Here is a 265,000-nt window from a genome sequence, read left to right as displayed (position 1 = left end):
CGATATCCCAGGATGTTGTGAGTGTGTGGATGCGATGTGATGTGTGTGTGTGTGTGTGTGTGTGTGAGAGTGAGTATGATCTGATGTGTGTGTGTGTGTGTGTGTGTGTGTGATGTGTGTGTGTTGTTATGTGTGTGCGTGTGTATGTTCCGCCGCTGCAGGACCTTGATGCGCTGGTAACTATGCTACCATGGTTAACAGCGTATCCCGTCCCCCGCTCGCACGGGAGCCCACACCAGCATACGGCGGCAACCCCAGCAATGCGAGGGTATGTGTCGGCTGGTTTGGCGGCGTATGCCGATGTGGGCTCCCGGGGGTACAGTACTCACCTGGGAGCGAGCGTGCATTGCTTGAGGGGGGCGGGGCATGGCCGAGTTGCCAATGCGTGCAGGGTGCCAGGGAGAGAGGCCAATCCGTGTGGGGGGCAGAGCCTGGGCGAGCGGCCGGCCAATCCGTGTGCGGGCGGAGCCTGGGCGAGCGGCCAATCCGTGCGGGGGGCGGGGCCATGGCGAGCCCAGCGGCCAATCAGCTTTGTGTCACCGTAAGGACACAATTTTGGAGCAAGACAGACAGACAGACAGAATAAGGCAATTATATATATAGATATATAAATATAGTGTGTGTGTGTGTGTGTGTGTGTGTGTGTGTGTGTAATATATATAATATAATATAATGTGTGTGTGTAGTATATATAAATTAGTGTGTGTGATTAATAGATACATGGATCAATACAGAAAGAACAAGTCAGTATCATTGCACTCCGGAGAATCGACCATGATGCTGAATTTCTGACAAGTAGTTGTAGGTAAAACCATTGGGCCACAAAATATGAAAATGAGTAAAATATCAGTTATTCCACCTCCAATATCCTGCATGAATCTCATTTATCCAGAGGTTTCTGCATGTTGTTCTGTTATACTACAGCAATGACACTTAATAGGATTCTCCAGCCCCGCACAATGTTATGTATCTACGAAGGAGATAATTGTTACACTTTTCGTCCTTCGTTTTTCATCCCACAAAACTTCCCACTGATAACATTTCCATTTTCGCAGATTTCACGATTCACGGCAAATATGTATATAAAATAATGCGGAGTCGAAGTCGCACAAGTTTACATTTGCATTTTATAATTGGTTTGCAAATGACTAAAATGTTCTATCTGGTTGTAGTTTTATTAAAAACAGAATTATTGGGGGGGGGAAAAAGCTTCTTTGTGTCGACTAAACATGAAATGCGTCCTTATTGTAACAGAAGCAATCATTCTTCTTAATAAATCTAATTTCAGAAAACTTGCCAGAAGCAAAAGTGCAACAGAAAGGTCAGAATATAACTGACTTTCTAAAGAAACATATGAATATTCACCATTAGCTGCTACCTAAAAATGAGAAAAAAAATCTATTTAAACTGAAACTCCCAGCATGTCATGACTGGAAGCTGCAACTTCACTCTGTGCGGAGCTGTAGTTGCTGTCTTCTACGCACATCTGTCCATCTGTTCATCTTTCCTTCCCTTGCCTTATTTCCCTTTATTTTCCTTCCTTTCATTTCCCTTTATTTTCATTCCTTTCATTTCCTTTTCTTTTCCTTGCTTTCCCTTCTATATTTTGCGTCCTTTCTCTTCTTTTCCTTTCCCTTCCTTTGCCTTCTTTTCCTTTCCCTTCCTTTCCCTTCTTTTTCTTTCCCTTCTTTTCCCTTCCTAGCTTTGCAATTCCTTTCCCTTTCCTTTCCTTTCTTTCCCTTTTCTTTCCCTTTTCTTTCCCCTTTTCTTTCCCCTTTTCTTTCCCCTTTTCTTTCCCCTTTTCTTTCCCCTTTTCTTTCCCCTTTTCTTTCCCCTTTTCCTTCCCCTTTTCCTTCCCCTTTTCCTTCCCCTTTTCCTTCCCCTTTTCCTTCCCTTTTCCTTCCCTTTTCCTTCCCTTTTCCCTTTTCCCTTTTCTCTTTCCTTTTCCCTTTTTCCTTTCCTTTCTTTTCCCTTTTTCCTTTTTCCTTCCTCTCCCTTCATCTCCCTTCCTTTTATTTCCTTTCCCTTTCCCTTTCCCTTTCATTCCTTTTCCCTTCAATTCCTTTTCCCTTCAATTCCTTCTGCCTTCTTTACCTTCCCTTCCCTTTCCTTCTTTTATTGCCCTTCATTTCTTTCCCTCTTTCTTTCTCGTTCCCGCTTTCTCTTTCCCTCTTCCTTCCAATATAAACTGAGGAATGCACAAAGGGAAGTTCTAGCACCTATAGTGCTGGCAGAATGCTGATGAATAGTAACCACGCACTCAAAAGGAGTGTATGGTGGATTGCAGAGCATATGAGACCATGAGACTCAGGAATGTTTCTGGACATGTTAGATTGATATGAGCACCACAAGCCTTTTCATGGTGCACGGTTTTCTCAACCAAGTGTTGTTTAAAGTTCTGAGCTGTCAGATCCTGGAAGAATGAATGTTGCTTCTGATCTGGAATTGTCCGCAGTAGTTTATCACTTTAGTCTCCTTTTCATGTAATTACTGGCTATTCCATGTAAATGATCGATCTTCGCGCTCTTTCTTTCGTGCTGTGACACTATGACGGGTCACAAGTAATGAAAACCACACGTAGACTTCTCAAAAACCTCCGGAGTTTTCTCTTTCCAGCGCAGTACATCTCCTTTATTTGCAAATTGCCACTTGTAATGAAGAGGTCTGACAGTAATGTAGAGTAGGAGACTATTAAATGTCCGCCCGAGGGTCCGCAGCCTATTTCTGAGCAATGATTTGCTGGCCCAGAGGTAGCGATGGCGGTATATCATGGCTGGAAATCACAAGTCTGTCTGTACACCAGAGTCCTCTTAACATTGACAAATCTACAGGAATTTGTTTACAAGGAATCGTGTTTAGGAATTGTATTTTATTTCTGCCGCTGCGATGTTACACGAGAATGGACGTAAACCATTGTTTCATTACATTACCACTATTAATGGGCCACTTAAAGGGCCAGAACACTGTTATGTAATGAAAAATATCAAGGCTACAGGGTGAGGGGTTAAAAATACTGGTATTTATAGTTATCCATCTAGACAGAACACATCCATGCACAATAGGTATTTTTTTTTTTTTTTGCTCCCCCTCCCCTGCATATGTATACAGCCCCGCCTCCTTGTCTTTTCCCTTCCTCATATATAGGACCCCTGCTGTCTTCTGCCCCTTTATATTATTCCCTGAGCCACCAATATAAAGGGGTTTAGTGTCCATTTTTTGGGATCTATTCTAGGGGAACGTTGAGCATCTGGTCATCTGCCATTTTTATGTCACTGTCCCTTTAAGGGAAATGTATCTGTGTTTATAAAGGAACAAATTAATTGATAATGAATCAAATTTGTTACATATTTCTTCAAAAATTCAAATTCTGGCAAGTATGAAATGTTCTGTTTTGGGGTCACAAGGAGTCAGCAAGTTGGCGGAGCGGTGCAGAGGATCGGGGGCCATTGCGGTGTAATACAAGAAAGTATATAAGATTTATCATGCTGTGGGGGCTGGAGACCCCTCACTACAGAAGTGTCTTTTCCTGGTACTGTTAGTTAAGGATATTTGTTTTGTTTTTTTGTGGGGTTTTTTGGTGTTTTTTTTGGAGGGGGGGGTGTTTGTTTTTGTTTTATTGTTTTTGATTGGTCTGGGGGTTTTTTTCTGGTTCTGTTTTGCTGTTTTTTTGTTTTTTTTGTTTTTTTGTTTTGTTTCTTTTTGTTTGGTTTGGGGTTTTTTTTTTTTTTTTTTTATCAAATTAAGCAAATCTGCCTGAATACATTTTTGGGAAATTTGCTGATCTCTGATTTACATATATTTACTCAGAACAATGAATTTGTGCAGAGAGAGTGCCCCATGAATGACGGCTTTACTATGATGTGGGTGCCTAAAATATGCTAGGGTGCAATGAGAAGTGGCTTTGGGGCACCTCAACTCAAAGATTATACATGGCTTATGTAGCGCCCCTGAAGCCATCAAGGAGCTACAAGGTACTGCATCCCCACCAGGATGCAGGGCCTACCCCCCAGGGACCCAGAAGACCAGTGCCGGTAACAACAAAAACATTCAAGTTAATCCCTGTTTTTCCCCAAATTCCCCATAGACTAGTACCAGGCTAGTGTTGGACCCATGGATGGCCACTTAGAGGTGGAGCCGATCCAGTCCACTAGACGACCAGGTGGAAGGGGCAGACAACGGAGAGACAGACAGTAGTCTGCTTGAGTCTGTGACCAGAGAGAGGAAGTGAGCGGAAGCACTGACAGGAGTGTGACAGTGACCTGAGGGCCCAGGCGGTTGGGTGCCAGTGGAGTATGGTGGAGTACTCTCGGGACCATAGCACCGACTGGGTACAGAATCCTAGGTCAGGCAAACGCTCCATGCAGACCTGATAAAATCTGCACAGTGAGGGGACCATAAAGGACCTCACTGACCTTGAAGTTCGGGACACAGTAGCAATGGGAGAACCGGGGAACAGGATCAGAGACTACAACCCCACAGGGTTCACACTACCATCATACGGACTACCGTTGAGAGACTACCAGGAGGGGACTCCCAGCTGCTTCAAGCCACGGGGACCCACCAACCAGAGACAGGTGCAGGGGAAAGAAGCCACCAGGTCACTAAACCGGCACTGGGACTAAGGGGACCTGCAGTCAAGACCAGCCGGCCTCGGGTGACCAGTTTCCATCTGACTGTGAGAAAAGGAACCAGTTACACTGCAACCCATTGTGTGGTCTAACTTCTCCGGTCCTGCTTGAGGGGGGCCTAACATCCAGGATGCCACTAACACCAGCCCCAGTAGCGAGAACTGTATAGCGGCGGCTCCATCCACATAGCTGCACACCACACATATAAACTTTCATTTAAATTCCAATGTAAATATACCCCTTTTTAAAAAGCGTCTCCAGGACATGGAACCGGGCAACGGCCACCAAGTGACATCTCCCCAGCAGTATGTGCTGCCCCCGTGCCAGCAGCCGGGCTGTGTGGATCCGGAACCGCGGTGGCTCGAGGGGTCTCCGGACCCGTGGGGTCGTGCAGCACTCAAAGGGAGGATATCTACAGGGGGCTTAGAAAGTTCGTGACACCACCTACGGTGTGTGGTAAGATAAGGTACCACCGCTGCTGTTGGTGGGGGAGCCCGGTGGCGGTGGTATAGCAGCAAGATGTTTAACCCCTCCGTGGGTAGGGCCCGGTGATGGTAGTGAAGGGGAGCCGTGGGCTGTAGGCCTGGGAGACAGGGAGCAGAGAAACTCTCAGTGGTTGTCGTGGTGCTGGATGAGGCTGTGCTGACTTGTGATGTCAATGAACACACAGGCAGTGATTCAACCAAACGTCCTTCAGTACCGCTGCCGCTGCAGGGGAGCACGTCCAGGTGACCGCTCCCAGTGATGTTACTAGTGTGCTCTGGTCTAGTCCAACCCTCCAGGAGCCTCCACTTCACAGCCCCTCACTCTGAGGCTGCTCACTCACGCTGTCTGGGAGCTCCAACTCCCCAGCCTACTCTCCTCCCTGAGAGCTACTTGAGAGCCCTCTGCTCTCTTTGCTCCCCTGCCGACGACTGCCTAGTCACCTCCCACCAGTTTGCATAACCCTTTGGTGGGCGACCCTTTCCCCACTGGACCTGTCCCCTGGTGTGTGCGTGGGGGATCTGCATGCTGGTCTTAGCACATCACTGGGTGGGCACCTGGAACCAAGGGAGAGATGGATGCTGCACGGAAAGGAAAATTGTGCAACACCCTGTGACGACCTGATAGGCCAGGGCATCACAAGTACATCGCCCCGGACCAAGTACCACATAGCCCTTGGCGACACAATTACTCTTTATTGCTCATGGTTCAGTCTGGCGCATGAGGCACTGCGCATGTGCAGTTATGTGGTCCATGGAGTTACCGAGACTATAAAATCCAGTGGGTTCCTGCAAATGCTGTAGTTGTTGGGTAATTGAGCAAATCCCTAAGCTTAGGAGTAGCTACGGATGAGGAGCAGCATGATTTCGGCACATCGCCGGAGCGCCTTGGAAGGACTGGTAGAGTGAGGGATTATAGAGAACAAAGTGATTGCTGCTGAGCATGTCGTGAGAATAAACACTTGCTAGAAAATTGGCAGAAGTACTGCATGATAAATTAATACAAAGGCCAGAAGGGATGAATGAGTTTGCAGTTGGCGCATGCGCTCAGACAACGCTTCATTCAAACTCTATCATGCTGAAGTTTGCTGAGCGCAGAGACTCTGTTGACTACCTTCACATTGACAATATCCGTGGCAGAGACTTTTACTGGAACAGGGTGCATGCAAAAAATTCTTACAATTTTTAAAGGGTTTTCCCAAAAATAAAAATATTTCCTCTAAAAAGGGAATACCCGTCACGGTTCGGATATGCATAGCATCTTGTGCTCGGTTATGCTCTGCCATGCTCTCCTGCAGAGCTGATACTTGTCTGTTCCATCGCACAGAGTGTTTTGTAGGGTTAGATGCTCTGCTGTTTGTCTTGAGCTCCTGTGGACGGGTTATTTATCAGCACTGGGTCCTATGCTGGTGCTGAGGGGCTTTACCAGATGTTCCTCGTTTCAGGCGATTGCTCTGCTTCATTAGGTAGCATGCTTGCCAGGAACGTTGCCAGTCGTATGTCCTGGTTCTGCAGTAAGTGCTCTTGACTCTCGTTTGTGTATATTTATCTAATCTTGGCTTCTGGACCTTGGACTGTTGTTGACTCTGCTCTGCCCCCCTGACTTTGTCGTTACCTCCTGGCTTCTGACCTCGGACCTTCTCCTGACCACATCTCCTCCTGCTCCTTGTATCCTATATGTACTCTCCTGGATACCTGACCCTCGGCCTGTATCTTGATCTCGTCTCTGCCTGCTCCCTGTGTCCTGTCGTTACCTCCTGGCTTCTGACCTTGGACCTTCTCCTGACCATGTCTCCTCCTGCTCCCTGCATCCTATTATATGTACTCTTCTCGATTCCTGACCCTAGGTCTGTATCTTCATATCATCTCTGCCTGCTCCCTGTGTCCTGTAGTGTCCTCCTGGTTCCTGACCCCGGCTTGTTTGACTACCTCTCTGTTCACACTGCACGCAAGTAGTATCTAGCGCCACCTAGTGACTATCATCCCACTACACTACATAGTGTCGAGCATCACAATACCAAAGTGAAGCTGGAAAAAGCAGCGTGCTGTCCCATAGACATTGAGGGGAGAGTTGTTGCACATGCATGACCACCGCTCCATTCAGATTTGCAGGGGGTTGCAGCAATCAGTATATTATCCCCTAATTTATGTGAATAGGGGAAAACCTTACATCTTGGGAAAATGCCTTTAACTCCATCTGGCCAAAGATGTCTGTCCCTAGTCTTCTTCCTCTCAATTCTTGTCCCCCATTCTGGAAATAGGTAAAGGTAAAGCAGTGTCAGGAACATTAATAATCCCTAAAAATCTACGCTCAACTTTTTGACTGTATGCCGCTCACAAATTTTTGGAAATTGGTCGTGATCGAAATGCGTTGGCGATAAATCTATCCCTCATTGCTTTTCCAAATCCTTTATCTGAAGAATTGACAGCTATTAGGTATTAAGCTCATCATGTACCTTTTTTTTGCATTTGTTTAGCACGGAAGCCGCTTCTTCATTTTGCACATATGAAATCTCACTTCAAATCAACAACATTTTGCCAAGTTTTTTGTCACCCCGCAGCGAATAAATTGTCACAGCAGAATACAGATGCTGGAATATCAGACGTACCTGTAAAGAATCGCTAACCTGCTCCGCGACAGCGAAGGAATGCCAAGTGTGATTCTACTCCGGCAAGATTCAGGAACTTACAAAGCATCAGAAGAGCCCGGACTAGTAACTTATATTTAGAAGTTTTCCGAGAGTAGAAGAATTTGCAAAGCCTAAGTGTTATAACAGAATCGGTGAGACTTCACTGGAGGGGAACGTGTAAGACAGATACAGCGGTAATTAATTCCCAGGGCTGTAATGTATGTACAGTCCAACGTGCAAACGCAAGGGAGTCATTAAAACTAATATTGGATTTATTCAATACTGAACATTGCACATAAACCAAACCAAGATTATTATTAGAATGCTGCGATTTCTGAATAAGAATATAACTACTATAATACTGCCCCCTATGTACAAGAATATAACTACTATAATACTGCCCCCTATGTACAAGAATATAACTACTATAATACTGCCCCCTATGTACAAGAATATAACTACTATAATACTGCCCCCTATGTACAAGAATATAACTACTATAATACTGCTCCTATGTACAAGAATATAACTACTATAATACTGCCCCCTATGTACAAGAATATAACTACTATAATACTGCCCCTATGTACAAGAATATAACTACGGTACTATAAAACTGCTCCTATATATAAGAATATAACTACTATAATACTGCTCCTATGTAAAGAAAATAACTACTAATAATACTGCCCCTATGTACAAGAATATAACTACTATAATACTGCCCCTATGTACAAGAATATAACTACGGTACTATAATACTGCTCCTATATATAAGAATATAACTACTATAATACTGCTCCTATGTAAAGAAAATAACTACTAATAATACTGCTCCTATGTAAAATAATATAACTACTATAATACTGCCCCCTATATACAAGAATATAACTACTATAATACTGCCCCCTATATACAAGAATATATCTACTATAATAGTGCCCCTATGTAGAAGAATATAACTTACTATAATACTGCCCTATGTACAAGAATATAATTCCTATAATACTGCCCCCTATGTACAAGAATATAGCTACTATAATACTGCCCCTATGTACAAGAATATAACTACTATAATACTGCCCCCTATGTAGAAGAATATAACTTACTATAATACTGCCCCTATGTACAAGAATATAACTACTATAATACTGCCCCTATGTACAAGAATATAACTACTATAATACTGCCCCTATGTACAAGAATATAACTACTATAATACTGCCCCTATATACAAGAATATAACTACTATAATACTGCTCCTATATACAAGAATATAACTACTATAATACTGCCCCCTATGTAGAAGAATATAACTTACTATAATACTGCCCCTATGTACAAGAATATAACTACTATAATACTGCCCCCTATGTAGAAGAATATAACTTACTATAATACTGCCCCTATGTACAAGAATATAACTACTATAATACTGCCCCTATGTACAAGAATATAACTACTATAATACTGCCCCTATGTACAAGAATATAACTACTATAATACTGCCCCTATATACAAGAATATAACTACTATAATACTGCTCCTATATACAAGAATATAACTACTATAATACTGCCCCCTATGTAGAAGAATATAACTTACTATAATACTGCCCCTATGTACAAGAATATAACTACTATAATACTGCACCTATGTACAAGAATAAAACTACTATAAGACTGCCCCTATGTACAAGAATAAAACTACTATAATACTGCCCCTATGTACAAGAATAAAACTACTATAATACTGCCCCTATGTACAAGAATAAAACTACTATAATACTGCCCCTATGTACAAGAATAAAACTACTATAATACTGCCCCTATGTACAAGAATAAAACTACTATAATACTGCCCCTATGTACAAGAATAAAACTACTATAATACTGCCCCTATGTACAAGAATAAAACTACTATAATACTGCCCCTATGTACAAGAATAAAACTACTATAATACTGCCCCTATGTACAAGAATATAACTTACTATAATACTGCCCCATGTAGAAGAATATAACTTACTATAATACTGCCCCTATGTACAAGAATATAACTACTATAATACTGCCCCCTATGTACAAGAATATAATTACTATAATACTGCCCCTATGTACAAGAATATAACTTACTATAATACTGCCCCTATGTACAAGAATATAACTTACTATAATACTGCCCCTATGTACAAGAATATAACTACTATAATACTGCCCCTATATACAAGAATATAACTACTATAATACTGCCCCTATGTACAAGAATACGGATTCTCAAAGACATACAATCTATTCAAGTAGATATTTAGGCATTATAATTCAATAGAAAAGCACAAACCTTGTAATATAAAGAGCTCACCTATATCTATTTTTTGCAACCTAATGAGATATGATCTCTGTAGAAAAGGAAATGTCACTGTCCTCTTTCTCTAAGCAAATCGGTGCTGTCAATCTCCGGTGAGGGATTTGGTACACCAGGAGCAGTGGTGGAGACCCAGCGCTGGAACCCAGAGGATGAGTAAAGAACAGCGTCTGTCTCTGAGTGCACATGGGAAAATCATCAAGATCCGCTGCTGGCAGCTCCTGTGTAATCAACCGAGCATGGTAGTGCCCGCTCATCACTAGTTACCAGTACTGAGCACCCGAGCATGGTAGTGCCCGCTCATCACTAGTTACGAGTACAGAGCACCCGAGCATGGTAGTGCTCGCTCATCACTATTTACGAGTACAGAGCACCCGAGCATGGTAGTGCTCGCTCATCACTAGTTACGAGTACTGAGCACCCGAGCATGGTAGTGCTCGCTCATCACTAGTTACGAGTACCGAGCACCCGAGCATGGTAGTGCCCGCTCATCACTAGTTACGAGTACTGAGCACCTGAGCATGGTAGTGCTCGCTCATCACTAGTTACGAGTACTGAGCACCCGAGCATGGTAGTGCCCACTCATCACTAGTTACGAGTACCGAGCACCCGAGCATGGTAGTGCCCGCTCATCACTAGTTACGAGTACTGAGCACCCGAGCATGGTAGTGCCCGCTCATCACTAGTTACGAGTACCGAGCACCCGAGCATGGTAGTGCCCGCTCATCACTAGTTACGAGTACTGAGCACCCGAGCATGGTAGTGCCCGCTCATCACTAGTTACGAGTACCGAGCACCCGAGCATGGTAGTGCCCGCTCATCATTAATGATAATCTATGGTGCTGTTCACATCTGTGTTTTTTGCACAGCGTGTCCCCCCCCCCCCAAAAAAAAAACCTAGACGTGTCCATTTTGCATTGGGTCAAGGGTCTATAAAAATCAGATACCGACCACAACTGCCATCAGTGTACAATACGTACATTGGAAACATCTAATGAATGTGCAGTGAAACAATGTGACTCTTTTGTATCATTTTCTCTGTCTGATGTAAGAATTCATACAAGAGATGATTGGAATAACTTGAAAAGTGTCTGCAAATGGCAAAATATCCGAAACCATAACGACCGGAACACCGCTAATGACGATAATGATATTGTTATGCCATTTACAGAAAGGATTGAGAATTTAGGAATAACATCATTACATAGATCAAGTGTTTGACAATTAGTAAAATTATTTTGCAGCTTCTCGTACACCAGACACCTTTTAAGACGACCCTGAATAATAATTATAATTGTAGCAGGATTGCGTGTCCTTTGTCTCACCGTTCACTTGTTCAACAAAAAAAAAAAAAGTGGCTGGAAGACAAATGGGAAAATCAGACATGAATCAGCAAGCTCAGGATGAAAGGTCTCTTCAATAGAGAAGATGGCAGCAAATCACCAAATCTCACTGCTCTGATATCTAATATATAAAGGTGTGTGTGTGTGTGTGTGTGTGTGTGTGTGTGTGTGTGTGTGTGTGTGTGTGTGTGTGTGTGTGTATGTATGTATCAATGTATGTATGTATGTATGTATGTATGTGTGTGTGTGTGTGTGTGTATGTCTGCTAAAGGATTCCGCACCGTCACATTTACAATCAGAAAATATTGCACAGACGCCTCATGTGACTCAGGGAACGTCATAGACTATGTTTTGAGGGGAAAATTTAATCCCGCCCTTTACAGTTATTCACCAAAATACCTGCTTACATTAAAGTCAATAGAGCTGGCAGCTACAGGTCATTAATAGGAGCTGTGATTGGTTGCTATGGGCAACAAAGGACATTGTTAGTATAAGAAGCTTTTGTGTGAGGTAATATATGTGTGGAGAGACTGATAGAGACAAAGACTGAGAGAGAGAGAGAGAGAGAGTGACCAACTGACACAGAGAGACAGAGGGAGAGAGACAGACAGGCAGAGAGTGACAGACAGAGTAACAGTCAGACAGACAGAATGACAGAGAGACAGACGGAGAGAGATAGAGACAGACAAAGAGAGAGAGAGACAGGCAGAGAGAGAGAGAGAGAGACAGAGACAGAGAGAGACAAAGTGAGGGCGACAGACAGAGAGAGACAGTGACAGAGAGGCAGAGAGAGAAAGAGAGAGACACACAAAGAGAGGCAGACAGACAGAGACAGATAGCCAGAGAGGCAGAGAGATAGAGAGGGACAAAGACTGAGAGACACAGAAAGAGAGACAGAGTGACATAGAGGCAGAGATAGAGAGGAGAACAGACAGAGAAAGCGCCAGAGAGACAGAGAGAGACAGAAACTGTGACAGAGAGCGAGACGGAGCGAGATAGAGAGGGAGACAGACAGAGACAGGCAGAGAGCGAGACAGGCGTAGATGGAGAGAGACAGAGAGGGACAGAGGCACAGAGACAGAGCAAGAGACAGAGAGAGAGAGAGAGACAGAGAGAGAGACAGAGAGAGAGACAGAGAGAGAGACAGAGAGAGAGACAGAGAGAGAGACAGAGAGAGAGACAGAGAGAGAGACAGAGAGAGAGACAGAGAGAGGGACAGTGACAGAGGGACAGAGGCAGAGAGACACACAGAGAGAGACAGACAGAGAGAGAGACAGGGAGAGAGAGACACAGAGAGAGAGAGATAGTGGGAGAGACACTTAGTTACTATCCCGGGCTATGCCGGCTACTACAGTTAGTTACTCATAAAAAGGAGAAAGATAAAGTTGAATATATTTTTTTTTCTCAAATTTAAATTGATAAAACCTATGATCATGATGAGTGACAACAACAACCACTGAGACTGGACGTTAGTGTCCTTAGTGGTTGTCACAATACCAGGTCTCAAGGATCCGAATGGAGCCTAAACTGGAATGTAAAGCAAAGTTACATGCTCCTGCTCTCTACCCCAGTGTCAGTGTTCACTGTCATTCTTCCCTTCTACTCATGAATCAGGGGCCTCAGGATGAACAGACGTAATGATCCCTCCAAGAAATAAGAATTTACTTGGAAGAACTGACAACCAGACTGTGGCCAGGACTGATCCTATAGTTTTGTATGGAATTGTCATCGGACACATGAGTTGGTCCTGGTTGCGGCTCGCTGTCATCACAGTCCATGGGGCGTTCTGTCTTTTTACTTTAAGCACTGGGGGACATAGAAGAGACCCCCGTGCAAGAACATTACCTGGGCCCTTTGCATTCCAAAAACCCATCATAATGCACAATTCCACTTGCTTTGTAGGTAGATGTGGCCCCTGACCTCCTGGGCTCCTGTGCGGCTGCACGTGTTGCACCAATGCTTCATACGCGCCTGACTTTAAGGAATACCCCATTGAGATGCACGGGAGGTTTGCTCGCTCTGCTATACTATTGTCATTTACAGTAATGGGATCTAAAGCCTGCTTTACACGTTGCAATTTCGCATACGATATCGTATGCGATTTGCAACGCCCCCATCGTATGTGTGGCACGTTCAATTTGTTGAACGTGCCGCACATACGATTAACCCCCGTCACACGTACTTACCCGTCCATACGACCTCGATGTGGGCGGCGAACGTCCACTTCCTGGAGTGGGAGGGACGTTCAGCATCACATCGACATCACGCGGCAGCCGGACAATAGAAGCGGAGGGGCGGAGCTGAGCGGGACGTAAACATCCCGCCCACCTCCTTCCTTCCGCATTGCTGGCCAGGAGCCGCAGGACGCAGGTAAGATCTGTTCATCGTTCCTGGGTGTCACACACTGCGATGTGTGCTACCCCGGGTACGATGAACAACCTGACGTTCAATCCATGAGGAATGAACGACGTGCGTGCGATGAACATTTTACCATTCAATCTCAATCGCACGTACCTGTCATACACTGCAATGTAACTTACGATGCCGGATGTGCGTCACTTACGACGTGACCCCGCCGACACATTGTAAGATACATTGCAGCGTGTAAAGCGGGCTTAAGGATGACACGTCCAGCTCCGTGTGATCCGGCCCCGGATACATGACAGACAAGAGCGGAGAAGAGAAGTGTGGAGATCACAGGGATCTGCTGCACGGATTTACCCGAAACAATAAAGTAACTTTCTGCCCATCATTAATGGCTCACGTTGATTATTCCGTCTTTAAGGCTGATGGTTGCTTTTGGATTTTTTTTTTTTTTTTTTGCAATTAAATCAAGTGCAGTGGATAGATCGCTCTCTGACAACGGCAGAAACCATTAAAACCAAAAAAAACAGTTCTACATCAAAGTGGGAGAATTGCAGAGTTCCCAGGTGGTGTTACCACTTGTCACCAGCAGGGGGACAGCGCCCCATTGGATTTTGTTGTAGAACCTAATGGTAAGTGGTTTTCAGTTCAGTGCAAAGAAGAAAGTGTCTTTACTCCAGTATTGGAAAATGATCATTAGGGAAGTTTAAATAATTAGCGTATTATCATGTATTACAAAAATAATGATCTTAAAATGTGTCAAAACGAGTGTCCAAAAAAAAAACCCCCATACCAAACCGCAGACGTGCCCAATGCAAAGGAGCATGGTGGCTCAGGGGAAGCACCACAGTCTTGTGGTGGCTCAGTGGTTAGCACTGCAGCCTTGCAGCGCTGGGGTCTTGGGTTCAAATCCCACCACAGATTACATCTGCAAGGAGTTTGTATGTTCTCCCCGTGTTTGCGTGGGTTTCTCTGTTTTCCCCCCACATTCCAAAGACATACTGATAGGGAATTTAGATTGTGAGCCCCAATGGGGACAGTGTTGCCAGTGTATGTAAAGCTCTGCAGAAAAAATGGCGCTAGATAAGTGAAAAAAATATATTATTTTTATTATCCTCCTGTCCTGAACGTGTGTGTGTGTGTGTATATATGCATGTATATAGGCAGAATACAAATATACATACATTCACTCACATACAGTTATACATATAATCGCGCACACATGTACACTAACTACACATCTGCTCTCTTAGAGAAAATACTCACATGCACAAATATGCAAGCTCACTGCAGACAGACACATGCACACTGATTGCAGACAGACACATGCACACTCACTGCAGAGTCACAATCACACACGCATAGTGACTGCAGAGAGTCACATGCACACTGACTGCAGACAGATACATGCACACTCACTGCAGAGTCACAATCACACACGCATACTGACTGCAGAGTCACATGCACACTGACTGCAGACAGTCACATATGTGACGCCCTGGGCAAGCCAGGGGTCACAGGTCATCACACCACCACACCCTACATCCCAGTTAGGAACACCAAAGCTACCAAAATCCTTGTTGCCTTCCTCCAGGGGCTGATGTTCACACCAGGGGGTGGGCCAGGTGGTTGGCTCCGCCCACCGAGGAGTACACAGCCCTGGAGGCGGGAAGAACCAGGCAGTTAGGGTTTGGACAAGAAGGAGTAAACAGTGAAGTGGTAGAGGAGCTAAGTGAAGGGAAAGTGAAGTGGTAGTGGAGCAAAGAAGAAAAGGAGTAAAAGTGAGAGTAGTAAAGCCTGAAGTTGGTCCGGCTGTGTGCAGGACAGTGTCAGCAACGGCGGTGATTGTCTGGAGGGGGACTGCTCGGAGGTTGCTGGAAGGACCGCGGACGGGTAGTGGCCCGGCGGTTTGGAGCAGTATACGAAGGACAGTCAGCACCAGGGCAGGGGCCTCTCGGACCCCGGCAAGGCTAGGAGTCGCCATAATTTGCCAAATCCGTCGGTGAAGGGGACGTCTGTCTCCAAACAACCAAGTCCCGATTGAAGGCAACAGTCCAACCATTAAGGAGGAACACCGCCACCGCCAGGGCACCAGTTCCTCGGGGCCAGCGTCTGCGGGCAAAGTAGGGCTCCTCCGGCCCATATCCAAGCCGGGGAGCGGGTTACCGGTGGGAACCTATCGCTACCAACTTAGAAACATCAGGTGCAGGTCAGAGGGACATCACTGTTACCTGCTGGGAGAGCAAGTGCAGCCGTCCGTGGGAACCGTCTTTCCAGCCGTGTGGTTTACCGTAAAACTGTGTCAACGTCTCAGGCTGAGTGAGTACCACAGTGCCGCAAGGCACAGCGCTGCCCCCGCGTCCCTGCGCCCACCAGGCCCTGCACCCTTCCACACCATCACTGGGCCCCGGGATCACCAACCCCTACCCACGGAGGGGCAACACAACACCTGGCTGCTCCGCATCACCACTCCCGGGATCCCCATATTGAGCAGCGGTGGTGCTACAAATCACCACAACCGTGGGTGGCGTCACGGACAATAAACAATCCCCACACCCAACAACCCCCTTTCACTCACGGGCGAGGAGCGCCGCTAGAGTCCCCGGGATCCGGCCCACCGCTCGAGCCACCACTGAGCAGCAGCAGCCGGACCCGAGCAGAGGGGTGAGCGCGGTGCCGGCACCCTCCTCCCCGCCCGCGACACATACACACATGCACACTGACTGCAGACAGACACATGCACACTCACTGCAGAGTCACAATCACACACACACACACACTGACTGCAGACAGTCACATACACACATGCACACTCACTGCACAGAGTCACAATCACAGACGCATACTGACTGCAGAGAGTCACATGCACACTCACTACTTATATTCACATACAAACAGAATAGGAAGCTGGCTGCATTTTCACCATCACACATGAGCACACTCACTACGGTATATACATGGACTCTATAGATGCATAGAAAAGCATCATCATCACTTGCTAGGAAATAAAATGTAATAGATGTGTGTAAATTGACAAATAATTGTACAGATATAAAGTATTTGCCTGTTATCTTTGTTGTTCAGAACAGGATGTTTTGCTACAATGTGTCAATATTTATAGAATGTATCAGCCTGGAGTCTGGATTGTTAGGGTATGTGCACATGTTAGATTTTTGCAACAGAAATTTCTGCACAATTTCTGCGTCTCTTGGCAGGAAAAACTGCATAAAATAGGTGTGGATTTAATGCGCTTTTCATATGGACTTTTGGTGCAGATTTTATCCCCATTAGTATAAGAGAAATCTGCAGCAAAATGTCTGCTAGAGTTGACATGCTGCAGAATTAATTCTGCTGCAAATCTGCAAGTAAAAAATAAGCAACGTGTGCACGAGTCTTCAGGAATCTCATTCACTTTGCTGGGACTAGCAAATGCTTCAGGTTTTGTTACAAATCCAGGAAGAAATAAAGTGACAAAAACGCAACATAGCCGCAAAATGTGCACAGGCTCTTAGGCTATGTTCGCACGTTGCGTTTTTTACCGCGTTTCTGCAGCGTTTTTGGCAGCAGCGTTTTTGCGCAAAAACGCATGCGTTTTTGATTTCCAGCAAAGTCTATGGGAAAAGCAGAAATCCTGTCTGCACTTTGCTTTTTGTTCAGCAGCATTTAATTTGCATATTTGTGGTCAAAAACCATGCTGAAAAAGAAGCAGCATGTCAGTTGTTTTTGCCATTTCTGCAGCGTTTCCTTAACATTGGAGTCAATGAGAAATGGCAAAAAGCAACCAAAATCACAATTCCTGCGTTTTTCATGCTTTTTACCTGCTTTTCAACTGCGTTTTTGGCTCCAAAAACGCATGCTTTTCTGGCCAAAAATTAATGGGTTCTAATGTTCCTTTCCACACACAATAACCGAAAATTTAAATGTTAAAAAATAATAAACTTTAGCTATTTTTCTGTTAAAATGTGCATAACCACTATTATTACATTAAAATTGATAATTTCCCATATAATTTTATTAAAAGTTAATTTTATACTTTTTTTCTCTTTTTTCATTCTTTTTGACTAATTCAACTTTATTTCTCAGTGTCTTGATCTCAAAAACGCATCTGCAGAAACGCAGGTGAAAACGCAGGTAAAAAGCGCTAAAAACGCACTAAAAACGCGGTAAAAACGCATGCGTTTTTAGCGCTAAAAAATTGTCAAAAGCCATTTGGTCAAAAACCAAGGGAAGGAAAACGTGCAGAATAAACTGCAGGTACACCGACGCAACGTGCGCACATAGCCTTAGCCTCACAGATCTTTGTCTACAGTTGTGGCCAAAAGCTTTGAGACTGACACAAATTTTAATTTTCCCATTTTGCTACTTTGGGGCTTTTCACTCTACTGAAGTTCAATTAATAAACATTTCATAAGTTTTAAAACTTTAATTTGACAAATATGTGAAGTTTCTGTAAAGGCTGAATATTCCCAGCGCTGACCCTGGTTTCTCCAGACTTCTGTTCCTCGCCTCGACGGCTGGATATTGATTTGAACAGCAGACATGTGTGCTGCGCAAGTGGATCCGCGATCCACCCATGTCTGTTAACCCCTTAGATCGCGCTGTTAAAATGTGACAGTGCGATTTAAATAACCACAGAGGGGAAATCGCCTTTCCCCGCCGCCATTGGAGGCCCCGTGACGCGATGGCTGGCATGGTAGCGACGGGTTATGTGATAATTCCTGTCACTATCATGACATAATTCCTGTTAGAGCCGACAGAGCAGCAGCTGTAACAGGAATGCAGCATTTCTCCGGATCAGAGCTGTGCAACTCTGATCAACAGAAATAAATTAGTGATCAGACTGATGATCTTTAATATCCCCTAGGAAGATTAGTAACATAAAAAAAAGTAAAAAAGTTTTAAAAAATTAAACTGAAAAAAAACAAAAAGATCAAATCACCCCCCATTGAAAATTAAAGGGTAAAAAAAATATACACACATTTGGTATTGGCACGTTCAGAAATGCCCGATCTATCAATTATTCTGATCGGTAAATGGCGTAGTGGCAAAAAATTCCAAACGCCAAAACGTTTTTTAGTAGTCGCAAATTTGCAATATGCAAAATGCAATAACAGGCAATCAAAACGTAGCATGTTCACAAAAATGGAACCCTTAAAAATGTCATCTCAAGACACAAAAAATAAGCCATTATTGAGCCGCATAGCCCAAAAAATGAGAACACTACAGGTCGTGGAAGTGGCTTAAAAAGTGAGCCACTGTTTTGGACAAACAAACTTCTGAATTTTTTTTAACCTCTTAGATCGGAGGTCTCAAACACGCGACCCCTGAGGCTGTTTCTTGCGGCCTGCATACACCTAGACTCCATGACAATTGCACCCAGTACATACATGGGGCCGCCGCTGTCAGCACTTTCCTTCAGATGACTATAACTTGCGGCACCGCACAGAGCAGCACACCTCTACACAGCTTTACTAATGGCAGCCGCGCTGGCCAGTCAAAGGCTAGCAGCTAACGTGGGTGTATTCTGATTGGCCGGCGCAGCTGCCATTAGTAAGGATGTGAGGAGAGCAGCAGTGCCGTAAATCGTTCCCCAGAAGGAAGGCGCTGATGGTGGCGGCACCGTGTATCAGACAGCAATCACCACGGCCCTCATGGTGTCTAGGTGCCTGCGGGCTGCAAGACACCAAGGGAACGGAGGAAAGGTGAGAATCTTCTTCTTTTTTTTTTTGTATGTGAACAATGTCATAACAGGGGATATTACTACAAGGGGACAATATGGGACATTACTACAATAGGGAAAGATACTGATAGTACTACAAGGGGACAATATGGGACATTACTATAATAGGGCAATATACTGATATTACTACAAGATGGGGACAATATGGGACATTACTACAAGATGGGGACAATATGGGACATTACTACAAGGGGATAATATGGGACATTACTACAAAGGGGGATAATATGGGACATTACTACAAGGGGATAATATGGGACATTACTACAAGATGGGGACAATATGGGCACATTATTTCCACAGGAGACAATATGGGCACATTACTACGGGGGACATATGGGCACATTATTACCACAGAGGACAATATGAGCACATTATTACTACAGGAGACAATATGGGCACATTACTACAGATGACAATGTGGGCACATTACTACAGGATGGTCCCCATTACTAAAAGATGAGGACCAGGATGGAAATATTACTACAAAATGTTGGCCAAAATTACTACATGGTGGTAATTGTAAAATGATATTACTTACAAGAAAGGGATAAAATGTAAAAAAAAAAAAAAAAATGAAAATAAACAATTATTTTATTTTCTCCATTAAAAAATACTTTTTATATATAAACAAATAAAAAATTACACATTTATTATAATAAACGAGCGAAAAATGTTCAAGAAAACATGATCCAAAGGTGCATAGAAAAAAATATGCCATCACTAAAAATGTCACTGGGTCCAGCAAAGAATGCGGTCCCCCAAATAATTTTGTTTTCTCTGTGCGGCCCTTATACTCAGCCGAGTTTGAGACCCCTACCTTAGATAAAAGTAAACCTATACATGTTTGGTGTCTCCTAACTCGTACCGACCTGAAGCATCACACCGATTCATCAGTTTTATCATATAATGAACACTGTGAATAAAATATCCCCAAAACAATCCTGCAGTTGCACTTTTTTTTGCCGTTTTTCCGCATTTGGAATTTTTTTTCCTGTTTTCCAGTACACTATATGGTAAAACTTATGGTTTAATTTAAAAGTACAACTCGTCCCGCAAGAAAACAAATCCTCATATGGCAAAATTCATGGAAAATTAAAAAAGTTACGGCTCTTGGAAGGAGAGGAGAAAAAAAAAAACCAGAAAAACAGAAAACCGCCCGGAGTGAAGGGGTTAAAATGAAAACTGCCCCCACAAAAAATAAAAATACATCTTAAAATCCCTTCTGTATTTTATATTTTAAGAACTGATTAAAAATATTTTTTATGAAAGGAGATGGGTTGATCTTTAGGGTGTCGTTCTTATACATTTGCCAAATTAATCAATCTATCGGCCCCTACAATAGAAAAAGGTCGGTTACTAATATTTAGTTTTCAGTTTTCTCTACTGATTGTTTTATTTTTTTATTTACTTTTATAAAATCTGCCACAAGTAAAGTCTCCAATAAAGGAATGACGGGAGGACGTATCTGCGGCACCGAACAACAGAGAACGGAGCCCACAAATAGAGATATTCCCCGAACACCTTGGACATTTATCCAGATTGCTGAGTTTTCAATTACGGAATTGTTCAATGACGATACAAAGAATCCGAGATCTGACGACTTCCCGAGGAGAAGTGCAATGTTTGGCCCTAGGGCCGAACCTTCTCCACGTCCAGTCTTACAAAAATCAATGCCTTTTTATTCCCTTTCTGATAAAAAACGGAAAAAGCGCCTGAGGTGCGACTGAAGACTTTTATGTGTCACCGGCTGCGCTTAACCCGTGTTGCATCAAACTAAGCAAAACTTAAAACTGCAATTCCACATCCTACCAGAAGATGGCAGAATAAACTCAGCTAAACAACAAAAAGTTACACATCGGAAAGGAGAAGAAAAAAAGATTTTTCTTGAGGCTGGAGTCACCGGAGAGTTTACAGGGATGAGGACTAGAAGTGATAGAATTTGCCAAATTGCACGGATTTGGGAGAAAATTTTGATTTGCAACAAAGTTATTCTCTATGAATTGAATGTTCCTCATTTTGTTCTCAAAGTACCAAAGCATAATAAATGTAGGAGATAAGAAAGGGGAAAAAAGAAACAACTGACTCCTCTGTGGAACTGAGAGGATGGGTCCAGGATACAGCGGGTCACGAATGAAGAACGAGACCAGACTAGGGCTGAGTGCAAACTTTTTCTTTATAAATGGATCTGGGAAGTGTGAAATTCAACTGGGATCACAGTTGAGAATTACCGCAAAACAAATGTACATACACTCGGCTCAGAAAGCCAGGATCAGTGTGCTGGTCTAGAGACTCCTTCCAATATCTCAGGAACTAACAGAACACAATTTACCTAATAGGAGAACCCCCAAACAATGCTAGAACAGCGCTTATAAGCTAATAAAGAGTCCTGAGTGTATCTAGGACCCTTCTCTGGACTAGCACAGTGATTAACAATCTTATTTATGCCTCTATTTCCTTAGTTCTCTTCTCATACATGTGCACAATAGTAAATTACTGGATTAAATACTTGATAGCAGCAGGACAACAGTAGCTCTAGTTCAGTTTTGTGTAAGTGACTGCAGCGTACCTTAACTATTTTGGTACCAAAACCACTACCACTTGTGTGCACACTTTACCTGCAAATATAGAAAAATATGCGCAGGGCCCGAGATCAGGACTTACAGTACTGATGGATGGATCCAGGGAAGTCTCAGGTATAAAGGGGAAATCCAGGGCCCGAGCTCAGGACTTACAGTACCAATGGATGGATCCAGGGAAGTTTCAGGTACAAAGAGGAACTCCAAGCAGCTTTCAGCTCAGTAGCAAGTCCATAAGGCAGGGGCAATCACAGGGTCAGGTCACTTCAAGGAAGGATCAGCTACCAAGTGGGAATCACCTCAGGAATGGATCACCTCAGGATAGAATGAGCAGTTCAATGGAAAGTCTAAGGTAACCAGTAAAACAGCTGTGATCATAGTTTCTTTTCTCTGTGGCAACAGTCTATGAATGCTGGCACTTAGCTGCGTGGCCTCTATTCGCACAGCAATCAGCAGGCTGTCTCAAGCAGTCCTGGAATCTTGGACCAACGCAGGGAAAGTCGGCCACCATACTTCAGGATCCCTCTTGCTCTGTTACCGTCTCCTTTCCTCCTCCTCTCTCTTGCTCCTCACATAATCCTCCTCGAAGACTGCGCAGACATCCCTCTAGTGGACAGGAGGAGACACTGCAGCTGGAATATCTGCACTCTCACACACTGCTTATCTGTTCTACAGCCCTTATTTTCGTCACATTCTTCAATCTCGGCTGTGGCTTCTGATGTCACCGCACACAATAATTTCACTCGGGAGACAAACATCGACTCAACATGATGGTAAGACAGTGATGTCAAAAGAAAGTTCTTCGCAGCCTGGAGAAAAGAGGATGAAGAGAATGTGTGCAACAGTGAAAGAGGAGAAGAGGAGGTGCTGAGGACCAGACATTGTCCTTCAGAGACAATGGGATGGGTGAGTGGTATTTTTATAGCCGTTTGCCTGGCAATCTATTCTTCGTCCACCATTTTGCTGAATTCATGCGAGTGAGCAGGAAAAAAAATAATCTTTATTCTGAAGAATATGACATTGTCTAAGATTAAAGGAGAGTTCAATTCTAGTCAAATAAGTTCACTTTTTAAATAGGTGAAATAAAAAACTGACCACATCCTAAGAGACAAATGTGAACAGGTGCAAACAGTAAATACAATAAACAGCTTCACAATTAATAAGGGACTTTTGGATCTGCATTATTACAAGTCCAACAAATAGTAATAGAAAACTTTTGATACTTAGTGTCACATGCATAAGGACAAGCTCAAGATCCGCTTTCTCTATCACCATCTAAGACCATGCACATTTAAATGGTGTTGGTTTTTTTGGGGCACTTAAGAGTTAACTTCTTCTCTGGTGCTGCAGCAAACTTACTCCTCTGCTGGCAGTTGCTCATTTCCAGCCTGTATATATCCCTCTGCTTCCTGGAGAGGTTGCTGGATATTCAACTCAGTTGGCGCTAGCCCAGGAGCAGAGAGGACGTGCCTGTTGTTATCTGCTGTGTTTGTAGTTAGTCATTTCTACTACATCCTTTTTCTTACCCTTACCCGTGCAGCTTTGGTTCTTCCCTGGTGCAGGTTTTAGGTGTGTGCGTGTGTGTGTGTGTGTGTGTGTGTGTGTGTGTGTGTGTGTGTGTGTGTGTGTTTTGGTTTACCCCCGTCTCTTGTTCTGTGTTTGTGGGTTTTTGGGATCTCCGTCCCAGTCAGTCCCCTGGGTGGAGGGGACTTTGTCATCAGGGCCAGGATAGGTGACAGGGCCACGTTGAAGGCTCGACCCTGACTACCTTCAAATCTACCATTAAGTCCCCAGTCTTAAGGGTGCTTTACATGCTGCGACATCGCTAGCGATTGGTAGCGATGTCGCGAGCAATAGCACTCGTTGTTCGTGCGACATGTGGTGATCGCTGCCGTAGCGAGCAATATCGCTACGGCAGCGTCACACGCACATACCTGCTCTGCGACGTCGCTGTTGCTGCCGAACAATCCCTCCTTCAATGGGGAGGTGCGTTCGGCTTCACAGCGACATCACTGCGGCGTCACAAAACGGCCGCCCAATAGAAGAGGAGGGGAGGAGATGAGCGGCCGGAACATGCCGCCCACCTCCTTCCTTCCTCATTTCCGATGGACGCAGGTAAGATGATGTTCGTCGTTCCTGCGGTGTCACACACAGCAATGTGTGGTGCCGCAGGAACGACTAACAACCTGCGGACTGAAACACCAATGACATTATGATTTGGAGCAACGTGTCAACGATCAACGATTTTTGTCATTTTTGCGATTGCCGCTCCTAGCTGTCACGCTGCGATGTCGCTAACGATGTCGGATGTGCTTCACAAACACCGTGGCCCCAACGATATATTGTTAGTGATGTCGCAGCGTGTAAAGCACCCTTTTAGGGTCAGCTTGGGGGTCCCTATGTTAGCTTTGTCCCCCCATCACACTTAGAGCAAAGTGTCCAGTTTATGAGAGCCCAGCAGCCAGCGACAAGGTGTATCTCTTATCTTGGTAGCTAACCTAATATGCCTCTTTCAGGGCTGAAAGCCTGCAATGAATGCAGATCCATCATTCCCAAATTTAATGTTTGCATGCTTTGGTGCTCCAGAGTGCAGCTTTCTATTTTTCACTTTTCTAATCAGGACACCTTATGGCTGAGATACCGCTATGCACCGAAGATGGGAATTATGCTGATATTTTGGATCTAATTTGTGCTGCCAGGTTGCCCCCATTGATCCTCAGACTGTGCAGTGTAAAGTGCTGTAAAGTTTTATGCTGGAATATTTGCTTTGCATTGTATTATGTTACGAAGTATGCTACCAGTTAGGATTTAGAGGGATGGAGGAGCGACGTCTAGATAGTATTCAGCCTTTGTTTAGACTTCAGAGTGCAGGAGAATTCCGGAATAGTGAGGACCGGCTCAGATTCCTGCAGATGGGATTGCTGAGATCTGGGAATGTGGGGTCCCAATATGCCTGCTCCCCCCTTACAGAGGAGTAGAATAATTGGCCCTGATCTCCATTGTGTAGGATTTAGAGGTTGTCCTGAGGGATCGGACATGGAGGTGATTGGAGTGATATTGCACTACATGCAGTTAAAATTTGCAAGGTGTCACAGGTGACAGTCAGTCATGTGGTTTCTGGCAGTAGAAGGTCACAGTGTTTGGCTGCACAGAATGCTCCCTGTCTTTCTATTGTTCCTGCTGTTAGTATTCATTGTAATAGGTAGCTTTCCTGCTGGATTTTCATCTATTCCCCTTTAGGAATCAGGGGAGCTAAACCTCTGTCCTGCTGCTGATCATCAGTTGTATTTTTGTGCTTAAATACTCCCTTCCTCCCTTGACTGGTGCTATTATTCAGTTAATTGAAGCTCTGGTTGCAAGCAGGTGGCTTGCTCTCATCTGTAGTATTGTTGGTGAAATCCTGCCTCAGTCACCTGTGGTTAAGTAGTTCATACTTTTCCTCCTTATGTCTTCCTTTGGTGTTTAGTGGGGTTGACAAAAGGCTCATCCCATCCGTTCCCTATTTAGGGTCTAGCACTAGGGATACCTAGGGTCAGGTATCCGGCTCGGTGCATAGGTGCAGAACCTAAACTGAGTGGTAAGGGACTCCAGGGATCAGCAGTTGGTTTGGTCAGGGGTCACCATATCCTCCTTCCCTTACCTTTTGCTGCTCGCTTAGTACTTCCCCATACCTAAAGTGACACAAGGTAACTGGAGCATTAAGACCTTTGGGGATTGTCTGCCCAGCGTGCAGTGCGAGATACTGTGGGTGAAGTATGTAGGACAGAATCACCTGTATCACTAGATTGATATCTATGGCATGCCCATTCCTAAAATGAGCTCCATGATATATACTGGATGGCGTAATCAATCTTGTCGTTTCATACCACTGTGATAATCTACAATGAGCCACGTTATTAAAGGCTCCATTAAGGAAATAGAAAACCTACAACCGTACAAAATCAAAATAACAAATGTTTATTCATATATATATTATATATAATAAATATATATATATATATATATATATATATATATATATATACAGTGTATTTATGTATATAAATAAAAGCAGATAAAGAGGGGGAAAGTCAAACAGAAGACTAAGATCAGAGACAACCGTCCAGAAATTCCAGAACAGTTCGTAAATATAGGGAACTTTTTTTTTACCCTATCTGTAAAAAAAAAAAAAAAAGTCCTTTTTGAACCTGAAGAAGCATATACAGATTATTGTGACTGTAATTCTCATGATTTTACAGTGACTGCAGCCAAAGTCTCATATCAGAGTTATGGACATTAGATATATCAAATGATTTATTATGGTTTACCAATGTGTGCGATTTTTTTTTTTTTTTTTTTTTTTTTTTAAGTTGCCCATAAACTATAAAAAGTCATGTTGGAAACCTGCTGTCAATAAATAGCACCTAAATGGCAAAATGCCGGCAGAGAGAATAATGAAGGGAAAAGCTGATATTGTGGAGGAATATCAGACTGTAATGCCATAAAGGGCCACTAGATGGCTTCAATCAGCATTAATGCAAATGGTATAAGTAAATGAGAAAGTGAAAAGAGGCCCCCAAAAAAGGAGAGGAGAATCAGGGAAACAATGGTAAAAGGTATAAAATGATGTTAATATCTGCAAAGGCGCAGCCCGATATGATTGGGATGTGCGATCCATGTCTTTTTCATTATAGTGTGAGATAATAAATATAAATATATATATAATATATATATATATATATATATATATATATATATATATATATATATATATATATATATATATATATTACAATATAATAATTTTATTCATTTATATAGCGCTATGAATTCCACAACGCTAGAGTTTATATATATATATATATATATATATATATATATATATATATATATAAATAACTCTAGCGTTGTGGAATTCATAGCGCTATATAAATGAATAAAATTATTATATTATAATTATTATATATATAATGTAAAATACCTATCTGACAGATATACAGGCATATAACAAATCTATTCATTTTCCTCACTTATATATAATTTTTTTTTTAAATATATTGGCCTATTTTATATACACATTATATATATATATAATATGTGAGAAAAATGAATAGGGGTGTGTGTGTGTGTGTGTGTGTGTGCTCGTGCTCAGTGACAGTGGTAACAATTGTGAGTGGAGAGTTTCACAAAGGAGAGAGTAAAAAGGAGCTCAAAGCAAAATAGGTGCCAGAAAAAAAAAATATTTTACATATAAGGTAAATGTCATGAACAGCTCTCTGCACCCCCAATCGTCAAATGATGCAAATGACTGACTATTGATGGACGCAGGTTCTGGTAGGTACCGCGGAATAAACAAATGCTGGCAGGGACAAGCGGGTACTGACAGGAAGGCACAGCGAGAGACTGGACAGAAATAGAACACAACACAAGTACAGGTAAATAATGAGTAATCAAACTCAAAAGCTAGGAAGACCTGACAACTAGCTAAAAGAGCAACTAACTAAGAGACATTATACAGGCACCTTCTTATGGGGGAGGGTGCCTTAAATACACTGTGCCTCAGCCTATGGCTGAGAGGCACTTCCAGGTCAGATTGCACTGGCCTTTTAAGACAAGGGAGAGAAGCACAACCACACCCTAAGCATACTTCGGTGAGCTATGCTGCACATGTGTGGGCCCCGGAGGAAGGAACAGAAGCTGGAGAGAGCAAGGGATCAGCATAAGAGCATCAGCACCCCTGACATGGAGGACTGCCAACAGCATAACAATATACGACCAATTCGGACCAATTGGACCAATACGACCATATATATTCCATATATACATGGAATATATATATATATATATATATATATATATATATATATATATATATATATATATATATATATATATATATATATATATATATATATATATATATATATATATATATATATATATATATATATATATATATATATATATATATATATATATATATATATTCCATGTATATATGGAATATATATGGTCGTATTGGTATATATATATACCTTGGTGCAGGAGGTATATAGATATATATATATATACTGTGTGTATGTATATCATATATACAGTGTATATATATATATATGTATATATATATACATCTATCGTATTTGATGATGTACAGTATTATGGTTTTTAACTTGTCAATAAAAATATTGTCTGGCCATGATTTTCTTTGATTAGCTGTCCAGAAAAAATATACAGTTCCGTTGACTGCCCTGCAACAGATACATTTTGCGTTTTTTATGCACCAATTATCTTTTCATTATAAGATATTATTTTTTCTATGGATCAGTAAAATTAAAAATAAATAAATCAATGGCCTGATAGAGCAGGGAAATCAGATCATGGCTGCTATAATTGAGAAGTCGACAGTCAGCTTTTACTTTCCTTATTTTTAAGAAGTTCTCCAAACTTGAAGCCGCGGTTATAAATCAGCAGGAGGCGCAGGGAAAGTCATTTGCCGTTACCTGGTCGCCAGATCTCTTTTTAAATTAAACCCTTAGAATGAGTCATCATTAATAAACTGCAAAATTAATGAGGCCGTAGAAATGCAACTTTTACCTCCACCTATTAATAATGTTTGAATTGTTACATTAATGTAGTATCTAATGGAGCATAAAATTTGTATCCTCTCCGGAGTCAGACAGATACGATATTAATTGGTACCCTAGACTAAGGTCAGAAGAGAATTTTAACATTCCTCCAATCTTAATGTGTCGGGAAAGAAAAGACCTGAACTTTTGTTTTATTTTTTTTTTTTTAAAGGGAAAAAAAATTCCAAATATGAGGTGTCCGAGCACACGGCGCCCATGTAAATCAACAGCCCCCCACAATCTGAATGGCTTCATCCAAATACGATGCTTTTCTCACCCATCTGGGGACATCTCACCATAAGATCATTCATCCCTCACAAGGCAGATAAAGGTTAGCAAACACAGTCATAATAGAAACAATCTTTCCCAAACCCCACTCTTTCTTTCTACTGACGTGTGAAGTTACTCAGCAGGGGGCAGCAATGAGCACAAAGGAAGGTTAATGGGAAATCTCTGCTGTTAACCTTAAAGGGGTTGTCCACTAGATGGCCGATCCTTAGGATAGGTCTGATTGGCTAGGGTCCGACACCATGCACCACTGCCGATCAGCTGTTCTCAGTGGCAGTAGATGCCTAGAAATGCTCAGTTCCGGAGCTGCTTTGTCAACTGATAGTGGCCACGGGTGAGTACTGCATATCCACCTCCCATTCACATTAACAGGAGGCAGATGTACAGTACCTGGCCACAACCGCTATCAATAAGTGGTGCAGCCGCCGGCATCGAGAACAGCTAATCAGCGGGGGTGCCGGATGTCGGCTCCCAGACGATCCGATCAGACATTGATGACAGATAAGTCTTTGGCAGATCTGTGGTTGCAGTGAAATCATGGACATATTGTTCCATTTGTACACAGCCACAAACCTGCCACTGATTGTCCACAATTTCACTGCAACCACAGATCTGCCACAGATCTGCCACAGATCTGCCACAGATTTATCTGTGTGTGTGACAGGGCCTTAAGGAATGACCATCAATGTAAAAGTAGTGGACAACTTCTTTTGAAATATGAGTGAAAGCTTTTAAAATGTAAAATCTATTTCTTATGAATCTTTAGTTACATTTTTTTTTTGTTTTATATAAAATTGATTCCACACCGTTTATATATGCTCTATGACCATTTCCACTTCTTCAGTAAGCAGTAACTATTAATCAACATGCTACCAGCACGATGAGTGCTGGAACTTTCTTTCCACACATCCCAACATGCAATGACCTCTCTCTTATGTCTCTAGGTCTGACAGACAGAAGAGCAGTGGCAGAGAGTCAAAGCCCCGGCTCCATTTTTAATGTACAGAGTTAAAGCCCCATTTTTGCTTCCTGTAATGAGTCAAAGGTCGGCATCCACTTCCTGTAGTGAAAGCCCCACCTCCACTTCCTGTAGTCAAAGCCCCACCTCCACTTCCTGTAGTCAAAGCCCCACCTCCACTTCCTGTAGTCAAAGCCCCACCTCCACTTCCTGTAGTCAAAGCCCCACCTCCACTTCCTGTAGTCAAAGCCCCACCTCCACTTCCTGTAGTCAAAGTGTGACGCCCTGGACTAGCCAGGTAGTCACAGATAGGCCCTTGCACAACACCTGTCGCTTAAAAAGGTGTCATCAACCAACCTTAAAACCCTAGTCACCTCCCTCAGGGTTTGATGGACATACCAGGGGGCGTGCCCAGATGGTTGGACACGCCCACCAAGGAGTTCACAAGTCCTGAGGCAGGAAAACACAGACAGATCAGTTTGAGTGTTGAGGAGTGGAGGAGGTGAGGCCTGTGAGATAGGCCTGTGACAGTCTGACAATAGGTGTCTGGGTCGGAGCCCAGCCACCTTTGACTAGGAGGCATACGGTGGCCTCAGCCTGCAGGAGCCGGGAAGATGGCTTGGTGGAATCGTAAGGGACCAGGATGGGGTAGTGGCCTGCCGGTACCAAACTGGGGAACCGACTGGAAACCGGAGCACAAAGGGGGTACTCAGACCCTGAAGCGAGGTCCAGAGACCAGTGGACCACGTTAATTAACTGATTGAAGTCTGGACTTTAGGTCCTTTCCCACCCAAGTCCCGACTGAAGACAACAGCCCACCGAGGGGGATAGAAAGCCACCGCCTTGGCAGAGAGATCCCACGGGCCAGCGTCTGCGGGCAAACGGGCTCTCCCGACATACACAACGCTGGGGAGCGGGCTCCCGTTGCTGAAGCACAGGCAGCCCAGAGCTACAGTACAAGGTGCAGGAGAAAGGCGGAGACCACCAACCCGAGTGGGGGATCAGACGCAGCCGGCTGCGGGCACTGACCACCATCATCTTGGTTTACCAGAGACTCTTGTGCATCAATCATAATGAGTACAACTGTGCCCTCGGGCCGCGCACCGCCCTATACCGCAAAGCATCGACATACCATCCCAATCGGGTCCTGGGGCCATCACCCCTACCCACAGAGGGGTTAACACCTTTGCTGTGCCACATCTCCCCCGGGCGCCTAGTAAACAGCAGCGGTGGTGTCCACATTCACCACAACCTGTGGGTGGCATCACGAACTTAACCAAAACCACAGCCCCGGCCATAAACCTACCCCCTTCAAAGCGCCAGCCCCTTTTCAAAGTGACCCCGGGTCCGGAGGCGCTCGAGCCACCCACCGACGAGCCCGGATCCGAGCGGCTCGGCTGCAGCCTAGCGCGGGGCGGTACACTTGCATGTAACTGTACCTACCATTTCCGATTTACTTTTTTTAAAATAAGCTGCCCTGTGTGTACAAGATGGATCACACTATCTCTGGTCATCTTAGGATTTGTATCCTGCATTTTTCCTCTCTGCAGTTGATTCACCCCAGGGCTGTGGGGTACTCGGTCCCGGGCCGTATATTTACTGGGACAGTTCACTGGGTGGCCGTTGCCCGGTTCCATGACCCTGGGGGTTGCTTGAAGGGGGTTATGTACAGGGCATAATAATAAAGGTTTTGTTGTGACGTCACTTGCGGGTTGCGGCTATGTAGATGGAGCCGCCACTGCACAGTGTCTCACCGCTGGGGCTGATGTTAATGGCAGCCTGGATGTTGGGCCCTCCTCAAGTAGGGCCGGGCCCCAGGGGGTAGGTGATGGAGTTAGGTGCGGAAAGAAGGTAGGCCACACAAGGGATTGCAGTGTAACTGGTTTTCTTTACTCACAGCGGTTTGATGCCTAGTACCCGGAGGAAGGCTGGTCCTCACCTCTGGTTCCTTTAGTCCCAGTGTCGGTGTGGTGATCTGGTGGCTTCTTTCCCCTGCACCTGTCTCTCTAGTTGGTGGGTCCCCGTGGCTTGGAGCGTCTGGGGGGTCCCCTCCTGGTAGTCTCTCAGTCTTTAGTCCATACGGCGGGCAGTTTGAACCCTGTAGGGTCGGTGTTCTGTTCAGGTCCCTGGTTCACCCGTCACTGCTGGTGCCCCGGACTTTACGGTCAGTGACGTCCTGGATGGTCCCCTCACTGTGCAGATTTCATCAGTTCTGCCTGGAGCGTTTGCCTGACCTAGGGCTCTGCACCTAGTCAGTGCTATGGTTCTGAGAGTACTCCACCATACTCCTTCGGCAACCACACGCCTGCACCTGAAAGGTCACTGTTACACTCTCCCGTCAGTATGGTTACGTCCATCTCCTTTCAATTCCACTTACTGACTCTGACCCCTCCCCCTGGTTGTTGTCTAGTGGACTGGATCGGCTCCACCCCCCCTAGGTGGCCATCCATTGGGTCCAACCCTAGCCCGTCACCAGTCTGTGGGGAAAGGAAAAACAGTGATTATATATGTGTTTTTGTGTTACTGGCACTGGTCTTCTGGGTCCCTAGGAATAGGCCCTGCATCTATAACAGGATACAGTTCCTTGCAGCTCCTGATGGCTTCAGGGGCACTACACAGCCTCTACAAGTCAGCTTCAGTTGTCTCTAAGCTGGTGGGTGCAGAGTCGCTGCTATGATGTCTGCAATACACAGCACACACAGACACTGGGGATTCCTGCTCCCCTATCTCTATATAGCACATATTCAGAAGCAGCAGCTGCATGGAGGACATTATGCATCACATCTGAGCAGAGTAGCTGTAAATTTAGCTTTGGGATCAGAGAAGTGCTTACTGGTGATGCGCCGGCATGCTCGCCACTGCTTGATATTCGATCGAGTATCCTGGTGCTCAGGCGCCATGCTCGAGTCCACGACCCGCATGTTAGATAGCCAATCAACATATGGGGATTGCCTGCCATACATGGTAATACCGTTGCCATGTTGGTTACTTGCATTACTGTGATAGATTTTTATAGCTATTAACTGAAATACTATGTTCCAAGAATGACAAAAGTATTTTAGGAGAGATATCTTTATAGGCTAATCAGAAAAATTATATTAGCGAGCTTTCAGAGCACACAGGCTCCTTCTTCAGAGCCTTGATGCTCTGAAAGCTCGCTAATATAGTTTTTCTGGTTAGCCTATAAAGGTATCACTCCTAAAATACTTTTATCATTCTTGGAACATAGTATTTCAATTGATTTTTCTGGCTGACACGGTACCACAATATTACCCTGTATTGCACATTATAGCTATTTAACAAAATAAATAATCAAAGAAAAAAATGACGTTGGGGCTGGTATCAGACTGGGAAGGTCCATGGTTATTTGGCCTTACCCATCCTAAAAATAACAGCCCACAGCTGCCCCAGAAGAGGCACATTAGATGCTCCAATTCTGGAGCTTTACATGTCTCTTCCCAATTGCCCTGGTGCGGTGGTAATCAGGGTAATATTAGCTGGGCTTGATGTCAGCTGTATAATGTCAGCTGGCATCAAGCCCCGGAGTTAGTAATGGAGAGGCATCAGACAACCCCATTGCTAACCCAGTAATTGAAAAAAAAGCCACACACACGAAAAAATAATATATTTCAATAAACACTCTGCAAAACTTTCCTTCGTTTACCATTTTATTAAAAGAAAAAAAAAACATGCAGCCCCATACTTCAGGGAATCCGCCGTAGTACAAAAAAGGATATCTGAAAAGAAACATACAAAACAGAGAAATAAAACAAGACACTTACCCTTGTTCATCACTTTTTACTCAAGAGGGAAAAAAATTCCTAGCTGATCAAATGTAGTCCAGAGCGAATCCGACCAACAAAGTCTATAGAGCATTGTTGTGCCCTCCATAGACTTTGTTTACAGGCAATTCCAGGTCACGCTGCATGTGACCTGGCGCCTCTTAAGACCGGTGGCATCAGTAATGTGGTGAATAAGGGTAAGTGTCTTGTTCTATTACTGTGTGCTTGTATGTTTGTGGGGGGGTTTCAGGTATCCTCTTTTGGACTAGATCGGGTTTCCTGGACTAGAGCAGAGTTGCACGGCCTTGTTTTGTGTTTTTTGGGGTTTTTTTTACAAAATAGTAAACAAGAGAAAGTTTTGGAGAGTGTTTATTGAATTTTTTTTTCCTATGTGTCTTATTTTTTATTACTAGTTTAGTAATATGGGTGTCTGATAGATGCCTCTCCAGTACTAACCCCTGGGCTTGATGCCAGTTGACATTAAACCCAAAATATTATCCCGATTTCCACCACACCAGGGCAATCAGGAAGACTTGGGGGAAGTGTCAGACTTAGCGCATCTAATGGATGCACAACTTTTGCAGCGGCTGCAGGCTGCTATTTTTAGGCTGGGAAGGGGTCAAATAACCATGGGCCTTCCCAGTCAAATTATATTGTCCCTAAGCTGTCTATTTTACCTTGGCTGGACATGAAAAATAAAGGAGATCCCATGTCATTTTTTTATTTAATTATTTGTTTGGTTTATAGCTGTAAAAGGTCTCTATCTCTATCATCTTTGAACATGTTTAACACTTAAAAGTCAGTAATTTTTTGAATGTATTTAATTCTGATCCATGTCACGTGGATGTCGCATATGTGCAGTACTTGTTTTTCACAGACTCGGACTTCTACTGACCCTTTTCATCCCCGTGGATCAGAGTAACAGACGAATGATACACACGGTCCATGTGAAAACACGCAGGTGTGAAAATAATATTTATCCACTTATATAGCGCTATTAATTCCACTACACTTTACATACATTGGCAACTCTGTCCCCATTGGGGCTTACCATCTACAGTCCCTATCAGTATGTTTTTGGAGTGTGGGAGGAAACCGGGAAACACGGAGGAAAAGCACGCTAACATGGGGAGAACATACAAACTCCTTGCAGACGTTGTCCTTAGTGGGATAAGTCAACACCTATATTAATCACTATGCTTGTGAACGTGTCTTTAGTACGTGTGACATCGAATACCGCATGTAGCGGAAACATAGAGTGTGAGGCCCTCCTTTATGTGTCTTCCAGGGAGTATTTTGCAGTTCTTCCTCAATTTTTGTCAGCCTTTGCATTTAGTGCATAGCTTTTATTAGTCTAGGAGTCCCACTACCTAACCCTTTTAACAGAATGTGTATAAGGTCCTCCTTTATGTCTAATACAGAGTGTATCAGAGTCCCTCTTCCTTCTAATTTTTGGCAGTTCTTACATTGTCCACATAGGCTTTGTTGGGTTTAGAGTTCCTCCTTCATAAATTAACCCTTTCACCCCAGGCGATTTTCCGTTTTTGGTTTTTTTTCCTTCTCTCTTTCGAGAGTCGCACGTTTTTTATCTTTCCGGCAATTTTGTCATATGAGAGCTTGTTTTTTTGCAGGAGGAGTTGTACTTTTAAATTAAACCATAAGTTTTACCATACACACTATAGTCTGATTTAAATGTCTCAGATCAATGAAGCTATAGAAATAAGTGAATATTAAAATATAAAATTTTTATTTGAATATTATTAAAAAATCATACAAGTATAAAATTTCAATCAGAAGTCCACATTAATACAATCAGAGACATAGATGTGAGTCAAATAAAAGAATATATTATAAAGTAGAAAAATATATTTTAGTAAAAAATATATAAAAATATATCTCTTATATGTATAACAGTGATCTATAAATACTGGTACTAAGGCAAATGATTATATAAGGGCAAAATTCATAGTAATGACATGGGGTGGTTATAAAGATAAATAAATATAATATAAAATTATAAAAACATAGTTTATATATATTATATAATATTACATTATATTAATTACATATATTAACTATTTTAAACACCATATATACAAAGAATTAATCTATGCAATCAAAAGCATATCAAAACATGTATTAAGGTATAACACCCATGTTAAACCAGCCCTAGATTGCAATCTTAGTATGCTTAGTATGATCACTGATAGTCAAAAGCCTGTTGTTAATTTTGCAAGATGTGCTAAGTGTATGTTACTCCCTATTGTAAGTGACGGACCCGGCTGTATTCACTAATTAATCATAGGAGACATAAAAAGCATGACAACCTGCACGATACTTACAATGACTCATTCCACGTCCCATCACCCCAACATGTGTTTCGCCTTTTCTTCTTCGGACAAGTGCGCGGATCCTCGCTGGCTGCCGGCAGCAGCCGGCAGGGATTACACTATGATGCTTAGGACGTAATTTTACTGCCCGTGGCCATTAAGGGGTTAAACAAGAGGTGTCTGACCATGTATAACACACTACATGCCAGAATAAGGTAATAAAATAATAAAATTACATTTAGCGAAGATTAAAAAAAAAAAAAGATGGTTGCTTACAGTCACGACTAGGGGGAGCTAAACATATTGACAGATGAATAAAACAGTTTGTAGTGAGCTCCCTCTAGTGGTGGCTGTTGGATGCTACAATTTTATATTAGAATGTTATTTTGTGACAAGAAACAGAAGATTTGGACCAGATTTATGCTCTGATTATCATTTTTAAGCTCCATAATAACCATAAATTACCATCCTGCAAATCCATGAAATCTAAATTTTTAACAATGATTTTTTTATGGCAAAATGTAGCAATGGATCCTTTTTTTAGCAATATTTTGGAAACTAAATAATACCCTCTTAAATTTGTTCTGCACAATCAATTGCAATGGTTTTAGTGCTGTAAACTTGGCAAAAATTGTCCTTATGTACAGATTAATAATTAATGTTCTTCCAATCTCCATGTTCCTTAAAACTAAACTTTAAAGATCGACAATTCAAACTGGATGCATAAAACATGTCTGCAAATTTGTATAACGGACATAAAAAAAAAATGACATTCAAGTGCACACAGTATTGTTGGTTATAAATGGTTTAGTGGCAAAATATATAATTGGTGGAGGAAGGTTAAACTAGATGGACCTAGGGCTTTTTTCAACTTATGTAGCTATGAAACGTTTAACATGTTTTGCGGCACAATCTGATTTGCACCACTAGATGGCGATGTTTCATCGCACAGAAAATATGCACATTTACCATTGAATGGAATGTGTATACCTTGATACCAAAGATTAACATATATAAAAATATATATTAAAAAATTATATACATGTGTATATATATATATATATATATATATATATATATATATATATATATTATATATATATTATATATATATATATTTTTTTATATATATATATATATATATATATATATATATATATTATTTAATTTAACTAGAAGAAACAATGGCACAGATTTTTTTTATTGCATATATCATAACATCTCCTGTATTATTGACTGTCTAATAGCAACACTCCCACTATATTATGTATTTGGAAATATGAATGTTATGGAGGACCCCTTTATGCTGAGAGGCGAGCTCTGTATATAAAGAAAAACTCAATAAATAAGTCAGATACATGACTTGCTCAGGGGCCCACTCCTCTCTGTATTTGTTTCAAGACAAATTTCTACCTGCAGTGTGGTCTTTTGTCCACCAGGTGGCACAATAGGGAAAAAAAGTGACCTGAAGATTCCAAAAGTTCTGAAAGTTTTGTAAGTTCTTGTTACTTATTTTGAGCAATCGTGTCCTTGTGGTTTACAAAACATTCTTGTAAATATTTGTCTATTCATAACCAGATTGAATAATATAGAGGTTTTTATTATATAAACATATCTTACAGGTGGATAAAATGCAATAATATTTATACTATGAAAATACCATTTATAGTAAGTGACCAGGAGCTGATCTGCGGCTGTCGATCATTTAACAACCGCACAAAGCTGAAACCTCTCCTGACAAAGTATCACAAAATCACAGACCTTCTGAGGGTGTCCCGGTAAGAAATATCCAGCAGATAAGGAAGCATTCCCCAGTCCACTATATCAGGGGCATGGCCACCGCTATCTTCATTTATTTATTCTTTAACTTAAATACATATGTTTGGGAATAAAAATAATCTCTACTATTCAGTCGCATTAAAAAAAATTCCAACATATGGCTTTTACAGCCTCTGTGTTTCCTCGCACATTCAACTATGATGAGGTCTGTGGTCAGAAATTGGCTGAAATGAGCTAAAAACAAAAAAAGACAGGTAAGAATCAGACATTCTCCTATTGGACTGTCAAATCGAGCTCACTGACAGATTCTCAGATAACTCATTCTGCAGTCAGCAACAGTCAGACATTCTCCCATTGGACTGTCAAATCGAGCTCACTGACAGATTCTCAGATTACTCATTCTGCAGTCAGCAACAGTCAGACATTCTCCTATTGGACTGTCAAATCGAGCTCACTGACAGATTCTCAGATTACTCATTCTGCAGCCAGCAATAGCATCAGACATTCTCCTATTGGACCGTCAGATCGAGCTCACTGACAGATTCTCAGATTACTCATTCTGCAGCCAGCAATAGCATCAGACATTCTCCTATTGGACCGTCAGATCGAGCTCACTGACAGATTCTCAGATTACTCATTCTGCAGCCAGCAATAGCATCAGACATTCTCCTATTGGACCGTCAGATCAAGCTCACTGACAGATTCTCAGATTACTCATTCTGCAGTTATCATTACTCAGTGCAACACTGAGGCTATATAAGGCAAACAATGTAAAATGTTACATAAAACCTTATTACAATTTTTTTTTTTATTCAAAACTACATGCATTTACATAAGGGGGGAGTGGAAAACTCCTGTTTGCTAGTCCCAGATCCCGGACAGCAGCTTGTATCAGACACAGATTTGTTGCCTTTTAACTTTCTGTAAATTTCAAAATTTTCATTATACAAACTCAATACATTGTCTCAATTTCCTAGTTTTAAAAAAAAATCATATCTTATTTTCTGGTTGTATTTTTCATGCCAAAATCATCACAGGAGCCAAGAAGAAATGTAACGAAGGTCTGTACTAAGGGTGCGACCGCACTTTGCTTTTTACCTGCTTTTTTGCTGCTTTTTCAATTGCAGCGTTTATTGCCAAAATGGATGTGTTCTGCTTTTCAAGCAAAGTCTATGGGAATTTGGTTTTCTAGACTGCATCAACAAAAAGGCTGCAGTTTGAGCTGCATCGTGCGGTCTAGAAAACCAAATTCCCATAGACTTTGCTTGAAAAGCAGAGCACAACCATTTTGGCAATAAACGCTGCAGTTGAAAAAGCAGCAAACAAGCAGGTAAAAAGCAAAGTGCGGTCGCACCCTAAGGCCGTGTTCACATGTTGTGTTTTTGCATCATTTTCTTATGCAAATTAAAATAATTTTTTTTACAGTAACAACAACAGATCCAGCGTCTCAGAAATCTCAGGTGCACAACAGGTTTTTTTCTTCTTAACTGAATTGGAAAACTGCAGAATTTTTTTTTTTTCAGATCTGCAGCATGTCAGTTCTTTTAGTATTTTGGCAGCATTCTTTTCACCCATAGAAAACAATGAGGAAATGCAAAAAAACGAAACTGAGTGTTTTTGGTAAATAAAACTAATTTCATTAAACATGTCCCATACACAAATAACACATATAATCCGAGCCGCTCCACAAAACACAGCAAAAAAAGCAGTAAAAGCTCAGCAAAATCAGCTGTTTGGCAGCGGCTTTTGTCACTGCCAAAAGAACAGGTTTGCCTGCAAAAAAAAAAAATAAAAAAAAAAACTTGTTGGAAAAGCATAAGGACTTAGGTGTGGAATATTAGGCTAGCATTCAACTGAAAAGGACATGAGGGAGGATCACTCTTTGGCTAAGTTCACATGTCAAGTAATCATCTGTTAGATGAGATCCTGCAGAGATCCGTTGGGAAACAAGTTCCGCAAACACCACTTTTTTGTCTGTTTTTTTAAAAAATCAGATTTTAGCTGGATACATTTAACATTGGAATCTATGGAAACCGGATATGATTACTATTTATTCACTTATTTGTAATAGATCCATTTTTTGCTTACAGGATCAGATTCAAATGTAAGATTAAAAAAAAAAAACGGATCCTGCCAAAATCAATTATTGGACAAAAAAGTTGTGTTTGCAGAACTTTTTTTCCCAATGGATCTCTGCAGGATCCGTTCTAATGGATGATTACTGGACATGTGAAATCAGCCTAAGGAAAGCCTTGTAAATCATTCTCAGTAAATTTGCATTTTTAAGAATTTTTCCAGTTATATTAATTAGTTGAGAGCAGCTAAGTAACTTTTAATGTTAAACCCTCATCATCTGTGGGATCTCTGTTTGCTGTCAGTGAATATAAACATTCAGTAGTTACTAATTACAGCTATATGACTTTTGCCTCTGAGCATTGCCCTTTGGTGTCTTTTGATCTTCACGATTTCTTGCAGTGTAGGATCTTGAAATAGTGGTTTTTGCATTGTAACATTTGAGATTTTCAAAATTCTTCAGGTTCTGTTCTCAGTGTGCGATGGCTATCCGGGAGTTTCTAGAGCGCATCTATTGTACTAGTCTGCAACGGCTTATCTAGCCGTGACTATATCTATATCTATCAACGTGAGAGCGCAGCAATCTTGTGTCAGTCAGGAAACAGTTTTCAGCCCAAAGGTTTAATTTGTACAAGGGCGTCTAGGATACAGGAGTAAATGTGACCCTCAACATACTCCGAATCATACACCCACACAGGGGCCCAATAGGTAGGAGGGGCCCATTACTACCTCCAAACCAGGTGGAATTGTGAATTTTTGTTAGCCCTTAGGCTATAAAGGGACGATATATTGTTGCACAGGGGTCCTTTTTCTTACTGTGTGTGCCAGTGCATAATCTCTACACCAAATGCAAAACAGACAATAATTACTAGCAATTGTGCCCTTTAGTACAGATGCCCTGCTTACTGATGGTTTCCAAGCTTATATTTTATTAGCAGTTGGATATGTTTGTGCGCTCTGGGTTCTGATATAGTCGATATCATTGCAAACCTATGTCTCATCCACAATACAGAAAACACAATGAAACATATAATAAAATGGTTTAATGTTTGCAGTTGGATATAGGAGCCAAAAATAAAAAGAATTCAGTAAAGCCTAAAATGATGTATGGCTTTATGAAAACTGCAACTTAAGTACCATGAAGAAAACCTGTCATATCCTTAAACTGGAATTTTCACACTTAACCACAGGATCACAAAATCTACCTTAAAAGCTGAGTTTATAAATGCATTGTACTGCTTATTTTATATTGATTATAACATTACAATGATTACAGTGATTGGTTACAACATATACAGTCATGGCCAAAAGTTTTGAGAATGACACCAAAATGCTATTTTCACATGATCTGTTCCCTCTGGTGTTAATTGTGTTTGTCTGATGTTTACATCACATACAGAAATATATTTGCAATCATATTATGAGACCAGAAGGTTCTATTGACAGTTAGAATGAGTTAATGCAGCAAGTCAATATTTGCAGTGTTGCCCCTTCTTCTTCAGGACCTCTGCAATTCTCCCTGGCATGCTCTCAATCATCTTCTGGAGCAAATCCTGACTGATCGCGGTCCATTCTTGCATAAGCAATGCTTGCATTCTGCCAGAATTTGTTGGTTTTTGTTTTTGTTTGTCCACCCATCTCTTGATGATTGCCCACAAGTTCTCAATGGGATTAAGATCTGGGGAGTTTCCTGGCCATGGACCCAAAATCTCTGTTTTGTTCCATTTAGTGATCCCCTTTGCTTTATGGCAAGGTGCTCCATCATGCTGGAAAAGGCATTGTTGGGGCCAAACTGCTCTTGGACAGTTGGGAGAAGTTGCTCTTGGAGGACATTCTGGTGCCATTCTTTATTCATGGCTGTGTTTTTAGGCCAGACTGTGAGTGGTGCGATTCCCTTGGCTGAGAAGCAACCCCACACATGAATGGTTTCAGGATGCTTAACAGTTGGCATGAGACAAGACTGGTGGAAGCGCTCACCTCTTCTCCTAATAAGCTGTTTTCCAGATGTCCCAAACAATCGAAAAGGGGATTCATCTGAGAAAATGACTTTCCCCCAGTCCTCAGCAGTCCACTCCCTGCACCTTTTGCAGAATATCAGTCGGTCCCTGATGTTTTTCTGGAGAGAAGTGGCTTCTTTGCTGCCCTCCTTGAAACCAGGCCTTGCTCAAGCAGTCTCCGCCTCACAGTGCGTGCAGAAGCACTCACACCAGCCTGCTGCCATTGCTGCGCTAGCTCGGCACTGCTGGTAGTCCCATCCCGCAGCTGAAACAGTTTTAAGATACGGTCCTGGCGTTTGCTGGTCCTTCTTGGGCGTCCTGGAGCCTTTTTGGCAACAATGGAAGCTCTCTCCTTGAAGTTCTTGATGATGCGATAGATTGTTGACTGAGGTGCAATCTTTGTAGCTGCGATACTCTTCCCTGTTAGGTCATTTTTGTGCAGAGCAATGATGGCTGCACGTGTTTCTTTAGAGATAACCATGGTTAACTGAAGTGAAACAATGATACCAAGCACCAGCCTCCTTTTAAAGTGTCCAGTGGTGTCATTCTTACTTAATCATGACCGATTGATCGCCAGCCCTGTCCTCATCAACACCCACACCTGTGTTAATGGAACAATCACTAAAACAATGTTAGCTGCTCCTTTTAAGGCTGGAATGCAATGATGTTGAAATGTGTTTTGGGGGTTAAAGTTCATTTTCTTAGCCAATATTGACTTTGCAAGTAATTGCTGTTAAGCTGATCACTCTTTATGACATTCTGGAGTATATGCAAATTGCCATTAGAAAAACTTAAGCAGTAGACTTTGTAAAAATTAATATTTGTAGCATTCTCAAAACTTTTGGCCATGACTGTATTATACTCCAGAGCTGCACTCACTATTCTGCTTGTAGAGTCACTGTGTACATACATTACATTACTGATCCTGTACTGCTCCTGAGTTACATCCTGTATTATACTCCAGAGCTGCACTCACTATTCTGCTGGTACAGTCACTGTGTACATACATTACTGATCCTGAGTTACATCCTGTATTATACTCCAGAGCTGCACTCACTATTCTGCTGGTGAAGGTCACTGTGTACATACATTACTGATCCTGAGTTACATCCTGTATTATACTCCAGAGCTGCACTCACTATTCTGCTGGTGCAGTCACTGTGTACATACATTACTGATCCTGAGTTACATCCTGTATTATACTCCAGAGCTGCACTCACTATTCTGCTGGTGAAGGTCACTGTGTGTCACGCACGTGACTAACAGGGATTACCAAATACCCAAAACCCTCAGTAGGTGTAACTACACACAGGGGTCACAATACAATGGAGGTCCCTGGCTCTAGGGAGAGGGGAGCGGGGTCACCATCTGCAGCTGTACCCTGCTCTCCCTGACTTACCTATACAGGTTCTTTCACCCCATTGCCGATCCCGTTCCTAAGCCCTCGCTTACCCTAAACTCACCCTGACTAGTGAGCAGGCCAAGGAGATCACTAGTCTCAACACTACCATACAGAAAAACAAGGGTAGGAAAAAAAACAGGAGAAATAGATATGAAAAATAAAAACACTCCAGGCAGGTTCAATGCAGCATCCACCACTGCTGCACACAGCACAACAGACTTCTTCCAGAGCAGCACAAAGTGGACCACATAGAAATGAGGATTCAGTTTCTATCACAGGCATCAGCTCATCAGGCACATGATTTTAAATAGTGAAGGGGAGTGATAGCAAAGCGCTACACCAGGGAATAAAAGCTACAGCCAGCAGCCAGGCAGGAAAGAGTGCTTAACCCTTACAGCACCACTAGCAAGAAGATGTTATTCAAGTAACAGAAGTGGATTTGCCAGCAATGAGGCACTGTGACCTTCTGATACCAGACTTGCCAGAGGTCTCCCCCGGGCAGGACACACTCATGACACTGTGTACCTGCATTACATTACTTTTCCTGTACTGATCCTGAGTTACATCCTGTATTATACTCCAGAGCTGAACTCACTATTCTGCTGGTGCAGTCACTGTGTACATACATTATATTACTGATCATGTACTGATCCTGAGTTACATCCTGTATTATACTCCAGAGCTGCACTCACTATTTTGCTGGTGCAGTCACTGTGTACATACATTACAATACTGATCATGAGTTACATCCTGTATTACACTCCAGAGCTGCACTCACTATTCTGCTGGTGGAGTATATTACATATATTACTTTAGATGCCTTTATTCTAGATGTCTGTACACACGCAATGCTCAGATGTCCGTCCCCCCCCCCCACCCCCCGTTATCCCCCCCCTTCTTTTTGTTTCACGGTTCTGTTCCCCAAAAAACATGATACTTGTCTGTTGTGTCTTCTCTTACAGGTATCCCGTTTTCCTTCTTGGCTTTTCGAGTTGTCATTATAGAAACCTGAGTGTCTTTGAACCTTGAGGGTTGATTGCAAAAGCTGCTCCTGTGTGACCTGGGAAATATCATCCCTGGTGCTGACCCCACTTATTCCTGTTTTCTGGGTAACCCCTCCATTCCCTCAACTGTTCTTGTAGATGGTGCCCCCAGAAGAGGGGTTCTACAAAGGCCTCAGTGATAATGTAAAAAAAAAAAAATCAAAATCAAATCTTTATTTTTATATAGCGCTAACATATTCCGCAGCGCTTTACATACATCAGGAACACTGTCCCCATTGGGGCTCACAATCTAAAGTCCCTATCTGTATGTCTTTGGAGTGTGGTAGGAAACCGGAGAACCCGGAGGAAACCCACGCAAACACGGGGAGAACATACAAACTCCTTGCCGATAGTGTCCTTGGTGGGATTTGAACCCAGGACCCCAGCGCTGCAAAACTGCAGTGCTAACCACTGAGCCACCACAAGACTGCAGTGCTAACCACTGAGCCACCACAAGACTGCATGGGCTAACCACTGAGCCACCACAAGACTGCATGGGCTAACCACTGAGCCACCACAAGACTGCAGTGCTAACCACTGAGCCACCACAAGACTGCAGCGCTAACCACTGAGCCACTGTGCTGCCCTAATGTGAGTTCTGATGGTTCACTCACACATTCGTTTTGACCATTATGGAATTCCATCTATATTTTGGAAATACCCCTGGGTCCCATCAGGTTTAAAGCACAACTCCAGCATGGGGTTTTTATTCACTGCTGGAGTGGTGCTTAAATCTAACACCCTTCACCCAGTATTATACTTCCAGTGTTTTCAGCTTTTTCCGGCACTGCTCTGGTCCTGCGGTGCCATCTTGTGCCACCAATGTCTAATGGCCGGACGTCGGCAGTTACATCACAAGAGCTCAATAAAAGTCTATGACAGCCAGAATGAGGCTCCCATAGACTTTTATTAGTTTGTGACTTCCAGTGCACTCCATAAAACACCTGAGCTGCCGGCAGGTCACAAATCCCCCTCCCCCCCGGGAGCAAAGGTGAGTACAAGACAAGGGGCTTGCATGTAAAGTACCACTCCAGCGCTGCAATTAAACAATACTTCAGCGGTGCTTTAAAGTGGTTGTTAACATTGGGGGGACAGGCAAAAGGATTAGAAATTCTCCTACTAGAATGAGCTCACTGATGGACTCTAAGTTAACTCCACAGCCAGCAATACAGAGGCTATAGATGGCAAAGGTGCAACATTTCTTATGTAGCCCAATTGAAGAATAATTTTTCATTTTTTACATTCTAACCTGTCAAGTCTCTGGATTGTGTCTGAATTATTCTTTTTCTTTGATAACTGTAATATATATATAATATATATATAATATATAGTGTGTATGTGTGTATATATATATATATATATATATATATATATATATATATATATATGTATGTATGTATATAGCGACTTTCATCACAGAGGTGACCAGAGATAAGACCCGAATGTGTCCCCCGCACCCAGAAACCCTCCAGCCGTGCCCTCCCCTCTTCTAGAGGTCTGTGCAGGTCTGAGCCCCAATCTCTGCGGTTTGGGATGGGCATGTTGTACTGAACACGTGGGCACTGTCAGATGCCCCAAAAGTCAGACTGCTGTGAGTGGAGCCCTGCATCCGGCGAGGTCTGACATTGCATTGTTTTGTTCCTTAAACTGAAAGAATCGTCATAAGATGATTTATTATTAAATAAGGTTTTTATTTGAAATGTATTTTCTTTTATTGTTATTTTTAGTTTTATTCTCCACATAACTTTCAAGTAAAAAATCTGAAATTTTGCAGTTTTCACATTACCCTTAAAGACAATATCAGACTCACACTTCCAGTTCTTTACCGAAGACAATTCAGCAGTCTCATTATCATCGATACACCTCTATATACTGTAGAGTAAACAACACAGGATCCACCATTCTCAATAAGAGATATCACAGCTTACCTCCTCCTGTACATTGACTGATATCCTCTCTATATACAGTAGATAACAGGACCCACCATTCACAATCTGTGATGTCACAGTTCACCTCCTCCCCCTCCTGTACAATGATTGGTAACACCTCTATATACAGTAGATAACATAGGATCCACCATTCTCAATAGGAGATATCACAGCTCACCTCCTCCTGTACATTGACTGGTATCCTCTCTATATACAGTAGATAACAGGACCCACCATTCACAATCTGTGATGTCACAGCTCACCTCCTCCCCGTCCTGTACAATGATTGGTAACACCTCTATATACAGTAGATAACATAGGATCCACCATTCACAATAGGTGATGTCACAGCTCACTTCATCCTCCTCCTGTTTAATGACTGATAACACAGGATCCACCACTCACAATAGGTGATGTCACAGCTCACCTCCTCATCCTGTACAATGACTGATATCCCCTCTATATACAGTAGATAACACAGGACCCACCATTCACAATAGGTGATGTCACAGTTCACCTCCACCTTTTCCTGTACAATGACTGATATCGCCTCTATATACAGTAGATAACACAGGACCCACCATTCACAATAGGTGATGTCACAGCTCACCTCTTCCTGCTGTACAGAAGACAATTCAGCAGTCTCATTATCATCGATACACCTCTATATACAGATATACTTATGCCTATATATATATACTGTACAGTAGATAACACAGGATCCACCATTCTCAATAGGAGATATCACAGCTCACATCCTCCTGTACATTGACTGATATCCTCTATATACAGTAGATTACAGGACCCACCATTCACAATAGGTGATGTCATAGCTCACCTCCTCCCCCTCCTGTACAATGATTGGTAACACCTCTATATACAGTAGATAACACAGGATTCACCACTCACAATAGGTGATGTCACAGCTCACTTCATCCTCCTCCTGTTTAATGACTGATAACACAGGATCCACCACTCACAATAGGTGATGTCACAGCTCACCTCCTCCTCCTGTACAGTGATTAATAACACCTCTATATACACTAGAATAACACAGGAGCCACCATTGACAACAGGTGATGGCACAGCTCACCTCCTCTCCAATATTTAGATCTAGTTTATGGCTGGCTACGTTTACGTTGCTGCAAAAAAAAAAAAAAAGCATTAGTCTAATAAGTATAGTGACCAGTGTGAAGATTTTAAAGGGAACCTGTCATGTGAAAATTTACCAGTAAGCTTCAGCTATGGGGTTAATCTGCAGGTCAATAGATTTCTGATCCTGCCTGGCGACCACACTGAGAGCTCCGCGCAGCATTCTGCTTCCATAAATATGGGTGGTGCTGGCGCGGGTTCACTGATGCTCAGTGCACAGTGAGCAGTGGCTGTAACCGCACCCAGCACTGACCGCACCCCAGCACAGACCGCACCCCAGCACTGACCGCACCCCAGCACTGACCGCACCCCAGCACTGACCGCACCCCAGCACTGACCGCTAACTCTAATACACAGCTTTGTTAGTGAAGAAAAGGTTTTTACCAGCTCACCTGTATAGGAACTCCTCCCTGTTTTGGAAGTGTTGCTGGTGCTGGAACTTGAAATAGAAAACATCTCCAACTTCCAAATGCATAACGTTTCTTTTATTCCAAAAATTAAAATCTAAAGTTCAGGACTTGATCCAAAGTAATCCGAGCATTTGGAAGCTGGAGATCTTTGCTATTTGTAATACACAGCTTGTCTGCAGTCACCACTAGAGGGAGCACTACAGCCATTATTCTATTATTGTGCAGCATAACAGGTACATGGTGATGTCTCTCCAAAGGCAGATTGGTCTCCTGGAGGGGGAATAATTATCAGGCAAGTTATCATTAAATTATCACAAAGGCGGTCTCTCTATAAATGGACGCTCCCATTTCATAGCAATATCAATATTATGAAAAAAAAATGTAATAACATTTTTTCAAAAAGGAGCAAATAAGTCCCGAGTAATAAATAATTTATAATCTTTATTCAATATTTAAAATGTAAACACACAATTAAAAAGAGATGTATACAACAACAGAAAAACCTAGCAGGATAATAATATTGCACATACAAAAATCCCCAATGGGCAAAGTGACAAGTGCTGTGCAATATTGCAAACAACCTCCTCCCTATACCAGTGTAAATCGGGCTATATAACTACACTACTTTCCATACATGCAATAAATGGCAGAATGCCCATGTAAAATCTGACAAAAATGGAGGCTAGTATATTGCTAATTTATTGCAAGATAAATAAAGTTGTTATGGTCACTTAAATATGTAAGATGCCCCCCCTTGAAGCGGGTTAGCGAAACGTACGTCGGGGTAAGAGACTGGCGGCATCTTACTACAACAAACCCAGGTAACCTTATGCTTATGGTTGGTGGATTCTGTTATGTATTGTTATGGTCACTTAAATATGTAAACATATAAAATGCTGTGCAATATAACCCAGTTGCAGGTGAATGGTGGATCTGTTAAGTCCAACCTATAAGCAGGATCAGTGCAAGTAAATACCTAACATTAAATTAGATCAGCTGGCGACTGCAGACAACTCCCTAACGGGAGAAAAGTACCTTATCTAGCAGATGCCACGCTGACCGATCACCGGAACAGAATCCACCAACCATAAGCATAAGGTTACCTGGGTATGTTGTAGTAAGATGCCACCAGTCTCTTACCCCGACGTACGTTTCGCTAACCCGCTTCAACGGGGGGCATCTTACATATTTAAGTGACCATAACAACTTTATTTATCTTGCAATAAATTAGCAATATACTAGCCTCCGTTTTTGTCAGATTTTACATGGGCATTCTGCTATTTATTCCATGTATGGAAAGTAGTTTAGTTATATAGCCCGATTTACACTGGTATAGGGAGGAGGTTGTTTGCAATATTGCACAGCACTTGTCATTTTGCCCATTGGGGATTTTTGTATGTGCACTATTATTATGCTGCTAGTTTTTTCTGTTGTTGTATACATCTTTTTAATTGTGTGTTTACATTTTAAACATTGAATAAAGATTATAAATTATTTATTACTCGGGACTTATTTGCTCCTTTTTGAAAAAATGTTATTAAAAATTATTTTCATAATATTGATAAAGTTATCATTAAAGTATCTTGTGATTACAGAAACAGTGAGTGCTGAAGATCACAACTAGTCCATAAAAGTCATTTAAATTAATAATAGCTGAGGTCTGATTTGGGTCAGAAGTGCAAAATAGGGCAAAACTGCAAGAGAAACAAGAAAGGGTGAGTGATGGTATTGCTCACCTGCAGTGGGGGTCTTGGACGTGTTTGGGGTCATTATCATGTAGGAATACGGAGGGAGGGGATCCTACTCTGCTTCCATATGTCACAGGACATGTTGGCATTCATGGTTCCCTCAATGACCTGTAGCCCCCATATCTGGCAGCACTCATGCAGCCCCAAACCATGACCCTCCACCACCATGCCTGACTGTAGGCAGGACACACTTGTCTTTGTCCTCCTCACCAGGTGCCACCACACACACTTGATAACCTGAAGAAGAAACAAAACAGCTAGCACTACATGTGCGCTACAGCACTAAAAATTCCAACTGTACTTATTATAAATGAGATTTTTGGCAAAAAAGTGCAATTTCCTGAGCCACCCCGCCACTCCACGGCAAATCTCTATTGGGGCAGTCCTACGCTAAAATAGTTTTGGCACATTTTATAAACTGCCTCACATATGAAATAGTAGAACTGCTCTTAGCAGCACTCACCTGGTCTATTTCAATCCCGTACCCATGACTGAGTCATGGCTGTGGGCGGGACAGGTCCAAGCAAATGCTGCATGAAGTAAATAGCCTGTGGACAAGGTCTGATGACTGAATGTGAACAGTCACCAACCGCCAAAGTCTAGACAGGTGGAATACATCCCAAATTGGGGTGCATAGCAAGGTGGAGGTCAACCACCGACCAATTCAATGAAGAAAAAACAAAAAGCCAGCACTAAATGTGCACTACAGCACTAAACATTCCAACTGTACTTATTATAAATGAGATTTTTGGCAATTGCAATTTCTTGAGCCACCCCGCCACGTCACACTTGTCTTTGTCCTCCTCACCAGGTGCCACCACACACACTTGATAACATCTGTAAGTTTATCTTTGTCTCATCAGACCACGGACGGCTTTCTTGTGCATTATCTTTAGAAGCTCCCTTCCTGTGTGTGTGTGGCGTATGGTCTGAGCACTGACAGGTGACCCCCCACCCCCACCCAGAAACCTCTGCAGTGTGTGGTGTATGGTCTGCGCACTGACAGGTGGACCCCCCAGCCCTGTAACTTCTGCAATGTGCGGCGTATGGTCTGAGCACTGACAGGTGACCCCCACCCCAGAAACCTCTGCAGTGTGCAGTGTATGGTCTGAGCACTGACAGGTGGACCCCCCCAGCCCTGTAACCTCTGCAATGTGCAGCGTATGGTCTGAGCACTGACAGGTGACCCCCCACCCCAGAAACCTCTGCAGTGTGTGGTGTATGGTCTGCGGACTGACAGGTGACCCCCCACCCCAGAAACCTCTGCAGTGTGCAGTGTATGGTCTGAGCACTGACAGGTGGACCCCCCAGCCCTGTAACCTCTGCAATGTGCGGCGTATGGTCTGAGCACTGACAGGTGACCCCCACCCCAGAAACCTCTGCAGTATGCAGTGTATGGTCTGAGCACTGACAGGTGGACCCCCCAGCCCTGTAACCTCTGCAATGTGCGGCGTATGGTCTGAGCACTGACAGGTGACCCCCCACCCCAGAAACCTGACAGGTGGACCCCCCCAGCCCTGTAACCTCTGCAATGTGCGGCGTATGGTCTGAGCACTGATAGGTGACCCCCCCACCCCAGAAACCTCAGCAGTGTGCAGTGTATGGTCTGAGCACTGACAGGCGGACCCCCCACCCCTGTAACCTCCACAATGTGTGGCGTATGGTCCGAGTACTGACAGGCGGACCCCCCACCCCTGTAAGCTCTACAGCAATGCTGGCTGTACTCATACATCTTTTCAGAAAAGATGACCTCTGGAGCACGTGCACTCAGCTTCTGTGGTCAACCATGGCGAGGCCTGTTCTGAGTGGATCCTGTCTGGTTATACCCCTGTATGGTCTTGGCCACCATGCTGCAGCTCAGTGTCAGGGTGGTGACAATCTTCTTCTAGCCTCGGACATCTTTATGTAGAGCAACAATTCTTTTTTCAGATCCTCAGCGAATTCTTTGCCATGAGGGGCCATGTTGAACTTCCAGGGACCGGTATGAGAGAGTGTGACCGTCTGAAGAAGTGTGTGACGTCTGAAACAAAAAGCTGCATACAGCCTGAAGTCAGGTGATAATTTCTTTAACTAGACAACCCCTTTAAGTCTGACACTTGGAGCTGTGCTTCAGGAAAGCAAAAGCTGACGGCTAGAAGATGTGATTCTTTCCCTATTTATTACTATTCCAATATAAATCACGCACAGAAGCATATGCTGGCGTCTGGGCCCCATTCACATGATACAGGCGGCCACAAACAGCAGCTTGTGAACTGTAGAACAAATGAGAGTCCGAATACGAGTCTGCGAGAAAGGTGGGACATTCCTGACACGGGGGGCTTTATATACTGTGACCGCAGAGGAGCATCTGTATCAGATGTGGAAATTAAAGGGGACCTCTGCCCTTAATTAGGCTTTGCTTATACAGCACCTTCCTATTCTGCAGCTCTTACACATTCATTGCAAATCCTCTGGATATTGTGTGAGTATTTAACTATGATTTTTATTTTTACATTACATATATGAGCAGAGATAGATATTACAAATATGATGGATCAGGGGTGGGCAATTCATTTTCCCGAGGGGCCACACGAGAGACTAGTGTGGAGGCCGAACCAATAGGTTGAAATTAATTCTGCCCAAAATTAAGATTAACATATTAATTTTAATTATATTTTTTCATATTAATAATTGTATCACTATTGATACTTAAGTATGCTGACATCCCCCTAAACACAGCATGAGCCCCCACACTGCCCCTACATATAGTATGATCCCCCACATAGCCTCCTATATACAGCAATAGTCCCCATATAGCCCTTCAATAAAGTATGAGCCCTCACATACCTTTCTATATACAGTGTGAAACCACACATAGCCCCTATATACAGTATGGCCCAAATAGCCCTTATATACAGTATGAGCCCCCACGTGGCCCCTATATAGTGTGAGCCACCACATAGTCTTATGAACCCCCACATAGCCCATGTTTAGTGTGAGCCCCCACATGGCCCCTATTTACAGTATGAGCCCCCACATAACCCATATATACAGTGTGAGCCCCCACATAACCCCTATATATAGTGTGATCCACCACATAGTCTTTTACATACAGTATGGGCCCCCACATTGCTCCTATTTACAGTTTGAGCCTCCACATAATCCCTATATACAGTGAGCCCCCACATAGCCTTCTACATACAGTAGGAGCCCCCACATTGCTCCTATTTACAGTGTGAGCCCCCACATAGCCTTCTACATACAGTATGAGCCCCCACGTTGCTCCTATTTACAGTGTGAGCCCCCACATAACCGTTATATACATTATGAGCCCCCACATAGCCTTCTACAAACAGTATGAGCCCCCACATTGCACCTATTTACAGTGTGAGCCCCAACATAGCCCCTATTTACAGTGTGAGCCTCCACATAACCGTTATATACATTATGAGCCCCCGCATAGCCTTCTACATACAGTATGAGCCCCCACATTGCACCTATTTTCAGTGTGAGCCCCAACATAGCCCCTATTTACAGTGTGAGCCTCCACATAACCCCTATATACAGTGTGAGCCCCCAAATATCCTTCTATATACAGTGTGAGCCCCCACATATCCTTCTATATACAGTGTGAGCTCCCACACAGTCACCTATATACAGTATGAGTCCCCACATCAATTTTTCTCTGCCATTCAGGTCCAGGGAGATTAGCTATAGTGCCATGGGTTGTAAACGTCTTGATTTTGTTGCTCATAGTGTACAAAGGAACATCAAAATCTCTGTAGATGGACTTGTAGAGATTGTTGAAATTGTTCAACAAATTTGGTTCTCTTCTCCTCTTTCTGTTCTCCATGGTTAGTGCGGCACACACAGACACACAATGCAAACATTGAGTCAACTTCTCCCCTTTTTATTTGGTTTCAGGCGTGATTTTCATATTGCCCACAGGTGAGTTTGAACAAGTATCAGATGCTTGAAACAAGCATGTTTACCCACAATTTTGTCCAGGGTTTGTGTGAAATTATGTCCAATTTGCCTTTTTCTCACTTTGTTTTTGTTTTGCTCGAAAACACAAACAGGAAATAAATAACAAGACATTCGTAACTGCAATAATTTTCTGGGAGAAGTAGTTAATTTTCTGGAACAATTTCAAGGGTGCCAACACTTCTGGCCATGACTAGACATATATGACGCAGATGATGTGGCGGCACGGTGGCTCAGTGGTTAGCACTGCAGTTCTTGTGGTGGCTCAGTGGTTAGCACTGCAGTCTTGTGGTGGCTCAGTGGTTAGCACTGCAGTCTTGTGGTGGCTCAGTGGTTAGCACTGCAGTTCTTGTGGTGGCTCAGTGGTTAGCACTGCAGTCTTGTGGTGGCTCAGTGGTTAGCACTGCAGTCTTGTGGTGGCTCAGTGGTTAGCACTGCAGTTCTTGTGGTGGCTCAGTGGTTAGCACTGCAGTCTTGTGGTGGCTCAGTGGTTAGCACTGCAGTCTTTTGGTGGCTCAGTGGTTAGCACTGCAGTCTTGCAGCGCTGGGGTCCTGGGTTCAAATCCCACCAAGGACAACATCTGCAAGACGTTTGTATGTTCTCCCCGTGTTTGCGTGGGTTTCCTCCGGGGTCTCTGGTTTCCTCCCACACTCCAAAGACTTACAGATAGGGACTTTAGATTGTGAGCCCCAATGGGGACAGTGTTCCTGATGTATGTAAAGCAATGTGGAATATGTTAGCGCTATAGAAAATAAAGATTTAATGATGTAGATGTGAAATAGGTGTATAGAGGGTAAATAATTATATGATTAGATGAGGAAAGTCTGGCTGGATATTGCAGTTATTCCTATATTTCTTATTATGCAGTTTTCTTTATTTCCCTTTTTCTTATTATTCTGTATAAGCTGCAGCATTGTTACATTTGACTTTTTTTCCTTTTTAAGGAGGAGGAATCTATGGATGAATATTTTGGTTCGTGTTGTCCAATCCCAGCGCCGGCGGTGGAGCTGCCCAGCCCAGGTGATGTGCCGGCTCCAGTGCGGGCAGATAACAGAGAGTGCAGGCTGATAACAGAGAGTGCGGGCTGTGCCTAGTGAGCTGGGTGCAGTGCCATTGGTGGCGCCGGCTGCCAGTGACAGCTCGGGGAGTGCCCACCCCGGTGTATGCTGAGCCGGCCCCGCTGCCCCCCGCACACACGGGACGATGCCGGCAGTGACAGCAGCCCGGGCAGCGCTCAGTCTGGATAAGACCCCCGCAGCCCTCCTCACAATGCAGAGACCCTCATAGCTCCGATATTGTCTCCTGGGGGCAAACTTCCACCTCTCGAGTCCTCGGAGGAGCACGATGTCTGCAGGGTCTGTATGGGAGCTGGGAAGAGGCAGGAACCGTCCGGGGCTCACACTCTGAGATAACGGTACGGACCCTTTCTGCATTAGGACCCCACAAACCTCTTGTTACACATGTAGCAGAGCTGACGTTGTCATTCGGAGCATCAGCTGCTGTAACCAGTGCTCTCCGCTGATCTGTGATCCTGAGACAATCTCCGCTCTGCTACATCTGCTACATCTGCATCTGCTACATCTGCATGCAGAGTTCTCCTTTACATATAAGATATTGTTGCTTTTTTGCACTTAGGACCCTGAGACATCATTTCCAGCCTATTCAATGTGACTTTGGGTGAGATCTGAAGACACCAAGCTCATGAAATAATCTCCTCCACTCCTGAAGCTCCAAGATGGGACTACATCTCCTCTCCATTCTTCTGGTCAAGTGTCTTCTTCATCTGGTAAGTCCAAGTAGTCTTTACTAATGAGAATTATATGGCCTAGGAAATAATAGATATATAGAAAATTCCATGGAAAGCATAGATTTATAGAGAGATGGATGGAAGGAGGGATAGACCTGAGATGGAGGAATAGGTAAAGAGAATGATAGATATAGAGGATAGAGAGATGGATGGAAGGAGGGATAGTTAGAGGATAGATAGAGAGAAGGATAGATGGATGGATAAGTAGCGATAGATAGATAATAGATAGAAAGATAGATAGATGAATAGAAGGAGGGATAGATAGATAGAGGGATAGATAGATGAATGGAAGGAGGGATAGATAGATGAATGGAAGGAGGGATAGACATGAGACAGAGGGATAGTTACAGATAAGGATAGATGGAGAGAAGGATAGATAGAGAGGGATAGATAGATGGATGGAAGGAGGCATAGACGTAAGATGGAGGGATCGTTATAGAGGATAGAGATAGATAGAAGGATTGATGGATAAATAGAGGGATAGATAGATGATAGATAGAGCGATAGATAGAGGGATAGATAGATAGATAGATAGATAGAGGGATAGATAGATAGATAGATAGAGGGATAGATAGATAGATAGATAGAGGGATAGATAGATAGATAGATAGAGGGATAGATAGATAGATAGATAGATAGATAGAGGGATAGATAGATAGATAGATAGAGGGATAGATAGATAGATAGATAGATAGAGGGATAGATAGATAGATAGAGGGATAGATAGAGGGATAGATAGATAGATAGATAGATAGAGGGATAGATAGATAGATAGATAGAGGGATAGATAGATGATAGATAGATAGATAGATAGCGGGATAGATAGATAGATATCCACAGAATAAAAGGTAGTGTTGGCTGGAGAAAGGTTCCTATTGCTTCATATAAATCATGAAATATTACTACATCTAAGGGCCATTAAAAGTCAGATTTTGCACTGACAGAACCCGGAACCTTTTCCCTGTGAATTTATATTTTGTACCTTCTTCTGGTTCCTGACCCGGAGTCCTGCACCCAAATCTGAGAGAGACCGAAGCGGCTTTAACTTATTGTGGATAGATAGATAGTAGATAGATAGATAGATAGATAGATAGATAGATGGAGGGATAGATAGATGGAGGGATAGAGGGATAGATAGATAGATAGAGGGATAGATAGATAGAAGATAGTAGGTAGATAGATAGATAGATAGATAGAGGGATAGATAGAGGGATGGATAGATGGATGGATAGAGAGATAGAGGGATAGATAGATAAATAGATGGATAGATAGATAGAGGGAGGGATAGATAGATAGATGGATAGATAGAGGGATGGATGGATGGATGGATGGATAGATAGAGAGATAGAGAGAGAGAGGAATAGATAGATAGATAGATAGATGGATAGATAGATTGGTCCTGCCAATAAAGCTTATTTGATTTGATTTGATTTGATTTGATAGCGGGATAGATAGCTAGAGGGATAGATAGATAGATAGAAGGAAGGATAGATAGATAGAGGGATAGATAGGTAGATGGATAGATAGCGGGATAGATAGATACTGGGAAACCAAGACATTGTCTCATTTCTGTGCTCAACCCTAATACACAGCACATTCAGCTCTGCTACATCTGTGCTTATTACATGACGTCTCGCTATATCCAGGACATCTGATCTGTGCAGTAACTTTCTATCCTGATGAATATTTCATGTCGGAGTGAGTTTTGTCTTTTTTCCACCTGTTCCACACATTGTAGCCTCTCGCCATGTTGGCAGTGAGTGTTTGTTATTACCTGTCTGGGGTTTGTCGTTTTACCTGGCGCCGCCGCTCTGTATTATGTTACTGTTTGAGCAGTGGTTGATTTGTTTTTGTTTTTTTTCTGGTTTTGATTGATGTTACAGAAACTACAAGTTTGTTTGTTTTTGGGGGGAAAAGCGTTACATAGATGATATGTTTTCTATATAGTGTCACAAATAATAGAAATATAGAACTGAAATACATAAAATTACAAAAATAAGAATGATATATAATGTACAGTTCCAAAACTGGAATAAATGATCATAATGAGCATGTTCAGTATATAGAATGTATATAGTAAATGTATAATTTCACTATTTTTTATTTGTAGTATTTTTATTTATTGTAGTATTATCATCATTATTATTATTTGTACTCTTTGCCTTTTTTTTACTATTGACCTCTTCTGTTACCTCATGTTTGAAACCTGAATTAATATTTATTAGGAAATTCCCTACAGTAATAATATCCGGACCTTCGTCACTCTCTCCCCTATTATTATGGGAGCTGACCATGATCAGGTTTGTGGTGACAATCCATGTACCCAGGATATCTGGATTGCGTTCACACTGGTGTAATATGGGCGACCACCTCTGAGCACCTGTATTATGGCTGTGGCCCCGCCCCTGCCCAGCCCTCGCACCGCCCATGCGGTTCTGCTGACATAAACTTTTGATCTCATGACTTAAGCTCCAGGGGGTCCAAGTGCAGATGCTAAAATGTGGTTGTGTCATTACTGTAGTTTACCGGCTTGGCATTAGGTCTGTGTGTATTCGAGGGGTCATTACATCAATAGCGTCACCATGCGCAGCAGAGCTGAGGTGGTTATTTGGCTCTGCAGTATAGTAATATTTTATGGGTGTTACTACATGGGTCAACAATTGAGATATTCATCTTCATAACCAAAGAAGGTGCAAAGGGTTAATGACAAATTCTGCTCAGCTACTTCCGTCTATACTGATGTTACTGATTATTATTATTATTTATTATTTATTTTACATAATATGCTCTCTTCTGCAATGAACCCTGGTTCAAAACGCAAACAAGCAAATCTCATCCTTGGCCCATTTTCAGGCCACCGTACACGATGGCGATGGTGCAGGGAGGAGGGAGCGGTGAACTCCAGAGCCGCTCACACCGCACAGATCACTGTCCTCTATAGAAGACAAAATGTAGAAAGAAACATGGAACCTCCAAAACTGCACAATCCCATCAACATTACACACAAAGATACAAGAAGTCGCCCCCATAATAACCGACTACTAACAATTTATCAACAACCTTTCTAGTTACACTGGTGTAATAGGAGCAGCCAGATTTGGGCCCTGTTTTATGGCTGTAGCCCCCCCTTGTGGTTCTGCTGACCCCAACCTTGATCATCACGGCCTAAGATGAGGGGGATCCAAGTGTGGAAGCTAAAAAGTGCATGTGTCATTACTGTATATCCCAGCCTCGCAATGATCTGTGTGTATTGTAAAGCATTGTCAGGATCTTTCTTTCTTTGTTTTCTTTCTTTTCTTTCTTTCTTTTCTTTTCTTTTCTTTCTTTCCTTATCTTTTCTTTTCTTTCTTTCCTTTCTCTCTTTCTGATTTTTCTCTTTCTCTTCTTTCTTTCTCTGTCTTTCTCTCTCACTCCTTTTTTTATTTTGCTCTTTCTTTCTCGTTTTCTTTCCATAACTCTCTCCTTTTCTCTTTCTCTTTCTTTTTTTCTCACTTTTTTTTCTCTTTCACTTTCTTATTCTCGTTTTCTTTTTGCACATCTCTCGCTCCTTTTCTCTCTTCCTTTCACTCTTTCTCTATCTCCATTTCTCTCTCTTTCTATGTCTGTTTTTTTTTCTTTCCCTATCAGTTACTCTTTTTTTTCTCTTTCTCTCATTCCATATCTGTTGCTCCCCTTCTCTCTCTCTCCCTTTCTCTTTCTTTCTTTTTTCATATCTTTCACTCCTTTTCTCTCTTTATGTTTTTCTCTCCTCTCTCCTTTTCTCTCTTTTTTCTCCCTCCATCTCTTTCGCTCTACCCTTCTCTCTTTCCATAGCTGTCACTTCTTTTCTCTTTATCTCGCTCACTTTCTCTATTTTACTCTTTTTCTCTTTTTGTCTCTTTCCATCTCTTGCTCCTTTTCTGTTTTTCTTTCTCTCTATCCCTCTCTTCTTTTTTTCTCTCTCTTTTTTTTCTCTCTCTTTTTCGTCTTCCCGTTCTCTCATTCAACATCATTTGCTCCTTTTCTATCTCCCTTTCTCTCTTTCCATAGCTCTAACTCCTTTTCTCTTTCTTTCTTTCTTTCTCTTTTTCTTTCTTTCTCACTTTTTCTTTCTCTTCTTCTCTCTTTGCATATCCCTCACTCCTTTTCTCTTTCTCTCTCTTTTTCTTTCTTTCTTTCTTTCTTTCTTTCTTTCTTTCTTTCTTTCTTTCCCTTTCTCTCTTTCTCTCTCTCTCTCTCTTTCTGTCTCTCACTCTATCTCTCGCTCTCTTTCTTTCTCTCTTTGCATATCCCTCACTCCTTTTCTCTTTCTCTCTCTTTTTCTTTCTTTTTTTCTTTCTTTCTTTCTTTCTTTCTTTCTTTCTCTCTCTCTTTCTGTCTCTCACTCTCTCTCTCGCTCTCTTTCTTTCTCTCTTGGCATATCCCTCCCTCCTTTTCTCTTTCTCTCTCTTTTTCTTTCTTTCTTTCTTTCTTTCTTTATCTCTTTCTCTCTTTCTCTCTCTCTAGCTCTCGCTCTCGCTCTCTCTCGCTCTCTTTCTTTCTCTCTTGGCATATCCCTCACTCCTTTTCTCTTTCTTTCCTTTTCTCTCTTTATGTCTCTCGCTCTTTCTCTCTTGCTATCCCTTTCTTTCTTTCTCTTTCTTTCTCTCTTGGCATATCCCTCACTCCTTTTCTCTTTGTCTCTTTCATTCCTTTTCTCTCTTTCTCTCTCTGGCTCTTTATCTCTTGCTTTCCCTTTCTTTCTTTCTCTTTCCATATCTCTTACTCCTTTTCTCTCTTCCTTTCTTTCTTTGCATATCTCTCATTCCTTTTCTCTTTCTCTTTATCTTGCTTTCTCTCTTTTCATATCCCTCCCCCTTTCTTTCTATCCCTCTCTTTCCTTTTGCTTTTCTTTCTTTCTCCTAACATCTACCTATTGATCTATTTATCCATTATCTAATATCTGTCTCACCTGGCTCGTAGAGATAGATTCCCCCAAACTTTCCCTCCTAAACCCTCCTCAGACCTTGTCTCCCGAGCCCCCGTCTCCTCAGACCTTGTCTCCTGAGCCCCCTGTCTCCTGAGCCCCCTGTCTCCTGAGCCCCCTGTCTCCTGAGCCCTCTGTCTCCTCTGACCCTGTCTCCTCTGACCCTGTCTCCTGAGCCCCCTGTCTCCTGAGCCCCCTTTCTCCTGAGCCCTCTGTCTCCTCTGACCCTGTCTCCTCTGACCCTGTCTCCTCTGCCCCTGTCTCCTGAGCCCCCTGTCTCCTCTGCCCCCCGTCTTCTAAGCCCCTTCTTGTTACACCTCGGTGGGTGTGAATCGGGTGAGGCGCAGAGTTTGGCTGATCGCGGATCATTTGCATTTGTGCGGGGAGTGACTATCTCTGTCACCACACATTGTAGAACTTTCTGCAGGTCCCCCGCCGTCTTGCATCTTAATTCCGCCATCTCCACACTTACCTAACCGATGTGTAAAAAAGAAAAAAAAAAAGGAAGAAATGTAATAAATAAATGAACGGAACCTTGAAGAGATTAAACACCCTCCTTAAGAGGCGATTTCTCATCCGACTACATGAGTTGATTGATTAGTTTCTGAGGACGCGTGTGTCAAATATTAATCCGCCTGCGGATTGTGCTCGCCGTGTGACGCTGCGGGGAGGGGGAGTGGGGGGCTCAGCCACTTTAGCAAAGCAATGAATTAGAGAACTGCAGTCCGGTGATAAGAGAAACCGTTCTTTCAAAATCGCCAGATTGGCGGACAATGGCGTCCTGTTTACCTTCTCCACATTTCACTGGAGGGGCTTTTCTTTGCGGCTTGATGAACAGAACACTGAGGTGCACATGTTCTCCGACGCTTTGGGGGATGGAAAAAAAAGACTTAGCGGCGGTGTATGTGTCACATAGCAGGATTATACTTTACAGGATTTCATATCCATAAAGCGGGAAGTGAGGTGGAAGAAAGCCATTGTACAAAAAAAAACATAAAAACCGCGCAATTCCTATAATCTGGCATCCGATAATCCGGCACTGGGGCTGTAATATAATAATTCACAAGATTAAGAGGGAGGCAACTCTATAAAAAGAATTAGCACGTTTCTAAAGCAGAATGGATGGTAACGTCAGAATGCTGATGGTTTTACCTTTCATCATCTGATAATCCGGAATATCTCATTGATACCGGATTAACAAATGTTTAATGCCATGTTCAAATTTTACTTATTGATTTAAAGGGGTTGTCCACTTTTTTTTCCACTAAATGCATTTATTTGGGGCTAAAAATCATTTTTGCAATTGAGAATTATTAAAAATTTCCATTGGTTTGGCTTGTACAAGTTCTTTGTTTTCCGGCACGCTCACTTTTGATGTCGCCGAATTGGCTGTCGGTGCTAAGAAAAAGAGTTTCAAATGCTCCAATCTAGTGGAGCTCACTGATAGATTCTCAGTTAACTCATTCTGCAGTCAGCAACATACAGATGCTAAGTAAATGGTGCTAAACTCAACTTTGATGTGGTCTGTGGTTATAAATTAGCTGACGGTGCTAAGAAAAGGACACAATTGGAGGGAGCTCACTGATAGATCCTCAGTTAACTAATTAACTTAACTCATTAACTCATTTAACTCATTTTGCAGATAGCCGATGCTAGGTAAATGCTATCACAGCAGGATTGACTTAAAGGTAATCTGTCACTAGGTTTTGCCACCTAATCAGAGAGCTGCATAATGTAGGGGCAGAGACCCTGATTACAGCAATGTGTCACTTACTGAGCTGCTTAGTGTAGTTTTGATAACATCACAGTTTAATCAGCAGTAGATTATCATTACAGGACTACTTGGCATGCTGCAGGTAGTCCAGCATATTCATGAGCTCTGTATAACTGCTGGATCTGCAGCAGAGAAAACATTGATTTTATCAAAATGACAGCAAACAGCTCAGTAAGTGACACATCACTGGAATCAGGGTCTCTGTCTCTACATTACGCTGCTCTCAGATGTGGGAGCAAAAATCTGGTGACAGATTCCCTTTAAAGAGGTTGCCGACCTACTTTTTCCTTTATGCATGTATTTGGGGATAAGAATCATTTTGGCTATTGGATTTTCTTGAAACATTTTGCCCCATTTTGCTTATACAGACTCTTTGATTCAACTTTGCTGTGGTCTGTAGTTATAAATCAGCTAAGATGAAAGATAAACTTTATATAAATTCACAAGTAAAAAAGAGCTCACTGACAGATTCTAAGTTAACTCATTAAGCAGTCTGCAATAGATCGAGGCCACAGAATGCAAACAGTGCAAACGTTTGCATGAAAATCTATCGCAAAATAGCTTTTTTTTTTGCATGTAAGTTAAAAAAATAAAAAAAAACAACAAATCATGTCCCCCCCCCCCCCCCCAAAGTGGACAACCCTACAAGTCAAAGCTTATAAAACCAAGAGAATCCAGTTAAATGGCAAATCTCATAATCCAGCACTTGTACAGAACATGAAATGATTGACAATATCGCAAAACTAGAAACAGAAGACAGAGAACAGTTATTAAGTAGCAAACGGAGAAACTGATCTGTTGCTCAGTGGTTAGCACTGCAGTCTTGTGGCGGCTCAGTGGTTAGCACTGCAGTCTTGTGGCGGCTCAGTGGTTAGCACTGCAGCCTTGTGGTGGCTCAGTGGTTAGCACTGCAGCCTTGTGGTGGCTCAGTGGTTAGCACTGCAGTCTTGTGGTGGCTCAGTGGTTAGCACTGCAGTCTTGTGGTGGCTCAGTGGTTAGCACTGCAGCCTTGTGGTGGCTCAGTGGTTAGCACTGCAGCCTTGTGGTGGCTCAGTGGTTAGCATTGCAGTCTTGTGGTGGCTCAGTGGTTAGCACTGCAGTCTTGTGGTGGCTCAGTGGTTAGCATTGCAGTCTTGTGGTGGCTCAGTGGTTAGCACTGCAGACTTGCAGCGCTGGGGTCCTGGGTTCAATTCCCACCAAGGACAACATCTGCAAGGAGTTTGTATGTTCTCCCCGTGTTTGCGTGGGTTTCCTCCGGGTACTCCGGTTTCCTCCCACACTCCAAAGACATACAGATAGGGACTTTAGATTGTGAGCCCCAATGGGGACAGTATTACCAATGTATGTAAAGCGCTGTGGAATTAACAGCGCTATATAAATGAATAAAATTATTATTTTAAAACTCACAAAAGTAAAAGATATGGACACCTTCAATGTGTTTATTTTTATTGTGACTATTTGTGGCTCAGACAGATCAATTTTAATATAGTCATAAATCAGCTAAAAGGAGCTCAGAAGGATAAAAGTCATAAACCCATCGGATCGAGCTCACTGATGGATTATCCGTTAACTCGTCGTGTAGCCAGCAATAGACAGCGCAGTGTGGATCATATAGAAAGCAAATTGTGCATAATATTTAATGAAACCCAGTTGCAAAAATTATTTTCAGCCAAAAATACATACATTTCAGGTATAGAAAAAAACCCTGCATATAATCTTGTCCATATTATTGTATCATAATCCAGAATATTTAATAAATTGGCTCCTGTAGGCGCTTTATTCCCAAATTAATTCACTGTAGACCACAGTAACCATAAATACATAATGTGTCACTCTGCTTTATATATTGTAAGCTGTTTATTATAATTCTTGCAGTTCCCTCTGTTTTCAGAGCTGATGGCAACCATTTTTGTCCATGTGGCTACAGACATGTCCTTACTAATGTTTCCTAATGGCTTGGCATACTCCGAGTTGTGTTGCTTGAGATAAAAAAAAAACTCTGCTAAAAAAAAAAAGAAAGATTTTGTGATACTCTGTCGGGAGATGTTCATGCTATTTGTGTCTCTAGGTGGCCACCCAGTGGTTGTGATGTGAATTGCGGCCTGTTCTGGATTTGCTATCATAATAATAATAATAATAATAATAATAATAATAATAAAGTTTATTTATATAGCGCCAACATATTCCGCAGCACTTTACAATCCGGTGGGGTGTTACAATATTGTATAGAATTTGTGTTCTGAGAAATTTAAATCGTTAAGTAAATTTCTATAAAGACACCAGACACATCTGGTCTCAGGAAGTTTATCCTGCTATACAGTGTGTCCACCCATATCCTGTCCACCGCCATTAACTTGAGAACAGCGGCAGCTATAGGCATAGAAGTGGTGTCTAGGTATAGTAAAGTAGCCATGCACTACACAATGAAACCACCTATAGCGCCACCTGGTGGAAAACAACGGAGTTAGCATTTTTAGCTCGAAAACGGAACGAGATAGAGAAAAAAGTGAATTACAAAGTTGCAGGGTATGATCAATTCAATACGAATCAACACCTTGCATACAGAAATGCTATCATATGAAACCCATGACCCCCCAAACATTGAATGCTGGTCACGCATATGGCGCTCATTTAACGCTGATGCTCAATGTGTCCCCCGTCAGCTGCAATGCCCATCTGGCCTCTGCACAGCATACTGTATCTTGCTGCACGTTGTGCAATATGGTAGGTGACACGTTTGCACAAGCATCTGTGATACGTCGTCATAGGTCCTGCAATGTTGGTGGAGGGGTCGCATACACCTGCTGTGTGATGTGACCTCACAGAAAGAAGTCCAATGGGCTCACGTCCGGTGAGCGTGGAGGCCACACAGCCACCATAGCCAATGACTTGTAGGAAGGTCTCCATGAGGTATCGCTTCACGTCTGCAGCCTTGTGAGCGTTACACGCTCTAATCATAGCATTTCTGTATGCAAGGTGTCGACTCGTATTGAATTGATGACGCTCTACAACTTTGTAATTCACTTTTTTTCACTATCTCGTTCTGTTTTCAAGATAAAAATGCTAACTCCGTTGTTTTCCACCAGGTGACGCTATAGGTGGTTTCATTGCATAGCGCATGGCTACTTTACTATACCTAGACACCACTTCTATGAATATAGCTGCCACCGTTTTCAAGTTAATGGCGGTGGACAGGATATGGGTGGACACACTATATATTTGACTGCATCGCTATGCAGCACAGACTTATTAAAAAATGTAACATAGAAGCATTTTAATGACTGTTCATTCTCCCATCATGTTCTAGATGTCTTTTTTCATCATTTATGTGATGGATAGATGTTGCCTTCTTTTATTTTTTGTTCTTTTTTTTTTTCCTTTTTGTACCTTAATTAAATCTGCAAATTGTGAAGATTAAGGGTATGTGCACATGCTGCAGAAATTTGCTGCACCTAAAAACTGCACCATATGGCCAAAAAAACACACTAAAAAAAGTGTGCAATTTTTTGGTCTGTTTTTTTATGCATTTTTTGTGTATTTAATGGGTGGAAGGGCTAAAAAAAATGCACTACAAAAACGCACAAAGAATTTACTTGATGCTTCAAACTGCAAGGAAAAAAGAAGCAACGTGCGCACAGCATTTCCGAATTTTCATAGAGTTTGCTGGGAGAAGGAAAGACATGCAGATTAGGGCAACAAACTGCACCAAAAAAAAAGGAAAGCATATGCAGTGTGCACAGAGCCTAATTATTTTAGTGAAAAAGAACTAATTGAACTATAAAAAGTTTTACTGTTTTGTAAACAAAGTTGGAAAGACAAGTTGTATCCTTTAAAGGGGTTGTCCGACATAAACTCAAACATTTTTGTTAAGCTAATCTGTGCTGTGTTGTCATATTAATCACACCTACATTGTTATTTTTTGTTTTCTAACTTTTGTTCCTCTTGAATTCACCCTTTATTCTCTGCAGCTCTTGTTTACATTCAGCTCCAGCAAACTGACCACTTCCTGTGCAAAGCCTCAGTCAGAGCTGGCACCGCCCGGCCTCAGTGTCCAGCCCCTCCCCAGTGTCCAGCCTCGCCCCCTGCACACACATTCCCTGTCAGTATTCTGCCCCAGCACCTGACCTGGTATCACTACAGCATTGCAAATAACAGCCCCACATCGGGCTCTGCACCCCACACGCACATCGGACTCTGCACCGCACACACACATATGACTCTGCAGTGCACACGCACATATGACTCTGCACCGCACACGCACATATGACTCTGCACCGCACACGCACATATGACTCTGCACCGCACACGCACATATGGCTCTGCACCGCACACGCACATATGGCTCTGCACCGCACACGCACATATGACTCTGCACCGCACACGCACATATGACTCTGCACCGCACACGCACATATGACTCTGCACCGCACACGCACATATGGCTCTGCACCGCACACGCGCATATGACTCTGCACCGCACACGCACATATGGCTCTGCACCGCACACGCACATATGGCTCTGCACCACACACGCACACATGGCTCTGCACCGCACACGTGCACATATGGCTCTGCACCGCACACGCGCACATATGGCTCTGCACCGCACACGCGCACATATGGCTCTGCACCGCACACGCGCACATCGGGCTCTGCACACGCGCACATACACACACAGCGCTCTGTACCGACCCCCTACCCCCATAGGGAACACATGTAGGGAATACATACTCACCCGTCCTCGGTCCCCGCCGCTCCTGCACGTTCGCGCGCTGTCTGGTCTGGACATATCAGCACAGTAGTGACATCACCACTGTCCTGATCTGTCAGACACAGACTGCACAGGCAGTGATGAGAAGCTGCGCTGCTTCTCATCAGCACTTTCAAGTGTACCGGCATCACAGATCCCAGATGCCGGTACATTTTGAATGTGCGATCCTGAGCAGGGGCCCGGTGCTGGCGCTGACACCACGGCAGCCGCCGCCAGGCCCCTCCCTTGTCACGGACTCCACAGCAGTGCAGGGGGAGGTTGTGGGCAGAGTACGGGGTGCGGGGGAATGTGTGGGAGGGTGCAGGGAAGGGGGCGGTGACTCCACATACTGTACCTGCCCAGCAGGGAGGCGACATGCTGTTTCCAGATTTGCATGTCAACATGGCCCTGCCCATGTTGACATGAAATGACCGGAAGCAGCAAAATCGCGGCAGGAGCGGTCACATGACCACTCTGAGCCGGGGGAGAGGGGCTGACAGCAGGGCAGGTAAGTGCTCTCTATCTACTTACCTGCCCCAATGTAGCCCCATAGGGTAATAAAAAAAAAAAAGTCAAAGAAGCCGGATAACCCCTTTAAGTGCCACAGAACTTGGAGATGTGAGTGTTGGTGTCATGATGGGCATGTAGTTTTTTTTTTGCAGGTGTCATGATGGCCATGTTCACACACCATTTTGGCAGCAGTTTGTTTTTTGTTACAATATTTATGCAAATAAAGAAATTGCATTGGAAAGTAACAGTGAAACCTATGGAAATTCAGAAATCTCATGCACATGCTTGTTTGTTTGCTTGTTTGTTTGCTTGTTTGTTTGTTTTTTCATGACTGCATTTTTTAAATCTGCAACATGTCAATTCTTTCAGCATTTTTTCACCCATAGGAAGCTAAAGAGTAATTCTCCATAATGCAATCACCCATAGGGTGCAACATTTTTGGTGAATAGTATCAAATTTATTAAACGTGCACTTTAGACAAAACACATCTAATCCATATAAAAAAAAAAAAGTAGATAAAAAAACACTGCAAAAGTGCCACAATAATGCACCCAAACCAGCTTTTTAGGCTATATCCGCACTTTGCGTTTTCACCTGCGTTTCTGCAACGTTTTGAACTGCAGCATTTTCATGCCAAAAGGCATGCGTTTTGCTTTTCCATAATAGTCTATGGAAAAAGGAAGATTTCCTGTACGCACTTTGCGTTTCAAAACGCTGCGTTTAATTTGCATATTTTGTGGCAAAAAACATGCGTTCAAAGAAGCAGCATGTCAATTGTTTTTGCCATTTCTGCAGCGTTTTGATAACATTGAAGTCAATGAGAAATAGCAAAAACCAACCAACATCAAAATTCCTGCTTTTTAGGTGCAGAAAACATGCGTTTTGGATTAACTAAACACATGCTTTTTGGACATCAAAATAAAGATTTGCTATGTCCCTTTACACACACACAGTCCGACAATTTAAATTAATGAAAAATATCAATTTATTGCTATTTTACCGCTAAATAGTATATAACCGCTAGAATTATATGAAATATAACTATTTTCTTTATTTTTTAATAAATTATGTTGTCCTTTTTTTTCTCTTTTTTTCATATTGTTTGACTGTTTAAACTTTATTTAGCAGTGTCTTTATGTTCAAAACACAATGGAAAAGCATGGAAAAAGCGCTAAAAACAAGGCTAAAACGCGGTAAATACGCATGCGTTTTTAGCGCTATTTTGTGCTCAAAAGCAGCTTTGGGCAAATTCAATTACTGCCAGAGAGTGCGTTTGGAACTGCAAGTAGGACGACGCAAAGTGCGGACACAGCCTTATGCATGTTTGAGCTGCAGAAAAAATAGCAACCAAAAACACCGCGTGTGAATAAAGCGTATGACTTATAACATGAGGGTGTCTGATATGATTGACATGAATGGTGCATGGGTGATAGGTGATTAAAAAAAAAATGACAGCAGCAGGAGAGGATTGTGTTGCTCTTGCGGGAGGCAGTGACCTGGTATTTTCTTGTGGAATTGGGCTGGTCAGGTCCAGTTTATGTATGACCAGTGATATCACAACTTGTCGTAATAGAAGACCTACAAATAACTGCTACCTCTGCACCTGTTTTCTATAAAAAAAGAAACAAATACTATTACATGTGCATGGTAAGTGCAGGTTTATTATAGATTTTGCAACTGGTTTCCAGAACCTTTATGTAACTGGGATTTTTCTGCCCAGGACTAACATGGTCTAGGGAAGAACTAAAAAAAAGTGTGCAGGCTGATCTCCACCGATCAATGATGAGAAATCCCCTTTAAGTTCTGATTGGAACACTTTGGAAACTATTACAGCAGCGGGAGAAGAGGATGTTGCATCTTGGGGGAGGCAGTGACCTGTGTTTTTGCATTGGTGAAGGTACAAATACGTATGACAGTGGCAGTGTCATGAGGTGTGTAAAGGCTGATTACCTGGACGCCATATGGTCAAAAATAAGAGCCGTGACACCAGCAGGAGAAGAGTATGTTGATTTTGCTGACCTGATTTTCAAGGTCTCTAAAGAATATGGACACTTTTACTATAAATTGTTGCAATGCACCTGTAACCAAATGATATCATGTGACGATGGCAGCAGCAGAATAGAAGTGTTCTGATCTTGTGTGGGAAAGTGACCTATACACTACTAGAAGATGTGAGTGCTGACTGAGCAAAATATTAATACAAAGTATTGAATCCAATAGTATATACTTATTATAGAAGGTAAAAGAGTGAAGCTTGCAACAGCAGAGCCTCATATCAAATTAGCAGAGAAAAATGGTGCGAAAACTCAAGTGTTGTATGGAAAAAAATGGCATATTTGTACATCTGAAACCTCCCATTTCTCAAATCATGTCAACACGTCGACAATAGCAGCTGTTTTCTGTAAGTTTTATATTTATGACATTAACCCTTCCAGTGGAGGGTATGCACGGAAGATTGGAAGATGCGATAGTCTAGGGTCTGCTCCGGAGAACAGCTGGCGAGGATGGCTGCTGGATCTATAATCCATGCTTAAGCCATTGGCCCTTAAGATAAATATTGAAATTTGTTTTCATTATTAGTTAATAATTGGATTTGGGTCTTATGCACATTGACATATTGCGGCTGCCTAGGATTTCTGGGTTGGTTGGGGCATGAATAAGTCTATGGGGACCTAGTAGATCTTATTAATATTAAATAAGGATGGAAGAACACATGGAATGTTCCACTGGATATCCTAGTAAGAGATTCATCCAGGAGAGAGCTCTACTTTTTGGCAACTCCATCGTGGCATAAAGGGGTACAGCAATACTGAGCAGTGCAGCTGTGAACCCAGTTCTGGCTTTAGATGAAAAATATTTGAGAAAGCAGCAGCATGGAGGTTACTATACAGCACCACTGAGCAGGGTAGCTGTGAACTCCTTCTGACTTTAGATGAAAAAGATGAGAGAAAGCAGCAGCATGGAGGCCATTATACAGCAGCATGGAGGCCATTATACAGCAGCATGGAGGCCATTACACAGCAGCATGGAGGCCATTACACAGCAGCATGGAGGCCATTACACAGCAGCATGGAGGTCATTATACAGCAGCATGGAGGCCATTATACAGCATCACTGAGCAAGGTAGCTGTGAACTCATTCTGACTTTAGATGAAAAAGATGAGAGAAAGCAGCAGCTTGGAGGCCATCATACAGCAAAATGGAGGCCATTATAAAGCAACATGGAGGCCATTATACAGAATCACTGAGCAAGGTAGCTGTGAACTCATTCTGACTTTAGATGAAAAAGATGAGAGAAAGCAGCAGCATGGAGGCCATTATACAGCAGCATGGAGGCCATTATTAAGCAGTACTGAGCAGAGTAGCTGTGAAATCCGTTCTAGCTTTGGATGAAAAACATACAATAAAGCAGCAGCATGGAGGACATTATACAGCAATACCGAGCACAGTAGCTGTGAAATTTAGTTCTGACTTTAGATGGAAAACATACAAGAAAGCAGCAGCATGGAGGACATTATGTAGCAGTACTGACCAGTGTAGCTGTGAACCCAATTCTGGCTTTAGATGGAAAACATACACATGCACGAAAGTAACACCGTAGAGGCCATTGTATATTCTATATTATAGCAGTAATGATCAGTGTAGCTATGAATGTCATCATTTGTTCTTAGGTGATAAACATACAAGAAAGCAGCACCATGGAGTACATTATGTAGCAGTACTGAGCAGTGTAGCTGTGTAATCAGTTCTGGCTTTAGATGAACAACATGCAAAGAAGAAGTAACATGGAGGCCATTATACAGCATTATTGAGCAGTGTACATGTGATGTACTTATCTGGTTTTAGTTGAAAAACATACAAGAAAGCATCACCATGGGGACATTATACACCGTGTGGAGAATTATTAGGCACGTTGTATTTTAGAGGAATTTTTTTATTATTGATCAACAACTATGTTCTCAATCACCCCAAATGACTCATAAATATCAAAGCTTAATATTTTTGGCAGTTGGAGGGGTTTTTTTTTAGATTTGGCGATCTTAGAAGGATCTGTTTGTGCAGGTAACTATTACTGTGCAGAATTATTAGGCAACAAATAAAAACCAAATCTATTCCCATCTCACTTGTTTATTTTCACCAGGTAAACCAATATAACTGCACAAAATTTAGAAATAAACATTTCTGACATGCAAAAACAAAACCCCAAAAAATAGTGCCCAATATAGCCCCCTTTCTTTCTGATGACACTCATCAGCCTCCATCCATAGATTCTGTCATTGCTTGATCTATTTACGATCAACATTGCGTGCAGCAGCCACCACAGCCTCCAGACACCACAGCCTCCAGACACCACAGCCTCCAGACACCACAGCCTCCAGACACTGTTCCCTGAGGTGTACTGTTTTCCCTCCCTGTAAATCTCACATTTTATGTGGGACCACAGGTTCTCTATGGGGTTCAGATCAGGTGAACAAAGGGGCCATGTCATTATTTTTTCATCTTTTAGCCCTTTACTGGCCAGCCACGCTGTGGAGTAGTTGGATGCATGTGATGGAGCATTGTCCTGCATGAAAATCATGGTTTTCTTGAACGATACCGACTTCTTCCTGTACCACTGCTTGAAGAAGTTGTCTTCCAGAAACTGGCAGTAGGTCTGGGAGTTGAGTTTCACTCCATCCTCAACCTGAAAAGGTCCCACAAGTTCACCTTTGATGATCCCAGCCCATACCAGTACCCCACCTCCACCTTGCTGGCATCTGAGTCGGAGTGGAGCTCTCTGCCCTTTACTGATCCAGCCTCTGGTCCATCCATCTGCCCATCAAGAGACACTCTCATTTCATCAGTCCATAAAACCTGTGAAAAATCAGTCTTGAGATATTTCTTGGCCCAGTCTTGAGGTTTTATCTTATGTTTCTTGTTCAGAGGTGGTGGTTTTCAGCCTTCCTTACCTTGGCCATGTCCCTGAGTATGGCACATCTTGTGCTTTTTGATACTCCAGTAATGTTGCAGCTCTGAAATATGGCCAAACTGGAGGCAAATGGCATCTTGGCAGCTTCACGCTTGATTTTCCTCAATTCATGGGCAGTTATTTTGCGCCTTTTTTGCCCAACACGCTTCTTGCGACCCTGTTGGCTATTTGCCATTAAACGCTTGATTGTTCGGTGATCACGCTTCAAATGTTTGGCAATTTCAAGACTGCTGCATCCCTCTGCAAGACATCGCACAATATGGACTTTTCAGAGCCCGTCACATCTCTCTTCTGACCCATTTTGCCAATGGAAAGGAAGTTGCCTAATAATTAAGCACACCTTATATAGGGTGTTGATGTCATTACACCGCACCCCTCCTCATTACAGAGAGGCACATCACCTGATTTACTTCATTTGTAGTTGGCTCTCAGACTATACAGCTTGGAGTAGGACGACATGTATAAAAAGTATCGTGATCAAAATACTTATTTGCCTAATAATTCTGCACACAGTGTATAGCAGTACTGAGCAGTGTAGCTGTGAACTCGTCTCTGGCTTTAGATGAGATACATACAAAACATCAGCAGCATGGAGGACGTTATATTTCAGTACTAAGCAGTGTAGCTGTGAACTCGTCTCTGGCTTTAGATGAGATACATACAAGAAAGCAGCAGCATGGAGGACGTTATATTTCAGTACTAAGCAGTGTAGCTGTTAAATCAGTTGTGGCTTTAGAAGAAAAACGTACAAGAAAGCAGCCGCATGGAGGACATTTAAAGTCTCACTGCCACCTTACAAAACGCCAACAACTCCCTACTGGTTGGTAGATGCTTCGTCAGAACCTAAGCCCAGAGGTGAAGCTCCGGGACCCCGATGCAAAATTTGTAACAAAGTAAATTTACCAGATTTATCATCCTCATATCTTAGAAAGAAAAAAAAGGTTGAAATAAAAGTGCACGAGGCAGGAATAAGAAATGTGCTGATCTGGACGCCGGATTCACACCACACCAAAGGTGCTGATTTTATTAGTCACCTGCAATGTCGTTTGCTCCTTTTAGGATCCTCCGATAAATCACGCTCCTAGTTATGTGCTGTAAAAACCGATGTAATTGAAAACATAAAATCGATAAATATGACTGGAGAAGCAGCCGCGGCAGTGAAGTCCTATTACCAGCATGAATGTATTAATACCGTAATCGCCTATCATCACCCGGTGAATTTGCAGAATTAGTTCCGGGCGGTGTGGATGTGTAAGTGTAAACATTACGTGGTTATGGGGCTTTTATGCAGGTAATGGCGGCGTCATAAAAGAATACAATGAGCAATCTAGAGGTCGGGATGAATGGCTGGGATCATGGGTCTCTGGGGGGCGATGTTCGGAGCCGGAATCTGCTAAGTCAAGGACAGAAAAGCTCTCCACCGCTAAATCGGGCACCGGACGGGCGTGCAACATAGGCGCCCACAACATATTCACGCCAAAAATCCAAAAGTTTAGTACCAAGATTTCGTTGCTTTTAGGGGTCATTTTACTATTCTTGTAAGAAAAAAATAATTTTCATTTTTTTTTTTACCTTTTTATCATGGGCAAAATGGAGAACAAAAGTGATTTTGTATTTATTTATTTTTTTTTATTTTTTTTTTTATTACTACTACATACCCAAACCATAATTTGTTTACTGTTTTCTGACTTTTATTTCAAAAAGTTTATTACAAAATGTTATTGTTTTTGCAACATTACTTTTTAAAAAGTTTCAAAAAACACTTTTGACACTTTTTTTCTTAAATCTCTGCACACCAATACTTAGTATCTGCATGCTTCACAATAGGTGATAGAAATTATATGATAATGTCAATGTATGTAAAGCACTATGGAATTAATAGTGCTATATAAATGAATAAATATTATTATTATTATTATTATTATTATTATTATTATTATAGTAAGACACAAAGGGTGCTGGAGTAGAAACTTCTTACTTAAAGCACACCAATCACCAGGATTTTCCTATATAACCTAAAGCCAGTGCTATACTATATATCAGGCTGATTCTATACATACCTTTAGTTGTCAACCTATAGATTTTGAATCACAAACAAGTAAAGTTTGTAAAATGAGCAGCTTTTTGAATGACAGCAGCTGCCGATCAGCTGATAGCTGGGGTGGGTTTTCATAATGATTCCCGCCCCCTGCCTGTCCATCCTCCCCCTATCTATTATTCATGCTAATTCTATTACAGAATTGTTTTACTAGAAGGATCTGTACTGATGTCATACCCATGTGACCATAAGGGGCAGGGCCTCAGCCAACAGAAAAATAATATTGCTTCCTGGTATCAGCTATGTTGGCTGAGGCCCCGCCCTTTCTGGTCACATGGGTATGACATCAGCACAGGACCTTCTAGCCACTTATTTATGCTAATTCTATTATAGAATTGTTTTACTAACAGATAAGGGGAGGACAGACAGGCAGGGGGAAGAAATCACTATGAATACCCCCCCAGCTATCGGCTGATCGGCATCTGCGGTCACGCAAAAGCTGCTCATTTTAAAAACTTTACTTTCATGTGTTTCAAAACCTATACATCCAAGCTGACCACTAATGGTATGTATAGAATCAGCCTGATAATGCCAGTATAGCACTGGCTTTAGGTTATATAGGATGATTGGTGCGTTTTAAGGTTGTGTGCACATGGTGTAGTTTGACTCATTTATTTTTAGTGCAGTTTTGTCACAAAACTCCAAGCACATCCTTATGCCAGCAAAGTCAATGAGAATCCTGACGTTTCCTGCACAGGTTGAGTATTTTCTATTTGCAGATTTGGTGCAGAAAATAATCTGCAGTGTGTCAATTCTTTCAGTGTTCTTGCAGCATTTTTGACCCATTGAATTCAATTGAAAAACAAATGCAAAAACATTTGCAAAAATGCAGCAAAAACACATAAAAAATGGCAAAAACAGATAATGTGTCAAAAATGCAGCAAAACGCATAAAAAAAATGCCAAAAATACAGCAAAACACATAAGAAAATGCCAAAATGTAGCAAAACGCATAAAAACACAGCAAAAATGCATAAAATATGTCAAAAACACAGCAAAAGCACAAAAAATTTGTCAAAAATGCAGCAAGACACAAAAAATGAGGCAAAAACACACAAAAACATGTTTTTCCTGCGAAGAGATGCAGAAATGGTGCAGAACTTGCAACCAAAAACTCAACATAGCCTAAGGGGTACTTTGCACGCTGCGACATCGCAAGCCGATTCTGCGATGCCGAGCGTGATAGTCCCCGCCCCCGTCGCAGATGCAATATCTTGTGATAGCTGCCGTAGCGAACATTATCACTACGGCAGCTGCACATGCACTTACCTGCCCTGCGACGTCGCTCTGGCCGGCGACCCGCCTCCTTCCTAAGGGGGCAGGTCGTGCAGCGTCACAGCGACATCACACGGCAGGTGGCCAATAGAAGTGGAGGTGCGGAGATGAGCGGGACGTAAACATCCCGCCCACCTCCTTCCTTCCGCATTGCGATCGTTTATCGGTGCTTCTAGGCTTTACACGTTGCGACGTCGTTACCGGCGCTGGATGTGCGTCACTTTTGATTTGACCTTGATGAGATCGCAGTAGCGATGTCGCAATGTGCAAAGCCCCCCTAAAGGTGTTTGTATGTAAACTACATTTTCCTGACCGTGCCTCAATAATAAAATCTTAACCAAATATTCCCTAAACCATTAAAGGGATTTTCTCGAGATGCTTCTTCAGGAGCGCACCGCTTCCCTGCCTCCTGACCTCCTGCTTGCCACAGGGAGAAGTGCGTTCCTGAAGATTGACAGTTCAGACCAGCGCATGATGGAGTCACTAGTCCAAAGTGAGCATGTGCCAATGTTGCAGATTCAGAGGCGATAGGAGAACTGAAGCTGGCCGGATTCAGAATAGTGCTTGCAAGCGCTGCAGTCATTGCCCAGGAGACCGGCCTCCTCTGACATACCGCAGAGGTGGTCGGAAACTTAGGCAGCAAACATTAAAAAAAAAATCCCTCTGTTCTGTTCACAGAGATAAGCAACTAGTGATTTAGGAGTTAATGTTTATTGCAGGGGACTGGTAACCCGGGGTCTGTGAGCCGCCCCTCACCTGCTGAGAATGGAGACAGGGGTATGAATGCAATAATTGGCGGCAATTTTGGGCAGAGACGGTTGATCTGGTCGCCATAGGTTGGACTTCTTTCTACCTTCAACTTTCAAGCTCTGAAAATATGAGCGATGTTTGGGATTAGTATCCATCGGGCTCACGCTTAGTGTTTCTGAATCCTGTGTAACAAATCTTGATTTTGACATAGAGCAAATGGAAAAATAAGAAGTGACTAAAAAACGATAAAAACGGTTTTGGCCTCCCTCAATGTCCAAGGTTTTAATGATTGCAGAAAGTTTATAAAATATCACGGGCTTCAATCAGAAACATTGATAATTGTTGCCAATTGCACAAATGCTTCATTTTACGGCCAAACTCCGGCAATCGCAATGTGTCTGTTGATTATTCTCTTGAATTCGAGTCATTACCAAACCATTACCAATCACTGTGGAAAATGCAGAAATAAGAGGATCATCAATGGCCCCTAAAGCCTTGGCACGCCGCCATCCTCCAGCCTCACTAGGCGGTGTGTAGAGCTGGAGCCGCCAGATGCTGTAGACACGGCCGCCTCTCATTCCAGCTTGTTACATATGTACATCGCGGTCGGTGCAACTCGGTCAGTACCGGTTCCACATAGTGGATGAGTGGATGAGAATGATCGGGTTACCCAGGTCATTCTCACACTTACCCAAAAACATGGGAATGACCTTCTTAAGTTTTCATCCTTAATTCCCTGTTGCTGTGAAGACGACCTAGTGACTATACAGTGCCTTGCAAAAGTATTCAGCTCCTTTTGAATTTTTCAACTTTTTCCCACATTTCAGGCTTCAAACATAAAGATAAAAATGTTAATGTTCTGGTGAAGAATCAACAACAAGTGGGACACAATTGTGAAGTTGAACGAAATTTATTGCTTATTTTAAACTTTTGTAAAAAATAATAAACTGAAAATTGTGGCGTGCAATAGTATTCATCTCCTTTACTTTCAGCGCACCAAACTCCCTCCAGAAGTTCACTGAGGATCTCTGAATGATCCAATGTTGTCCTAAATGACTGATGATGATAAATATAAGCCCCTGTGTGTAATGAAGTCTCCGTATAATGCACCTGCTCTGTGATAGTCTCAGTGTTCTGTGTAAAGCACAGAGAGCATCATGAAGACCAAGGAACACAACAGGCAGGTCCGTGATACTGTTGTGGAGAAGTTTAAAGCCGGATTTGGTTACAAAAAGATTTCCACAACTTTAAACATCCCAAGAAGCACTGTGCAAGCGATCATATTGAAATGGAAGGAGTATCATACCACTGCAAATCTACCAAGACCCGGCCGTCCATCCAGACTATCATCTCACACAAGGAGAAGACTGATCAGAGATGCAGCCAAGAGGTCCATGATCACTCTGGATGAACTGCAGAGATCTATAGCTGAGGTGGGAGAGTCTGTCCATAGGACAACAATCAGTCGTACACTGCACAAATCAATGGAAGAGTGGCAAGAAGAAAGCCATTTCTCAAAGATATCCATAAAAAGTGTTGTATAAGGTTGCCACAAGCCACCTGGAGACACCAAACATGTGGAGGAAGGTGCTCTGCTCAGATGAAACCAAAATCAAATTATTTGGCCACAATGACAAACGATATGTTTGGCGTAAAAGCAACACAGCTCATCGCCCTGAACACACCATCCCCACTGTCAAACATGGTGGTGGCAGCATCATGGTTTGGGCCTGCTTTTCTTCAGCAGGGACAGGGAAGATGGTTAAAATTGATGGGAAGATGGATGGAGCCAAATACAGGACCATTCTTCAAGAAAACCTGTTGGAGTCTGCAGAAGACCTGAGATTGGGACGGAGATTTGTCTTCCAACAAGACAATGATCCCAAACATAAAGCAAAATCTACAATGGAATGGTTCACAAATAACCGTATCCAGGTGTTAGAATGGCCAAGTCACAGTCGAGACCTGAACCCAATCGAGAATCTGTGGAAAGAGCTGAAAACTGCTGTTCACAAACGTCTCCATCCAACCTCACTCAGCTCCAGCTGTTTAAAAAGGAAGAATTGGCGAGAATTCCAACCTCTCGATGTGCAAAACTGATAGACACATACCCCAAGCGACTTGTGCTGTAATCGCAGCAAAAGGTGGCGCTACAAAGTATTAACTTTCAGGGGATGAATACTATTGCACGCCCCAATTATCAGTTTATTATTTTTTATAAAAGTTTAAAATAAGCAATACATTTCATTCACCTTCACAATTGTGTCCACTTGTTGTTGATTCTTCACCAGAATATTAACATTTTTATCTTTATGTTTGAAGCCCGAAATGTGGGAAAAGGTTGAAAAATTCAAAGGGGCTGAATTACTTTCGCAAGGCACTGTACAAGTTTGGTGAATCTAAGCTTGCTTGTCAGACCTCTGCTTATTTTCATCAGTGCAGTTCAGTTAGATTTTTTTTTGTTTTCAGTTTTGGCAAGTCAAGGAGCCATCGGCAGCAGTAATTTTTGTGCGGGTGTCCGAATCACCCTGCGCCTTGTGGTCATGTGTTTTGGGTAATTCTTGCAGTTTGCTATAGATAATTGCATTAAATGGAATCCGTCAAGATATTTACCCTAATAAACTTCCACTACAAGTTTATAGTGCAAAAGCTTGCAACTAAAAAAACAAAAAGGCAAAAAAAAATTCTTAATATTTTTTAAGGTGTTTTGCATATCAGAAGGGCCATTCTCATACCTGCCCAGTAGCCACGTCACAGAAACCTACATATAATGTGTGGATTATGTCCATTTGACTGACTGTGCTTCCAGGCTCTCCTCCCCCATTATCCATAGGTGTTTTTTTCCTTTAATAGTGGATCTCTCTTTTCCCAAATATATGTGGTTTTTAAACCATGAAAGAGGTAGTAATGTAGATTAGGACCCAGTAAAATGAGGTTGCTGTGACGTGGCTACTGGGCAGGTATGAGAATGGCCATTCTGATATGCAAAATATCTAAAAAAAAAAAAAATTTTTTTTGTGTTACAAGATTATAGTGCAGGAAATATTGTTTCCAAATGGCCTCATACAAATTGTGTGCTTTATTTTTTTTACTTTAGAAAAAAAAAGTTTGAATATGGAACATCCCAAGTGCTAATTGCCACTTTAGGGTTAGGGCAAGTTCACATGTCCAGTAATCATCCATTAGAACAGACCCATTACCACAAAAGTTCTACAAAGACAACTTTTTTGTCCGTTTTTAAAAAAATTGCTTTTTGCAGGATCTGTTTTTTTTAACATGGGATTCTATGGAAAACTGATAAATTAACTGATTGCTATTTAGCGATCTTATTTCATTTGTAAAGGTTCAAATTTTTTTACTTACGAGATTATTTTCAAATGGAGAATAAATAGCAATCAGGTAACGGATCTGTTTTCCATTGATGACAATGTTAAAAAAACAGATCCTGAAAAAATATTTTTTTTTAAAAACGGACAAAAAAGTTGTATCTGCAGAACGGATCGCCGCTGGATCTGTTCTAATGGATGATTACTGGACATGTGAACTTGGCCTTTGGAGAGGTGATTCTTCTCTCCTGAACATCCATGCTTCCTTATTTACTTTACGTCCCTTTGCCTGATACATCAGTATCCGGCACGTGCAGTAAAAAGGCATTTATAGACCCGGGCTCCGGCTGTGCACTGTGCATGCGCTGTCACCGGATCTGGTGTGGCGCCCTGGACAAGCCAGGGGCCACAGAGAACAACACCCACACACCCCACACTCCCAGCAGGCACATCAAAGTCAGAACACAAAACCCTTGTTGCCTTCCTCCAGGGGCTGATGTCCACACCAGGGGGTGGGCCAGGCGGTTGGTCTCCACCCACCGAGGAGTTCACAGTCCTGGAGGAGGGAAAACAGAGAGAGTTTAGAGGTGAAAGTGGAAGGAAGCAAAGTGGCAAGTGAGCAGTCTGAAGTTAGTCCGGGTGTGTGGCCCGGACGGAGCAGCAAGGTTGGCAGATGGTGGTGACCGTCTGCAGGAGTGGCCTATCGGAGTTTACCGTAAGGACCGTGGACGGGCGGTGGCCCGGCGGTACCGGACCGGTACACAAGGAGAAGCCAGCACCATTGGCAGGGGCTTACGGACCCCGGCAAGGCTAGGAGTCGCCGTGAATTTGCCGAATTCGTTAGCGAAGGGGACCTCCTGGGTTCCCCAGCAGCCAAGTCCCGACAGAAGGCAACAGTCCAACCATGTGAGGGAGACACCGCCACCGCCAAGGCAACCGTTTCCCAGGGCCAGCGCCTGCAGCAAAAGGGGCTCCTCCGGCCCATATCCAAGCCGGGGAGCGGGTTACTGGTGGGGACCCATTGGAACCGTCTAAAGTGCATAGGTGCAGGGAAAGGCAGTCACCACCAACCTGCAGGGAGAAACAACACCGCAGCCGTCTGTGGGACCCGTCCATCCAGCCGTGTGTTTTACCGAGAACTGTGTCCTCATCATTGGCTGAGTGAGTACCACCGTGCCATGCGGCACAGCGCTGCCCCTGCGACCCTGCACCTCACCAGGCCCCGCAACCCGCCTGTCATCATCCCTACCTACCCCCCTCACCGGGCCCCGGGACAACCAACCCCCTACCCACGAAGGGGAGAACTACCATCAAAGCTGCTCCCTGTCACCGCTCCCGGGATCCCCGTCTAGGGCAGCGGTGGTGTCACCAATATCACCACAACCGTGGGTGGCGTCACGGACAATATCTAACATCCCCACAATCAATCCCCTTTTCACTCACAGGCGAGGAGCGCCGCTCGAGTCCCCGGGATCCGGCCCACCGCTCGAGCCACCACCAAGCAGCATCAGCCGCAGCAGCAGCGGCAGCCGGACCCAAGCAGTGGGAGAGCGCAGCGTCCCCTCCTCCGCCCGCGACACTGGCATATGATGTCCAGCTGGAGGGACGGTGGAAAAACCAGGATTAGGCAGAGAAGAACAACTATTTATGAAAGAGGAACCATATTTATGACCAGTTAGTAGTAATTAGCATACTGTGATGCTAGCCACGACTTACGGGTAGTATGGACGGAGGAGTAGTCAGGAAAGCCGGGGTCTGGTAATGGGAGGACGCGTATGAGAGTGATGCCCCAAGGCTATGGGGTACTCGGTCCCGGGCCGTATATGTAGGGGAATGCTGTGTCACGGTTGTGTAACGGCCGATGCCCGATTCCGTGACCTTGGGGGTTGCTTTTTAAAATGATTATATACAGGGGTGATTAAAGAGTTTATATCGTGATGCCACTTGCGGGTTGCAGTTATGGTGATGGAACCGCCTCTACACAGTCTTTTACCATAGGGGCTGATGGTGATGGCAGCCTGCATGGTAAGCCCTCCGCAAGTAGGGCCGGGCCCCAGAGAGTGGATGATGGGATCCGGCACAGAAAGAAGAGTAGGCCACACAAGGGTTGCTGTTTAACTGGTTCTCTTTACTCACTGTAGGTAGTAACTGGTACCCGGAGGAAGGCTGGTGTTCACCTTTGGTTCCCGTAGTCCCAGTGCCGGTGTGGTAACCTGGTGGCTTCTTTCCCCGGCACCTCTCGCTGGTTGGTGGAACCCCGTTGCTTGGAGCGTCTACTGCCTTTCGGCAGTCTCTGGTCCGTACGGCGGCAATGCGAACCCTGTATGGTTGGTGTTATATCCGGTCCCTGGCTCTATCTTTACTGCTTGTGCCCCCAGATTCTTAGGTCAGTGAGGTCCGTGATGGTCCCCTCACTGTGCAGGTATTTGTCAGGTAGCCTGAAGCGTTTGCCTGACCTAGGGCCCTGTGCCCTGTCGGTGCTCTGGTTCCAGGGATTACCTGGCTGTACCCTCCCTGTCAACCACTCTCCTACACCACCTAAGTCAACCACCTGTCAACCACTCTCCTACGACTCCATCTGGAGACACATCCGTCACCTTCAACTGTCACTACCAGACTCCTGTGTCTTTCTGTCTGTCCCTTCCCACCTGGTTGTCGTCCAGTGAACTGGGCTGGCATCCATTGGGTCCCGGACTAGTCAGTCACGCATAATTGGGAGAGGGAAACTGGGGAAGGTTTATGTGTTTTGATGTTACCGGCACAGGTCTTCCAGGTCCCTGGGGGTAGGCCCTGCATCTTTGGCAGGATGCAGTACCTAGTGGTGCCCTAATGGGTTTAGGGGTGCTACATGAGCACAAGGAGAAAACAGGGGCATTGTCAGGTCAATATCCGAGGGTCAGAAATCCAGGAGAGCACGTCATAGGTTCAGGGGAGAAGCAGAGACGTGGTCAAGTAACAATCGGAGATCAGAAAGGCAGGAGGTCACAATAGGAACAGGACAGGCAGAGAGAAGTCAAAAAACAGTCTGGAAACAGAGAGCAAAACCCAGAACAGTATCAGAGACACAGGCAAACAGCACAACTGCAGAACCCGAAAATACAACTGGCCATGTCTTGAGCAAGCATGCTCCGTAAAGAAGCCTGAGCAATTACCAGGAAGGTGGAACAGCTGAGTAATTAGCACCAACATGGAATCCAGAGCTGCCAAACACACTGCTAGCTCATTAACACAGGAAAGTGCAGCAGAGCATCTCCAAAGGCAAGATGCTCTGCACAAGGGAATCTGGACACATACAGTGCGCTCGCCAGTGTTTATGGACAAAAAATATATAGGATGAAGTTTAAATTTTTTTCCTCCAGCTCTTTACACCACTATTGATTATTTAGGTTCTGATACGTCCCCTATAAAATTTAATTTTAAAGTATATGAGCGACCGACATGAGTGATTTTGTAATTGTTAGGAGACGTTCTTACATTCTGAGTGGGCACTGGCGGACACAGACAGAAAAGAACAATATAGGGGCCTTTTGCAGCCCAAGAGCTTATACAAATGCACAATGCCACCTGCTTTGGAGGTAGGAATGGGCACCTTTAAGTCTTGGGCCCCTGTGTGGCTGCACCAATATGTCCTCTCTGTGTGACTGAGTGAGAATGATCGGATCAGCCAGGTCATTCTCACCAGATGAAAATCCTGCGCAGTGCAGTAATGGGAATCTGTATCTAGGCAGTTAATAATGTTTTAGGAGATGTCACATTTACAGGATCGAAATCGTGCAGAGTCATGAGAAAGAACCAATCCATCCAATATTGTGCAATAGATAGAAATAATATTCAATACTTTGTTCATTTCATCTCCACATCATGCATCATAACCATCCCAGATCCTGCCAGACAGTCCCGGGATTAGGGGCTTTCTTGTGGCCCAGGAGGTGGGTGACATGTCTGTCTTTCCCATGCAGATACATTTGATCAGGGGCAGACATACTATTGGTAGAACCTGGGGCCAAAGAGGTTTGGGGGCCCATTTCTACTCCCAAAGCACATGGATTGGGGTATTCCTATCAGCTCTTAGACTGGAAAGGGCCCCTATATTGTTCTTGCACAGGGGCCTCTTCTGTCTGTGTCTGCTAATACATTTGATTGACTACCATGGAGACGTCGGGCATCGCCTGCTCCCGCTCCGCCATGCACCTGAAGCTCGGAGCAGCAGGCACCAAGACGTCACTATTTTGTGCCTGCTATGCTGGTAACGGACACCTCACCGAATGGAGGTAGATGAATGTCTGTCTATGGGTATGTGTGTGTATGTATGTGTATTTACATATATATATATACAGTACAGACCAAAAGTTTGGACACACCTTCTCATCTCTAGAACAACTGTTAAGAGGAGACTTTGTGCAGCAGCCTTCATGGTAAAATAGCTGCTAGGAAACCACTGCTAAGGACAGGCAACAAGCAAAAGAGACTTGTTTGGGCTAAAGAACACAAGGAATGGACATTAGACCAGTGGAAATCTGTGCTTTGGTCTGATGAGTCCAAATTTGAGATCTTTGGATCCAACCACTGTGTCTTTGTAGAAAAGGTGAATAGATGGACTCTACATGGCTGGTTCCCACCGTGAAGCATGGAGGAGGAGGTGTGATGGTGTGGGGGGGCTTTTGCTGGTTACACTGTTGGGGATTTATTCAAAATTGAAGGCATACAGAACCAGCATGGCTACCACAGCATCTTGCAGCGGCGTGCTATTCCATCCGGTTTGCATTTAGTTGGACCATCATTTATTTTTCAACAGGACAATGACCCCAAACACACCTCCAGGCTGTGTAAGGGCTATTTGACTAAGAAGGAGAGTGATGGGGTGCAACGCCAGATGACCTGGCCTCCACAGTCACCAGACCTGAACCCAATCGAGAGGGTTTGGGGTGAGCTGGACCGCAGAGTGAAGGCGAAAGGGCCAACAAGTGCTAAGCATCTCTAGGAACTCCTTCAAGACTGTTGGAAAACCATTTCCGGTGACTACCTCTTGAAGCTCATCAAGAGAATGCCAAGAGGGTGCAAAACAGTAATCAAAGCAAAAGGTGGCTACTTTGAAGAACCTAGAATATAAGACATATTTTCAGCTGTTTCACACTTTTCTGTTAAGTATTTCATTCCACATGTTCATATTTTTGATGCCTTCAATGTGAATCTACAATTTTTAGAGTCATGAAAATAAAGAAAACTCTTTGAATGAGAAGGTGTGTCCAAACTTTTGGTCTGTAGAGTGTGTGTGTGTGTGTATATATATATATATATATGTATGTATATATATATATATATATATATATATATATATATATATATATATATTTATTTACATATTTACATTTTTTGTAAGTTCCCAATGGATGGAAGAATCATATTGTTGATGTAGGCCCAATGGTGCCATATTTTGTAACGGGCACCGTGGGAGCATCATAGCATGTGTATTAAAAAAGGTCCGTGGAGCCTCTCAAGGAGTGGCTCTTTTTAGGAAACCACCATAACCACCATATTAAGTGGCTCTTTTAATCAATACCCAACTCTTTGACGAGTTTAAAGATATTATGAGGGAAATACCAAGGCCAGGTATCCATCATATCATATGTGTGTAAGGGGACAATGTGGGGAAATCAATGTATATCGGAGCCATCTCGGTGGTTTTAAGCTGTTTGAAGACGCTAAGAGGCTTCATTATTATAACTATTTTTCTGCTGTGAATAAACTATAGCTGGCATGGGTGGAAGGTTTCATCCAGCTTATATAGAAGGAGAGCAGATGTGATTGGCCTCCCCACAACATCTGATCAAAAGAGATTCCCTCTTGCTAGCCTACCTTTGACTCAGCATACAACAGGTAGATGCCCGAGTCTGCCTGTGTTGATCCCAGACACCAGAGAAACCATCAGGGGGAGTGTCAGAATCTGCAATCCGAACAGCGACTAATGCTGCCATGACAGTCAGCGAAGTTTGTAAAAAAAACTTTGTTTGACAGGTAAGCATTAGCCAAACACAAATGGTTACTATTCGCCCCATCCCTTCCATTTACATAGAACAAATTTGATTCATTTTGAATTTCTTGCCCAAATTTGAACAAATCTGCGAAATTCAAATCTATCGAGTATATAATAATGGGAATGATACAAACTTTCCACTCTTCAGTTTCTGCAAATTGTAGTAAAGACTCTAACATCTCATGACTTCATAGGAAAAGCCTCAACAGGTCACATTGCGACCACTGGGTGACCACAAAGAGACACATACGGCGAAAACCTCTCAAGGCAGAGTAGTTTGAAATTGCTTTATTATTGTGTTTGTTTGTTTTTGTTTAGTTCCATCCATCCTTGGTTATTTTGAAACTGGTAACTATTGGATTGGATTTTTACCAAGTAAGAGCCATATGAGCATTTTTCTCTAAGGCTATGGTCACATTTCCGTTGTTTTGCTTCCGTCGCAATCTGTTGCCTTGAGGAATTACGGTATCCTGCAAAAAAATTTGCAGGAATCAGTTTTTTTCCCCATAGACTTCTATTAGCGACAGATTGTGACTGATGGCCCTGCGTTATATCCGCCGCGTGACGGATCAGTCGTTTACTGACTGACCGTCAGGCGGGAGCAGTGGCAAAAAAAAACGGACTCCGCAGGTGTCCGTCGCCATCCGTCAAAAGCTATAATGGATGGTTATGGTGCTGGATTCCGCCGTAATCAGTGCTGGATTCCGTCATGCTCTGAGCATGCCCAGCATGTTTGGCACACCACAAATGGATCACGACAGATCTGTCAAAAAACGGATGCACAACGGATGTAACGGATGCACGACGGATCCGTTTTTTCCACAGGATTCCTGTGAATGTAAATCAAGTGAAATAACACATCCGTTGCATCAGTTGACATCTAAAAAACGACGGATCTGACGGAAGCAAAACAACGGAAGTGTGAACTTAGCCTAATCCTTCCTCAGCCCTTATGAACCCATCAAAATTTTAACCAAATGCCATTTTGTTGATTTTGCGCTAATCACATTGCAAAATATTCAGATTCTAGTGAATTTGATATTTTTTGTGAAATGCAAAGTACGGTAAAGTAAATTTGCTCCCTTTTCTAGTTTTCAGATGAGGGCGTGATTTGCAGTATATGTGTCTGGAATTCCAAGCTTTATCTGTTTATTTATTAAAATCTATTTTTGAGAAGAGCGGCTGAAGCGGCGGCGTTGAGTACGGCATGATTATGCCGGGGGTAGAGGTCGATGTTTGGAGCGCACTACAAGCTGTCCAAATGTACAATCTTCTATTAAATTTTGCTAATTGCAATTACACGGTGTCAGTCCCTGAACACTGCATTTAGCGGCTGAGTTTGATGAAAAGGTATCTCTTAACCGCTCGTCGTGAATGATCGGAAGATTATAAATGACAATGACTGGTGGCGACGCTCGCACGGAATATCAATTGGTTGTCTGAGGTTTTTTAACCTGCCGATGCCGGTCCAGTCCATCGTCGCCCGTTGTGTCGTTTGACTAATGGTTTCCATTTACCTGTGTCTGAGCAGAAGGTCATAGGTGTCAATGACGAGCGAGTTATGCTGCGGACATTAGTGCAGAGAGGTGACGGCTGCACGGCCATCGTGCACAGAAATGTTTCATTACAGCTGAAGTTCCCGATCCTGGCTTTAAGGCTTTGTCTAATCTCTTACAGATCACCTCGTACTATCCACGCACTTTCATTTGCTTCTAAACACATCATTAAAACAGTGTGTCATCACCTCGTGTTATGCATTTACGGCTGACAATGTTCCATTTCATCTCCTACTGTAAATGCTGATTGCAAAGTGTTATTTTAACAATGTCGCCACATGAAGGAGCGCGTTGGGATTTGTAGATTGTGATACTGATGTCACAAGTCGGATCCATCTGGATTTCTTGTCACACGGAGTTTTGCACTAAGTTTGCCGACTCTCGCACTCCACCCAATGGTTTCTCTGGTGTCTGGGATCAACACAGGCAGACTCGGGCATCGATCTCCTGACTGCTCATTCATACACAGGATACCAAAAGTTAATCTCTGCTAGTCTGCTTGTTAGTCTCTTTTGATCACATGTTATGAGGAAGCCAATCACATCAGCTCCTTTCATATTTAAGCTGGATGTAATCTACCTATGTGTCAGGGCAGGGGCGAGAGGGTAAGCCAGCCATATAAGATAACACACAGGAAGGGGGAAGGAATTCATTATAGCTAAGGAAAGGGGGGAAGTTGTTACCCCTGACTGCAACCTGAAGCTCACCTTCACTGCCCTCACCAATCCTATACAGGTTCCCCACCTGTCGCCGAGCAGGAATACCAGGGGCCTTATTACACCCTGTTAAATGGGCCCTAAGTAAGGATGGAGGGTATGAGCTCTTCATCAACACCACTTGTGTTGGGCCCCGGGGACGCTGATGCCGTGTCGGTGCATTACCTTCGGGGACTCCGCTGTCAGTCTGGATCCTGTCACCGGTAGGAAATCTTCTATTTGTAGTTTGTCGTGACGCCACTCTCAGAATTGCGGTCAGTGGGGACCGCCACTGCAGATTAAGGGTGCCTGGGGCTGATGATAGGTGCAGTCAGTTGGAGTAGCCTCCTGAGAGTGAGGCAAGCCCCAGGGCCCTGTGTAGGTGTGTAGAACCACAAGGCGCAGAATAACTCCACACAAGCAGGATGTCTTTCAGGGTTTTTACTCACAGTTGATGGCAGGGTGAGTGACCCGGGCGTAGCTGGGATGAACCAAGTGGGAACCAGTTGTCCTTCAGGCTGACTTGTGAGGGTGACTACCAACTCGCCTTCCTTAGCCCTTGGTGGTTTGGGGTAACCCCGACTTTGAGTCCCTATGGGGGTCACCCAGGGAAGATGCTGCAGCCTCTCTCCCCTTCGTTTGCCGTGTGCTTGTCGCCTGGGCCAGGCCACTCCAGCTGCTTGCCTCCTGTGACCTATGGGCCCTAACTGTGGCTACGTGGCTGCGGCTTTTGTGGTGTTGTGGCGTGGGCTTTGAGAGCCCCACACCGGCAGGTTTAGCAAAAGAAAGCTGGATCTATCTCCGCTTCGGGAACTGCCGCCCGTTTGGGCCTGGTACTCTCTAGCAGTCTCCTTACTTCCCACTCCGTTGCTCTCTCTCTAGCTGAAGATGGATTTCGGGTAGCACTCCTAGTTGACCGTTCTCCCCCGTCAGTAGCCACTGCGCGGGCGCTGTCAGACTGCACAGCCCCAGGGATCTGCTCCTCACTCGAGCTCCCTGAACTCTACACTGCTCTGGCTCACTGCCCCTCCTCTCCTGTTCTTGCCTACGCCACCTAGCAACCAGACTCTCTTACCACACCCCTTGAGTGGAGATGGAGGCTTTTGGCCCCCTCCACTATTCCAGTGGAGGTGAAGGCTTTTCCCCCTCCTGGGATCCCCAGGGGTCCTCTCAAAGGTACATGTGTGAGACCTGATCACTATGCGCCTGTGTACCACACCCCAGTCAGCCTTCTGGATTACCTGTGTTGTACTGTCCCCAGCATGGGTGCAGTACTCAGTGGTGCCTGACCAGGTCAGGGGCGCCACACTTGCACTAAAGGAAGACACAAGGGAACAATACAGGGGAAACACAACTGCGATCACCAGAACCCTGGTAGATAGCAAAGATAACCCATATCTGAGCAGCAGCAACTTCAGGAGTCTGGAGTAACAGAAGACGACCTCTCCAGAGCTCAGCAAGGAACAAACTATAAACCGCACCCAAACCACTCCAGGGTGAGATTAATAAAGGAAATCAGAGGCTGGCAACAGAGAGGAAAAACTGACCGTTTCCAAGGGTCATAGAGTCCACAGCTGCAGAAACAGGAAACTGTCAGATATCAACACATGCCGCCAATCTCTGGGATTTTCTAACACTTGCTGCCACTGGATTGTCAGCCGGCCATGAGAACTCCGTAACAGGCCTTGATACATCTCTGACACTATGTCAGCTATAGTTTATACTGTGTTGGTCGGTGTATTTCGGTGTCCTAGACTATCTGGAAAGTGTTGCTTTTTGCTTGATGCAGTTGTAGATTTTACCTGTCGTCTTTTTGTTTCTTCCCTGGTCTTGTTTTCCTCCTTATATTTTATTGTCTTATACCTCTGTGAGTGCTGTGTGACAGTTTTGGTTTCCCCTGTCTATTTTTGTAGATTTACTCTCACTCTTGTCCCGGTTCCCCCTGGGGGAAGAAGAGAGGGTATCAGATTAGGGCTGCTCAGGAGCAGGGCCAAGAAGGAGACTCGGGCATCCTCCACCTTTACGGGTATCGCTGAGACTAGAAATTACATACGGCCTCCTAGCCTGAGGGTCAGCTTAGGAGCCCCGATTTCCTTTGATCCCGATAGTCATTGTGACATTTCTACCTTTTCAGTTCTGTCAACAGCTCTAACTAGAGATGAACGAATCGATCTGATACAACTTTAATTAATTGCAAATTTTAGGAATTTTTCTGGACCCAGTGAATTCGAAAAATTTGCAATTTGTTTGAATTGACAAAACAACGCCCACCGCCATTTTGCTCAAAGCAGAAGATTGCATAACCTAGAGACTTCCCCATAATGAGATAAAGCTATACCATCACCTGGTGATGGACTATCACATCCTGTATAAAAGCCTAGGCAAGGAATGCAGCAGCCGTACAACAGCGAACCTGGAAAGTGAGAAGGTGTGAGAGTTTGCAACTTATCCATACAAACAGGGGGATAAAGACAAAGAAATTAATAAACATTACATATAGAAGTAAAAAAAAAGTATATTATGAGGTCACAAGGATATTACTAAGACTTTTTTTTTTTTTTAAAAGTGGCAAATTGATATTTTGTATCACTCATCCACTCTATCGTTTCAGTGACAAAATTCAGGTTTTATTCCGCGTTATTGGCTGATGTTTCTTTCTGGTTGTTCCATTTCGTTCAACCTGATTATTTTCAGTAATACAGTATGAAGTAGGGGAAACATGTATAGGCAGACAAGAAATAATAGATGTAAAAAATATTTATTTTATTGTTTTAGTGTTAGGTAGGTAAGAAAAAATAGTTATTCAGATGATAAAAATACATTTATAAATTAATGGTGTTATTAATCATTGTATAATCAAACTGGATGGAGAGATGGATAGATGGGAAAAATTCTATAGATATAAAACCAATTCCAGCTTTCAAATTGAAATCACAACCGTCCCTGCAGTGCAATATGCAGTACTTAAATACATTACCAAAATACATTACCAAAACCACCGTCTCTACACGAATATAACACTGGAACTATCATCAGTACATGGACACATCACTAGATCATCATGAATACAGGACCAGAGCCACTATTAGTACTTGAATATAACAAATATTGCACCAGAACCACCATCAGTACTTGAATACAACAGCAGAACCACTATCACTATCAGAAATATAACACTGGAACCATTATCAGTACATGAATACATTGCTAGAACCAATGCCACTCCAGGGATCCATTACTCAAACCAAAATGATTAGATAAATACAGCACCAGAACCACTAATAGTATTTCAATACAGCACCAGAACCAGCATCAGCACTTGAATACAGCACCAAGACCACAATCAGTACATGCATGCATCACCAAGTTTAATACAAGGATCAATTGCAATGTGAAGTCAGCCTCCACCATATACACTTGCATCATATGAAACCGCTTCCATTATTTTGCTAACAATGGTAAGGAGATGCTAGGAATTGTTACCAACCATTATCAGACTGAGGACCATACAGGAAAGACAGTACTGATGAAAATGCAGACAGTATCACAAATAAATATTTAAATTCAGGTACCTTTTATAGGTGACATCTTTTCTGATTGACTTCATTCTTGGTCCATTTGTCTCCATGTATTCTGGACACCATAATAACATTTCATACCCATAGCTTATCTCTGTAGATAGCCCTTTTCTCTGGTCTGCTGCTGCACATCCAAGCGCAGTGCCCTTAATCATATTAATATGATTATGATGCTTCTTTTAAAAATTATTCCTCGCTGTGCTCCCTGCACAAAATATGCCCCCCTACAACACAGTGCCACTTAAGGTATATGGCCCTCACACTGTTCTCACCTAAAAAATATGGCCTTCACACTGTGCACCCTTATGAACTATAACTGCTACACTGGCCTTCCTTATGAACTATGGCCTCGATGTTGCTCTTTCTTTACATTGTCCTCTTTTATGCTATCCCTGTCTCCACACAGCCCCCTGCACACTGTCCCCATTTTCAGTGTCCTTCTATACTGCCCCCTCTCAACACTGTCCCCCCCCCCCCATACTATCGCCTCTGCTTACTTTTCCCCTCTTTATACTGTTCTATCTCAATCACTTTCCCCCCTCTGCACACTGCCAACACCATTATTGTGGCATCACACTAATATCCATCTACAATAAAAGTCCCACTTATTTTGGGCTCCACTACGGCACTCTTTTCTTTCCTTATGATGTCTTCACCGCCTCTGCTGTGTCGCAGTGATGGCAGCAGCGTGATGAGGTGGTAAATAATTATAATTGTATGTCAATACCAGGAGCCATTTTCATCGGCCCTGTGGTTCCGCAGTGATGGCAGCAGCATGATGAGATAGCACGCAATTGTTATTGTATGTCAATACCGGGAGCCATCTTCACTGCCTCTACGGTGTGGCAGTGATGGCAGCAGCGTGATGAGGTGGCATGCAATTGTTATTGTATGTCAATACCGGGAGCCATCTTCATCAGCTTCTTAGTGCCACAGTGATGGCAGTAGCGTGATGAGATGGCAAGTAATTGTTATTGTATGTCAATACCGGGAGCCATCTTCACCATCTCTGCGGCGTGGCAGTGATGGCAGCAGCGTGATGAGATTGCACCCAATTGTTATTGTGTGCCAATAGCAGGAGCAGTCTTCACCTGCTCTATGGTGCCACAGTGAGTGCAGCAGAGTGATAAAGTGGCACACATTTGTTATTGTATGTCAATACCGGGAGCCATCTTCATCAGCTTCTTTGTGCCGCAGTGATGGCAGTAGCGTGATGAGGTTGCACCCTCAATGTTATTGTATGCCAATACCAGGAGTAGTCTTTACCGGCTCTGTCGTGCAGCAGTGATGGCAGCAGGGTGATGAAGTGGCACACAATTGTTATTGTACTGTATGTCAACACCGGGAGCCATTGTCATCAGCTCCTTAGTGCCACAGTGATGGCAGCAGTATGATGAGGTTGCACACAATTGTTATTGTATGTTAATACCCGCAGCCGTATTCACCGGTTCTGTGTTGCCACAGTGATAACCGCAGCATGATGAGGTGACACACAGTTGTTATTGTATGTTAATACTGGGAGCCATCTTCATCAGCTCGGTGGTGCCGCAGTGATGGCAGAAGGGTGATGAGATGGCACACAGTTGTTATAGTATGTTAATACCGGGAGCCATCTTCACTGACTCTGTGTTGCCGCAGTGATGGCCGCAGCATGATGAGGTGACACACTATTGTTATTGTATGTCAGTGCCAGGAGCGGAGTACCGCACCTCTGCATCTCTCTTGGGAACCAGCGTCCTACTGGTTTTTGGCTGTCAGTTTAACAACTGGTCCAGGAAACCGCTGAGAACTGAACAAGTAACACTACTGGAGGTCGGCACACCGTCCCATAAAAGCTGCCTCTAGCCACCGCCTTAGGCGAGATGCTCTTCTCCACCCATGGCAGGAGAAGCTCTAGACAGATACCATAGATATATAGATAGATTTAATTACAATCTACAGTATCTATTTCATATCTAACTCTTAATGTAGCTCCATGGAAATACTTTGGCATAACAATGTATCATCTTCATAATTCTGACTCATCCATTCTGTTGGCTCATGAAGCGTTTAACCTACAGGAGAGGACATGTCATGCGTCAAACTGATAGATTATAGACAAGCGATGTCATTTCACAAGCGCTGTCCATACGCTAACGGTTACATTAAATTTAAATGACATATTAAATGAAATCCTAATTAATGTATTAGCGCAGCTTTAATGGCCTGTGACGTGGCTGATCGCGGAATATCGCTATAATGGGGACTTGCGCTTTGATATATTGTGTTTTCTTCATCAACTGTGTCCAAGTTTTAATTGGAGTTAATCAAGCTGCTGTAACATTATATTCCGAGAGGATTTTTATAAGAAACTTGATTGAGTGTAAAAAGCTCGGAAAGTGATTCTAGCATCATTTCTGGGGTGCAAAAATATTCCTTACAACAGATTTCACTTACAAGATGAGTCAATTAACAAAATATTGAGATAATTTTACTCTATGTGACCATATTAATAGTAAGGATGGTCAGATTTCTCCCAAGACCCGTTTTTACCATAGACCACCATGTATCACTTGGTGCCATGGTCCATGTCTCACGCTAGGAATGGGGGAGTACCAAGCGATTGGCGAAAGGGAAGGGAAACCCTGAGTCTAGGGCTAAGGCTATCGCTGGCCCCTGTGGTCCCTCACCACCGTAGATAGGTTCTGCACCTATGCACCAAGCTGGATACCTGACCCTAACATGATCCTAGAGCTGAGCCCTATATAGGGAACGGGTGGGATGAGCTCTTCATCAACCCCACTAAACACTAAAGAAGACACAGGGAGCACACACATGGGGACAGCGCATAAACAACTTATCTCCAGATGCCTCAGTAAGAAGTTCTGCAAAGAGCCACAACGATTCAATAGATGGGTGCAAGCCACCTGCTTGCATTCAGAGCTTGTGAAGGAATTGAATATCATCAGCAGAAGTCCAGGGAAGATAAGAGTATTTAAAACCAAGGGGAAATATGGAAATACAGATAATGAGCAGCTGAAGGGAAGAGGATCTCTGCAGGGTCCTAAAAGGAAAGGGATGAAAATGCAGTAGAGGAGATATCCAGTACACTGAATACTGACAGCAGGAATAATAGAAAGTCAGGGAGCATTTTGTGCAGCCCAACGCTATGACCTTCTATCGCAGGACACCACAGGACTGTCTTGTTACCCATGACACCATGTGGCTGCTATGTGGTCCCAGGGGAAAGGGGGCAGCTCTGTTCTAGTGACTAAAGGGTGGAATTGTCTACTTTCAAGTAGGACTAGATAATGGGGCCACCAGTTGTGTAGTGTGAGTTGGCAGTGCCCGGGGAAGAGCAAGTATTTTGCTCCCTATTAAACAATTAGCGCTCAATGAGTACCTTCCGCCAGTCCACTATTAAACTCCTTATTCCTCAAGCACATCTTGTAATGTGAGTCATATACTAAAATAATTAGAATTTTTGCTTTCACCTCCTGTTTTCTTTTCCTTTTTGCTACAATTTTAAATATAAAGTTATATATATATTTTTTTTTTGTTATTGCATTTTTATGTAACAATTTTATTAGTCTAGCCCAATCCCTACTCCTAGCCCTAACCCTAAATAAATCTCTAGCCTTAGAACTAAAGGGCCCTATTCACAATAGACTAATACTGGCCAATATAGATGGGTTGAGCCAACAGTCTATTGTGTTTCGAAGCCCCCCACAGATGATATCATGGGAAAGAATGATCACGCTTGTTCGAGTTTGGACTGCCAATCCTTTGTTCTCTAGGAGGTAAGCCTCTAATAGAAATGTCTGCCAGTGCCTCTCTCATAGGGGCTGTGTATGGAAGAGAGAGCTGCCGGCCAAATGATCAACTATTGTTCAGCGACAGCTATCTAAAGTGTATGAAGGAGCTTAATCCTAGCTCTAGTCCTAAATCGAGCTCTAGCTCTAAGCCTAGCTCTAGCCCTAAGCATAGCTCTAAGCCTAGCCCTAGCCTTAAGCCTAGCTCTAGCCCTAACTCTATCTCTAAGCCTAATTCTGGCCCTAAGACTAGCCCTAAGCCTAGCTCTAGCCCTAAGACTAGCTCTAGGCCTAGTTCTAGCCATATGCCTAGTACTAAGCCAAGCTCTAGTTCTAAGCCTAGCTCTAGCCCTAATCCTAGCTCTAAGCCTAGCTCTAGCTCTAAGCCTAGCTCTAGCTCTAATTCTAGCTCTAAGCCTAGCTCTAGCCTTAACCCTAGCTCTAGCCCTAAGCCTTGCTCTAAGCCTAACTCTAGCTCTAAGTCTAGCGCTAGCCCTAATCCTAGCTCTAAGTCTAGCTCTAGCCCTAAGCCTAGCTCTAAGCCTAGCTCTAGTGCTAAGCCTAGCTCTAAGCCTAGCTCTAGCCTTAAGCCTAGTTCTAGTGCTAAGTCTAGCTCTAAGCCTAGTTCTAGCTCTAGATAGGGTTAGAAAAAGTGTAAAAATAGTAAAGCATCTCTTAACAACGACTGACAACTATATTGGAACCATGTAAACTGCCCATTCTGCTCAACACTGTCTTCATTCATTACATACTAACCTGTAATTTCCACCTCTAATTATGCAGAGCGCTGAGAGATGAGTTTGTTAATGGCTGCTGCACTCTGCATTTTGGCATCTAAGGTGAGGGAGCTCACTTTGTGATACTGAGCCTTGTTATTTTGGCCACCACATGGCAGCCATTGTCAAACTCCTCTCTCCAGTTGCATTAGTAGCTCCACGCTGCAGCCACTACTTGTAGGCAGCAATCACTTCAGTGTGGGCAGTGTGGAGAAGGTGTGGGAGAAGGATTTTACACTCCTATAGGCTTTGGTGCCACAGGGCAACTGCCATCTGCCACCAATCACTTTGAAGATTCAGCACAAACTTCACAAACTGTCTGCTGCATTCCCTGCCTCCACTTTTATACAGGCTGTTATAGATTGCCTGTTCTGTGCCATGAGATGTGATGGCTGCAGGGAATTATGGTGAAGACGCCTGAGGTCCTGTGAGTCTTCTCTGTTTAATGCAATCCTCTACTTTGTGTCAAAGGTCGGGAAGCAGAAGCATTTTTTTTTTTTGGGGGGGGGGATTCATATGAATCAAATTCCATTGGGTCCACCAATTGTCTAATTTTTACATGAAATTGATTTGTTTCGAATCGATTAACTCATTTCTATTTATGACTATTTAGTGACCAAATATGTTCCCTTTCCTTTTCCTCTCCCCTTGAGTTGATCTCTGAGGCTTCCTCAAGCCAGACTCATGGTGATCCGATGACCACCAGGAGGGTTTCTAGCCAAAAAGTGGTGTTCGTGATGAGACCATTTTTTTTTTTTTTGTGATCCATTTTTTTAGAAAATATCAGAATATTGATAAAAGTCCGTAAGCTAAGACCTCCCCCCATCATCACCTACATTTCTAAAGAAAAAGGGGCAAACTGCCGTATTTTTCATTTTATAAGACGCACTGGATTATAAGACGCATCCCAAATTTAGAGATAAAAAAAAATATTAAAAAAATGGGGTCTGTTTTATAATCTGGTGGTGTCTTACCGGGATGACAGCAGTGGTGGTGGAGCGGGGTCACCGGAGGCAAGGGCAGTGCTGGAGTACGGCGATGCTGTGGGCTGTGCAGAGGGGGGTCCAGATGCTCACTGTGGGCTGCAGCCCTGTGCTGAGGGGGTCCAGATGCTCACTGCGGGCTGTGGCACTGTGCTGAGGCGGGTCCAGATGCTCACTGCGGGCTGCGGCGCTGTGCAGAGGGGGGTCCAGATGCTCACTACGGGCTGCGGCGCTGTGCTGAGGGGGGTCCAGATGCTCACTGCAGGCTGCGGCGCTGTGCTGAGGGGGGTCCAGATGCTCACTACAGGCTGCGGCGCTGTGTGGGGCAGCGGGTGCTGCTCTGTGTCGGGGCAGTCGGCACTGCTCTGTGCTGGTGCTTGCTGCGGGCGGTGAGGCACTGGCTATTTTGTCGGCGGAGCGGGCTTCAAAAAAATGGCAGCCAGAGTCGGCGCATGCACAGATGAGAGTTTGAGCCAAAAGCGCCATCTGCGCACGCAAAGACTCTGGGCACTATTATTTGAAGCCCTTACCGCCGACCTCTTCAGATTGGCCCATGCCTCACCGCCCGCCGCACAGAGCCTTGCTGCCTGACGAACAGAGCCTCGCTGCTCGCCACACAGAGCATTACTGCCCTCCGCACAGAACAGCGCCGTAGAGAGCAGTGCCCGCAGCACAGCATTGCCTTGTCTCCTGTGACCCCTTTCCACCACCTCCCGGTAAGCTACATTCGGATTTTAAGACTCCCCCTTCATTTACCTCCCAAATTTTTGGGAAGAAAAGTGCGTCTTATAATCCAAAAAATACGGTATTTGGAAAAACATTCTGGCTCCCTTCTTTGCTGGAGGTCCCGGATTATGGACCACCACATAGAAATAGAGGTCCATTTGGAAGGTGTTGGTGGTGTGGATGGAAACCTGCGTATAATCATCAGCCTAATTGAAATCGGAGGCTGAACACTTTCCGCTAACGATTTACCTTTCCTGAAGACGAGTAATGCAGAGAGGCTTCTAATGCTTTCACCTTCGCAGATGGGGTCTTCGCGAATTAGTGGGTGGTCATAAACACTGGTCATTATTGACTTTATTTCTGCTCCGATGTGTCCGCTCACTGTAAACACTGTTAATCACAGCCATTTGCCGATGTCTCCGGGAGAAAAAAAAGAATTTGCTACATTAGAAAGTAAAATCAGATCCATCTATTCGGTGATCTGTGGGGACACAAATTGAGCGCTGAGAGTCAGATGCATTCGGCTCTTCATTCCCGGATGCAAATATTTTACTACATTCTATGGGTTGTATTAAACATGAAGATTTTAAGAGGTTGATAGTTGTCACAATGTGATTGTTGAAAAGTGAGGGACAGGGGGCTTCTATACTGCATCTCACACTAGGGAACCTTGGGATATCCCTTACCTCCTGATTACTCCTGAAGGTGGAGATGCTGGAGTACCATGTCTTATTATTCTCCTGATCAGAACCTTCTGATTACTCCTGATGGGGGAGACGCCGGAGTACCATGTCTTATTATTCTCCTGATCAGAACCTTCAGATTATTCTTGATGGTGGAGACGCCAGAGTCCCATACCTTACTGTTCTCCTGATCAGAACCTTTGGATTACTTTTGATGGTGGAGACGCTGGAGTCCCATACCTTACTATTCTACTGATCAAAACCTGCAGATTACTCCTGATGGTAAAGAAGCCAGAGTCCCATATCTTACTATTCTCCTGATCAGAACCTTTGGATTACTTCTGATGGTGGAGACGCCGGAGTCCCATGCCTTACTATTCTCCAGATCAAAACCTTCAGATTACTCCTGATGGTGGAGACGCCAGAGTTCCATACCTTACTATTCTCCTGATCAGAACCTTCGTATTACTCCTGATGGTGGAGATGCTGGAGTCCCATGCCTTACTATTCTCCTGATCATAACCTCCGGATTACTCCTGATGGTGGAGATGCCAGAGTCCCATGCCTTACTATTCTCCTGATCAGAACCTCCGGATTACTCCTGATGGTAGAGACGCTGGTGTCTCATGCTTTACTATTTCTTTGAACAGAACTAAACTGCTTCATTTATTGTGGCCATAATATATTCTTATCTCTTCATGGTACTTCCGAAGAGATATTTGGCATAGGAGCTTAGTCATGTGAAAGTTCAAGAAAAGTTTATTTTCTTCTTTATGCCCACAGGGGGCAGTCTTACAAGAAGCTGATCAAAAAGTGTCCTTCTTCGCTGAAATAACCAGTGATCAGCTGTAATCTGTGAGGAAACCTGGTAGTAAATTTCCAGGCAGTGCCACCACCAGGAACATGGAGCAGCGCTCCATCTGTGTAATGTTGGATCCAGCCCAGGAGAACCTCCCTTCTCGCCCCCATTCTCCAACTGGGTTCATGAAATTGATTCTCGAAAAAAAAATAGTTACTGGCCTTTTGTTACATCTGGAATCTGTCATGAGATTTAAGGCTACAAACTGGATACATTATTAAATATATTGTAGACCTGAAAAGGCTGGTGTCTTTACTTTGAAAATACACATTAACATGACTGTGTAAACTTTTCTTGATCATTTTCCTGCCTGAATCCAGCTCTTGCTTAATATCTAAATTACACGGCTATTCTGATATGGATTTTCAAAGTAAGTACACCAACCTCTTCAGGGTTAAGAGATCTATTTTTATAATAAACGCACTTTGTACTGTGAAGTCTGGTGCTTTAAGCATTTATTCCTTCTGCTTCTATAGAAGAATTTGCAGAGCTGAACGTTCCGCTTCTGTCCCCTGAAACCTTTACGATCCACATATATTATAACTTTTGGACAGCGCTGATGAAGTGGTATACGGCGGACGCGCTGCGCCGTTCCTGCACCTCTGGTAATGGTTCTCACTGGCCTGCAATCTGTTTTCCTGACGCACTCAACTTTCCTCGATAAAATGTGATTTGGCAGCTCCCATATACAAGACGCAAGGATCATCCTCTGTGACTGAGGAGCCGCCTGCACGCAGCTCCGGAGCACAGAGCATTGCATTTTGTCGGCGCAGTATTCGACCTGCAGTTGATCAAGAGGGAATACATTATGGCCGACATTTCTCCATTAGAAAACTCTCTCAAATTTTTTTTTTCAATTCTGGTTTATTTATTATTATTTTATTTTTTTTTTTTGAGGGGAGCATTGTCACACAAAATTGTTTTGTGTCAGAGGTGATTTAATAAGAATAATAATAATAGTAAAAAATATATAATTTTTATTTTTTATTTTTTTTTCAAGCCAGAGGCAATTTAATAATAATAAAATAATAAAAATTATATTTATATAAATAAAATTATATAGTATATATATATATATATATATATATATATAAATAAATATATAAAATACATATTCATTATTATTTTATTATGTTAATAATTATTTATGCTAATAATTATATATATATATATATAAAATTATTAACAAATATATATATTTATATATGATATTTTTTATTTTTTTCAAGCCAAAGGCGATTTAATAATAATAAAATAATAATTCTTATATATATATATATATATATATATATATATATATTAAATATAAATAAAATTATATATAGCTTATACATATATATATTATATACACGGTATATATATATATATTATAAATATATATATATATATATATATATATATATATATATATACCGTGTATATAATATATATATGTATAAACTATATATAATTTTATTTATATATATATATATATATATATATTCATTTTATTATTATTAGTAAATCGCCTCTGGCTTGAAAAAAAAATAACAAATATATATATAATATATATAATTTGTTATTTTTTTTTAAAGCCAGAGGCGATGTAATAATAATAAAATAATTATTTATATATATATATATATATATATATATATATATATATATATATATATATATATATATATATATATATAATTAATTATATATATAATTTTTATTTTTCATATTTTTTCAATTACTGTTATAAAAGTTTTGAGTTTTTTTTTTTGTTTTTTTTTTTTACAGGTAAGTAAAACATTTTAGTTAAACATATCCAAATGTGGAAGTTATTATTACGAGATCTTTTAGTTAAAATTAACTGTGTTCATGGGAAAACCCCTTTTAACAACAAGGCTATGTGCACACATTCAGTATTTGGTGTAAAGATTTCTGCACTTTCTGCATCTCTCACAAGCAAAACCACATTTTTTTATGCCTTTTTGCCATGTTTTTAGTGTGTTTTTGATGCAGATTTTTTTCTATTCATTAGCATTGGTGAAATCTGCAGCAAAAATGCTGTAAGAATTGACGTGCTGTAGATTAAAATCTGCACCCAATCTGCAAGGAGGAAATACTCCATGTATGTATGACAATTCAAGCTTATTTTGTGACAAATCTGCACCAAAAAAAAGGGCCAAAAACGCAATGTGTGCACACAGCCTTATAGTTTGTGCTCGTGTAGTCCCTTCACACTGTACTTATGACCGCCCAGTTTTGTGTCTGTTCTCTCCTGTAATCCTCCATATTCTGATGCTTTTGTGCCGCCCCCCGGTAGACCTCTGATGTCACGGTGGTGGGTCCGAGTGGTGATATAGTTGTACCGGGCGCACAACAGGCTTTTGTAATGGGATTGAGAAATATTAAAAAGGGAGAGAAAAAAACAAATAAACTAAGAGTTTGTGACGCCAGTTGGAATGTTAGGCTGTGGTATGACCGGGCACTGCTGGAGGTCCCCAGGAGTTAGGTGGTGATGCGCAGTGCCAGAGGGTTGTCCTCTTGCCTCCCAACTAGGGCTGGTTCCTGGGGATGGTGAGGTAGGGACGGCGCAGCAGGGAGGACAGGGAGAGACAGGAAAGGGAGTGTTTACCATTTACTGACGTGTATTGTCCCTGCAGCAGTCGGACTGCTCAGTTCCAGGGTTGCTGTGGCTCGAGGGTCTAGGGACCCGGGGACTTGCAGCCACTAGAAAATGAAAGGGGGTTATTTACAGGGGATAAGAGTTTGTGACGCCACCCGTGGTTCGCGGTAAGGGGAGTACCGCCGCTGCCGATGAGAGTACCGGGGAGATGGAGTGGGTCAGCCAGATGCCGTTCCCTCCACGGGTAGGGGATTCCCCGAGACTCTGGATGGTGGAGGTGTAGGTAAGCGTGGTGCAGGCTGTGTGGGCAGGCAGGACGCAGGGGAGGGCAGCATACTCACTCAGGCCGCGTGGATGTTGGTGCGACAATTAAGCAGACTCTGACACAGGAGTAAACCAAGTCTCTGGGGGCCGCTGCCACTCTGGGGAGCTCGTCCGGGAATCCATCCGCACTGGTATTGCTTAGTGGTCCGGAGCCTGCCTCCATGCACTTGTGTTTATGTGCCGCCCCCGCGTCAGCAGACAGGCTGCTCGGATCCGGACCCGCAGTGGCTCGAGGGGCGTCCGGACCCGGGGCTCGTGCGGCCACTCGAATTAAGGGCATATTTACAGGGGATGGTGTGTTTACAGTTCGTGACACCACCCGTGGTGTGTGGTAAGGTGAAGTACCACCGCTGCAGCTGGGGAGTACCTGGTGGCGATGGAGTGGGCAGCAGGTGTTTAACTCCTCCACGGGTAGGGGGATGCCCCAGGACTTGATGATGGTGGCAGGGATGTGCCGTTGGGGAGGTAGGGGTCACTTGTGTGCTCACTCAGTACAATAATGCTGACACCGACAACTTAGTAAACCAAAGTTCTGGACACCGCTGCCGCTGAGGGGGAACACGTTTGGGTCCCGTTTCTGCTGGTCTTGCCTGCTGATCTGTGACCTTTCCCTTGGCACCTTGTTTTCTTCTTAGTTGGCACTTATGGCTTGAAACTAGTCGAGTCCTGCTCCCCAGTGTGGCTAACTCAGGGAGCTTGTGTACCACCCCGCGCTCGGCTGCAGCTGAGCCGCTCGGATCCGGGTTCGTTGGTGGGTGGCTCGTGCGCCTCCGGACCCGGGGTCATTTCGCTCTGAAAGGGTGCTGGCGATACTTAGGGGGGTGGTAGGTTGGTGTACGGCCGGAGCCGTGTTTGAGTTCGTGACGCCACCCACGGGATGTGGTGAAGGTGTAGACACCACCGCTGCGGTTACGGGGCACCCGGGGGAGATGGTGATGCAGCAAGTTGTTAACCCCTCCGTGGGCAGCGATGATGGCCCCGGGACCCATTGGGTAGAAGTAACTGGACGGTGCAGGGCGGTGAGCGGCCGGATGGCACTTTTGTACTCACTGTTATTGACACACACAAGTCTCTGGTAAACAAAGTTGATGGTGGTCGGTGCCCGCAGCCGGCTGTGTCTGGTCCCCCACCAGGTTCGGTGGTCTTTGCCTTTCTCCTGCACCGTGTAGTGTATGTGTAGACTGCCTGCGCTTCAGCGACGGGAGTCCGCTCCCCGGCTTTGTATATGTCGGAGGAGCCCATTTGCCCACAGACGCTGGCCCGTGGGATCTCTCTGCCTGTGCGGTGGCTTTCTATCCCCCTCGGTGGGCTGTTGTCTTCAGTTGGTACTTGGATGGGAAAGGACCTATAGTCCAGACCGCAATCAGTGAATTAACTCACTCCAGTCGGTTCTGGACCTCGTTTCAGGGTCTGAGTACCCCCCTGTGTGCTCCGGTTTCCGAGTCGGTTCCCCGGGTTGGTACCGGCGGGCCACTACCCTGTCCCGGTCCACCACGGTTCCACCGAGCCATCTTCCTGGCTCCTGCAGGCTAGGACACCATATGCCTATTAGCCAAGGTACCAGGGCTTCGACCCCGGCACCTGGCAGTCTGTCACAGGCCTGTACCACAGGCCTGACCTCCTCACTGCTCAACACTCAAACTGAACTGTATTGTACTGTTTGTTTCCTGCCTCAGGCCCTCTGAACTTCCCGGTGGGCGTCGCCAACCACCTGGCTCCGCCTCCCTGGTGTGTCCATCAAGCACTGAGGGAGGTGACTAGGGTTTAATGTGGTTGGCTGGTGTTACCTTGTGTGGGACCGGTGTTGTGCGGAGCGCTATCTGTGTCTACCTGGCTAGTCCAGGGCATCACACTTGCTCTCAGGGTTCATGCTTGGGATTTTCTGGACCATTTTAGTGGAAAGTCCTATCCCCCTCGTTGCGCTAGTACCCCGATTTTGGAGCGGGTGGAGAGTGGATCTTGAAGGCTCCTTCCTCGTCGGGTAAATTGTCAGGTTGCCTGAAGCTACTCCCTGACCTAGGGTCCATGTACCCCATCGTGCCCTGGTCCCAGCCCGGTGATGGTACAAGGTCGCCGGCCGTCTTCCTCGACAGTTCCGTGCCCATTGTCACGATCCCCTGCGACCGGGGATCCAGCTCCTACCAGGCCCAGACCAATGTCTGCTACCTAGTACTTCCAAGGAGCCCTGCTCCTCACCTCCTCTCTCCATCGCTTCCAACACTACACTCTCCTTCTCCTGACACTCCTGGCCTCCCCTTAACCAACCCCCAAGTGGGTGACCCTATTTCACTCAGGCCATCCACTGGTGTGTCTGGTGGGTGTGGTGCAGAGTGTTCCTAGGATTTTGATTAGTTGATTTTGGCAACACCATTGGTTAGGGACCCGTAACCAAGGAGGAGGTGGATATTGCACAGAAGGGCAGATTGCACAATACCCTGTGATGACCTTATAGGCCAGGGCGACACATTTAGACGTTTCTGAGTGACCCCTCGGCCTGAAACTGTCGAGGTCCCACTCCCTATAATTAAATAGAGGACCTGTGCTCTCGATGGCTGACACTTGGGATTTCAGTGGGCCGCATAAGCTGGAAAGCCCTATCCCCCTCGTTGTGTTGGTGCCTTCGATCTCTGAGCTCTTGGGGAAAGTTCATAAAGAGACTATCCTCCACAGGTGTTGCATGAAGCTACTCCCTGATCTAGGGTCCAGTACCCTGCCGTGCTCGGTACCGGTCCAGTTACTAGATTTTCCGGTGCCGACCGTTCTCCAAAACTAAGTCTGGGTACCCTTCTCCAATACCCTGCGACCGGGTCTCCGAGTCCTCCGGTCCCAGATCACTGTCTGCGACCTAGCCAAAGTCTCCCGGGGAGCTAAAACTCCCTCCAGCTCCTCACTCTCTGAGGGCTACCACTGTTCCGACTCTAAGCTCTGCTCTGTCCCTCCACTTCCTCCCTCCCACCAGTCTGCCTGACCCCTAGGCGGATGGCCCTTTTCCAGCTAGACCACCCACTGGTGTGCCTGACAGGGTGTGGTGTGAGGTGTGGTTAGGATTTGAATGCTGATGGAGCAATACCAATAGTTAGGATCCCAGAACTATGGAGGGTGAGTTCTGCACCATAAGAGAAAGGAGTGCAGTTCCCTGTGACACCCTGATAGGGTCAGGGGCGTCACAGACGCTCTGCAAAACCTTCCAGAACATTCTGTACAGCATTCACAATGATGGCAGTCTGACCTGCCCCCATAAGAGTTTGGTTTCTCTGCTGTGTGGTGGTCATGTATCCCTCCTGCCGCTACTTCCCTGCCTGGGAATAAGTATTTTGGTATCTTGGGATTTCTAAGACAAGAATACTCTGGATCTTTGATCGCTTCCGGCGAGCAGGTGACTTGAATCCTGAGGGAAAACTCTCTACTTCTAGAAGTTTCCAGACTCAACGTGTCACTGTGCTCCGAGGAAATTCACTGCTCCTTATAGAAAGGCTAATAGCAGTCTCTCAGTTTGCCACTGACCATTAAAGTCCTGGTGGCCTAGGGACTGATATCATGCCAATGTGTAGCAATTGTAGCAACAGTTACCTCAGGACAGGACCGTCTCCATATTTCATTCCTCATTTCACCTCACACCGTCTTTAACTGCCACTCTGAATTTACATCACACTGAAGTTCCTTCACTTTCTCCTTCTAGGGCGCACCTTAGATCCTCCCCTTCACCTTCTAGGGTGCACACAAGCTCCTCCCCTTTTTCCTTTTAGGGCCCACACATAATCCTTGTTATCAGCTCAGGTGAATGTGGCGCCCCTGAGGCTTCATTCGCCACAGGGTATTGCATCTCACTTGCATCTACTGGGTATAGAGGTGTTATCAGTCATTGTACAGGAGGAGGAGGTGAGCTGTGACATAATCTATTGAGAATGGTGGATGCTGTGTTATCTACTGTATATAGAGGTGTTCTCCATCATTACACAGGTGGAGGTGAGCTGTGACATCACCTATTGTGAATGGTGACTACCAGGTTATCTTCTGTATATAGAGGTGTTGTCAGTCATTGTACAGGAGGAGGAGGTGAGCTGTGACATCTATTGAGAATGGTGGATGCTGTGTTATCTACTGTATATAGAGGTGTTCTCTGTCATTACACAGGTGGAGGTGAGCTGTGGCATAACATGGTATCCACCATTCACAATAGGTTATCTTCTGTATCTAGAGGTGTTGTCAGTCATTGTACAGGAAGCGGAAGTGAGCTGTGACATCACCTATTGTTAATGGTGGATCCTGTGTTAGCTAATGTGTACAGAAGGAGGTGAGCTGTGACATCACCTATTGTGAATGGAGGATTCTGTGTTATCTACTGTATATTTTATCAGTCATTGTACAGGAGTAGGGGGAGGTGAGCTGTGATATTACCTATTGTAATTTGTGGATCAGCTGTGTGTAGAGGTGTTATCAGTCATTGCATTACTGCCTTTGTAGATAATGAGGCTGCTGTAAATTCTTTCTAAAAGGACAGGAAGTATAAGTGTAACATAACTCTAGTGGCCATTGTGAAAATTGCAAGATTACTAATTTTCTGTTTAGTATAGACTATGATTATAAAAAAGAAACTTTGCCCAAAAAATAAAGAAAAATAAATGCAACTCAAGAACGGTATTGAACAATAGTTATATTTCTGATGATGGCTTCTATTTAAGACTTATTATTGTGAGAATGCGCCGACCTCATCAGGAGAAAATACAATTTTTCCAAATTTGAATTCCTTTAAAGAAATTAGCAATACCCTGTAGATAGTACGAAAACTATCTGCAAATGATGAAAATACATCCAAAACATCAAGAGATCACATCCATTATACGCGGAGCAACCCTTCACCTAATGAGGCTGATAATGAGAGGTCTTCACAATCATGTAAATGAGATCACTTAGTGGCGAGCGCCTGATCTGGTCTGCAGATTTGCTTGTGTGTACTTTATCATCGACCTGTTACCGTTTACACCCACAGACAATCGGGTAATTGTTACATTTATGCCGTATGAGTTTGAATTTTAATATTTCACGGGGAGAGCAATAACAACAGCGCCACCTTCAGGCTCATTAGGCAATGGCAAGTAAAAAGAAAATGTATTTTTGTAAAGAAGAGTGTGAAAAAGTTCTGGCGTCTGTTATAAATGATAGTTGCGCGGACGTAAGGTATAATTTTCTCCGAACGCGTACGCTAAAATCCTCAGAAGGTCATTCAATGTGACAGAGGAAATAGGTATTCATTTGTTTTCCATAAGCCGTGAATATATTTTCTGCTTTTGATCGCATAAATGATAGGCGTAATTTAAACGTAAGATATATGCTCTTTGTTTTGGGAACATTCGGTGATGGAATAAAGGCGGAAGGGCCGATATCTCGAGAGCTGTCAGAATGATGAACAAAGTGTCCGTTGCTCGGGTTTTTTTCGCAACACGTAATGAATGGAAGTCGGATTCGGTTCAGTTAGTTCAAGGTACAGTATAGCATAAAAAAAATCATTTTCTAGCGTCTGGACACGATTCGCGGACAGGGGCGGCCAAATATCCCCCCCAGATTTATATACAAGCACCTCCCCTCCCCCATTGGCTTAAAAAATAAATAAAACGAGGTTCATTAATGCCGTCTATTTTCCCGTGATTAATGCAATTTCCGTAAAGTGCTAAAACCAATCCATTTAATCATATACACAACCGATGTAACAAAAGGGACGCTCCGCCATCGCGTTCCGGGATCTGTAGGTGTGAAAACACATTTGCAATGTTAAATACAAAGGAAGAAAAGACATTTTAATATGTTATAATAAGATGAAAATTTATGTTCTGAAGAAAGAAAAAAAGAAAAAGCTATTTCCCGTAATTGACTTCTCTTTCCGAGACAATAAATTAAATTACTGTCCTGCTTAGGAAACATCTGGCACCTTTCATCGAAGTTCACGTAGTCACAATGTTTGTGGGGAACATCAGACGGAGGCACGCTTGATTTCTTCTTATGTGATCGCCGGCTTGAAGGTTTAATTTGCCGCTGTTCTGAGTCAGGGGGAAATTATTTAATCAGATTAGATGAGCTTTAAGTGTACAGTCGTTTACATTTTAATGCCTTTTTTTCATAATTTGATTAAAGACTTGGAAGTAACAGAGGGGGAAAAACGCGCGTGCACACACACCTGCCGCCAGTCAGCGGAAAGTGCCCAAAAAATGGAGATATTTTGAGCGCCGTTTTTTCAGTCTTGTATGCCACTCCGTGTTCTGTGTCCCCTCCACTAAGGAGTAGAGACGAGCGACCCTGCCGAAGATTGGATCGGGTTGGGATCGCCAAACCCGCCTGGGTTCACCGATCCTAGCCGAACTGTCAAGCTACCGTTAGGGGGCACATAGACTTAGGTAGAAAGAGAACTCCTGAGTGCAGTTAGAAAGAAGCCCACTAGAGGTCGCTAACACATGAGATAGTCAGGGTCTAAGCCGGGATGTCACGTCAGTACCGAGGGGAAAACAAGCCAAAGTCAATGAACAGAGCCGAAGTTGGATACTGGGAGAGCAAGTAAGCACAGGGGAGGGAGTGGAGGATACTGAACAGGACCGGAGTCCGGAGGACAGGGAGGAATGGAGGTAAGGTTGGGAAGGAGGGATGGATGTCAGGAGAGGCTGGGAAACTGAGGTCAGGTCGGGGGAGCGGAGGTCAGGTCAGGTCGGGGGAATGGAGGTCAGGTCAGGCAGAAGAGATGGAGGTTAGGTCAGGCAAGAGGAATGGAGATCAGGACGAACAGTACCGGGTAGCAGGACAAGAAACAGAGAACTTCTCTCAGGCACAGTGCACGTAGCAGAGCCGAAAATATTACTGGAAGTTGCGGCATCAAGATATGGTGGTGCGACCCCTGGAATGAGGCCAAAATGAACAGGTCCTTTGGGAGGGCCTAAACCCCGGAGGCAGGATACATGCACCGGCTCAGAAATGGCAGAGCCATGCATGAATCATGACACAAACCCATTGAATTCAAACGCTGTCAAAGAGGATGGGGGGTGCGATCTGGCTGCAGCCAATCAGAGATGCCAGTGGGCGGGGAAAGCAATGAATATGTATGAGAGATAATTATTGGCCCTGGAAGTAGCGCTGCAGCTTCAGGGAGACTTGATAAGTATGTCCTGGTTTAATCCTTTTGCTTCCTTATTTTTTTACAGTGATTGATATTATACAGACATACATAAAGATGAGTGTATAGTCAACGTGCGTTTCGCCCTGCTTCCTCAGGGAGCATGTATCTTTTATATCATATATAAAGCTTCCGAGCTTATATGAAGAGCCGCTTGTAGGTAATGACTCAGTGTGTAGCTGAAGCCACATGGCAGGCAGAGATCCCCTGTTATTGAGGAAAGAAACAAATTAGGACTGAGGCCTAAGGCATTTCCCCAGGAAGGGGCCGGAAAGTTGAAACCTCCTGAAGAAGCCATAATGAATGCTGCAGAGAGACATGATATTGATGAAGTAGCTGCAATGTGCTCCAATTCGATTCCTATGACAGGCACTCAGTCAGGAGGTAAGCTATGACATGAAAGGACAGGTGTGGGCTACAATATGTGAGACAGACTCATTAACTATGTGTGTCATTGTGAAAAGTGATGTTGAGGGACTCAGCATTAGGACTTATGTCTCTGAACACCTCATTAAGGTTTAGAGATGTAGACATTGGTTTTGTTATCAAGACCAGGAGGTCTGGTTCAATCACTCATGGTGTTTGGAGACCCTGCTGTTGGTCAAGTTAGTCATTGTTTCGCCTGGGGTTGCCCATCACAAGAGTAATAGTGATCTGGCAGCTGGAGAGGATCCAATTTAGTAGGGTCAAAGGAAGAAGTCCTCGTCTTACCAAACTTTTTGGAGAAAACTTTCCAGCTATGTCACAGGTTCTTAAAATTCAAATTTTGTCCTTCTTCAAGAAAAAAAGATTGATTGCGCCGATCTTTTCCTTCCGATCTTTTCCTACCGATGCAGCCCGCCGTAAACTTCCCCATCAGTAACTTGCTGTGACCCTGCCTCATGGCTTCTCCTGAACGTTTTCTTAATCATGATATAATTTTGCCGATTATAGTGAAGTTGATGTTATATTGGAGGTGGAGATTGTGTGATGTGGTTATTGGAAGGAAACTAGTCTGCACTTTACGGGAATTGTATAATGTTTTGGCAGAATACGTTTTTTTTTGTTCGTTTAGAAAAAATATGGAAGTGGAAGGATCCACATAAATGTTGTTTTGGGGCCTCTGTGAGCAAAGCTATACTCATAAGCAGAGGACCCCTATATAAGTGACTTGTGGGCTATTCCAACCATTTCCGCCATTCCCACCAGCTTTGCCATTCCCACCTGTTCCTCCATTCCTAGCAGCTCTGCATTCCCAAAAGCTCCACCATTCCCATCAGCTCCTCCATTCTCATCAGCTTTTCCATTCCCACCAGCTCAACCATTCTGACCAGCTCCTCCATTCCCATCAACTCCTCCATTCCCATAAGCTCCGCCATTCCCATCAGCTCCTCCATTCCCATCAGCTCCGCCATTCCCACCAGCTCCTCCATTCCCACCAGCTCCTCCATTCCCACCAGCTCCTCCATTCCCACCAGCTCCTCCATTCCCACCAGCTCCCCCATTCTCATCAGCTTTTCCATTCCCACCAGCTCAACCATCCTGACCAGCTCCTCCATTCCCATCAGCTCCTCCATTCCCATCAGCTCCTCCATTCCCACCAGCTCCAGCATTCCCACCAGTTCCACCATTCCCACTAGCTCCGGCATTCCCACTAGCTCCGCCATTCCCACCAGCTCCACCATTACCACCAGCTCCACCATCTCCTCTATTCCCATTAGCTCCTCTATTCCCATTAGCTCCTCTATTCTTACCAGCTCCGCCATTCCCACCGGCTCCTCCATTTCCACCAGCTGCTCTATTCCTATCAGCTACTCCAATCCCACCAACTCCACCGCCAATTCCACCAGCTCCTCCATTCCCACCAGCTCCGGCATTCCCACCAGCTCCGCCATTCCCACTTGCTCCGCCATTCCCACTGGCTCCACCATTCCCACCGGCTCCACCATTCCCACCGGCTCCTCCATTCCCACCAGCTCCACCATTCCCACCACCTCTTCGATTCTCACCAGCTCCTCCATGCCCACCAACTCCGCCATTTCCTCCAGCTCCGCCATTCCCATCAGCTCTGCCATTCCCATCAGCTCCGCCATTCCCACTAGCTCCGCCATTCCCACTAGCTCCACCATTCCCACCAGCTCCGCCATTCCCACTAGCTCTGCCATTCCCACTAGCTCCTCCATTCCCACCAGCTCCGCCATTCCCACCAGCTCCGCCATTCCCACCAGCTCCTCCATTCCCACCAGCTCTTCCATTCCCACCAGCTGCTCCATTCCCACCAGCTCCACCATTCCCACCAGCTCCGCCATTCCCACCAGCTCCGCCATTCCCGAAAGCTCCAGCATTCCCACCAGCTCCGCCATTCCCACCAGCTCCTCCATTCTCACCAGCTCCACCATTCCCACCAGCTCCGCCATTCCCACCAGCTCCACCATTCCCACCAGCTCCGCCATTCCCACCAGCTCCACCATTCCCACCAGCATCACCATTCCCACCAGCATCACCATTCCCACCAGCTCCTCCATTCCCACCAGCTCCTCCATTCCCACCAGCTCCTCCATTCCCTTCAGCTCCTCCATTCCCACTAGCTCCGCCATTCCCACTAGCTCCGCCATTCCCACTAGCTCCACCATTCCCACTAGCTCCACCATTCCCCCCAGCTCCACCATTCCCTCCAGCTCCTCCATTCCCTCCAGCTCCGCCATTCCCACCAGCTCCGCCATTCCCACCAGCTCCGCCATTCCCACCAGCTCCACCATTCCCACCAGCTCCGCCATTCCCACCAGCTCCACCATTCCCACCAGCTCCGCCATTCCCACCAGCTCCGCCATTCCCACCAGCATCACCATTCCCACCAGCTCCTCCATTCCCACCAGCTCCTCCATTCCCTCCAGCTCCTCCATTCCCACTAGCTCCGCCATTCCCACTAGCTCCGCCATTCCCACTAGCTCCACCATTCCCCCCAGCTCCACCATTCCCCCCAGCTCCACCATTCCCTCCAGCTCCGCCATTCCCTCCAGCTCCGCCATTCCCACCAGCTCCGCCATTCCCACCAGCTCCGCCATTCCCACCAGCTCCTCCATTCCCACCAGCTCCTCCATTCCCACCAGCTCCTCCATTCCCACCAGCTCCACCATTCCCACCAGCTCCGCCATTCCCACCAGCTCCACCATTCCCACCAGCTCCGCCATTCCCACCAGCTCCACCATTCCCACCAGCATCACCATTCCCACCAGCTCCTCCATTCCCACCAGCTCTTCCATTCCCACCAGCTCCTCCATTCCCTCCAGCTCCTCCATTCCCACTAGCTCCGCCATTCCCACTAGCTCCGCCATTCCCACTAGCTCCACCATTCCCACTAGCTCCACCATTCCCCCCAGCTCCACCATTCCCTCCAGCTCCTCCATTCCCTCCAGCTCCGCCATTCCCACCAGCTCCGCCATTCCCACCAGCTCCGCCATTCCCACCAGCTCCACCATTCCCACCAGCTCCGCCATTCCCACCAGCTCCACCATTCCCACCAGCTCCGCCATTCCCACCAGCATCACCATTCCCACCAGCTCCTCCATTCCCACCAGCTCCTCCATTCCCACCAGCTCCTCCATTCCCTCCAGCTCCTCCATTCCCACTAGCTCCGCCATTCCCACTAGCTCCGCCATTCCCACTAGCTCCACCATTCCCCCCAGCTCCACCATTCCCCCCAGCTCCACCATTCCCTCCAGCTCCGCCATTCCCTCCAGCTCCGCCATTCCCACCAGCTCCGCCATTCCCACCAGCTCCGCCATTCCCACCAGCTCCACCATTCCCACCAGCATCACCATTCCCACCAGCACCTCCATTCCCACCAGCTCCTCCATTCCCACCAGCTCCGCCATTCCCACCAGCTCCGCCATTCCCTCCAGCTCCGCCATTCCCACCAGCTCCGCCATTCCCACCAGCTCCACCATTCCCACCAGCTCCTCCATTCCCACCAGCTCCTCCATTCCCACCGGCTCCGCCATTCCCACCGGCTCCGCCATTCCCTCCAGCTCCGCCATTCCCACCAGCTCCGCCATTCCCACCAGCTCCACCATTCCCACCAGCATCACAATTCCCACCGGCTCCGCCATTCCCACCAGCTCCTCCATTCCCACCGGCTCCGCCATTCCCACCAGCTCCTCCATCCCCACCAGCTCCACCATTCCCACCAGCATCACCATTCCCTCCAGTTCCTCCATTCCCACCAGCATCACTATTCCCTCCAGCTCCTCCATTCCCACCAGCACCACCATTCCCACCAGCATCACCATTCCCTCCAGCTCCTCCATTCCCACCAGCTCCACCATTCCCACCAGCTCCACCATTCCCACCAGCTCCTCCATTTCCACCAGCTCCTCCATTCCCACCAGCTCCACCATTCCCTCCAGCTCCTCCATTCTCACCAGCTCCTCCATTCTCACCAGCTCCTCCATTTGACTCGCCCACCCCAGGGCTATGGGACACCCGGTGCCGGGCCGGACTAGTCCGGTGGTAGTCAGTGGTGGCTGGGCCCGGCTCCGTGGCCCTGGTGGGTGTCAGTAGAATAAGTGGCTTGCTGAATAAAGTTTGTGTTCGTGACGCCAAAATTGAGTCGCCCACCCCAGGGCTATGGGACACCCGGTGCCGGGCCGGACTAGTCTGGTGGTAGTCAGTGGTGGCTGGGCCCGGCTCTGTGGCCCTGGTGGGTGTCAGTAAAATATGTGGCTAGGTGAATAAAGTTTGTGTTCGTGACGCCACCTGTGGTATGCGGCTATTAGGCCGCCGCTGCTATGTGAGGCCTCCGGGATGATGTTATGGCAGCAATGGTGGTACTGCTCCCCACAAGTGGAGCAATGCCCGGGGCACAGTTGGTGCTTGTGAATGTCTATGCAGCGGAAATAACAGAGACCACTTCAAGGGTGCAGTTCAAGTTCTTTACTCACAGTTCTTGTCAAGACCGGCAGGAACCCTTGGACTGCTGGGACCACTGTCAGGGACCTCCGCCGTTTCTGGGTGATTCAGAGAGTAAAAGCCGGTACCCTTCTCTTAGTGTCTCTTCCTTCTGCTGTCTTCCTTAGCCTTGCCTTTGTTAGGATGAACCTGGCTTGGCCTCCACTACAGCCTCCAGGCTGGGGGGTCACCTGTCGGCTGATTACCCCTTTTCTGGAAGTTCTGCTATGGGTTCTGGCCCTGGGAGTCTACAACCTTCCCTGGGCCTCGGTTTTTACTGTTTGGAGATGATCTTTGCACTCCTCCAGTCTCTAGGGACCGTCCCCTGTCGCAGCTTGATCCCTCCACCGATGTTATTGTGGAACAGGCCACCGTAGCTCTAAACTGCCCCGACAGCTCTACAGACTACCCGTGGCCCTGCGACTCCTTCTGTCTCCTACGTGGTGTCACATGGACCTCTGGGTCCCAGGATCTTCACCAGGAAGCGTCTCCTTCTGTCTTTCTGCTCCTGTCTGACTTGGAGCTTTCTTTCCTTCTTTCTTTCTTTCTTTTCTTTCTTTTCTCCTCCTTGCCTGCCTCCAGCAGGCCTCCTCCTCCCTCCTTTCTCTCGTTCTTCTTCTCCAACTACATGCTCACTCTCTCACTCCCTGAGGTAGACTGACTAAACTTGACCTTCCTCTCTGTGTCTGCTCTCAGATGGCTCCTCCCACCTCCCCAGTTGCTAAGCTGTACCCTATAGGAGCAGGGATGGGTCTTACGGCCCCTCCCAGCATGCAGCATGGGGGGGTAACTGCCACTTTCCCTGGTCCCAGTATGTACCTAACAATAGGTGTAGTGTGGATTTACCAGGGGACCGGAGTTCACTCTCTTCCTCTCCCAGAATGGGGCATCACACCGCTGGATGGGGTGCAATGACCTGTGGCGACGGAAGCCTCAGGGGCGCCACACTCCCCCACAGCAAATCCCAGCACGTCCTCGGGCTGAAAAACAACAAAAACATGTGGAAGAACTGCAAAACATTTTTGGTATGCAAAGCAATAAAACAATTAACATTTCTTCCCTTTATGGGAGGCACAATTACTTTAACATTGCAACTTCTTATAAAGAAACTATGTGTGCACTTTCAGTTCATTGCACAGTTTGGGCACTTCCCCCATAATTCTGGTAGGGGGCACAACGGGTGCAACTATATACATTTCTTGGCTACAACAAGTCCAGTAGCCTGGCAGTTCGTTTCTTTCAACCAACAATGGGACAAATACTCAACCAGCCACTAAGTCCAATGGCCTGGTTACATAAGACACATAAGACATCACATTTACCGGGGCCCACATTCCAGTCTAGTGGCCCGGTACACATAAACATGGGGGTGACATCTTCGAAAAGCATGAGGGGCAGTACAGCAGGAAAGGGTGTCATCTTCGAAAAGAACATTGAGGCAGAACACAAGGGACTTCTTCAAAAAGAATGAGGGGCAGACAGGGGCTATTTACAGTTCAGCATCTCTTCACTTCTTTACATGTAGGGATTCTTCTCCGGCTCCCCACCTGGCAGCAGGTAGACAGCGGTCAGCACAGTCTGCGTCTGCTGGTTTTGGCGGGCCGCGCCTGGCATGGCGGCGGCCTGTATTGGAGTCGCTGCTGTGACCGATTCTTGACGGGCCGCACCTGGCGTGGCTGCGGCCTGGGCTTGGCGGGCCGCATCTGCGGCGTGGATTAACGTTGCCGCTGCGGCGGAATCTTGCTTGTCCGAGCGGGGTATCGCTGCTGGGGCCTGAGCTGGACGGGCCGGGCTTGGCGTCGCTGCTGCGGTGTGGATGGGCGTCGCTCCGGCGGCGAAATCTTGGCGGGCCGCACCTGGCGTGGCTGCGGCCCGGATCGGCGTCGCCATGCCGGGCATCTCTCCAGGGACCGCGGGCATGGTAGCGGGGGTTGGGGCACTCGCGCCGGCAGGGGCATTAAATGACTCACCCCTCAGTAGCATCTCCGGTGTTCTGGCGGTCGCTGCTCCGCGCATCGCTTGCCGGATCTGCTGCATCACCTCCGCCTGCAGCCTTTCACACCACTGGTCCATCTCCCAGCCCCACCAGTCAGCGGAGTCTAGCTCTGGATCGCTGCGTGTGGACGCCATTCTCTCTGCGTCTCCTTCTGCACGATCTCCCAGCAGCAGGCTCGTCGCTTCTTCTAGTAGCAGACTTTTGATGTTGCTCAGCAGCAGGCTGGTAACTTCCCGCTCCTTCATCCTGTCAGCCATCCTCCCGACCTCAGCCTTCAGCTCAGCGGCGGTCACAGGCCTGATCCAGGTGAGCTCTTCCTGGCCTCCGCTTACAGGAGGCATTTTCTCTCTCTGCTGGTCTGGCATTTTGACTTGTTCTGCCAGCCGGCCAGCTTTTCTAGTCGCCACTTCTTCTTCCTCCGCCTTACATGGCGGGCACCGCTTCGCGCTCTTTTCTTGGACAAGGGGGCGGGGCTTCTCTTCGCGCCCTTTCTTCTTTCACGCCCCCCTTCTTCCCGCGCTCAGTGTCTTCAATGGCGGCAGTTTCTCACAGTAAAACACAGGCTATTTCACGATTCTTCAGGCGCACAGTACCCGGTGTGACCGGGCACGAAATCCTGTTCGTGACGCCAAAATTGACTCGCCCACCCCAGGGCTATGGGACACCCGGTGCCGGGCCGGACTAGTCCGGTGGTAGTCAGTGGTGGCTGGGCCCGGCTCCGTGGCCCTGGTGGGTGTCAGTAAAATATGTGGCTAGGTGAATAAAGTTTGTGTTCGTGACGCCACCTGTGGTATGCGGCTATTAGGCCGCCGCTGCTATGTGAGGCCTCCGGGATGATGTTATGGCAGCAATGGTGGTACTGCTCCCCACAAGTGGAGCAATGCCCGGGGCACAGTTGGTGCTTGTGAATGTCTATGCAGCGGAAATAACTGAGGCGACTTCAAAGGTGCAGTTCAAGTTCTTTACTCACAGTTCTTGTCAAGGCCGGCAGGAACCCTTGGACTGCTGAGACCACTGTCAGGGACCTCCGCCGTTTCTGGGTGATTCAGAGAGTAAAAGCCGGTACCCTTCCCTTAGTGTCTCTTTCTTCTGCTGTCTTCCTTAGCCTTGCCTTTGATAGGATAAACCTGGCTTGGCCTCCACTACAGCCTCCAGGCTGGGGGGTCACCTGTCGGCTGATTACCCCTTTTCTGGAAGTTCTGCTATGGGTTCTGGCCCTGGGAGTCTACAACATTCCCTGGGCCTCGGTTTTTACTGTTTGGAGATGATCTTTGCACTCCTCCAGTCTCTAGGGACCGTCCCCTGTCGCAGCTTGATCCCTCCACCGATGTTATTGTGGAACAGGCCACCGTAGCTCTAAACTGCCCCGACAGCTCTACAGACTACCCGTGGCCCTGCGACTCCTTCTGTCTCCTACGTGGTGTCACCTGGACCTCTGGGTCCCAGGATCTTCACCAGGAAGCGTCTCCTTCTGTCTTTCTGCTCCTGTCTGACTTGGAGCTTTCTTTCCTTCTTTCTTTCTTTCTTTCTTTTCTTTCTTTTCTCCTCCTTGCCTGCCTCCAGCAGGCCTCCTCCTCCTCCTTTCTCTCGTTCTTCTTCTCCAACTACATGCTCACTCTCTCACTCCCTGAGGTAGACTGACTAAACTTGACCTTCCTCTCTGTGTCTGCTCTCAGATGGCTCCTCCCACCTCCCCAGTTGCTAAGCTGTACCCTATAGGAGCAGGGATGGGTCTTACGGCCCCTCCCAGCATGCAGCATGGGGGGGTAACTGCCACTTTCCCTGGTCCCAGTATGTACCTAACAATGGGTGTAGTGTGGATTTACCAGGGGACCGGAGTTCACTCTCTTCCTCTCCCAGAATGGGGCATCACACCGCTGGATGGGGTGCAATGACCTGTGGCGACGGAAGCCTCAGGGGCGCCACACATTCTCACCAGCTCCACCATTCTCACCAGCTCCTCCATTCCCACCAGCTCCTCTATTCCCACCAGCTCCACCATTCTCACCAGCTCCTCCATTCCCACCAGCTCCACCATTCCCACCAGCTCCTCCATTCCCACCAGCTCCTCCATTCTCACCAGCTCCTCCATTCTCACCAGCTCCACCATTCCCACCAGCTCCACCATTCTCACCAGCTCCTCCATTCCCACCAGCTCCACCATTCCCACCAGCTCCTCCATTCCCACCAGCTCCTCCATTCCCACCAGCTCCAGCATTCCCACCAGCTCCTCCATTCCCACCAGCTCCTCCATTCCCACCAGCTCCTCCATTCCCACCAGCTCCAGCATTCCCACCAGCTCCAGCATTCCCACCAGCTCCTCCATTCCCACCAGCTCCTCCATTCTCACCAGCTCCAGCATTCCCACCAGCTCCTCCATTCCCACCAGCTCCTCCATTCTCACCAGCTCCACCATTCTCACCAGCTCCGCCATTCCCACCAGCTCCTCCATTCCCACCAGCTCCTCCATTCTCACCAGCTCCTCCATTCTCACCAGCTCCACCATTCCCACCAGCTCCACCATTCCCACCAGCTCCTCCATTCCCACCAGCTCCTCCATTCCCACCAGCTCCTCCATTCCCACCAGCTCCGCCATTCCCACCAGCTCCTCCATTCCCACCAGCTCCTCCATTCCCACCAGCTCCTCCATTCTCACCAGTTCCGCCATTCCCACCAGCTCCACCATTCCCACCAGCTCCTCCATTCTCACCAGTTCCGCCATTCCCACCAGCTCCACCATTCCCACCAGCTCCTCCATTCCCACCAGCTCCTCCATTCCCACCAGCTCCTCCATTCCCACCAGCTCCGCCATTCCCACCAGCTCCGCCATTCCCACCAGCTCCTCCATTCCCACCAGCTCCTCCATTCCCACCAGCTCCTCCATTCTCACCAGCTCCTCCATTCCCACCAGCTCCACCATTCCCACCAGCTCCTCCATTCCCACCAACTCCTCCATTCTCACCAGCTCCTCCATTCCCACCAGCTCCACCATTCCCACCAGCTCCCCCATTCCCACCAGCTCCCCCATTCCCACCAGCTCCCCCATTCCCACCAGCTCCTCCATTCCCACCAGCTCCGCCATTCCCACCAGCTCCGCCATTCCCACCAGCTCCTCCATTCTCACCAGCTCCTCCATTCCCACCAGCTCCACCATTCCCACCAGCTCCTCCATTCCCACCAGCTCCACCATTCCCACCAGCTCCCCCATTCCCACCAGCTCCCCCATTCCCACCAGCTCCCCCATTCCCACCAGCTCCACCATTCCCACCAGCTCCACCATTCCCACCAGCTCCTCCATTCTCACCAGCTCCTCCATTCCCACCAGCTCCTCCATTCCCACCAGCTCCTCCATTCCCACCAGCTCCTCCATTCCCACCAGCTCCCCCATTCCCACCAGCTCCCCCATTCCCACCAGCTCCACCATTCCCACCAGCTCCACCATTCCCACCAGCTCCCCCATTCCCACCAGCTCCTCCATTCCCACCAGCTCCTCCATTCCCACCAGCTCCTCCATTCTCACCAGCTCCTCCATTCCCACCAGCTCCTCCATTCTCACCAGCTCCTCCATTCCCACCAGCTCCGCCATTCCCACCAGCTCCTCCATTCCCACCAGCATTGAGCTACATTAATAGTAGTAGAAGGGAGGACATGTTTTCACTCTACTGACTAAGGCTAAGTTCACACATCCTGTGTTTTGCATCAGTCACAATCCGTCGCCTTGGGGAATTACGGTATCCTGCAAAATATTTTGCAGGAATCCTGTATTTTCCCATAGACTTATATTAGCGACGGATTGCGACTGATGACCCTGCGTTGCATCCGCTGCGTCGCGGTCCGTCGTTTTTGACTGACCGCCGAACGGGGAGCAACGCAGAATGTAACGTTTTTCGGGCCGTCAAAATTAACGCGCCGCGCAGGAATCCGTCGCCATCCGCCACACTTGCAATGTATGTCTATGGTGCTGGATTCCGTCGTAATCCGTCTTACGACGGAATCCAGCGCTGGATTCCGCCATGCTCTACTGAGCATGCCCAGCATGTTTGGCACGCCCACTGGGCTGTCCCAAACACAGACGGATCATGACTGATCCGTCAAAAAACTGATGCACAGCGGATGTAAGGCTACTTTCACACTTGCGTTGAACGGTATCCGTTGCATTGCGTTGTGTAACGGATGCAACGGATGTGTTGCATATAGTGACACAACGGATGCAACGGATGCTGCAAAACAACGCAATTCGTTTTGATTTTTTTTTTTTTTTTTTTCCCGGTTTTACCAGCGGCAGACTATAGTGAACGATCAGCTGATCGTTCCCTGCAGCCGGCCGCTGGGTGATCAGCTGATTGTTCCCAGTAGCCGGCCGCCGGGTGATCAGCTGATCGCTCCCGCCCGCCGGGTGATCAGCTGATCGCTCCCGGCTGCCGGGTGATCAGCTGATCGCTCCCTGCAGCCGGCTGCCGGGTGATCAGCTGATCGCTCCCGGCCGCCGGGTGATCAGCTGATCGCTCCCTGCAGCCGGCCGCCGGGTGATCAGCTGATCGCTGTCACTTGCCGGCGCCCGGGCATGCCGGCGGGCGGGCGCTCAGCTGAGCGCTGTGACTTGCCGGCGGCCGGGCATGCTGGTGGCCGGTCATTCAGCTGAGCGCTGTCGCTTGCCGACGGCCGGGCGCTCAGCTGAACGTTCGGCCACCGCGAGCCAAAATAAAGTTTGATTTAAAAAAAAAAAAAAAAAAAAGAGCATGCGCAGTGAAATCCAGAGGATTCCGCTGCTCAAAATAACGTTACATGCTGCGTTCCTCCTGCTGGGCGGAAGCAACGGAGCGTCGCCCAGCGGAAGCAACGCAGCTCCTTTTGGTACAATCCGTCAACCATACAAGTCTATGGGAAACAGCGGAATCCGTTAACGGATTCCGCTGTTTCCCAAAAGGGCGGATTGTAACGGAAGGAAAATAACGCAAGTGTGAAAGTACCCTAACGGACGCAACTGATCAGTTTTTTCACAGGATTCCTGTGAAAGGAATCCTGTGAAAAACACATCAGTTGCATCAGTTGACATCTTGAAAATGACTGATCCGTTGCTGACGGACCTGACGGATTGAAAACACAGGATGTGTGAACTTAGCCTTAGCCTAAGGGAGACCTGAAAGGCAGCCAATGGTGGAGAAACGCTTTTCTCCTGCACATGACTGTGCCGTGTATTTCACAGGGTTAATCAAAGGATGTTTCCAATGTTTTGTCTTTGACAACGATATCTCAGATCTGATGCTCAGCATGGCTGGTCTGCACAATAATCCCGGGATACATCTGCCTGATAGTCATTAACCGATCCCCGTAGAACAGAAGCAGAGGCCCCTGTGTATCGACTTGCAAAAGAACAAGCAGCAGCCTGGAGACAGGTGGCACATCCATTCATTAGAATAACATAGCCTGAATCCGTGCAGATACACCAGGCTAGCACTATCTGGAAATGAAACATCTGGAGCACGCTGAGAAGTCTCCGGGGCTAGAAGAAAAGAAGAGAGGTGGAGCGATAACCCAATCTATGCCTTACAAATACACGCCGGCCTGTATTGTGCTATTACCCAGCGTATCATGCACAGTGCCATGGAAAACAGCGTACAAATAATCTGTGACTACAGCACAAACTGACTCCAATATAGCAACTTCTAAAGGTTCAAACATAACAAGCGGTAAAAAGTGTAAGAATATAACTACTATAATACTGCCTCCTATGTACAAGAATATAACTACTATAATACTGCCTCCTATGTACAAGAATATAACTACTATAATACTGCCCCTATGTACAAGAATATAACTACTATAATACTGCCCCTATGTACAAGAATATAACTACTATAATACTGCCCCCTATGTACAAGAATATATCTACTATAATACTGCCCCCTATATACAAGAATATAACTACTATAATACTGCCCCCTATGTACAAGAATATAACTACTATAATACTGCCCCCTATGTACAAGAATATAACTACTATAATACTGCCCCTATGTACAAGAATATAACTACTATAATACTGCCCCCTATGTACAAGAATATAACTACTATAATACTGCCCCCTATGTACAAGAATATAACTACTATAATACTGCCCCCTATATACAAGAATATAACTACTATAATACTGCCCCTATGTACAAGAATATAACTACTATAATACTGCTCCTATGTACAAGAATATAACTACTATAATACTGCCCCTATATACAAGAATATAACTACTATAATACTGCACCTATGTACAAGAATAAAGCTACTATAATACTGCCCCTATGTACAAGAATATAACTTCTATAATACTGCCTCCTATGTACAAGAATATAACTACTATAATACTGCCCCCTATGTACAAGAATATAACTACTATAACACTGCCCCTATATACAAGAATATAACTACTATAATACTGCCCCTATATACAAGAATATAACTACTATAATACTGCCCCCTATGTACAAGAATATAACTACTATAATACTGCCCCCTATGTACAAGAATATAACTACTATAATACTTCCCCCTATGTACAAGAATATAACTACTATAATACTGCTCCTATGTACAAGAATATAACTACTATAATACTGCCCCCTATGTACAAGAATATAACTACTATAATACTGCCCCCTATGTACAAGAATATAACTACTATAATACTGCTTAGGTAATAGACCTAAATATGTAATTTTAGTAATTGAAAACTGGGGAGAAGGTTCCTGGGACCCCCATAATGGATGCTATCGTGCTGCTTTCTGTCTGTGGGACCTCCTGGGCAGCAGGACTGCGGTGTGCATGAAGAAACAGGCAGCAGAATTGTGCAGCAAACACCTCAGTGATCGCGAGTAATAAACGTAATTGTATCAGCAGCCGCTAGCGGAGGACGGGAAGAGGCCGCGGGGATTTGCTTTTATTTCTTGTGTTGAGCTGCATCCAAAATAGGTCCTGAATCTGGGAAGAAGTTCTAGGGGGTTTTCAAGGACTCGCGCACCACCCCTCCCAAAAGGCTGACACTTCTTCATTTTTCAAGACCCTTAATATCAGGGCAACAGACAGTAACACAGCACACCTCCTCCCTCTCTCCGCACAGCGCTGTACACTGCGCAGAGCATCAGACTGCACTGGTCCATAGAAATCAATAGCTTTTCTTTTTTTAGCTTTCTTTCAACCAAGGACTTTCAGAATAGAAAATTTTAAAAGCTTCTCTTCTCAAGACATAAAAACCACCCAATAAATACCCAAAAAAAACCAAATCAGGAACAAAGTAAGTTTGTTTCCATTGGCTCTGTCACCAGATTTCACAATGCAGACTGCATAAATTATAAATAGATTTATTATATTTATTATACCTGATGAGGCTGATGTACTTACCTTGAAAATCCACATAAGAATTGATGCATAAACCCGATACCTAAATGGACATTTTTTGAGCCTGGCCCAAGCTCTAGATATTAAACGATCATCCTAAAGGGAAGCTATCATCAGAAAATGAACTAGTACTGTATTTGAAACAAGCAATTTAAAAAAAAAAAAAAAACATTGGAAATTTTTTATTTCATAGTTCGATTTTTATTAAAAAAGAGTAATCTTGCAATTTTCACTCCATTTAGTGGGGCTATTTTAGACTCAAACTTTGTGTCCTTTCAGGAAGAGTTTTCACTAGGCTCTTTATCATCAGAGGCAGGATTACAATAACTAATAACACCTCTATATACAGGAGATAACTCGGGATCCAGCATTCACAATAGGTGATATCACAGCTCATCGCCTCCTCCTCTTGTACAGTGATTGAGAACACCTCTATATACAGTAGATAACACAGGATCCACTATTCACAGCTCACTTCCTCCTCCTGTTCAATGACTAATAACACCTCTATATACAGTAGATAACACCGAGTCTACCATTTACATTAGGTGATGTCACAGCTTACTTCTTCCTCCTATACAATAAGTGATAACACCTCTAGACAAAGTAGATAACACGGGATCCAACATTCACATTAGATGTCACAGCTCACCTCCTCATGTACAATGACTGATAACACCTCTATGTATAGTAGATAACACAGAATCTGCCATTCAGAATAGGTGATGTCACAGCTCACCTCCTCCTTATGTACAATGACTGATAACACCTCTTATATAGTAGATAACACAGAATCTGCCATTCAGAATAGGTGACATCACAGCTCACCTTCTCCTCATGTACAATGACTGACAACACCTCTATATATAGCACATAACACAGGATCTGCCATTCAGAATAGGTGATGTCACAGCTCACCTCCTCCCCTCCCTTTACAATGAGCTTTGCACACGCTCATTAGATGCGTGAGCACAGAAGATAGTCAGTCTGTTCATTGTGACTAATGTACATGTGCTGTTTCCTAAAATAACAGGAAATTAAAGTTTAAAAACGCCCCAGGGATCAGTGTCAAAATTGCAAGATTTCTATTTTCTTTTTAATAAATATTATGATATGAGGAAAATCAAAGTATCAACAACATTTAGTTTTCAAATAGATTTACAGCAAAAAAAAACCCCAATAATTTATTAGCTCATTTTCTCATTCCTGACGCATTCCATTTAATGTCAGGATTATACAGCCAGTCTAATATGGATTTTCAGTGTAAGTACACCAGCCTCATCAGATCTAATATATCTATTTAATCATGTATGTGATTCAAATTGCAGAATCTGGTTACAGATCTGTATTCAGATAAGTATTTTTCTGAACCGATCTTTTCATAACCCAAAGAGATAAGAAAGGAAAAAGAGGGGGTTTTTTTCTTCGTAAGGAATTTTTAACTCAATATTTTGTACCTCCGGCCGCCGTCCTGACGAGGAGCTGTTTCTTATTGTCTTTTATTGTGTATTTATTGGCGCCCAGGGAACAGAGTAACATCTGAGAGATGGAAATCCACAGGGTATCTTAACGTTCCCTGTCTGAGACATTGATATACAATCATTCTGTATTCCCAGAGTAACATCTGCAGCAGAGCACAGTGTCTGCACTAAAACAAATCCCCTCTTCCTTCCCGGCTAAACACATTGCATTGGCTTTGAATCTAATTTTGCTTACATGGTAAAGAGAAAGAATAAAAATAAAACCGTGCCAACGCATTTTGGGCCATTGTCGGATTAATGCGGCAGTCACCTTGTCCGTAATGTATTTATGTAAACCGCTCACGTTTTATGGTGACGATCCTAAGGGAGAATCTACCATCAAAATGATTCCAAATTCTCTTCGCGTTGTCAAAATTGACCTGACTCTTTGTCATAACTTTGTTCCGGTCCAGAGGTCAATTAAATCTAAAATAAAATATGGTCGATCAATAGTCAAAGGTTTTGTTCTATATTCACAATGAAACTTCTGTATGGAAAGGTTAATGCTGATCATGTTTGGTGGTTTCGGATTTTTATGATACATATGAATTAGAAATGCAATAAAATAAACAAAATAAATCATGTGTATTCTTACATTTTAAATCTATCATATATATATATTTAATTGTATGTGTGTGTGTGTGTGTGTGTGTGTGTGTGTGTGTATATGTTTATATATATATATATATACATATACATGTGTCGTCTGTCTCTGTCCCCATCTGTCTCTTTCCAGGTCTGCCTCTTTCCAGGTCTGCCTCTTTCCCCGTCTGTCTCTTTCCCCATCTGTCTCTTTCCCCATCTGCCTGTCTTTGTCTTTGTCTGTCGCTATCTCTCTGTTTCTTTCCCCATCTGTCTCTTCCAAAGTCTGTCTCTTTCCCCGTCTGTCTCCCCGTCTCTTTGTCTGTGTCTTTTCCTGTCTGTCTCTTTCCCTGTCTGCTTGTCTCTGTCTGTCTCTTTCCTTGTGTGTCTCCATTTCTCTGTCTCTTTCCCCGTCTTACTCTATCAAGGTCTGTGTCTTTCCCCATCTATCTTTGTCTGTCTCTCTGGCTGTCTCCTCCTTCCCTGTCTGCCTGTCTCTGTCCCTGTCTGCATGTCCGTCTGTCTCTTTCCCCATCTGTCTCTTTCCAGGTCTTTCTCTTTCAAGGTCTGTCTCTGTCTGTCTCTTTCACCGTTTGTCTCTTGTCTGTCTGTCTCTGTCTGTCTCTTTCCCTGTCTGTCTCTGTCTGTCTCTCTATCTGTCTCTCTGTCTGTCTCTCTGTCTGTCTCTCTGTCTGTCTGTCTCTCTCTATCAGTCTCCCCACCGACATCTTATTACCTCACATATAAGCTTCTTATACTATGAATGTCTTTTGTTCCTATAGCAACCACTCATAGCTCCTACTAATAACCTGTAGTTACAGGCTCCATTTACTTTAATGGAGGCATGTTTTTTGGAGAGTAACTGTAAAGCGCGGGGTTAAATTTTCCTGTCAAAACATAGTCTACGACGTTCCCTGGGTCACATGAGGTGTCTGCAAAATTTCGTGATCGTAAATGCGACGGTGCAGATACACTTTTCGTTTCACTTTTCCCCATTATGTAGATAGGGGCAAAATTGATTGGTAAATTGGAACGCACGGGGTTAAAATTTCACCTCACAACATAGCCTATAACGCTCTCGGGGTCCAGACGTGTGAGTGTGCAAAATTTTGTGGCTGTAGCTGCGACAGTGCAGATGCCAATCCCACACACACACATACATACACACATTCAGCTTCATATATTATATATTTTATATATATATATACCGTATTTTTCGGACCATAAGACGCACTTTTTCCCCCCCAAAATGTTGGGGGAAAGTTGGGGGTGCGTCTTATGGTCTGACTATAGGGCTGCAGCCGGGAATCAGGGTACTGCGGTGGAGCGGATCATCGGGGCACGAGCAGGCAGCAGCAGCGCCTGCCGTGACCACGTGGGCCCGCTCATTACATATGCACGCCCATCCCCCGCCCATTTCTCAGTGCAGAAGCCGGCGCTGCCAGGTGGGCGGGAGGACGAGCGGGGACGCGCGCATAGCAAAGAGCTGGCCCGCATGATCACCCCTGGCAATTACAGCCTGGAGTGATCATGTGCGGCTGTATTCACTGCCCCCCGCGCGTCATCATCAGCGCGGGGTGCAGTGAATCAGTACACTCACCCGTCCCCGTGTGTGGAGCTGTACCCCTGCAGCACGCGATGTCTTCCTGTCTGTGCCGGTCAGCTGATCTGTGCTGAGCTGGTCAGCTGATCGGCACAGACAGGAAGACATCGCGGTTCTGCAGGGGAACGGCTCCACACACACAGGTCAGCGTGCCAGAGAGGAAGATGATCGGTGCTGGAGGGAGTGAGGAAAAGGTGAGTATAAACGTTTATTTTTTTTATCTGTGCTATAGGATACAGGCCATATACCAGGATGGTATATGAGCACGATGGGGGCATATAGCAGGATGGGAGTATATGAGCAGGATGGATGGGGGGTATATGAACAGGATGGGGGTATATGAACAGGATGGGGGTATATGAGCAGGATGGGGTTATATGAACAGGATGGGGTTATATGAACAGGATGGGGGTATATGAACAGGATGGGGGTATATGAACAGGATGGGAGTATATGAGCAGGCAGGATGGGGGTATATGAACAGGATGGGGGGTATGTGAACAGGATGGGGGGTATATGAACAGGATGGGGGGTATATGAACAGGATGGGAGTATATGAGCAGGATGGGGTATATGAACAGGATGAGAGTATATGAGCAGGATGGATGGGGGGTATATCAATAGGATGGGGGTATATGAACAGGATGGGGGTATATGAGCAGGATGGATGGGGGGTATATCAATAGGATGGGGGTATATGAACAGGATGGGGTTATATGAACAGGATGGGGTTATATGAACAGGATGGGGGTATATGAACAGGATGGGGGTATATGAACAGGATGGGAGTATATGAGCAGGATGGGGTATATGAACAGGATGAGAGTATATGAGCAGGATGGGGGAATATGAGCAGGATGGGGGAATATGAGCAGCATGGGGGTTTATAGCAGGATCATATACAAGGCAGGAGGATCATTACCAGGATGGGGTACCTTAGTAGAGAATTTGGGGACATTACCCCCATAACAGTGTCAGCAGCAGATCCTTGCCCCATAACAGTGTGTCATGCTTAAAGTTTTATTTTCCTATTTTCCTCCTCTAAAACCAGGGTGCGCCTTATAGTCCGAAAAATACGGTATATATATATATATATATATATATAGATATAGATATAGATATATATATATATATATATATATATATATATATATATATATATATATATATATATATAAAATGTGTGTAATATATTGTTATATATATTTAATTATAAATAATAATTAATTTTTGGATTTTTTTTAAATAAAAGTCTAAAGGGTCTATACAGGATGTTTGCTATTAAGTTTCTAATTTGTCGAGTTGAGCTGAGGATTATATAATTTGTATAATTTAATTTATTCATTTTTATATTTTTTTCAACCCCAATCTATGGTCCTATAGGGAATGTATGAAATTTGTTTTCTAATTTAACTAGGTAAATGGTTAGTTTATTTTCATTAACTTTTCAAAATAAACTGTGCACATTTGCGTTGTTTCACATTTTTGTGCAACAACGCAATTTGGAGCCATTGTAGCACATTTTTACTGGTTTACTGGTTCTCACCTCTTCAGATCTCATCTCTTTGCAATTTTCCCTGAGCTAGTGGGTGGAGACTACCAGCTAAGACCTCTCCCATACACAACAGACAGAGATAAATTCTTGTTCTCCTTTCCCTTTTTAGCACACAGAGACAAGCAGCAGTATGGAGGACAATATAAAATAGTAGTGATCTATGTAGATGTAAATCCAGCTTTGGGTGAGATAAAAGACTTGTTAGAAAGTTTTACTTCTGTGTCTCTCTCTGCTTGTTTTCTCTCCCTGCTCTTCACTCCTTCTCCCCACTGCCCCTTTTTTACTACATAATATACTGTGTAATTTCACTTCACAGAAAACCTGCAATAATTGTCTAGTCTGGGGGAAAAAACAGCTTTGATGCATCTTTCTCAGATTAGATGATGAGGTGGGAGATTAAGAAGTGTTCTTTCCTTTTATAGCACACAAAAATAAGCAGTAGCTTAGAAAACAATTTACAGCAGTAGTGATCTGTGTAGATGTGAATCCAGCTGCGGGTGAGATAAAAGACTTGTTAGAAAGCTCAGCCTGTTCTTTCTGTATCTCTCTCTCTCTGCTTGTTTCCTTTCCCTGCTCCTCACTCCTCTTCCCACTGCCCTTCTTATATACAATATAATAGACTGTGTAACCTCAATCCACAGAAAACCTGGAATTGTGTAGTCTGGGAAAAAAAACAGCCTTAATCCCTCTTTCTCAGATTAGGTAATGAGGGGGAGAGGAAGAAGTGCTCTTTACTTTTTTAGCACACAAAAACAGGCAGTAGTATAGAAGACAATTTACAACAGTAGTGATCTGTGTAGATGTGAATCCAGCTGTGGGTGAGATAAAAGACTTGTTAGAAAGCTCAGAATGTTCTTTTTTATCTCTCTGCTTGTTTTCTTTCCCTACTCCTCACTCCTCTCCCCCCTGCCCTCCGTATATACAATATAATAGACTGTGTAACCTCAATCCACAGAAAACCTGCAATTGTGTAGTCTGGAAAAAAACAGCTTTAATCCAACTTTCTCAGATTGGATTATGAGGGAGGAGAGGAAAAAGCATTTTTTACCCTTTTTTTTTTTGCACATAGAAAGAAGCAGTAGTATAGAAGACAATATACAACAGTAGTGATCTCTGTAGGTATGAATCCCGCTCTGGGTGAGGTAAAAGACATGTTAGAAAGCTCAGCATTTTCTTTCTGTGTCTCTCTCTACTTGTTTCCTCTCCCTGCTCCTCACTCCTCTTCCCATGTACCCGCTATATACAATATAATAGACTGTGTAATCTCACTTTTCAAAAAACCTGCAATTGTTTAGTCTGGGAAAAAAACAGCTTTAATCCATCTTTCTCAGATCGGATGATGAAATGGGACAGGATCAAGTGTTCTTTGTTCCTTTTTAGCACACAGAGACAAGCAGCAGTAGGAAGCACAATATACAACACTAATGATCTATGTAGATGTGAATCCAGCTCTGGCTGAGATAGAAAAAACATGCAGAGCTTTCTAACAAGTCTTTTATCTCACCTAGAGCTAGATTCACATCTATATAGATAACTAGTGTTGCATATTGTCCTTCATACCGCTACTTGTCTTTGTGTGCTAAAAAAGGAACGAAGAACACTTCTTCCTTCCACACCTCATCATCGAATCTGATAAAGATGGATTAAAGCTGTTTTGTTTTCCCCAGACTAAACAATTGCAAGGTTTCTCTGGAGTGAGATTACTCAGTCTATTATATTGTATATAGAGGGCAGTGGGAAGGAGGAGTGAAGAGCAGGGAAAGGAAACCAGCATAGAGACACAGAAAGAACATGCAGAGCTTTCTAACAAGTCTTTTATCTCACCCAGAGCTGGATTCACATCTATATAGATCCCTAGTGTTGCATCCTTCCTCAAGTCATCCTGTCTTGAGGAAGAACAGACTCCATTACTGTCCCCCCATGCGATTGTATTGCTGTGGTCATTGGCGCGGTGTGAAAATTACCCGTTCTCTACTACTCTCTATATTGTGTAAGAGGGCAGTGGGGAGGAGGAGTGAAGAGCAGGGAAAGGAAAGAAGCAGAGCGAGACACAGAAAGAACATGATGAGCTTTCTAACAAGTCTTTTGTGTCTCTCTGCTTGTTTCCTCTCCCTGCTCCTCACTCCTCCTCCCCACGTGCCCTCTAGATACAATATAATAGACTGTGTAACCTCACTCTACTAAAAACCTGCAATTGTCTAGTCTGGGGGAAAAAAACAGCTTTCATCCATCTTTTTCAAATTGTATGATGAGGGGGAGAGGAAGAAATGACTGATACATGGGGAAGGAAGCTTAAGTTGTCTTACACATTTTCTTATATTTTACCTGTACTATTATTTTATGCAAAGTTTGTAGATCGTACAGTTCCAAGCCAAGGTTTTTATAATTTCATATCATTTTAATGTTTCAACATATTTGTTATCGTGCAGCAAACAATGCTGTTGATCTGCACCTCTCAACTTGATCTTCCTCACAATATGGCTCTGTGTTTTCCTTGCAAACATTTTTAGGCAATAAATGAGAAATATTTTTTGTAATTTACTTTACTTGAATTGAACAAAAATTGCAGCATGTAATAATTTTGTGGATTGAAATTGTTCTTCTCTAATAGAAAAATGTTTTATAGTACTTATATTTAGAGGGTTTTTATTGCAGTGTGAAAAGCACAGAATTGTCCCCTCAAGTGGCCTTTTCTCTGCCAATGTAAAAGTTAAAACAAAGTTTCAACCATTTTTGTTTTAATCCAAGACGGTGATGGCTGCTCCTCTTTGGTAACTAAAAATGCCCCCCAAAAAACCCCACAACAAGTAAACAACATGTAGTCAATTTTGGAAGTGCTCAATTCCTGCTGAAATAAAGACAAATGTCCATGTAATTAAATTACAGTATGGGAAAGCATAAAGGCAATTACTAGAGGTCCATCCATCCATACCGCATGATCCAGTGCGCCCTGAAGAGCAAGGTTTTTGTTCATGATGAAAAGTGTCAACTGAATCAACATTCAGAACTAGAATTAGACACATTTACATACATAAGTATCTGTTCATTTCTTCTAAAATTCATTGACAGTTCCCATTATAACCAGTTTTTGCACCAGCAGAATAGTGAGTGCAGCTCTGGAGTATAATACAAAAGGTAACTCAGGATCAGTACACGATCAGTAATGTAATGTATGTACACAGTGACTGCACCAGCAGAATAGTGAGTGCAGCTCTGGAGTATAATACAGGAGGTAACTCAGGATCAGTAATGTAATGTGTGTACACAGTGGCTGCACCAGCAGAATACTGAGTGCAGCTCTGGAGTATAATACAGGATGTAACTCAGGATCAGTACAGGATAAGTAATGTAATGTATGTACACAGTGACTGCACCAGCAGAATAGTGAGTGTAGCTCAGGAGTATAATACATGAGGTAACTCAGGATCAGTACAGGATAAGTAATGTACTGTATGTACACAGTGACTGCACCAGCAGAACAGTGAGTGCAGCTCTGGAATATAATACAGGATGTGACTCAGGATCATTGCAGGATAACTAATGCAATGTATGTACACAGTGACTGCACCAGCAGAATAGTGAGTGCAGCTCTGGAGTATAATACAAGATGTAACTCAGGATAAGTACAGGATAAGTAATGTACTGTATGTACACAGTGACTGCACCAGCAGAACAGTGAGTGCAGCTCTGGAATATAATACAGGATGTGACTCAGGATCAGTACAGGATAAATAATGTAATGTACGTACACAGTGACTCTACCATCAGAATAGTGAGTGCAGCTCTGGAGCATAATACAGGAGGTAACTCAGGATCAGTAATGTATGTACACAGTGACTGCACCAGCAGAATAGTGAGTGCAGCTCTTGAGTATAATACAGGATGTCACTCAGGATAAGTTCAGGATCAGTAATGTAATGTATGTACACAGTGACTGCACCAGCAGAACAGTGAGTACAGCTCTGGAGTGTAATACAGGATGTAACTGAGGATAAGTAACGTAATATAGAAGACATTTTAATCAATATCTTAAGATGTTAAAGATTTTGTAATGAAAATTATATTATTAACCTTACTTTTATGTTATGGTTTCAAATCTTCTATGAAAATCAATCTGGTCCAAATTTTGGAAACTGTTTGTGTGATTAATGAGATATAGATTAAAGTCTTACTTTTCAATTGAGATATACTTATTTACGCTGAGCACTGTATATACACAGATACTTCAGAGCTGCAGTCACAATTCTGCAGTAAAAGTCAAATACAGGATTCAATTTAGATTTTTTTTTTAGAATTCACCAAAACCACTACATAAGTATATGTCACCATAGCAAGATAAAAGTCCTATATACCGCCCGGAGCTCTTATTGCAGGAGAGCTCCGGATTTTATGCTCAGTAACATCAGGAACAAATGGTCTTCTCTGTGCCGGAGGATATCAGCCCATTGTACATTTTTTGCATTTAGAATACGGATTTGTTCCGGGCCAGGAGTCTTTTATACCTTAAGGCTTCAGTAACCACATTTATATAAAACTCATTTAATTAAAGGCTACTAATCTCTTGGCGATTATTCCCGTGTTCATTAGTCCCTGATCTAAAGGTTTTATTTAAAAAAATATGCTTGGAACAATTCTCATCTAGGATTAGTGGGCAAGAGGCACCCAAAAAATTGCCATTTTTATTCAATAATAATTGGAAAGCAAATAATGTAACAGTGACCAGTAAAAAAAAAAATATCACAAATATATATCTTTTATATAGTTTCTTTATGTCTTGTTACTGTTTGTATTATTTATATTTATATATTATTTTGCATTAGATTTTCACTATTGCTCGTCATATTCAATATTGAATAATAATAATAATAATAATAATAATAATAATAATAATAATAATAATAATAATGGGGGATATTTGGGCTTTTTTTAAGGGCTGGAAGATGGTACATTTAGTGCCAATTTTACACCTGTAAGGACCAGACACTAAGGTTTTACTAAACATGGTGGATCAGCAGAATCTTGGGTGGTTCAGGTTCATTTCGCTGTAACAACCCTAAAATGTGAACTGGCCTTACTAAGCAAAATGCACCAGAAGTCTGTTGCAAATTGTTCCAAAATAATAAGTACATGCCACGACCATACTAGTTATGCGGTATACTGGTCTGGAATATAGATGAGTGAATCTTCTAAGATTCCTTTCAGGTAAATTTGCTTAAATTTTTTGGCAGCTTTAATTCAGTCCAAATAAATACTTTTAATTAAAAGTTCCGAGATTGCATTTCGGTGAAGATGCAAAAAGATCAAATGATTATTTGTAGCTGTTCCCTGGCCCATCCCATAACCTGTCCTTGTTCCACAGCTCCCCGCCCACTCTACTACTTGTTTCAGGCCAATGATCATCTCATCTTTGTTCCTATCATCTTCAATCTTTCACTCTTTTCTTTTTTGGTCTTCCACTTTTCTTTATTTTGCTCCTCCACTCTTCTCGTCTTTGGTTTTCCACTCTTTTTCGCCTTTGGTCTTCTACTCTTCTCATCTTTGATCTTCAATGTTTCTCATCTTCTTTTATAGTCTTACATTGTTCTCATTATTAAGGCCCCATTGCACGCAGCGACATCACTTGCGATCTCATGAGCGACGTGACATGCCCAGGTCATTGTTACAATTTGCCGAGATCGCTCATAGGTCGTTTTGTAGCGCTCACACGTACACATCTCACAAACGACGCTACATCGTTCAGCGATATATTGTTTGACCAAGGCGGTCGTGTGGATATTGTTCATCGTTGACAGGGTGTCAAACGTAGCAATATGTCTGTTGCATTCCAAACGATGAACAATATTTTGAAACTGAACTGACGTGTCAACGATCAACGATTTTCACCCTATTTGCGATCGTTCGGAGTCGCACGTAGGTGTGACATGCAACGACGTCGCTAACGACTACGGAAGTGCGTCACGAAAACCATGACCCCGATGACATATCGTCAGATAAATCATAGTGTGGCCTTTAGTCTTTCATTGTTTCTGTCTTCTTTTTTGGTCTCCCACTTTTCTCTTCTTTGGTATTTCACTCTTTTTGTTTTTGGTCTTCCACATTTTTCTTCTTTGGTCCTCCACTCTTCTTGTCTTTGGTTTTACACTCTGTTTCATCTTTTTGGTCTTCTACTCTTCTCATCGTTCATCTTCCACCCTTCATCTTCTATAGTCTTCCATTTTTCTCGTCCTTAGTCTTTCATTGTGTTTGTCTTCTTCTATGGTCTTCCACTTTTCTCTTCTTTGGTAACTTGTTCTTTTTGTCTTTGGTCTTCCACTTTTCTTGACTTTGGTTTTCCATTGTTATAATCTTTGGTTTTCCACTCTTCTTGTTCTTAGTCTTCCACTCTTTTCATCTTTGGTCTTCCACTTTTTTCTTCTTTGGTATTCCATTCTTCTCATCTTTGGCCTTCAATTCTTCTCAAGTTTGGTCTTCTACTTTTCTCATCTTTGATCTTCCACATTTCTCATCTTCTTCTATAGTCTTCCATTCTTCTTGTCCTTAGTCTTTCATTGTGTTTCTCTTCTTCTATAATCTTCCACTGTTCTCTTCTTTGGTAACTTGCTCCTTTTGTCTTTGGTCTTCCACTTTTCTTGACTTTGGTTTTCCATTGTTATAATCTTTGGTTTTCCACTCTTCTTGTTCTTAGTCTTCCACTCTTTTCTTCTTGGTGTTCAGTTCGTCTCAACTTTGGTCTTCTACTCTTCTCATCTTTGAACTTCCACATTTCTCATCTTCTTCTTTAGTCTTCCATTCTTGTCGCCCTTAAGCGGGCTTTACATATATATATTTGCGATATCGGTAGTGATATTGCTAGCGTTCGACCCGCCCCCATCGTTTGTGCGACACGGGCATATCACTTCCCGTCGTGCACAAAATCGCACACCCCTGTCACATGTACTTACCTGCATAGCGACGTCGCTGTGACCGGCGTACCGCCTCCTTTCTAAGGGGGCGGTTCGTTCGGCGTCACAGCGACGTCATTAAGCGGCCGCCCAATCAAAGCGGAGGGGCGGAGATGAGCGGGACGTAACATCTCGCCCACCTCCTTCCTTCCTCATTGCGGGCGGGACGTAGATAAGGTGAGGTTCCTCGTTCCTGCGGGGTCACACGGAGCGATGTGTGCTGCCGCAGGAACAAGGAACAACATCGTCCAAATATCAGCAATGATAATTGGGAGGAGGGGGGCATGTCACCGATGAGCGATTTTGAACGTTTTTGCGACGATTCAAAATCGCTCATAGGAGTCACACACAACGACATCGCTACAGCGGCCGGATGTGCGTCACAAAATCCAAGACCCCAACAAGATCGCTGTAGCAAAATCGTAGCGTGTAAAGCGGCTTTTAGTCTTTCATTGTTTTCATCTTCTTCTATGGTCTTCCACTTTTCTCTTCTATGGTAATTCACCCTTTTTGTCTTTGGTCTTCCACTTTTCTTGACTTTGATTTTTCATTGTCATCACTTTGCTTTAACACTCTTCTTGTTCGTAGTCTTTCACTGTTTTTTCTTCTTTGGCCTTCTACTTTTTTCTTCTTTGGGTTTCCATTCTTCTCATCTTTGATCTTCGGTTCTTCTCGACTTTGGTCTTCTTCTCTTCCCATCTTTGATCTTCCCCATTTCACATATTCTTCTTTGGTCTTCCACTCTTACTGTCTTATTACTTGGTCTTCAATTTTTCTTTGATATTCCACATTTCTAGGCTCTGATTTATCAAGAGAGGCGTTGTTCACTTCAGTCTTGATAAATCAGTCTTAATGAATCAGGTGCATCTTCACTGGTGTACAACCTCCATGTACCTTACTCCAATCTCAGTCTGGAGCAAGATTTGTTGCATAAGATACGGGGCAGCTAGTCATAAATTAATGAGCAGGTATGTCTACTATTGTCTTCTTTGCCGTTCCACTCTTCTCCCCTTTGGTCCTACTCTTCTTGCTTTTGATCTTCCACTTTCCCTGTTTCTGGTCTTCCACTCTTTTCATCTTATGTCCGGGATCCTCCAGTGGTATCTTGGCCTGGTAGACATGACAGACTTCATGACATGCATTACACCTCACATGACTGCGTGGAGTGATGCGCATCATTGATGTGTTTTGTGTCTCATGTAACCAAGACATGAAGCCTAGTAAGCATTGGAAGATCCCAGACAGAAGACTTATCATGAAAAAAGTCAAAGATTGAAGTCCTGAAGAAAGCTGAGGTGATAAGCTAATTTCAGCCAGGTGGGTATTTTTTTTGGGGGGGGGTTTAACCCCCTTCCAGACCCATAAATAATCCAGTAACATGGTGCTCAACTAGCTTCCATTTTACTGGGATCGTGACAATCAAACCCCCAAAAATATTGGTTTTGAACAATCTGATTTTGTCGGAAATTTTTTGATGATGAATTGATTCATTCATCTCTAATTTGTACAATGAAAGCATACTAACCAGCTTTTAGAAATCCTCCTCTTGGAAAATCTAAAAAAATAACTTGCTCCATCCTGAACTCAAGGACTAACCCTTTTCTTACAGCTTCCCAGTGCCACATACTTAAAATATTCGGTAAGCGTTGCTCTTCGGAAGGCTTCATCAACTCTTAAAAGATTTGCCAACTCTTCGAATAGGTTTTTTTTTTTTTTTTTGAGTGAGCCCCAGAAGAGTTGGCAAGTATGAGTTAAGGTGCCAAATATTTTTTTTAAACCATGCTCCATTTTTGGGGGGGTGAAAAAAACATTAGTGTGCATGCCGCGCAGTATTGAGATGGCATGAAAAATTAGTGTAACAGGAGTACCATATTTTCCAGATTATAAGACACACTTTCTTTCCACCTAAACTGGGGGAATTTGGGGGTGCATCTAATAATCCGGCTATGCCTTACCGGGGTGGCGGTGGTGGAGTGGGATCACAGGAGGCAGGGTTGTCAACAGCCCTATTTTAAAATTATTTTTTTTCCTATTTTCTCCTCTAAATTTGGGGTGCGTCTTATAATCCAGTGCGTCTTATAAAATGAAAAATGTGGTTATTTTTTTGCTCAAAATGGGGTGTGATTTGCACTATTTTCATACTTGTACGGTTAATATTGAACACGATACTATGGAAAACTTAACCACAATGGGATTGATGGAGGAAAGGAACTGGTAAATGTTTAGTATATTTTTCATTAAAATTTTTCACAAAAAAAATGTAAAAAAATAGAGAAAGTTTTGCTTCAGTCTTGGAAATTAGCCACTATCTTCCTCTGAAACCCGCCACCAGGTCTCCACATAAGTTTGATTTTGCATCTTCGGTCCGGAACCTTTGTTGCTAAGCAACAGTCTGGACAGGTTCCATATGTTCCAAGACACTTGGAGTAAAAAAATATATCAATAACAGAATATCAATTCTTCTTCACAGGTGATTTTCATTGAAGCTTTGTGCTCTTGATAGACTTTATCTTTACTTTTTTTTTTAAGAAGAAAATTCTAAAAGTCTTAAAAAAAAAAAGAAAAAATTAAACGGATAGTCCCGGACAATTTGTAATTACATGATTTTTAGGGGAATGGATTACATTCTATTAATTATCCGGGGATTTTCCCTTGCGGCAGAGTGAACGAGATCAGAAAGTAAACAAACTCAGCAGGAAATCACTTAATTCTGAATCTTATCGGAGGAAGTTCTGTCACTCCGCATTGGTTCACCATTAAATGCTCTGATATTATCTGGTATTTGAGAATTTTAGCTTATTATTATAGAAACTTAAATATAATTTCCATACTAAATAGTGTTAGTTATAACATTTTAATTTCTTAATAAAAACTCTGTTTCTGGCATTTCATTATAGATGAAAAATATAGATCCAGGGGGGCAACTTAAGAAGAGAGACCTACGACAAAAAAACAAAATTACACCATTTTATCGCCGGAATATGAGTCGGACTTCAGCGTTGCTTGGGTCCCTAAATATTAGACATCTTGGCCTATTAAAAACCATTAAAGCAATTATACATGGAGGTTTTTATGCATTGATGATACATTTTGCAACGGAACTAATTCCCTGTAGACATCAGCATTCAACACAGCCTATATTTTCATTAATATATTAAAATCAAAGCCAAAATATGGATTTTTGTTAAAGATTTTTTTGCCTCCAACCAGTGAAATGCTCCTATAACGTTATGATCTCAAACATAGAAGAATCTCGTAAATCTTGCAAAACTTCTTAAAGGTGATCTCCACCGCCTGACCCTTTTTAACAAAAATGTTCAATGCTGGCATTCTGTTCTCCAACCCTTATTTGACTTTTATCGGCTCACAACTGACTAGAAAGGTGTATGCTCGCGGCCAGTGTAGGGGCTGCGAGCGGGGTTAGTGGACCCACTGGACCACAGGGGGATCTGGGCTTCCCGTTAGTGGGAGAGGCTTAACTAAGCACCCACCGCGAGGCGGACGCCAGGTACCACTCCCAGGGCAGTGACTGGGACTGTGGCAGATGACCCCCAGGACAGGATGACTGACTCAGGTATAGGTGGGTACAGGCGGGTTGGCTGAGGCAGACAGGCAGGTGGGTACGGACCGGAATGGTGGGCACGGTATTGACAGATAGTGGCTCCGACACCCTTTGACTGCCAGCGCTGTACCAGGAGATGTCACAGATGCAGGAACAGCAGGAACAGACTCTGTCCTTTCTATGGACCATTAATACCCGCCTGCCTAAGCTATACCGCCTATACCTGTGTCTATACTTGAGTCCGTCTCCTGTACTGGAGGTCAGCTGCCACAGTCCCGGTCACTGCCCTGGGAGCGGTATTTAGCGTTCTCCTCGCGGTAGGTGCTTAAGTTAAGCACCTCCTACTAAAGCGTAAGCCCAGGTCCCCCCTGTGGTCCAGTGGGTCTCCACTAATCCTGCTTGCTGCCCCTATTCCGGCCGTGAGCGTTACAAAAGGTCACTTTCTCCTGCAAGGTCAGTACGCTCAGCTCCTGCTGCTTACATCATTCTTCAGAATTACAGATGAGCAAACCCAAGATTTGGTGTTCAATGTTCATGCCGAACACAGACTTAACAAAAAAACAGAGTTGGGTTGATCTACGTATGCAAACTCTTCATGGAAGCATCGCTGTGCTCGGGGACGCCCGGTGCTCATCCCAGTGCGAGCCGCTTGCAGTGTTTGATCGGGTCTCACTGGGGGTAACAAAAACAGCATGATCGGATGTAGTGTGCACCAAACAAACAAAAAAAATGGAAAAATCCCGCTCATCCTCCCCCGGAAGTGATCTGTTTATGGCTGGCTGGATCTGGGCAGAGACCTGAACTGCCCAATCAGTGACTTCCATTGGGGTTCAGGTCAACTCCAGGTCCCAAACCAAAAACTTTACTTAAAGTCCGGCTGAACTTACGGAACCGAACTTTTACAGGTTCCGCTTATCTCTATTCCGGATTACAGAACTCTCCCCTTTTTTTCCCAAACACCTATTATAAATGCATCATTTTCCCCAAAAAACCCAACCTTTTATCAGTACGTTTGTTTCTCTTTCCTAATAAAAGAGAGTGATTTGCCTTTCAATGTTTCTCTTATGTTGGAAAAACAAGTGAGCGGCGTCGGGATTAGGATCACAGTTATATTTGGCAAATTGGAATGACTCATTTATCGGCATTCATCTCTTTTATTTCTGCTCCAGTGGAATATTTTAGGCAAAGGCAGGCGTAGAGTTTCCATTTATATGATGCCAATTTTTACACCCTATGATTTACCCTGAATAGGGTGTAATCAGAGAGCAGATATAGATCCGTCATCTATTTACTCAACAATCCACTCTCGTATCTCGGCCGGATGTTCTGCTTTTTCTGCTCTTTCTATATCTTTCTTCATTTTAGTGATGATTGTATGAAGGCCAAGCCGTGACGATCCTCTAGACTTAATAATGGCACTTACTACTGAATAATATCTAGTGTAAATAAAGCTATGTGATCAACACATACAAAAATAAATAGGAAAAAGTAAACAAAAGGTACAATATAATGTTCCAATGTTTACTTATATGCTGTGGGTATCTATTTACTGTCTATTTATTTGGTAAAGTTCCAGCACACCAGATGAAACAATTTCACCTTACTGTGTTTCGCCTTAGGTTCCTCAGGCGCCCACCCCCTGAGGAAGCTAATGTGAAACATGCCTTAGGACGTCATATTGTGGCTCAGATTATCTTTCATTCTTGCTTCACATTGTCCGTAATGTTTATTTAAACATTGTATAGCCTTATTATTAGATTAGTATGGGGGTGGTCATGATATTTTGGTCCCTTTTTGAGTGTTGTGTGAAGACACTAATATGATTCTTGGTATTCTGTACTTCATACGCCAACAGAATTGCTGAAACCAAGCTAAAGCAAGACCTCTATGGGGGAAGAGAAGAGGACCTGTCACTTTACAAAGGTCCCTCACATGCTCTAGAGGTCCCTACTATGCAGATACCACGCAAAACATGTTCGGACCAATATGATAAGTCATGGCTTTTATATATATATATATATATATATATATATATATATATATATATATACATACACTATATATATATATATATATATATGTTTTTTTATATAATATATATATATATACGGTATATATATATATATAACTGGTATATACTACTGTTCTATTACAGCTTATATAAAGAGATAACCCCTAGTGGAAAGTTGCTACCTGCTGAAACAATGCATCTGTTAAGTCTTAGTCCCGAGAAAAAAATAATCAATTGTGAAGATATTATTTGGCAAACCCTTCTCATGGTAGAGGAGGCTGGTAGTGGTGAGTGTTCTTTGATGCTGTCCAATTTAGGCACTGGTAACATGTCTAATTTTCAAACATCTTTTTATCCCTTTTTATTTCTTTTTTCTTTTGCGAATAGAATATAATTTAAAGAATAGAATTTAATATATTATATATAATATTAATTATATCCTATGGCCTTTTTCACATAACCTATTTCTTTTTGCGGACCATCAATTTGCAAAAGAAATGGGGAAATGCCCAATTTTATGATTTTTGTCCACATGGAATGGGTCCATAAAAAAAAAAATGGGCAGCACATGATTGTTATCGGAGTCCTCGTTGTTTGTGGCTTGACAGATGTGGGGATAACTTATTTGTCAATTGTTGGAGTATATCAGAAAAAGTCTGTCATGTGTGCATATAATACACCAGCTTAAACTTTGTTAGAACTTCGCTAAACTTTTCTATAACTTTGCTAAAACTTTGCAAACCTCTGCTAACCTCTGCTAGAACTTTGCTAAGCTTTGCTAGAACTGTGCTACATTTGCTAGAATTTTACTAAACTTTTCTAAAATTTTGCTAGAACTTTGCTACATTTGCTAGAACTTTCCAAAGCTTTACTAGAACTTAGCTAACCTTTGCTAACCTCTGCTAGAAGTTTGCTAAGCTTTGCTAGAACTTTGATAACCTTTGCTAGTACTTTACTAACCTCTGCTAAAACTTTGCTAACTTTTGCTAGAAATTTGCTATCCTCTACTAGAACTTTGCTAACCTCTGCTAGAACTTTGCTAACCTCTGCTAGAACTTTGCTAACCTTTGCTAGTACTTTACTAACCTCTGCTAAAACTTTGCTATCCTCTGCTAGAACTTTGCTAACCTCTGCTAGAACTTTGCTAACCTCTGCTAGAACTTTGCTAACCTCTGCTAGAACTTTGCTAACCTTTGCTAGTACTTTACTAACCTCTGCTAAAACTTTGCTAACCTCTGCTAGAACTTTGCTAACCTTTGCTAGTACTTTACTAACCTCTGCTAAAACTTTGCTAACTTTTGCTATAAATTTGCTATCCTCTGCTAGAAGTTTGCTAAGCTTTGCTATAACTTTGCTAACCTCTGCTAGAACTTTGCTAACCTTTGCTAGAACTTTGCTATCCTCTGCTAGAACTTTGCTAACCTTTGCTAGAACTTTGCTAACCTCTGCTAGAACTTTGCTAACCTTTGCTAGAACTTTGCTAACCTTTGCTAGAACTTTGCTAACCTTTGCTAGAACTTTGCTAACCTTTGCTAGAACTTTGCTAACCTTTGCTAGAACTTTGCTTACCTTTGCTAGAACTTTGCTAACCTTTGCTAGAACTTTGCTAACCTTTGCTAGAACTTGGCTAACCTTTGCTAGAACTTTGCTAACCTTTGCTAGAACTTTGCTTACCTTTGCTAGAACTTTGCTAACCTTTGCTAGAACTTTGCTTACCTTTGCTAGAACTTTGCTAACCTTTGCTAGAACTTTGCTAACCTTTGCTAGAACTTTGCTAACCTTTGCTAGAACTTTGCTAACCTTTGCTAGAACTTTGCTTACCTTTGCTAGAACTTTGCTAACCTTTGCTAGAACTTTGCTAACCTTTGCTAGAACTTGGCTAACCTTTGCTAGAACTTTGCTAACCTCTGCTATAACTTTGCTAACCTTTGCTAGAACTTGGCTAACCTCTGCTATAACTTTGCTAACCTCTGCTATAACTTTGCTATAACTTTGCGAACTTTTGCTAGAACTTGGCTAACTTTTGCAAGGAATTTGCTATCCTCTGCTAGAACTTTCCAAAGCTTTGCTAGAACTTTGCTAACCTTTGCTAGAACTTTGCTAACCTCTGCTATAACTTTGCGAACTTTTGCTAGAACATGGCTAACTTTTGCAAGGAATTTGCTATCCTCTGCTAGAACTTTCCAAAGCTTTGCTTGAACTTTGCTAACCTCTTGCTAGAACTATGCTAAACTTTGCTATGAGCATACACAGACCATTCCTTTATCCTGAAGCTTATGTTTTGTGGCTCTTGCCATTGGTGATCATTCAATAGGCAGTGTGGGGGCAGCTTTGACATGATTAGGGTCTATCAGTCAAGTTTTAAGGCCCCGTCACACTAAGCAACATCGCTAGCAACATCGCTGCTAACGAACAACTTTTGTGACGTTGCTAGCGATGTTGCTGTGTGTGACATCCAGCAACAACCTGGCCCCTGCTGTGAGGTCGTTGGTTGTTGCTGAATGTCCTGGGCCATTTTTTAGTTGTTGCTGTCCCGCTGTGAAGCACAGATCGCTGTGTGTGACAGCGAGACAGCAACAACTAAATGTGCAGGCAGCAGGAGCCGGCTTCTGCGGAGGCTGGTAACCAATGTAAACATCGGGTAACCAAGAAGCCCTGTCCTTGGTTACCCGATATTTACCTTTGATACCAGCCTCCTCTGCTCTCACTGTCAGTGCCGGCTCCTGCTCTGTGCACATGTAGCTGCAGGACACATCGGGTTAATTAACCCGATGTGTGCTGTAACTAGGAGAGCAAGGAGCCAGCGCTAAGCATTGTGCGCTGCTCCCTGCTCTGTGCACATTTAGCTGCAGCATACATCGGGTAATTAACCCGATGTGTGCTGTAACTAGGAGAGCAGGGAGCCAGCGCTCAGTGTGCGCTGCTCCCTGCTCTCTGCACGTGTAGCTCCGTGCGGTGGTAACCAAGGTAAATATCGGGTTGGTTACCCGATATTTACCTTAGTTACCAAGCGCAGCATCTTCCACGCGGCGCTGGGGGCTGGTCACTGGTTGCTGGTGAGCTCACCAGCAACTTGTGTAGCGACGCTCCAGCGATCCCTGCCAGGTCAGGTTGCTGGTGGGATCGCTGGAGCGTCGCAGTGTGACATCTCACCAGCAACCTCCTAGCAACTTACCAGCGATCCCTATCGTTGTTGGGATCGCTGGTAAGTTGCTTAGTGTGACTGGACCTTTATGCTATTTCTATGAATATATGATGAACAAGTCAGATAACCTTCTGATAAAAGTCTGTGTACAAGTGGCATTGTTACAATCAGTGACCAGGCACACAATGGAAAAGGATAGAGTTGCTAACTTGACTTTTTATTTTTTCCAGACAGCTTACCAAAAAATCACAGTCAAACTATATTTATTATGGCACATTGGAAAACCACAAAAAATCATTATGATTATAAGTGATCCATGTCTACAGCCCAATATTCTGATATGAAGACATCAGCTGCATTCACTGTAAACTGTAAAATTATAATTACAGTCAAAATAATTTGTATCAGTTTCTGCAGCCTAAAAAAATCACAGTCTCCTTTCATTTTTTTTTTTCATAGTCAAGGCAAAAAACGGTCTTTTGGAATTTCTTGATGGTTAGCAGCCCAGTATAACCAGATAACCAACCCCTATACCTTCACCTGTGGAAAGATTCCCTAATTTCATGTACAGTCCCTTTAAGAATGATCTCGCATTGGAGATTTTTTTTAAACCCATATGACGGCTTAGCCAGTATTAACAAGCAAAGTCATGGCGGAAGCCTCGGAGATAACGATCCCCACTGATCATCGGGGGCATATTACTTCAATTCTTGTACATTTTAATTTGTCTGATTTGCTAAGTTTAAGCATCTGTCATTGCATGTTGTCTTGAAATTGATAGTACAATACTTCCAGCAGATGTTGGAGATTCATTAGTTCAATCCTCTGAGGACGCGAGAGATAATAATTCTTTTTGTTAATTACCTGCAAAACGTTCTTGTTATTCGAAGTGTGTGCATATAATGGAGGTTGGGGTTGGCATTTTACATTAATAGTTCGCTATCCTGTCGCTTTTGCATATTAACATAATTTAATGATACAGTAACAGAAGTGATGGAAAGGAGCCCGTCTATCCGGCGAGTCCACGGGGTGCGCGGCAGCTTTAGTATCTTCCCAAAAACAGTGACAATGCTTACACCTTGTTGGATGGAGTGACCGCTCAAGTCTTATGACTGGCAGGGCTATGTAGGGTGGGAAAAAGGGGAATGATGCCTAATAAGAGGTCACGGACACTGTGGAATAACCAGCAAGCATAAACGTAAGGCTTCTCAGTAGTGGTGAGTGGGCACTACCATGCTCAGGTGCTCAGTACTCGTAACTAGTGATGAGCGGGCACTACCATGCTCGGGTGCTTAGTACTCGTAACTAGTGATGAGCGGGCACTACCATGCTCGGATGCTCTGTACTCGTAACTAGTGATGAGCGGGCACTACCATGCTCGGGTGCTTAGTACTGGTAACTAGTGATGAGCGGGCACTACCATGCTCGGGTGCTCAGTACTGGTAACTAGTGATGAGCGAGCACTACCATGCTCGGGTGCTCAGTACTCGTAACTAGTGATGAGCAGGCACTACCATGCTCGGGTGCTCAGTACTGGTAACTAGTGATGAGCGGGCACTACCATGCTCAGGTGCTCAGTACTCGTAACTAGTGATGAGCGGGCACTACCATGCTCGGATGCTCTGTACTCGTAACTAGTGATGAGCGGGCACTACCATGCTCGGGTGCTCTGTACTCGTAACTAGTGATGAGCGGGCACTACCATGCTCGGGTGCTCAGTACTCGTAACTAGTGATGAGCGGACACTACCATGCTCAGGTGCTCAGTACTCGTAACTAGTGATGAGCAGGCACTACCATGCTCGGGTTCTCAGTACTGGTAACTAGTGATGAGCGGGCACTACCATGCTCGGGTGCTCAGTACTCGTAACTAGTGATGAGCAGGCACTACCATGCTCGGGTGCTCAGTACTGGTAACTAGTGATGAGCGGGCACTACCATGCTCGGATGCTCTGTACTCGTAACTAGTGATGAGCGGGCACTACCATGCTCGGGTGCTCTGTACTCGTAACTAGTGATGAGCGGGCACTACCATGCTCGGGTGCTCAGTACTCGTAACTAGTGATGAGCGGACACTACCATGCTCAGGTGCTCAGTACTCGTAACTAGTGATGAGCAGGCACTACCATGCTCGGGTTCTCAGTACTGGTAACTAGTGATGAGCGGGCACTACCATGCTCGGGTGCTCAGTACTCGTAACTAGTGATGAGCAGGCACTACCATGCTCGGGTGCTCAGTACTGGTAACTAGTGATGAGCGGGCACTACCATGCTCAGGTGCTCAGTACTCGTAACTAGTGATGAGCGGGCACTACCATGCTCGGATGCTCTGTACTCGTAACTAGTGATGAGCGGGCACTACCATGCTCGGGTGCTCAGTACTCGTAACTAGTGATGAGCGGACACTACCATGCTCAGGTGCTCGGTACTGGTAACTAGTGATGAGCAGGCACTACCATGCTCGGGTGATCAGCACTGGTAACTAGTGATGAGCAGGCACTACCATGCTCGGGTGCTCAGTACTCGTATCTAGTGATGAGCGGGCACTACCATGCTCGGGTGCTCAGTACTCGTAACTAGTGATGAGCGGGCACTACCATGCTCGGGTGCTCAGTACTCATAACTAGTGATGAGCGGGCACTACCATGCTCGGGTGCTCGGTACTCGTATCTAGTGATGAGCGAGCACTACCATGTACTAGCAGTCGGATGCTCGGATGAGCGCGACTCATGTACCTGATTATAAAGGAGGTCAATGGGGAACTCGAACATTTTTCCAGAAGATCTCGAGAGAAAATCTCAGAAGAAACCCAACAGGACCCAATCTTTGTTGGTAGAGTTGAGCGATCTAGTAAGGGACTGATCCGGGACCGTGTTATATCTAAGGTTGTTACTCTCAGTAGGTCAAACATTTGACGAACGATCCACTTGGAGCGACGTTATCCTAAGGGAGTCCCATTACAAAAAAACACCTAAATGACTTAGAGTTGTCCAAAAAAGGGTCAATATATTCTCATTTTTAACAGCCAAAATAAAAAAAAAACCGTTTCATGTTCTATTTCATCCTGAATAAATTAATAATGGCACATACAAGACTTTTCTCTCATCTACTCCAGTAGAGATTAGTCCCCATGGCTTCTATCACAGTTACGCGACTCTATTAAATCATTCGGATTTTGCCGGCGCTCCATTATAATGAGAGAAAATGAATATTACAGCAGTTTAGGTGTTTTTTGTTAACAGTAATAACATCACTTTTGTGACATGACTCATTAAAAAGTGTTTCACGGTGTGATATTTCGCAGTGCACAATGTCTCGTACACCTACACGAGGATCACCTCTGACACGCCGCAGGTCTGTGACATGGAACGACGAAGGTGTTGGAGATTTGTCACCTTTTTTTGGTCGGATCTTTTTGTTTTTGATGTTGAATCATCGATGGTCCATCAAACTGAAGCCAACTTGTGTCACCTTATATCAGTCCCCTCAGGTTTAGGGATGGGCACCTCGATTCAGGCTGCCCTGATCCGGCATCCAGTGCAATCCTCCACGGCATCCAATCCACTATTTCAATGGCTTGTGTAGCATCCACGGGGCAAGGGGTTAACTTTATTCGTCGCCGGGCCGGTGATGTCGGGTCTGGGGATGTCAAGGGTGGCCCTGCCCGGCTTCGTGGCCCCGAGGCGTACAATAAAAGGGGATAGGATGATGGTGATGATTTGTCTTGTGACGCCACCTGTGGTACGCGGCCAGGGAGTAGCGGCTGCTGCTGTTGCTGTCCCCTGGGGCGGATGGTTGTAGCAGCTAAGATGTTTCTGCTCCCCACAGTTGGAGCGGGCCTCGGGGAGGATGATGAGGGGAGTAGTGATGGCTGGCGCCGAAGCGCTGGGCGCCGGCAAGGACAGGTGGACACAGTCTCTACGGTTTTCAGGTTTTTTTACTTGCAGTTCCAGTTTGCCGGGAGTGATGGGCCCCCGTTGTGATGGGCCCCAGCCAATCTCAAGCAATTCAAGGTCACTGCCGGTGTTCCCACTGTGAGTCCTTTCTGGTCAGGGTCCCTCCAATCCTGGTGAATGTGGAATGGGCTGCGAGTGTTTCCTGCACTCTCCGCAGACCCTGGAATCCCGTGTAGCTGTAAAGAACCCAGGCTGAGCTATCTACTCCAAGCCACAGGTCCTTTGGCGCTCTCAGAAGTGTGAGGTAAAAGATTGGACCGAGGTTCTGACTGGGTCTCTCACCCCAAGTTGTGCCCGGGGTAAACTGCATAAGTGTTAAGATGCTCTTTACCTTTTCGCCAAGTGGTGCCTGTGTCCTCGTGACCGGGAACGTCCCATGCTTCGTGATGGCCACCCCCTAATTACCCCAGGCCATCCCCCTGGTGGAAAAGCGATTAACCTCTCCTTACCCGAGATGAGTACTACATCTTAAAGGAGATGCAGTACCTTGTGGCGACTGAAGGCTCAGGGGCGCCACACTTGCATTTTCAGCGCCTTTGGCAACCTATTGGGCTTCACAATGTCAAGACATCCCAGGGTTTAGTGCACGATTGGAGATGCTCCCAGGATGCAAGGTGCAGGAGGGAACACGGGTCGCCACGGAGGACCAGAGTGGATACTGGACCAAGGCAGCGTGATTTGAATTAATCATCTTTAAACAGGATCCAAAAAATTGGTGTCTTTGGGTCATGGAAAAAAGCATTTGCCATTGAGGTGAATGGTTGAATTTAAAGGGAACCTTTCACCAGGTTTTCCCGCATAAAGTAGTGACAGCACCTATAAGCCCTCATATACGGCATGCTAGAATGCTGTATATATATCCCCAATCTGCTCTCCAGAGCCAAACAAAGACCTTTTACTATATTCACCTATCGGGTGGTCCGATTGATTGGGCATCGCTGGTCTTGATCCAGCTCCTCCTCTCTTCTTGTTTCATGTAGATGACGCGTCCTACGTCATCAACACAGTGTCCTCCATTGCGCTTCTCTTTGCCTTGATGAGGGTAGAGTATTGTAGTATTGTATGTTTGCATGCGCCAGCGCTCTTTGGCTTTTCTTCGCGAGTATGCACTAAAGTACTTTGCCGTCGACAGGGCAGAGAGAAGCAATCGTGCAGGAGCGCAATGTAAAACACGTGGATGATGTAGGACACGTCATCCATACGAAGTAGGGAAGAAGGACGGCAATCACTAGAAGACAGGAGGCGCCGGACCTAGACCAGGGACAACCATCGGACTGGACTGATCCATAGATATAATAGCTATAGTACACGTAGTATATGCATCAACGCGTTTGTGGTGTGTGACCATCCTTAGTCATGAGTGAAGAATCCCTTAAAACTGTCTTCTCAAAGATTTTTACATATGGGTTTTTGTTTGTTTTGTGGAAGGGTTCCGTATGGAGGACCTGGCACATGATGGTGGGGTAGATGCCGCTGTTCTCTAGAATTCAGCGATATTTTATTTTTGGCCATGCACCTATCCCTTTCTGATATATTCAGTATATGTATATAAATTTAGTATTTTTTAGCCAACTGGGCGTGGTCCTCAAGTAGTACTCCCTTAGAGACAAATTGAAGACCATGCCTTATTGTGTAAACATAAAATAAATGAAGGGGTGTATCTCGGGAACGGAGAAGCGCAGGAACAAAAGAACAACGGTGTTGGGTTCAGAAGAACAGCGGCGTTTACACCGGGTAATAAAATATCATGTTTATGACAACTGACGGGTCGTCTTTAACCACAAACGGATCTCAGCCCATCAGTGATTGGCTGATTGTTTCATTTGCAGGAAGTGAAAAATTTCCCTACAGCACCACCGCAGGGGAAATAAGGTATTACACAGGTACTCTTAGAAATCAATGGACTGTTAAGGTCTCCGCAGTGAGACACTCTATGACGTGAATCTCCGTTCTAACTAATAGATGAAAGCGATGAACAAGTCCTGGTTCTTTGTATCTCAGATTTTCTAAATACAGTATTCAAAAATCTTAATACAAGTTTAGTCCCTGTTCTGAACTGGTGACGACCACGTAAAAACCTTATTTTATTCACTTGGGAAATCCTGATATTATTAATAAAAGCCTCTTCTGGTTTAATCCCGCAGCTCGGGAAAAGAACATTCGCGAAAACATTGAAACCTTCATCAAACAGAATCCTGGAGAGCTGATATCGTAATGATGATTGATTACATTAATTGGCCTGTCGAAAAGTGAGCGGTTCCAGCTGTAAATCATGTCTGCGCTCCGCACAGAGGCGTCACAGCTGTCGCCATTTTATTCACGAGATAAGCAATTTAACTGGTTTAAAACTGTTTTTCAAGACGATACAAAAAAAAAAATCTCTTCAACTAAAAGTATAAATTTTTAGATTTTTTTTTCAAAAACTTTGCAGGGGGGGGTCGCATTTAGAGGTCAGCGAACCCACAGATGTTCAGGTCCGGTGGGTCCGGTTTAGAACCGGACTTGAACCCGAACATCTGCCTGAACGCCAAACCCCATATAAGTCTATGGGGACCCGAACATTACCTGTAAAATACCAGGGTTAAAGCAGGATACTATACTTACCGCACCTCACTCGTGGCTATAACGCTACTTCCAGGTCCACTCATCAGTTCTCATGCATATTCACAGCTTTCCCCGCCCACCTGCTGCCAGTAAACCACGCCCGCACCAGCTCTACCAGCACTTGTGATTGGATGAAACCTCGCCTTCACTTCTCACCTGTATTGATTCTACAGACAGTGCAGTAAGGAGAGCTGCAGTCAGAGCCATATCAGTGTATACAGTGTGTCCACCCATATCCTGTCCACCGCCATTAACTTGAGAACGGCGGCAGCTATAGGCATAGAAGTGGTGTCTAGGTATAGTAAAGTATCCATGCGCTACACAATGAAACCTATAGCGCCACCTGGTGGAAAATAACAGAGTTAGCATTTTTATCTCGAAAACGGAACGAGAGAGAGAAAAAAAAGTAAATTACAAAGTTGTAGGGCATCATCAATTCAATACGAATCGACACCTTGTATACAGAAATGCTATGATATGAAACCCATGACCCCCCAAACATTGAATGCTGGTCACGCATATAGTGCTCATTTAACTTTGATACTCAAAGTGTCCCCCGTCAGCTGCAATGCACATCTGGACTCTGCACAGCATACTGTATCTTACTGCACGTTGTGCAATATGGTAGGGGACACGTTTGCACAAGCATCTGTGATACGTCGTCGTAGGTCCTGCAATGTTGGTGGAGGGGTCGCATACACCTGCTGTTTGATGTGACCTCACAGAAAGAAGTCCAATGGGGTCAAGTCAGGTGAGCGGAGGCCACTCCACGCAGCCACCATACCCAATGACTTGTAGGAAGGTCTCCATGAGGTATCGCTTCACGTCTGCAGCCTTGTGACATTCTAATCATAGCATTTCTGTATGCAAGGTGTCGATTCACATTGAATTGATGATGCCCTACAATTTTTTAATTCACATTTTTTCTCTATCTCGTTCCGTTTTTGAGATAAAAATGCTAACTCCGTTGTTTTCCACCAGGTGGCGCTATAGGTGGTTTCATTACGTAGCGCATGCCTACTTTACTATACCTAGACACCACTTCTATGCCTATAGCTGCTGCCGTCCTCAAGTTAATGGCGGTGAACAGGATATGGGTGGACACACTATATAATGTATATTGTTACCTTGCCACTTTAGATCTTTATTGGTACAATACAGAAGAGATTTGATATTTAAACCACCTTATCTTATAAGATGATGAGACGACTCTGCAGATTCTGTGCCAGTCTACACAGCAAAGCTGTAGAATGCAAAATATGATTCAACTGTGTCTGTTTCAGTGGGAAAAGTGATATTCTTCAATAAGTTTTATATCAACTGTAGATGAAAAGTCAAAATGACAATTTAAAAAAAACAAAAACAAAAAAAATCTGCTTATTATAAAAGCAAAAGTTTATTTCTTATCAATTCAAGGGGTTGTCCACTATTTGGACAATCCCTTTTCATTTCCCTGTTCGCTCCCGTAAAAATAAATAAGCCTATACTCCACCTCTGGTGCGGCTGCGGTTCCAGCAATGATTGAAGGTGCATTCCTGGGGCCCACATGACGTTGTTATGACACACGGGCCCCGTGACCAATCAGTGCCGGCTTTCTTCTCCCCTCCTTTGGACATTTGAACAGGAAGTCAGCGCTGCACTCACATCCTGCTCAAATGTCCAATGACAGGGGGAGACATGCCAGGGCGCTGTTTGTTTTGTCACGTGAGCCCTGCAAGCAATGTCATGAGGGGCCCCAAGATTGTGGCTTGAGACATCCCTGGATCCTCAGCCACCCTGGAGGACAAGAGTAGGGGTTGTCCAAGTAGTGGACAACCCTTTTAAAGAGATGAGTAAATAAAATGGTTACACAGGATTTTTCCAAAAACTTCTCGGGAACATCTTATTTTCCTCTCCCGAAAATGTGTTCAAGCATCTCCCAAAATTCAATTTAGGTAAAAAATTTCAATTTGCTACAAAAGAAAAATTAGCCGAATAAAACAATTTGATGATATACTTGCCTTTCCTCGGCTCGGCCCCCTCCTGTATCACAGGGCTCCCAGTCCTCAGTTCGCTCCTTTTTGATTTAGGCGCTTTCGGCACTAACATTAATGATGAGCGCCGTGGCCAATGAACGTTTGTGGGTGCCACTCGCGTCCTTGATGTCAATGAAGTGCGCTGCTCCCACGTGACTTGGAGATTCCAGACTGAAAATACGACTAAAGAGGAGCAAACTGAGAACCTGATGAGGAGCTGCACTAGAGAGCAACTTGTTGGCATTTTTTTTAAACCTTTCACAGTCCTCAAACACTAGCCACAATCGAATTTCCGAAAACTGATTTGATAATGTCTGAATTTGGAGGAAAATTTGTAGCAAAACAAATTGTTTTAGAATCCATTTTTTCTATGCTATCCCTAACCTCAAGGATACTCTTGATGGTGGAGATGTCTGAGTCTCCTTCCTGGCCCTACTCCTGACCAGTCCTATTCTGATTCGCCCTCCCCCCAGGAAGGGATGGGACAAGATTGTGATGAAACTCACAGATAAAGACAGACAAAGGAAAACCAAAACTTTGCCACACACACACAGAAAGGTAAAGACAATAAGAGATTCAAGAGGAAAAAAAGAGCAAGAAGGAGGCAACAAAACAACAGGGGTAAACTTCACAATTGCACCAAGCAATGAGCACAACTTTCACCAGACAGTTTGAGACACCACACCTCACAGACCAACATATACAAACTATAGCTGGCATAGGTGGGAGGATTCAACCAGCATAAATAAGAGGGGAGCAGATGTGATAGGTCTCCCCACAACATGTGATCAAAGGAGCAGAAGATATTAACTCTTGCTAGCCTTCCTATGACTCAGCACACAGCAGGTCAACACCCAAGTCTGCCTGTGTTGATCCCAGACAACAGAGAAACCATCAAACGGAGTGTCAGAATCTGCAATTTGAAAAATGTCCGACACCGCCATGACAGTCGGCGAAGTTTGCGCAAAACTTCGTGTGACAAAGAGGTGCAATACCGGAAACAACCTGCAGTCAGGAGTGGCGCTATTTTATTTTTCATTTTTTTTTTTCTTCTAAAGAAATCAGTCCTGTTTTTCTACTACTGTACAAACGCTCAACACTTTTATATCAGATAATCCTAATTAATTTTGTCACCCAGGAGAGAACCCCCGACGTGGGGGCGGGTGATGGCTCACACTTCATTTACATTGCAGTCACATTAAAAGACATTATTGTTGTTTCCTAATACAATGTAACAAATGCAGATATCACGACGTATGAGCCCATGACTATCAGGGATAGGAAATCAGCGCGGCTCGGCTAATTTGTATTGTATCTGCTTGGCTGGATTTGCCAATTTTTTGTCAGATTTAATATTCGTGCTAATAGATTCCCCCAGTGCCGGCTTCTCTGCGGAGCTCCTAATGGAAGTGAGCCGAGACTCCGCATAAAGGATATCATTATGTCGGCTGGCAGGTAACGGCTCATTATTATGCATTATTTTTGAAAGGTTTCCTTATTCCTGACCTTAAAAACTTGTACTTTACAAATAATAACCCAAAAAACGCGCTGAACTCCGGAGCCCGCAGCCGCGATGAACTTTACCACCATTAGGACGCAAATCTATAATCTCTCCAGATAAACAGAGACGGATGATCCGCGGCTGGAATTAGCGAATAGATGAGCGGTTCTTAGCAAATGCTCCTCTAAATTATCTCAATTTTAGAAGAACTGGACCTGGAGGAGCGTCGATTGGGGACACGGCAAGAATTGGCGGCGCTCAGACAGAATTCAGAATATTGACAGACAGAAAAATTAAAGGGGAATTCCACCTAAATTGGAAGAGTTTCTGATCCTGGAGCCTTTTTTATGCTATTTTGGGATTGCACAGATGGAAATCTCAGCCCCAAGGTGTAGAGTTCATGCAGACGTCTATTAGACACCGCCGTTTCTGCATTGTTTATGCTATAGCAAGACACTGTGAGAAAACACCGGCAGTGGTTTTTTTTCCAAGAAGCATCTTCTTGTCATCTTTTGGGTCATCTTATTTTTATTATTTCACGGCAAAGGATAGAGGCTATACCAGCCATATAGAACAGCACAAAGGAAGGGGGAAGGAATGCCTTATGACCCCTGACAACAACCTGCCGCTCGACCTCACTGTCCTCACTGACCCTGTACAAGTTCTGCACCTGTTGCCGAGCTAGATACCTAGGACCCTGCTTTTCCCTGGCAAATGGGCCCTAAGTAAGAATGGAGGGTATGAGTGCTAAGTCAACACCACTAGCACTAAAGGAAGAAACAAGGAAGCAATATAGGGGAAACATGATTGCTATCACCAGAGCCCTGGTAGATAGATAGCAAAAGACAACACTTATCTGAAGTATAGGCAGTCACGACAGAAGTCTCTGGAGCAACAAGAGATGACCACTGCAGACTATAGCAAGGAGCAAACTATAAACCACACCCAAACCACCCCAGGGTGAGGTTAATAAAGGAAGTCATAGAAGGTATAGGCAGTCATGACAGAAGTCTCTGGAGCAACAAGAGATGACCACTGCAGACCATAGCAAGGAGCCAACTATAAACCGCACCCAAACCACCCCAGGGTGAGGTTAATAAAGGAAGTCATAGGAGGTATAGGCAGCCACGACAGAAGTCTCTGGAGCAACAGGAGACGACCACTGCAGACATAGCAAGGCGCAAACTATAAACCACACCCAAACCACGCCAGGGTGAGGTTAATAAAGGAAGTCATAGGATGTATAGGCAGCCATGACAGAAGTCTCTGGAGCAACAGCAGACGACCACTGCAGACCATAGCAAGGAGCAAACTATAAGCATCACCCAAACCACCCCAGGGTGAGGTTAATAAAGGAAATCAGATGTTAGCAACAGAGATAAGAACCTGACATTTCCCCGAGGTCATAGAGTCCGCTGATTGTAGAAACCGCGATCTGTCATATAACAACGCGTGCCGCCAATCTCTGTGATCTTCTAGCACTCGCTGCCACTGGATTGTCAGCCAGCCGTGATACCTCCATGACAGGTCGTGACATTCATATGTGAAATAGTGGAAGCTTCCAAAAGAATGGAATGATCACCTTCTTTTTGCCTCTTTTGGCTATCAAACGCTGAAGCAGTTAGCAAAACTACACATCTTAATTTTTTGGCATTTTTAGCACTTTTTCAGGAAAATTACACATGAAATCTGCCTTAAAATGCCATACCATATTAGTCCAGTCTCTATTTCTCCTATCCCCTATGTATCCATAAAGAAAAATGAAAAAATTTGGTTTCCTGCAGCCACCACTAGAGGGAGCACAGGAGCTTAAAGCAGTATTACGGAATGTTAAACAAAAGTAAATGTTAATTAAATCAATATTTATAACGCATCATTAAAATCCCCTGCTGATCCAGCGTTGACAATTTGATGATCCCTGTTGATCTCTATTTACTTTGCTGCAGCATGGATTGATTGTCAGCAGTGGTCATGTGGATGTATGTGACATCATCACAGAGGGGACAGTAAACAGAAGCTGTCAGGGAGCTCCAAAGTAGCTTTAAAAATGTGTTTGTGTGTGTGCTTGTTGAGATCAGTGACCTGGAACGCTGCTGTTTGCAGTGTTTATTATACAGTGCCTTGAAGAAGTTTTCATACCCCAGTAACTTTTTCAAATTTTTTTCACGTTACACCCAGAAATGTAAATGTTTTTTGTTGGTATTTCATGTGATATACTAACATAAAATATCAAGTATTTGTCAAGTATAAAGGAAATGATACCTGGTTTTCTAAATATTTAAAAATCTAAATCTGAAAATTGTGCATTTGTATTCAGCCCCCTGTAGTCTGATAGCCCTAAAGAAAGTAATGAATTACACCAAAATACTAAATTATGTCCCCCTGGGTGTAATTTATTCTCAGCTGTTCTGTGAAGGGCTCAGATTTTTGTTTGAGAACATTAGGGATCAAACATTATGATGAAAACCAAGGAACACACCAGACAGGTCAGGGATAAAGTTGTGGAGAAGAGTAAAGAAGGGTTAGGTTATAAAAAAAAAAAAAATAGCCTAAGCTCTGAACATCTCACGGCGTGCCATTCAATCCATCATCCAAAAATAGGAGTACGGCACAGGACAATTTTAGCCACTTTTGACACTTTTGGATGATGTGTTTAGTCGATCCTTTGATTTACTCCCATCATGCAGCGGAGCAGATTACTTTCCAGACTATTACACCAATCACTCAACATCTTGTGATATTTTTATCACAAATATGAATATAGTAAGAGTTAGATTTTCCATAGATGTTGAATGGATGGTGCTTCCCACTCCTGCAGCCGTCTCCATCAGTATTGGAGGTGATGCAGGATCAGAGACCAGGAGGACATCTTTTCTTGTCCAATCTATCGGTAACTTGACCTTGTAGTCGTCAAGTGACCTCGGTGGTCAGGAGATTGAATGGATGGGACGCTATCAGTGTGATTGTCCTGGTGGACAACATTGGGACTCCAGTGGAGTGAGGGATTTCACAGGGTTAAGTAACATTATTTTATAACAGCTACTTATTGACAATTTTTCAAAACTGGTGGTAAATACAGCGTCATGCTGATTACATTATATACGCCCCCCGAAGAAGAGGCGAAACGTACGTTGGGGTAGAGGGACGTGGACGTCACGGTCAGCTGTAACTAATATTACTATTACCAATAAGCTATGCGTCGATATACCTGAGAACCTGCGTATCTGTCACTAAGCATCCTTTTAAAGGACAACCACAATATTCTCTCATCAGTGAAAATGTTCCCATAAACTGCCAATCAGAGGCCCAAATTCGGAGCCACCACCATCCAAAGGACCAAGAATGAAAAGTCATGGGTGTCTTTGATTCATCGTTGCATCGGGTGCGAGAATATCCGCTCTGATCACCACTTCAGGAAACCATTCCCTTTATAGCAGCCTCCATAGAAAGGGATCTTGGCTGTGAAAAATACTCTTTCAGTGTCTGGCTTGTTCCTGAAGGTGGTCCATTCACTCCAGACCTGGATCTCCTGCTGCTTTGAAATCTCAAAATAGCGAACAACAAATAAAAATTCTCTAGACATTTGGTTCCGGTTTCTTTTATATCTAAGGAACTCGCAGCTCTGATGCTGCAAAGTTTTATGTATTCCCTGATGTTTCACAATTTCAGGCTATTTGCTCTTAAGTGCATCGAGCCCAATATGTTCAAAAGGCTCCGAAAACCTTCCCCTGCATAAAAATGAGTCTCCGCGCAATAACCGTATCTGGAGACGGCAAAATGACCGGCTTGTTGTTTGCTCGTCTTCTGTTTCAATCTTGAATTATTCTGCCATATTTTCATAAGAAAAAAAACAAGGATAAAAAGTGGAAAAACGTCCGCGCTGCTGTGCCAATAAAGAGTTAATTCCAAATAACAGCAATGCTGGGTGGTTTATTCTACGCGTTTCGGAGATAACCCCTCTCCTTCATCAGGAAATCACCAGGTATCCATCCACGGACTTTTTTGATTTGTATATTTCCCAGGGGGCACTGCACCTAGGATTTCACTGTTTTGAGTGCCCTCGCTGGCTGCCGGCAGTGTTTTCTCTGGCTGGTCTCCCCGAGATCAGTGATTGTTTTGTCTTGTTGGTCTACTAGGCATTGCTCCCACCTGGCCAGAATCCTACTCCACACTGATGAGGGGCAACACCCCGAAACAGCTGTCTGTGGATGGATACCTGGCCTTGGTATTTCCGTTGTCATATGTTTAAACTTGTCAAAGAGTTGGATATTGACTAAAAGGGCCACTTAATATGGTGGTTATGGTGGTTTCCTAAAAAGAGCCACTCCTTGGCTAGGTCCTTCCCGGAGGGATTCTGGCTATTTTCTGTGTCGAGACTCCTAACAGAGGCTCCATGGACTTTTTTTGATTTGCATATTTCCCAGGGGGCACTGCACCTAGGATTTCACTGTGTTGAGCGCCCTTGCTGGCTGCCGGCAGTATTTTCTCTGGCTGGTCTCCCCGAGATCAGTGATTGTTTTGTCTTGTTGGTCTACTAGGCATTGCTCCCACCTAGCCAGAATCCTACTCCACACAGATGAGGGGCAATGGACTCCCCGAGATCAGTGATTGTTTTGTCATGTCCCTGAGTATGGCACACTTTGTGCTTTTTGATACTCCAGTAACGTTGCATCTCTGAAGTTTGGCCAAACTGGTGGCAAATGGCATCTTGGCAGCTTCACATTTGGTTTTACTCAATTCATGGGCAGTTATTTTACGCCTTTTTTGCCCAACACGCTTCTTGCGACCCTGTTGGCTATTTGCCATGAAACGCTTGATTGTTTGATGATCACGCTTCAAATGTTTGGCAATTTCAAGACTGCTGCATCCTCTGCAAGACATCTCACAATTTTAGACTTTTCAGAGCCCGTCAAATCTCTCTTCTGACCCATTTTGCCAAAGGAAAGGAAGTTGCCTAATAATTAAGCACCCCTTATATAGGGTGTTGATGTCATTACACCGCACCCCTCCTCATTACAGAGAGGCACATCACCTGATTTACTTAATTGGTAGTTGGCTCTCAGCCTATACAGCTTTGAGTAGGACGACATGTATAAAAAGTATCATGTGATCAAAATACTCATTTGCCTAATAATTCTACACACAGTGTATGTTACAATTTACTCATTTATGATATTAAGAAAACCCTCTTTAAATAAAAAAAATACAGTAAAAGGTCCTCTTTATCTTTAACAATCGAAAATGTAGTCAAGTTCCTCCTCCAATTGCTGCAGCTCCATTGATTCTGGAACAGTTTTCCGTTTTCCTCCGTGCCCCTCCGTTCCAAAGTTATGCCTTAAAGATGCAAATTTTCCCTTCAACCAATTGGGTGTGTACCAGAGAATTTCTTTGTGGGCGTGCGCTGTTTCTCCTCTGATGCTGACCAATTAAAACACAGCTGCACCCACAAGGAAGTCTTGCGCTATACGCCCAGTTGGTTGAAAGGAACATTTCCTCATTAGTAAAAGGGGCACATAACTTTGAAAGCGAGGGGGCCAGAAGAAAAAAACTGATCCGATATCAGCAGAGGAGCAAAAATTTTAGACAGTTCTCAGTTTAAAGTAAAAAAACAAAAGTCGGTAACGTGGTACGTGGTAACTTCTGAACTTCAAGAAAACTTGGTAACTTCTGAACTTCAAGAAAACTTGGTAACTTCTGAACTTCAAGAAAACTTGGTAACTTCTGAACTTCAAGAAAACTTGGTAACTTCTGAACGCCAAGAAAACTTGGTAACTTCTGAACGCCAAGAAAACTTGGTATTCTAAACGCCAAGTACTCTATTCGTATTCTATTCGTATTCTAAACGCCAAGAAAACTTGGTAACTTCTGAACTCCAAGAAAACTTGGTATTCTAAACGCCAAGTACTCTATTCGTATTCTATTCGTATTCTAAACGCCAAGAAAACTTGGTAACTTCTGAACTCCAAGAAAACTTGGTAACTTGTAAAATCCAAGAAAACTTGGTACTTCTGAACTCCAAGAAAACTTGGTAACTTCTAAATTCTAAGAAAACATGGTAACTTTTGAACGCCAAGAAAACTTGGTAACTTGTAAAATCCAAGAAAACTTGGTACTTCTGAACTCCAAGAAAACTTTGTACTTCTGAACGCCAAGAAAACTTGGTAACTTCTGAACGCCAAGAAAACTTGGTAACTTCTGAACGCCAAGAAAACTTGGTAACTTCTAAATTCTAAGAAAACTTGGTAACTTCTGAACGCCAAGAAAACTTGGTAACTTCTGAACGCCAAGAAAACTTGGTAACTTGTAAAATCCAAGTAAACTTGGTACTTCTGAACGCCAAGAAAACTTGGTAACTTCTGAACGCCAAGAAAACTTGGTAACTTCTAAATTCTAAGAAAACTTGGTAACTTGTAAAATCCAAGAAAACTTGGTAACTTCTGAACGCCAAGAAAACTTGGTAACTTCTGAACGCCAAGAAAACTTGGTAACTTCTAAATTCTAAGAAAACTTGGTAACTTGTAAAATCCAAGAAAACTTGGTACTTCTGAACGCCAAGAAAACTTGGTAACTTCTGAACGCCAAGAAAACTTGGTAACTTCTGAACGCCAAGAAAACTTGGTAATTTCTGAACTGCAAGAAAACTTGGTAACTTCTGAGCTCCAAGAAAACTTGATAATTTCTGAACTGCAAGAAAACTTGGTAACTTCTGAGCTACAAGAAAACGTGATAACTTCTGAACTCCAAGAAAACTTGGTAACTTCTAAATTCCAAGAAAACTTGGTAACTTGTAAAATCCAAGAAAACGTGGTAACTTGTAAAATCCAAGAAAACGTGGTAACTTCTGAACTCCAAGAAAACTTGGTAACTTCTAAATTCCAAAAAAAACTTGGTAACTTGTAAAATCCAAGAAAACTTGGTAACTTCTGAACTGCAAGAAAACTTGGTAACTTCTAAATTTTAAGAAAACATGGTAACTTTTGAGCTCCAAGAAAACTTGGTAACTTCTAAAATCCAAGAAAACTTGGTAATTTCTGAACTGCAAGAAAACGTAGTAACTTCTGAGCTCCTAGAAAACGTGGTAACTTCTGAACTCCAAGAAAACTTGGTAACTTCTGAACGCCAAGAAAACTTGGTAACTTCTGAACGCCAAGAAAACTTGGTAACTTCTGAACGCCAAGAAAACTTGGTAATTTCTGAACTGCAAGAAAACTTGGTAATTTCTGAACTGCAAGAAAACTTGGTAATTTCTGAACTGCAAGAAAACGTGGTAACTTCTAAAGTCCAAGAAAACTTGGTAACTTCTAAAGTCCAAGAAAACTTGGTAACTTCTAAATTCCAAGAAAACTTGGTAACTTCTGAACGCCAAGAAAACTTGGTAATTTCTGAAGTTCAAGAAAATTTGGTAGTACATTTTTTGGGGCCTGAATTGAGCACTATAGTGATTGCCATCCTCCAAAAAGTAAATAAAAATAAATAAAAATAAATAAAGTTTTTAGAAAAATGACGACATTGATTATACTAAATGACAATTTGGATTTTAGGGGTGAAGTCGTCTTGAGATTTGACTTAATCCTGTCTGAATCAGTGGTCCATAGACTGTTCTTTTTTTTTTTCACTTTTGACCAGACTGTTCACGAAAAGTTTTATCAGGAAGAGCGATTCCTCGGCGTTAACACCAAGATAGATGCTTTGATTCCATCATCTTTCATAGCTTCCATGTCATTGTAAAATTGTATTGATTCGCGTTTCCTTGCAGGGTCAGGAAAGAGATGACTGCGGGGTAGACTGCATCACTAATCATTAGCAGCAATCTATTCTGCCGTCAGCAGATACTGTGATTCACTTTTGTCAGCAAGACAAGTAATACTATTAAATAAGTCCAGAGATGGAAGTTTCATTGGAGATTAATTTACAAGCACTAAATGTATCGTCTTCCCGGGCTCCATCACTCCAGGACTTATTTGCTGAAGCAACATGTCGTCTGAAATATATTGACTGCAAATGACAGAATCGGTAAAGTGATGTGATCCGGCAGTCGTAAAGCCGAAGATGAACTGATTGTTTCGATGTCGGGGCCAATAACGGTAAATTTGACTTTATGTGATATTACTGCAGTCATATTGGGGCAATACTTAAAGGGAAAGGACAGAGAAAACCTTTTAGGTTTAGTAAAAAATCCCCCCAAACACCACCACCACCACCAGGTCAGGGGTATTTGATCTCCCACTGCTCAATTTCGGTGGCTCCTTGATTGGCCAGTAACCTTATGCCTTCCGACCTTTAAAGTTAGAACAGGGTATTCCTATGTTTGGGGAGCTGTTGGCTTTTAAGTGTATTTGGTGAAGGGACATCCTAATGTGTGTGTAGGCTGTGGGGGCATCATTGTGTGTGAGGGCACTGTAGAGGCATTATACTGTGTGAGGGCACTGTAGAGGCATTATACATTGTGAGGGCACTGTAGAGGCATTATACCGTGCGAGGTCACTGTAGAGGCATTATACTGTGCGAGGGCACTGTAGAGGCATTATACTGTGCGAGGGCACTGTAGAGGCATTATACTGTGCGAGGGCACTGTAGAGGCATTATACTGTGTGAGGGCACTGTAGAGGCATTATACTGTGCGAGGGCACTGTAGAGGCATTGTACTGTGTGAGGGCACTGTAAAGGCATTATACTGTGTGAGGGCACTGTAGAGGCATTATACTGTGTGAGGGCACTGTAGAGGCATTATACTGTGTGAGGGCACTGTAGAGGCACTATACTGTGCGAGGTCACTGTAAAGGCATTATACTGTGTGAGGGCACTGTAGAGGCATTATACTGTGTGAGGGCACTGTAGAGGCATTATACATTGTGAGGGCACTGTAGAGGCATTATACCGTGCGAGGTCACTGTAGAGGCATTATACCGTGCGAGGGCACTGTAGAGGCATTATACTGTGCGAGGGCACTGTAGAGGCATTATACTGTGTGAGGGCACTGTAGAGGCATTATACTGTGTGAGGGCACTGTACAGGCATTATACTGTGTGAGGGCACTGTAGAGGCATTATACTGTGCGAGGGCACTGTAGAGGCATTGTACTGTGTGAGGGCACTGTAAAGGCATTATACTGTGTGAGGGCACTGTAGAGGCATTATACTGTGTGAGGGCACTGTAGAGGCATTATACTGTGTGAGGGCACTGTAGAGGCACTATACTGTGCGAGGTCACTGTAAAGGCATTATACTGTGTGAGGGCACTGTAGAGGCATTATACTGTGTGAGGGCACTGTAGAGGCATTATACATTGTGAGGGCACTGTAGAGGCATTATACCGTGCGAGGTCACTGTAGAGGCATTATACCGTGCGAGGGCACTGTAGAGGCATTATACTGTGCGAGGGCACTGTAGAGGCATTATACTGTGCGAGGGCACTGTAGAGGCATTGTACTGTGTGAGGGCACTGTAAAGGCATTATACTGTGTGAGGGCACTGTAGAGGCATTATACTGTGTGAGGGCACTGTAGAGGCATTATACTGTGTGAGGGCACTGTAGAGGCACTATACTGTGCGAGGTCACTGTAAAGGCATTATACTGTGTGAGGGCACTGTAGAGGCATTATACTGTGTGAGGGCACTGTAGAGGCATTATACTGTGTGAGGGCACTGTAGAGGCATTTCACTGTGCGAGGGCACTGTAGAGGCATCATACCGTGCGAGGTCACTGTAGAGGCACTATACTGTGTGAGGGCACTGTAGAGGCATTATACTGTGTGAGGGCACTGTAGAGGCATTATACTGTGTGAGGGCACTGTAGAGGCATCATACCGTGCGAGGTCACTGTAGAGGCACTATACTGTGTGAGGGCACTGTAGAGGCATTATACTGTGTGAGGGCACTGTAGAGGCATTGTACTGTGTGAGGGCACTGTAGAGGCATTGTACTGTGTGAGGGCACTGTAGAGGCATTGTACTGTGTGAGGGCACTGTAGAGGCACTATACTGTGTGAGGGCACTGTACAGGCATTATACTGTGTGAGGGCACTGTAGAGGCACTATACTGTGTGAGGGCACTGTAGAGGCATTGTACTGTGTGAGGGCACTGTAGAGGCACTATACTGTGTGAGGGCACTGTAGAGGCATTATACTGTGTGAGGGCACTGTAGAGGCATTATACTGTGTGAGGGCATTGTAGGGGCATTATACTTTGTGAGGGCACTGTAGAGGCTTTTCACTGTGCGAGGGCACTATAGAGGCATTATACTGTGTGAGGGCACTGTAGGGGCATTATACTTTGTGAGGGCACTGTAGAGGCATTATACTGTGTTAGGGCACTGTAGGGGCATTATACTTTGTGAGGGCACTGTAGAAGTGTCGCGGGCGGGGAGGACGCCGCCGCCGCGCGCTCGCTAACGCTCGGGTCTGGCGCTGCTGAGGCTGCTGCTGCTCGGTGGCTCGAGCGGTGGGCCGGATCCAGGGACTCGAGCGGCGCTCCTCGCCCGTGAGTGAAAGGGGTGGTTGGTTTGGGGGATTTAGTCCGTGACGCCACCCACGGGTTGTGGTGAAGATGGGCACCACCGCTGCTGGTGACGGGGATCCCAGGAGCGATGGTAGGGAGCAGCTGGGATGTTGTTTTCCCCCTCTGTGGGTAGGGCTTGGTGGTCCCGGGGCCCGGTGGTGTGACGGGGAGGCAGGGCTGGTGAGGTTCAGGGTTGCAGGGACAGCGCGGCGCGGTGCCGGATGGCACGGGTGTACTCACTCAGTAAGAGATGCACAAAGTCCTCGGTAAACCAAACGGCTGGATGGACGGGTCCCGCAGCTGGCTGCAGTGTCTCTCCCCGGACAGGTGATGGCGGCTGTCTTTCCCTGCACCTTGGTGTACTTGTTTGACTACGGTGGATCCCCAACCTTAGTCCGCTCCCCGGTGTATGGATGCCGGAGGAGCCCGTTTGCCCGCAGGCGCTGGCCCTTGGGTCTCTAGCCTTAGGCGGTAGCTGTATACCCTCTGGGTGTGGGTGGTTGCCTTCTATCGGGTCTTTGGCTGTTAGGAAACCCCTGGGGTTCCGGTCACAGTTGGATTTGACTATTGTCGGCGGCTCCAAGACTGGTCGGGGTCCGATGGTCCTGCCTGTGTGTGCTGGCTTCAATTTGCTCCCCGGTCGGTACCGGCGGGCCAACGCCCGACCCCGGTCCTACGGTTCCGCGTTGTTTCACCACTCCTGCAGACGGACACCACCGTCTGCCAACCTTGTTGTCAGTGCCTGGGCCACAAACCCAGACACCCAAGTGTTTACTCCTCACACTTCAAACTCCAAACTCGTTCTCTCACTTTTCCCGCCTCCAGGCCTGTGAACTCCTCGGTGGGTGGGGCCAACCGCTTGGCTCCGCCCCACCTGGTGTGGACATCAGACCATGGAGGGAGGAAACAAGGATTTTGTGTTTGGCTAATGTTACTGTCTAATCGGGGTGGGGGTGTTTGTGTGTTACCTGAGACGACCTGGCTAGTCCAGGGCACCACATTCCCCCTTGGTGAAATGCAGACCGCCCGCGGGCTGCCCGTCCATCACCTCTTTTATTTGTTTCAAAAACTGTAAAAACATAAATAACACGTAAACATTTCCAACATAAGCATTTTTGTTAGGTCACTTAAACGTTGCACATATAAAAACACTTTTAATAATGACAGACGGACGGATGTCTTCCGCTCTCCCACCCAAGCAACCTAGCCCTGATGCTGCCCCTAAGAAGTGGGCAGCACCCCTTGACCACAGTCCAGGTTCAGGCTGCCCGAGCGGGAACGGGTACGGGTACTCGCACCCGGCTGTCGCTTCAGGGGACCCCACGTCCAGGGGGACCCCTGACCCCCGGAGGATGGCCACTGGTCCTGGTGGTGGCCGGGCCCCAGCCTGCTCTGCTGCGGGCCCATCCTCCAATCTGCCTCTCCGGAGGCGGCAACGGTTTCCATCCCACAAAACTATTTACAAGCCCACCAGTTCGTGGGTGGCCTGCCAGTTCTCGGCCATGTTCATGAGTAGTTCGTCATGTGGGTAGTAAAACACACAGAGTCCCTCCGGGGACAACTTGCCGGCAATGGCCGGGATAATCACTGTAGCTAATCAGATGATCTTCAGTTGATTTTTGTCATTCATTTAAACTGCTGATGGTCCCAACGGGGGACAACTTGCTTGCAACGGAGGACCGCTGCCTATTCCACCTCCACCTCTTCCTCTGAGGTGGCCTCGCCCTCCGCTGTTAATATTGCAAACATCCGGTGGCAGGCCTGGTGGGAGAGGGCCGCCCGGTATCCGTTCCCTCCACCACGCGGGACATAGAAAGCTACTGGCGCATTGCCGTTGGGAAGACTCTCACCCGCTTCCTCGGACTCCGAGACCGGTTCTGTGTCCGCCCCCGAGCTGCGGTCATCTGACTCCAGGGGGCTAATGGTGGGGCTTGGCAGGTCGGTAACTGTTTCCAGCTGAGCCCAGACTCGTGGCTCCTCAGTGGCAAGTGACCCGTCATTGGCCGGTGTATGGAGGTCTGCCATCTGTTCTTCTAAGTCACCCGCTCCAGATATTGATTGGCTGGCTTCCTCTCGGGCCTCCGGGCCCTAGCGGGGCAACACGTACTCCGCCACCTTCATCGGGGACGGCAGTCTGAGCGGGGTTGTACGGGCGGTCAGCACAGGCGATGGGTCGGGCCCTGCTGGGGCCAGGGGTAGACCGAACCCTTCAGCCGCAGCGGCCGGTCCCGCAGGGACACAAGGGCGTGGGTCACTCACCAGCTCCTCTAGCATGGTCTCTATTTCATGCGCCCGCATGACCGCAGCCAGCTCCTCCATCTCAGCGGTCCAGCGATCTTGCAGGTCCCGTACTTGGGCCCGGTTACGGCAGCACAGCAGCATCACTTGGGTATTCAGCCAAGCCGCTGTCCCTGGGGCAGGCTCCGGAGACTCAGGCCTCTCAGGTGGTGCGGACATGTTGCAAGCTGCTTCCAGGAACCGGGTATATTTGCAGAGTCCTGGCGTCCCCGCTTTTATAGCCTCGGCTACATTAGGCAGACACACACCCGCCCCCCCCTTGGTTCTCCTCAGCACTTCCGCTTGTTGGGAGCGGGGCTTCACTTTCGCGCCTTCCCTGCTCGGAGAAGACGCTCGAGCGGGAGATTTTCGCGCCAAGATGGCAACGCTTCAAAATTTTCGGCCGGACACCGCCGGCGGAGATCACAAGGTGCACTTCTACTGGTAAGTAGAGGGGATCAATCCTGTTCGTGACGCCAAGTTGTCGCGGGCGGGGAGGACGCCGCCGCCGTGCGCTCGCTAACGCTCGGGTCCGGCGCGGCTGCTGCTGTTCAGTGGCTCGAGCGGTGGGCCGGATCCAGGGACTCGAGCGGCGCTCCTCACCCGTGAGTGAAAGGGGTGGTTGGTTTGGGGGATTTAGTCCGTGACACCACCCACGGGTTGTGGTGAAGATGGGCACCACCGCTGGTGGTGACTGGGATCCCGGGAGCGATGGTAGGGAGCAGCTGGGATGTTGTTTTTCCCCTCCGTGGGTAGGGGTCGGTGGTCCCGAGGCCCGGTGGTGTGACGGGGAGGCAGGGTTGGTGAGGTGCAGGGTTGCAGGGACAGCGCGGCGCGGTGCCGGATGGCATGGGTGTACTCACTCAGTAAGAGATGCACAAAGTCCTCGGTAAACCAAACGGCTGGATGGACGGGTTCCGCAGCCGGCTGCAGTGTCTCTCCCCGGACAGGTGATGGCGGCTGTCTTTCCCTGCACCTTAGTGTACTTGTTTGACTACGGTGGATCCCCAACGGTAGTCCGCTCCTCGGTGTATAAATGCCGGAGGAGCCCGTTTGCCCGCAGGCGCTGGCCCTTGGGTCTCTAGCCTTAGGCGGTAGCTGTATACCCTCACGGTGTGGGCGGTTGCCTTCTATCGGGTCTTTGGCTGTTAGGAAACCCCTGGGGTTCCGGTCACACTCGGATTTGACTATTGTCGGCGGTTCCAAGCCTGGTCGGGGTCCGATGGCCCTGCCTGTGTGTGCTGGCTTCACTTCGCTCCCCGGTCGGTACCGGCGGGCCAACGCCCGACCCCGGTCTTACGGTTCCGCGTTGCTTCACCACTCCTGCAGACGGCCACCACCGTCTGCCAACCTTGTTGTCAGTGCCTGGGCCACAAACCCAGACACCCAAGTGTTTACTCCTCACACTTTAGGGTATGTGCGCACGTTGCTTTTTACCTGCTTTTTACCTGCTTTTTTGCTGCTTTTTCTTCTGCGCTGTTTAATGCCAAAATGGATGTGTTCTTCTATTCAAGCAAAGTCTATGGGAATTTGGGTTTCTTGTTCACACTATGTTGTTCAAAATGCTGCCTTTTTGTGGCAGAACTTTGGTCAAAAACTCAGCTTTGCAGTGCAAAACCCAAATGGCAAAAACAATTGACATGTTGCTTCTTTGAAAAGCTGAGTTTTTGACCAAAGTTCTGCCACAAAAAGGCAGCATTTTGAACAACATAGTGTGAACAAGAAACCCAAATTCCCATAGACTTTGCTTGAATAGAAGAACACATCCATTTTGGCATTAAACAGCGCAGAAGAAAAAGCAGCAAAAAAGCAGGTAAAAAGCAGGTAAAAAGCAACGTGCGCACATACCCTTAAACTCCAAACTCGTTCTCTCACTTTTCCCGCCTCCAGGCCTGTGAACTCCTCGGTGGGTGGGGCCAACCGCTTGGCTCCGCCCCACCTGGTGTGGACATCAGACACTGGAGGGAGGCAACAAGGATTTTGTGTTTGGCTAATGTTACTGTCTAGTGGGGTGGGGGTGTTTGTGTGTTACCTGTGACGACCTGCCTAGTCCAGGGCGCCACAGAAGCATTTCACTGTGCGAGGGAACTGTGGAGGCATTATACTTTGTGAGGGCACTGTAGAGGCATTATACTTTGTGAGGGCACTGTAGAGGCATTATACTTTGTGAGGGCACTGTAGGGGCATTATACTTTGTGAGGGCACTGTAGAGGCATTATACTTTGTGAGGGCACTGTAGAGGCATTATACTTTGTGAGGGCACTGTACTGTAGAGACATTATACTGTGTGAGGGCACTGTAGAGGCATTATACTGTGTGAGGGCACTGTAGAGACATTATACTGTGTGAGGGCACTGTGGAGGCATTATACTGTGTGAGGGCACTGTAGAGACATTATACTGTGTGAGGGCACTGTAGAGGCACTATACTGTGTGAGGGCACTGTAGAGGCATTATACTGTGTGAGGGCACTGTAGAGGCATTATACTGTGTGAGGGCACTGTGGAGGCATTATACTGTGTGAGGGCACTGTAGAGGCATTATATTTTGTGAGGGCACTGTAGAGGCATTGTACTTTATGAGGGCACTGTGGAGGCATTATACTGTGTGAGGGCACTGTAGAGGCATTATATTTTGTGAGGGCACTGTAGAGGCATTGTACTTTATGAGGGCACTGTACAGGCATTATACTGTGTGAGGGCACTGTAGAGGCATTATAATTTGTGAGGGCAGTGTAAAGGCATTATACTTTGTGAGGGCACTGTTGGCATCTACTGTGTGTAAGAGGCACTTTTTGTGGGCACTGTGGGCATTTCAATATGTGTGGGAGGCACTTTGGGGGCATCAATGTGTAAGGTGAATTATGAATGCTTCAAAAAGTATAAAGGAGGCACTGTGGTTGTATTGCACTGTGTGTAAGGTGGCACTGTGGTGGCATCTTTAAAGCATCCTACTGAATGGGAGCCATAAAAGAGGTATTAAACTGTGCGGGAACACTAAGAGGCTTCAGTAGGGGCACTATTTATGTGTGGATTCACAAAAAGAATTACTTGGGGATAGGGATGTAGAAAAGTGTTATGCAATGACTAAAGGGTTTACACCAGTTATAAGGTAACTCCTGGAGAGCGCCACAACACACAGAGTACACAAGGCACATGATACAACTGTGGGTCCTGATGCTAGGGCAAAGGGAGCGGGGTCACCACCTGCTACTCACCTGAGGCTGATCATTGCACTCCATAATGTCCATATACGTGTCCTTTCCCCCATCGTTGATCATGTGCCTAGGCCCCTTGCTGTCCTGATCTCACCCTGGCTAGTGAGAAGGCTGGCAGGTGCACCAGTCTCAACACTGTAATGCTAAAGCACAAAGGAAGGGAGACGGACAGGGGGAAACTAGACACAAAAGTAACACTTATACAGAGGCAGTCTTCTGATGAACCCCAATAAATAGGTGGGGGGATGGAGAATTTCTGTGTGTTACTTAATTGTAAATAGACTATTATTTATATGGCGTCCTTGCTTGACTACCTGTACAACACATGGGATAAGTACTGTTTATATTAAATCCCTCCTGAATAGGTTTGGTTAATGTTATTAACATACCCTATTTGTTCAATACTAATTTAATCCTGACTGGGAGCAATCAGGGAGAAGGGGGACAGCATATAGTGAGAGCCGACGTGGCATGGGGCACCACTAAAACTCAGGGTGTCAAACCTCCATTGTTAGGTAGGGCAGATATATCCTCTTAGGAAACAGTGAGTGGATCCCCAAAGAAGGAGGTCATATTTTTGGACGTCCTATCTGTAAACTCTATCTGTATATTCTATATCTTTATGTATTGGTTTGTTTAGGTGGTTTTAATAATGAATCAGTGAATGAATATATATATATATATAATTTTAATAGTTTTATAAGGTATTTGCTGGTAGGATACTACAAGCTCCTCCAATGCAGCTAAACACCACAGCTGCAATTGCCACGACTCCTCAGCTTCTTCCAGAGACTAGCTCCTTCCAAAGTTGTCAGGATAAGAATAGAAATTCTATAACCGGCATCAGATGGTAAGACACGTGACTATTTATAGTGAAGGGGATTAGTCACAAAAGATCTGCACCTGGGATTAAGACTCCAAAGGATAGCTAGATAGGTAAGAGTTCTTAACCTCTACAGCACTAAAAGCAAGTAGATTTTACTCATTTACAAGTAGTGGATCTGTGAGCAATAAGGCAATGTGACCGTCTGATCCTGATTAATTACAATTTGCAATAATCTGTTACCTAATTGTTTCCAATTGTGCTGGATTATTGTAACTTTACTGCTCAGAACATTTCAGCTCTAATTACTACATGAAGCAGAAAATGGCAAGTCCTCCTGGATCTGGAAAATATATATATATTTTTTAATTTTTTAAAAAAGACAAAATCCCTTAAAAACCAACTGTTCTCCGTCCATATCGGCGAATGTTGCAGATTGCTTCCATTCCTGGCACCAAATTCGCTCAATAAGAACCACATTTAGAAAATTACGAGCCCTATGCTTTCCATATCACTGCAATGTACCGCGGGAAGCCGGCGATCGTTTCACTTTCTGAATATCAAGTATTCCCCGAGCTTCCCGCACTCTGCAGAGAGGATACGAGGCTGATTCCAGAGCGAGGGGAAGGGAACCATCATTTCATTTAGTTTTTAACCAGTGTGTACTCATTTTGTTTACATAAAGTGCTATGTAAAAGTTTGGACACCCCTGGTCAAAATTTCGGTAATTATGAATAGTTAAGCAAGTTGAAGATGAAATGATCTCTAAAACGCATAAAGTTACAGATGACACATTTCCTTTGTATTTTAGGCAAAGAAATATACCGTATCTTTCGTTTTATAAAATGCACCGAATTATAAGACGTACCCCAAATTTAGAGATAAAAAAGGTAAAAAAAAATGTGGTCCGTCTTGTACTCTGCTGGTGTCTTACTGGAGGGGGCCGCAGCAGTGGTGGAGCGTGGTCTCTGGAAGCAGGAGGGTGCTGGAGTAGGGCGATACTGGCTGCTGTGCTGGCTGCGGCGGGTACGGCTGCGGTGGGTATGGCTGTGCTGGCAGTGGTGGGAACGGCTGTGCTGGCAGCAGTGGGGTTGGTTGTGCTGGCAGCGGTGGGGACGGCTGTGCTGGCAGCGGTGGTTGCTATGCTGGCTGTGGTGGGGGTGGTTGTGCTGGCTGCGGTGGGTGGTTATGCTGGCAGTGGTGGTTGCTGTGCTGGGGGCTGTGCTGGCTGCGGTGGGGGCTGTGCTGGCTGCGGTGGGGGCTGTGCTGGCTGCGGTTCGGGCTGTGCTGGCTGCGGTGGTTGCTGTGCTGGCTGCGGTTCGGGCTGTGCTGGCAGTGGTGGTTGCTGTGCTGGCAGTGGTGGTTGCTGTGCTGGCAGCGGTGGGGGCGGCTGTGCTGGCAGTGGTGGTTGCTGTGCTGGCAGTGGTGGTTGCTGTGCTGGCAGCGGTGGGGGCGGCTGTGCTGGCAGTGGTGGTTGCTGTGCTGGCAGTGGTGGTTGCTGTGCTGGCAGTGGTGGTGGTTTCTGTGCTGGCAGTGGTGGTGGTTGCTGTGCTGGCAGCGGTGGTTGCTGTGCTGGCAGCGGTGGTTGCTGTGCTGGCAGCGGTGGGGGCGGCTGTGCTGGCAGTGGTGGTTGCTGTGCTGGCAGTGGTGGTTGCTGTGCTGGCAGTGGTGGTGGTTGCTGTGCTGGCAGCGGTGGGGGCGGCTGTGCTGACAGTGGTGGTTGCTGTGCTGCCTGCGGTGAGGGCTGTGCTGGCAGTGGTGGTTGCTGTGCTGGCAGCGGTGGGGGCGGCTGTGCTAGCAGTGGTGGTTGCTGTGCTGGCAGTGGTGGTTGCTGTGCTGGCAGTGGTGGGGGTGGTTATGCTAGCAGTGGTGGTTGCTGTGCTGGCAGTGGTGGTTGCTGTGCTGGCAGCGGTGGTTGCTGTGCTGGCAGTGGTGGGGGTGGTTATGCTAGCAGTGGTGGTTGCTGTGCTGGCAGCGGTGGTTGCTGTGCTGGCAGCGGTGGGGGCGGCTGTGCTGTCAGTGGTGGTTGCTGTGCTGGCAGTGGTGGGGGTGGTTATGCTAGCAGTGGTGGTTGCTGTGCTGGCAGTGGTGGTTGCTGTGCTGGCAGCGGTGGTTGCTGTGCTGGCAGCGGTGGGGGCGGCTGTGCTAGCAGTGGTGGTTGCTGTGCTGGCTGTGGAGGTTGTGTAGAGCAAGGCAGTGTGGCAGGTGTCCCAGATGCTCGGTCGGCAGTGCGGGCTTCAAAGAAATGGCACCTGAAATCTCATCTGCGCACGCACCACCTCTGGGCGCCATTTTCCTTAAGTCCACTGCTGGGAGATCAACGGGCCAGAGGTGGTGTGTGCACAGATGAGATCTTGAGCCGAGAGCCTCATCTGCGCACATACAGACTCCGGGCGCCATTGTTTGAAGCACTCACCGCCGCCTCAACCAGTGTTCAGCCGCCGCAGCCCGTGCCCATCCGTTCAGACCCTGCACAGCCGCCGCAGCATTGCCCCTGCCTCCTGCTACTCCCCTCCACCACCTCCCGGTAAGCTACATCCGGATTATAAGACGCACCCCTCACTTTCCTCCTAAATTTTTGGGAGGAAAAGTACATTTTATAATCTGAAAAATATGGTATATATTTTTTCATGTTTTCTATTTTAAGATTAGCAAAAAAAATGAAAATGGACCAATGCAAAAGTTTGGACAACCTGCATGGTTAGTACCTACTAGCACCCCAAGCATCACAGCTTCCAAAAGCAGCCAAGAGTGTTTTCAATTCTTGTTTGAGGGATTTTCATCCATTCTTCCTTGGAGATGTCTTCCGGTTCTGTGAGATTCCTGGCTCATCTTCCAGTTCTGTGAGATTCCTGGCTCGTCTTGCATGCTCTGCTCTTTTTTGAGGTCTAGCCACAGATTTTCAATGATGTTCAGATCAGTGGACTGTGAGGGCCATTGTAAAACCTTCAGGTGATTGTGGAGGCCATGTAATCTGATGCAACATCCATCCCTCTCATTCTTGGTCACATAATCCCTAATAGTCTAATAATATATTTTGGGTCATTGTCCTGTTCCAGTACATATGATGGTCCCACTATGTACAAACCATCTTGGTGCAGAATGTTATGGTGGCCATGATAGGTAAGTGTGCCTGGAGTAAATCATGACTAGTGTCACAGCAAAGCACCAACCCCCTTCCCCACCAGGCTTATAGTTTCAAAGATTTTTAAGGTTGAAGGTAGACTTAAGTCCATTGAGTTCACCCCATAGTCGAATCCACACATGTAGAAACCATCCAACCACTCCAATTTTCTGCGTTTCACAAAGGCATGACTATTGGTTAAAAAAAATCTCAAATTTTGACTACTCACGGTACACATTTCTATTGATCTAATGTCCAAAGAAGTCTTTCTAAGGGTTAGTGACTTCTTTACCTCTATTTGCCCATAAAGGTCTGTCTCTTCTGGACAGTTGATGGTGAGATGTGTTTGTTCTTGATATCTGTGCATAATTTCTGAGAGCTATTATCTGAGATGCTGTCAATTAGTAGTTTCTGAAGTTGGTAACTTTGATGAACTTATCCTCTGCAGCAGACGTTGTGCTCAGTGTTCCTTAAGAGCTACTTTCACCATAGTGATTGATGTTTTTATAAATGCACCTTCAAGTTTCTAGCAATTTTCTGGATTGGCTGATCTTCATGTCTTAAAGTATTGATGAACTGTTACTTCTTTTTAGTTAAGTGGTCTTTGTCATGTACTGGTTTAGAGCGGTTGTGGAATAGCGCTCAGCATGTATGGAGCTGCAAAGCAATCCTGATGGTTGCAAACATTTACTGAAGGCCGGTGAATCCACAATAGGGTGCAAGCCCCAGCCTCCCCCCCCTCCCCCGCCAATCCACACCCCATCCCCAAATTGTCCAATCAATAAACTAGGAAGTGCATTCAAAATTACCGGAAGTTCGAACAATTTGTGTCAAATCAGGGGTGAAAGCAGGAGAGTAATAAGTGAGTACCAGATATTACCCCTGATAGTTGGGGACCCTGGCACACCTCAAGTTATGCCACTGGCCGTGAGTTTTGGGGGGCCAATGTTATTGGGGCCAATGGTGGCGCAGGTAGTATCGGGTTATAGGGCCACGTTTTTTTAGTTTCTAAGGCTATGGCCATTTTATTGGGAAACATTTTCTCTTTCTCAGCCTCACTGATTGCGGCACTACAGCCGTGTTAGCGGTACTACACAATACATCACACAATGAGCTTTTTTCTGGCCATTTATTAGTCAGAAAATTAAAAATCAATATAGACACAAGTCTCAAGAAGAAAAAAAAGCCGTGAAAAGCTCGTCCGGCCCTGATGGGTATTGTTAAGGCTGTCGCCTTCTCCCACAAAGGAACGTCAATTCCCTCCTCTAATTGATGTAAAACACATTCATGTTATTAATCTTGCCGGACGGCACATCGCAGCCACAGTAATATCGGGGAATCTGCGGCCACAGATGCTTTACTGAAATTCAGAAGCCGAGCCAAGACACAAATTACTCAAGGTTTGATAAATGTCTTCAGATCTGCGCGCGCCGACAGATTAAGTGCCGACATTTTTCTTTTGAAAGTGAATTTTTTCTTAATTCTTTTGTAGTTAGGTATTAAAATGGCCTGAAAAACGCCACCAAGATAAAATAGGGAGAAGGGGAAGGCGCCCACCTGCGTAAGGGGCCCCAGAAAAGCCATATACAAAGTGAAGGGGACCCTGATACGTCTGCACCCCGAGAAACAGGCATCTAGAATAATACTGCTATAACCTGGGGATTATGCTTTGTAATTATATATGTACAGCTGGTATAACCTGGGCCTCTCCTGTATATAATTATATATGTACAGCCGGTATAACCCGGGCATCTCCTGTATATAATTATATATGTACAGCCGGTATAACCTTGGCCTCTCCTGTATATAATTATATATGTACATCCGGTATAACCTGGGCCTCTCCTGTATATAATTATATATGTACAGCTGGTATAACCTGGGCCTCTCCTATATATAATTATATATGTACAGCTGGTATAACCTGGGCCTCTCCTGTATATAATTATATATGTACAGCCGGTATAACCTGGGCCTCTCCTGTATATAATTATATATGTACATCCGGTATAACCTGGGCCTCTCCTGTATATAATTATATATGTACAGCTGGTATAACCTGGGCATCTCCTGTATATAATTATATATGTACAGCTGGTATAACCTGGGCATCTCCTGTATATAATTACATATGTACAGCTGGTATAACCCGGGCATCTCCTGTATATAATTATATATATACAGCCGGTATAACCTGGGCATCTCCTGTATATAATTATATATGTACAGCTGGTATAACCTGGGTATCTCCTGTATATAATTATATATGTACAGCTGGTATAACCTGGGCATCTCCTGTATATAATTATATATGTACAGCTGGTATAACCTGGGCATCTCCTGTATATAATTATATATGTACAGCCGGTATAACCTGGGTATCTCCTGTATATAATTATATATGTACAGCTGGTATAACCTGGGCCTCTCCTGTATATAATTATATATGTACAGCTGGTATAACCTGGGCATCTCCTGTATATAATTATATATGTACAGCTGGTATAACCTGGGCATCTCCTGTATATAATTATATATGTACATCTGGTATAACCTGGGCATCTCCTGTATATAATTATATATGTACAGCTGGTATAACCTGGGCGTCTCCTTTATATAATTATATATGTACAGCTGGTATAACCTGGGCCTCTCCTGTATATAATTATATATGTACAGCTGGTATAACCTGGGCCTCTCCTGTATATAATTATATATGTACAGCCGGTATAACCTGGGCCTCTCCTGTATATAATTATATATGTACATCCGGTATAACCTGGGCCTCTCCTGTATATAATTATATATGTACAGCTGATATAACCTGGGCATCTCCTGTATATAATTATATATGTACAGCCGGTATAACCTGGGCCTCTCCTGTATATAATTATATATGTACAGCCGGTATAACCTGGGCCTCTCCTGTATATAATTATATATGTACATCCGGTATAACCTGGGCATCTCCTGTATATAATTATATATGTACAGCCGGTATAACCTGGGCATCTCCTGTATATAATTATATATGTACAGCCGGTATAACCTGGGCATCTCCTGTATATAATTATATATGTACAGCTGGTATAACCTGGGCATCTCCTGTATATAATTATATATGTACAGCTGGTATAACCTGGGCATCTCCTGTATATAATTATATATGTACAGCCGGTATAACCCGGGCATCTCCTGTGTATAATTATATATGTACAGCCGGTATAACCCGGACATCTCCTGTATATAATTATATATGTACAGCCGGTATAACCTGGGCATCTCCTGTATATAATTATATATGTACAGCTGGTATAACCTGGGCATCTCCTGTATATAATTATATATGTACAGCCGGTATAACCTGGGCATCTCCTGTATATAATTATATATGTACAGCCAGTATAACCCGGGCATCTCCTTTATATAATTATATATGTACAGCCGGTATAACCTGGGCATCTCCTGTATATAATTATATATGTACAGCCGGTATAACCTGGGCATCTCCTGTATATAGTTATATATGTACAGCCGGTATAACCCGGGCATCTCCTGTATATAATTATATATGTACAGCCAGTATAACCTGGACATCCCCTGTATATAATTATATATGTACAGCCGGTATAACCTGGGGATTATGCTTTGTAATTATATATGTACAGCTGGTATAACCTGGGCATCTCCTGTATATAATTATATATGTACAGCCGGTATAACCTGGGCATCTCCTGTATATAATTATATATGTACAGCCGGTATAACCTGGGCATCTCCTGTATATAGTTATATATGTACAGCCGGTATAACCCGGGCATCTCCTGTATATAATTATATATGTACAGCCAGTATAACCTGGGCATCCCCTGTATATAATTATATATGTACAGCCGGTATAACCTGGGGATTATGCTTTGTAATTATATATGTACAGCTGGTATAACCTGGGCATCTCCTGTATATAATTATATATGTACAGCCGGTATAACCTGGGCATCCCCTGTGTATAATTATATATGTACAGCTGGTATAACCTGGGTATCTCCTGTATATAATTATATATGTACAGCCGGTATAACCTGGGCATCTCCTGTATATAATTATACATGTACAGCCGGTATAACCTGGACATCTCCTGTATACAATTATATACGTACAGCTGGTATATCCTGGGCATCTCCTGTATATAATTATATATCTACAGCCGGTATAACCTGGGCATCTCCTGTATATAATTATACATGTACAGCTGGTATAACCTGGGTATCTCTTGTATATAATTATATATGTACAGCTGGTATAACCTGGGCATCTCCTGTATATAATTATATATGTACAGCCGGTATAACCCGGGCATCTCCTGTATATAATTATATATGTACAGCTGGTATAACCTGGGCATCTCCTGTATATAATTATATATGTACAGCTGGTATAACCTGGGCATCTCCTGTATATAATTATATATGTACAGCCGGTATAACCTGGGCATCTCCTGTATATAATTATATATGTACAGCCGGTATAACCTGGGTATCTCCTGTATATAAATATATATGTACAGCCGGTATAACCCGGGCATCCCCTGTATATAATTATATATGTACAGCTGGTATAACCTGGGCATCCCCTGTATATAATTATATATGTACAGCCGGTATAACCTGGCATCTCCTGTATATAATTATATATGTACAGCTGGTATAACCTGGGCATCTCCTGTATATAATTATATATGTACAGCCGGTATAACCCGGGCATCTCCTGTATATAATTATATATGTACAGCTGGTATAACCTGGGTATCTCCTGTATATAATTATATATGTACAGCCGGTATAACCCGGGCATCCCCTGTATATAATTATATATGTACAGCTGGTATAACCTGGGCATCCCCTGTATATAATTATATATGTACAGCCGGTATAACCCGGGCATCCCCTGTATATAATTATATATGTACAGCTGGTATAACCTGGGCATCTCCTGTATATAATTATATATGTACAGCCGGTATAACCTGGGCATCTCCTGTATATAATTATATATGTACAGCCGATATAACCTGGGCATCTCCTGTATATAATTATATATGTACAGCCGGTATAACCCGGGCATCCCCTGTATATAATTATATATGTACAGCTGGTATAACCTGGGCATCTCCTGTATATAATTATATATGTACAGCCGGTATAACCTGGGCATCTCCTGTATATAATTATATATGTACAGCCGGTATAACCCGGGCATCCCCTGTATATAATTATATATGTACAGCTGGTATAACCTGGGCATCTCCTGTATATAATTATATATGTACAGCCGGTATAACCTGGGCATCTCCTGTATATAATTATATATGTACAGCCGGTATAACCTGGACATCTCCTGTATATTATATATGTACAGCTGATATAACCTGGGCATCTCCTGTATATAATTATATATGTACAGCCGGTATAACCCGGGCATCCCCTGTATATAATTATATATGTACAGCTGGTATAACCTGGGCATCTCCTGTATATAATTATATATGTACAGCCGGTATAACCCGGGCATCCCCTGTATATAATTATATATGTACAGCTGGTATAACCTGGGCATCTCCTGTATATAATTATATATGTACAGCCGGTATAACCTGGGCATCTCCTGTATATAATTATATATGTACAGCTGGTATAACCCGGGCATCTCTTGTATATAATTATATATGTACAGCTGGTATAACCCGGGCATCTCCTGTATATAATTATATATGTACAGCTGGTATAACCCGGGCATCTCCTGTATATAATTATATATGTACAGCTGGTATAACCTGTGCATCTCCTGTATATAATTATATATGTACAGCTGGTATAACCTGGCATCTCCTGTATATAATTATGTATGTACAGCCGATATAACCCGGGCATCTCCTGTATATAATTATACATGTACAGCCGGTATAACCCGGGCATCTCCTGTATATAATTATATATGTACAGCCGGTATAACCCGGGCATCTCCTGTATATAATTATATATGTACAGCCGGTATAACCTGGGTATCTCCTGTATATAATTATATATGTACAGCCGGTATAACCTGGGTATCTCCTGTATATAATTATATATATACAGCCGGTATAACCCGGGCATCTCCTGTATATAATTATATATATACAGCCGGTATAACCCGGGCATCTCCTGTATATAATTATATATGTACAGCCGGTATAACCCGGACATCTCCTGTATATAATTATATATGTACAGCCGGTATAACCTGGGCATCTCCTGTATATAATTATATATGTACAGCCGGTATAACCCGGGCATCTCCTGTATATAATTATATATGTACAGCCGGTATAACCCGGGCATCTCCTGTATATAATTATATATGTACAGCTGGTATAACCTGGGCATCTCCTGTATATAATTATATATGTACAGCCGGTATAACCTGGGCATCTCCTGTATATAATTACATATGTACAGCTGATATAACCTGGGCATCTCCTGTATATAATTATATATGTACAGCCGGTATAACCCGGGTATCTCCTGTATATAATTATATATGTGCAGCTGGTATAACCTGGGCATCTCCTGTATATAATTATATATGTACAGCTGTTATAACCTGGGCATCTAATGTATGTAATTATATATGTACAGCCGGTATAACCAGGGCATTTTCTGTATATAATTATATATGTACAGCTGGTATAACAAGGGCATTTTCTGTATATAATTATATATGTACAGCCGGTATAACCCGGGCATCTCCTGTATATAATTATATATTTACAGCTGGTATAACTTGAGCATCTCCTGTATATAATTATATATGTACAGCCGGTATAACCTGGGCATCTCATGTATATAATTATATATGTACAGCTGGTATAACCTGGGCATCTCCTGTATATAATTATATATGTACAGCCGGTATAAGCTGGGCATCTCCTGTATATAATTATACATGTACAGCTGGTATAACCTGAGCATCTCCTGTATATAATTATACATGTACAGCCGGTATAACCTGGGCATCTCATGTATATAATTATATATGTACAGCTGGTATAACCTGGGCATCTCCTGTATATAATTATATATGTACAGCTGGTATAACCTGGGCATCTCCTGTATATAATTATATATGTACAGCCGGTATAACCTGGGCATCTCCTGTATATAATTATATATGTACAGCTGGTATAACCTGGGCATCTCCTGTATATAATTATATATGTACAGCCGGTATAACCTGAGCATCTCCTGTATATAATTATATATGTACAGCTGGTATAACCTGGGCATCTCCTGTATATAATTATATATGTACAGCCGGTATAAGCTGGGCATCTCCTGTATATAATTATACATGTACAGCTGGTATAACCTGAGCATCTCCTGTATATAATTATATATGTACAGCCGGTATAACCTGGGCATCTCATGTATATAATTATATATGTACAGCTGGTATAACCTGGGCATCTCCTGTATATAATTATATATGTACAGCTGGTATAACCTGGGCATCTCCTGTATATAATTATATATGTACAGCCGGTATAACCTGGACATCCCCTGTATATAATTATATATGTACAGCTGGTATAACCTGGGCATCTCCTGTATATAATTATATATGTACAGCTAGTATAACCTGGGCATCTCCTGTATATAATTATATATGTACAGCTGGTATAACCTGGGTATCTCCTGTATATAATTATATATGTACAGCTGGTATAACCTGGGCATCTCCTGTATATAATTATATATTTACAGCTGGTATAACCTGGGCATCTCCTGTATATAATTATATATGTACAGCTGGTATAACCTGGGCATCTCCTGTATATAATTGTATATTTACAGGTGCTATAACCTGGGTATTATGGAAACCATAGAATAGTTAGACAAGTTATTGTTCTGCAAATGATTAAAAAATGAAAACAAATTTTTCAAAACATTTTTATGAATTCAGTGTGGAGTATGAGCCACGTGCTGAAATCCCGGCACGCCCAGCCTCGGCTGCCATAGCTAAGGTTAATAATGGTTGTTTGAGGAAGGTTCTGCCGCTGAATGCACTTGGGCAAATCATCAAGATCCTCTGCTGGCAGCGCCTGTGTAATCACCGATCAATGACATCCAGATTTGCTCAATAGAGACAAGTCCACAGATGCTGCAGCCACGGGAGACCAGTCCAGAGAGGCTGCTACCACGGGAGACAAATATGGATATGCTGCCACCATGGGAGCATATTAAGGTCATGCAGACTGCTCCCGGTAACACTAGCAACACGTGGCCTGGAGCTGACCAGTCCTGGGACACTTTGGAGAAGGGGATGTACCATCGGTTCCGCAATTGATCCATTCTGTAGTGCAATTGATATTGGATATCGCATAGCAAGTCTAAGCCTAAGATATTAATCAGTGTCTACAGAAAGTGTTTGAACAATATTGGGCTACGAGCCGGACATCCAACTACCGGTGTCCACTAACCACTTGCTACTGCTTTTCATGGCTATCATGGTGCAGAGCATAACGGCAAAGGAGGCCTGAATAGGGGTCTGTCCTCTTTATGAATTCGGTTTTTGTTTTAGATGCAAAAATAGCCAGAGATTAGTCTGGAGACCACGTTGGTAACACCATGGACAGGCCACATGATGGAACGTCATACTGATCCCTCCTACTCCCAGGATATTGTACAGGGTGGCATAATGTAGTCACCAGAACAGTCTTGTCCTCATTCAAGTTAAACAGCTCAGCAATATATTGGTGAAATGGCAATACCACTGGTTCCACAACCAAATTACAGTGTCCCAGAAGCCATTTTTCAACACAAAGCACCATGCTGCATATTGGTTGTATTACTGTGAGCAGCCTGTGTGGCCTAAACATGCCCCAATAGCTGCAGCATCTTTGGAGTGGTCTCACCTGGCTGCAGCATTTCCAGACTTGTCTTCCATGGCTGTATCATCTCCAGAGTTGTTTCACCTGGCTGCAGAGTCTCCGGACATGTCTCCCATGGCTACAGTGTCTCCGAACTTGTCTCCCCTGGCTGCAGCGTCTCCACACTTGTCTCTGCTTGTTCCAGCATCTACTGACTTGTCTCCCCTGCCTTACAGCATTTATGGGTTTGTCTCTCATGGCTGCAGCGTCTCCGGACTTGTCTCTCATGGCTATAGCGTCTCTGAACTTGTGTCTTCTAGCTGCATCTCCAAATTCGTCTCCCGTGGCTGCAGCATCTCCGGACTCGTGTCCTGTGGCTGCAGCGTCTCTGGACTTGTCTCCCCTGGCTGCAGCATCTCTGGGTTTGTCTCCCCTGGCTGCAGCATCTCTGGGTTTGTCTCCCCTGGCTGCAGCATCTCTGGACTTGTCTCCCCTGGCTGCAGCATCTCTGGACTTGTCTCCCATAGCTGCAGCATCTCTGGACTTGTCTCCCCTGGCTGCAGCATCTCTGGACTTGTATCCCCTGGCTGCAGCATCTCTGGACTTGTCTCCCCTGGCTGCAGCATCTCTGGGTTTGTCTCCCCTGGCTGCAGCATCTCTGGGTTTGTCTCCCCTGGCTGCAGCATCTCTGGACTTGTCTCCCCTGGCTGCAGCATCTCTGGACTTGTCTCCCCTGGCTGCAGCATCTCTGGACTTGTCTCCCCTGGGTGCAGCATCTCTGGGTTTGTCTCCCCTGGCTGCAGCATCTCTGGGTTTGTCTCCCCTGGCTGCAGCATCTCTGGACTTGTCTCCCCTGGCTGCAGCATCTCTGGACTTGTCTCCCCTGGCTGCAGCATCTCTGGACTTGTCTCCCCTGGCTGCAGCATCTCTGGACTTGTCTCCCCTGGCTGCAGCGTCTCTGGGCTTGTCTCCCCTGGCTGCACATCTCTGGACTTGTCTCCATTGAGTGCATCTGGAACGTCATTGATCAGTGATTACGCAGGAGCTGCCAGCAGTGGATCTTGATGATTTGCCTCAGTGCTTTCAGTGGCCAAACCTTCCTCAGACACCCATTAATAATTAATCTTAGTGATAGCAGCAGAGGCTGTAGGTGACGGGATATTTGCACTCCAAACTGAAACAATCCAGATGTTTTGAAAATCTTTCCATTTCTTCATCATTTGCAGATTTGTAATGTCTCCACTCTGTGATTTCCATAACTCCATGACTTTTCTTTCCTGGTGTATGTACAGTGTGTAGAGCTGTTATAAGAACGCACTAATCTAGAAATGCTTGTTATCAATAACATATCTTGTAACTAATGTAACTGTTTTCTTTTTTTAATTCCAACAGATCATATGTGATAAGGAAATTCCCCGCACCACGAACGCCCTAAAGTGGGACGACAAGGACACCTCGGAAAACCTGTTGAACAACGTGGCCCATCCCCGTCTGCACAGCCCTCTCCGTCTCTTCGTCAAGCAGTCGGCGCTTCAGAGACAAGCCCAGCTGTCTTATTTCGACACCACAGAACACTTCTGGAACTGGCTGTCCAATGTTACCCACTCTCAAGAGTCCTTGGTACGAACTAAACGTCGGCCCATAGTAAAAACGGGAAAATTCAAAAAGATGTTTGGCTGGGGGGATTTTCATTCCAACATTAAAACTGTCAAGTTGAACCTTCTCATCACGGGGAAAATTGTAGATCACGGAAATGGGACGTTCAGCGTTTATTTTCGCCATAACTCCACGGGGCTTGGGAACGTTTCGGTGAGCCTCGTTCCTCCTTCCAAGGTGGTGGAGTTCGAAACGTCTGCTCAGTCGACTCTGGAGAACAAGGATTCCAAGTCCTTTAACTGTAGGATTGAGTACGAGAAAACGGACCGGGCAAAGAAGACTGCTTTGTGCAACTTTGACCCCTCTAAGATCTGTTACCAAGAACAAACCCAAAGCCACGTCTCCTGGCTGTGCTCGAAACCCTTCAAGGTCATTTGCATTTATATCGCTTTTTTCAGCATAGACTATAAACTGGTACAAAAAGTTTGCCCCGATTACAATTACCACAGTGAGACGCCATATTTGTCCTCCGGATGACCCTATAATGTGCGGTGCCCTATGAGCGATGGTCCGGGCAGACCTTATACTGGAGATACTTTGTGCTTCTGGAACGGGCAATGTTTCTATATCAGGTGGACAGAAAAAAAAGACATTATTGTAACAGTGTTTAGACTTCATATATTTCGAAACGTTTCTGTAATTTTTAAAAAACATAGGGAAAAAAAATGCTACAAAGGGATCAGTATTGTGAGGATTGTGTATGATATAGGTGTGACCAGGGGATACAGTGTGTAGTGGCATCGTCAGGCTACATTCATATGATGGGTTTTGGTTTTTTTTTTTCCACAGTCACAGTAGAACTGCCACAATTGTGCACCAGAAAAAAAAATGCAACGTGAGAATGTAGCTTTAAAAGGAACCTTTTTAGCAGTTTTTTGCTATGTAATTGAGAGCAGCATGCTGTAGGGGCTGAGAGCCTGATTGCAGCAGTGTGTCACTTACTGGTATGCTTAGTGGAGTTTTTATAAAATCCCTGTTTTCTCTGCTGTGCTGTGACTGCTGAGCTGTATAACCCCACCCACATCTCAGGAAGAGCCAATCAGTGGTAGGGGCAGGGTTATATAGATTAGCTGGACTGTCTGGCACAAGTCACCTAGTCCTGCGGTGATAATCTCCTGCTAATAAAATAAAATGTAGGGGTAGGGGCTGAGAGCCTGATAGCAGCGGTGTGTCACTTACTGGCATGTTTAGTGGAGTTTTGATAAAATCCCTGTTTTCTCTGCTGTAGATATAGCAATGCTGTGATTACTAAGGCTGGCTTCACATCAGCGGTATTCTGACGCAATGCCAAATCCGTCAGAAATGCGGTACAGTTCAATACAGTTAAATGGAATCGTGGCAAGATAAGGTCACATGCGGTCACATTTGGCCGCGGCCGCATGTGACCGCATTTGACCTTATCTTCCCGCGATTCCACTCTATTGAACTGTACCGCATTTCTGACGGATCCGGCATTGTGGCAGAATACCGCTGATGTGCGCGCAGCCTAAGCTGTATAACCCCACTCAGATCTCAGGAAGCTGCCAATCAGTGGTGAGGGAGGGGTTGCACAGATTAGCTGGACTGCCTGGCACAAGACACCAAGTCCTGCAGTGAAAATTCTCTGCTAATAAAATATAATGTAGAGGCTGAGAGCCTGATTGCAGCAGTGTGTCACTTACTAGTATGCGTAGTGGCGTATTGATAAAATCCCTGTTTTTGCTGCTGTCCATATAGCAGTGTTTTGACTGCTGAGCTGTATAACCCCACCCACATCTCAGGAAGCTCCCAATCAGAGGAGGGGGCGGGGTTACACAGATTAGCTGGACTGCCTGGCACAAGACACCAAGTCCTGTGGTGATAATCTCCTGCTGATAAAACACTGATTGTATTGAAACTATAGCAAGTGACACATGGCTGAATCAGGCTCTCTGCGACTACATTATACAGCTCTCAGATTGCATAGCAAACAACAGCTGACAGATTCCCTTTAAAGTAACACTCCAGCATTTTGTTTTTTCAGCACTGGAGTGGTGCTTTAAATGCAAGTCCCCTGCCCTCTGTGTTATATCCACTTGCCACCATCTTCATCAGTTTCCAGCGCTGCTCCGGTGATGTCCCCTGCCAGCAGCTCCAGTGTTTTATGGAGAGCGCCAGAGATGATATCTCAATACAAGTCTATGAGAGCCTTGTTCTGGCCTTGTTCTGGCTCTCATAGACTTCTATTGAGAGTATGTGATGTAACTTTTGACTTCAGACCAGTCAGACGTTACAGACACAGGATGGCACCGCAGGACCGGAGCAGCACTGAAAAAAGATGAAAATGCAGGTTGGGGAGTACAATACCTAGGGCAAGGAGGTTTACATTGAAAGTAGCACTCCTGCCTGGGAAAATAAAATGCCGGAGTGGTGCTTTAAAGGAACACTCAACTTATAAAACTACTCACGAGTGGACTTTAAGACTAGCTACTAGAATAGCTAGACAAGTGTTAACAAAGCAGTGTTTATGGAGCTCTAGAGGGGTCTCTGGTGGTCCATAGTTATCCTATGGAACATATCTGCCAGACATTACTTCTTACATGGAACTACAGATGAAGATGAAAACGACGTACGTTCAGTGGCTTTACGGCAGCAGATTGACACTGTTGAACCTTTAATGTCCTGATAAATTCCCTTATGTGCAATATAAATAACAGCTGATGTTGGAAATTAGTATGTTTGTTTTATTTTTCCTATATATTTTGTGTTTTTGGGGGTAGAATTAGAGCAGATTTACTATAACAAAGTATCATTATGCATGGATCCGTAAGGGCCACACAACAGATAACTCTGACTTCTGCAGACACCCCGGGGGCATCAGACCACAAACCGCTATCTGATTTCATTCATTAAATTTGAGCCTAATACACACCTATTTACAACCTAATGGATTTATTATTTTGTTTTCCGGAAACTTGCACAGTTTGTTTCTATGAATGGCATTATGTGTCTTCTTTACTCTTAAGTTACACATGTAGTATGTTTTGTATCATTTGTCACACTTTTTTTTTTTGCAATATTATGGAGTGCTGTTGATGGAATGTTTATATGAGCGACACATGAAGATATCCCTGGACTTTCCTGCTTTGGCCGCAATCAATGAGGTTACGTATGGTTGTCTGAAGACGGCTCTGCAGCGCCGAATGCACTATAAGTAGTCAAGATCCGCTGCTGGCAGCAATTACCAACGATGGGAGACCAGTCCGGACATCCTGAAGGCCATTGTAGCACTTTTAGACCATGAAGGTTGCTCAGTTACACAAGCAACATGTTTCCTGGTATCGTCGTGCTAAAAAAACTGCTCCGGATCCAGATCCCTAAATTAATGTAATGATACGAGCTGTGCCCTGGGGTGTATCCATCTTCCTTTGCTTATATATCACAACAACCTCTATCCTGCACTTATTTGCTTTTCAAATGCTTTCCTCCTTATCTACAACCTAATTTCTCTACCCTCTTGGAGACTGTACATGCTTTCTCTCCTCTCTCCATTGTGGATATCGGCATACAATCTCTTTCCACCATGCTGACAGAAGTCAGAGACCGAGCAGAAAGAGCAGTCAGAGCCAGGAACAGAAACTTTAGCACTTGTCTGCTCTTCACATGCTTTCCTCCTTAGCCCCATTGACATTGCGTTCCAATGTGAAATTGGCCTTATATACAACCTAATTTTTCTGCCCTCATGGAAACTGTACATGCTTTCTCTCCATTGTGGATATCTGCATACAATCTCTTCCCTCCCTGCTACCATAACTTACGCTGACAGAAGTGAGGGCAGAACAGAAAGAGCTGTCAAAACCAGGATCAGGAACTTAAGCACTTGTCTTCTCTCACATGCTTTCCTCCTTAACCCCATTGACATTGCATTCCAATCTTCGTTCAGTGGCCCATCGGGGCTTTCGTCTGAACCCCCCACAAAACGGGTTTCGGATGTATGCATCGATGGGGCCATTGATTATAATGGTGCAGTCGGGGTCACCGTGTGCTCTGTCATGCACCATTTTCAGGTCTTAGAAGAAAGCAGAGGAAAAATCCAGCTGGACTCCAAAGGGATAAATAAAAATGCTTCTTTATTTATATCAACTCGATTAAAAATATATATCCATTTCTCAAGTAAAGACACCGGCTTGTTCACACTGATGCATGGCAGATGTATACTACTACTCGTTTCGGCGGAATGCCTTCCTCAGGTCAGGCTTGACCTGAGGAAGGCGTTCCGCCGAAACGCGTAGTAGTATACATCTGCAATGCATCAGTGTGAACAAGCCGGTGTCTTTACTTGAGAAATGGATATATATTTTTAATCGAGTTGATATAAATAAAGAAGCATTTTTATTTATCCCTTTGGAGTCCAGCTGGATTTTTCCACTGCTTTCTTCTATTATCTTCCCGGCTTGCTGCCGTAATCTGTGCCGGACCAAAGGGGACTAACAGGAGGATATATTCAGGCTTGACTCTGCAGTGGTGAGCGGTTTTGTTTCTTTTTTGTAATTTTCAGGTCTTATACACTTTCTGGAGGCGGACACATAGACGTAGTATATTTATTTTTGGGGAGGTTCGGACGGAAGCCCCAATGGGGCCACTGAATGGAGATCGGAATGCAATGTGAAAGGAGCCTTATATACAACCTAATTTGTCTGCCGTCTTGGAGACTATACATGCTTTCTCTCCAGTGTGGATATCTGCATACAGTCTCTTCCCTCCCTGCTATCATCACTTATGTGGACAGAAGTGAGGGCAGAGCAACAAGAGCCACCAGGAACAGGAGCTTTAGCACGTGTCTACTCTTCATATACTTTCCTCCTTATCTACAACCTAATTTCTCTGCACTCTGGAGACTGTACATATTTTGTCTCCTATCTCAATTCTGGATATCTACATACAATCTCTTATCTCTTCCTCTTACTTCTGTCAGCATAAGTGAAGGTGAGAGCAGAACAGAAAGAGCAGTCAGAACCAGGAACAGGAGCTTTAGCATGTGTCTGCTTTTCATAGGCTTTCCGCCTTAGCTACAACCTAATGTATCTGCCCTCTTGGAGACTGTGCATGCTTTCTCCCCATTGTGGATATCTGCATACACTCTCTTCTCCCTCCCTGCTATCATCGCTTATGTGGACAGAAGTGAGGGCAGAGCAATAAGAGCCACCAGAACCAGGAACAGGAGCTGTAGCACGTGTCTGCCCTTCATACGCTTCCCTCCTTATCTACAACCTAACTTCTCTGCCCTCTTGGAGACTGTACATGCTTTCTCTCCTCCCTCTGGTCCGGATATCTTCATACAATCGCCTCTCCCTCCCTGCTACTATCACTTATGCTGACAGAAGTGAGGGCAGAACAGAAAGAGCTGTCAGAACCAGGAACACGAGCTTTAATATTTTTTTTTTTTCTTTTTTCCGGAGTACGCCACTAGACAATTTAGAATCTGTACATCCCCGAGGCTGCCGGATTGACCCTCTTTTAGCATTGCCCTTAATTCATATATTTGCCGATTCACTGGAGTAAATTTGGCTTATCCTAATTATAAAGGGTCAGTAAAATTTCTGATACATAATACAAACAAAACTGCCAGACGTCTATAGAAAGCCAACAAAAACTATTCTGTCCAATGCACCTAATTCTATACGAATCCGGAGACCATTTAGGAGGATAATTGAAAGGACGACTTTCATCAATGTTTAATGAGCGTTTAATGCTAACTCATTATTTTGGTACGGTTAATTTGACATCTTGCTTTATGTCCTGCACAGATTTAGGTCCTGCGGGCTGTTTTATGGGTTGGACAAGTCTATAATGTGACATGTGCACATGGCTGCCAGCTCTGCTGAAATATGAATGACTTTACGGAGGGTAATAACACATGGACGCGCCGCTGCAGAATGGAGAGCGGAGGTTACCGGAGAGCATCACCTGGAGAAACAGCCGGAGAGTGCAGCGCTCTCTACCCGTCCGGATCTACCGCATCCAATATTCTCCATTCACCTCTCGCTTTTACTACAGAAATTCCACATTGATTTAAATGGTTGATGTATAAATCAAGATAAGACTTTTTATATTACATATTGGAGAAATATGTCGCTTCCTGCACTGAAAAAGTCACGTTCTCCGCCTCCATTTTTGGCCGTATCCGTTTATTGAGGCAGGGTCTAAGACACAGCAGATCACATCTTTGAGCCCACCTCAAATGGGCAGATATGTAAAAAGATGACGTCCGACGGGGGGGACAAAGAAACTGTCTAAATCATTACAGTGAAATCAAAGGTTCTCGTTTCCGGGACTCCAGGAGGAAGCCCAGACAGAGCCACTGACATGATAGTAAAAAGCAACATGATCCCAGTTTTGCATTTAAAGGGAATCTGTCATCAGGTTTTTGCCACCTAATCTGATAGCAGCATAATGTAGGGGCAGAGATCATGATTCCAGCGATGTGTCACTTACTAGGCTGCATAGTGTAGTTTTCATAAAATCACCATTTAATCAGCAGGAGATTATCATTACAGGACTACTTGACATGCTGCAGGTAGTCCGGCATATTCATGAGCTCTGAATAACTGCAGCAGAGAAAACATTGATTTTATCAAAATGACAGTAAACAGCTAAGGCTAGTTTCACACATCCTTCTTTTCGCCGGTTTGGCGGAGCCGGCGCCCTCGAGTACAGTATGATACAGTACAATGGCAGCACTGTAACTTCCGCGTCACATGCTCCGGTCACATGACAGCATATGACCGGAGCTTGTCGCGCTGCCATTGTACTGTATACACTGTACTGGAGTGCGCCGGATCCGCCAAAGCGGTGAAAATAAGGATGTGTGAAACTAGCCTAAGTGCCACATCACTGGAATCAGAGTCTCTGTCTCTACTTTATGCCGCTCTCAGATGGGGGAGCAAAAACCTGGTGACAAATTCCCTTTAAGGACTCCAGTTTTCAACTATACAAAACGGAATACAGTTAAATAACAAATTAAATTAAAGTGCAAAACAATGTGAGGGGCTACTGTGTTTGGCCCCTAAAACAGTTTTTGAGGACTATTTTTTATTTATTTTTTTAAAAACATAAAACTGAAAAATCAAATACTTCACATTCTTCCTACTTCAGGCTATGTTCACACGTTGCTTTTTTTGCATGGTTTTTTCATGAGTTTTATGTTTGAAAGTTGCTTTTTACTGCACCAGCAAAAGCTGCGAGATTTCAGAAACTCAGGCACACACTTGCTTTTTTTTCTGACCGTAATGGAAAACTGTATTTTTGATGGAAGCAGCATGTCCATTCTTTCAGTGTTTTTGCAGCTTTTTTTCACCACTGAAAGTAATGAGAAAGTGCAAAAACGCCACTGCGGTTTTTGCTACTTTTGTGGCCAATTAAAGTACCTTTTTTGAAACATGTTCTGTATAATAATGACATAAAAAAAACACAAAAATGCAGCAAAAAATGCAGCAAAACCTGCTTTTTTTTGGAAGTAGCTGTTTTACTGCCAAGAGAGCAGCTATTGCTGCAGAAAAAAAAAAAACAATGTGTGAACATTCCCTTAGGCTATGTGCATATTCTGCAGATTTGGTGCAAAAATTTGCTACACCAGATCTGCACGCTGTGGCAAAATAATGCATCAAAACCAGATGCAGTTTTGGTGCAGTTTTTTTGGCCATCAAGAAAGTCAATGAATTGAAGTCGGTGTAAAAAAATGCTGCTGAACCTGACCAACAATTGACATGCTGCAGATTTTTTTCTGCATCAAAGTCTGCACCAAAACCACATGGAAAAAAAAAATGCACTGTGTGCACAGCAAATCTAAAATCCCTTAGACTTTGCTGGCTTCAGGAGAGGCATGCAGATTTTGATGCAGAGTTTTAAAAAAAAACAAAAAAAACTGCAATAAAAACCGCAGCGTGTGCAGAGGGTCTTACTGTTCCTATTTTCAGTCTTCAACTTTTTCTTTCCACTTCAGGTGTAGAAATACAAATGCATGTAATTTCTTTTGAAGCAGCTTTTGATGGAAACCTCTCCAAACAAGGTTTTGTCCAATCGAAAAACTAAAAAGGAAGGAGAAAAGAAAGAAAAATACTAACTCTTCACAGCAGCTTCAGGGAAGAAAAAACTCTCCCAAATACTCATAAGGCTATGTGGGCACTGAGCGTTTTTTGGGTGCGTTTTTGGGCTCAAAACTACATGACTGCTTCCCCAGCAAGGTCTAGTTTTCATTTTCGCTGTCCGCACACAACTTTTTTTTTTTTAGCTGCATTTTTGATCAAAAAAAAAAAAAAGAGACATGTCAATTCTTTCCTGCGTTTTACTGAGTTTTTCATCCATGCAATGCAAAAAACGCAGCAAAATGCATTGCTCCAAAACGCACCGAAATGTGTGTTTTTTGCGTTTTTGTGGCCAAAAACGCGTAAAAAAACCCGCTGTGTGCGCACATAGCCTAAAGTAGTGTCATTTCCTCCAGCAGTTTCCACTAGAAAACGTGTTGGTTTTGGCAAGACGGAAGAAACCAAACCTTCACATGAACGTTCCCTTCTTTGCCGATATCGTCACGCTGGTGTTGCTTCCACTACCAAAGATATATGTCAGATCACTTTCTCACAGCTGCAGTTTCTGCTATTTAATTGGGCACCAGGAATGGAAAAATATGAAGGAAAATAATTCAACGTCTTTGTGAATCCCATTCGCCCGTAATATTGGTTTCCCATTCTTCACTCTCTCGGAGACAATGGCGCCAGTTTCAGGCTCGCATCCAAATTTATCCTGGCTGCAATAACACAACTATTGTTTCCTACCCACCGAGCAGCAAACACATTCTTGACAAAGTCTTAATCCTATAATTATGTATTCTGCAGGGTTTAGGAGGGAACACTTCAGCATCAATATAATACACAATGTGCATGGATCCTATTGATGCTCCGGTTTCATCACCGGGTGGAAAGGTCTCCGGAGCCGGTGCAGCTCTCCGTCCGGTGCCACGGGGCCCTCATCCTGGGGAGACGGCTTCACCTTCCACTTCCAAAACCGAAATGAACAATTATCGACTCTCTTAGAATCTAAATAAAATCTGAATTTAGACTCTAAAGAATGTTTAGTTGCAGAATCCTAATTTCTATGAAGATATATGATACATTAGCGCATCGACCCCCTGCCCAGAATATAATATTGCATGCAATACTAAAAAATTCTAGTGCAAAGTGGAGCAAGGACTGATGTCGAGCAACGAGCAAACGCACCTCGAAGGGATGAAGACTTTGTCTCAGACTAGTAGAATTTTTTATTATCTTTTATTTATTTTTATTTATTTATTTTTTTATTCATTTTTTTTTAATTTTTTTTTAACTTGGACCAAAAATATCCAGCTGTGTTCGGGGAAATCAATAGACCTTTCAGTGTTTAGTGTTTCTCCACCCATTACCTTTTTTGTGGATTTCATTAAAAACTCCAATTTCTAACTATAAAAATTTAATCAATTATTTAATGGAAGAAAAACAGAAATTCACGTAACCAATTGGTGTTCACATACAGACATATACAGAATAAATATTACCAGTCGGATTCAAGTAAATAATCATTAGATTTTTTTTTTCCAGAGCTGGGTATTCTGCGCCGATCATCTTCACATATGTCCAGCCAAGGACACATGTAAAAAAAAAAACTATACACTGGTAAAAACAGAAGCAATTGTTAGAAATCACTTTTCGGTCACGTGGTTTTTTTGCCACCTAATCTTACAGTAGCATAATGTGGAGACAGCGAGCCTTCAATTGCTGTAGCTTTGATAACAATCATTGTTTTATCAGCAGGAGATTATCACTAGATGACTATGTCTTCTGACATTAAAGGGAACCTGTCATCAGAAATTTGGCTTTCAACCAAAAAGTTTCCCCCTCTGCAGCTCGTGGGCTGCATTCTAGTAAGGTTTCTATACTTTTTGTGCCCCCTTTTAAACCAAAATAAATACTTTATAAAACTGTACCTTTCGGTTTGAAAATCTTGTAAATCGTCCATGGGGGCGGGCCATGTGGCGTCCGTTGCTGTATCTTACGCCGTCCCCCATGCTCCAAATCATCCCTCATAACGCCGCCCACTGCGCCCGAGGTCCCGTGCACGCCGGGACACCTAGTGACGTGGTCGCACGCACGAGAGTATGGGCGGCGCTGTGATTGCATCGCAAGTGCGCGCCCATACTCTCGTGGGCGCGCTCTCCCCTCTGTACGTCGCTCAGATCCTCCGCTTCTCCTGTGCTGTGCTGCTCCGCTCCTCCCGTCTATTTCCTGCTGCAGGGTACGATGGGAAGGAGGTGAAGTCGGGCCTGCGCAGAACGCTGGAGGCAGTGGGGAAAGGGCGGGCACGAGAGTATGGACGCGCACTTGCGATGCAATCACAGCGCCGCCCATACTCTCGTGCCTGCGACCACGTCACTAGGTGTCCCGGCGTGCACGGGACCTCGGGCGCAGTGGGCGGCATCCTGAGGGATGATTTGGAGCATGGGGGACGGCGTAAGATACAGCAACGGATGCCACACGGCCCGCCCCCATGGACGATTTACAAGATTTTCAAACCGAAAGGTACAGTTTTATAAAGTATTTAATTTGGTCTAAAAGGGGGCACAAAAAGTATAGAAACCTTACTAGAATGCAGCCCACGAGCTGCAGAGGGGGAAACATTTAGGTTGAAAGCCAAATTTCTGATGACAGGTTCCCTTTAAGTTCTCCACATATAACTGTATAACCCCGCCTCCACCACAGATTGGTCGAAAGCACAGTGTACACAGGAAGCTGCCAATCAGTGGTGTGGGTGGATTTATGCAGAGAACTGCAGCAGATAAAACTGATTTTTAGCAAAGCTGCAGCTGCTTGCCCTGTGAGTGACACAACCCTGGAATCAGGGTCTCTACCCCTACACCATTCTAATATGGGGTAGCAAAAACCTGTTTATTATTCCCTTTAACCCCTTTGGCCAGTTTCACACATCCGAAATTTCGCCGCTTTGCCAGATCAGTCAAGCCAGTACAGTGCAATAGAGTACAATGGCATCGCGGCAAGTCCCGGTCATATGCTGTCATGTGACCGGAGCATGTGACTGGAGCTTGCCGCGATGCCATTGTATTGCACTGTACTGGAGTGTGACGGATCCGACAAAGCGGCGAAATCCCGGATGTGTGAAACCAGCCTTAGTGACCTATTACGCGATCATGGGGCACCAATAGTTTGCCATAACAGTGTGGGGTCAGCTGTCGCCGTCACGTCATGAGTCGCTTCCTGTGAATACCGGCACAGCGCCGCCATTGACAGGAAATCAGCATTCCTGCTGATCAGAGCGATGCTGGAGTATCGCTGTGATCAGAAACCAGCATATAGTGTAATCATAAAGGGGACTAGTAAAATGAATAAAAAAAAAAATGTAAAGAAAAGTTTTTAAAAATATGAAAAAAACCCTAAAAATTTCAAATCACCCCCCCTTTTGCCCCATTGAAAATAAAAAAATTCACATGTTTGGTATCGCCACGTTCAGAAATGCCCTATCAAAACATTAATTAATCTGATCGGTAAAGGGCACAGTGATAAAAAAATTAAAAATGACAGAATTAGTTTTTTTGGTTGCCGCAACACGGAATTAAAATGCAATAACAGGCGATCAAAACATCGCATCGACCCAAAAATTGTATAAATAAAAACGGCAGCACATGATGCAAAAAATAAGCCATTACTGAGCCCCAGATCCCGAAAAATGAGAATGTTACGGGTCTCAGAAAATGGCGACAAAAGCACAATTTTTTTTTTCTTTTTAAAAACTTTAGAATTTTTGTTCACCCATCACTTAATGAATAAAAGTGCTAAAAGTAAAACTATACATGTTCGGTATCTACGACCTCGTAGTGACCGGGGGAATCATACTGTCAGGTCAGTTTTACCATATAGTGAACACGGTAAATAAAAAAAACCTAAAAAACAATTGTGCAATTGAACAAGGTGTCCATGGATGTCCTAAATCACCCATCTCACACTTTGCAGGACTCCAAAACATTTCTTTAATTAATGATAAAAGCTTCTAAATCACATTCCTCCCCTCCAGCTTAAATTCCTAATAATTTTAGTATATTCCTCACCCAGCAGTGACACCGTTCCTCGGAAGACGGAGTTGTCGGCTCTGGCTACATCCGGCGTTCACCTCTTGTCCGCCACCGAACTATGGAACAATAGATCACTCGTACTTTCGTAAAATGTGTGACAACGTTAATTAACGCTCAGAAGGTTTCAATTATCTGGTGACAGCCTAATAAAAGCAGACGATCCTCGTATCTGGCGGTAAACACGTCCCGTAATATCGCGGGCAAATGAAATCCAATTTGTTTCTAAATTAAAAAAGTGAGATAATAAAGAAAGGAAAATGAAGATTTATCAAAGCTCCAGAAAGATTTTTTTTTTTTTTTTTTTTAAATTGGGTAAAGAAGAAATGTTGATGACCTCTAAGAAGCCCAAAGGAGGACTGAAGGACCCCAAATATATGGAGCCGACATATTAAAAGCTCCAGGAGGGGCCGAGGACTAATAGAAGGGTGAAATGTCCTCATAGGTCACAGGACGGGACGCAACGGGCACTGTGCTCTACAACAAGTTGACAACGAGTCCAAGCGCGACTTGGGACTTTCCGGTTGGGGTTCAGTCATGGTTTCCTTTACTTTTGATGACCAGAACAGCACTAGGAAAACTCGATTACACTCCACTACACGTCAATAGATCTCTTAGGCATGACAGTTACAGGTTTAGGTATAAAGATCGCTTGCTTTCACTTTTTTTTTTTTAAAACTTTCCTGGGAGAAGCATCAAGCCAATTACCGTATGTTTCGGAATATAAGACGCACTCTCCCTCCCAAAAATTTGGGAGGAAAATGGAGGGGTGCATCTTAAAATCCGAATGTAGCTTACCAGGTAGTGATTGAGAGGGGTCACAGGAGGCAGGGGCTCTGTGCGGCGGCTGGCGGAGCTGCTGTGGTCGGCGGCCAGCAGAGTTGCTGTGGTCGGTGGAGCTGCTGTGTGCGGCGGCGGCCGGCAGAGTTGCTGTGGTCGGCGGAGCTGCTGTGTGCGGCGGCGGCCGGCAGAGCTGCTGTGTGCGGCGGCGGCCGGCAGAGCTGCTGTGTGCGGCGGCGGCCGGCAGAGCTGCTGTGGTCGGCGGCGGCCGGCAGAGCTGCTGTGGTCGGCGGCGGCCGGCAGAGCTGCTGTGGTCGGCGGCGGCCGGCAGAGCTGCTGTGGTCGGCGGCGGCCGGCAGAGCTGCTGTGGTCGGCGGCGGCCGGCAGAGCTGCTGTGGTCGGCGGCGGCCGGCAGAGCTGCTGTGGTCGGCGGCGGCCGGCAGAGCTGCTGTGGTCGGCAGAGCTGCTGTGGTCGGCGGCGGCCGGCAGAGCTGCTGTGGTCGGCGGCGGCCGGCAGAGCTGCTGTGGTCGGCGGCGGCCGGCAGAGCTGCTGTGGTCGGCGGCGGCCGGCAGAGCTGCTGTGGTCGGCGGCGGCCGGCAGAGCTGCTGTGGTCGGCGGCGGCCGGCAGAGCTGCTGTGGTCGGCGGCGGCCGGCAGAGCTGCTGTGGTCGGCGGCGGCCGGCAGAGCTGCTGTAATAATATAATAATAATAAGAAGAAGAAGAAGAAGTAGAAGAAGTAGAAGAAGAAAAAGAAGAAGAAAAAAAACACCAGTCCACACAGGTCAAAGGACAATAATGATTTTACTTTTTTTTTCTCAAACAGCCAACATAAGACTTAAAATGTTATTTTACAAGTCAATAATAGGTTAAGTCACAGGCATCTTTTTAATGCAGCCGACCTCTACAATTATACATTTACATACAGCACAGTGTTTGACATTTTTTTGGTACAAATGTTTTTTTTTTCTTTTTTAAACTTGAAAATAAAAGACGATGAAAATATATATATATATTTTTTTTTTTTACTGTATTTCAAGTATTTCAAAACAACCTGAAATAGAATTGTTTTAGTCGATGCGTTTTTTTCGTCCACACCTGGCTCTGTGCCGTACCAAACGAGGGAGCTTCCGCAGAACCTTTAGAACAAGGCATTTACGAATTCGATTTGGTCAGGACCAAATAACTTCCCGACAAAAACCTGCCAAAAAAATAAAAAAATAGAAAAAAATCCCCCCCCCACAATTGCATCATAAATTAACAATTTCCTTCAATGTAACGGATTTGGTGACATCCTAAATAATGTTTTTTAAATCTGCACAAAAATAATGAAAAATGCAAAATTGCACGAATAACGTAAAATAATATTTGACCATACGAGGAAACCTCTCCTGTGATAAATAGAATGAAGCATAAGCGCAAAGGTCGATAACGGTCGCAGATCCAAAACTCTGTGTAAATTACTGGATGATCAATAGGAGTTAAATTCATCCCCCCCCCCAAATTCAAAATCCCCGGCATAGACAGAGAATCAGAAGTTATCCGACCTCCACAGGAAAGGTAATAACTTGGAAGTTGCCTGATTCCGACCACCAACTTTCAGCGATGTAAGAAGGCGCTCCGGATTTGGTAAAATGGCTCTCCATTCATTGACTATAGGACTGCTGATAATGGTGGAGTTCTGTACTGGGCTTTCTCGGCCACCTGCACATGTCTACTCCGTTCATGACCGAGCTCTGCAGGCATCGCTCCCCCTCCAGTAATCAATAAGTAATTCTGGATATACCCCTTTAAGTAATTTTTCTTTTTTTACTGCCTGTTGTCACCACTAGAGGAGAAGGGAATTTTGTTACTTACCGTAAATTCCTTTTCTTCTAGCTCTTATTGGGAGACCCAGACGATTGGGGTATAGCTACTGCCCTCTGGAGGCCACACAAAGCACTACATTAAAAGTGCAAGGCCCCTCCCCCTCTGGCTATACCCCCCCCGTGGTATCACGGGTTCTCCAGTTTTAGTGCCAAAGCAAGAAGGAGGAAGCCAATAACTGGTTTAAACAAATTAACTCCGAATAACATCGGAGAACTGAAAAACCGTTCAACATGAACAACATGTGTACCCGCAAACAACAAAAAAACATCCCGAAGGACAACAGGGCGGGTGCTGGGTCTCCCAATAAGAGCTAGAAGAAAAGGAATTTACGGTAAGTAACAAAATTCCCTTCTTCTTCAGCGCTCTATTGGGAGACCCAGACGATTGGGACGTCCAAAAGCTGTCCCTGGGTGGGTAAATAAATACCTCATGTTAGAGCTGCAAAACAGCCCTCCCCTACGGGGGTGTCACTGCCGCCTGCAGGACTCTTCTACCTAAGCTGGCATCCGCCGAAGCATAGGTATGCACCTGATAATGCTTGGTGAAAGTGTGAAGACTGGACCAGGTAGCTGCCTGGCACACCTGTTGAGCCGAAGCCTGGTGACGTAATGCCCAGGACGCACCCACGGCTCTGGTGGAGTGGGCTTTTAGCCCTGAAGGAACCGGAAGCCCCGCAGAACGGTAGGCCTCTAGAATTGGTTCTTTGATCCATCGAGCCAGGGTGGCTTTAGAAGCCTGCAACCCCTTGCGCGGACCAGCGACAAGGACGAAAAGTGCATCGGCACGGCGTATTGGCGCCGTGCGGGAAATGTAGATTCTGAGTGCTCTCACCAGATCTAGCAAACGTAAGGCCTTTTCATACCGGTGAACCGGATGAGGGCAAAAAGAAGGCAAGGAAATATCCTGATTAAGATGAAAAGAGGATACGACCTTAGGAAGAAACTCCGGAATGGGGCGCAGCACAACCTTGTCCTGGTGGAACACCAGGAAGGGAGCCTTAGATGACAGAGCTGCCAGCTCAGACACTCGCCGAAGCGATGTGATCGCAACAAGAAACGCCACTTTCTGCGACAGCCGAGAAAAGGAAACTTCCTTCAGAGGCTCGAAGGGCGGCTTCTGGAGAGCAACTAGTACCCTGTTCAGATCCCATGGATCTAACGGTCGCTTGTACGGGGGCACAATATGACAGACCCCCTGCAGGAACGTGCGCACCTTAGGAAGACGTGCTAGACGCTTCTGAAAAAACACGGATAGTGCCGAAACTTGCCCTTTAAGGGAGCTGAGCGACAAGCCCTTTTCTAACCCCGATTGCAGGAAGGAAAGAAACTTGGGCAATGCAAATGGCCAGGGAGACACTCCCTGAGCAGAGCACCAGGACAAGAAAATCTTCCACGTTCTGTGGTAGATCTTAGCCGAATTCGACTTTCTAGCTTGTCTCATTGTGGCAACGACTCCCTGAGATAATCCAGCAGATGCTAGGATCCAGGACTCAATGGCCACACAGTCAGGTTCAGGGCCGCAGAATTCTGATGGAAAAACGGCCCTTGGGACAGTAAGTCTGGTCGGTCTGGCAGTGACCACGGTCGACCGATCGTGAGATGCCACAGATCCGGATACCACGACCTCCTCGGCCAGTCTGGAGCGACGAGTATGACGCGGCTGCACTCGGATCTGATCTTGCGTAGCACTCTGGGCAAGAGCGCCAGAGGCGGAAACACGTATGGGAGCTGAAACTGCGACCAATCTTGAACCAAGGCGTCTGCCGCCAGAGCTCTTTGATCGCGCGACCTCGCCATGAATGCCGGGACCTTGTTGTTGTGCCGGGATGCCATTAGGTCGACGTCCGGCACTCCCCAGCGGCGACAGATTTCCTGAAACACGTCCGGGTGAAGGGACCATTCCCCTGCGTCCATGCCCTGGCGACTGAGGAAGTCTGCTTCCCAGTTTTCTACGCCTGGGATGTGAACCGCGGATATGGTGGATGCTCTGTCCTCCACCCACATTAGAATGCGCCGGACTTCTTGGAAGGCTTGCCGACTGCGCGTCCCTCCTTGGTGGTTGATGTATGCCACCGCTGTGGAGTTGTCCGATTGGATTCGGATCTGCTTTCCTTCCAGCCACTGTTGGAAGGCCAGTAGAGCAAGATACACTGCTCTGATCTCCAGAACATTGATCTGAAGGGTGGACTCCTGCGGAGTCCACGTCCCCTGAGCCCTGTGGTGGAGAAATACTGCTCCCCACCCTGACAGACTCGCATCTGTCGTGACTACTGCCCAGGATGGGGGCAGGAAGGATCTTCCCTGAGACAATGAGGTGGGAAGGAGCCACCATTGTAGAGAGTCTTTGGCCGTCTGAGAAAGCGAGACTTTCCTGTCCAGGGACGTTGACTTCCCGTCCCATTGGCGGAGAATGTCCCATTGAAGTGGGCGCAGATGAAACTGCGCAAAGGGAACTGCTTCCATGGCTGCCACCATCTTCCCTAGGAAATGCATGAGGCGCCGCAAGGGATGCAACTGGCCCTGCAGAAGAGATTGCACCCCTGTCTGTAGTGACCGCTGCTTGTCCAGCGGAAGCTTCACTATCGCTGCTAGAGTATGAAACTCCATGCCAAGATACGTTAGTGACTGAGTCGGTGATAGGATCGACTTTGGAAAGTTGATGATCCATCCGAAAGACTGTAGAGTCTCCAGCGTAGCATTCAGGCTGTGCTGACATGCCTCCTGAGAGGGAGCTTTGACCAATAAGTCGTCTAGGTAAGGGATCACCGAGTGTCCCTGAGAGTGCAAGACTGCTACCACCGCCGCCATGACCTTGGTGAAGACCCGTGGGGCTGTCGCCAGACCAAATGGAAGAGCTACGAACTGAAAATGGTCGTCTCCTATCACAAAACGTAGAAAACGTTGATGTTCTGTAGCAATTGGCACGTGGAGATAAGCATCTTTGATGTCTATTGAGGCAAGGAAGTCTCCTCTGGACATTGAGGCAATGACAGAGCGGAGGGTTTCCATACGGAACCTCCTGGCGTGCACATGTTTGTTGAGCCGTTTTAGGTCCAGAACAGGACGGAACGAGCCGTCCTTTTTTGGAACCACAAAGAGATTGGAGTAAAACCCTTGCCCTTGTTCCTGAGGAGGGACTGGGATAACCACTCCTTCCGCTTTTAGGGAATCCACCGCCTGCAGCAGAGCATCTGCTCGGTCTGGACGTGGGGAGGTTCTGAAGAACCGAGCTGGAGGACGAGAATTGAACTCGATTCTGTACCCGCGAGACAAGATGTCCGTCACCCACCGGTCTTTGACCTGTGACATCCAAATGCCGGAAAAGCGGGAGAGCCTGCCCCCGACCGGCGATGCGGAGGGGGGGGGCTGGAAGTCATGAGGTAGCCGCTTTGGAAGCGGTACCTCCATTTGCTTTCTTGGGGCGTGTGTGAGTCCGCCACGAATCTGAGTTTCTTTGCGTCCTCTGAGTCCCTTTGGACGAGGTAAATGGTGTCTTGCCCGAACCTCGAAAGGACTGAAACCTCTGCTGCCACTTTTTCTGCTGAGGTTTGGATGTTCTGGGTTGTGGTAAAGAGGAGTCTTTACCCTTGGACTGCTTAATGATATCAGCCAATGGCTCGCCAAACAGTCTATCTCTAGACAAAGGCAAACTGGTTAAACATTTTTTGGAACCAGCATCTGCTTTCCAGTCCTTTAACCACAAGGCTCTGCGCAAAACTACCGAATTGGCGGACGCCATTGAGGTGCGACTGGTAGATTCTAGGACCGCATTGATAGCGTAAGACGCAAACGCCGACATCTGCGTGGTAAGGTGCGCCACTTGCGGCACTGCTGGATGCATGATAGCATCCACTTTTGCTAAGCCAGCTGAAATAGCCTGGAGTGCCCATACGGCTGCGAATGCCGGAGCAAACGACGCGCCGATAGCTTCATAGACAGATTTTAACCAAAGGTCCATCTGTCTGTCATTGGCATCTTTAAGTGAAGCGCCATCCTCCACTGCAACTATGGATCTAGCTGCAAGTTTGGAAATCGGGGGGTCTACCTTTGGACACTGTGTCCAGCGCTTGACCACCTCAGGGGGGAAAGGGAAACGCGTATCTTTAGATCGTTTAGAGAAACGCCTTTCTGGGTGAGCGTCGTGCTTCTGGATTGATTCTCTGAAGTCAGAGTGATCTAACAAAGCACTCAATTTACGCTTGGGATAAAGGAAACGAAACTTTTCCTGCTCCGCAGCCGCCTCTTCTGCTGAAGGGGCTGGGGGAGAAATATCCAACAGCCTATTGATGGCTGAGATAAGGTCGTTTACCATGGCATCCCCATCAGGGGTATCCAGGTTGAGAGGGGTTCCAGGAGTGGATTCCTGATCACTCATCAGACACATCACAGGGAGACTGATTGCGCTGAGACCCTGAGCAGTGTGAAGACGTCGAGGGTCTTTCCCAGCGAGCTCGCTTAGGGTGGCTGGGGCCATCATCTGAGTCATAATCCTCGGCCTGTGAAGCCGGGGACCCCCCTGTGGGCTGGATACATTCCAAGTAAGGGGGACCTGAGGACAGAGGCCTCGCCGTGCCCAGAGACTGAGCCCCATGCATAGATTGCAAGGTCTCAAGGATTTTTGCCATAGACACAGACATATTATCTGCAAAAACTGCAAAGTCCGTCCCTGTCACCGGGGCAGAACTTACAAGCGTCTCAGCCTGGGTCGCTACCTCTCCTGACTCCGGCTGGCGAAGCAGCACCGGGTCGGAGCATTGCACACAATGGGGGTCATCGGAGCCTGCTGGTAGATTAGCCCCACATGCAGCACACGCAGTATACACAGCCCTTTTTGCCTTGGCCGCCTTGCGTTTTGAGGATGACATGTTGCTGCTTCCACAGAGCGATCTGGGATATGCAGCCAGAAGCGCACCTCACAGTGCAAGAAATACACTATCTATATATCTGTACCCAGTACACTGATACACAGTGAGGCACTAGAGGGACCAGCACAGAAAAATCGCTTACCGCCCGCTTAAAAAGCGGGTGTGTGGTCGCCAGATAGCCCCTAGTCCAGGTCTCCCAGAGCCTTGCGTCCTTCCTCCAGCCAGGCATGCATGTAATGGCTGCCGGCGTCTCGAGAGAGGAAGGGGGGCGGGCCCTGGGCGTTCCTGGCCAAGAGCGGGAAGCCTGCTTCCCTCTGTGCCAAGTGAGAGGGCTGGAGCATGTAAATCAGGCTCCAGCCCTCGTCGCTGCTAGCGAACAGCGTCTCTCCCCTACCCTGAATGACAGGGTGGGGGCGGGAACGAAACGGAGCTGCCGGCGTCCTAGGCCCAAAAAGCCGGGGACTAAATTTATAACCGCCGCCGCCGTAAAAGCGCGGACGGCGGATCCCCGGCGCACCACAAGTCACAGCAGCGCCGCCCGGTCCAGAGGGGGTCGGCGCTGCGTTCCCATACACAAAAAAGTCCCCCAGTAATCTGTAGGGACACCAACTCCACGTTGCGGTCCCCGGCGCACTACAACACCCAGCCAGCCCGGAGTGTGTCTGTGCCTGCCGGGGACACAGAGTACCTGTATGATGCAGGGCCTGTCCCTGATCGTACTCCTGCTCCGTCTCCATCAGGTTCTAATGGGTCTGTGGATGGAGCCCGGCATCAGAGCTGAGAGGCCGGCAGGATCCCACTTCCACAGAGCCCTACAAGGGGATGTGGAAGGAAAACAGCATGTCAGGCTCCAGCCCTGTACCAGCAATAGGTACCTCAACCTTACAACACCATCCAGGGGTGAGAAGGGAGCATGCTGGGGACACTATATGTGTCCTCTTTTCTTCCATCCGAAACAGTCAGCAGCTACTGCTGACTAAAATCTGTGGAGCTATGCATGGAATGTCTGACCTCCTTCGCACACAAAGCTAAAACTGGAGAACCCGTGATACCACGGGGGGGGGTATAGCCAGAGGGGGAGGGGCCTTGCACTTTTAATGTAGTGCTTTGTGTGGCCTCCAGAGGGCAGTAGCTATACCCCAATCGTCTGGGTCTCCCAATAGAGCGCTGAAGAAAGCAATCTGTATGCAGTTTTATTATGGAGTGCAATGTATAAACTGAATGCAGTGAGCGCCCTCTAGTGGTGACTACAGGTAAGTGGAATATATCATTTAACTTTATATTTTAAAAAAGGCCATAAATATGTATCAATTAACACAAAATTTTGGAATCAAATCATTTACAGAGGTTCTCCATTATTAATGCCAGGTTCAAAGCTTTGCAACACATCAGCATAGAATAACTTCAATGGAGGCTTGATGGGTAACGTCACACAAGTCAATAGATAAGAGTTAAGCGTTGAGTAAAAAGATTGGCAGGACCCTGGTCCAGTGGCCACGATGGTAGTTCATAGCCGGACTGGGGGCATTCCTACCAGTCGGCATCCCCGGCACCTAGATGAGGGTCCTGTGAATGTTTTTGATCAATTCTAGCACTGGAGAATCCTTTCAATAGCGAGAGTCAGTGGTGGTCACCGGTGGTTTTCTAGCTCGGTGCCCTGATCTATAAGTTATGCACAGATATAATCGGATTTGTTGTTAGTACATGGTTAAAGGGTTTATCTACTGTGAAAAAATGGATAATTAAACCAGATAAATACCTGTTAAGTTCGGCGCTGCTGTAGAAGATGTTCCGTAGACAGAAACTCAAGAAACACAGGTGGAGAAAATGCGATTAATTTGACACATTTTGAAGCTATACAGCTTCCTAAGGTGTTCCTGAGGAGGCTGGATAGCTTCGAAACGCGTAACACCTGAGGAAGCTGGATAGCTTCGAAACGCGTAACACCTGAGGAAGCGGGATAGCTTCGAAACGAGTCAAATTAACCACATTATCTCCACCGGTGTTTCTTGGATTCCCTTCTACAAAATATCTCCTCCAGCAGCGCAGAACTTAGCAGGTATTTATCCGGTTTAATTCTTCTCTCTACGTGTACGTGCTGCCGCTGTTGTTACATATCCATACAATACGGATACACTGTCATCCGTGTCTGCTTATCACCAGATAAGACCCCATTGTGCCTTTGCGCCACAATTGCTTCTAACATGTGCTATGGCAGCTTGTTACCTACAGCATTTTATAAAAGGTCTAGCGGGAAGAACATATAATACAAAAGGGAAAAAAAAAATATCACATCTCACACTTTTCTTTTTCCTATAAATGGCATATTTGTTATACTCGCAGGACAATGTGTAAAATTCTCGCTATGGGATTTTTTTCATATATATATATATATATATATATATATATATATATATATATATATATATATATATATATATATATATATGTCATATATATATATATATATATATATATATATATATATATATATATATATATATATATATATATATATATATATATATATATACACACACACACATCTTCGTTTTCCTACAGAGGAATTTTTTACCTGGTTACGTTCACACTTCCCCCATTATTAATTTAATAAACTATACGTAGAACCTAGCGCTGCCTCTAAGAATCACCTAACGATCACTTTGAAAGGGCACCTGTCAGCAGAAGACCTTTAGTTGTTGGGTGGAGACCGAGGGTCTCTTTGGTCAAAAGGAAGCAGTAACACTAGGCGATGCTCATTAAAAGGGACCTGTTACCAGTTTTTTGTGTATGAACAAATCCCACCATCTTCATCAGTGCCTGTGCTGCATTCCAAAGTTTTATATTATCCCTGACTCCCACTGTACACCCCCAATCCACCCCGAAAAAAAAAATAAAACCCTTTGAATTGCTTCCGTGCTGTAAATCCAGTCTTTTCCAATGGGCGTCATTGCTCCGGCACCGGTCCCTCCTCTCCTGATCGTCATCTCCCTGTGGGCATGTGCCGTTATGTTTTATGCTCTGTCCTCGCTAGGGCAGCGCAGAGCAAAGTGCGCCTTCATGAGCTGGCGGTGTCCCATGAGCAGGCGTGAAATTTTGTTTGGGTATGCGGATGACACAGGACACCTCATGCACATCAATCACATCTGGAGATGACGGAGCAATAATGTCCATCAGACCGGACTGTCCAGATTTGCATAAAGCATGGGAGTAATTCAAAAGGGGTTGTTTTTTTTTTTTACAGGGGAAGTCGGGATAAAATATACAACATTGTGCAATACAGCACAGGCGCTGATAAAAGTGGTGGTATTTGTTCATATACGAAAAAAAAAAAAATGGTGACAGGTTCCCTTTAATTTTACCTACTGGTACCACTTCCTTACACCAAAGAGACCCATGATCTCCACCCAACAACTAAAGGATTCTCCACTATTACTGCAGGAATAAATTGTAACCAGTGGATACTCATGAAAGCTGCAATCAGAAATGATAGAAAACCCTTTTAATTGACATAATAAAATTTGAACAAAAAAATAAAATTAATAATATTAATTCTAACAACCAAAGTATCTCCTCTTGTACGCTGCGAGGCCGTATATGTAACTGGAGTATATCACCTTGTGCAACGGCAACAAAATCCCCCAAAAAAATGTCTAAAATGATATTGCACTCAAAATATAATCCCGACTGATAAACATCCGTGAAATTGTTTTTTTTTTTTTTTTTTATTTAAAGTGCATAATAAAATGTGAATCGGCCAATGGTCGTAGTTACCGGTCACATTTGGGGGCGGGGCAAGAAAATGTACAGAAATCAACTCCTGAAATGAAACAGAGTGTAAACAAAAACGTACAGATTATCCCTTTGTGTTTCTTTCCAAGACTCGGGGAGGAGTAACGGGCCGGCTTATTGCACCCAAAAATAGTCACAGTTCGGTGAACCCAACATTTCTGCTCAGGTTTCCTCTTCTTATGATAAATGGATTTAGGCATTCTCTGTCACTTTTAGCCAAAATGAATCCAGGCGTAGATAAAGAATAACAAATGAAGCTCATACCAGCCACATTCTGCTATAATGGGATGTAGAACATGGACGAAGCCAAATAGATGAAAAAAAAAAAATTGCATTTTTTTTCCCCAGAAACAGCGCCACTCTTGTATGTGGCAGAGTCAAGTATTACAGCTCAAACTGCAATATCGAAAGTCAGACCATAGTGATGCTGTTACTTTTTTCCCTAATGTTGGACGACTCCTTTAAGATACCGTCGTATGTCAAAGCTGATCAATCATGTATTCAGATCCTTGTTAGACCTGTCCGCAAGGTAATACCAAAATCAATATGGCGGCTACGATATTTGGGTCATTTTTCCTATAGTCATAAATGGGAAAAAGCGTGGAGAAACTACCGTATTTTTCAGATTATAAGACGCACTTTTCCTCCCAAAACTTTGGGAGCAAAATGAGGGGTGCGTCTTAAAATCCGAATGTGGCTTACCGGGGGGTTATGCAGAGGGGTCAAAAGAGGCAGGGGTAATACTTAGTGGTGTGCTGCCGGCGCTGCTAGTCTGTGCAACGCTGTTCTGTGCATCAGGCGGCACCGCTCTGCTCTGTGCTTGGCTGCGCCGTTCTGCTCGGTGGTCAGGGTTTCAAATAATGGCGCCTAGGGTCAGCGCGTGCGCAGATGGAGCTCTCAGCACAAGCTCTCATCTGCGAATGTGCCGACCGCCATTATTTGAAGCGCTCACCGCCGATATCTTTAGAATGGCTAGTGACTCACTGCCCCCCCCCCTCCCCGCACACAGCAGCCGCATCACTGCCCCCGCACAGAGCAGAGCGGCGTCACCGGCCCCCACACAAAGCAGAGCAGAGTCACCGGCCCCCGCACAAAGCAGCCGCATCTCCACCCCCGCACAGAGCAGAGCGGCGTCACCGGCCCCGCACAGAGCAGAGCGGCGTCACCGGCCCCCGCACAAAGCAGAGCGGCGTCACCAGCCCCCGCACAAAGCAGAGCGGCGTCACCGGCCCCCGCACAAAGCAGCCGCATCACCAGCCCCGCACTGAGCAGAGCGGCGTCACCGGCCCCGCACAGAGCAGAGCGGCGTCACCAGCCCCCGCACAGAGCAGAGCGGCGTCACCGGCCCCCGCCCAGAGCAGAGCGGCGTCACCGGCCCCCGCACAGAGCAGAGCGGCGTCACCAGCCCCCGCACAAAGCAGCCGCATCACCACCCCCGCACAGAGCAGAGCGGCGTCACCGGCCCCGCACAGAGCAGAGCGGCGTCACCGGCCCCCGCACAGAGCAGAGCGGCGTCACCGGCCCCCACACAAAGCAGAGCAGAGTCACCGTCCCCCGCACAAAGCAGAGCGGCGTCACCGGCCCCCGCACAAAGCAGCCGCATCTCCACCCCCGCACAGAGCAGAGCGGCGTCACCGGCCCCGCACAGAGCAGAGCGGCGTCACCGGCCCCCGCACAAAGCAGAGCGGCGTCACCAGCCCCCGCACAAAGCAGAGCGGCGTCACCGGCCCCCGCACAAAGCAGCCGCATCACCAGCCCCGCACTGAGCAGAGCGGCGTCACCGGCCCCGCACAGAGCAGAGCGGCGTCACCAGCCCCCGCACAGAGCAGAGCGGCGTCACCGGCCCCCGCCCAGAGCAGAGTCACCGGCCCCCGCACAGAGCAGAGCGGCGTCACCAGCCCCCGCACAAAGCAGCCGCATCACCACCCCCGCACAGAGCAGAGCGGCGTCACCGGCCCCGCACAGAGCAGAGCGGCGTCACCGGCCCCCGCACAGAGCAGAGCGGCGTCACCGGCCCCCGCACAGAGCAGAGCGGCGTCACCGGCCCCCGCACAAAGCAGCCGCATCACCACCCCCGCACTGAGCAGAGCGGCGTCACCGGCCCCGCACAGAGCAGAGCGGCGTCACCAGCCCCCGCACAGAGCAGAGCGGCGTCACCAGCCCCCGCACAAAGCAGAGCGGCGTCACCACCCCCGCACAGAGCAGAGCGGCGTCACCGGCCCCCGCACAGAGCAGAGCGGCGTCACCGGCCCCCGCACAGAGCAGAGCGGCGTCACCAACCCCGCACAGAGCAGAGCGGCGTCACCAGCCCCCGCACAGAGCAGAGCGGCGTCACCACCCCCGCACAGAGCAGAGCGGCATCACCAGCCCCCGCACAGAGCAGAGCGGCGTCACCGGCCCCAGCACAAAGCAGAGCGGCGTCACCACCCCCCGCACAGAGCAGAGCGGCGTCACCGGCCCCCGCACAAAGCAGAGCGGCGTCACCGGCCCCCGCACAAAGCAGCCGCATCACCACCCCCGCACAGAGCAGAGCGGCGTCACCAGCCCCCGCACAAAGCAGAGCGGCGTCACCACCCCCCGCACAAAGCAGAGCGGCGTCACCGGCCCCCGCACAAAGCAGAGCGGCGTCACCGGCCCCCGCACAGAGCAGAGCGGCGTCACCGGCCCCCGCACAGAGCAGAGCGGTGTCACCGGCCCCCGCACAGAGCAGAGCGGCGTCACCAGCCCCCGCACAGAGCAGAGCGGCGTCACCGGCCCCCGCACAGAGCAGAGCGGCGTCACCGCCCCCCGCACAGAGCAGAGTGGCGTCACCGGCCCCCGCACAGAGCAGAGCGGCGTCACCGGCCCCCGCACAGAGCAGAGCGGCGTCACCGGCCCCCGCACAGTGCAGAGCGGCGTCACCGGCCCCCGCACAGAGCGGCGTCACCGGCCCCCGCACAGAGCAGAGCGGCGTCACCGGCCCCTGTACAGAGCAGAGCGGCGTCACCGGCCCCTGTACAGAGAAGAGCGGCGTCACCGGCCCCCGCACAGAGCAGAGCGGCATCACTGGCCCCCGCACAGAGCAGAGCGGCATCACTGGCCCCCGCACAGAGCAGAGCGGCGTCACCGGCCCCCGCACAGAGCAGAATCACTGGCCCCCGCACAGAGCAGAGCGGCGTCACCACCCCCCACACAGAGCAGTGCGGCGTCACCGGCCGCCGCACAGAGCAGAGCGGCATCACCGGCCCCCGCACAGAGCAGAGCGGCATCACTGGCCCCCGCGCAGAGCGGCGTCACCGGCCCCCGCACAGAGCAGAGCGGCATCACCACCCCCCGCACAGAGCAGAGCGGCGTCACCGGCCCCCGCACAGAGAAGAGCAGCATCACTGGCCCCCGCGCAGAGCGGCGTCACCGGCCCCCGCACAGAGCAGAACGGCATCACCACCCCCCGCACAGAGCAGAGCGGTGTCACCGGCCCCCGCACAGAGCAGAGCGGCATCACCGGCCGCCGCACAGAGCAGAGCGGCATCACCACCCCCCGCACAGAGCAGAGCGGCGTCACCGGCCCCCGCGCAGAGCGGCATCACCGGCCGCCGCACAGAGCAGAGCGGAGTCACCGGCCCCCGCACAGAGCAGAGCGGCATCACCACCCCCCGCACAGAGCAGAGCGGCATCACCACCCCCCGCACAGAGCAGAGCGGCGTCACCGGCCCCCGCACAGAGCACCCCTGCCTCATGTGACCCCCGCTGCTTCCTCTCCCTGGTTAGACACCACCAGATTATAAAACAGACCCCATTTTTTTTTCCCCTTTTTTTTTCTTGAAATTTGGTCTGCATGTTATAATCCGGTGCGTCTTATAAAACGAAAAATACGGTAATTAAATTGAGATAAATTAGGAGATTTGCTATTATATTTTTTTTTTTCTCCCCATCGGGATATTCATGGCACATCAAAAGGATGGGACATAAAAGTGCAATGGATTCGGGACTAGTATCTATCAGTCAATAGTCCGGATGGGATGACCCCATTAACGTAGGACGGCGGCTGCGCTACTAGTTGACCCGCTAACAGTGTCAGAGGGCGTTTCAGTCGCCTATTAGCAGGTTAAAAATGGAAAGGGTTGTCAAGCTGATAAATAAAAGACTAAAATGGTAAAATAAATAACAAAAAAAACCAAACAACTACTAGTGGACACACAGGGAATGACGGCTCACAGTGCCCGTCTCAGATTCATTTTCTGTTCGCTGACCGAGACTAAGAACAGAGTCCAGCGGGAATTTTCTCTTCCTTTCTTTTTTCTTAAGGTGGTTTTAATTAAAAAAAAAATAAAAAAATATATATATAAATACAGATATATATTTTTTTCCTGTCAACTGGTCAAACCCTTTAATTTTATGGGGAAATTCAACATAAGCCATAAATGACATAGGCCTCATGATTCAGATTTCCGGCAGGCCTCATATCTACGGGGGATCATCTACCACGGCTTGGTGACAAACAATTGGTAGAGAAGGTTTTTGTCTTTTTTTTTTCAGATGTACAATAACCCTTAAAAGTAGAGATGAGCGGACTCGTAGAAGTTCGGTTCGGCGGGTTCATCCGGACTTTACAGAAAGTTTGGTTTGGGACCTGGACTTGACCTGAACCCCGATGGAAGTCATTAATTGGGCAGTTCGGGTCTAATGCCCACATATAGCCAAAAGCAGATCCCTTCCGGGGGCAGGTTTTTCCATTTTTTATGCGGAGTGCACACTAAATTGATGTTGTTACCCCCCCTATTGCGGCCAATCAAACACGCAAGCGGCTCACACTGGGCTGAGGACCGAGTGTACCCGAGCACAGTGATGCTCACGTGAGTGGTTTGCATACGTAGAGCACCCGAAGTCGGTGTTTGGTACCAACACTGAACCTCGGCTTTCCTCATCTCTACTGAAAAGGAGTTCTCACCTGCTTTATTAGTTAATTTTATTGGGCCTAAGGTGGAGTATTAAATAAAAAATATTCTTGTGCATATTCCCCCCAACAGTGCCGCTCCTCTGCACGTGGTACTGCGTCATCATATTCTATCCGAACATAAGGCAGCCGCTGATTGGCCCTGAAGACGTCATGTGACACCGCTCCACCGGATGTCAGGTAACCAGTGGAGTGACATCAGCCAGTCATGTGACACTCTTCCGCCAGATGTCAAGTGACCAGGGAAGAGAAGTCCACAACCGCTGCAGAGAATCAGCCGCCAGCTTCTTCGCTCGCACAGGCTGCAGCTGGTCACGTGACACTCTTCCACCAGATGTCAGGTGACCAGTGAAGAGGAGTCACATGACCGCTGGAGAGAATCAGCCGTCAGCTTCTTCGCTCGCACAGGCTGCAGCTGGTCACGTGACACTCTTCCACCAGATGTCAGGTGACCAGTGAAGAGGAGTCACATCACCGCTGGAGAGAATCAGCCGCCAGCTTCTTCGCTCGCAAAGGCTGCAGCTGGTCATGTGACACTCTTCCGCCAGATGTAAGGTGACCAGTGAAGAGGAGTTACATGACCGCTGGAGAGAATCAGCCGCCGGCTTCTTCGTTCGCACAGGCTGCAGCTGGTCATGTGACAGGCTACCGCCAGATGTCAGGTGACCAATTAAGAGGAGTTACATGACCGCTGCAGAGAATCATCAGCCGGCTTCTTCGCGCGCACAGGCTGCAGACGGTCATGTGATAACACTTAGCCAGATGCCACATACTGAGTGTGGAGGAGCGGTGGCGATCGGGAGTATATAGTTCTTTATTTAATAACTCACCCTTGGATCAATAACATTAATTTTTAAAGTTTTAGAAAATACTGATAATCGGGAGCCTAAACGGTGTGACTGCCCTGCCTGTCCCTACAAAAGCATTTATAGCGTTAACATAGGCAAGTCATAAAAGTGCAATTGTTGAGGGTCCTCACTGATCCCAATATTTGGGGCTGGTGAATAAGGGGCCGTGCATGTAAGTGCACAGGAGTTATGGAGACAGCCATGCGATCCTCCATTACTGCTCTGCCCGGAGCCCCTAATTCTCGGGATTGGTTGGGGTCCCAATGGATAGACCGCCACCAGTTGCAGTCAAGTTGATAGGTCTTAAAAATGTGGGGGTCGACTTCCTTTAAAAAGTTGAATCTGTCAAATAAAAAGGGTCTGAACGGCAACCATCGAACTACCAAGAGACAAAAACCAAGAACAGCGAACCAAAAACACATAATGGCAATATTCTCGTCACTGTGGCAGTAATTTGGCGTTCGTGCACCCCCACATAGCCCGGTCACATGACAAGGCACGGATTGTTAACAAAAAGAGATCATAAAACCATACCGCTAAAACGGAACCACCGGCGGACATGACAGGTTTGATAAATTTAAGGCAATTTAGTGAATACGAGAACAACCTGTTGGGTTTAAAGCTGTGGATTACATGAAGATGTCCATCTGCAAAGCAAACGTCGGATCGTCCTCAGTCTTGTGTGAGCGCAACCGGAAGTGGAGGAGAAACAGAACAACATGAAAAGCTTTGACTTGTGTGGTAGGTAAAACAGTTCGAACACTGACTGTAAAGTCCTCGATGGGTGGGACGAGGCCTCGGCGGCCTCACTTAAGACAGCTTTAGCCGCTTCCTTGGAAATCCGAAAGGCAGACACTGTGCGCATGCGAGTGCTCGGAAGGCTTCTGCTACTAGGTGCGGATGGGATTGGATCATGGATTTCCAGCCGTCTGTCTCCATTACGTCCATAGCTTGACTGCAAAATTAAGAAGGTATTTGAAAAACCAAATATGGAAAATACTCAAAAAAAAAAAAGTTTATTAACTCTTTGCTTTTTTAAAGCGCACCACTCACCAGGATTTTCCTATATAACCTAAAACCTAAATCAGGCTGATTCTATACATACCTTTAGCTGTCAGCTAGGATGTATAGGTTTTGAAACACAAGCAAGTAAGGTTTGTAAAATTAACAGCTTTTTGATTGGCACCAGCTGCTGATCAGCTGATAGCTAGGGTGTATTCATAGTAATTCCCCCCCCCAACCCTGTCTGTCCTCCCCTATCTGTTATTTATGCTAATTTTATTATAGAATGGTTTTACTAAGTGACTAGAAAGGACCTGTGCTGATGTCATACCCATGTGACCAGAAAAGGAGGGGCCTCAGCCAACATAGCTGATACCAGGAAGCAACATTTTTCTGTCGGCTGAGGTCCTGCCCCTTCTAGTCACATGGGTATGACATCAGCACAGGTCCTTCAAGCCACTAGTAAAACGATTCTATAGTAGAATTAGCATAAATAGCAGAAAGCAAGAGGACAGACAGGCAGGCAGGGGAGGAAATCACTATGAATACCCACCCCAGCTATCAGCTGATAGGCAGCTGCTGCCATTCCAAAAGCTGCTGATTTTACAAACTTTACTTGCTTGTGTTTTAAAACCTATACATCCTAGCTGACAACTAAAAGTAAGTATAGAATCAGCCTGATAGTGCCAGTATAACACTGGCTTTAGGTTATATAGGAAAATCCTGGTGATTGGTGTGCTTTAATTTGCAGTTAGTCAACTGAAGAGATGAAGGAAAACAAGGGGAGATGTGATGGGAAGGCCGAGGAGAGGTGAATAGTTTATTTTTGTTTTTTGTCCCATTCCTGGCAGGGTCGATTTGCACTAATTTATTTTATGCGAGTCGAAACTGACTGCCCGAATCAAATATCGGGAGATGCCCTCAGCTCTAATCTTCACTTTATAATATGGAAATACCCTATTAATCTGCTCCTCATCTTCTACTGAAGTCATAATGTAAGAAATATATAAAGATTTTGCATCACAGAAAACGAGAAATGACCTCTCCACCCTCACAAACATCAGATCTGCATGGCTTGGAGACAACTGGCTGCAGCAGCCCCCTCCTCCCATGGCTCAGTGTTAGTATTACACGTGGGCTGCACCATTCAGCCAAAAGAAAATGGTGGAGATGGAAGAAAAGGGTTAATCCGTGCTGCCTGAAGAAGATCACTGAAGATCAATGGGGATTAAGACATCGGATTTTATTGTTCTACGCGTTTCGGAGCTGTTTAACCCCTTCTTCAGGACCAATAATCAATAAATGTACATAACTCACTTTTGTTCCTGAAGAAGGAGTCATACAGTTCCGAAACGCATCGAACAATAAAATCAGATATCTTAATTCCCATTTTTCTTCAGTGATCCGGCAGCGCGGATTAACCCTTTTCTTCCATATCCTCCAATGCCATCTTCCTGGGTTTTGCAACAGCCATCCTCAACACATGGTTATAGTGGTTGTGTCTATAACACAACCACACCAGGTCAGTGCACCTAATTAAATTATTTTTGGGGACACTGGATAAGACACCATTTGGGCCCCCCCCATGTCATTTCAGTTTCACGACAAAAGAAAATAGAAGGAATCAATAAAAAAAACTAGGTAAAAAGTTTATGTTTTGTTTTTTTTTCATTTATTATAAGGTTTAATATATTATATTAAAAAGTTGGAGGGCTTTGCTACCAAACAATCTCTTTTACATGGTATGTTAGAGCACAATTAGGCGTCTTGTGCACATAGACTCCATGTGATGCAAAGGCTGACATTATCCATGACTGCAATGGGCTCCATGCGATATTGCAGGTGAAATGAGAGCACGGCGCTGGCATCTGTGGTCTGATCAGTGCCTTGTTCCAATTTTAATATTTATGCCAAATAATAATAATAATGTGGGGGGAAAAAAAACAGCACTTACCTCCCATTCCAGTTTTTACCGTCCTTGCAACCCAGTTGCCTGAGAACACTACATCTGAAAAAAGCACATAACAAAAAGCCTAAAATAATACTCAATTATAAGATGCATTTACCCTACTAATTCCAAAATGCACAGTCTTAAAGCAATAGGACTATTAGTATTCAAGGTGCACCTGGCCCTATTCATACCAGGCGGATTTGCCGTGGATAGTTTTTGGTATAATTCCATTAGAAATGGCAGGGACAGTGGCAAATACACAGAAAACTGTACAGATGTGTATAGGGCAAAATAACATTAAGGCTATGTGCGCACGCTGAGTTTTTTTCTGACCACAAAGATGCAGCGTTTTTGGCCCCAAATACAAAACGCAAAAAATGCACCCGCAGTAAAAACGCATAAAATAAAGCATGCGTTTTTGCACGTTTTTGATGCGTTTTTTGGTTGCATTTTTCTCCAATACATTGCATGGGTGAAAAACGCAGTGAAAAGCGCAGAAAGAATTGACATGCTGCAGTGGTCACCACAAAAACGCAGCCAAACAAAAACTGCACTGTGCAGACAGCAAAAATGAAAAACTCATAGACTTTGCTGGGGAAGGAAGTGCATGCTGTTTTGAGACCAAAAACGCACCCGAAAAACACGCAAAAATGCGGCAAAAATACCCCGCAGCGTGCACACATAGCCTTAAAAGCACTATACTCACCGCACCAGCGCCTGTCCGGTCCTCTGCCGGTCTCTGTACAACTCAGACTCTTGTGACTGAATGCAGAGGTCCCATAGCAAGAGGTGAGATCACAGAGACCGTCAGAGGAGCACGAAACGAAGGCACAGAAGCAGTCACGTGTGCTCTCTGGACATGTCAGATTGATAAAAAGTATTAAACCAAGGGATGGGGCTGGTGGGAGAATTTAGGACAAAGCTGCATTGGCATTAGCTATGTTGCCCACCATACACATTAGATGGCTGTTGGAAAAAGAATGGGTTGGCCCACAGCGCTCCTGTGTTCTCCATGAGAACTGTCACTGGACATGTCAGGTGGCAAAACAATCGTCAGTCCGAAATTGGACATGTTCGATCGACAGCTGCACAACGATCAGCTGTCTAGGGCAGCCAACATATTAGCCTATGATATCGGCGGGTCCAGCCAACATATTAGCCTATGATATCGGCGGGTCCAGCCAATATATTAGCCTATGATATCGGCGGGTCCAGCCAACATATTAGCCTATGATATTGGCGGGTCCAGCCAACATATTAGCCTATGATATCGGCGGGTCCAGCCAACATATTAGCCTATGATATCGGCGGGTCCAGCCAACATATTAGCCTATGATATCGGCGGGTCCAGCCAACATATCAGCCTATGATATCGGCGAGTCCAGCCAATATATTAGCCTATGATATCGGCGGGTCTAGCCAACATATTAACCTATGATATCGGGGAGTCCAGCCAACATATTAGCCTATGATATCGGCGAGTCCAACCAACATATTAGCCTATGATATCGGCGGGGCCAGCTATCAGAACAGGGCTAGTTTATTGAGAAGGTAGTGATAATGGGGTGCATAGTACAAGGCCTCCAGCTGCAGACTGACATTACACTTGCCTGTTAATGAAGTCTATTGCTTGTGCTTTCAGCTGTTCCGCGCTGTGCAAATCTGCGAGGATAAGGACGTCGGCCACGTTCTCCACTGATAGGCTGTTGCATAGGGACTCTTCACATAGGACCTTTAGCCGTTCCAAAGCATACTGAAAAACAAACAATTGCAGACAACTTGAAAATGAGAGTAGTTTGCTCAATGCACAGTATTTATCAAGTATTGTACCTTAAATGGAACCTGTGACCACTTTTTTGGCGTATAAGCTGCGGCGACCACCACCGGACTCTTATGCACAGCATTCTAACATGCTGTATATAAGAGCCCAGGCCGCTGTGTAGAACGTAAAAAACACAATATAATACTTACCTAACAGTCGCTCGGTTGACCTTATGGGTGTCTCCGTTGTCCGGTGCCGCCTCTTTCGGCCATCTTCATCCTCTTTCTGACTCCTGTGTGCATGATGCGTCTACGTCATACACACTCGCCGATCCTGCGCAGGCGCACTACAACACTTTGATCTGCCCTGCTCAGGACCTGAATGGCGGCGAGTGTGGATGACGTCGGACACGTCATGCACCGCGACTAGAGAAGAAGGAGAACAAAGATGGCTGAAAGAGGCGGCGCCAGCACCGGAGAATGAAGACGCCCATAAGGCCCACCACACGACCGTTGGGTAAGTATTATAAAATGTTTTTTATGTTCTCACAGCGGCCTGGGCTCTTATATACAGCATGTTAGAATGCTGTATATAAGAGCCCATTGGTGGTGGCCGCAGCTTATACACCAAAAAAATGGTGACAGGTTCCCTTTAAAGGGGTTATTTATGTTGTTATTGTTCAAGTATTGAACTCTGGAATACGAGCACCATTTGCCAGGACAACCCTTTCAACTTTCAATGAAGGGAATTTTGTTTACTTACCGTAAATTCCTTTTCTTCTAGCTCCTATTGGGAGACCCAGACAATTGGGTGTATAGCTTCTGCCTCCGGAGGCCACACAAAGTATTACACTCAAAAGTGTAACCCCTCCCCTCTGCCTATACACCCTCCCGTGTATCACGGGCTCCTCAGTTTTGGTGCAAAAGCAGGAAGGAGGAAACTTATAAATTGGTTTAAGGTAAATTCAATCCGAAGGATGTTCGGAGAACTGAAAACCATGAAACAATTGAACATGAACAACATGTGTACACAAAAGAACAACTAGCCCGAAGGGAACAGGGGCAGGTGCTGGGTCTCCCAATAGGAGCTAGAAGAAAAGGAATTTACGGTAAGTAAACAAAATTCCCTTCTTCTTTGTCGCTCCATTGGGAGACCCAGACAATTGGGACGTCCAAAAGCAGTCCCTGGGTGGGTAAAAGAATACCTCGATAACAAGAGCCGACACGACTCCCTCTTACAGGTGGGCCACCGCCGCCTGAAGGACTCGCCTACCTAGACTGGCGTCTGCCGAAGCATAGGCATGCACTTGATAGTGCTTTGTGAAAGTGTGCATACTAGACCACGTAGCTGCCTGACACACTTGTAGAGCCGTTGCCTGGTGCCGCAATGCCCAGGACGCCCCCACGGCTCTGGTAGAATGGGCTTTCAGCCCCGAAGGAATCGGAAGCCCCGAAGAACGGTAAGCTTCAAGAATCGGTTCCTTGATCCACCGAGCCAAGGTTGACCTAGAAGCCTGCGAACCCTTACGCTGACCAGCCACAAGGACAAAGAGCGCATCTGAACGGCGCAGGGGCGCTGTGCGAGACACGTAGAATCAGAGTGCTCTCACTAGATCTAATGAGTGCAAATCCTTTTCAAAGCGGTGAATTGGATTAGGGCAAAATGAAGGTAAGGAGATATCCTGATTGAGATGAAAAGGCGATACCACCTTAGGGAGAAATTCCGGAACAGGACGGAGAACCACCTTATCCTGGTGAAAAACCAGGAAGGGGGCTTTGCATGACAGCGCTGCAAGCTCCGACACTCTACGGAGTGAAGTAACTGCTACTAGAAATGCCACTTTCTGCGAAAGACGTGATAAGGAGACATCCCGCAGCGGCTCAAAAGGCGGTTTCTGAAGAGCCGTTAGCACCCTGTTAAGGTCCCAGGGTTCAAGCGGGCGCTTGTAAGGTGGGACTATGTGGCAAACTCCCTGCAGGAACATGCGGACCTGCGGAAGCTTGGCCAGGCGCTTTTGAAAGAATATTGAGAGTGCCGATACTTGTCCTTTGAGAGAACTAAGTGACAACCCCTTATCCATTCCGGATTGAAGGAAGGAAAGAAAAGTGGGTAAGGCAAAAGGCCAGGGAGTGAAACCTTTATCAGAACACCAGGACAAGAAAATCCGCCAGGACCTGTAATAGATCTTGGCGGACGTCGGTTTCCTGGCCTGTCTCATAGTGGCAATGACATCCTGGGACAACCCTGAAGACGCTAGGAGCCAGGACTCAATGGCCACACAGTCAGGTTGAGGGCCGCAGAATTCAGATGGAAAAACGGCCCTTGCGACAGCAAGTCTGGGCGGTCTGGCAGCGCCCACGGCTGACCCACCGTGAGATGCCACAGATCCGGGTACCATGACCGCCTCGGCCAGTCTGGAGCGACGAGAATGGCGCGGTGGCAGTCGGACCTGATCTTGCGTAGTACTCTGGGCAGCATCGCCAGAGGAGGAAATACATAAGGCAGTCGAAACTGCGACCAATCCTGAACTAATGCGTCCGCCGCCAGAGCTCTGTGATCTTGAGACCGTGCCATGAAGGCCGGGACCTTGTTGTTGTGCCGTGACGCCATGAGATCGACGTCCGGGGTTCCCCAGCGGCGACAGATCTCTCGAAACACTTCTGGGTGCAGGGACCATTCCCCCGCATCCATGCCCTGACGACTGAGAAAATCTGCTTCCCAGTTTTCTACGCCCGGTATGTGAACTGCGGAGATGGTGGATGCTGTGGCTTCCACCCACTGCAGAATTCGCCGGACTTCTTGGAAGGCTTGACGACTCCGCGTGCCGCCTTTGTGGTTGATGTATGCGACGGCAGTGGCGTACCTCGTGGATGCAGGGCCCTGTCCCTGAGGATAGATAAGCTCCTGTCCAGCAGATTCCCTCAGGGGCTGCGGAGGGAGCACGGTCCCAGAACCTGGATGACCGCTTCGGATCCCACTTCTACCAGAGCCCTAAGGGATGGAGAAGGAAACACGGCATGAGGCTCCGGCCGTCGTACCCGCAATGGGTACCTCAACCTTAACAGCACCGCCGACTTAGTGGGGTGAGAAGGGAGCATGCCGGGGGCCCCGTGGGGGCCCTCTTTTCTTCCAACCGATACAATCAGCAGCTGCTGCTGACTAAAGTGGAGATGTATGAGTGGATGTGTGCCTCCTTCCACACAAAGCATAAAACTGAGGAGCCCGTGATACACGGGAGGGTGTATAGGCAGAGGGGAGGGGTTACACTTTTGAGTGTAATACTTTGTGTGGCCTCCGGAGGCAGAAGCTATACACCCAATTGTCTGGGTCTCCCAATGGAGCGACAAAGAAGGGAATTTTGTTTACTTACCGTAAATTCCTTTTCTTCTAGCTCCTATTGGGAGACCCAGACACTTGGGTGTATAGCTTCTGCCTCCGGAGGCCACACAAAGTATTACACTTTAAAAAGTGTAACCCCTCCCCTCTGCCTATACACCCTCCCGTGCATCACGGGCCCATCAGTTGTGGTGCCAAAGCAGGAAGGAGGAAACTTATAAATTGGTCTAAGGTGAATTCAATCCGAAGGATGTTCGGAGAACTGAAACCATGAACCAAAAGATCAATTCAACATGAACAACATGTGTACACAAAAGAACAACAGCCCGAAGGGAACAGGGGCGGGTGCTGGGTCTCCCAATAGGAGCTAGAAGAAAAGGAATTTACGGTAAGTAAACAAAATTCCCTTCTTCTTTATCGCTCCATTGGGAGACCCAGACACTTGGGATGTCCAAAAGCAGTCCCTGGGTGGGTAAAAGAATACCTCGATAAAAAGAGCCGAAAACGGCCCCCTCTTACAGGTGGGCAACCGCCGCCTGAAGGACTCGCCTACCTAGGCTGGCATCTGCCGAAGCATAGGCATGCACCTGATAGTGTTTCGTGAAAGTGTGCAGACTCGACCAGGTAGCCGCCTGACACACCTGCTGAGCCGTAGCCTGGTGCCGCAATGCCCAGGATGCACCTACGGCTCTGGTAGAATGGGCTTTCAGCCCTGAAGGAATCGGAAGCCCAGAAGAACGGTAGGCTTCAAGAATCGGTTCCTTGATCCACCGAGCCAAGGTTGACTTGGAAGCCTGTGACCCCTTACGCTGGCCAGCGACAAGGACAAAGAGCGCATCAGAACGGCGCAGGGGCGCCGTGCGAGAAATGTAGAGCCGGAGTGCTCTCACCAGATCTAACAAGTGCAAATCCTTTTCACATTGGTGAACTGGATGAGGGCAAAAAGAAGGTAAGGAGATATCCTGATTGAGATGAAAAGGGGATACCACCTTAGGGAGAAATTCCGGGACCGGACGCAGAACCACCTTATCCTGGTGAAACACCAGGAAGGGGGCTCTGCATGACAGCGCTGCTAGCTCAGACACTCTCCGAAGTGATGTGACTGCCATAAGGAAGGCCACCTTCTGCGAAAGGTGTGATAGAGAGATAACCCTGAGGACGCTAGGAGCCAGAACTCAATGGCCACACAGTCAGGTTGAGGGCCGCAGAATTCAGATGGAAAAATGGCCCTTGAGACAGCAAGTCTGGTCGGTCTGGGAGTGCCCACGGTTGAACCACCGTGAGGTGCCACAGATCCGGGTACCACTACCTCCTCGGCCAGTCTGGAGCGACGAGGATGGCGCGGCGGCAGTCGGACCTGATCTTGCGTAACACTCTGGGCAGTAGTGCCAGAGGAGGAAATACATAAGGCAGTCGAAACTGCGACCAATCCTGAACTAATGCGTCCGCCGCCAGAGCTCTGTGATCTTGAGACCGTGCCATGAATGCCGTGACTTTGTTGTTGTGCCGAGACGCCATGAGGTCGACGTCCGGCATTCCCCAGCGGCAACAGATCTCTTGAAACACGTCCGGGTGAAGAGACCATTCCCCTGCGTCCATGCCCTGGCGACTGAGAAAGTCTGCTTCCCAGTTCTCTACGCCCGGGATGTGAACTGCGGAGATGGTGGAGGCTGTGGCTTCCGCCCACAGCAGAATCCGCCGAACTTCTTGGAAGGCTTGACGACTGCGTGTGCCGCCCTGGTGGTTGATGTACGCGACCGCCGTGGCGTTGTCCGACTGTATTCGGATCTGCCTGCCCTCCAGCCACCGCTGGAACGCCCTTAGGGCTAGATACACTGCCCTTATCTCCAGAACATTGATCTGAAGGGAGGACTCTGTCGGAGTCCAGGTTCCCTGAGCCCTGTGGTGGAGGAAGACCGCTCCCCACCCTGACAGACTCGCGTCCGTCGTGACCACAGCCCAGGATGGGGGTAGGAAGGATTTTCCCTTCGACAAAGAAGTGGGAAGAAGCCACCACTGAAGAGAGGTTTTGGCTGCCAGTGAAAGAGAAACGTTCCTGTCTAGGGACGTCGACCTCCTGTCCCATTTGCGGAGGATGTCCCATTGAAGTGGACGCAGATGAAACTGCGCAAAGGGAACTGCCTCCATTGCTGCCACCATCTTCCCTAGGAAGTGCATGAGGCGCCTCAAGGGGTGTGACTGGGCCCGAAGGAGAGAGTGCACCCCTGTCTGCAGCGAACGCTGTTTGTCCAGCGGAAGCTTCACTATCGCTGAGAGAGTATGAAACTCCATCCCGAGGTAAGTCAGTGATTGGGTAGGTGTCAATTTTGACTTTGGGAAATTGATGATCCACCCGAACCTCTGGAGAGTCTCCAGAGCAATGGTCAGGCTGTGTTGACATGCCACCCGGGAGGGTGCCTTGACTAAAAGATCGTCTAAGTAAGGGATCACCGAGTGGCCCTGAGAGTGTAGGACCGCCACCACTGCTGCCATGACCTTGGTGAAGACCCGTGGGGCTGTCGCCAGGCCGAAAGGCAGTGCCACGAACTGAAGGTGTTCGTCCCCGATGGCGAAACGCAGGAAGCGTTGATGCTCTGGTGCAATCGGCACATGGAGATAAGCATCCCTGATGTCGATTGATGCTAGGAAGTCTCCTTGGGACATCGAGGCGATGACAGAGCGGAGAGATTCCATCCGGAACCGTCTGGTTCTCACGTGTCTGTTGAGCAGTTTGAGGTCCAGAACGGGACGGAATGATCCGTCCTTTTTTGGCACCACGAACAAGTTGGAGTAAAAACCGCGACCACGTTCTTGAAGGGGAACGGGGATCACAACTCCTTCTGCCTTCAGAGTGTTCACCGCCTGAAAAAGTGCATCGGCTCGCTCGGGGGGCGGAGATGTTCTGAAGAAACGAGTCGGAGGACGAGAACTGAGCTCTATCCTGTAACCGTGAGACAGAATGTCTCTCACCCATCGGTCTTGGACATGTGGCCACCAGGCGTCGCAAAAGCGGGAGAGCCTGCCACCGACCGAGGATGCGGTTTGGGGAGGCCGAAAGTCATGAGGAGGCCGCCTTGGGGGCGGCTCCTCCGGCGGTCTTTTTCGGACGTGACTTAGACCGCCATGCAGAAGAGTTCCTCTGGCCCTTCTCTGACCTGTTGGGCGTGGAGGAATGGGACCTGGCTGAGGGCCGAAAGGACCGAAACCTGGGTTGTATCTTTCGCTGCTGAGGTCTGTTTGGTTTGGACTGGGGTAAGGACGAGTCCTTTCCCTTGGATTGTTTAATAATTTCGTCCAATTGCTCGCCAAACACACGGTCGCCAGAAAATGGCAAACCGGTTAAGAACTTCTTGGAAGCAGAGTCTGCCTTCCATTCGCGTAGCCACATGGCCCTGCGGACTGCCACCGAATTGGCGGATGCTACCGCTGTACGGCTCGCAGAGTCCAGGACGGCGTTCATGGCGTAGGACGAAAAAGCCGACGCCTGAGTAGTCAAAGACACAACCTGCGGAGTAGAGGTACGTGTGACCGCATTAATCTCAGACAGACAAGCTGAGATAGCTTGGAGTGCCCACACGGCTGCGAATGCCGGAGCAAAAGACGAGCCTATGGCTTCATAGATGGATTTCATCAGGAGCTCTATTTGCCTGTCAGTGGCATCCTTGAGCGATGAGCCGTCTGCCACTGATACTACGGATCTAGCCGCCAGTCTAGAGACTGGAGGATCCACCTTGGGACACTGAGCCCAACCCTTAACTACGTCAGGGGGGAAGGGGTAACGTGTGTCATTAAGGCGCTTGTCCGGAAATGCTCGGTGCTTCTGGACAGCATCTCTGAAGTTAGAGTGATCGAAAAACGCACTCCGTGTACGTTTGGGAAACCTGAACTGGTGTTTCTCCTGCTGTGAAGCCGACTCCTCTATAGGTGGAGTTGGAGGAGAAAGTTCTAGCACCTGGTTGATGGACGCTATAAGGTCATTTACTATGGCGTCCCCTTCAGGTGTATCAAGATTGAGAGCAACGTCAGGGTCAGAGCCCTGAGCTGCGACCTCCGCTTCATCCTCCAGAGAGTCCTCATGCTGAGACCCTGAGCAGCGTGATGAAGGCGAGGAGGGTTCCCAGCGAGCCCGCTTAGGCGGTCTGGGACTGCGGTCCGTGTCGGAGTCCTCCCCGTGGGACCTAGGTGTCACCCCAGGAGCACTTTGCTGCGCCGACCGAGGGGGGCCTGGGGGTGATGAACTGCCCTGGGCCTGTGATACCGGTCTGGACTGCAAGGCTTCTAGTATCTTAGCAGACCATCTGTCCATAGACTGAGCCATGGATTGTGAAAGCGACTCAGAGAGTTTTTCAGCCAAAGCTGCAAACTCTGTCCCTGCCACCTGGACAGTGGAAGCCGGTGGTTCTACCTGAGCCGAGGGTCCCACCAGTGCCTGAGGCTCCGGCTGAGTGAGTGCCACAGGGGCCGAGCATTGCACACAATGAGGGTAGGTGGAACCTGCAGGTAACATAGCCGCACAAGAGGTACAGGTTGCAAAGTAAGCCTGTGCCTTGGCACCCTTGCTCTTTGCGGACGACATGCTGTTGTCTCCTCTGAGAGTGATCAGTGAGGGTATATAGCCAAAAGCAAGATAATGCGGCCGAACAGAGAAAATGTATACAATATATAAAAATATATATACACTTCGGCACCCAAGGGGGCCAGCACCTATAACCGGTGCGGCTTACCGACCGCCCAAAGCGGTTGCGTGACCACCAGATTCCCTGCCTGGGCCTCCCAGAGCTGTAGAGCTCGTTCTGAATTCCTCCACCGGCAGAAGTGATTATAATAATGGCTGCCAGCGTTCTCAGAGGAGGAGGGAGCCGTGGGCGTGATTAATAAAGTGCGGGAATCTGGTGCCCCTCAGTGCTCAGTGAGGGGGGAGGAGGATACCTAAGTATGCTCCAGCCCTCACTGCCGACGTCTAGTCGAGCGTCCCGCCCTTACCCCTGACTGGCAGGCCCGGGGGCGGGAGTTATGGTACTAGGCCGCAGAAGCCGGGGACTAAATTTAATAACGCGGCCGACAAACAGGCGCGGTCGGCGCGGTAGTCCCGGCGTCACAAAAAACACAGCAGCCGCTGCAGCGTCTGTTACACAGGCGCTCCATGCGCCGTCCCCAAGGGGACACAGAGTACCTCTTAGAAGCAGGGCCTGTCCCTGATGATACCCAGTCTCCTGTCCGTCAGATTCCCCCAGGGGCTGCGGAGGGAGCCCGGTCCCAGTGCATGGTGACCGGTTAGGATCCCACTTCTCCCAGAGCCTCTAAGGGATGGGGAAGGAAAACGGCATGTGGCTCCAGCCTTTGTACCCGCAATGGGTACCTCAACCTTAACAGCACCGCTGACATTAGTGGGGTGAGAAGGGAGCATGCCGGGGGCCCTGTGGGGGGCCCTCTTTTCTTCCATCCGATAAAATCAGCAGCTACTGCTGACTAAATGTGGAGCTTGCGTGAATGTGTGCCTCCTTCATCACAAAGCATAAAACTGATGGGCCCGTGATGCACGGGAGGGTGTATAGGCAGAGGGGAGGGGTTACACTTTTTAAAGTGTAATACTTTGTGTGGCCTCCGGAGGCAGAAGCTATACACCCAAGTGTCTGGGTCTCCCAATGGAGCGACAAAGAAGAAAACAATTTTTGCACAAATTGCAACTCTGGAACAGATTGCATCTATTTAAGGCCCTGTGCGCACGCTGCGTTTTTTTGCCACGGATTTGCCACGGTATATGCTGCAGAAAAGGTGCAGTTTTTCATAACCTTCCTGCCGTCCTTCCCTAGCAAAATCTATGGGAAATCCAAAATGCTGTCCGCACACCGTTATTTTTTTCCCTACAGGTTTTGCTGTAGAATTTCTGCAGCAAAAAGAAGAAACATGTCAGTTCTTTTCCACATGTACCTGCGATTTTGCCATTAAATAATGGTTAACAACCGCAGGGACCAACCCGCGGAAAAACCGCACCAAAACCACAGCAAACCCGCAACAAATCGCGATAAAACTGCATGTGGATTTTGGGTGCGTTTTTTTTGCCGCAGGTGCGTAATTCTGCCACTGGGTGCGGATTTTACTTGATAAACACATTTTCCCAGTGCGCACAGACCCCAAGGCTATGTGCCCACGGGACTCTGTATCTGCGGATTTTTCTGCATCAAAATCCGCAGCTTTCCCTCGGAATCCGCACCTTTTCATAGGTGAAGATTTGATGCGGATTTTGCGATTTTTTTTTTTTTTTAATTCAATTGAATAGGTAAAATCCGCACGAAAATCCGCAACAATAATTGACATGCTGCAGATTTTTCCGCACGATTTCCGCTGCGGAAAAATCCGCAGCGTGGGCACAGCATTTCCCAAATGCCATAGACATGGCTGGGGAGTAAGCTGTGCTGCAGATTTCTGGAAAATCCGCGGCTTTTCCGCGAGAAATCCGCGGCAAAATCCGCACATTTTCCGCAGCGTGGGCACATAGCCTAAGAATGTTGCAACATAAATGTAATGTTTCCAACCCCTTTTTTTTTTTCCTTTCTTTATGACCCATCTAGATTATGCTTTTTTTTTTTTTTTTTTGCAATCTTTATATAGAAACACAAATTATAAATATGTCAAACTTCAAGGTAAACATCAGCAAATTTGGTACAAGCAAATAACACCAAGGAAATGTTGCAAATTGTGCAAACAAACCAGCATAAGAAACATTACCATTCCTTGAAGCTTCTGTGACAGCCTTACATATTCATATAACGGCGTGCACCAGAACTGGCATCAAAGTATTGCAAAATATTTCTGTGACACGTAAAATATCAGTATTATTTTTGTTTTACACAACTTTTTGAAGTGAGCAGTTTGTCGGGAGGAAGCCGGGCCTGGAGCGGCTTTGTTGCAATTTACACAACAAAAGTGTCTTTGATTACAGCAGAATTGTTCTGCGTGTTTTCCCCTTTAAGAGATGTCATATTCTGTGGATTGAAACATTGACTTGTAAATGATCCTGGAGACAGACATTCACAGTCAGTTTAGTGAAGGTGCGAAAAAATAGAAACACTTTTAATTGGCAAATGACTTACTTTATCCGCCGCTGCCAACAAGTTATCAGCCATCTTCTCTAAATTAGGTGCCTTTCCGGTGTAGATGTAGCCCATCATTTCCTTAAACACTTCTGGTTCCATGTCATTAATGTCTACTCTGTTCTGTACCAAAAAAAAAATAAAAAAATAAAAGCAAGATAATGACGTCATGTTGCGCGGTGGGCATCTGTCTTATAATACCTGCTGTGCGGAAATTTAACGACTAAGGTCAGGACCCCTGAGCTGACACCCCCCCCCAAAAAAACAGCAATGATCTATATTGATCCATATTGCCGCCACGATTACCCACCCACAAGGCTCCAGTAAGAAATGTCATGTGATTGCGGCAGCCAATCAGTGACGACTGATTGGCTGCAGCCGACATTCCACCAGGAATAACAGAAACAGTGACAACCCCGATGTTAAAGAAAGTCATACAGCCAATGCATAAAATAGGGGCGACTTAGCCGGTCCCATCATATACAGCTCCAACATAAGAAATCCGAAACGTCCAGGACCCAGAACGGCTACCTGAGCATTCGGGAACCTGGCCCGACTCAGTATATTGGTAAGTTATACGCCTCAATTTAAAAAAAAAAGTGAGAAAGGGTCTCGACAACGCTTTTATTTACAAGTGGCACCAATGTATTAGATTTTTTTAAAAAAATGGAGTCAGTAAAGCAAAAAGGCAGGAAAAAAGACGAGCACAAAAATAATAGGAAGAGAAGGTGAACGGGCAGAAACTATAGAAAGAAATCAGCCGCTCAGGTCATACGAAGAAAATCTGCAGCAATTCATTATATTAAATCTCACCGAGAAGGAAAAAAAAAAAATAAATAAATAGCAAGACAAAGTATACAGACAACCAGGAACCTGACCATGGCGCCCCCCCCCCCCCCAATATGCCATTTGGGACAGGGGTGATGATGTGGGAAATATTCTGTCACTAATTGCACAGTTGTGAAGAATTGATAATGTCCACAGATAGCTGTATATTATAGCGCTACATAATTATATCTCTGCATAAAATAAAAATGTAATAAAAAAAAAAAAATCTTAACATCCGTAAAAAATAAAATGATAAATTAAACGAACCAGTAAAAATAAAAATCTCAGTAAAATGTATAAATAATGTAATAAATAAATCTATAACAAATGATAACAACAACAACATAGTAAAACTATTAAAAAATATTACTACCACTACTAATAATCATCCACTTTTCTATTATTAATAATAATAATAATCATACCAATACTAATATTATTATTAGTTTTATTATTGTTGGTTTCATTCTTCCAATTAATAATAATAATAATGATGATGAAAAAAATTGAAAAATAAAACCAACAATAATAAAACTAATAATAATCATACCAATAATAATGAAAATATTATTAGTAGTAGTATTAGTTTTATGATTATTAGTTGTTTTATTAATAATTGTATATTTATATTATTATTAATAATAATAATAAAACAAATAACTAATAATCAAAACTATTACTACTACTGATATTATTACTATATCGATAAAGTATTATTATAATTTATCGATATAATAATAGTTATGATTATTATTAGTTATGATTTATTTATTATATTATTATTATTATACATTACTAAAACAAATAAAACTAATAAAATAAAACTAATAATAATAATAATAATAAAATAAAAATAACAATGAAAATAATAATAATACAATTATGAATAAATAAAGCAATAACTAATAATCGGAAAACATATACTACTACTTCTAATAATAATAATAATAATAATAATAATATTAACAATAATAAACTAATTGTAAAAATAAAACCAACAATAAAACTAATAATAATCATACCAATAATAATGAAAATAATAATAATAATAATCTGTGTAAATAATCCATTTGTTTTTATTGGTCTCTTGTTCTAAATTGAGGAGTATAATTGCTTTGCTGCCTGTAAAGCATATTTGGACGGGCAGCAATGGAGGGTCCGATGGGTTGCCTATAATATACAGATCACGTGATGTCGTGCAATAAACTAATCTGCAGAGGGAACTTGTCAGCAAACGTTCAATTCTCCCTGCAGTGCCTCCATGCGGGAAATGAAGTATTGCACAATTCCCATTGAAACCGGTAGGCTTCTATTGTATTCTAATAGATTGAGGGCTCTGAATGGTGGAGTGGGGACGATTACAGGACTCCTACATACATACATAAGTACTTCCGCCATGGCTCCATAAATATATCACCGCACTAAAACAATAGATAGAGGATCCTGTTACACAAACAAGAGAAACGCTAGGCACTATCTGCAGAGCACAGCAAAAAATTACGACAGATGTGCAGCAGTAAATAACGCAAAAAAAATATACAAAAAAAAAAAGGAGTGAAATATTAGAGAAGAAAAACCCAAACATTTGCAGCGGCTCAGAGCCGGATTTATCTCCCGGCACAACGCTGTGGACATTAATACCTTCTTGCTTTCTTCCATTTCATGTTCGAACATGGCATTGAACACCGGGGATCGAGCTGCAAGAGACAGGCGACACGTGATCAGATGATCGCTCTTCTCGGGGAGTCGGAAGAAAAGAGGATAAGGCCGGCGGCTGGAAATGTTACCTGCGAGGATGGATTTGTGAGCTTTAAATTCCTGGCCGCCCACATACAGGCTGCAATCTGTAAACCTGGAGGTCTCCCACAGATACCCCATGTCCTCGGCCAGGCGGCATTCTGGCACTTTCAGATTGTTTGTGCTGGACTGTCCTGATATGTTCACAGAGTCTTGGACTACGCTTACCTGGGAAATGAGAAGAGCACAAATTAGGAGGGGACTGGGAACACAATCCTACAGGATTAACACAACATAAAATGCTACAAGTGTTTAATAATATTAGGTCACAGGTGGGCTAGTCATTTTCCCGAGGGGCCACATGACAGACTGACTGGTATACAGGCCGAACCAAGAGGCTGAAATTAATCATCCTCGATATTAATCTATTACTTATAAGTATTATTTTATATTAATTGCATCCCTCAATATTGAGCAGAATTAAATATGCCGACATCACCCTATATACAGCATGAGCCCAACACAGCATCCTATATACATTATGAGCCCATATAGCCTTCTATATACAACATGAGCCCCCACATAACCCCTTATATACAGTATGAACTCCATATATACAGTACAAGCCCCATATACAGTACGAGCCCCATATACAGTACGAGCCCACACATAGCCCCTTATATACAGTATGAGCTCCTTATATACAGTATGAGCCCACACATAGCCCCTTATATACAGTACAAGCCCCATATGGCCTTCTCTATACAGTATGAGCCCCATATAGCCTCCTCTATACAGTATGAGCCCCATATAGCCCCTTATATACAGTATGAGCCCCATATAGCCTCCTATATACAGTATGAGCCCCATAAAGCCTCCTCTATACAGTATGAGTCTCATATAGCCCCTTATATACAGTATGAGCCCCATATAGCCCCTTATATACAGTATGAGCCCCATATAGCCGCCTATATACAGTATGAGCCCCATAAAGCCTCCTCTATACAGTATGAGCCCCATATAGCCTCCTCTATACAGTATGAGCCCCATATAGCCCCTTATATACAGTATGAGCCCCATATAGCCTCCTCTATACAGTATGAGCCCCATATACCCTCCTCTATACAGTATGAGCCCCATAAAGCCTCCTCTATACAGTATGGGCCCCAAATAGCCTCCTATATACAGTATGAACCCCATATAGCCTCCTATATACAGTATGAGCCCCATATAGCCTCATCTATACAGTGTGAGACCCATATATATCGGATCAGCCATCCCTTTAAGATGGGAATAACCGTTTAGTGCATTGACCCCGACTGAAGAACATGGAGTCTTGCGCACACCTGGCTCATGTAAGAGGGCGGCTATGCTTGTAAGCGTGCTTTCTGCGCACAGACTTTGCTGCAATCTCTCCATACGTAATGCTGTTTTAATACCCGGAATGATGCACTCGATAGAACCGCCTGCGCTTTTGTCTTTTTCTTTAATGACATCCAACCGATTACCCGAATTACCAATTGGTTGGGCCATTAGGCGGAGAGACGCAGCAGTCAGTTCGGATTGTGCTCGCTCGGAGACCAGACAGGGGCTGCATCTTCTTTGTCAGCCCCGTAATTGTATTCATAACAAATTCATTGTACAGCTCATTTAACTTGTCTAAATGGAAATGGGATGTGCTATATTTGCACCATGTGGTCTCGGGGGCTGTATATCAATTATTCCCTTGCACGCCATAATATCATATAATTAAGTTGCAATCTTGCCAATTTTGCATGTTTCCAGGAGACGCAGATCAGAGGAAGTGTAGTAGTGGTTAACACATTCATAAGCCATGAAAGCTCCTAATCAAGCCGCGCCGGTGCCGAGGCCGTGTGACCGCGTGCGCCCGCTCCTGGGCTCTGACCTTCTGCATGTCGCTGCTTTATGGATCTCACAAATTGCTTCTCTAACAACGGGCAGAGCCGCGTCCTCGCAGACCTTTACTAGGAGAACGCAAGGCGCGACTAGGTAATTATTGGTAGAGGACATGTTATGTAACGGAAAACCAAGGCACGGCTTCAGCCCATTCGCTGAATGAGGCGATGTTAACTCCTTCAATGCCAACGATTTAGACCTCAACGTCCCGATTTTAAAAGGAGTGTTGATTTAATATTCCTCTATTGTGGCATAGTCATGACTTTTTGGTTGTCTGTGCGCTCGTTAATACCTCTCCTGCATCTGCCATAAACATACATGCTCAGCTCGTTTGCAATATGGATAGGTGGGTGCCGAGCATCGCTCTTCTCCCCAATGCTCGGATCATTTGCAGTATGGATAGGTGAGTGCCGAGCATCGCTCTTCTCCCCAATGCTTGGATCATTTGCAGTATGGATAGGTGAGTGCCGAGCATCGCTCTTATCCCCAATGCTCGGATCATTTGCAGTATGGATAGGTGGGTGCCGAGCATCGCTGTTATCCCCAATGCTCGGATCATTTGCAGTATGGATAGGCGAGTGCCGAGCATCGCTCTTCTCCCCAATGCTCGGATCATTTGCAGTATGGAAAGGTGAGTGCCGAGCATCGCTCTTCTCCCCAATGCTCGGATCATTTGCAATATGGATAGGTAGGTGCCGAGCATCGCTCTTATCCCCAATGCTCGGATCATTTGCAGTATGGATAGGCGAGTGCTGAGCATCGCTCTTCTCCCCAATGCTCGGATCATTTGCAGCATGGATGGGTAGGTGCTGAGCATCGCTCTTCTCCCCAATGCTCGGATCATTTGCAGTATGGATAGGTGAGTGCCGAGCATCGCTCTTATCCCCAATGCTCGGATCATTTGCAGTATGGATAGGTGAGTGCCGAGCATCGCTCTTCTCCCCAATGCTCGGATCATTTGCAGTATGGATAGGTAGGTGCCGAGCATCGCTCTTCTCCCCAATGCTCGGATCATTTGCAGCATGGATAGGTGAGTGCCGAGCATTGCTCTTATCCCCAATGCTCGGATCATTTGCAGCATGGATAGGTGAGTGCCGAGCATCGCTCTTATCCCCAATGCTCGGATCATTTGCAGTATGGATAGGTGAGTGCCGAGCATCGCTCTTATCCCCAATGCTCGGATCATTTGCAGTATGGATAGGCGAGTGCTGAGCATTGCTCTTATCCCCAATGCTCGGATCATTTGCAGTATGGATAGGTGGGTGCCGAGCATCGCTCTTATCCCCAATGCTCGGATCATTTGCAGTATGGAAAGGTGAGTGCTGAGCATCGCTCTTCTCCCCAATGCTCAGATCATTTGCAGTATGGATAGGTGAGTGCCGAGCATCGCTGTTATCCCCAATGCTCGGATCATTTGCAGTATGGATAGGTGGGTGCCGAGCATCGCTCTTATCCCCAATGCTCGGATCATTTGCAGTATGGAAAGGTGAGTGCCGAGCATCGCTCTTATCCCCAATGCTCGGATCATTTGCAGTATGGAAAGGTGAGTGCTGAGCATCGCTCTTATCCCCAATGCTCGGATCATTTGCAGTATGGAAAAATGAGTGCCGAGCATCACTCTTCTCCCCAATGCTCGGATCATTTGCAGTATGGATAGGTGAGTGCCGAGCATCGCTCTTATCCCCAATGCTCGGATCATTTGCAGTATGGATAGGTGAGTGCCGAGCATCGCTCTTATCCCCAATGCTCGGATCATTTGCAGTATGGATAGGTAGGTGCCGAGCATCGCTCTTATCCCCAATGCTCGGATCATTTGCAGTATGGATAGGCGAGTGCCGAGCATCGCTCTTATCCCCAATGCTCGGATCATTTGCAGTATGGATAGGTAGGTGCCGAGCATCACTCTTCTCCCCAATGCTCGGATCATTTGCAGTATGGATAGGTAGGTGCCGAGCATCACTCTTATCCCCAATGCTCGGATCATTTGCAGTATGGATAGGTGAGTGCCGAGCATCGCTCTTATCCCCAATGCTCGGATCATTTGCAGTATGGATAGGTGAGTGCCGAGCATCGCTCTTATCCCCAATGCTCGGATCATTTGCAGTATGGATAGGTAGGTGCCGAGCATCGCTCTTATCCCCAATGCTCGGATCATTTGCAGTATGGATAGGCGAGTGCCGAGCATCGCTCTTATCCCCAATGCTCGGATCATTTGCAGTATGGATAGGTAGGTGCCGAGCATCACTCTTCTCCCCAATGCTCGGATCATTTGCAGTATGGATAGGTAGGTGCCGAGCATCGCTCTTATCCCCAATGCTCGGATCATTTGCAGTATGGATAGGCGAGTGCCGAGCATCGCTCTTATCCCCAATGCTCGGATCATTTGCAGTATGGATAGGCGAGTGCCGAGCATCGCTCTTATCCCCAATGCTCGGATCATTTGCAGTATGGATAGGTGAGTGCCGAGCATCGCTCTTATCCCCAATGCTCGGATCATCTGCAGTATGGATAGGTAGGTGCCGAGCATCGCTCTTATCCCCAATGCTCGGATCATTTGCAGTATGGATAGGTGAGTGCCGAGCATCGCTCTTATCCCCAATGCTCGGATCATTTGCAGTATGGATAGGTGAGTGCCGAGCATCGCTCTTATCCCCAATGCTCGGATCATCTGCAGTATGGATAGGTGAGTGCCGAGCATCGCTCTTATCCCCATTGCTCGGATCGTTTGCAGCATGGATAGGTGAGTGCCGAGCATCGCTCTTATCCCCAATGCTCGGATCATTTGCAGTATGGATAGGTAGGTGCCGAGCATCGCTCTTATCCCCAATGCTCGGATCATTTGCAGTATGGATAGGCGAGTGCCGAGCATCGCTCTTATCCCCAATGCTCGGATCATTTGCAGTATGGATAGGTAGGTGCCGAGCATCGCTCTTATCCCCAATGCTCGGATCATTTGCAGTATGGATAGGTAGGTGCTGAGCATCGCTCTTATCCCCAATGCTCGGATCATTTGCAGTATGGATAGGCGAGTGCCGAGCATCGCTCTTATCCCCAATGCTCGGATCATTTGCAGTATGGATAGGTAGGTGCCGAGCATCACTCTTATCCCCAATGCTCGGATCATTTGCAGTATGGATAGGTGAGTGCCGAGCATCGCTCTTATCCCCAATGCTCGGATCATTTGCAGTATGGATAGGTGAGTGCCGAGCATCGCTCTTCTCCCCAATGCTCGGATCATTTGCAGTATGGATAGGTGAGTGCCGAGCATCGCTCTTATCCCCAATGCTCGGATCATTTGCAGTATGGATAGGTGAGTGCCGAGCATCGCTCTTATCCCCAATGCTCGGATCATTTGCAGTATGGATAGGTGAGTGCCGAGCATCGCTCTTATCCCCAATGCTCGGATCATCTGCAGTATGGATAGGCGAGTGCCGAGCATCGCTCTTATCCCCAATGCTCAGATCATTTGCAGCATGGATAGGTGAGTGCCGAGCATCGCTCTTATCCCCAATGCTCGGATCATTTGCAGTATGGATAGGTGAGTGCCGAGCATCGCTCTTATCCCCAATGCTCGGATCATCTGCAGTATGGATAGGCGAGTGCCGAGCATCGCTCTTATCCCCAATGCTCAGATCATTTGCAGTATGGATAGGCGAGTGCCGAGCATCGCTCTTATCCCCAATGCTCGGATCATTTGCAGTATGGATAGGTGGGTGCCGAGCATCGCTCTTATCCCCAATGCTCTGATCATTTGCAGCATGGATAGGTGAGTGCCGAGCATCACTCTTCTCCCCAATGCTCGGTTTGTTTGCAGCATGGATAGGTGAGTGCCGAGCATCACTCTTCTCCCCAATGCTCGGTTTGTTTGCAGCATGGATAGGTGAGTGCCGAGCATCACTCTTCTCCCCAATGCTCGGTTTGTTTGCAGCATGGATAGGCGAGTGCCGAGCATCGCTCTTATCCCCAATGCTCGGATCGTTTGTAGTATGGATAGGTGGGTGCCGAGCATCACTCTTATCCCCAATGCTCGGATTATTTGCAGTATGGATAGGTGGATGCCGAGCATCGCTCTTATCCCCAATGCTCGGATCGTTTGCAGTATGGATAGGTGGGTGCCGAGCATCGCTCTTATCCCCAATGCTCGGATCATTTGCAGTATGGGTAGGTGAGTGCCGAGCATCGCTCTTCTCCCCAATGCTTGGATCATTTGCAGTATGGATAGGTGGGTGCCAAGCATCGCTCTTATCCCCAATGCTCGGATCATTTGCAGCATGGATAGGCGAGTGGCGAGCATCGCTCTTATCCCCAATGCTCGGTTTGTTTGCAGTATGGATAGGTGGGTGCCGAGCAAAAAAAATGTGCAAAACACAACTTTTATGTCAGTTTCCAAACAATGGATTTCAGCTGGATCCATTTTTTTTTTAATATTGAAGTGTATGGAAAACGGATCTGTTAGAAATATATATATATATATATATATATATATATATATATATATATATTCATTCTATGTATCTATATATACACACACACAGTATATATAGACACACACACACACACACACAGTATATATAGACACACACACAGTAATATATATATATATATATATATATATATATATATATATATATATATATATATATATATATATGTACCTTGGATTAAGAGTAACTTGGTTTGAGAGCGTTTTGCAAGACGTGCAAAGCTTTTTAATAATTTGTAACTTGGTTTCAGAGCAATGATTTGCAATAAGAGCAAATTCCCACCGTGCACACTTCCAGTTCTGTCCTTTCACCGCGCTCTGACACGCTCTGGAGGTAACTTTATGTACTGTATACAGTATACCATATAGCATGTTTATCTATTTGCATTTGTGGATGCAGTATTGTACTATCTTTCTCCTAACCAGCGCAGCACATTGCGTGCACTGTAATCTGCCTGTGCAGTATTCCTACCCCCCATTTGGCTTAGTTCTGCCCTTATTTTGGGGAGAATAGATTTGGGGTGTGTTTTTGTGTATTGTACTAGAATAAAGGTCATATTTATACATCATTTTCTCTCTATAGTACCTCTCGCACACAGATTATTTTGTATTACTGTAATAAGTTTGTATAAATACAGTAAATATTTTTGGGTTGTGGAACGCATTGTCTGCATTTCAATTATTTCCTATGGAAAATTCGCTTTGATATAAAAGTAACTTGGTTTAAAAGCACACGCCCGGAACCAATTATGCTCGTAATCCAGTGGAACCTCGCTTAACGAGTAACCCACTTAACGAGAATTTCGCTTAACAAGCAAAGCTTTCTGTAAATTTGTAACTCTGTTTACGAGTAAGGCTAGTTTCACACCTGCGTTGGACGGGATCCGTAGCATTGCGTTGTGTGACGCATGCAACGGATGCGTTGCATATAGTGGCACAACGCAATGCTACGGATCGTACAAAATATCGCAATCCGCCGGGTGATCAGCTGATCACTCAGAGTAGCCGGCCGCTGGGTGATCGCCGACAATGTGTGCGGGGGCCGGGGGCGGGGGGCAGTGTGCGAAGTAGGTGGAGCCGAGCGGGGCCATGGTGAGGACGTCAGTGCCGCGGGGACTGCATCGCTGGGGGATAGGTGAGGTGAGTGTGTGTGTGTGCGCGCGATTGTGTGTGTGTGTGTGTGTGTGTGTGTGTGTGTGTGTGTGTGTGTGTGTGTGTGTATACATACGGAGTGCGGGAGGGGGCGGAGCCGAGCGGCGAAGTGACGGGCTCCCGGCACACGTAACCAGGGTTCCTTGGTTACCCGATGTGTACCCTGGTTACGGGTGGAGGGAGCCAGAGAGAGCATGCGCAGTGGAATCCAGAGGATTCCGCTGCTCAAAAAAATGTTACATGATGCGTTCCTTCCGCCCGACGCAGCATCAAAATAGCGACGCTGCGTCATCCAGCGGATGCAACGCAGACACTTGCGTTACAGTGCGTTGTCCATACAAGTCTATGGAGAATAGCGCAGTACGTTAACGGACTGCGCTATTCTCCATAGTGACGGACTCTGCTGAACGCAAGTGTGAAACTAGCCTAAGCTTTGCTGTACGAGCAAAATACTCACCGCACACACTTCCGGTTCCGTACATCCACCGCGCTCTGACCCGCTCTTGCAGTCCACACATGCACTCACAAAACCCACACAAACAAACACGCACGCACACACATACAGTATTATGCTCACCTCACCTTCCGTTCCATCGCCGGCCTCCTGGATCTTGTAGTCCGCCGGTGCATTGCGACGAGGGAGGAATCCTCGCAGCGAACTACAAGAACCAGGAGGCCGGCGATGGAACGGAAGGTAAGGTGAGCATAATATGTGTACCTTCCGTTCCATCGCCGGCCTCATGGATCTTGTAGTCCGCCGGTGCATTGCGACGAGGGAGGAATCCTCGCAGCGAACTACAAGATCCAGGAGGCCGGCGATGGAACGGAAGGTAAGGTGAGCATAATATGTGCGTGTTTGTGCGTGTTTGTGCGCGGGAGGAATGGCACAACAAGGGACCAGGATGGGACATTTAACAAGTTGTGGAACGAATTGTCTGCATTACAATGATTTCCTATGGGAAATGTTGCTTTGCTGAACGAGTAACTTGGTTATCAAGCACAGTCCCAGAACGGATTGTTCTCGTAAGCCAAGGTTCCACTGTAGATGTACTGTATAATCAAGCATCTATAGCCAAAATAAAATAACTTCTCACCTCACAGAACAATGTAAGTTTATCATCCGGTAACAGGCCATTTGCTTCGTCAAGTAAGAAATCTCGCCGGATAAATTTTTTGAAGCCCCAGTCCTTCCCTTGGACAAACCGATAAGCTCTCTGACTCTCTGTTAAACATATAAGATTTTTAAGAAAAAAAAAAAAAGTCAGACATCTGCCATAGTGAAAAAGGAAAAAAAAAATTATATAATATAATAAAGATCTATAATGTATGACATGAAGATCACCCAGTCTCCCCTACACGGACAATGGATAATTAGGACACCTCTACAAATGGTCCGAGTTTACGCGTTTCACACCCATGGCAAACAGGAGGATACAATCCAATTACAATCATGTAATCTTAATACAATAAATAAAAAAATTTACAGATTACCTAATTTTGCTTGCAACACTTTTGATAAATCTTTCAAAATAATACAAACTTCTGGTCACAGACATTAGAATTGTTTTAACGGATACTTGACCTTTCTACAGGTTATCACCCCCTTACTACTCGCTGCCTGTTATTGTCATCCCTCCTTTTTAAAGAGACCCTGTCAGAATAGGATGACTGTTCAAACCAAGCACAGGCGCGTGGTACATCAAGGCGCAGCCCATCATTTAAACCCATCTTCCCACCTGATTGTCCCCCCCCCAACTTCCACCCTCCCATCCTCTTTGATTGACAGTTTTGGCTTCATAAAGCCAGAGAAGAGCAGAAATAGGTGGAAAACCAGCAGGTGAGAAGCAGCAGGTTTTTGCTATGTAATCTGAAGAGAGCATGTTGTAGGGGTTAACACACAGATTTCAGCGATGTGTCTCTTATCACACTGTGTGCTGTTATTTATCTACAATGTTTGTTCTAGTTTCAAGAGATTATCACTGCCGGACTAGGTCAGCTAGTGGGGCACCCTCCTTCCTGTGATTAGCAGTTCACTGTCTATAGATATTGTACACAGAGCCAGGCGTGGGCGGTGACCGCTTTCTCAGCTCTGCTGCATTGCTAAATCTAAGCTCTGATAGTTTACTGAATGCAGCCATTCTGACACTAAGGGGTGCTTCACACACAGCGAGATCGCTGCTGAGATCGCTGCCGAGTCACGTTTTTTGTGACCTCATTAGCGATCTCGCTGTGTGTGACACTGAGCAGCAATCTGGCCCCTGCTGTGAGATCGCTGCTCGTTACACACAGTGCTGGTTCGTTTTTTTATTGTTGCTCTCCCGCTGATAAGCACACATCGCTGTGTGTGACAGCGAGAGAGCAACAATCCTGAATGTGCAGGGAGCAGGAGCCGGTGTCTGACAGCCTGCGGTAAGCTGTAACCAAGGTAAATATCGGGTAACCAAGGTAGTTACCCGATATTTACCTTCGCTACCAGCTTCCGCCGCTCTCACGCTGCCAGCGCCGGCTCCCAGCTCTCTGCACATGTGGCTGCAGTACACATCGGGTAATTAACACGATGTGTACTGTAGCTAGGAGAGCAGGGAGCCAGTGCTCAGTGTGCGCGGCTCCCTGCTCTCTGCACATGTAGCTGCAGTACACATCGGGTAATTAACCCGATGTGTACTGTAGCTAGGAGAGCAAGGAGCCAGCGCTAAGCAGTGTGCGCGGCTCCCTGCTCTCTGCACATGTAGCTGCAGTACACATCGGGTAATTAACCCGATGTGTACTGTAGCTAGGAGAGCAGGGAGCCAGTGCTCAGTGTGCGCGGCTCCCTGCTCTCTGCACATGTTGCAGCACAGCGACGCGTGTCGTTATGATCGCTGCTTCGGCTGCTGTGTTTGACAGCTAAGCAGCGATCATAACAGCGACTTACAAGGTTGCTGCTACGTCACAGAAAATGGTGACGTAACAGCGACGTCGTTGTCGCTTAGTGTGAACCCAGCTTAAGTGATACATCATTGGATTCAGGGTCTCTTTGCCAGTAAAGGGACCCCCTTTTGGCTTTATCCTAATCTTACGTTGCACACTTTGCTATTGCTGAGGATAGTTAACTCAAGTTTAGGTCCGTCTATGAAGCCAATCAACAAGCAACAGAACGAGGTTTGGGGGGGGATCTACTCAAGATTGGATCTTTTGACTATCTCCGAAAACCCATTAACTTTGTAATTAGAAGGATCAATAGTTGGAATTACTAAAAAAGCCAATAAGAACCCACCCATGGCTTTTGTCTCTTCTCGCCGTACATTTAGCAGCGAGAACTTAAACTTTGCCCGAACTTCACTTTTCGGGCAGCTGACGAGCAGCAGATATAAGGAGAGGTAATCCTTGCTCTCGTCGTCTAGTCCTTTTGGGTTCACTCGTAAACACCTGGAGGGGCGAGATAAGATATTTGTTAGGTCAAATGGAAACTTTTTTGAAAGTGTTGAGAATTGGTTACGGCTAATTCTTACCATTTCATTTTATCGTTTGGCCCCGATGAAAAAGTAGAACTTTTTAAAACTTCGCCCATTTCTTCTCGGCAAAAACTGAAGTTACTAATGGTCCACATGTAGGAAAACTTCACTACTTTGACCTGTGAACAAAATCCAAAAGGAATTAATTAGTGTATACTGTACATATGGATCTCATGGGAAAGGGGGCTTCAAACTTTACAGCGCATTTCTGAGATGTACGGATGACCCACGAGCACAGGCGCAGCAGTGAAATCACAACAGCACACATGACCACTGCAGGCAATCACAGGGCTCAGCCTGCTCGTGCCGACTACCTCGGCATCATTGCTTAAATATGGTGGCCTATAGAAGGCAGAAACAATATAGCACATAAACTGTACCAAAAGACACATCATGGACACTTAAGCCATCCTGCATGACGCAATATAGAAGATACCAGACCCCAGAATGTGCCGCTGACCACCCACTACTACCAGTGCAGGCTCTGGAGCGACTACTTAAACTGTCCAAGCTAACAACTTTCCTACTAAAGGTGGTGTCACACACAGCGACGGCGACAACGACGTCGCTGCTACGTCACCATTTTCTGTGACGTAGCAGCGATGTCCCGTCGCTGTCGCTGTGTGTGACATCCAGCAACGACCCGGCCCCTGCTGTGAGGTCGCCGCTCGTTGCTGAATGTCCTGCTTCATTTTTTGGTCGTCGCTCTCCCGCTGTGAAGCGCACATCGCTCTGTGTGACAGCAAGAGAGCGACGAAATGAAGCGAGCAGGGAGCAGGAGCCGGCGTCTGGCAGCTGCAGTAAGCTGTAACCACAGTAAACATCAGGTAACCAAGAAGCCCTTTCCTTGGTTACCCGATATTTACATTAGTTACTAGCACCGCGCTCTCATGCTGCCAGTGCTGGCTCCCTGCTCACGTAGCCGGAGTACACATCGGGTAATTAGGAGAGCAGGGAGCCAGCGCTAAGCGTGTGCGCTGGTAACCAAGGTAAATATCGGGTAATGGTTACACGATATTTACCTTAGTTACCAAGTGCTGCATGGCTTCCACAGCGACGCGTGTCTTTATAATCGCTGCTGCGTCGCTGTGTTTGACAGCTAAGCAGTGATCATAACAACGACTTACAAGGTCGCTTTTGCGTCACAGAAAATGGTGACGTAACAGCGACATCGCTGTCGCTATGTGTGAACCCAGTTTAAGTCTGCACAATTGTGTGTTTTGTACAGGATCTCCTCAAATTGAGTACATAAGAAATTACCTCTGAGAAACCCACTGTGGGGACCCCCAAAAATGACTAGATTGGAGATCCCAAGCTTCCCATGTCTGTGGCTGTTGGACTAGCGAATGTAGGCATTTCTGATGATCCTCTCCACTGTATCTATAGGTCTGATTGCAAGACTAGCGTGGATTGCTTCCATCACTTCCATAAACTTTTAATGAATTGGCACCACGCATGGTGAAGCGCCCCACCATCTAAGCAATAAACGGTGTTCCAGACTGCCTCTTAGTAATTGTGTGTGTCTCAGTAATGAGCCCCACATAGCCCTCCATACAAGATAAAGTGCCCCACATAGCCCTCCGTACAAAATAAAGGGCCCCACATAGTCCTCCGTGCGAGGTAATGGGCCCCACATAGCCCTCCGTACAGAATAACGGGCCCCACATAGCCCTCCGTACAGAATAATGGGCCCCACATAGCCCTCCGTACAAGATAATGAGCCCCACATAGTCCTCCATACAGAATAATGTGCCCCACATAGCCCTCCATACAGAATAATGTGCCCCACATAGCCCTCCATACAGAATAATGGCCCCACATAGCCCTCCATACAGAATAATGGGCCCCACATAGCCCTCCATACAGAATAATGGGCCCCACATAGCCCTCCATACAGAATAATGAGCCCCACATAGCCCTCCATACAGAATAATGGGCCCCACATAGCCCTCCATACAGAATAATGGGCCCCACATAGCCCTCCATACAGAATAATGGGCCCCACATAGCCCTCCATACAGAATAATGGGCCCCACATAGCCCTCCATACAGAATAATGGGCCCCACATAGCCCTCCATACAGAATAATGGGCCCCACATAGCCCTCCATACAGAATAATGGGCCCCACATAGCCCTCCATACACAATAATGGGCCCCACATAGCCCTCCATACACAATAATGGGCCCCACATAGCCCTCCATACAGTATAATGGGCCCCACATAGCCCTCCATACAGTATAATGGGCCCCACATAGCCCTCCATACAGTATAATGGGCCCCACATAGCCCTCCATACAGTATAATGGGCCCCACATAGTCCTCTATACAGTATAATAGACACCTGGCAAAAAAAAAAAAAATCAGCCTGCGGGACAGCGTTTGACATATGTGGTGTAGAGAGAACACATCTTCAAAATGACATCAAAGCAGGAAAACCCTTTTAATAGAAGCACAAAATTTTGAAGAGAAAGTCGGCATAAAAAGTAAAAATCCCCTACAATATTAGCACTTACTCATACAAGATGCCATGAACCACACACAGGGCAAACTACCATTTTCCCAAAACTGGAGGCATCTAGCGAGTCAGCGCAGGCACATGGGCCATCGAGTAATTCAGGCTTTGTGGCCGTGATCCTCCTAATGATCCAAACGGAACCAGAAGAACAATGTGGTGGTCTCTGCTGGAGAATGATGAGAGCCAAGCATTTGCTTTCTTCAGGAAGCCACTGAAGAAGTGAGGATCTCTTTGAAACGCGTTGAAATAAACCACCTTTCATCCGCATTCAACGTCTGTCCATCTCATCACTCTCCAGCAGAGACCACCACATTGTTCTGGTGCCGTTTGGATCATTCTCAGCCGTAGGGCATCTACAGCAGCTGTATCCAAGCTGTATACAGGGCTGTGTCAGGCACAACCATACAAGGTGAGCCATCTCCCTATTTAACTACATCTTTACCAGACCCTATTGCGCTCATTTATCCACAGCGCACTCCTAATGATACATTACAGGGAATCCAGGAATTAGAGGCACAATTCATCCCAATTTCATAGACTGTAACCCCAAAGTGGGCAGCACAGGACAGGTTCACACTTCTTTTTTTAAGGGGCTTTCTTATACAAACAGTTGGCTTGGTACTCCCTGTGAAGTGCCCACTACAGGTGAACATTAGTACATGGCATATTCCCACAATGAAAACATTTTTATTTATTTTTTGCTGTGCATAAATAAAGCAATGCATTTTAACACTGTTTTGGAAAATTGTGGAAAAAAAGAAGCAAATATAAGCACAGCATGATCGCATCGCGTAAACAAACCCAAAGAGATTGTCCACTAATGGACAACCCCTGCTTAAAGGGAATCTGTCACCACTTTGACCTTTTAAACTGCTAATATGAGCATACAGGTTATAGAATGCTGAAAAAAACCATACCTTTATGCCTCATATCAGATGCCTCGTTGTTAAAATATCATCTTTTATTACGTTATGTAAATGAGCTCTTCCAGGCTATGGGGTGGATGCTTCCTAGAAGATAACTCCGCCTCCAGAGCTTATTTTAATAAAAAAAAAAATAATAAAAAGGTGTTACCAGTGTGATGTGCGACAGCCACTCTGCTCACACCGCAGAGCTGTGTGTGATTATAATAAGGGTGCACTCACATGAATGTATGACTCACACGATTATTGGATCACATCACTCAGCACGGCCGCACACTCTTTGGACAGGAGAGTGTCAGCTGCATAGAAATACATGCAGCTGACCCGCTCCTGTCAGAGTGTGCAGCCGTGCTGGGTGGGTGATGCGATCCGATAATCACCCTAATCGGACCAAGAAAACAATCGCAGCATGCTGCGACTGTAATGCGAGACTCTTTCTCTCGCACCCATTCAAGTGTATGGGGCGAGAGAAAAAAAAAAAAAAAAATCGCACTGCACTCGCGGTACACAGGTGTACTGTGAGTGCAGTGCGAGAATGGCAATAGCTGGCTACGGAGGGGAGAGGAAGATAAATCCCTCCCTCCCCTCCTTAGTGCCAGCCCTCCCCTCCCCGCAGCTGAGGTCCGCTCGCACGGTCGGACCTCAGTCGCAGGGACACTTGCATGATACTCGGGCTCTGCTGTTCTGCCAGCGTGAGACGAGTGTCATGTGAGGGGATCGCAGTAATCCGTTGCGTCCGGTTTTTGCCGGATACGGCATATTTAGCCGATGCGGCGGCTGCATGGAACGTTGCTTGCAGCGTTTCTTGTCTGCAGCGATGTGGCGTGATTTACAATGCAAGCCTATGGGCGCCGGGTGCGGCGTCCTGCGGCAAAAAACGCATCCAGCGGCCGGATGCGGTTATTTGAACTGTGCATGCTCAGTATCATACCGGATCCATACAAAAAAAACGTATGCAACGGACCCATTTTTTTTCGCCGCATCCGTTGCATAGGTTTTTGAGCCGGATTGTGCCTGATGCAAAAAAAACTGATGTCTGAAAGCAGCCTAGCCTCCAAGCTTGCAGGCAGTGTTGCAACATTGTTGCCATGAAGCAGAGCTCAGGGAGCTGCAAAAAAATGTGTTTGAAAGACAACTTTAATTTCTCCTGTTCTGTAAGGGTATGTGCACACGTTGCTTTTTTTTCCGCGCGGAAAAAAACGCACCCTCTGGCAGAGGGGAGAATTGTAAACAATGCTTTTTGAGAAACAACGCATCGAAAACGCATGCGTTTTTCATGCGTTTTTCATGCGTTTTTCATGCGTTTTTTTAGGTGCGTTTTTTAAGACTTGTCAGTGATAATAAAGTTGGTTGAACACAGACCTTTGGAAAAAAAAACCTGTGATGTCATTTCCTTCTCCACATTCTGTTTGGATAAATGGGAGGGCTTGGAATGGAAGGAGCACCATTTGAATTTTGGAAAAGTTGAAATAAACTTCGCGCACCAAGCCCCTTAGGTACCTATACGTCAGAAACCCCCCACAAGTGACCCCATTTTGGAATCTGCACCCATCAAGGATTTTATTCAGGAGTATATTAAGCATTTTGAATCCACAGCTACTTCACCCAAAATGTTGCTGTAGCAACAATATTCTCACTTTTAGGCCCGCTTCACATGTCAGTGAAAAACACTGACGTTTTTCACTGGCGTGTAAAACACGCACATGTCCCTCCGTGTGCCGTGAATCACGGCACACGTGGGTTGCAATCCGGGCTCCGTTCTCCGTGGCCCGTGATTGCACTTAGAGATTAACTCACCTGCACCCGCTCCCGCTCTCCATGGTGCTGATCGCTCCCGCGGTGCAGCATCCGGCCGGCGCTGACCCCCGCAGCAGCTGCTTCCGGGTCGGCTGTGTCGTGCATCATGAATATGCGCGACAATAATGAGCCGGCACAGAAGGAACAGGGAGGACGGGCTGCAGAGGACATCGCTGGAGCCGGGTGAGTTAAAATGTTTTTTATTTTAAAAGCACGTTTTTTTCTGGCACGTGTTTCACGGATCACACCACTGCGTGGTCCGTGGGACATCAGTGATGCCAGAAAAAAATGGACATGTCTCCGTGCGGCAATCACGCACACGCGGGTACGCCGCATGGAGACACGTGCAGTGAAAAATCACTGACGTGTGAGCAGACCCATTCATTATAATGAGCCTGCGTATGTCAGTGATTCTGGTACGTTTAAAAAAAAGCACAAACGTCCCAGAATCACTGACGTGTGAAAGGGGCCTAAGGCTATGTGGCCATGATCCAGCGACACGGCGTATAGTACACAGTGCCAGACTTCCTGCAGCTGCCCATGCCCACGATTTGGGTTCAGGCTGCTGTGGAGCTCTATGCTACCTGCAGAGAACACTCTCGTCTCCGCAGCATAAATTGACATGCTGAGGCTCGGGAAGCCACGCTACCGGTCAGTTTATGCTGCGGAGAAAAGAAGCACAGTGGGCATGGGATCTCCAAAAATCCTTCCACTGTGCTTCTACTGCACAACGCAGCGTTATGGACGCAGGGAAAACACTCAGTGCCCATAACGCTGCAAACCCTGATTGTGGACACACAGCCTAAAAAGCGTCAATGGATGAAGGGATGTCAAATATATAGAACGTCCCACCCCCGCCTGCATATTCTAAGCTGGCACCTTTAGTACCTTTCATGTGGCACTAAAGGGTGCCTAGCTTAGTATTTATCCAATAAAAAAAAAAAAAAAATGAAAAAAATGGCATGGGGTCCCCCCTATTTTTGATAGCCAGTCAGGGTAAAGCAGACAGCTGTAGCCTGCAAACCACAGCTGGCAGCTTCATCTTGGCTGGTGATCAATTTGGAGGGCTCCCCATGTTTTTTTTTTTTATTTATAAATAAAGAATAAAAAAAAAAATAACGTGGGGTCCCCCCAAATTAGATCACCAGCCAAGGTGAAGCTGACAGCTGGGGTCTGGTATTCTCAGGGTGGGAAGAGCCATGGTTATTGGACTCTTCCCAGCCTAAAAATAGCAGGCCGCAGCCGCCCCAGAAGTGGCGCATCCATTAGATGCGCCAATCCTGGCGCTTCGCCCCAACTCATCCCGCGCCCTGGTGCGTTGGCTAACGGGGTAATAAATGGGGTTGATACCAGATGTGTAATGTCACCTGGCATCAAGCCCAGCAATTAGTGATGTCACGGCGTCTATCAGACACCCGACATAACTAATTGACAGTAAACAAAAGCAAAAAAAGACAACAAAAAATGTTTTATTAGAAAAAACACTCCCCAAATCATTCCCTTGTTCTCCAATTTAATAAAAAAAAAATGGGTCCGCAGAAATCCATATGGATGTCCCACGTCGCCTCTGGACCTTCTAGAATATGGGGGCACGTTCAGGAAACGTATCCCCCATTTTCTAGGAGGGCAGACCCTCCATTTGAGGAGAGTGGGTGCAAAAATCTGCACCCACTCTCCCCGGGTCACAGCTGCAGACTGCCGAGCAGCCAGCACAGCTCACACTGAACACTGTGCTGGCTGTCAGCTGCTCTGCTCATGTGACCGGCCAGCGTGCACTGAAGGAGGAGGGGGCCGCGGGGGATCAGCGCTGCGACCGGACAGGTATGTATGACACCGGGGGGAATTGGGGTGAACGGGCAGGGCCTGGGGAACAGTTTTCTGTCGCATGTGTTATTGCACATGCGACAGAAATCATAGGAGCAGGGCGGCCGGTGCGCTACTGTGCGCGCGGCCATGTTGGATTTTCGGGAGGGGGGTCGGGGCGGGCACTTTGGCGACACCGGGGACTTTGCCAGGAAGTGAGGTCAACAGGAAGCCTCTTGACCTCACTTCCAGGTAAATGCCTGCGTTCTGGCGTGCCGACAAAGGCCGCGGACCGCAACAAAAAAGCAGGTCCATGCGTTGTGGCTGCGTTCTGACCCCACATCATTGATTTCAATGGGGGAGAGAACGCAGCCACAACGCACAAAAGAAGTGACATGCTGCTTTTCTTTCCGCACCGATTTTTGGCATCCAAAACGCTGCGGAAAGAAACGCAGCATGTGCACTGATTTTTCAGCTTTCCCATACACTTTGCTGGGAAAGCTGAACGCATGCAATTTGCCACTGAAACGCTGCGGTTCAAAACGCAGCGTTTCCGCGGTAAAAAACGCATCGTGTGCACACAGCCTAAGGGTAATTTCACACTTGCGTTAATTACCTTCAGTCACAATCCGCCCTTTTGGAAAACAGCGGAATCCGTTAACGTTAGCTATTTCCCATAGACTTGTATGCATGACGGATTGTGATAGAAGTACCTGTGTTGCTTCCGCCGGGCGGAAGGAACGCAGCATGTAACATTTTTTGAGCAGCGGAATCCTTTATTTCTTCACTGCGCATGCTCATTCTTTTTTTTTAAAATCACAGAATCTTTTTTTTGTCTCTCGGTGGCCGAACGATCAGCGCCCGGCAGCCGGCTTTTGAGAGCGCTCAGCTGAGGGCCAGGCAGCCGGGTGATCAACTGATCGTTCACAATAGTCTGCCGCCGGTAAAACTGTAAAGAAAAAAGAAAAAAAGCTTTCCTTTTTGTACAATCCGTTGCATCCGTTGTGCCATTATATGCAACACATCCGTTGCATCCGTCACACAACACAATGCAACGGATGCCGTTCAACGCAAGTGTGAAACTAGCCTTACTTGTCTCACACTGGTAACAAGCCTTTTATTTAAAATAATCTCTGGAGGCGGAGTTATCTTCCAGGCAGCATCCACCCCATAGCCTGGAAGAGCTCATTTACATAAAGTGATAAAAGATGATATTTCAACAACAAGGCATCTGATATGAGGCAGACGGGTAGGTCTTGTTTCAGCTTTCTATAACCCGTATGCCCATATTAACAGTTTACAAAGGTCAAAGTGGTGACAGATTCCCTTTAAACAATTCAGGTACCCAACATAAATAAAATCAAGCAATCCGCAGCTCATCAATATTCCCATCAGACCGGATGTCAGCTCTGACAAAATAGTAAAAGCTGCAGTCAATCAGTAGTAGCGGGCTCTTGTAACATAACTGCTGCAGTGAATGTCATGTGATCCACCGGGAATAGCAGCGCTGACATCAGAGGAATGGTGACGTCAGTGATTACGCAGGATTGTCCAGAGGTGGCCAACACCCTTCCAGGTCTGTTACCCTGTAGCCCAAACGTACGTTTCATCATGTATGTTCCAAACAACACAATCATGTAGCATTTTTTTTCATGACAAACTCTTAAACTGAATATCTGAGTTTAAGCTCCAATTTTTTACAAATTACAACAAAAACGCATCATGTGAACATACACTAAAGTCATAAACCCTGAAGCGTAAATTCTGCATTTATCCACTGTTTTTTTTGTACCGAAAATCTCCTTTCTTTAACAGCTGGTTGCGAATAATCAAAGCCGTGCCCATTTCACTTTTAAAGACGTTGCAGAACTGTGCGTCCCCTGGTGGGTTTTTTCCACCATAAAGTATATAGAGACAGGAAAAAAAATATATATCACATTACAAAACTTGCACCAAAAAAAAAAAAAAAATGGCATAAAAAGAGGCAACAAAAACCCCATAATTTGTGCACATCCGTGAAAAGTGTGTAGATGAAAAACGTGCCCCCCCCCCAAAAAAAAAAACCCAAATCTGCTTCTACACCTTTTTGGCCCCAATTCATCGTTTACTTTGCACCTGCTTTATGTCTGGTTTTGTACTTTTCTTTTTTTCTTTGTACCCCATTCTATGTTCACTTTTTTAAAGTCTATGTTATATGCGCTCATCTGTTTTGTTTTTTGTTTCCTGCTCCGTGTTTGGAGTTTAGCGACTCCCGATGTTTCAGCCGGATTTATCAATGGCAACTTTTTGGGAAAAAAATTGTTAAATTTGGTGCAACTCTACTTCTGCCCCCTCCCCCGTCGGTTTATTTTTTAGTATGCCAGCATTCTGGTGCCAAAAACCCACAAAAACGTTCAAAACTAATTTTTATTTTTTTTAGATTTTGCCAAATCCATGAATTGAGTGCACTATTTGATGAATTTGAGTCCAGAATTGTCTTACTTAATAATCATATACTTACAAGCGTCGCCTGCACTCATCTCGAACGTCTATGGCATAGTTCATAACTATCCGTCGCATAGTTGAGCAGGATGGGTGATAGAATGTGATCAGAGAGCGTGGCGTGCAATGGACGCCGGATCGCTTGTGCCATACTCTGTCATTTATTATGTCCGGTTTAGACCTAAAGAAATTGAGCGGTCACCCGGTCTAAGGCTAGGTTCACATTTCCGTTAAAATGTATCAGTCACAATCCGCGGCTCTGGTAAACAACGCAATACGTTTGGCGGATTCCGTTGTGTCCCATAGACTTGTATTAGTGGCGGATTGCGACCGATTACCTTGCGTTGCATCTGCTGCGCCGCGGTCAGTCATTTTTGGACTGACCGCCGGGCGGGAACAATGCAAAATGTAACAGTTTTAGGGCCATCAAAATTAACGCACAGCGCAGGAATCCGTCGCCATCCGTCAAGCTTGTAATGTGTGTCTATGGTGCTGGATTCCGACGTAATCCGTTTTACGACGGAATCCAGCGCTGGATTCCGTCATGCTCTACTGAGCATGCCCAGCATGTTTGGCACACCCACTGGGCTGTCCCAAACACAAACTGATCATGACTGATCCGTCAAAAAACGGACGCACAGCAGATGTAACGGACGCGACGGATCAGTTTTTTCACAGGATTCCTGTGAAAAACACATCCGTTGCGTCAGTTGACATTTAAAAACTGACTGATCCGTTGCTGACGGACCTGACTGATTTAAAACAACGGAAATGTGAACCTAGCCTAAATCACATAAAACTAAATGGGAGTTACAGAACCAGTCCTGCCCAGCAAACTATGCTGTTTCCATAACAGCCATTAATTTCTATGGGGATTATTGAAAGTGCCGCACTCGGCTGTCTCTCTTGCTCCGTCTGTTGTTGTCGGCTCCTCTCGGGACACTATGATAGGCTGAGATGGGAATAAACCTTTGAGATATTTAGCGTTAAAACAAAATTACTTTTCTTTTCAGCCCTGATAGGCTACGTTCCCACAATCAGTATTTGTTGACTTTTTCGACACTGCAGAATTTCTGCACCTTATTTTACATGCGATTTTGATATCGCATTTTTTGTCTCTGTTTGGTGTCATGTTTTAAATAAAGCTGCTTTATTCATTCATAGGTACGGATTACACAGAGGAACACTAAAAACCACGTGTTTTTTATCTGCAGATTATTTTCCGCATCTAATAAAAGTCTATGGGGATGAAAAGGTTTCCTTGAAACGTGCGTCGAGGTGTTTGGTGGTTTTTGTTTTACTCTGTACTATGTAAGGCTGTGTGCACACGTTGCGTTTTTTACCGCAGAAACACTGCGTTTAGAACCGCAGCGTTTCAGTGGCAAATTGCATGCGTTCAGCTTTCCCAGCAAAGTGTATGAGAAAGCCGAAAAATCAGTGCACACGCTGCGTTTCTAAACGCAGCGTTTTGGATGCCAAAAATCGGTGCGGAAAGAAAAGCAGCATGTCACTTCTTTTGTGCGTTGTGGCTGCGTTCTCTCCCCCATTGAATCAATGATGTGGGGTCAGAACGCAGCTACACCGCAGTGAGCTGCTTTTTTGTTGCGGTTCGCATGCTTTGTCGGCATTATAAACAAGGAGAAAAGAAGAAAAATGGCACCAGAACGTATGCAAAAAGTATTAAATTTTATTCACATAAATATACAAAGATATACAATATCAACTCATCATGAGAATAAATAGTACAGTGTCAAATGAGACAAAAAATTGAGGAAAAATGGAGTCACCTGGGGATGATGGATGGATGCAAGTATATATAGAGCACAAAAAGGAAAGGATGTAAGGTCCAACCCGTCGCCGTAAAGGAACCCTGAGGGGGGAGGGCCCAAATGGAATGTATAGGAATGAGGTTGAAAAATAGTATGTCACTAGAGTGTGTAGATCCAAAAAATGGGCCCCTGAACCCCAAGAGGATAAATGGTCAGGGTTACCCTCCACAACTGAATGTAGTCAAGAGTAAATGGACAATAACCAATAAGCAGGTGAGCAGAATCGTTAGAGAAAATGTGAGAGAGTAGTATCAACCAGAGTAGTCGTAGGGCAATAGAGAGGAGGCTAAAATGTTGTATGTAATGGGCAATTATAGTCGTAAAGCCGAGAGGTGCCGGTTAGCACATAAACGGCTAGTTAAAAAACACACAAGCGGGTCCTTATGCCCAGACTAGTCGTGGAGCTAAAGAGAAAGGCAGAAATGCTGAAAGATTATCCCATAGAAGGATGGCAATGTGGGAAGACAGATATGAACAGTTAAATGGAATTAATGTACAGCCTGACTCCAAGAGGGGAGGTATAACTGGGCAGAAGGAAGAGAAGGTGCAAGTAACCAAAGTAGTCTCTAAAATAGAGAGGACTAGTCGTGGGGCAGAGAGAGGGGACTGGATGGAGAGTAATGAGTAGTCGTAGAGCCGAGAGGTGCTAATCAGCACAATAGCGGCCAGTATCAGGGAGGGGGGAGAGAGAGTCGGATCTCTATGCCCGAACTAGTCGTATGAGCCTAAGAGAGGTATAGACGGTGAAGAGGTAAAAAGAACAGTAAATACCTGAAGGAGTGGAGGAAGGTGGCGGCAGGAGGACGATCCAATGTATGCTTTGTCGGCATACAGAACGCAGGCATTTACCTGGAAGTGAGGTCAAGAGGTTTCCTGTTGACCTCACTTCCTGGCAAAGTCCTGGGAAGCCCCCGGTGTCGCCGAAGTGCCCGCCCCGACCCCCGACACCCCCCTTTCCCCCCCCGAAAATCCAACATGGCCGCACGCACAGTAGCGCACCGGCCGCCCTGCTCCTATGATTTCTGTCGCATGTGCCTTGAGACATGCGACAGAAAAATGCCCCCCAGGCCCTGCCCGGTCACCCCCTATTCCCCCGGTATTCCCCCTTACCTGTCCGGTCGCAGCGTTGATCCCCCGCGGCCCCCTCCTCCTTCACAGCAGACGCCGGTCAGTGCGGTCACATGTGCAGAGCAGCTGACAGCCAGCACTGTGTTCAGAGAGCTGTGTTGGCTGCTCGCACTCTGCAGCTGTGACCCGGGGAGAGTGGGTGCAGATTTTTGGCACCCACTCTCCTCAAATGGAGGGTCTGCCCTCCTAGAAAATGGGGGATACGTTCCCTGAACGTGCCCCCATATTCTAGAAGGTCCAGAGGCGACGTGGGACGTCCAAATGGATTTCTGCGGACCCATTTTTTTCAAAATTTTTTATTAAATTGGAGAACAAGGGAATGATTTTTCTAATAAAAAATTTTTTGTCATTTTTTTTTTGCTTTTGTTTACTGTCAATTAGTTATGTCTGGTATCTGATAGACGCCGTGACATCACTAATTGCTGGGCTTGATGCCAGGTGACATTACACATCTGGTATCAACCCCATTTATTACCCCGTTTACCAGGGCGCGGGATGAGTTGGGGCGAAGCGCCAGGATTGGCGCATCTAATGGATGCGCCACTTCTGGGGCGGCTGCGGCCTGCTATTTTTAGGCTGGGAAGAGTCCAATAATCATGGCTCTTCCCACCCTGAGAATACCAGACCCCAGCTGTCAGCTTCACCTTGGCTGGTGATCTAATTTGGGGGGACCCCACGTTATTTTTTTTTTAACTCTTTATTTATAAATAAAATTAAAAAAAAGCATGGGGAGCCCTCCAAATTGATCACCAGCCAAGATGAAGCTGCCAGCTGTGGTTTGCAGGCTACAGCTGTCTGCTTTACCCTGACTGGCTATCAAAAATAGGGGGGACCCCACGCCATTTTTTTCATTGTTTTTTTTTTTTATAAATACTAAGCTAGGCACCCTTTAGTGCCACATGAAAGGTACTAAAGGTGCCAGCTTAGAATATGCAGGCGGGGGTGGGACGTTATATATATTTGACATCCCTTCATCCATTGACGCTTTTTTGGCTGTGTGCCCACAATCAGGGTTTGCAGCGTTATGGGCGCTGAGTGTTTTCCCTGCGTCCATAACGCTGCGTTGTGCAGTAGAAGCACAGTGGAAGGATTTTTGGAGATCCCATGCCCACTGTGCTGCTTTTCTCCGCAGCATAAACTGACCGGTGGCGTGGCTTCCCGAGCCTCAGCATGTCAATTTATGCTGCGGAGACGAGAGTGTTCTCTGCAGGTAGCATAGAGCTCCACAGCAGCCTGAACCCAAATCGTGGGCATGGGCAGCTGCAGGAAGGCTGACACTGTGTACTAGACGCCGTGTCGCTGGATCATGGCCACATAGCCTTAAGGCTACTTTACACACTGCGATATCGGTCCCGATATCGCTAGTGTGGGTACCCGCCCCCATCTGTTGCGCGACACGGGCATATCGCTGCCCGTGGCGCACAACATCGCCCAGAGCCGTCACACATACTTACCTGTCCGGCGACGTCGCTGTGACCGGCGAACCGCCTCCTTTCTAAGGGGGCGGTCCGTGCAGCGTCACAGCGACGTCACTGAACCGCCGCCCAATCGCAGCGGAGGGGCGGAGATGAGCGGGACGTAACATCCCGCCCACCTCCTTCCTTCCGCATAGCGGCCGGGAGGCAGGTAGGGAGACGTTCCTCGCTCCTGCGGCGTCACACGCAGCGATGTGTGATGCCGCAGGAACGAGGAACAACCTCGTTACTGCTGAAGTAACGATAATTGGGAATGGACCCCCGTGTCGCCGATTAGCGATTTTTCACTGTTTTGCAACGATGCAAAATCGCTAATCGATGTCACACGCAACGGCATCGCTAATGCGGCCGGATGTGCGTCACGAATTCCGTGACCCCAACGACTCCGCATTAGCGATGTCGTAGCGTGTAAAGCCCGCTTTAGGCCTGTTTCACACGTCAGTGATTCTGGGACGTTTGTGCTTTTTTTTTTTAAACGTACCAGAATCACTGACATACGCAGACCCATTATAATGAATGGGTCTGCTCACACATCAGTGATTTTTCACTGCACGTGTCTCCGTGCGGCGTACCCGCGTGTGCGTGATTGCCGCACGGAGACATTTCCATTTTTTTCTGGCATCACTGATGTTCCACGGACCACGCAGTGTTGTGGTCCGTGAAACACGTGCCAGAAAAAAAACGTGCTTTTAAAATAAAAATCATTTTAACTCACCCGGCGTCCAGCCTGCTGCTTCTGAGCCGGCTCATTATTGTCGCGCATATTCATGATGCGCGACACAGCCGACCCAGGAAGCAGCTGCTGCGGGGGTCAGCACCAGCCGGATGCTGCACCGCGGGAGCGATCAGCACCATGGAGAGCGGGAGCGGGCACAGGTGAGATGATTACTGAGTGCAATCACGGGCCACGGAAAACGGAGCCCGGATTGCACTTAGACAACCCACGTGTGCCGTGATTCACGGCACACGGAGGGACATGTGCGTGTTTTACACGCCAGTGAAAAACGTCAGTGTTTTTCACTGACGTGTGAAACGGGCCTAAAAGTGAGAATATTGTTGCTACAGCAACATTTTGGGGGAAGTAGCTGTGGATTCAAAATGCTTAATATACTCCTGAATAAAATCCTTGAGGGGTGCAGATTCCAAAATGGGGTCACTTGTGGGGGTTTTCTGACGTATAGGTACCCAAGGGGCCCTGCTAATGTGACATGGTGCGCGAAGTTTATTTCAACTTTTCCAAAATTCAAATGGTGCTCCTTCCATTCCAAGCCCTCCCATTTATCCAAACAGAATGTGGAGAAGGAAATGACATCACAGGGTTTGTTTTCCAAAGGTCTGTGTTCAACCAACTTTATTAACACTGACAAGTCTTAAAAAACGCACCTAAAAAAACGCATGAAAAACGCATGAAAACTGCATGAAAAACGCATGCATTTTCGATGCGTTTTTCTCAAAAAAGCATTGTTTACAATTCTCCCCTCTGCCAGAGGGTGCGTTTTTTTCCGCGCTGAAAAAAAAGCAACGTGTGCACATAGCCTAAGTATTGCATGGTTGATTCATATGCTGAGAGATTTGAGCCCCTGGTTGTAGGTAGCCGGCTTATGTCAGAATTGGGTGCAACTTGGGTATATCTTTAGTTTCAACAGGTATATTTATGCTGCCTATTTTTTACTCTATAGGATTTGCACTCAAATAGTTGGAATGGTTTTTTACCACAATTATTATATATATATATATATATATATATATATATATATATATATATATATATATATATATATATATATAGATATATATATATATATATATATATATTAACCGGCTGACCTCCCCATATATTTATAGTAACCAAAGTTTTCTAGTGATATTTTGAATATTTATTCCCCTTATTATTGTAAAAATATTTTGATTTATGTTTTTACTTTAAAATTAATTATTTAAATATTTATCTCATCTTATATTTTTACGGAGTGTTTATTGAAAAGTGGGAGTGGAATTCATAAATGAATTGACTAGTTGGGTATTTAATAAAGTGTTATACAGAGGCCTCTCATATACATTTGTTCCATCAGTGAAATATAATTATTGGGGAGGGTATCAGGGAGTGTTGCTCTATTTATACATTTTAAAATATTTTATAAATCTAATAATTTTGAGCTGTGTATCCCCTGACCTGTCCTATCAATAAGTTAATGGTCAAAATTCCTCCATTATGTGTTTTTTTCAAGTGATTTTCTTTTGGTGTTACTAATGGGTGTTGAATAAATAAATGTTTAATATTTTTTTGCAAAATAAAAAAAAAACAATTGGTACAATACACTCTGTTTCGTGTTTATTTTTGATTATATAATCTCTTGAGTTAAGATACCACAAATATTATGGGGGGAAAATAAAGGATGTTTTCTCGATATGTATCTAATGTTTTAAATAAAGCGGCTTTATTCATTCATAGGTGCGGATTACACCGAGGAACACTAAAAACTACGTGTTTTTTTTTATCTGCGGATTATTTTCCACATCTAATGCAAGTCTATGGGGAAAAGCGGCACAAAAAACTCAGCATATCTGCAAGAGACATTGACGTGCTGCGGCTTGGAAAAGTGTACCGCAGGTCAGATTATGCAGCAGAAAGATGCAGGAGATTTCTATTAATTCCATTCACACTTTGCTTGAACTGTAAAACAATTATTATACATAGCATCAAAAACGGGAGTAAAACTCATTGTAGGCACACTGCAGATTTGGTGCAGAAATTTTCTGCATGAAATCTGCACCTTATGGCAGAAAAACGCACAAAAAAATGCATGCATTCACAATGCCCTGATCGTGCACCTAGGGAGTCCTTCAGTGATGCTGGACCGGGAGAGGGGGGGGTGATCATCTACATACGGCTGGTCCAGTTGCTGACCACAAATACTGTTATGAAAAACAGAAATAGCTCAGGCAAGTCTCAGGCCGAGGGTCTCCAGACACTGTTGTGCCAGTGAAGCCTTTGAGTTTAGGAGGGGAGAGGGGCGGCCGGCCCATGTGGATGCAGCGGGCGAGTCACCAGCACATTCAGACATCAGGTGCGCAGTCCTGTTCATGCTGCGCAGTCCTGTTCATGCTGCGCTGGGGCATACTGGCAGTGTACAGAGACCCGCTGGCCGTGCAGTCCTGTTCATGCTGCGCTGGGGTGTAGCAGGTGTGTATAGAGATCTGCCAGCAGAGCAGTGCTGTTGTGTACAGAGACCCGCGCCATGGCCAAAGTCACCGCGTGGGCCGTTCTGAAGCTCCTCACGTCCCGCCTCACCTCGAGCCCCTCACACCTCCCCTGTGGGCCGGCCCCAAACCCTCCACACCTCCCCTGTGGGCCGGCCCCAAACCCTCCACACCTCCCCTGTGGGCCGGCCACAAACCCTCCACACCTCCCCTGTGGGCCGGCCCCAAACCCTCCACACCTCCCCTGTTGGCCGGCCCCAAACCCTCCACACCTCCCCTGTGGGCCGGCCCCAAACCCTCCACACCTCCCCTGTTGGCCGGCCCCAAACCCTCCACACCTCCCGCATGGGTCTGCCCCAAACCCACCACACCTCCCGCGTGGGCCCGCCCAGAGCCCCTCACACCTCCCCTGTGGGCCGCCCAGAGCCCCTCACACCTCCCCTGTGGGCCTGCTTCAAACCCCCACACCTCCCCTGTGGGCCTGCCCCAAACCCCCACACCTCCCCTGTGGGCCTGCCCCAAACCCCCACACCTCCCCTGTGGGCCTGCCCCAAACCCTCACACCTCCCCTGTGGGCCTGCCCCAAACCCTCCACACCTCCCCTGTGGGCCTGCCCTAAACCCACCACACCTCCCCTGTGGGCCTGCCCTAAACCCACCACACCTCCCCTGTGGGCCGCCCAGAGACCCTCACACCTCCCCTGTGGGCCGCCCAGAGACCCTCACACCTCCCCTGTGGGCCTGCCCCAAACCCTCCACACCTCCCCTATGGGCCTGCCCCAAACCCACCACACCTCCCCTGTGGGCCGCCCAGAGCCCCTCACACCTCCCGCGTTGGCCGGCCCCGAACCCCTCGCACCTCCCCTGTGGGCCTGCCCCAAACACCTCATATCTCCCCTTGTGGGCCGGCCAGAGCCCCTCACACCTCCTGCATGGTCCACCCTGATCCCCTCACACCTCCCGCGTGGGCCGGCCTCGAGCCCCTCACACCTCCCGCGTGGGCCGGCCTCGAGCCCCTCACACATCCCGCGTGGGCCGGCCTCGAGCCCCTCACACCTCCCGCGTGGGCCGGCCTCGAGCCCCTCACACCTCCCGCGTGGGCCGGCCTCGAGCCCCTCACACCTCCCGCGTGGGCCGGCCTCGAGCCCCTCACACCTCTCCAGGCGGCTATGCAGAACACTGTGACCGTACGGCTCTCTGCCTGGGACGTGTGGTACCTCGCGGTCAGTCTCAGGCGGGCGGGGGCTTACCTGTGTGTAACACCAGCTCTCCGCCACAGGCCCACCAGACACCTCTGCAGGTGGCGGGGGCGAGGGCCCGGATGACATGCTGCCTCAGAATGTGGGGGTGGGGAGCCACAGACCGCCTCCACGGATCACGATTCAGCTTCTCTTTGGGGCTTTTTGTCACTTTTTGCACACATCAGGCGGGGGTGGTCGCGTCACTCCGCGGTCCCCCGGGCGGCAGGGCTCCGGCGGCCTCCCGTCCCCTCACACAGCGCGGCCCGGCGCATCCTCACATACTTTGTATCAATGTAAATATGTTACCAAATCTGCCGGTACTGGCACCTCTCAGGGACTCACAGCGCGCACTGCGCATGCCTGGCGAAATCTCGCGTCACTGGGAGGGGGTGAAGGAGCGCTAAGGCGGTGAGACCGCGATACTTCGCCACGCAGGCGCACTGATGACGGGCGGCCGCCAGCTTCAAAAATAGAACTGAGCATGCGTTGAGAAGGACAGGCGGACTGGGTAAGCACGCATGCGCAGTTAGTAAACTGTCAGTGGGAAGGCGTTACAGGTGACCGGCTCCAGTGATGTATGGCTGTGATGGCGGAGCTTTGCCCCATGATGCGCAGAGCGGCTCCTGGCTGCAAGTTACACACTGTGCAAGGAAAGGGCATAGAGTGCCCAAAGATCATAAAGATCGCTGGGGTCTGACTTCAGAGAGCCCAGAAATTCTGAGAATGGGGCTCTGGAAACCCACAGAATGAAGCAGAGGTCCCAAGCATGCGCACAGCTGCTCCATTGTCTATAGGACTGATGGCAGCAGCCGAGCATGAGCACCTCCACTCTATGTATTGTCTATGGGACTGACAGAAGTAGCCGAGCATAAGCATCGCCGCTCTTTTCATTGTCTATGGGACTGATAGCAGCAGCCCAGCATGAGCACCTCCACTCTATCTATTGTCTATGGGACTGACAGAAGTAGCCGAGCATGAGCGTCTCCGCTCTTTTCATTGGCTATGGGACTGATGGCAGCAGCCCAGCATGAGCACCTCCACTCTATTCATTGTCTATAGGACTGATAGCAGCTGCCGACCATGAACACCACTCTATTCATTGTCTGTGGAACTGACAAAAGTAGCCAAGCATGAGCGTCTCCGCTCTTTTCATTGGCTATGGGACTGATGGCAGTAGCTGAGCAAGCACACCTCACTCCATTTTCTATTAGACTGACAAAAGTAGCCTATCATGCGCGCACCTCCACTCCATTTATTGTCTATTGGACTGACAGTAGCAGCCGAGCATGAGCACCTTCACTCTATTCATTGTGTGTGGGACTGATGACAGCAGCAAAGCATGAGCTCCTCTACTCTATTCATTGTCTATTGGACTGATAGATGTAGCTAACCTTGCACACTGCTGCTCTATTTATTGTCTATGACAAGGTGCCGAACATGAGCACCTCGACTCTATTCATTGTCTATGAGACTGATGGAAGTAGCCCAGCATGCACACCTCAACTCTATTCATTGTCAATGGAACTGATGGAAGTAGGCGATTAAGTGCATCTCCGCACCATTCATTGTCTATTGGACTGATGGAAGTAGCCGAGCATGCTCACCTCTGCTCTATTCATTATCACTGGACTGATGGAAGTAGCCGAGCATGCGCATCTCCACTCCATTCATTGTCTATGAGACTGATGGAAGTAGGAAGGAATGCGCACCTCCTCTCTATTCATTGTCTATGGTACTGATGGAAGTAGCCGAGCATGCTCACCTCCACTCCGTTCAGTGGAGCAGTTTGAAAAAGAAGAGTCCAGAATTGCAGGTGAGAGGTGTCAGAAGCTTGTGAATGGGGCTGGTTATAAGAAGTGATTGATTACAGTTATTAATTGCAAAGGGTGTGCAATCAAATATTAATATTATTGCAGTTCATCTCTCATTCACTTTAATAGGAGTTGAGCTTCCGTACCCAAGAATGGCTGTTGTCCTATGTTAGGAGCTGTGGTATTCCTCAGTACACACTCCTGGACCTGCGTGCAGCTGATTAGTGGGGGGTGCCGGGTGCTGGTCCCCACCAGTCTGATCTTAATAACCAAAGTATAGGTTATCATTATGGTGGTTCATGGATACTACCTTCTTTATAAATAAAGAAGAGGATATTTTCTCATATAAGTTTCATCTTCTTTTGTTCTCCGCTTCTTCGGCATCAAAAATTGCACTAAAAACCGCACAGATGACACATGTAAAAGCGTCCTTAGCCTGGGATGACACATGCGGGGGGTTTTTGGTTTAGAAAGGAATGTGGAATTTACACTTGTCCTTCTTCCTGCCGAATCCACTCCTAACATCGACAACTTCATGTGTGTTTCCAGCCAGAGCCCCTGATGATGCTGGTTATAGCGAAACGTCAGTGATGTTATATGACTTTTACATGAGATGGTTCACACTAGCTCAAGTATTATCCTATGAGTGTCTAATCATTGCAGGCTGCAGCTGAATGACCTACAGATGCCATGCCACTACTTAAATAAATAAAAGTGTCCCTTTAAGTTTTAAGGGGGGTTATTATGGGATTTTTATTGCCATATGACAATTTGTTATAGCACCCCTATGCAGTGTAAGCAAAAATAATTCAGAGACGTAAATCATTTTTCCCCAATGGCAAACACAAATAATATCCCTGGTGCTTAGTGGTAAAGAAGCGTAATATCCAAGCCGCTTAGTGATATAATAACTATAAGTTATTGCAGTGGTATCTACAGGTATATTAAAACACGTGTCTCTTCAAAAGACTGTGTGACTTGCATGCTTCATCTTTCACCTGTTTTTGTAGATTTCGGCTCTAATTTTTAGTTGTCGCTGAGCTGGTGAGTGGAGACCATCTGCTATGATTTAATTTTATTTTTTTTATATTTTTAGGAAGAATGATGAGCTCATGTTGCAGGACAGAGGGTCAGAAGGGGCTCATAAGTGGAGAAAGAAGCAGAATTATCTAATACTAGCTGTACTAGCCGGCTTTGCCCGGGTTAATAACTGTTAGAATGTATTAACAAAAATGTATTCTGCATACAAAAAACACAAAACAAATAGATATAAATGTAATTATTAAAAGGCAAAAACTAAGCTAATAGAAGCATTTCACAACATATATTTCAACACCACAGATATTCCACGCAGATTTAACTAAATTGGCCAAGTAATGTGCTCCGTCTGTCTCTTTCCAGGTCTGTCTCTTTCCAGGTCTGTCTCTTTCCAGGTCTGTCTCTTTCCCCATCTGTCTCTTTCCCCGTCTGC

General features: G+C 45.4%; 2 protein-coding genes across 2 annotated transcripts; one reads left to right on the top strand and one right to left on the bottom strand.

Annotated features, from left to right (window-relative positions):
* The first annotated feature begins 54,651 nt into the window (after nt 1-54,651).
* NXPH2 (neurexophilin 2) lies at nt 54,652-187,627 on the top strand. The gene is made up of 3 exons (XM_075318805.1): nt 54,652-55,001; nt 55,223-55,373; nt 185,094-187,627. The coding sequence occupies exons 2-3, from the start codon at nt 55,323-55,325 to the stop codon at nt 185,832-185,834; spliced, it is 792 nt and encodes a 263-aa protein (XP_075174920.1). The 5' UTR covers nt 54,652-55,001; nt 55,223-55,322; the 3' UTR covers nt 185,835-187,627.
* Nucleotides 187,628-212,423: 24,796 nt separating this feature from the next.
* On the bottom strand, nt 212,424-262,087 carry SPOPL (speckle type BTB/POZ protein like). Its single transcript, XM_075317162.1, has 10 exons — nt 261,728-262,087; nt 243,322-243,443; nt 243,087-243,238; nt 240,925-241,052; nt 232,329-232,506; nt 232,183-232,238; nt 229,714-229,836; nt 219,132-219,274; nt 217,525-217,578; nt 212,424-215,523 (listed from the first exon to the last, which is right to left on the bottom strand). The coding sequence occupies exons 1-10, from the start codon at nt 261,803-261,805 to the stop codon at nt 215,379-215,381; spliced, it is 1,179 nt and encodes a 392-aa protein (XP_075173277.1). The 5' UTR covers nt 261,806-262,087; the 3' UTR covers nt 212,424-215,378.
* Between the last annotated feature and the right edge of the window lie 2,913 nt (nt 262,088-265,000).

Source organism: Anomaloglossus baeobatrachus, chromosome 7, assembly GCF_048569485.1.
Source record: "Anomaloglossus baeobatrachus isolate aAnoBae1 chromosome 7, aAnoBae1.hap1, whole genome shotgun sequence".
In the NCBI taxonomy this organism is placed as follows: Eukaryota; Metazoa; Chordata; class Amphibia; order Anura; family Aromobatidae; genus Anomaloglossus; species Anomaloglossus baeobatrachus.
The sequence above is the reverse complement of the archived record's forward strand: the minus strand, read 5'-3'. Positions and strand labels throughout refer to the sequence as shown.

What these genes read in the sequence shown, in the direction of transcription:
- NXPH2 (XM_075318805.1), top strand. Translation starts at nt 55,323, where the DNA reads ATGGGACTACATCTCCTCTCCATTCTTCTGGTCAAGTGTCTTCTTCAT. An exon ending in TCAAGTGTCTTCTTCATCTG is followed by an intron (nt 55,374 to 185,093) that starts GTAAGTCCAAGT and finishes TAATTCCAACAG; the next exon opens with ATCATATGTGATAAGGAAAT.
- SPOPL (XM_075317162.1), bottom strand. Translation starts at nt 261,805, where the DNA reads ATGTCATCCGGGCCCTCGCCCCCGCCACCTGCAGAGGTGTCTGGTGGG. An exon ending in AGAAGAGACAAAAGCCATGG is followed by an intron (nt 241,053 to 243,086) that starts GTGGGTTCTTAT and finishes TATGTTTAACAG; the next exon opens with AGAGTCAGAGAGCTTATCGG. An exon ending in TCACAAATCCATCCTCGCAG is followed by an intron (nt 232,239 to 232,328) that starts GTAACATTTCCA and finishes TGTCTCTTGCAG; the next exon opens with CTCGATCCCCGGTGTTCAAT.